At 42.7% G+C, this 288,358-nt stretch overlaps 1 protein-coding gene across 1 annotated transcript; it reads right to left on the bottom strand.

Annotated features, from left to right (window-relative positions):
* Positions 1 to 350: 350 nt before the first annotated feature.
* On the bottom strand, positions 351 to 226,791 carry nrg3b (neuregulin 3b). The gene is made up of 9 exons (XM_047608841.1): positions 224,267 to 226,791; positions 115,286 to 115,421; positions 38,457 to 38,530; positions 30,622 to 30,648; positions 24,447 to 24,549; positions 20,165 to 20,291; positions 13,247 to 13,356; positions 4,425 to 4,607; positions 351 to 1,298 (listed from the first exon to the last, which is right to left on the bottom strand). Exons 1-9 carry the CDS (start codon positions 225,084 to 225,086, stop codon positions 575 to 577), a joined length of 2,304 nt encoding a protein of 767 aa, XP_047464797.1. The 5' UTR covers positions 225,087 to 226,791; the 3' UTR covers positions 351 to 574.
* Positions 226,792 to 288,358: the final 61,567 nt, after the last annotated feature.

Genomic DNA, 288,358 nt, shown 5'->3' on the forward strand with positions numbered 1-288,358 from the left:
GGATTGAGGTGACCAAAGTGCGTAATTAACACTGTTATCTTAGTCTTTATTTTGTCACAATTGTATGTCAAATATATATACGTCTATATGACATATATTATATGACATATATAATTTCATTTCTTTACAATAGAGAAACAACATAGAGATGACACACTATTTTGGTTTCTAAGTAGAAGCTCATTTTAAATAGTGGCTTTTTTCTTTTTTTTTCTTCAATACACTGTTTAAGTCAAGCTCCCACTCAAGTCACGGTTTTTGTTTTTCCTTATTGAGTCACATTTATTCACAATGTGCGTTTGCTCGTCTCTTTTTCTCGGTAATTCGATGTCTTTTGTGTCAGTGTTTTCGTTTTGTTTTTTTTTCTTTTTGTTTAGTTTAGTTTTTGTTTTTCTTCAGCAGTTCAATCTGTTCCTTCGAAATCGACGGCCATCTGTCATTGGTCCATGTGGCCGCGCAGATGCTCCCACCTGCTAACCAGCCCGAGCCGCCCCACCCCCCCTCCAAACTCCCCCCAGCGAAGGTGTACAGTTACTGGAAACAGCGTCTTTGAAGCTTTACAGAGTTAATCCAATCAGCTGGCAGAGGGCTTGGCGTGCGCGGGACCGGCGCCTCTGCAGCTGGGTCCTTTGGAGGCCGGGAAGCAGTTTGCGGCGCCGTACACCAGAGGCGTCTGACCTTGGCACTGTCCCCAGGCTTCTCTTTGGCCCGCCGCCTTCCAACCTCTGGCCCCGGCGCCCGTGTGCACGACTCTGGCCGGATGCTGGACGCTTTCTCCCTCGGGCTCCCGCGCAGCCCCGGCTCCGAGGGCGTCTGTGCCACGGTGGTGGATCTCGGCGCGAGACCCAGGCATTTTCACGGGTCTGGGAAGGCTTTTCTGTTTTAATTCCTGTGCAAGTTCCACCGAAATTTCAACGGACGTTTGTGCAGTCGAGTCGAGGCCCTTCCCAGACCCCGGCGGATCGGCGGCGCTGGCAGGGGCGCCGCCGGGCACGGCACCGGACGCCAAGGCGGCGGCCTCCGAGGGAGAACCGCTAACGGGCGGCCCCGTCTTTCCGAGCGCCAGCGCCGGCTGCCACTTGAGGAGCCTCGCTTGGTTCCGGTCGCCCGCGTCCAGGTCGCACGCTTGGAGGGAGGGGATGATGGGCACGGAGCGCGTGCGCAGGGAAGCCGGGAAGAAGGTTCCTCCTTTATCCAGGCGGGTGCAGGGGACCTCCGTCCATCCTTTCCTGGCCGTGAAGTGAGACAGCGAGGTCTTGCTGAGGAAGGCGCCGACCCTTCCGCCGGCAGAATCGCACCTTTAGGAGAAAAAAAAAAAAGGAAAGAACAGAGACGGCGAGGTGAGAATGAAAAGTCATTTGCACTGTGACCTTCCCGTCCTCAGTTCCTAAGAGGAATAAGTCCGTGATGTAGAACACGGAGATAAAAGACGCCTTTCTCTCGCGCTTTCTTTTCAGTTAAACGGGAAGCACATCTTGCACCAACAAAATAATCATTATTTAGGTATTGTCCTTTCATAATCTCTATGTAATTATTCATAATCCTCGGCATGAGCGGCTTGTATTGTTGCCGCATGAATGTTTAACTGAGAAATCCCCTCTCTCAGGACTGCCTTATCAGAGATTTAAGGCTTTAGCAACACAGCAGCTGGATTCCTGACCCTGGCCTGTGTAGATGTACTGAAACATTGTATACTGCCTCTGTAGCCTGTGTCCTAATTTTAATCAGAGCGCACCTCGACCGCCAGGCCGAGGATGTCAGGTTTAGGATGTGCGTACAAGTGGGAAGCACAAGAGTCGTGCCAAGCGCATCTGCACGATGATGCGTCCTGCAACCGCATCCGCAAACCAGAGCACTTAGCGCGCTCAGAGTAAAGACAATCAAGGGCGTAAGAGTAGAAGAGCGCACAAGTGTTAGCGTTGTTCTTACTGAAGTCTCAGTTCACACCTGGAGTCACCCCGGCGCGGCCTTAGGAGACGGCGAGTGTTACTGTCAGCCTTCAGACACTGTTTGTAGCCTAACCAAGTTTAAATAATTGAATTACTTCTCCCACTCCCCGTCTTGGTATTAGAAGGGCAAACGCAAGCTGGAGGTAAACCCTGCGGATCAAAACACGTCTAAAAATAACGCCCGTTGCAAATTTGCCTTTTTACTTCCGCGGCCTGTCTTAGGAGGGTAAATGTATGTCTTGACACCGGATAACGAAGCTCACGACGCTCAAAAAATGGCAAAAGAGTGTCCCCGTATTTATTTATTTTTTTAAAAATACTTCCCACCACGCCTCCATGTTTACTGCCCCGCACTCTCATCATCATCATCATCATCATCATCATCGTCTCCGCACAGTTCTCCTTCTTGCCTCGCTTTCCCCTCTCTTGCTCTTCCACCTCCCATCTCTCATTTTAAGAGATGAGAGGGTGTATCCATGGCAACACGGAAGACTCGGGGGCTGGAGGAGGAGGAGGAGGAGGAGGGCGACGAGGGAGGGAGGGGTGGGTGGGGGGGGGTGGGGGGGCTGTAAGCTCGGTAGCTTGCTGTTGTATAGCTTGTATGCCGAGAAATAGGTCATTCCGTCGTCCTGAAGGCCAGAGAAAGCCACGGCTCAGAGACGGATCTGAAAGGGAATCGTCAATGGCTAATCACATCTAAATAGTTTAAGTGCACAAATGCAGACGAGAGGCCTCCTTCTTCTCGTTTCAGCCCTTCTGTTAAACACTCAAAGACTTAGATATAATTGCCAATAGCTTATAGAAGAGGATTCTCATTAGTTTCTTTTTCTTTATTAGTTTGTCACGTCTTTAAGAGCGTGAGTGTGCGTCTCTTGACTGACTCTGAGCGTTCGCGTTTAGGAGGGAAACCGCTCCTGGAGGATGTCGCCGTCGCCGTCGCCGTCGCCCGCGCGAAACCGCTGCGAAGAACCACCGAGCTCCACGGAGCTTTGTTTAAAAATGTAAATTATGGAAATAGGTCACATAAAGAGTTTGGCAGCCTGCAGTGTATCTCACAAGTCGCTGTAACGCTGGATCGGGGCTGGCGTGCTAACAGGGAAGCATCGCTACGCGAACCCTTAAGTGTGCGGGAAGGCGCCGGGGAGGCTGCGGCTTTCGGTGACAGACGTCCCCGTCAACGGCGCCATCGCGGCAAATCAGGCCGCTCCTGAGTCACCCGCCGAACAAGGGGAAGACGTCTTAGTCAGGTTTAAAGATGCCGTCGTCTGCGTCTGTAAATAAAAACCTAGAATAATCGAATGTTGTCAATGTATTACAGGGGAAATGCCTGTGGAGCCGCTTGACATTATGCACGAATCTACTTAGGAAAGCGAGCGCCTCAATGACCGGCATGAAATTCTTCCAGCTTTGGCAGCTGTTATGTAACGGTCGACCTGATTTTTTTTATTTATTTATTTTTTTTCCCCTCCTTTATAATCTGAAAGTGTTCAAGGCGAAAGAAAAGTTTGTGAAATAATGCGCAGCCTTGCCTCCGCGTGAATGATCCCTTCCCTCCTTGAAGACGCGGGACAAACGTTTCCTCTGTGATAGCAAATGTGTCAGAGAGGATTTCACTTTTTTTTTTTTTTTTTTTTTTTGAACGCACGCCAGTGGAGGGACTGTACTTCTAAAACGTGCTCTAAGCCCCGGGATAGACAACTAGCGCGAAGTGACTCTGCCAAAAGTCCTCCTTGCTTTTAATGCCCGTTGATGCGGCGCCAGTGGCTGCGCGTCCCTTACGACAGCAGTCAAAATAGGGCAACCGGCTGTCCTTACTCGACATCGGCCCGAGCACGGGGAGAATTCACCGACTGATATCCGTCCTCTGCGAAACGCAGCCTGGTTGTGGGGAGTTTGCCGCCGTCACGCCGCATGCCGCTGCATGCGCGGATCAACCATGTGGACCCGTTTGACGTGAACCTGTGCATCATTCGCTAATTAGCTTTGGCACAGTTGTTGTATTTTTAACCCATAAAACAAATTATCATTCGCGGCAACAGCCCAGTGGCAAGAGTAGGAAGGATTACACACACACACACACACACACACACACACACACACAAACACACACACACGAGACTCGTATCTTCCCCCAGCGCCGTGATACTGCCGAGCAGTTGGGATCAAGTGTGCTCTCCAAATTAATTGTGACAGTCCCAGCTGAAGGAGGGCACTGCAGATCTCATTTATTTCCCTGGATCAGATTTCATAGGCCAGTTCACGGATTTGAACTGAGAGTATTTCAGTCATAAACTCATTTCTCCCAAAATTATCCCTCTGCCACTCCAACTTAACCTCAGTTAGTGCGGAGGTCTGCATCGCTGAACCGGCTATTTGACCCCCAGCGCGGTGGGAGGCGGAGAGAATTTCCTCGCTTAGGACGAAAATCACTAAAACGAAAAAAATATAAATATAACAACACAGAACTGGCCTCACCTTCTCACGGACTCCACGTCGGCCGACTCGTCCTCCTGCAGGTGCTTGTAGACGTGGCCGGACGCTCGGGACCCGTCGATGAGGTTCGCCGTCATTTTGTGCTTCCCCCTGGAGACGGGCGGCGTCCTGAAGTCGTTAGCCTCCCTCCGGCGCTGGGCAGGACTGAGCGAGAGGGAGCTACTCCTGCAATCACAGAGCAGACAAATGAGGAGGGTGATAGCCACCGAGCGAACATATCGTTTCACAAAAGCCTTATCGGATCACACCACGCTCACTAATTCATTCATTGTAGCAGATTCATCTACATCTCCTGTGTTTATTGATGTAAAATGAATTGGAATGGATTGACCTTTCTGTTGGAAGCCGGAAAGAAAAAAAGACACATTCCGCATTCGCCGTGTGCATAAATTGCCTTGGCTCTAAGTGTGACCCTGGCATATCAGATACAAAAGAATAATTTAGTGAGCCATACAATTTACATAAGAATTAAATCGTTTCTCATGGCTAAATCAAATAGAAGAGTGAAGGAGTTGTGGTCGTACGTCGGATGCTTGTAGCCTCCTAAGACTCTCCGTCCTCACATGGGGACATTAGGTTTTACTGCAGCTTATTCTGCTTCACTTAGACCTGTTGTCCTCACAAGTGGACGCATTAGTCTGCCATCTAGTGGTAGCAAAGTGTCAAAGCGCAAGCCGGTGCAAGAGCAATTGTTTTTGTTATGATATGAATTTTGAATATACATATACATACCGGTGTATTTGTTTTATATTTTGTTACACATTGCTGACTTTATTGTAGTCAGTGAAATAATCCCTGTGTCCACATATGAGGACATTTTTTATTTTTTTATTTTTTCAAAAACTACTTCCTGTAGAAAGATGATGCTTGGTTTTTATACTCCAACTAATCCCAAATATCTTGGAGAATTAAAAATGCAAACAAAAGCTCGGGTTTCAAGAGGTTAAAGAAACTTAGAACAGAGCTGATAATTATTATTTTTTTAGTTTGACACAAATAGCTCAGTATATAAGACACATGCAAGATGCATAATGTGGCTTCAGGTGCATTTTTAATTATAATAGCTGAAAATAAAAAAGGAATATCCAGATCCTCAGATTGCAGCAGTGTCAATGTGATGAGTTTTGTTTTTTTTTTTTTTTGTTTAATGACTGTAGGGGACCACCTCCCTAAGGGGCCCCCACCTGCACTCAATCCCATTAATACTGTGTGCATGACTCATTAAAGTAGTCCCCAGTTCAAAATGAAAAGGAATGGTTCCTCTGGAAGTGAAAAAAGAAAGGACAACGTTCAGCGAGGCAGATAATAATAATAATTAATAATACTAAACGCTGCTAGGGAACTGTAGGGAACACACATTTGGATAAAATAAGTCACACTAACGTCACATTATTTAGTTTCTTCTTCATCTGATGTTCGGTAAACTCGGCTGGCGGAGCTCAGGACCCCGGTACGTTCAAGAACCGCATCTGGTTCTGTCAAGTGCTCAGCATCAATCTCTCTCCAGATGCCATGTCAGCGAGTCAGCGCTCACAATATTATGGAAATATCTCAACCAAAGTGCAGCGCAGTAGCTTTTCATGCTATAAACTGCACCCGTGCTTCCCCTGCAATTACAAGACACAGTATCCGCTGTGAAAAAAAGGGTCTATTCTTGGCAGAGGCTGTGCGGCTCTTGTTACGCTAAGGTTTATATCGACGCTCTGCATGTAAATGTAATGCTGTGAGATTATTGTGTTCATGTTTTGCCTTTTGTTCCTCTACGCCGATGCACTGTTGGGACTAAGAGAGAGTCTGCAGTTGTTTGGGTCGGTGACGGCGCCTCGTGCTGTGATATACTGTTTTCTTAGAGTAAATAAACCATGTGGGTTTATGTTAGGTGTTGGAGGAGGAGAGTCTATGGAAATGGGCACTTTTTCTTTTCGTGGGCACGCATATTATTCCAATAAAACCTGGAAACTGGAAAAATGGGACTCCTGGGGAAATCTCATTAAACTGGCTTTCAGTGAATATCAGTGATTGTTTTAACCACTCAAGCAGTGGTATAATGCTCGAAAAATGTGCAGATAATTGTTCATTTCGCCACCAAACTACACGCACAAAACCGGAAGACCAGAACAACAAGCCCCAGACGAGAGAACACGAGCTGCAAAAAGACGACATATGAGGGTAAGCTAAAGGCTGCTAACGCTAGCTTCTGTGTAGTCATGTTCGAAGCAGTGTCGTCGAAGAGCAGTCTTATGTTTATGTGTTTATTTACAGTCTGGTCGGTCGTCGCGCGCTTATGACTCTTCCAGTGACGACACTCGTCGGCCAATCAGTGGAAGGCCGTCGGCTGACGTCATGTTTCAGCAACGCTTTGGCTGAGGCAATACCAAAATAGTACCTGGTGCTACGTGCTAGTGGAAACACGTACCATGCTGGTGGAAACGCGCCATTAGATGTGTAGCACCCACCTAAACCAAACCAGACACCCCCTACCCAATAGCAATGACATTCAGTGGGATGCAGCCTGACACGGACACACAATAACACTCTAGGAACAACTAAAAAAAAAACATGAACAACAGCACAAGGTGTTGACCTGGCCTCTAAATTCACTAGATCAAGGATGATCCACAGAGGCCGCTCCCCTCAAAGACCCCCATTAATAACACTGTGTTTCCAGACACCACGGGACGCCCTCAGAAGGTCCATGTCCATTCTCTGATGAGTCACAGCTGTTTTGGAGGGATAAGGGAGACCTCTACACAACATCAGGAAGCTTGTGCCTTATTTGCTTGATATATAGGAAATTAAAAGGGTTTACAACAATGTGCTGGAGACCGGGCGAGAGACAGGCTCTGACAGTGAACCAGGTGGGTAGAAAATAAATGCAGAGATCCCGAATGCAGGTTCCTCGAACATGCCGACGCTCAGCCGGTTAAAAATATATTAAAAGCGGAGATCACCAGAGTCAGGACGGATCATCGTGCCTATAAATCTTGTGTAGTTTCCTGAGTGAGAAATCACACTAAGCTCAATTGTCAACCATTCAAATCAATCCTCGAGGGGCCGTGAATATCTGCGACGCACTTTGCCACAGGTGTCAGCTTCGCGGTGGCTCTAGCGAGACAGCCAGGAATACCAAATTCGGCGACGATACATCCCGGTGGGACCACCCAATGTCTTGGGATATTTCACTCTGACTCCCTCGCAGAGTTTGATTCCCAGCCGTCATGGCTAAAAATGTCAAAAAGAGGAGGAAGAATACAAGTAAAAAAGAGTGCAGGTTAAATAAACACATATCTCAAGTCTTTTTTCCGTGTCAACTTTAAGATGTATTAGCCGAGCTATATGCAGAGGCTTGAAGATGACTGGTGTATAGTGATATCCTGCTGCTGTTGTTGATAGATGCTGCAGCCTTTGGGAGCCCTGCGTATGCACACTGCTTTTAAATTGTTCTGCGGGCAGTAGGTGGTCCACTTCAAAGCAGATCCCTGCACGTCTGGGGCAATAAAGCAATGACATCAAATGTGAATCAAAGCTGCGCTCGTCGGCGCTTCCGAGAACAAAAAAAAAAAAAAAAACGCTCCACGTACGGAGGCACGGCACGAATCAGTTTGTGTTTGTTTGAATCTATTTTAATACCGAGGCCCCTCAGATTATCACCTGCTGCCGTTTCTTGATTGTGGTAGTTACACAAGGAAAAAGGGGAAAAATAAAGGCTTGAAGTGTGTTATTAGCGCTGGGTGAATGAACTTGTTTGCATTGAAGCACTGAACACAAATCAGCGGCTCTCACGGCCTGATTTTGGCTCTTGAATGATTTGGCATTGACAAAGCGGCACCAAAAATAAAAAAAAAATTGTTTGATTGTTTTTGGTGCATAATCAAAAGTAGCTCGTCTAAACCTGACCCCCCCCCCCTTTTCATAGTAAACTGAACAGATATCTGGTTATTGACTGATCGCTGAAGAGGAGGCTGTGCAGAGAAGCGTTTCCAGATGGCCGTGCCGTGGCAGTGGAACAATAAGCACGGCTAATATTGGCTCCTAATATTGGCTCCGGCCTTTCCCAGAATTAGCTTCTGTGTCGACTGATGCAAAAAAAAAAAAAAAAAAAAAAAATGATATGAATAAAACTGAATGTTAATTTTGTTGACTTTTACCGACTGAGGTATGGAGAAGTTTTGCACGGCCTCGCTCTGCCGGGCTGGGAAGTTGTTCCGGCACTTGCTTTAACCGGTTCCTGTCTCTCTGTTAACGCTTTTGCTTCGGCAAATTACAGAGAAAATGCCGGGAGACCGAGAGGAGATGGCATTTGACAAAGGACATGAGCCGAGTTAAAAACAGAACGCCACGTGTTCGGTACCCCTCTCCACGGAGCCAGCAGGGTGCACCCACATAGCACTCCCGATGTTCAATATTGACTCTGAGCTCGCTATCGATTTGGTTATTTACTGCAATTTTCCTCTTAATCCAGTGACGACAGAAGAGTCGCGGCGTTCGAACTCGGAATCGGCGACGGCTCAAATGAAAACAAAGATTGACTCGCGGGCCGTGCAACGCTGCTACTTCCATCGCGTTCTGCTGGCAAAGCAACTCCCGAAATATGCCCGGGAATAAGCAGAATATAGTGACCTGAAAATGATTGATGCGTTCCATTTCCCCCCGACACACACACACACACACACACAGGCACACACAACAATCCCACGCACAGAGGAATGTCATGTTTGGATTGCTGCACTGCTTTGGTTCAAGCTGAAATATGTCTGGGATGGACTGCCGTGACATTTAGTGGGGACACCTGTGGTCCCCAGAGGATGAGTCCTGCACATATTGAACCCCTTGACATTTCACATCACGCCCATCTCAGCCTGAACTATAACTTTAAACGCACTCCGTGAGGTAAAATATGTTGATTTTGATTTTTTTTTTGTTTAGATTTAAACATGTTCATGATGAAGAGGCCTTATTGTGCACGTGTAAATTCACTGACCGACTACACGAGAGCGTTAGTCCACTCCGTAAAGAGTTACTCTCTCCCAAAGAAAACAGTGCAGCTTAACTGCCTGAAACACCTTCTCTTGCAGTCCAGCGTTTTCTTCAATTACTTATCACCATGTAATATTTTTGCATAATGTCTGCCTCGCGGCTACTTTGGCACACTCCAAGTGATTGACTAAAAACACCAGAGTGGGCATTTTGGCCAATCACAGCACACTAAGTGATTTTGGAACAGGAGCCTTAAAGAGAGAGGAGCTAAAGCAGAAGGAAGCAGAAGGCTGCAGCATCGGCTGCTGCAGCATCGGCTGCTGCAACGTACCGTAGGAGCAAGGGCGACGTTCCACAGCGCCGCTCTTCACTAGGGATGGTTACTAAGTCTGTCTCCACCAGAGACACTTTAAAGATCGATGAAGACGGTGAAACTGCTCCTTTAAAGCGAAGCCAAAGCAAGTAGAGCTCCCCCTTGTGTCTGGCTGCAGTATAACGTCATAAGCTCCACCCCCTTCATTGTAAGTGGGCCAAACTAGAACACTAAAACACACTCAAATATATATATATTATATATAAATATGTTTTTTTTCAAGAATGTTTCTGTCATTTCAGGTAAATGATATAATGTGATGCATGTTTTTTGACATTTTAGTCAGTTTTTCGACTACAGAAACAGGATGACGACTGCCAGTTGCCGTGGCAACCGCTCCTCAAAGCAGTCCAGTGGGACTACGGCAGTTGTGAAAATAGATGAATTAATAAGCTCGGTCTATAATCCAACATTTCCTTGTAACTGGGTTATGTAGGTTATTAGTAAATTCCCATCACAGAGGCTGCAACCCTGAAAGCTGATGACTGTGGTGCATTTTAATTTTTAATTATTGCCCCCTTAATTTTGCTGATGCCACACGTGCGTGGACTCCACTGCTGCTGCAGACGCGCCGTCCGGTGCAAACCCATGGTAAGTTTAAGACTGTCAAAAGTTTGGCTGCGCTTCACCTCGAAAGATGCAAACTCTGCAACCTGCAACAAGTGCTTGAAGGAGACCTCGAATATGATTAAACATCTGACGACGCATTTAAAAAATGATGCAGTTGAATTTTTTTTCAGGAAACCCATTTTTCACAAAGTTACAAAATTGTCCACTCACATGATTAATTACAAAACTTCTCCCAGTAAAAAAAAAATATGCAGAAACTTTAACAGTTATATTAATACTTAGATGTAGAATATATATATATACATGTATATATATATATATATATATATATATTTTAACCTTCAGCGGTGCCCTGCTATGAAAGTATTTACACAAAATTCCAGAGGTGCTTGGCATTTCTGGCTCTCTGTCGGCCATCTTGATTTAGTTAAAAAAATAAAATAAAAAAATAAAAAATTGCATTCCCTCCAAGTGGCCAATTGGTGGAATTTATTTTATTTTATAAAATATAATTATTTTATTGTTATAGTATATATGATTTTATTTATATTTATTTTATATATATTATAAATAATTTTTATTTTATTTTATATTGGTTCATTTATGTTTTTGTACAAAGTTTGTATGATGAGTTCAGCAAAAATCTATTTTATCACTAAAATTGTTCAGAATTTTCAGAATTTTGTCTGAATTAATTAATAATGTACTGAATCAAATCCAAACGGTACCATGTATATTAAACATTTTTTTTTTTCACGGCCTCCTCTCGCAGATACAGGCCGCATTCAAACAGGTGAATCAATCAAAGCTCCAGGTAAGCGTTTACAGCGCTCCTGATGGGCCACACTGACAGCTTTTTATGGGGCATTTCTCCTGATAGCTCGCACCGTGGTCTGGCTTTCAGGTCAATAGCTGAAAGCATCTAAACACCATCCATCACCGTCTGGTTGTCCCCTGCCTCCTCCTGCTCTGAGAACAGATGATTGACTGTCAGCTGCCCTTCACCGGGCACCTCCACGACACCGCCGAGGATACAACAGATAAATAAATAAATGAATGAATGAAGGCCAGTATCTCCTCAGACACGTGTGACTAGTTTTTTGTTGGGGGGGGGGGGTCCTGTGTGACACGGCGTCGGTCCATTAAAGGAGACGAGAAGTGTTGCTGCTGTGGGGACTTCACTAAAGGTGTCATGGTCGAGTCCAGAAGACGTGTGACATCTGAAACATGGCTCCGGTTCTTATCTGAAACATCCTGCTCTGGTTTCACTTCCTACGAACTCATTCTGAGGCACACGAAGTAAAATAAAGACGTTATTCATTCACAAACTCTTCTGTCATTTCTTTTTCCTGTAACTGAACTAGTGACACAGTAACAACATAACGACCCACAACCTTAAACTCCTTCTTCTCTTTTTTCCTCCTCCTTTTTCTGCACTTCCTCACTTCTTCTCCTCCTCTCCCTCACTATCATCATCCTCCTACTCCTTTCTTTCTTCTTCCCGTCCTGCTCATCTTTTTCATTTCCTTTTCTCTCTCCTCCCACCTCCACTTTCTACTCTCCTCGCCTACTTTCCTTCTTCTCCTCTTCTTCCTGTTTCATTTTCTTATCCCCCTCTCCCTCATCCTCCTCCCTTTTCTCATTTCTGTCTTCCTCCACCTTTTCTCTCTCTCCTCCTCTTCCTCATTATCCTCCTTTGTCTCATCCCCCTTTTCTCCCCATCTACTCCTCTTCTCCTCCTCCTCCTCTTTAATCTCCTTCACACTTGTCTTCTCCTCTTCCTCTCTCTTTCTTCCTTCTTTCTCATTTCCATCTTCATCCTCCTGCTCTTCCTTCCTCCCCATCTACTCCCTTTCTTCTCCTCACCCCCTCATTCATCTCCTTATCCCCCTCCACCAATTTCTCCTCCTCGTAATCTTCTTCCTCCCCTTATTCTTTTTCTTTCTCTTCCTCATATTTCATCCTCTTCTCCCCTTCGCCGTTTTCTGTCTTCCTCCTTCTCTTCTCCTTCTGCTCCTCTTGACCCTCTTTCCTCTCTCTTCCTCCTCCTCCACTCAGCTCAGTCACATCAGATTAAACCAGTCAAACATATATTTATATATATGTTTTTATGTTTCTCTGAGTGTGATGGTTCCTCTGTGCTCTGGGTGCAGGAGTTTCCCGTGTGTTGTGTCGTCTCTTGTGTGAACGTCGCTCCCTGTCAGAAAAGCTCCTGCTCCCGTATCATCAAAGCTCGTCCATGAAGCGGACGGGGGGGGGCACAGGTTACCGTGCTCCACACCCTCACCCACCCCCCGTCTCCTCTCCTCTGAGGAGCGATTGATGCCGACGGCTGTGATCACAAAAGGCGTCTCCTGACGTCCCGTAGCAAAAAAATAAACTGTTAATTTCGTTGAATCTTCTGTCGTTGGAAAGTGGAGGCATGAAACAAAATTTGGCTGAGTCAGTGTTTAACTCCTGACGTCTGTTCTCGCTTATGTTCCGTCCCATCATTTCACAGCGCGCCTGAGAACTCAGTTCGTCGCTTTGCACAGTTTACTGTGATTAGATACCTACATCCCCATTCTGACAGCCTCAAATTTTTATTTTAAACAACGAGCCGCACCGTATAAAGTGTCGGGTCACAGCGGCGCGCGCTGGTAGAATGGGATGTATCCAATAATATATGTATAACACATAAAAATATATAGTCGCTCCTATACGTAATCATCATAAATCTTTCTAAAGTTTATTTACAAATGATCAGTTTATTATCCGGAGGCTTCTACATTCCGCCGCGCCACGGGATGATTACATTTCTCACTTGGCTGCCCCCTCTCAGTATCTCAATATAGGCTCAGAGATATGAAACAGGGCTGGAAATAAGAGTCTATCACATTCTCACCTGAAGCGTTTCCCTTTAGACAGCGCTTTGCAGAGGATGGGAGCGGCTACCGGTGAAGTGCCTGGTGCCACGACGACGCCCTTAACAGATGATCCGTGAGAACTGCAGCTCTGCAAAAAAAAAAAAAGCAATGCAAACGATGAGTGACACACACACAAAAAAAAGTCAAGAAACAGGAAGTTAAAGGGTATATGCTATGTAAATCAGCGCAGGAGATGATACAATTTATATTTTATGGTGAAGATTAAGAGGGGGGACACTTTGTGAATAAACTCCACGCCGGCCCTCACAGCGCTCGCGCTTCACTTAAGAATTAATCCCACACAAGATTACATTAATGGTTTCCTAAAGAACTTCCCCTCCTCCGCTCTTTCCGTTTATTCTTATCAAAATTAAACGTCTTTATCTTTTACAAGAGGGCCCCAGTCAAAGCTCTGCCACAGCGACCATGAACGCCCCAAGAGGGACCCCCCCCTCCACCCCCACCCCCCCTCACCCACCACCCTGTGCAACACTAAGCCAAGAGATAAGTCTGGTCCTCCAGTTGCGGCTCTGCCCTCCTCTCTGCCCGCTTGTACATCATTAATGCATTACTGCATGTGTGACTTAAAGCTGGTTCAGGGTCCTCATGCCTGATAAAGCCTCTTTTTCTCTGCTGTTACTGCTGCTCACCGGTTGCGCGGAGCAACGGGATCATTTTGGCCTCGTATAACCCCCGCGGGTGGAGAAAACACCTCACTTTTTTTTTGAGGCAATTGTCGTGGCAGGCAAACTTTCGTGGAGGATGATGATGATGATGGTGCCTGTGTCAGGGGATGAAATAAATAGCTTGTGGCAGACAATGGCAGACCTGCGTGGGGTAACGCGTTTTCGCTTGTTCCCTTGTTTTTGTGCCACTTGTGAAAGGCCTCGGATGAACACGACGCAATGCCGATTTATTTCAAGGGGAGACACAAAAAGAAAGAAATACGGGAGCCTGAGAGGCTGACAGAGAAACCCATCAGCGTGGCGACTGCCTCCTACGTAATGAGCAGAAAAGGCAAACCTATGCATTCAAAGCAGATGTAATCCTCCGCGGATTACTGACGAACTACGGATCACGAACTGTGCAGCGTCGAAGGACATTCGAACATTATTCAACAAGGACAGTCCTTGGACCAGAAGCAAAACAAACAAACAAACCAAAAAAAAAAAACAGGTCTGAGCGACGTAGAAGTGCAATAAACTGCAGTTCATCGAGTGGCCACTTGAGGCTCCATAACGGAGCAAATCCCCATAGACCGCCATGGTAAAAAGCCCAACTTTACAGCATTATTAAACATGTTTACAGCCTGGTTTTTGGTCTCAATCGTTTATTTCACTCTTCCTGACAACTGCATGGGGGTGATTTTCATTCGTTTATTTATTTATTTTTTTATATTCTGCATAAGGCTCCGCCCATTTCTGGCTTCATTTTTGAGGTTCAGAATCCAGAACCAAGATGGGTTTGTCCATAGTTTAAACAGTCAGTGGATGTAGTGCACAATTGTGGCTCTACCTGTTACTACAATCTGCTACTACATTCTTCTTCTTCATGTCCTTTAAATAAAGCCAAACAAGCCAGATCTCTTGAGTACTTTTGCGTGATACGTCTTCTCTTCTTTTGAAAAGTCTCAGAAACAAAGCAGGCTGCAAATTTGCTGCGCACCTGTTTATTTAAACTTGACAGTGAGGTGTCAAAGGTCTTAAAAGGTTAAAATGATCTTAAGAAAATGACCCATCCTCTGCTTATTCTTGAAATCATGAATGGCCGCCCTCTTGGAGCAAGGCCCGTCTAGTAAACAACAAGACACTGTGTCTCTGACAACGTGGGACTTCAGAGTATCGTAAAAATTGACTGGTGTGCAACAACACAGCCTTGCAGCACTAGTAAAATATTCCGAAGTTATATTTCTGCAACATCTCGTACACAAGGCTCTGCTCTGTGAGCCCTATCGCTCCCTCCCTCCATGAAGTATTCATTCAATCTGCTCCTGACTGCTGATGACTCAGTCTCTTCACGGAGGCTGGACTAGTTAGTTAGCACCACTCCAGCTTCCACCTAAGGGGAACAGAGATTTTGTGTCTTGTCTTCCCAGCCTGTGTGGCCCTATTCTTTCACATCGGTGCACGTCTGTCTGTTTCCGTGCAGAGCGACACATTGGGGGAAGGTGGGGGTGGGCAACTCTTTTTTTTTTGTTTGAGACTCAATTTTATTACCACAGAGGTGTTGATTCAGATCTTAGAGGAGAACAGATTTGTTTGACTGTGTAATTTCCATTTTATTTTATTTTTTTTTCCATGTGAAGTTTGCATGTTCTCCCTGTGTCTGCGGGGGTTTTTTCCAGGTACTTCAGGTTCCTCCCACATCCAAAGACATGCTCGTTAACTTTACTGGTGATTCTAAATTGGCCGTAGGTGTGAGTGTGAATGCTTGTCTGTCTCCCTGTGTTAGCCCTGAGATAGACTGGAGACCTGTCCAGGGTGGACCCCGTCTCTCGTTTGGTGACAGCCCCCCTCCCCATGACACTCCAGAGCCTGGCTGCCCAATTTGCTGCCCAATTATATTTGGCTCACGCCTTGACCACTGTGTAACTTTTCTATTTTTTTTTTCCCACCATCACCTCATTAAATGCTATTTATTGGTGCACTTCCACTCCCGACCAGAGGATTCCGTGGGGGCGCTGTTGAGCTTCTGCCAGCTCTAATCCTGTGAGGTGAAGAAGAGCAGCAGCGAGTGAGAGGATGCTGGGTGGTGGGGGGGCTATCTGTTCTGTGAACACACACCTACCTACACCCAGCATGCCAGAATAATAAAAACCAGGACTAGCGGGGTCTAATGTGGTGGCGTCTGTAGGATGGAGAGTGGAGCTAACCACGGGGCTAAGTTAGCATGCTGAGTCTAAGTTAGCATGCTGAGGCTGTGTTAAACATGCTGCTGTTTTCAGTGTGTCTGTATGTTAACAGACTAGTGTTGAGCTGTGGCGGTGCTGTCATTTATATTTTTGTTTAGTTTTCTTTCTGCCGTGGAACAGTAGGCCAACCAATTAGCCTGTTGTCTGCTAACAGGTCCAGCATTACTACATCTTTGTGTCAGAATCTCTGTTAACATATTGTAGTATTTATTTAGTATGTACTCTAATGCTACTGATGCAGCTTCAGACGCTGCTCTACTGCTCTTCCGATATGGTGAACGGTTGCCAGGGCAACCATGAGACTGAGGAGTTGATTGACGTACCTGCCTGATGCCAGTTCAGCTACCGCAATGCAGTCTGGGATTTCTGGTACCAATGGTGCACACGCAAAATACATTCCTCCTGGCTGTACAACACTGATATTGGTATGTACGTCCAAAATTAAATAAATAAGGAAGCAGATAAAACACTGCTGCCATATACAGTAATGACTGTTATTTGTAGAGGGTATGTACGTGACGTCACAGCAAGCGAAGTCTCTATAGTTACAGACACTGAGTGGTAAAAAGTGAGAGTTGAACATGAAGATTAGCCACAATAGTTTGACTCACAGACGGCTTTAATAGGATTTAAACTGTAAAATTCATTTAAAAAATGGTGAAGAGCTGTTGTGTGATTGACTGAACCAACAGATTTGAAAAGCAGTTGGAGATATATTTTAACAGATATCTGCCAAAGAAAAGAGAAGTAAATGTATCACTGCATTAGAAGAAACAACTGGAATCCAGGCACAGAAACCTGGTGTTGTGGTTCACATTTATCTCATCATCTTATCTTCTACTACCGCTAAATCCTCACTAAGTTACTTGTTAAGTTACATTCTGGAGGGCTGTCAGATTAGTTTATGGATGTTGTTGTTTTGGTGTGGTTACGGCCGACAGTAACTATTTCAGTTCCGACAATAAAACAATAAACAGAATATTTAACGCCACAGTATCATATGGCTAATGTTACTTCTCTTAGCGTTAGCATCTTTTATTTAGCTACATTTATCGTAACTGATGTGACCTAAAACTAACTTAAACTAACTGAAACTGAGGCTAATCCACTTTCCAAATCCATTCTAGTTCGTATGGAAATGTCCTTAATTTGATCTGATAATCCACATTTTTCCACATTTTGTTCCCCTTTTTTCTGTATTTACTGATACATTTCACCATGTTTTCGCGACTCAGGGGCAGTGACGTCAATGCGTACCCTCTATTGGTTTATTATTTTGCACATGCGCGCTATATATACCCATATTTAACTCAATGTGCTGCAAAGTTAACAGATTCAATCTTTTGTTCCACTGGGAACAATAATTTGGGCACCCCTGCTCTAGACGACGAGCAGTTATAGAAGATGAGAATGAGAATCTCCCGCCCCAATAACAGGATTTTTTGAGGCCATATTATCATATATGAATCTGGAGTTTCACGAGAGCACATTTGCAAATCACATGTCTGTTCGCGCTCGGAGCTGCAGATAAGGGGCAAACATACGCACACAAATGTTTCCAGATGTGGAAATATTTATAGAGATTTCCAGTCGCAGATGGAGTTGATAGAAATATCTAAACATGCTGCATGAGCAGGTGCACAGAGAAGTCAGATATCGTAGCTCCAGGCTCTAAAGTGCATGCGGTATAAAATCGGTGCAGGTGCTCAGGTGTCTATTTGATACAAAGCAACGAGCCGATAACTCTTAGCTGTCTCAGATTTGGAACGTCAGCATTTAAAGAGGCCGGCGTTTCAAGAGTTAATGTTTTTTTTCGGGAAGATTAAATATGGAGCTGTGTATGAGTTTATCACAGAGTTGGTAAGGAATGAATGAAAAAATATGGCCTTTGGTTTCATCTTCTCTCTTGCACCTGCCCCCACAGAGCCGGCGTTTTGTTTCTAGCTCACTGTGCTCATCCTCGACCCCCTCGAAAAGGACACACGCTCGCGCACAAAAGCACCACTGTGCTTCCGCTGCCGAGTTATGCGGCGAAACACCGCGGGTTTTATGCTCTCCTTCAAGAACGCCCTGTTCTTCCTCATTATGTTCAACTTCGGAGAGAGCCGAGAGAACTTGCAGGACTGCGCCACCCACGGCACATGTCCTCTCCCTAGACGGCTGCCAGCTGAGGGAGTGGGAGGAGGGAAGCGGTGGTCCGGGGGTCGCTGTGTCAAATCTGTGGAAAAATAGGTTTCACTCGGTAATCTATCCTGGGTCTGCTCAGCTCATGCTCCCTCCTGGGTGCTTACAGCCAGTGATCTTTCACATCCCACCTTAAGCTTCCCTCACACTGTTCTATTATAGCCTGTGTTTCTGTGTTTTTCTGTTATTACTGTCTTTTATTTTTGTCTTTCGCCTTCCTCCCGGCTTCCTTTCCTGTGTCCAGCACTGCGAGCACTTTGTGGCTGGATGCGGGACGTCACTGCACCGCTGAGCCCTCACACGTTCCCGTGCCACAATCTCACAGTCCTGGTGTTAATGTAACAGCCCACTCCTGCGCTGTGGATCTGCATCTGGCCCAGATGTGCTGAAGCTGCTTTGGCGTCGGAGGAACTTTAAGGATTCTTTACAATTGTGCATCCCCGGCTTATATGAAACATTCATATAAACACGGCTACTCAACAGCTTTTCTCGATGTTTACATCGAGCGTCGCGCCGCGTCGTAAGCCCTGAGCCGCTCAGAGCCAGAATTTTCCCAGCGACACGCTTTGCGAAAAAAAGCCTTCGCACCGAGCCAGCTGCAGTTCCATGGGTGGGGCTAGCTGGAGGGGTGCGTGTTTCAATAGACACCGTTGCATTATTAAAGAGCTTCAATTCAGGCTAAACACAGAAATGACAGAACAAGGCTGAGCATGAAAGAGGAAATTCAAACAAGAACAAATATATGTAGAAAAAAAAACAAACACGCGTTGATTATTAAACAGACAGACGTTGCTGGGAGACAATTCGCTATCGCTAACGTATGCTCGCAAACATTCAAATGAGAGTTGTGCGTATGGGAGAGGTCTTCGCAAGAGTGGGCGCACCGCAGCGCCGACACAAGGATATACGGCAGGACACGGATAGGTATAAATAGTGAAAGAAAAGCTTCAAAGCGAAGAAAGACAGCGTCCTATTAAAGGGGGGAAAAAAGCGAGAGACAATAATAAATGAACGAAAAATATGTGGCAAACAAAGAGGGCGCATTCAGGAAAGTGCTAATGCATTATGGTGAGTGACTGCACTCTTTTGATGAGACCTTTACAAGCCTGCATTAGGCCGCAATTACCTTTCTGCGGAGACATCAGCCTTATCAGGGCCATCTACATCCTGCACCTGCTTCGCTTTCAATGTCTGGGTCAGTTCCCGGTGCAGCAGTGGCTGCTCCTGACGACTGCAGCGGCTTGCAGTTCATTTCTAAGCCACCTTTTCTATATATATATGGACTGAGCTGTTCAAATTAGCTTATTTATCCTTGTTTGATTTGTGATTCTTTTTTAAGCCATTAATGACTGAATCTAAGGTGGCTATTTTGTGCAAACCTCTTGAACCAACACACATGACGACTCATAAAATCACAATTTCCAACAGAGCAGATCGCTGCCACTTGAAAAATAGCGTTTTTTTGTCATTCCCGTTGTTGTTCCAGCATTGCTGCTGCGCTTGCACGTCGGATTCCTTGACACGCCACAGATTATGAATTCCAATCTGCACTTTGTCACGGGAACCTGTCACCGCCAACATGACAAGCAGATTTGTCCTTCGTAGCGCATGATGCACTTATTTTAAGAAATAATTCCCCGCCGTCTCTCCGTCCGTGTCAGACACGTGTGAACAAAAGGCTCCGGCCAGTAGCGAGATTATAAAGCAATGCATCATACATCATCCTGTCAAACGCTCCAAATTCTGCACTGTCATATATTTATGTATATGGAAATAAATCAGTAGCAGGTAAAAGACCCACCTTTTGAAGCTGGAGGCTATACTGAAGCCTGGGAGTGGACTTGGACATGAGGCCGGAGGCGTTGACGCTGCAGTCTCTCAGGCTGCGACTGTCGGAGAAATGAGCCTGGAGTTTCTCCCTGTGTCTCCTGGACAAAAAAATAAAAAATAAAATAAGCACCAGAGGACTGAAACACAGAGATAATCCAGAATAATAAATGCTTTTTGGTGATAGTTTATCTCGGTTAGTTTGACTCTGTTCAGTGTGTAATTTCCACAAGCCACCTATATGCTTTCATGTTTGAAACGGAGGCAGGGAGTTAAAAAAAAAAAAAAAAAAAAACTTATATTACCTGCCCTTTTCCTAATACGTAAAATGAATACAGATGGCCATCCCCAACCTTATTTTATTATTTATTTTTTGTTCTCCTTATTACTTTCCACAGATCACATAAAAAGATCCAAACACATTTCAAACACAATCAATAACAAACATCTTGTAGGTTTGTGCCCTCCGGTTTTATCTCCTTCATAAATCGATGGGTGAAATAATATTCTCCATCGTTAATATGACATTATTAGGAGAATATTAGTTAATTACAACCTTCATCTTAAAATATGAACATCACGTCCTGTCAGAGGAGCATATCATCACGCTTCATATCGCTTTAGCAAATAATGGCGTGGGTTTTTTTTTCAAATGAGATGAGATAAGATGGAGCATCTCAAAAAACTGAGTCACCTGGAAGGCTTTTCAATTAACAGTTGAACCTTGTCGAGTGTGAATTAATGTATTTAACACCGTAACACCTTTGTTGTGCAGACGCAGCGTTAGTACACAAACTTTTGATATGCGTTATCAGCCCGAGAACCTGCAAATTAACAGCACCTCAGGTTAGAGTCCACACAAGGTGGCAGCTTGACACGTCTTAACATCAGCTGCCCTGCTGAGCGAAACAAAGTCAGACCAGAGGACATCTTTCGTCTGATGAGTCCAAATTTAGTTTCTGGTTTGTCAGGGACAGAAAGAGGAAGAAAAGCGGACAGATTCTACATGTGTCGATCCCACTATGAAACATGGAGGAGGAGGTGTGATGATGTGTGGATGCTTCGCTGGTGACACTGTTGGTTATTTATTCAAAATCCAAAGCAAACTGAACCAGCATCACGGGATTCTGCGTCGACATGCCCATCCCATCCGGTTTGTGCTTAAGTGTGGTTTATCCCTCTGTGGAAGTAGATGGTGTAATCTAGACCTAGCCTACGCTGGTGTGAGCCATTTATACTTCTTAATTCACTTCTGAACCTCTTCGATTCACCCTTTAAGATGTAAACGTTTGACCACATATGAACAAAAAAGGTGACTGTAACTCTGTAACAATGGACAAAATTCATAGTGTGGCTGAACACTGGGAAGATGCGCTTTCTGAACAAAAAAACAACCTGACATCACGGTAATTATGATGGGTTGAGGGGCAACACAAGACCAGGGAGAACCAGGAAGAGAGAGGAATTTGTTGGTTTAAAACGAAGTTAGTAAAGGTCACAAAGGAAGCATATAAAGATTAAAAAGTACTGGGCCTAAAATTGTACCTTGGGGAACCCCACATTTGATTTTATGGGTTCTTGAGGAACATATATCCAAAGTCCATTTAGCAAAATGTGGTGATATACTGTGTCAAAAGCACCGGTTGGATCCAGTAGCACCAGGACTGAAAGTTTCTGTGAGTCCATGTTACAACGCAAACCATTGTTAACCAATGCATTGCAAACCAATTCAAATACCGCAAGCTTTAAAGGATCGCCAGCAATCTGTTTGCTTCTGAAGGGTTAACTTTTCCTCTATGTGTTCCACCTTTGTCAATCCAGAACAAGTTTGAAATATACTTAAGAACAAATACGCTACTATCAAATGGACCAATCACAGCTCTTGGGGTCTGCATCGCCGTGACGCGTAGTCACACTTCTGGGGAGGTGCAAATGGATGCAGAAGCATAAACCACCCATTAGTAGGACCACCATCTGTCTTACACTGTTTTTTCTTTCTTTTTTTTTATAGGACATTGGCAGCAAACACAACTCCAGGCTATGTAAGGGCTATTTGACCAAGAACAGGGGCTGATTGAGTGCTGCGTCAGATGGCCTGGCCTCCATCACCCCGACCTGAACCCAGTTGACATGGCTTGAAATGAGTTGGACCGCAGAGTGAAGCCAAAAGTGCTCAACACCTCTGGGAACTTTGGGAGGTTTGACAGTTTTTTTTTGTTTGCGACATAATTCCATGCATGTTCCTTTATAAATTTGATGCCCTGAGTATTACAAAATTAAGAAAAACCACTGAATGAGGCATATTTTAGGCACATTTCTGGCTTTTACATCAACTAAACCTTGACAAATAGTCAACTGTAATATCTATAGTGCCTCTCTGACAAACATAAGGAGGCTTAGTATTAGGAAGGAGATTGGTACAGTTCGATAAATAAAAGCCTGGCTGGTTGTATTTGCCCTATTCAGGATTCCTCCCTTCTCTCTCTAACGACACCACATCGATTTCGACAACTCTTTTTGATCCGGGCTTCACAGGCACCAAACAGCAAGGTATTTACTCACCTGCAACCCTTTTATTTCTTTGTACACTGACACATACATCACACATAAGCCTTGAGATAAGCCCTGCCAATAAACTGTCACAGTTGCCTTTTCAGGGATGAATTTTGCACCACTATTCACTGTACACAGACCCCTGCATGGGCAAAATGTGATATACAGTTTTTCTTTCCCGGTGAACAAAGTAAAAAATTGTTTTGACAGTTAAAGACTCGACAGAAATTATGAGATGTGAGATGACTTGTCGAAGGCTGAAAGGTCAAAGCGACCAGTCAATGTGCAGTTCAGTGTAACTGAGGGTTTGATGGTTACATGGCTTTGTGATAACGTTCTAGGAAATTATACAAGGAGAAAGGTTCGTCTTTCTTCTTGCAACATCTTCTCACATATTCAAGCTTTTTTTTTTTCTTATTTGTGAAAACATATCCAAAAAAAAGAAAGAAAAGAAAAAGCAAAATGCTAAACTCTAGCTATGCCAAATAAAAAGATGATAGTGTTCTTTAACTTTGGATTAAACTTTGATCGGATTAAAAATTAACCGACGCTCAAGACAAGTTGAGTTCAAAATGAAATGTTAATTCCCCATTAAATGTTCATTTTTTAAAGCCTACGTTCCTAAACTAGGCCTCCGCAGTAAGGGGCCTAATAAATGTTTGCTGAGCGAAGGAGCAAGAGGGAAACAAATGACTGCACTGGTTGAGAAAGACAACACAATAATCTGGCTCATAATTAACCGAATTGCTAAATACTAAAAAAGATGATTATGTAAAAGGGAAAGCGGTATAATATATACATTCACTGCTGTATCTTCAGGCAAGCTCCATTATTAAATAGGCTAATACTTCATTCTGTGTAACATAACAGCATACTTATTGCATAATAAAGTTCATTTCATAATCGAATCCATGATAATCAGGAGCTGATTTTTGGTAAGCATTACCAGCACTATTATAATATGTAATCCTCCTATATTCCATAAGCACACGTAATTAACTAGGCTTTGATTTATGTTAACAATGCAGCGTTGAAGAGGCAGCTCTTTTCTCTCTGAAGTCTTCAAGAATGAAACTTTACTCGCGGTTAATCTTCTCTGAGACGCACTGATACAAACAGAATTTAACAGGAAAAAAAAAATCAGCGCGGTATTTATCCGAGCAACACCGTCCAACAACATCTGGGGAAAAGAGACTGAATTTAACAAGACTGAATCTTTTCCGGTGCATTAATTTTACTCTGAGAATAAAGAATAAAACCCACCTTTGTTTATCAAGACCATTCCAACAGACACAACTTTTACTTATTTATGTTTTTGGTCTACTTCCCTTTTCTTTCTTCTTCTCTGCAACGACTAATTGTGAATTTGTCCCAGGTCTTGCAACATGTTGTTTTGTGTGAAGCATTTTGTGACACACACACACACACACACACACACACACACACACACACACACACACACACACACACACACACCTGCTTGGTAAAACCACTTTAAGGAATAAATCTTACAGCAATATGCGTCCCAAATGCATCCTAAACAATTTAGCTTCCGTGCCCTGCTGAAACATCCTGTACCTGACTCACACGGAACATTTCATTCGGCTCCGTGCCATGATAGTAAAGTGCTCTTTTTGCACAGCCGTGGGGGTGGGGGGGGTTGGGAGTACAGTACTAATGCGGCCCTGGCTGGCATCACTCACTTGTTGCGTCGGTACAGCGCCATGCATGCCACTCCGAGAAGACAGATCCCCGAGGCGATGCTGAAGATGGACAGCACCTGCCTCTGGTAGGTATCCCCACTCTCTGAGGAGGAAAGAAAGGAAAGCACACGGTTCAGGCCAGTGAATTTCTCCACGGTGACACAGCAGATATGGGCTGTGATTGCATAACACATTAACATAACCAAACACACAAAAAAACGGACGTGCACGCGGAAGCACACAGGCATCCACCCGCGATCTGCATTAGCATAGCGCGACCGATGCCGCTGTCACTAAATGTCAGTGTTTGAGCGCGGGCATAGGGACATGGCAGACACAGGCAGGGCTCAGTGACATGTGCTAACTGAAGTGTGATAATCATTTCGTTCAGACGAACCCAGCAGGCAACGCCAGAGCACCCTCCGCACAGCAGGGCCCCGCAGTTCGCCGTGCGCGGGAGCTCGCTCGGACTGTATGTGTGTCAGTATCCGGAGACTGACGGCGACAGGGAATTAGAGGCAAATGAATGCCCCCGGAGATTCTTGTCAGAGCTCTGCACGTCAGCTGCAGAGGCTTAAGGTCACAAGCAGCTGGGACAAGGAGCAGTTGATCCCAGAAGATATGTGTCTGCCTAAGCATCTGGATTGTGGCATTGTACTACTTAGCATAGTGCGGGGTTAAAGGTGGTGCGCGGCGCTGGCTTATCGCCACAAGGCTGTCTTCTGATCAAAATGAGCACAATATCTACCGCCTTGTTGCCAAGAGTCGGAGAGATTTCATAACCCCTAGTGGTCCGTGGTGTAATTGCAATAAAATATTGTTGAAAAAAGATGATATGACATTTAAAGAAATAGGATTATTTTACTCAAATGAAACAGAGAACTTTATCTACCTAAACTACAGAGGGTAACAGGATATTTTTTCTCTCTAAGAGATGTCACTCCTGGTTGCATTATTCAAAGTTACTGCATGACGCTGTTCATACAAACTTAACAAATTATGAGGTTCCCTTTATGTTTGTGAAGGTCTTCAGTCATCCAGGTCATGGTTTGTCCAAAAGGCAACTGGACTTGTAGAGTTTCTTCAAGATATTTCTACGGTGGCCTGGAGGTGCAAACCGTCTTTTACAAAATGTGAAACACTTTTTTCAGACAAATTTGCATTTTGGTACATTCTCTTTCTGGTTGATGGTGGAGAATGTAAATTTGTTTCGGGACATTTAAAATTGTTTTGTCGTTTGTTTTCTAAAACGTGCATTTGTCTGAAGCTTTGCAAAAAAGTGTTTCACAGTTTGCAATGTTGGTTTGCACCTCCAGGCCACCGTACGTTTCGCTGCTCATCTGAGCAGCTTCTTCAGTTCTGGGAGACTGGTGGGAAGTTGGGGTTTAAATAGGAAACTCTATGAGCTCTAAGAGCATGCAGATGTCTTCCATCTGGCCATCTATGTGAACCTGGAGAAACCTTCTCTGAGCAGAGGAGGTGGACAGAGATTTAATCTGCCGCCAATTTACAAATCAGTCTTGACTTCTATCCCCAAGAAGTTTCAACACCATTCACGCCTTGAGGCTGGGAATTAGTGGCACCAGTTTCTGGTTGTTACAGAAACAAGTCAAGCCAGTTTCTGATGGGTTTTTACCCACACAGTTTTCCTGTTTAAATCTCAACTTCCCACCAGTCTCTCAGCACTGAAGAAGCTGCTCAGGTGAGCGGTGAAATGTCTTCAGGAAACTGTCCATTTTTTTTTTCTTTCTTCAAATGCCTTTTGGATTATGAGGCCCCTACTGTTACAGAGGGCGTAGACCATTCATATCTCAATAATGCTCTCATTGTGAAACAAGATGTCGTGTCGGATAGGGCATATACACTGACATCACTGCCACCTGGGGGAAACGCCCACTGAGTGGTAGAAACATAGCAGTAAATACAGAGAGACCAGGGAAAATGTGGATTATCAGGTCAAATTAAGGACAACTGGACTCGACAATGATCCATATGAACTACCAGCTAACAAATGCATCAGTCAATCAGTCAATCGCACAACAGCTCTTCACCTTTTCTAAATTAATTTTACAAATTAGACGCTATTAAAGCCTCTGATTCAAACTAACGGTGCTAATCTCCATGTTCAACTCTCACTTTTTGCAGCTCAGTGGCCGTAACCATGGAGACTTCAGTTTTCTGTGGTCCAGGACCCAAAAAAAGGTTGAGAATCACTGCCCTACTATAATTCATGATCTTAAAAACAACCTCCTGTGGTATCACTCAGAAACAATAAATCCCGTGTCTGCGCTCGGCACCTTGAAAACCACAGGGAAAAGTTCAGAAAACATAGCTGCAGCCTGTCCATGACCTTTGAGGGCTTGTCTGCGGCTTTTGAAGCTGTCAACAGAGACCTGTCCTGGGGGGTCCTCTTCATCTGCGCTTGTCTACACGGGTTTATCAGCTTCCTCAAAAACTCTTGTTTTTAAGGGCAGAGAGAGCTTCCCCAGTTCAAAGGGAACACTCATGCGCAACTTCTTCTTTTCTTTTTTTTTCTTTCTTCTCCACTCTCTTCCACTGCATTACATCAGTGCTGCATTTAAGGGGTAGTGCGGTGTAACCGAGTTCAGGCTGGAGGGGAACCTCTTCAATATTAAAACGCTCCTGGCAAAAGATAAAGATACCATCTGAAGACATCACGGAGGGGCAACATGTCGATATATATAGATCTATACGCTGCCCACTCAGCTCCAGAGAAAGGGAGGCAGGATGGATGTAAATTAAAATAGAACCGACCCAAAGAAATGCTGCAGGAGTGGGCCAGCTGTGACGCACTGTTGCTTATTTAATACTGTTAACCTAAAAAAAAAACTGCCACATGGACGATTCTGGCTGTGATGGAAAATGCCTGTGATCCTGTGAACACTTACTTAGTTGTTTTTGCTAGTACGTTCAGAGCATCACTACTACCACAGACCTGCTTTATACTTTATAATAACACATACTTTATAATACTTCTCTAATAACATTAGAGAATTATAATAACCCAGTAAAATCATGACATACTTGCGTTTTCTCATGCACAGTCAAAATATAACGTCCTATCTGCTCTATCCCGTATCAGGAAACACATTCAACTACAAAAAGCTAATACGTGCAGATAATATCGGGTCACATGTGCAGCGTTTACCAGGCCCACGGATAGAGAACACCAGATAGGATGAATTATGTTATCACATCTCTGTCATCTTACTCTGGTGGCTGAATTCACCGCATGCTGCTACATGGCAACGAAAAGATCCAGAGAATATAAATCATATAAAATACATAATTACATTATTATCCAGCGACTCCATTCTTGGTATTGTAATAACAGTTTGTGACATTAGTGAATATATTTTAAGCTGATCTGAAGTTCAAAGTTGACGCGTAGTCTCTGGATTGTTTAAAGATACTTCATTAGCATAGTGACCTTTTCTTTTGCAGGTATAAGATATTCTTCATACATGTTATATAGATATTTTCCTATAAAACAGTTGTGACTCATCAGAGAATAGAGAAACTACTGAGTTGTGGCAACACAACAAACCTTGTGAAACACCTCATGTTAAACCACAACACAGAATACGAGGCGTTTATGACGAGCAGGACAGAGTAGTTCTTAATAATTAAACAGTCATTTATATTAATGGTCTTACTATTGTGTTTGAAACAGCATATTTTGTAAGATTGTTTCGTTTTTCTGTTGTTGTATTAGCTCGGCTACATAGTGAATGAGGGCAACACCTCAATATACTTCAATATACCTCTGATGTCTTGTATTCTCTATGAAGCTATGATTTGAAATACACTTTTTTTTTTTTAGGTTTACCAGACGCATTAGGGCGTATCTACACAAATTATCGGATCGGTATCGCTGATATCAGCCTGGAGGAAAGGAAATTGGAGGTTTCAAACATGACTATTATAGATATAACAGGCCACAGCCTTTATATCCACAGGCTACGGTCAAGTACATTCTGAATATGACACAAACATAATGAAGTGTTTGTATCTCTACGTCAAAGCCGCTCACATTCATGTAAATCTGCGCGTCTTTAATGAAGCCGCTGTCCGACCTTGAGTGGAGAAGCCAGTGATTTTACAACATATGGCACAAAGGCTTCACATCACATCAGCACATCTCTCATTCCACATCTATGATCGGGGTCTAGAACACATCACACGCGTGTCACCAGTGTCGTGTCACGCTCTCGACGCGTCCTCCTCCATTCTTGACCCGCTCTTCAGGAGCGCGAGCCGCCCTTTGAAATGAGCATCGCCAGGTGCCCGCGGTGTTTTCTAAGTGACGGCACACTTGCATATGTGTGGCCCCGCGAACCCTCCGGCCTTTACCATCAGCGGCGTGACATCTCCACGGCTGCGTGTTTGAAAGATGTGAGAAATGACGGTCCCTGCTGCTGCTGCTGCTGCTGCTTCTGCATCGTAGGCGCTGGTGTGTGAGCACCACCTGAGACCTCTGCCTTTTATTTATTTTATTATTTTTTTGTTGGATGAAATAGGGTTTTCCGGAAATCTGAACGTGAAAACGTCTGTCTGCAAAGCTCTGCTGAACGGAGGAAGGGCTGAACACAAGGCGTTTTTAAAATTAGACGCGAGAGCATGTTAGGAAACAGAATACGTGCTCTTTGTTTGCTTTGCCGTTTGCCTCCAATCGCTATCTCCTGGATTTATGAAACCCTCTATAGTGTTAAGTAACTAAAATTTATCCAAAAAAATTCAACAACATTTTCTTATCTACCTAAAATGACAGAAGCCATCCTTGCAAATAAAAAAAAAAGATGTATTTTGGTGTTTTAGACCTATACCGCTGCCAGCCACCAAGGGGAGCTCTACTTGCTTTGGCTTCACTTTGTTAGGAAACAGAATAAAGTGTACTGCATTAGCTATACTGGCTAAGCTGTGTTGACACAAGGACAAGACAATCCCATATGGCCACCAATAACACCATAGCAACCGCTCTGCACTCGGCTAGAAAAACATGCTACAATGAAGACCGCGCTTAAGGATCCGCAGCAAAATGGGGCATTCAGCCTTAAACATATGAGAATAAACTTCAAGAAAATCAAAAGACAAGACCACACTCGGAGCCGAATCCCACTTCACACAGAGCTTATTCCGACCGACCGTGTGTCTGCCATATACTGGGGTTGTGTAAGAGCTATCACAGATAAAGCAGAAGAGGAACTCAATAAATCAGCTCATGAGCGCTCGCATCTGAGCCAAAAAAGAAGTAGGACCGCGCTTCCGCCCGTCATCCGTCCGGCTATCAATCGATCAATCCTGATCTCATTTTCTCTAATGCATCCGGCCACCTCTGGTAGCATTCTGAGCTAATTTAGTCCCCAGATTAAAACCACTGAACTGAGGAATGTTATGTGCAGGGCAGGCCTTCTCTTCCGAGGCGTCTTCCCCTGCCGTGCTTCCATTTCCTGGGGGCGAGAGTTGTGACGTGACGGCGGCATATGTGTGGTAATGGAAAACGTCCCAGCATGCAATGTTGATTTTTTTATTTTTATTTGCCGTGTGCACATAAGGGCGGCAGGGGCGAGGCGCAGAGAAAGGTGGCAAAAGAGACGAATGAAATAGAGAGTGTGTGGGGGGGATGAGGCCCTGTGGAGAAGAACAGTGTCATTATTAAAAAAAAAAAGAGGGCTGGATGATTTGACTTTCAAAGATCTGTTAGCCACCTGGAAGATGAAAAAGCACCATAAGTTATATCAATGGAAATCCACAGAGTCTTAAATATTCATTGGCCCTCGTTCCACTAGTTGGCTTTTTTGTGCGGTACGACATAAAACATTAAAAAAAAAAAAAAAAAAAAAAAAAAAAAAAACACAGACAGACAAAAAAAAAAAAAAAAACGGCGCTTCGTTCCCAGTCACACAGTTCGTCTCCGCTCCACACTCATTACATCACTCCTCCCCAACAGTGCTGTTCTTCATGCAGACAGAATACACCTAATTCAGCCGCCACGGTGTTTCCATGGCGACCGGCCCACATTAATTTTCCAAGGTGAGCCGGCCTTGTTGCGCTCGGTTGTGTGTGTGTGTGTGTTTTGTATGCGGCGTTTTTCGCAGGCGGAAGGCACATGAAAGATTGAGCGCGCGGCGCGGTCAATGAAAAGTTGTCTTACCCATGAACTCGATCCCAAGTTCGTCCGCTGTTCCATCCGAGGCCAGGTAGCACGAGGAAAGGGGGGGGGGTAAGCAGGGGGAGAAACACAGAGAACACAAAGCAGTTAGTCAGAATTCACCTTACATGGAGGGACACATGCTGCAACTAGGCTGTAACGCTGGTTTTTTGACGGGTTTTCTCGGGCGCCGCTCCCCTTCTCCCTCTCGCGCACGCAGGTAATGAACCAGCCGTACCCGAGGAGCTCGCTGTGCTTTACCCTCACGCCCCTGAACTCGCGCAGAGTGCAAGGGGCTTTGAACCGAGGAGGAAAACAACAAAGATACGGAGGCTGAGAGGATTAAAAGGGAGGCTTGTGACAATAAAAGCTGAAAATGACATATCATGTGGCTTTATGGGACAGACGTTGCCTTGCACGGGCCTTTATATTGATCTGAGCCGGAGGCATTGCAGTAATTGTTCTCCTCTGTCTCTCCGAGTGGAGCTTCTCAGTATTCACAATCTGGTCACTTTTTAAAAATGCACTCACATGCACGTGAACTCACACAGCGTGCTATACCATTATCAGTGTTTCATTGTCTTTTGCCCACACACACACACACACACTTTGATATTCACTCTCACACGCAGGCTTTCTTCATGCACTTCTGTCTTCTCCCACAATCCCTGTGCTGGGGAAACAGATAAAAAAAGGGAGCACTCGTATTCTTCCCATCCTGACAGTTGCCTCCTTTTTTTTTTATTCCCATGTCTCTGTTAATGTAATCTTATTTAAATTAAAATAAAACCCTTCCCTAGTAATTGCTTTTCTGACAGAGGTGGTCTGACTTTTAAATAGAATACATGCTTTCCTGGCTCTGACAGATTATGTTATGGACAATTAAAAAAAAAAAAAAAAAATGAAAGAGAGCAGCATTAAAGCAGAAACAAGGTGTTTCGCTTTGTGTTTGAGGAGAATTCAAGGGGACAAAAATAAAAATAGTAAAAGCAAAAATAAGAATTCAGATGAATGGATCCCAATAAACATGCAGAGTTATCTCACTGTATTAAGTGGTGCGATTTGAGGAAACGGGTATTTTAAGGTGACTGATTCATCTGGGAATACATTTCAAAAGCATCCTTTAATGACACATAAGGAATGTGTCAGAGAATTGCATGTGTTAGTATGAGTGTTAAAATGTAATTATTATTCACGACAAAATGTGATCACAGACATGATAAGAGGAGAAAATCTGCATTATAAACAGCAGGTCTGAACCATAGACTGTATATAAATATGGACAATGTGTCCCCACTTCCTTGCTTTGGCCAAACGGGCGCTATTTTCCCGGAGATACAGGCGGAACATCAAGCTACCACATGTGGCATTATTGGCATTTGATAGCCTGCTACAGGAGCAACACCGTCCTTAAAAAGTAGAGCTAAAATCTGCTGCATTTCTAAAGTCTGAAGTCTGACCTTTATTATAAGGATGACCCACATTGGGTGCCATGTGTTGGAATGTCAGGTCAGCAAAGATCACCTGAAGAAACAAGTAGCTTGATGAATTATGAATTATATTATTACACTAGATTTATTTAAGAGATGCTGGTATCAACATTTAAATTACCTGATAAGAAGTGGGCTGAACAAATTCACCATTCCCCGCGGTCTACTTCAGTCCGTGCTCTTTGTTTGCTTTGCCGTTTGCCTCCAATCGCTAACTCCTGGATTTATGAAACCCTCTATAGTGTTAAGTAACTAAAATTTATCCAAAAAAATTCAACAACATTTTCTTATCTACCTAAAATGACAGAAGCCATCCTTGCAAATAAAAAAAAAGATGTATTTTGGTGTTTTAGACCTATACCGCTGCCAGCCACCAAGGGGAGCTCTACTTGCTTTGGCTTCACTTTGTGGAGCTGTTCCACCACCGTCCATATTTATACAGTCTATGGTCTGAGTAAATTTATTCTGACATGAATCAGAAAAGATCATATTTAATTGAATGCAAAAAGGGATTCACACTTTCCGTGGATTTTTTAACACAATAGCCCACATTATACGCTCCTCCTGAGTCACAGTCTGTCTCATAGCAACACACAAACGAAACAATTAAAACACCGATGTATGACAGGCTGCTTTTTTTCCCCTTGAGGAGTTCTGAGATGTAACTGGTAGATGAAGATACGGCTGTGGCTTTTGTTACCGGGCTGTCATTGTAGTGGAAACACTTGGCAAGGCCGAGGAAAGCGAACGCAGCGTCTCAGCGACGTTGCCCGATCTGTATTATCCATTCAAGCCTTTCCCCTGTGATTGCCCACGGTAATACTTTTCCACTCTAAAGCCGCCTCGAGTGTCACAGCCTGTGCGGATGATGTCATTACAACACCGATGCACATCCCTTCCTGTCTGGTGTGTACAGGCGCCCAAATCCCTCGCACTGGCACCTCAAAGCCCTGCAGGGAATCGTTGTGGCGTCTTGTGGGAGCCTTGGGCAAGCTTGGAAAAATACCTGAGCATCATGTCAGAAGCTTTTGGCCTGATTAAGAGGCGAGAATCTGGCGGGTGGGAGAGACAATGGCAGGAGTGAATCAAATCCTTAATCCCCTCCTTCACTTGGGTGAGCAGGAAACCGAGGAGCCATTGTGTGTGTGAGTGTGTTATTGACCCATTATCCTATGTAGCTACTTACTCTGAGCCTAATATCTACAGGAGATAAATAGTTCCAATTAGGGAATTGCCTTCTTCCCTTTTTTTCTTTTTCTTTCTCCAATTAACCCAATATTTGGCTCGCTTCCACTTTCCATCTTCCACTAAACGTCGCCGCCATCTGAACGGAGCAGCCTCCTGAACTCTCTCAAGAAGAAAAACTCCTACCAGGTAAAAAGCAAACTGCAGTCGTGTTACACTGCCATGTCTCCAATTAAAGACCCCACCACTTCCCCCGCTGTGCACCAATGCACTGGAGCCCAGCACCTTCCCCTCACCTCATTTCTAAAGCTTAGTTCACAGCAGTGTAGCATGGAGGACATGGCGGGGAGTCCCCCCTTTTTATCCCCTTTCGTCCCCATGCCTCTGTGCGGAGGTTTGCAACCCCCTGTGCAGACTGCACTCTTTTTCTCCCCTATTAACAGTCATTCAGAAGATGAGACAATGAATGATTTGCCACTTAAAGGTGGGGATTGAGCGGATGAAACTTGTGTTGGGCGTTGCCGTGTGAATCACGGAAGAAAAACAAACAAAAAAACAACAACAACCTCGAACTTGCTCAAACATGCACACAATGAAGCGAATTTGTCTGGAGCGCGTCCTGCTTTTTAGTGTGTGCATGTATGTGTGTGTTATTACATGATTTATCTTTTGAAAGCAGGATAATCCTCCAAACCCTCCGTAATCTGGGTAAATTTTAGATTACTTGGTATCAACAGAGATCAAAATAGGCTTCATTCCCCGCTCAAATAACTCCAGTGGGTTTGGCGGCGCGGTGGCGTCCTGCAGCGAGGACGCGCTTGTTTTTGTGTCCGTGCCCCGACGTTACTTCAGGACACGGGGTTTTGCTAATAGATGCACATACTTCATTTTTTACTTAACTGTATTTAGAAAACAACTGAATTACCATTTTAACTGGTCAGGCATAACATTATGACCACTTTCCTAATATTTTTTAGGTCTAGATTGTGCTTCTAAAAGCAGCTGTGACTCAGCAGATGGTGCGTTCCATTTAAGTCTGAGCTGGGAATGACGTCACACCGGAGGTATCTGCGTTCCAGTTACAGAAGTCGGAAAACAAGATGGCCGTGTCCATGACAGCTCTTGCCTTGTCTGAATATAACTTGGTGGAAACTTAGTATGTTCAACATTTACATTATTTCAGTGATGAAATCTATAAGATCACACGAGGCAGAAATTTATAAAAATATTCAAAAGTTTTAATTGTTCAATTTAAATGTAGAAAAAAAACACTATTAATCACAGTTTGAATCGATGGTGTTCGGCTCTGTTTTGGTTTTACCAGGCTGTTGTTTTTAGCCGTTGTTAGTGCGACATGGGCTTGTAGTTCCCATATAATATACGACTTAAATTACATTGTAACAGCACTTCAACATATGTATGTGGAAAATACTGTCTGTACGACCGATTTAATGAAACAAAAAGTAATCAGAAGCTTCTAATACACGGGGCGGCCATCTTGGAAACTCAATTCAGGTAGTGGTGATTCTAGTAGAAAATCAGGCTCTTGGGGGGCGTTCAAGTTGAAATTCCCACTCAGAACTCGAAAATTCTGACTTTGAGTACAAATGGAACGCATCAAGAGCATGGACATGGGCCACAATGTTGTTAATGGGGGGGCATTTGGGTTGAGGGGAGGGGTCTTCGTAGATCAGTTTGGGATCTAGTGAATTTGGAGGCCAGGTCAACACCTTGTGCTGTTCTTCATGTTTTTTGTTTTTTTATAGTTGTTCCTAAACCGTTGTGTGTTTGTGTTGGGCTGCATCCTGCTGGGTGTCATTGCTATGGGGTGGGGGTGTGTGGTCTGGTCTAGGTGGGTGCTACATGTCTAAGTAACATCCACATGAATGAATACCAGGTCCAAAAGTTTCCAAACAGAACACTGAATTGTCACAAGATGATTGATGTTATTTACTTCTCCTGTCAGTGGTCATAATGTTGTGGCTGATATATATAGATATATAGGTAATATATCATTAGTCTGTATCTTATTTTACAATTATACATATTGTAGAAGCAGTTTATACTATAGAAATACAGTTTATAATAGAAATAATAGCAGAGAACAATGCAACAGAACAAAGTGAGTGCAGGTTTAGTTTGTGGCCTCAGGGCTTCGAAATGCTTCACTCAAGATGAAAGCAAAAATATTCTAACTGTGATAAAAGATCGGGGAGTCGTGGGATGATCCCGGGCCACACGACTTCACCGCGTAGTCTTCTGGAAATGTGTGGAGCCTAATTTGTGATGGGAGGCGTCTTGGATACAGAACATCTTCTTCTTCTTCTTTTGGTCTCTAAGCAAGTTTTCCACTAAGAGTCTGTTCCTTCTCTTTAAACATCATCACACGTGTGCACATTCCTTAACAAATGTACAAATGTTCATTCTGTGTGCGCTTCCAGTTTTGTTTTTCTAGCTAGAGACAAGCATCTGTAAAACATTGTTATTTTTTTTTTAATTTCCACACTTTTTTCTAATATGATAATAATTCTGCATCAAAGTGGTTTTAATTTATTTCTTCGTTTGTGCCTGCTACTAGATAATGGATCTCTTAGAAGCAAATTAAAGAATTTATTTCAAGAAAGAATAAAAAAAAAAACTGTAATTGTCCAGTCATCTCAAACGCGGACGGAAGCGTTCTAAGAGCGAATACCTTTATTTTACGGGGTCACAAGATGAAAGGGAAGGGAATCAGTCTAATTTGGTTGAAACACACCAGTGTTATTGCTGTAGGAGCAGCAGCTGTGCAAAAATAGCTTCGTAGCTGAGAGGTTCCTGCTGCTGGAACACAGACTCTGATTTATAGGTTAATCTATAGCTGCTGGAAACCAATGGTGAACTTCGTTTTGCCTTTTGTCTTAGAAATCACCATTTCCTATAAATATAAATGCATCATAATCAACTTGCGTCTTTGCCTTGGCGGCAAAACACAACAAAGCCTCGGCTCTTTTCTTTCTCGAGGAGACAACATAATCTCGGAGAACACCGAGTCTCCTGAGGTGGACACGCAGGAAAATTGATGTCTGCCTATAGAAGATAAAATAAATCCCTCTGTGAGATCGGTGTGACTCGAGAGAGCATGAAACATGCTTCGTGACTCTGCCTTGTGACCCTGTTAATGAACTCTCAGCGGGCCCGGCGCTATCAAACAGAAGGCAATGGGAGTTAAGATTTCGCTCTGACTCTCGGTGCAGAGGAGCCGAGTCACTTCACGAAGCAGCGTGAATTTGCGAAGCCGCGGTCTCGCGGGAAAGGCTCGGGGGGCCGCCGATTCCTCTTCCTCGTACCCCCCCGACTTGCTTTTTATTTTTTAACTACACCACCCGGCGGCCGCGGGGACTCAAAGACTCGGGCGTAATAGTTTGTCATGAACAATGGGAAGCTGAAGACATTTTCCTTCCCTTTTAGCTCGGCCGCTGCAAAGCAAGATTAAAAACCATCGTAAAAGATACGAGAGGTTTTATGCTTCGGGTTTAAGTCCAGTATGAGTATAGTGGCATCTATGTGGACCAATAAAGAAACCTAGTCTCATGATACACATTTCCCCATGGACGAAATATAAATATAATACGGGGGTGCAAAGCATCCAGTATTTGAATTTGTATGAATGAATTTTTGAGTTATTCTTCTAATTTAGTATATGTAAGTGTAAAAATAAGTATTCTTTAACGATCCATTATAATAATTATGGATGTATCTGCAGTACTGGTTGGTGTTTTGCAGTAAATGCAGCTAATAGAGGTGATGCAGGCTGACTTGAAGGGGCAGAACATGACTGTGATGATGATTGGTGCTTGATGGAGAGGTTAGCGGTTCAATCCCTGGTATGTGCCACATGCTCAATTGTCCTTGAGCAAGACACTGAACCTCTGTGAATGTAAAGAGCTTTGAGTACCAATGGGTAGAAAAGCACTATATGAAAGCAACACCTTTTCCCATTAACGAAGGCTAACGAAGGCTAATTAAGATGAATGCTGACATGCTAGAACAAGGCAGACGCACAGATATTCACTGTGGTCACATGAAGAAAAGCAGCTTTTTCATATGATGTTTTTCTTCTTCTCTAATACAAATAATTTGAAATTTTTTTGTGCAAAATAAGTATTTGTGCTTTTCCGAGTACCGTATTCATGTTCGGCTCCACCCCTACCACATGTATATATATTGTTTAATTGTTTTAATAATTGCTTGTATTAATACTGAAATTAAAACCTCTGCATCTGAACCATCAATTCATCTCTAATTAAGCAGAATTTGCTTGAAAGCATCTTATTAATTGTCTAATAAAACACAGATATTGTGACACAGCCTCTCAGGCCAGTGTCCCGTTTTTAACCGCACATGTTGGAGCTTTGTTTGTGCACATTTTTCCTTAGAAATGAACACAGACTGTGTGCAAAAATATAATATGTGCATTGCAGGGTCAGTCAGTGACGAAAAACAAACAAACACAAGCTTATGGTTCACAATTACCAGCATCTATACGGTGTGTGACCGGTGCTGCACAATGACAAATAAGCACCTGTTAATGGGGACGGCGGTTCGATACGATCCGCGGCGCATCCTCCTCCGGTAACATGTGAGCAATTACGCTGACGAAGCAGCCGGGCGCGCGGTTAAGAAGCGTGCATCTCTCTCGGCTCAGCTTTTGTACGATTTCAACAAATTACCGTTAAACACGAGCCAGTCTAAACTACCTGCCCGTCTAGATTTTTCTTTCTACAGGTTCTTGAGTGGCAGAAAAAACATTTAACTGGGTCCGAGGCTTTTATCTGTGTAACATTTGTGTGGCCAAAGTGTGTGCACTTAAAGACCCCGCAGAGGTTCCTCGCCACTGAAATATGTAAATCTTGGACTCTAAACTCTGCTTTAGATGGTGAAACTCTACAATATTATCTCTTTTGTGTTCATGTAAAAGGTCACTATCATATTAAATATTGCACAGTTATCTCAAGCCTCACTTTTCTATTTTTGTTGTTGACTAATAGACTGTATTAGTTTGGCCCAAAGGCACGTAGCATGATATGAGTTTGTTTTCATGTCGCAGATCAATACACCAGGGCTGTAGAATAAAATACATACACATATATTTATATATATATATATATATATCAGAGAGCATACTTGGGTCTGACAAGATAGCATCTGTCTTGGGTACAAACTGGTCACAGCGGAGTCCATGGTAGCCCTCCTTACACCTGTGAGACACAGAAAAAAAAAGAGACAAGAGAAGAAGATTTGAGATTAGAAGTAAGACAAACCAAGCAGCAAAAGTCCTGCACCAACTATCGGCTTAAGCGACTCCAGATAAGGAGAGTTTGAGAAGTGGAAAAAAAAAACCTAGACAGAGGAGTGGACGGATGGTCGGGGAAAGCGGGAGTGCTCACCGAGGACTGAGGTGGTGGACGGAGATACCCGGGAACTGTTCGGAGGGGTGGGTTGAGAAGAAAGAGGGGACGGAGGAGATAGTTGGGCCGGGCCAAGCGGCGCCTGCTGCCGCGCTGATAGCGCGTGATTGACGGGAATGCCGGGTCCCGGCGGGTGAAGCCGGGGGGGTGGGGGGGTGGGGGGTACTGGGACGGAGAGGAGTTGGCGTGGTGCGAGATCTACGGCGTCGGGGAGGAGGCTGCCATAGCCGGAGCGCTCGTATAAACAAAAGTCCTGGCGCGGCCCAAACATTTGCCTTCATCGTCAAATAAATATGTCCGCTCTGCTGATGCCTGCAGATCCCTCGGCAACTGTCATAGATACATCCACGGAAATTATGATGTTTTACGTCTGACTGTGCGTGATGCAATAGTTTAGCAACACTTTCACTTGCTTTCTGTGTGTCCATTATGCACTATAAGGCATGTATCAACCCAAGTAATAAATTAATGAAAGGAAAACGCTGAACTTTTAGATTAAAAAATTAAAAAAAAAAAGTGTTGAAAACCATGAAATTGAACGAACACAGTAACCGTTTGGAGCTACTTTCCTCTCAATGCTCCAGGAGGCATTTCGCTCCTATCTTCAACGTGAGCACATCCAGAGGGCGGATCCATCTCTTTGCTCTTTCAGAGCTTAGGCGCCACAATCGGAGGTTTACGTCCGATGTGTCTGTTTCAACGTGAACGTCTGCATCAAAAAGCGTCCGCGCTTTCTCTCCTCCTCTCCGTCAATCTGCGATGCATCGCCGGGAAACCTACGCGGGCTTAACTCCCTCGCATTATCCATCAATATCCGTCCACCGCGTTTCCAGCCCGTGTCACAGATACCAGCTTCAGTGTAATCTATTGGATGAGTGACAGGCTGAAGGAGGCCCATTCACTCTTACTTAGCTTGACCTGATGGCTTTGAAAGAAAAAAAAAAAAAACAACACATACAATTGAGTGGTGTAAAAGGAAGCGAGCAGCAGCGGGGGGATTGGGGGTTGTCAGCTGAAGCCGGGATCAGAGCGAAAACCGTGATGAGATTATCATAACTCTTTGTTTTTATATCTCAAGCTGCGGTTTGAGCTGTTTGTTCAGAGGGTCTGAGCTCAACGTGTGCCGTTTCCCATCCCGCTTGTTTCCTCCATGATGACGGCGACCTGCACAACTGTTCTAAGTATAAAAATAAAAAAAATAAAAAAATGGTTCTCTCATTTCACACTGGCTCAAGGCTGATGGCTGTCGTGATGCAGCCGCACGGCGATTTTCATGGGGTTTCCATTTTGATTTCACCTGTTTTGATTTTTTTCTGTCATGGTGCCTAGATGGGCAGTGGGTGACTTTGTAGAGATTAATCTAATATTCAGATATTCAGCATCTCTAGAGGAAGGTTTTTTACTTGTAAACTGTAAACGTAGTATCATATAATATGGCAAAGCAAAACATACTGGACAGGGCTGTACCTACAAAATAGTAGACTAACTAGACACTGTCACGTTGTACTGAGCAATAGTTCATTTTTCTTTTTAGCATTATCTTAGTATTAATGAGAAATAAACAGTTCCTCACAGTAGGGCTGCATGATTCTGGAAAAAATGCAAATCACAATTTATTTTTTTTGCCCTTGCTAATTAAATATATATATATATATATATATATATATATATATATATATATTTATATATATATATATATATAAAATGTCTAATCAACCAAAGAGTTTGCAACCCCCCCTGCAGTAGTCTACCTCCACTAGATCTCAAACTGATCAAGTATCTGTGGGATGATCCACAGAGGCCCCTCCCCCTCAAAGACCTACTACTTCCTGTTTCCAGACCCGATAGGACACCCTCAGAAGGCCCATGTCCATTCTCTGATGAATCCCGACTGTTTTGGAGGCAAAAGGGAGACCTGCACGACATCAGGAAGGTGGTCATAATGTTATGCCTGATCGGTGTGTGACACTTTTCCCACATATTTCATTATCCATATTCATTTTATTTCTTACGGTGGTGCATATGATGGGTGTATGTTAACTGTGCCTCATGACCAATTACCCTCTCAGTGAAATGTTCTGAGCGGTTCCTTCACCATGGAAACCGTCACCGGTGCCTTCAAATGTTCTGCCAAACAGAATCAAGTCGCCCAAAAACGAAAGAACACGGCTTCATTCTGGCTGGACTACGTTTAAAGTCACTGACAACGAGTGTAACACAGTGTCTGAACGCGGTATAAAGTATTGTTTCCCCTTTGGTGGCGCGTTGCCTGATTGGCTCCCACGGCGCCCTAAATAGCTTTAATTTGCTTGTTTCTTTTTCTCTCTTTTTTTTTTAAATTAAGTAAATTAAATTTGTGTTTTGTGTTCAACTCCCCCCACTGGGATAGACCCGTGGTGCCCGGTTGATATCTGTAAGGAATTCCACATGAATCTATTGATTAGGAATTTGCACAGACATTTCGGGGGCGTCTTGCTGTTTAGCAATTAAAAAGTCGACCCTGTTCTTGTCTTTCTTCTTCAAAGGGTTTAGCTACTGCCTGTTTCCACATTTGGCAAACAATTACTTAGAATCATGCTTCTGTTAATCTATGTTTGCTTCAATTTTTGAAAAGAGTTTCCTCTACAATAATACTAAGGACGAGTATCTAAGTGTTAAATGCTCCACCGTCTAGTTGCTAACTCTGTCTCTTTGTAGCAGAAACATAATTCTGGGTGTTCTGCACTTTGAAAACTGCATCGTTGAACTGCTAAAGGCTTCTCCACCATCATTTTTTCCCCCTTCTTGCCATTATTCAAAGTTACACTGACGCATATGAGGACATATTAAATCATACATGTGCTGAAAGGTAAGTTTGAAAAGCTTTTGAAACCTCCCTGCCCTTCATAGCGACTAACAGCACTCCTGTCAAGCCGCAGGGTGTGATCGCTGAAACAGCCATTTTGTGTTATGTCGCAGTAAAAAAAGAAAAAAAAAAAAAAGAAGAAGAAGAAGAAAAAATCCCTGTAACTGCACCTTGGAATAGCGGGACTCATTATTGTTGAAATGACGCGTGAAAAATACCCTTGAATTAAACCCTCTAAATCTTAAACCTCAAACTCTTTGTGTCGTTTCATTTCCGAAGTAACGAGCAAAGCACAACAAAACCTCTATAGTTCTCTGCTCAGGCAAACGAAGGCGGGGAGAAAGAGCCCAATTCTCTCCTGTCATTGTCTCTCTCACAGCCAGACTTCCACATCTTAATCAGCCTGAAAAATGACTAACGTGAACCCCGGTGTTCTCCAGACTGTTGCAGATCTTCCTTCTATGCACACACACACACACACATATATATATGTATAGATTTATACACTGGGGATGGAACAAATGGAAATCCGCTGCTTTATGCATCATGTTGACTAGTCACTGATCATGTGACAGCAACAATACGACCGCGACTTGGAGGAAGACAGGTGAGGAGTCCAGTATGTTGATGCAGAATATTTCACTAAAGATGAAGCCCATACTAACGTCTTCAGTCTTTAAATACAACCAAACTGCAACGCATCTGAAAACACATTTAACAGAGGAACAGTCCAAACCCTCTGGACATCAGTCAGTAACAGAGAGAAGGAGACTGCACATCAACTATTTTATAAAGTCATTAGACCTTTAGCTGTATTTTTTCAGACTGTGTGGAGTGTTATTAACCTCCGGAGACCGATCGAGTTACTTGCTAATTAGTGAAGTTACAGCTCGTTAGTATTGATAGAATTTGTGTCATATTCTATCAATCGTATATTTCCGATATGTGGAATAAATAAAAAAAAAAAGAATATGTCTTAAAAGGAATATGTAGAAGACCATGCTATATGAAGCGTGAAGCACCAGTCCAAATGACTAATGCAAAGGTATCAGATTAAATACTAGACTGGCTTTAGCTTAGCTAGCTAGCCTTTGAAACCTTACAAAACTAGCATCCTTAAGTTGGTCCCTAGCATCCCTATAAGAACTAGCATTCTAAGGGCTAGTCACTATCATCCCTATAACAACTTGCATCCTTATGCTGACCGCTAACATTGCTCCTAGCATTCTTACAACAACTAGCATTATTATGCTAACAACTAGCTTCCGTAGGTGAAATTGTAGCATTCTTACAACAACAACTAGCATTCTTAGGGCTAGTCCCTAGCCTCCCTATCACAGCTAGCATTCGTAGGCTAGTCGCTAGACTAAATTCTAGCATTCTTACAACAACTAGCATTGTAAGGGCTAGTCACTATCATCCCTATAACAACTTGCATCCTTATGCTAACTGCTAACATTTCTTCAAGCATTCTTACAACAACTAGCATTGTTATGCTGACAACTAGCTTCCGTAGGTGAAATTCTAGCATTCTTACAACAACTAGCATTCTTAGGGCTAGTCACTAGCATCCCTATAACAAATAGCAACCTTATGCTAACTGCTAACATTGCTTCGAGCATTCTTACAACAACTAGCATTATTATGCTAACAACTAGCGTTCGTAGACTCAATTCTAGTATTCTTATAACAACTAGTATTCTTAGAGCTAGACCCTAGCATCTCTATAACAGCTAGCATCCGTAGGCTAGTCGCTATACTAAATTCTAGCATTCTTAGGGCTACATGTATTCACATGTATGTCGGTGCAAAAGAGCTGAGTGGTGGTGGTTCCAAACTATGTACAGTTGACCGGACATATTTACAATTTTTACAAGGGAGCACTTAAGCATTTAAACAGTGGCGTTGTACAGTCTGATGGATGTGGACCTCCTGAACCTCTCAGTGCAAAGAGAGGGTACAGACTTAATTAAACCTTGCGTTCAATGTTAAAATTTTACATCTGCAATAAGAGGTCAGATGCACATGTTAAACTTCCCCAATACTCGGTCCAAAAGTGAACCCTTTGTTAGGTATGGAAATACATTGTCAAATACACTGTCCTTTTTTTAAAATAAATAAATAAAATCAGACTCAGCCAAAAAAGCCAATGAAGTGCCGCGAAATCCAGGGAGGCACCCAAGACGGCCAGTCAGATTTCAAGGGTAAGTCGTCCCTCCCCTCAGATCACTTGGCTTTGCCCTACATCACACCTTCCCTCCCTGGATGTGTGAGCCGAGGCGCCTTGTTAGTATTCTGCATCACAAACCCAACGGCAGAGTGCCTGTCTGGTCTATCTGTTTACGTCTGCTACTGCTCTCCCTTTTTTTTTTTTTTTTTTTTTTTTGTCTACGTCTCCATCGCACAACTCCCCTCCCCTCCGTCCTGACTGTGAAATAAGCTCAGCCGTCCCTCAATGAGATGCAAACAATGCTCTGCAAATGTGCGTGAACGTGGCGTCGGATGCCTGAATGGATGTAAACAATGTGAGATAATGACGTGCTTGGAGAATGTGTTTGGGTCTGTATCTCCGAAGGGGGAAATGGGAGAGCAAGAGATTGTATTTATGTACGTGCGTGTTGTTGTGTTTGAAGAATGGGAGGGGGGGTTAGTGGTGGACCCAGATGTGTGTGTGTGTGTGGATTGGGGCACATATGACAGCGTTCTCGAGTGTGTTCGTATCCCGCAGCCACCGTGTGCATGAACAGCAGCTATAGACTGCAGACGCATGTTTGCCCCACTGCTCCAGAGCTGTCTGCGACTACCCAGCTGCTTTTAACACATGTTCCAGTCACGGAGAAAACGCACCTCTGAGTCTGGAGGATGACGGAGGGGTGGGGGAGCTCTGCCTCATGACTAATCACCATGCCGCCTGCTAATTAGCGTGAAGTGGAAAAATGGAGGATCGCTTGAGTGCAAGGGGAGGTTCAAGGAGGAGATAAGGGAAAGGGAGCGCGGCCCCGTCACCCAAAACTTCTGTTCACCTCCCGGGACTCGTGCATGTTGTGGTGCGCTCTGTTTGTGCTCAGACGTCAGAATTTTAAACTGGAACGCACCCCGAAGTCTGATTTTCTACTCAGAAAGTCATAGAATCCTCACTACCCCTCCGAGTTAAGTAACCAAGATGGCCGCCCCGTGTGCAAACAGTATTTAGAAGCTCCTGTAATATATTAGTTTTTGTTGCATTAAATTGGTCGTACAGACAGAGTGTTTCCACATATATATGTTGAAATGCCGTTACAATGTAATTTAAGTTTTTCATGTGTTATATGGGAAGTCCATGTCGCGCTAATAGTGGCTAAAAAAAATAGCCTGGTAAAAACCAAAACAGCCAAACAACATTGAGGCAAACTGTGATGGAATAGTGTATTTTTTTTCTGCATTTAAATTAAACAATTACTAATTTTGTCAGTGTGTTTTTACTTTATTGGGTTCTGGTTAGTTACTAGCTGTTAGTCACATGGTGTGTGACATAATGGGAATGTCCTACTTCCTGTTGCTGTGCCCTGATGAAGGCAATATGGCCGAAATGCATAGGTCCATGTGCTTTTAACCTGTTTCGCCGTGCCTAAATAAAGGCTTTTTATACTTTTTCTACCACAGAGTGCTTTGATATCTCATTTACACTACTGAACAAGACCAGTTTAAGCTTTAGTTTGAGGTTCAGTCATAACGTTATTGGAAGGAGTCAATAAAAGGAACTATTTCCTTCTGTTTCTAGTTGCTAAGCTAAGCTAGACAGCTACTATTTCATATTTACAGTTGAGGTTGGTAGAAGATAGTTTCTCCTTTGAGGCCAGACACGCTCCAGCCCATTGTTTGCCCAAAAGTAAGATGCAAAAAAACAAAAAAACAAAAACAGCATTAAAAGGAGATGCATTTCTGTAAAAATGTGCAGCTACAAATGTGAATGATTTATTTTTTTTGAAAGGTAGCTTAAATTGTTTAGAGTGTGGGTAGTGGCATTTATAAGCGTTCTTTGCTTCTGCCTGAGTCTGTTCAGTCACTGTAATTTACATGTTTATACTGACTGTCTGTATTTATTGCTCTGTGGCTGAATAAAAGTACCATTACTACTACTATGACGCTGGACGCTCACAGTGCTCTGACATTTGTCACAAACCGTGCAGTTCGGCCTCATCACTGAGCTCTGTATTCCAGGACTGTCTGGAGCCTCGCTGACTGTGTGAAGGCTCTGTCACTGGTACCTGTTCATCTATAAAGCCATGCTCCCGCCTTATATCTGCTCCTTGATTGCTCAGAAACCCGGTGGTAGCTATAGCTTGAGATCGATGATGTCGGCCTATTGTCTGCACCAAGTATAAGGACTGAAATGGGTAAAAAGGCTCCTCTTACCTGGAGCAGCCTTCAAAAAGACCTGAATCCAGGGAGCTTCACTCCGCTGCCTGAATTTAAAGTTCCTATATGATAAATACATCGGTTGGTGCTTCTCGTTGTCTGTAGGTGTTTAATGTGTGTAACTTTTTATGCTGCTGCTGCTGTTTTGGCCAGGTCTCCCTTGAAAATTAGATCATTGATCTCAATGGGACTAACCTGGTAAAATAAAGGCAAAAATAATAAGACATCTACCTCTCTGCAACGAAAGCCCACAAGTAAAGTTCTATAAACTGATCGTTGACCATAGAAATTGACCATGGAAGAAGTAAATGCATGGTAATTAGAGCATAAAGAACCTGATATGCCTTATAACGATGATAAAGTTGCTTGTTAGGAATCCATTCAGAAACATACAATAAGGAACTAATGAGAGGTGATTCAAATAAAACTTATTTAGCTCTATACGTAAAGTGACCTTTTACGTTCTCCAGATGCATTTAACAAAAGAATAAACTTGACGATTATTGCTATTTAACCAAGACTCACACATACATACACTGCTTTGTGTGTATTCTTGTATTGACCATGCAACTTTTTTTCCACCTGGGTTGAAAAAAAATGTATTCATAAAGCCTGAAAAGCATCTGTGTCCTTTCAAGTTATTATTATATAGTTGACACTTATCTGCAGAACTCATGAGCAGCAGAGCACTTTTTTTTTATCAGATTATGTGATATAGAAACATCCAAGACGGATTAAGATGACAACAAGGAATTCAAGTATCTCTTAGTGTAATGTATACTACGTGTCTGCGTGTCTCTCCAGACAGAGTGGGTTTTCTGAGAGGCTGAAGCTTCCTTTACTGTATTTATACGTATAAAAATGCATGAATATGTTTGAAGCTACACTGATCCATGTTAGTATAGCTGATAACCTCACATGGAAGCAGAGCCATACGTTTCTAGCTTGCTACAAGATACAGTTTTATTCCTAACGCTGTTATCTAAGCAGTTTTTTTTTTATTTTTTTGCAAACAACGATCATTACAAAGTGAGTCGAGCTGTCGCGTTCGCATCAGGATGGATGGTTTAGTATTGTCGCACCTGATATGTCTGGCAGCGAGGAAGAGCTTGGAATATTTACAAATGCTGAATTTAGACCCATCAATCACTGACTGCCTCTGTATGTTTTTATCTCTTTTAACTGCACCATATCTCCCCCCGGGATGTGGTGCAGTGTGATAATAATACTTTGCTGGCTGTGTGTTTTTTTTTTTTATCCGATATTTGTTTACATTTTGACAGACTGGCACCATTAACAGCACGTCACATTAGTCATTTGGTGTTCGCACTGACAGAAGCACGGACTAAAAACATGTCAGAATTAACATCGCGGTGAGTTCACTGAACGCAACAGCTGTGATTAAAGCGACTTAAAGCGAATCCAAAATTCACTTTCATCATTCACTCATTCATTTTTAATGTGTGTTAAACTGGTCTGCATCAAAATGGAGAGGGAGGGACTGGCAGGTCACAGGTTCGCATCCCAATGCATCCATGACTCAGTACAGAACAAGGACCCAGAAACTAATGGAGAGATTAAGCAGGGACCCTATTAAACTTGGTTTAGTGCTGTTTATAAATATGCATTATTATTATTATCATTGTGCATTCAATACTAAGCTATGCAAATAATACAGGTTGTAATTTCAAACCTTTAAACATAGCTACATGTAGTAGGGACAGTGAATCACCAAAACATTTTGCAAGTTGCACTGTTAGCTTCTCTTCTGCTAACATTGCATCTGGATTTCACTTGGGGACTGAACAGACTCTCGTCCAATTGTGGGAAACCTGACAGAGTCAGTGTGTAATATGAAGCCTCGTGATTGGCTCAGCAGCAATAGGGGCGGGGCCTACTGTAAACAGGAGGAATGCCTCATAACCTGAGGTGTTTCGCAAGGTTTGTTGTGTTGCCACAACTCAATATTTTAGTCAATTCCACTGTGTTCTTATTAATGATATACATACCTCAAACGACTGACGATTTCAGAGCATAAAGATCTGGTATCGGAAGTATCGTATTTCAGTATCGATCCACACATCAGTGCTGTTGACGCAGCTTGTGCATCGTTGAATGAGTGAAGTGCCGACTGGAAGATAACCTTGATTTGCCCCTGCACTGTAACATGTCGGATTCATGTTAATATGCATTTAAATTAAAATTTTGGGTGGAAAGTTAAAAGAATAATGTTTAATCAACCAGAGATTTTGTGACCCCCTGTTGAAGACCACTGGCTTAGTAGTCAACGGGCCAATTTAGAATCACAAATAAACCCAAAGAGAGTGTCTTTGGATGGTAGGAGGAAGCTGACACACTTTTCGCAAACATGAAAACTCCACACAGAAAGGCCCCAGAACCTCGTCGCTTATCACAGTATAACAAGAAAAAAAATATGTGAAAAGTAGTTGGTAAGCGAAGCTCCCTGATGAAATCACTTAATGGAGAAACTTGTTCGGTCACGGCCTGTGTTCTTGTATGTTTAAAATCTCCACTGAGCCCGAAAACTTTATCTAAAATTTCCCTCCCCCCCCCTGTGCGCTGGAATCAATAACAAGTCTGGATAAGAAAATGCCGCCTCCTCTGTTTATTGCTTTAAAGTGATCTGAGCTGAGATTAGGGACACAAAAGACATTAGAAAATGTCTTCCGTTCCAAAAATAAACCCTCCCAAAAAAACAATTTATTTCCTTTGTTTACTGTCGTTCAGTCCAGTATGGAAAACATTTTCCCCGGCGAACGTCTAAATTATAAATCACTAGAAGCGAGAACAGCAAAAAAAAAAAACAAAAAAAACCCAAAATGCTCCTCTCGAGGTTTAGGGGTTAATAGTACATAATGCAAGATGTCTCATATCATACAGGTTTAGAAGTGCAAATCCCATGAATATTTAATGATGCAGACTACTGGTAAAATTCATCCTCATTCTTCAAGAGCGTAGCTTAAAGTATTATTCTCTTCAAAACAGAATTTCCCTGTCTGCCTGTATTTTTATTTATTTATTTTTAGCACACGCACACACACACACACACACACACACACACACACACACAGAAAGAGAAAGCAAAAAGAAAATCTCTGAAGATGAAGAGGAATACATCCCCTTCAGCAGTGGCGTCTCCCCCCCTCTCGCTGTGTCCGTCTCCCCTCGCCCTTCCCTCCTCCCTGTTATCTCTGGTCCTTTGAAACAACACCTGTTACAGGCTCGCAGCCCTGGGAGCTCCGGCGTGATGCGCCGTGCACTCCGGTGTGATACGCTGCCAGCTCCCCCGGTTTCAGCCTCCCCTCATGTGTGAGTAAAAAAAAAAGCGCGGGACGTCTTCATCCTCCCGGAGCTTAATGACTTCTTGGAGCATTGTGGATGGGTCACACCAGACCAGAACACTGTGTGCTGTGTTTGTCTTTGTGCCACGCGCCTACTTACATATTTTATCCGGCTGGTTAGCTCAGATGACATTTGATAGGGAGATTATGTGTGTGTGTGTGTGTGTGTTTATTCTCGATGAATGAGATGCTGCCTTGTTTACTGTCTTAGCTGATGAAAAGGCCTAAATGCAACAGAGATTACACCGGGGTACGGCTCAAGAAAATAAAACACACTGTAAACTCTATTTACCAGGTAGTCGAGATGCTTTCTGCAAAGGAGGAAAGGAAATGAGGACCCTGTAACCTTACTTCATGTGATTCCTCATGTATTTACTACAACAGTGGTCTTCAACGTTTTTTTCAGGCCAGAGATTAAGTTTAGACCCTCTACCTATTATATGTGTCTACCTATTATATACAATGAAATCCTGACGTCCTCAAACAAGTACTTGCTAATTAGCAACGTTATAGCTTTTTATTATTGATAGACTTTGGTAAACTTACACGTCATATCAAAGTAGAAAAAAAGTAGTGAAATATTATATTATAATATTATATTATTATTATCATTTTGTATTCAATATTAAGCTGTTCAAATAATATAGGTTCAAATTTCAAAGGTGCAACAGTAGGGTAGCTGTGCAACAGCCGTAAACATACATAACTTTAACTTTAAACATAGTTAAATGTAGTAGAGACAGAGAAGTTGACTGATTGGGAGTGAGCTACACTGTTAGCTTCTCCTCTGCAACTTGTGTCTGGATTCGACCAATTGCAGGGAACCAGACAGAGTCACCGTGTAATATGCGACCCCGTGATTGGATAATCAGCAATAGGGGCGGGGCCTAGGTCTAGTGTGAAACGGTGCACTGTTGAAGTGAAGTACTGACTGAAAGATAACCTTGATTTATCCCTTCACTTAAATATGCTGGAGACATGTTAATGTGTATTTAAACAAATTTAAAGTTTTGGGGAAAATTAAAAAAATATATGAAAAATGTCTAATCAATCAAATATTTTGTGACCCCCCCTGTAGTGCCCCCCGCAGACCCTCTAGGGGTCGCATGCCCCCTTGTTGAAGACCTATGGTCTAAATGAAGCAGAACAAGCTGACAGAAACCTAAAACTTAACGTCCCCATATGAGGACGCAGGGTCTCAGGAGGTTAAAGTGACTCATTAGTGTGAACCCTAATGAAGTCCTAATTGACTGTAACTGTGTTTGCATGAGCAATGTCTAACGCCAAGTTTTTTACTGACAGTCTACTGAAAGTTTCGAGGGGAGACACATCCTGACAGCTGCATATCACTCGCATATGCAAACAGCTCACAGGTAGTAAAAGACATTCATCAAATTCGCTCAAAGTATAAATCATGTCCACCCATCCTTCCCTGCTGCACTCCTGCAAAAGGCAGATAGGAATATGTACGGCCTACGCGATAAACGCAGACGGCGGTCTTTATTTGAGGCATTTTGGCCTTGTTTATTTATTTATTTTTTTTACCTATGAACAGTCTGCTGCCAACTCATACTTATTTTTTCCCCTCACAGCCCTTCAATAACAATGGGAGAAGTGTCAGTCGCTGATTAGGCTTTGATGTTGCGAGTGAGGCAGAGATGACTGGGTGCATGTGATACGTGTGTGAGAGCGTTTCTTATTGGATAAGATATTGGATCACCGGAGGTCTACTTGCTTTCTGCTCGTAAAGAAACGGATTTCAGGCAGCCGCCCTCACCTTTTCCCAGTGGTAGAAATAAGGCTGTTGTGAAAAAAAAAAAAAGCAAACACTGCTGAAATCGCCCTCCTCCTATGCTGTATTTATACAATAACAGGAACAGGAATGAACTGTGGGCTGCAGCAGGCGCTGTACTGCAGAAACGAAGAACTTAAATTACTACAGCCCCCACCGATGTCTCACACTGAACAGAATTCCAATGATGTATTTCAATACTTGGCAATTAACACAATGCCATATTGCATCTGTGCTTCAGTGCATATGCAAATCATTGTTTTAATATGCATGACTTGTAGGTCAAGTTATGGAAATTAGGGGTAACGCCCAGTTCAGTAATACTTAACAACATCAGCTGCACCAGTTGGTGCGCCATATTAAATGTGGCAGTGACTCAAAAGACTTGGTGCGGTGTGATAAATCTGTCTATTGAGTGTGCCGAGAACCCCTGCTGCCAAATAATGATTGCCTTTGATAGTGAGACTAAAGAAAGGCACTTCCAAGAAGTCAGGTAATTAAGGAAGAACTGGTTCAGTCAAACATTATCTGTGTTACAAATTATTTGCAGTTACTTTCAGTTAGCTTCCCAATCACTGCAAAGAAGATTGGACAGACTGGTGCCAAGTTTTAGTAGCGTGCAGTTGCAGTGTCTCTCCATTGTATTAGTATATCTAAGTCGAGCCAGCGTGCACCGATCAGGCGTAACATTATGACCACCTTCCTAATATTGTGCAGGTCTCACTTGTGCCTCCAAAACAGTCATCAGAGAACGGACATGGGCTCAGTGGGAGGGGTTTCTGTGGATCATATATAGCGCAAACCAGAAATACAATAATCAATACCCTCACAACAAAAACAGAGAAGCTGGAGTAAACACACACAACATGCAAATGCCACCAAGAAAGCCCACCATTGGACCTGAACCCAAACACTCTCGCTGAGAGGCAGCCGTGCTAACCACAGAGCTACTGTGCCCTATATGATGACATAGAGTTCTGATTTCATCAGCACCACCAAACAGTAGTGTTCAAGATCTCACTATATCAAATACTCAAAATCGAAACTGTAACGTGACAGCAATAAAAAAACACAATGTATGACCCAATACACAGCAATCAATATACAAAGTCACCACACACAATATACCACAGCTAAACAGCTATTTTAGCTCCACCGACAGGTAAACAGCTCCGTGAGGTTGTGTCCCCCACACACCCCCACAAATTCCATTATACTACATTATCAATTCCATTTAGATGAAAAATAAGTCAAACTCACCAAGCGCCTTTTTTTATGAACTCCCTGTTAACAAAGTTTTCTGCTTAAACAACTCCTGGTTGAATGACCTACTTTTGGCTTTTCCCTCTTGAGAAATGATTAAATTCTCAGTCAGTGTGGCCCCAAACCTTTTATCCCCAACCTCTGCTCAAAAGATAAAGTCCAAAATCTCACACTAGCCATGTAGCTAACTCGATTCATCATGCAATGAATGAATGGTGAATTAGCTACCAGTATGTTACATTACTACGTCTGAGCTAGTAAGACCTGTGCAGTCCCTGCCCCTTGCTTCAAATCAGCCAATGAGAGGCGCTCCACCAAGCAGAAACAGAGACGCAGCATCAAGCACAACAGACTATTCACACACAACTACACTACAAAAACGGTCTACCTTAAACCGGTACACTTGTAAAAGCATATAATCCTCCCCTGCACAGCAGCACCATCTGGGCCATGCAGTGTTATTCACTTCTCCTGTTAATGGTCATAATGTTGTGGTTAATTTGTGTATAAACATAATTTGTCATGGCAAACAGAACATTTAAAAGATATTGGTAAAATCCTGCAGTTTCAGGTTAGCCAGCTTTCGTCGCTAGGAAGAGCCTGTGAGAGCCGTCAAAACAAAACCTTCCTGAACCACCAGAGAAATTTCACTGACTTGTATTATTCATTCAACGCCTCCCTGCAAGCACCTGCCAATGCCAGGCAGCCACAACACATCCTGCTGGCTGCCTCCCCTGTGATGCAGAACATTACAAATTTAGCAGGGGTGGCTGAACTGTACCTTGAGAGGACATAATGTGGTTATTAAACTGTAATAAAGAAAGATGACGAGAGAGAGGGGTAAAAAAAAAAAAAAAAAAAAAACTCACCAGAGGCCCTGATTGTCAGTGAGGTGTGTAAAAGCGTGTCCCCTTTGATATCATTTACAAGCCCCTTTAGGACTGGTGCCAATAAGAAAGCAATCAACTTTAACTGTGTTGTTTAAAAGCAAGACAATTTGCAGAAAAAAAACGGTCTCTCACTATCAATAATTGAGTTTAATTTTTAGTTGTGAATGGTCTCAGCATCGCTAAAGGATTTTGCCACCGGAGCTGAGAGTGAACTGAATAATTTACCTCTTTGAACTTCTAATGGTTAGACAAAGACGTACGTAACATCACAGTCTGTTCTGGAAACATCGTTTAAAATTGGGGTTCTTTGTCCCAAGGCCTCGTGCAGTTTATACGAAGAGGTGCATTTAAATCTTGAATGTACCTAAAGCACGTGTAGACTTGCAGAGCTGAATGAGAACTCGTGAACAGGTATTTGCTTTTCCTGCTTTGAAATACAGAGGGTATGCATTGACATCACTGCCGCCTGCTGAGTAGCAAAAACATGGTGAAATGTATCAGTAAATACAGTGAGACCAGGAAAAATGTGGATCTAATAAAGATCTAATAAATGTAGCTAAATAAAAGATGCTAACGCTACGTAACGTTAGTCATGTAATACTGTAGCGTTAAAAGGATGACGAAGAGTGATCACAAATATTCGGTTTATTTTACTGCTATTTATTGTTGCAACTGAAATAGTTACTGTCGGCCGTAACTACGGCAAAACAACAACATCCACAAACTTATCTGACAGCTCTCCAGAACGTAACTGAAGAAGTAACTTAAGGTTTGACTTCATCAAAAAATACAGCATAAATTAATATTACCTGACACTAAATGTGAACCAGGTTTCTGTGCCTGGATTCCAGATGTTTCTTCTAATGCAGCGACCCATTTACTTATCTTTTCTTTGGCAGATATCTATAAAAATATATCTCTGACTGCTTTTTAAATCGGTTGGTTCAGTCAATCACACAACAGCTCTTCACCTTTTTTTTAAATTATTTTTTTTTAAATAATTTTACAATTTAGACGCTTTTAAAGCCTGTGATTCAAACTAATGCTGCTAATCTCCATATTCACCTGTCACTTTTCGCCACTCAGTGGCTGTAACCACGGAGACTTCATTTGCGGTGATGTCACGTTCATACCCTCTAATACATAAGGGATAACAATACCTAAAAAGTGTCCCCATGTGACAACTACTTGCAAACGTTTACATTTGTAATTTGCACAATGAAGAAAAGCTCATTTGGAAAACAATTCGATGATTACTCGCTTATGAATTCTCTGCCGTCGTATCAGTCTTTATTAATGCCGATTTCCCTGCGTTTCTCTTTAATAAGAACAGCAATGCCGGCACGGACGGGTAAGTGAGTGAAGATTACCTTTGTCTGCTTCAGTTTGGAAATAAGCAAGACATCAAATGTAGATGTTGCACACATTATCATAGGGTGAGGGTGATATTTCGCTCCAGACTAGCAATTTAATCTTAAAGTGGAAGGCGCTGCCATTAAAACGTGATTATACTCTGATTATAGGATGAGAAAGTGTGGCGAGGGGAACTGTGATCTCTTTTCCGGCACACTCGGCAAACACTTGACATAAACTATCTTCTCCATTTCTTGCAAAACAGTTATCATCTGTTTTACCGGGAGTTAGAACATTAACCTCCTGCACCGCGACTTATTTTTTCGGAGTTCACCTTTGCTTTCTGTGAGATTCATAGTAACCCCGGCTCATTCACCCGTTTCATCCTTCCTTCCTTCCAGAGATATAAAGATGGCTGGCAGCTTCACTTCTCTGGGCTTTTCCGCTATAGTTGAGATAAAATAACAAATAACACGACGCCATCTCTGCAGCAGGCAAAACAATCAAACAGTTAATCATGTAAGTAATCAGCAGACTGTTAGATAATTAAAATAATTAGTCCCAGCCCTGACGAGAATGTTGAAATGACAACGTGATAAATGTCAAATCTGTTACACTGTCCGCCGTCATTAAATCCATGGAAACACGCTTCGCCAACAAAAAGCATTCGTTCTGGACTCTGCATGAACCACGTACAGCGCGCAGGGGTTATTTTAAAAAAGCGACTTGACTGCAGAGCCGCAGGGATGCTCCGGAAATCCACAATTCAATGATCCTGACTTCTGTGTAATTAATATTACGCCGACGTTCTGCAGCATTAAGACCACCGCGAGGTGACGTGAGTGGGAATGCAGCGTCCTGCTGGGTAACCTTGGGTCCTGGCATGTTTTTTTTGGCGCGGACATTTGATCCTAATCGGACCACAGCAACAGCACCACCCCCCCAGTTCACAACAACGCCCCTGTCAGGCTGCGAGAGCTTCTCTGGACCAGCTTGAGGAACACTGGGAAGAGCCTGAGGTGTTGACCCCAGCTAAACTCCTCATGTCACAATCTGACTGAGCCCCAGCGGGACGCACCAGCAAGAGAACGAGGCTGGTGGAATGAATATGAATAAAGAAATATATGAAAAAGTGCAATGCACAGATCAGGCTTAACATTATGAACACGTTCCTAATATTTTGCATGTGCCTCCAAAACAGCTGCGATTCATCAGAAAATGGACACGGGTCTTTTGAGGGTGTCCTGTGGTGTCTGACTGCAGGATGTTGTTAGTGGAGGAGGGGGGGATTTGGGTCCTATTGGTGCGTTTCATTTACCTTTTTTTTGTTTATTTTTTCAGTTCAGAAGTTGGCACTGAGAAAACAAGATGGCCGCTTCTGCAGTTTGGGATCTAGTGACTCTGGAGGCCAGGTCAACACCATGTGGTGTTTTTTAATTTGTCCCTAAACTGTTTTTGTGTGTGGATCTCTCTGTATGGGGCTATGTCCTGCTGGGTTTTATTGGTATGGGGTGGGGGTGCCTGGTCTGGTCTGGTCTGGTCTGAGTTGGTGCTACATGTTTAAGTAACATCCACACAAATAAATGCCAGGTCCAAATTTTTCCCAGCAGAACCTGGAATTATTTTAGTCAATCTTACCTGTCAGATGTTTTAATGTTGTGGCTCATCAGTGTATACTATATATATATACTTACAACCAAACTTTAATCAGTAAGTCAGAGCAGAGTCTGCATCACTTGTCAAATTCAATGATCAATGCAACAGAAATGGGTGGAACACGCTCAAGAGCCGCAAGTAAATACTACTACCATGCGTGCAGGATTACGCCGTGGTTTGCTCCATAAACATCAATGAAATTAGTTCTTCCCATTTCCCCCTTTCCTCCCGCTTTGCCCTACATATTAAAAAATCTGGTTCTGGGTTTCATGCATCAGGGGGATCACTTCGCTCTGCTCCGCGATGCGTGGCAAGCGGAGTACAAAAAGCCACGACGCCACGTGGCTGCAGGTCTCAGCGCTGACGTGCGTTCGCACCAGGAGGTGATGAAAGAGGTCGGGATCGGTTAACTTTCCGTCTGCCAGTAGCTCCAGCTACTTCCTCAGTTTTTCGCTCAACCGTTTTGTTTTAGCTCACTGAAGATGATTTCCCCGTGAAGAAAGAGGGCGCTGCTGCCTTTTGTGCCCGACGTTTTGGATGCTGCCGACATCTGCCTCCGCAGCCTTAATCCTGTGTGCTACATCCAGTATGATTGAGCTCAAATCATTTCAAATGCTAATGGACTGTGCGCACTCAAACACGCAAGGGTATATACACACACACACACACACGGAGTCACGGATACGCAGCCACACACAACAAGAGTGCACTGCGCAGTCAAGACAGAGCTTTGTCTGTAGATGAACTGCCTTGATGCCAAACCCCTTTGGCTCAGCAACAGTATCAGCTGTAAAAGATGGATTAGGGTCCTCTATAACTACTCTCACACTGAGCCACAATGTAATAAGGTGTGTGTGTGTGTGCTGGAGAGTGGAGGGCACATCTTAAAGTGACTACACACACACACACACACAGCTGCTGTGCCTCCTGTGCGTCCAATGTGGTATGTTTACTTCTGCACGCTGCCTACGAGTGTGAGAGGTTTAGAGGAGTGTGCTCTGATAGAGACAACTGGAGCAGTGCTTCTAAAAGAACCCAAACAAGTGTCTGGGGGAAGAAGAGATTGCTCCCATTGTGATCAATCTGACTGCCTTAGCCAACCAGCCCCGAATAGATGGTCACATCTCTTCACCCCGCAGGCAGACGCCACCACGCGCCGTACGCTGTCATGCGCTGTCATACGCGATGGATCGCGTTTTAGCTTAGAATCTATCATTAACCTCTTCATTGTGGCTTCATAGTTACCGTCTGAATGCGGGCATCCTAACGCTTTCAGATCTTAAACAAACAACATTTACCACCTGGATTTCTCTTTTTAATCCGAAAAGCGTCCGTATCGATGGGTGCAAATGGGAAACACTGTGATTGATTGCGGCAATCATACCCTGAGACTTATGGTTATTGCAAACTGAGATGTTTTTTTTTTTATTTTTTTATTTTGGACGGCTGCACCTTAGCAAAGCAAAGCGTCGGGTGGGGAAGAAGGAGGTTTACACCAGATGCACTATAAAACAAATATAAAGCATGGCTTGGACATTATCCTGCTCTGATATGGGCTTCGACTCATTCGCGGCAGCAATTTACTTACAGATTTCAATCTCCACACGCCGATTAATGACTTTCCAAATCATATCAGTTCTATAGGCAAATTGATTGCTTTGAATTTGCAGTTTGCTTCATTTCATGCTGGGATGAACTTGCAATTATGTCAAGTCAATGTGTTTGTACTAGTATTACTATGCCCAAGGACTCGAAAAAATAAAAATGAAGAACACTGCATACTCCTTATGTTCCGTTTCACTAACCTGAATACGCTTCTGTGTCGCTGTCACAGTCCAGTCTGTCACCAGAGCCACATTAAAGAGAGACACTACAGGTGAATGGGGTGATATCACAGATGAAACATCTCCAGTTGACTACTTACATAAATACAATGATTCTTTGTAAGTTTTCTGTGAATTTATTTTTAAATATGCAAATGAGGAGTTATCTATTTAAATATGCAGAATTCTGAATAATTCTTGTTTCATTTTGTTAATATGTTAGATTTACGGGTATTTACGGGAGGGACACCAACCAATGAGAGTTTGAGTTTAGCTTCAGATTGTTCTTTCTGCTTTCACGATTGATTGCCACTAGAAAGGATATGACCATATTTGGACCTGACAGACTTCTGCAGGAGATAAAGAGCTTCACAACAGTAGCTCATATGCCGAGGTAGAGACGGGGCTCACAGTACAAAGATGACTTTTTGCCAATTTAGGAGTAAACTAGAGGTGCAACACAGACAAAGTGTAGTGAAATGAACACTTAAATGTGTGATTTGACCATTTTTTTTAAACTAGTTTGATAGAAGACATGTTAGTGAAGCAAAACAGCAAACAAATCACAAAATTGGTCAGTGGGTGAAAAAACTGTTTTTGCTGCCGTGTCTCGCCTTAAAGTCTTTAAAATGACAGGTGTGGCCGTTACCACTTTCACTTTTAAAACATTTTAACTTTATGCATTAAAATTTTCAATAGCTCCGACCACAATAAACCAGCGCAGCTAAAATTAACCACACTACCAGGAGTTCTTGGCGCAAATTGAAGCCCCGAGATCTGGCTGCAACACTAAACAAATACAGCCCCCCCCTCCCCTCGTACCACCACACACACAAACCTCTAAAAGAATTAAGAAATGGATTTCGTTCACATTGCAAAATGAAAAACGAGGCGGCAGCCCGAAGTTATAGCTTCGATGCTAATTGGAAGAGAATTGGGCCGGAGAAATAAGTCTGGAGAGTCCGGGCGCAGATGCCAACCGTATGGATTTTCTGTGTGGACAGTGATGTATATTTACTATACCCTCTAAATACACCAATATTTTATGATTTACCTATTGGTGAGCTTTTTGTGTGAGTAAATGCTATTTTTTAACGTGTGGACAGCCATGAATTGCTATCGACTAAATTCTAATTCAATTCCCCTCGTTCGGCAGAAGCCGAGGTGAAAAGCCCGTCTAGGCAAATGCAGCTCGTGCACAGAAATAGACGACCTCTGTTGCTTTAATTACCCTTGATCCCACGCTGCTCGGTCAGTGTGGTCTTTCTGACTCGCTGGCTGCATTATTTGCATCCGTGAGTGTTAAGTAAGGGCAGCTCTGTACATTGAACAGATAAAAAAAAGAGGAAATACTCGATGCTTCGCAGCTGGTTGGCTCAAATCTCAGCAAAAAATGATAATAATAATAAAAACAACACAGAGATCCAGATGACTCCCTCCACATTTGTGTCGCTGTCCAAAAGTGCATGCAAAACAAACCCAAATCTGAGGCAAAGCAGAGAGCTCCAACGGGGAGTTTGTCAGAGAGCGTTTTGGCTAAACGCAGTGCATCCATCTCTGCCGCAGTTTAGAATCGTGGCTAAAAGGATGAACGTGAACGTGATGGGCAAGAAAAATGGAAATGAAGGGTGGGCGACTCTGGGAATTATAAGAGGGAAGCCGTCAACGCGGAGTGCATCAGCGTCAGTCAAGCTCCAACCCCGGCGACGTTGGTGGCTGTGTATATTCCCCCGCGCTCAACAAATTACACTGATCAGGGGAAAAAATATAAATCATTTTGCTGACACGTACTGATCGGCGACGTCAACAGTCATCACAGCTGCGTGTGACCTGCTAATGTGGTTTAAGTGAAGGATCACGGTTCGTATCGCAGACGCACGTCGCGATCGGTGGCGGATTCTCTGGAAGGAAAAAAGATCTGTGACTAGAAATGAATGAATGAATGACCTGAGAATGAATAAAGCAAGAATCCAGCTGAAGTTCTTTACACGTGTGTCGGTACGATCTCCTACACGGCAGCTGTTGGTCCTTGATGTTGCAGACTACAACTTACATGTTCTAAAGGAATTAAAAAAAAAAAGAGAGCTCTGAAGAATAATCTGTCACGTCGGAAGCTGTTGCTTCACAGCCTCCGTTACACTCCTCCAACCAATCCCTCGCAGCGCATCGCTGAGCGGTAAAAATCTCCAGTTTGTCGTCCTTGTTGGCACAGACTAAATTCTCATCTGGATCCCAAGACGCGGCAATCACAGCTACTTGTCTCTCGCTCTTTGTGGGTTTACACATGGAAATATTCAAAAAAAAAAAATGGAGAACAAATTGCAGAAGAAGGACATTTTCTACAATATACATTCTCACCCGGATCTTCATTTCGCCGCTGACAGGATGTGGCATCAGCGATAACTCGCAGACAAGCGGGTTCACTTTAGATTTGTTTCACCTGCGACTGTCAATATTATGCACAGATTTCTTCCTCCAACTGGTTCATCTTGCTTGTGAGCCTCCGCTTTAGCTACTAATTACTTTCTTGCGCGCCGCTGATTAGCTTTGCCTGGAGCCCGGAGCTCCCAGTGTGCGTGTGGATTTGTCTGTGTGTACATATGCAAGGATCCTAATCACTTCTGTATCTAGCGAAATTACAGCGCGCCGGCGAAATCAATTTGATTGCAGCCGGTAAGTAGCCGTTTTTCGCGAAGATGGAAGAAAAAAACAAAAAAAAACAACAAAAAAAAATATCAAAGTTTGTTTTTTCCCGCAACGAAAAAAAAAAAAAAAGCATCGTGCGATAACTGATCACGTATCGGCTAAATGAGCTAAGAGGCGGCTGAAAATCCCTCGCTCCGTCCTTTCACTCTGAAGTGGCAAAGATGAGATTACGTCGTGGAGTGATCAAGGATAACCTTCAGCGTTTTATCTCCGCAGAAACACCTGTTTGTCCACATCTCATCTCGCCATTGACTCACCTGCAGAGCACTGACAGGCAGCCATTCTTCCTATTAGCAGCCTCCCCTCTCCAAGGCTTTTGTGTTGCTGCTGTTGGACGTACGCTTTTCTGACTTGTCCGCTTCGCGAGTACATTTCTGTGCTTTTTTTGCCAATAGTTCAGTTGAGCAGAATACACATTTTTAACCTAACTTTCTCGACTGCCAAATAATGACAGGCATTTGCTGTAAAAGCACAACCTCAGAAAAGTCCTTTCAGATCTCCGGTGCTTTGGATCTCAGCGGTCCTGCAGCAGATCTAGCGGCTAAATGGACGCAGCATGAAAGGAACCGGCGGGTTTTCTTTCTTCTTCTTTTTTTTTTTTTTTTGGCTCAGAGGTTCCATTTCATGTGTCATTTTTAGAGTAACACACTGTTTGTCATGCTTTCTTTCTTCTTTAAGTTCCACACAGAAAACAGAAAAGTAATGTCTAATACGTAATATCTTCCAGTTACAGGTCTGACTTTTCTGCTGACTGAGAATTGATCCATTTTTAATTTGTTTAGTCTTTAGAGAGACCGAAAGTTGCTAACAAACCACCTGCAAACGACTACACATGTTAAAAGTTTTTGTCGGGTATCCAGAAGAATTTAAAATTGCCCACCTACATACAAAAACCTTAAAGGCCTAGATCCATTGTGTCTTTAAGACTTCACAGTAGCATAACACCCCAACAGATCACTACTATCTCCAGGTGCCGGGCTTAGCTGCGGTTTAGGCTTCTGAGTCAGTCGGTTAACGGGGACACTACACAAGACTTGTGACTGGTCAGCTTGGTAGCAGCATGTTTCCTCTTTGGTTTGTCCAGCTGCTTCTCCATCTCAACAATTTTCGAATGAGTTGTTTTGGATCAATAAAGATGGAACACATAAACCGAGGAGGTTTGGAGACACAAACATTGTAAGTCTCGTCTATTTTCAGTTGCATTTCATTGCTGAAAGTCAAGTGGGAACAAAACATAACCCGACTGGCAAAAAAGACACAGGGCAGATTTCAGTGCAGTACCTTAAAAGAGCCTTTAGTGTGTCCTCCACGTATTTTAACAATCTATGAAGAAACTGATGGAGAGAAGTAGGAACCCTCTACCTATTATATGTGTTACTATATTAAATTGCTATCTGCTGTTTGCAAATATACATCATCATTTTGCATTAAACATTAAGATGTGGACTTTTTTGTTTTAGTGACAAAGCAATCCATTGGATTCATGTTAATGTGCATTTAAAGACATTTAAAATTGTTGGGGGAAAAATTTAAAAACTATATAAAAAATGTCTAATCAACCAAAGATTTTGCAACCCCCCGCCCCCCTGCAGTACCTCCGTGGACCTGCTAGGGGTCGCAGGATCCCCTGTTGAAGACCTATAATCCATTTGCACAGTGCTATGTACTATGTGTATATTGCACTAGTTTAGTAACATTAGGTAGTTCCTGCTTATTATTTAAACACTGTTTAATGTTCACTTTATCATTTGCCATTTCCTCAGGCATAAATAATTAAATTATTAAATAGTTCCTGTTTACAGTGTGCTTACTTTACCGCACAAATCCATCTGGATTTTATGTTCACAGTACAGTTATATATATATATATGGTCCATATGCCATAAAAACAACCTGTACCATACCTCTCATTAATGATGCTAGATGCACTTGATGCGCTGTACCTGTGCATGTGTAACGACAGCAAACTTGAATCTAATCTAATTCGCTACTACTGTAAAGCACGTTGACAGCCGTGTGCAGATGAGTCCTCCGATATGAGCTGGATTCTGCTCATGTTTTATTTAGTTTTGTTTTGTTTTGCCACCGTCACCTTATGGTTTGCTCTGGGGGTGTTGGGTTGGTTTTGTAATACGCTTTAAGATAAGATAAGATAATCCTTTATTCATCCCACAGTGTTTTTGACGCTATATAGATACAATTGAATTGAATTTAATTGAAAATGCAGTCGTGTTATTACGGCGCAGAAACATGAATATATTTATTTTGTTAGCTGCAGATATACAGCTTATGAACTATTTGCATTTACCAAGGATACAGCAGAGCTCTGTGGAAAAATAATGTGTTGTTTAACGCAGAAGACGCGTCATCCCTTCAAAAATGCTCTAATCTCCTAAATTTAGACGCAGTCCTGAAGAACCACAGAGACAGAAAGAAAAATGAAACAAAACAACAATGTGTTTTGGAGCTGTTAAAGAGGACCTGAGGAGTATTAGTTGGAAATGTACGCAAAACAAAACCACAATGGAAAATAAAGCAGCTCAATCACCGAAATTAGTGAGTGTATCCAACCACGTTATGGTGTCCGTTAAACAGGTAACCAAAAATAACAGAGGGACGAGTCTTATCGGGGCAATTATCTGAGCAGAACTGCTCCGGTGAATGTGAATCCACTCTTGACTTGTCTTTGATGAAAGCAGCAGGAGTCTTCTCACTCCCTCCTTCTTATCGCACTGTCAAGCCAGCTCGCCGGCTCCCACACTGAGCTCGCCGGCAGAAAGGGCAGCGCTCGTTAATGCCAGCGAGCTGGAAATGAGTCACATCACCTCCGTCACGTGGCCGAGCCGTAACCCTCTGCTCGGGAACTGAAGAACACAGTTTTCCCCTCTCGCTGACATTCAGCGGCGCCATCACGACTGCTGTTCTCATCAAATTGGGGGGAAAAGAGCAAACTCACACACTGACGAAGTGAAAGGCGAACAGAGCTGCTTAGTAACACGTTACTATTACCAAACCAGGTTAAAGTTACTCATCCAAGTTACTGTGTGTTACTATTTATCCCATTTTATATTCTTGCTTTCGTCTTACACCTTGGGGAGTGACGTCACATATGTCAGCATGAGGACAACTCAGGTGTAACACTCGAGCAGCAACCTCAATGAAGTCCATGGAAGTGCAACAAACTGCAGTTCATCCAGTGGCCACTTGAGGCACCCCATAGACCCCCATGTTAAAACATGTTCAAAGCCTGGTACAAAAAACGATTTTACTTTCAATGGTTTGTTTCACTATTCATGACAACTGTGATTTTTTTCTAACTCATTTGTTTATTTTTTATGAAGGTTTAAGATTCTGCATAATTAAGGGCGTTCCTACTTGGAGTGACCAGTGGTAGCCTGAGCTAACAGGTAGCGGAGAGTTGGGTGGGCAGATCTTAATGTCCAACACGACCCCCATGTCCATATTTGGAGTAAGCGAGCGTGGGCGCATTAAAGCTCAATCCAACATGGCGACGTCAGGCTCCGCCCACTTCTGGCTTCATTTTTGAGGTTCAGTGTGGTGACGTCATGATGGGTTGGTCCATTGTATAAACAGTCACTGGTAATATGTTGCAGGGGAAATTATGCATTTTTGATAAACATGTAACTAATAAATTAACTAATCTAATCTAATGTGTAATCTAACTTAGTTACTTTTAAAATCATTACTATCATTAATCAGTAACCACTAATCGGATCAACCATGGCAACACTGGTTCGCGGATGGTCGTTAAGTTTAATTTTCTACTTTCTAATCTGCAAAACACTGCAACATCAATTAGTTGGCTAATGGGTGCGAGTCAATAAAGGGCTTCCTGCGCAAACATGTGATGCGTTGCGATCTGTGCTTCTCCCGGGAGTTATTTTGTGGAGAATTGTAGAGACAATCTTGTAGTTTGTGTGCACCCCGCTCGCCAAAGTTGAACCGTTTTCTTTCTACTTCATTAACTTTATAGCGAGAATTGAGAAATTGAACGCTCGAGTCTGTAAACGCGCCCGGGCTGTTGTCAAGCACCACTCAGACAGATTGTGGAGATTACCAAACAGAGGCAGACATCCTTGAGGTTCAGACCTTTTCCATTTATACTGTGCTGCGTCTGGGGAACTGGTGGCCTAAATTTAAAGAGAAATGCATGCATCGTCATTTTGATTTGTCTGTTTAAAAGTATTGAACTGAATGTGGATATAATGACAGGATCATGGGACGTTTAAAAGGTATTAGCCTTTCTCTTGCTACAGATGCTCCCGGAAATAAAACACATCACAACATGTCAGACTGACGCTATCATCTCTGCAGACCCTAAATCTTTACAGCCGCGCCGCCGTAAAAATCGAAGCCGTCGTTTTCACAGCTCCTCGGCCCATCGCCGCCTCGGCCCCCAAGAAAAGTGTGAGCTCTGGCTGTGCTTTAACACCGCTTCCACTTTCCAAGGTTGACTTTGGCTGTGATCTTCCCCTCTTGTTTTTCTTTGAAATAACCTCAGTACATGCAGCAGATGAAAAACAGGAGCCGCAGTGGGCTTAGTGTAAGGGCACTGTTATGAGGAATACTACTATCCCCCACTCGAACCAGCTTATTCTTCCAGGCCAGGAAATATGATCCGGTAGATATAAGACGCGGGCAGAGAAAGGTTCAGTCAAAAAACACTTGGAGAAACTCATATAGGTGTACTTTTCATAAGTCGGAACAAAAACACCCACAAAAGAAATTTCTGGATGAAAATCAGCTCGGAGGCAGAGAAATTAATCTGTTTGATGTCTGGAGCCGGAGTCTTTCAGGCCAAGGACCTCGAACTGACGGAGAGATTACTTACCTAATGTATGTGTTCTATATTAAACTCAGCCTAGTGCTATTAGTTAATATACATTATCATCAGCATTTTGCATTCAATTTCAGGCTGTTCAAATAATATACAGGTTCAATTATTGCCATAAACACACCTAACCGGTGCATAATTTACATATAAAGAAAATCAAACAAAGCCTCATGGTGGCTAGCTGCACTGTTAGCTTCTCTTCTGCTAATATTGTAGCTTACATCTGGGATTTCAGGCTCTTGGTCAATTGCGGAGAACCCGACAGAGTCAGTGTGTAATATGCCGCCTTGTGATTGGCTCAGCAGCGATGGGGGTGGGGCCTACTGCGTACAGGAGGCTTAGATTGACAGGTCTCGGCTAGCGCTGTTGAGACAGCTCCTGTACCACTGAATGAGCGGAGTGCCTGCTGAAACATTAACATCTTATGTCTTATACCCAATATGTTGGGTTCAAGTTAACGCAGTGTACATTTAAAGACATTTAAATTTGTGGGAATAATTAAAAAAAAATATGGGAAAATGTCTGTGGCTTCCCTGCGAGTACTTCAGGACCTATGGTCTCGTTTAAAAATACAATAAATTGTTTAAAGATAAGCCCAAAGGTTGTTATTTGGCATGTCTTGTCTCCTGAATTGATTTTCCATCGTGACATTACTCAAAGCAGCAGCAGCAGCAGCGGCGGCAGCAGCGGCGGCAGCGGCAGCAGCAGCCGCCCTAATGAAGCTGCGAGTCCTCAGCCAGGTCTAATGGAATGATTGAAGGATGAAGACGACGTCTGAAAGGGACGTTCTGCAGCACTTGAGAATTCTATTGTCGGAAAACGAGCGCACGCTAACAACTAACATGTGATGTAACGATATAATTATATTCGCTAACTTTGAGTGCTGCTGTCAGGGAAATTTAAGCCGTTACGTGACATGAGGGGGTAGGACCTCAGCAGCGGTTCATTCATTTTACATCAGAGCGTCTAAATGAGTCAACCTTTTCCGAAATGAGCTTCATTCATAAAGAGTTCTTTATATATTCTTCCCTTAAAAGGGCTGTTGACCTTCGAGGTTGAATAAAAAGCGCAGGATATAAACAGGCGTGGCTCCATTTAATTGATGAGTATGTTTTTCCTTATATAAGCAAACACAGAATTCTTCTTTTAATCTGCACTCAACCAGCGAACAGTATAACCGCCGTCTCCCACTGATGCCCCTGAATAGCTTACAGTAAATGCAGCAGGCGGGGGATGAATGCTCGACTCACGGCGCACAAAAAAAGCACCCGTACGCGTTCACTTCTTCCACCTACAGCACATTTTACAACCTGCACAACCGGGGCCAGACATTTGGTAGCGTGAACGCGTGTCTCTAATCATTACGTTTCCAGCCAAGAGTTCGGGGGGGAGGGGGAGGAGGGAGAAATGGCACCGACTGAAATACGAGAGCGCGTAACGGCTGTGTTACTGCGAAACAAACACAGCCAGAACCCTCCATGTGCACATCATCGCCTACACAACAGGCAGCGGAGAGGTGGCTGTTAAATATATACAGGGAACATGCTGACCGGGGCCGGGATGATTTACTTCACGGACGTGTCATTAAGGCCGAGAAAGCTGGACCGGTCAGTGGACAAAAAGCAAGTTCTGTCCTTCTTTTCCTGTGCCGCCGTCATGTGCACCGATCAGTCATAACATTATGACCACTGACCGAAGAAGAAGCGAATAACACCGACCATCTTGTGACGACTCAGTGTTGCTGCTGGGAAACTTTTGCACCAGACATTCATTCGTGTGGATGTTCCTTAGACATGTAGCACCAGCCTAGACCAGACCAGACACCCCCCTCCCCATGGCGATGACACTCCTTGATGGCAACAGACATCCCCAGCAGGATGCACATGAATAAAACATTTAGGAACAACTCAAAAAAAACCAAAAAAAAGACGAAGACCAGCACAGGGTGTTGACCTGGCCTCCAAATTCACTAGATCCCAAACTGATGAAGGATCTGTGGGATGATGCACAGAGGCCCCTCCCCTCACTGACCTAATAGATAAATAGCCAGACACCTTCTCTTCTGCATGATCCATGATCTTTACGTCATAAAATATAAAAACCGTCACGCCGTCATTCAATAAGGAATGGTGATTTGGTCACATGGTAGAGATTACTGATGAAAATTAATCAGTGTTTCAATTTCACTCTAATTTCAATGACTTCAATGACCGACCGCTCTTTATGGAATTTAATCTCATGCCTTGTCAGTACACGCCATCATATTTCCAATTTACAAGCCTTCAAAGCCACAGTGGTCGCAAATAAAAAGGCCCTGCAAAGTCCACATGACCCAAAATGTTTATCATTGAGCGGGACTATTTGCTGGGGTTTATTGTGGACTTGTAACTCGTCTGCAGTGTATGTTTAAATTGAAGTGCTTGATCCACATTACATGTCAGTAAACGGAGAAGGGCTTTGTGCAAATTAGTTATGTTAAATTTTCTGAGCTGCTAATGATCAGATTAACAGATGCTAACTGGGGATCCCTATGGCGTGGTTTGAAACCTTGGGATTGGCGGCATGAAAGTAGATTAAAGCTCATTTAATCAGTGAGCTGATTATTTATGGGTTAACTTAGCTTAGTGTAATGCAAACAAATGATGCTAATACAGCTAATTCAGATAGTTCATCCAAGAAATATATATAATTATATATAAAAAATCTGTCCCTGATTAACACAAATCTGGAACAGCATCAGATTTGACACCAGCACATAAACATTACTGTGGTTAACTGGACAGGAGGCGGACTGACTGGTGGCAAGGTCAAAGCTCCACTGAACAGTGGCTGTAACTATTTTACCACATGAGCCATAACATTAAGACCACAGGATCTCTGGATCATCCCACAAATACTTGATCCGTTTGGGATCTAGTGAATTTACTCAACACCTCGTCCCCTCCTTATGTTTTTTTCAAGTTGTTCCTAGAGTGTTTTTTTATTTTATTTTTTTGGTTGCATCCAGCTGAGGATGGCTACAGCCATGACGGAGTGTCTGAATTAACAATAACTTACAGCTGGGACTGTCTTTGTGACCTGATTTGCGTTTTTTACCGACTATTTTGCACAATAATGAGCTTTTTTGCACTGCCTGTCTTGCACTAATTACCTCAATGCCCACATTTACTGATCCTGCCAATTTATATTATATTCCATTTTTACATTTTTTTGGATTTTTTGAATTCCCTGTCCACACTGTATATACTGACTGTCAGAGTGCCCTATATTCTTGTATATTCTGTACATTCTTTCAGATTTGATAGTGTATTTTATAGTTTTCTGTATATATTTTCGTACCTTATTCTGCGCTACTGTGACAAGGTGATTTCCCATACGTGGGATAAATAAATGTTATCTTATGTCTTATGTCTTATCGCTATGGAGTGGTGGTGGTGGGGGCTGGTCTGGTCTAGGTGGGTGCTACATGTCTAAGTAACATCCACACCAATAAATGCCAGGTCCAAAAGTTTCCCAGCAGAACAAGGAATTGTCACAAGATGGTTGATGTCATCAACTTCCTGTCAGTGGTCATAATGTTGTGGTTGATCAGCGCATGTGTACTAGGACTAGTACCTAGTAACCATGACAATCCCACATAGGATTTTGTCACCCTGCTCTGCAGTAACGGATAGCTGTAGCATCTTCCAGCTCTTATGAATTATTTGAATGTTTTATTTCCTCACGAGGCTTTTTGATACGGAACCAATTTTGTTCCATTTCTTAAACACAGAGAAGTGTTGCCCAAGGCTGAGTTTTAGTTAAAATTAAACCCCCTATCAGACCGAAGTGTGAAACCGTTTCTTCATTCGCTATAGGGCCATTGACTCGGTGCTTTACCAAACCTGTTCTCTGCTGCTCCTATCAGGGCTCAAAGCCAGTCCCAGCTACTGCTGACAACCAAGGTACACTATCTACCCAGGGGCGTGTGAATGGTGAAGCCTCTATCAAACCAAACATCTTCCTCTCGGTAATTGGAGAAGAAGGTGGAGACCGAAAGAGAGATAAAGGAAGGGGAGTGGATATTGAACTGACACCGATGACATTGAACATTTGTTAGGTCACGAGAAAGCTCTTAATGAATGTTCACGTTTAATGTTGGTCAGCAATATTTAGCTAAGGTCCCAGATAACCTTTATGGAGTCGTTGTATTCTAAATGAAACGACAAAAAAAAAAAAAAACATTAACACAGTTTCATAACTCATAAATAAGCTCTGCTTTTAATGCCTCCCCTCACGTTTGCCATGGCCTTTGAAAGCCAATATGTCTTCAAAAAGCTCTCTTCCCCGACTGAGTCACGAGTACAGTTTGAAATTCTTTTTGACTTTTAAAGTGGAAAATCACAAAGGAGATTTTATTGTGCGTGACACATACTCATTATGTTGATGGGACTGGAGAGATTGGTGAAACACGACTATAGTAGTATCCCATCTCGAAAAATCTGCGACCTGCTAATTGCAACTGATGCGCACGGAGGTTACCATGACAACTCTATGATCCACATCAGGTATCTCTATTCAGAGTCACAGCACAGGTGATAGCCGATGAAATAATTATGCAAATTTTGCCGCTGCATATTTTACACCCGGCAAACTGATTTCCTATGAATCTGACTAAGTCAAGGGGACTGCAGTCTGGCCTTGATAGACCAGAGAAGAAGAAGAAAAAAAAAAGTCGTGTGTGAGAGCAGGTGCTGGGGAAATTGTTTGAAAATGACAAGGGAATGGAAATTGAACAGAGCGGGCTGGATTAGTGGAATGGAAAAGATGTGAATCCACGTTGAAACACCAAAACAAATAGTTGAACAGGGTCCATTTTTACAGGGCAATGTGGAGAAAGCGGAGAACATGAAAGCTTCCAAATAAGGTTGGAGGATGTGAAGGGAAATTAATGTGATAAGAGGAAACCTTATTAAGTGCAACGGCGGTGGGGAGTGTCAGGGGATAGCCTGGTATCTCAGTAAAATATTTATCCCATGTCCTCAGGTCGAAGTAAATGTTTAGTTCTATCCCGACAGAGCTGATAGCGTTGATGTGATGTCCATATTTTGGGGGCACTGCCCCCCCCCCCCAACTTTGCCATTGCTGTGAGAACACAACCGAGTCCCGAGATAACTCCTCTTGTCCAGCAGGCGACACAAATAGCCCCTACATCAACTGAATGTGCGGAGGGTGTCCCGGCCCTGCTCTTATCAGCACCCTAACACATCCCCTTGCCAGCCTGCACTATGGATGCGAACCCTGCAGTCACATCAGCACGTGTGGCACGCTGCCCAAAGCGTCGGTGAACGACCTCGGGGGCATTCAACCCAGAGAATGAACCCACAAACCGAAGCCAACACACTTTAATTTATCCAGCCGGCTGATTAATGGACGGCAGGGAGCTGGACTGAGGATGTTTTAATAGTATAATGAGAACAAATCAATATAAACTTAAAGTTACATAAAATCAAACAATTAGCTGAACAGTATTGTGCTCCTCTGCACATGGACTATGGACTGTATATAAATATGGACAATGTGTCACCACTTCCTTGGAGCCATCTTGGACTTTGGGGGGTGGAGCTTATGACCTATTCTGCAGCCTCCAGCCACCAGGGGGAGCTCTACTTCACATTTGTGTAGAGGGATATATTAGAGAGAGTGTGACCAACTAGGGAATTGACCGTCTGATCTGTCCCTCTATGCTGATTGGTTCTGAGCTGGTCACATGTTTCATGGGCGCCATGTTTGCTACATCTAACCAATATTCACCCATAGAGAAGTGGCAATAACAGAGAATAAAGTTGGATTAAAAGTTAAAATATGCCACAGTGCTCAGCCTACGGCTCCAGCACAGGATCAGGAAAACATCAATATTGTGTACCATGATTTCATAAATGCCCAACACCGCTTTATAAATGAATGAAATTAGAAGTTAACCTAGCCTTATGCTAGCCTTTTGCTAGCTAGTTATCTAGACTAAAAGCTTAGAAAAATAGCAGTTCGCGTCTGTGAAACCCATGTGTGCATGTAATTTATGTCCATGTACATAGACATATTTAATTGACACATAGCTTTACCTCGGTTACTACTAAGTTATTATGGCTAGCGTGCTAATGTTACAATGATAATACTGAATAACAGTAAGACCAGTTTAATTATCACTATTTCTGAGTATTTATCATTTTTCAACCTTTTAACGGTGATGGATGAACACGGAGACTGAGGGGAAGGTAAACACAGCTCCATGACTGATGACCACTGACTATGATATGGACATCTCCCATATGTTTATATATATATGAATATTAATATATGTTTATATATATGAATATTAATAATCACTCAGTTCCCAGTTACTCTTCATCTATGGAAAACATTAAGGGCGCATTAAACCTAAAACATATGAGCATCAAAATGTCCAACTGGACTATTTCTGCATATATTGACTATAAAAAGGTCAGAAAATGCTTTAAATATCAGGCAGTTATTTACAATTCACTGCACATTATAAGAGTGTTACAACCTCCCGGGAGAAGCCAAGTGAAATTACCGTAATGACACCGTACTGGCAGTAAAGCTCAACGTCTCAGAAACTCTTGGACTACTTTCAAGAGTGCAATCCATGATGTAATTACGGTAATCCAGGGCACATTTTGACTAAATGTGTTGTTGTTTAGTAAAAAAAGTGTGCGAGACATTTTAGAAAATGATTCACCTTTCCCTGCGAAGACAAGGCAGGAAAATGAACTGACAGCGGACAGAGCCTTGACGGTTACGGTTTGATTTTCCGACAAAAGCAACCATTTAGAACAACAGCAGGCTCATCATTTAAGCCCTGATACATTATAAAATCAAAGTGAATCAACTCTATTGACATGGGAACGGCGCTTATGATAAACCGCATAAAGCTAATTGCTTATTAACAGCACGAGCGGCGAGAAGGAATAATTACACGTCTACGCATGACTACCTGATCAATGATATGTTTCATCTCCACATGTCAACCAAACGCACTGCACGCATCAGAAAATCAGAAACTATCCCAACATTTACTCAACATTTGAGCAGTGCGTGCTGCCGGCTGGACACGCCGTCAACTGTACGCATGCAAACGCATTGTTTATGACCGTCTGTGAGCTGACGCTCATTGCGACAGATCTCTTCCTTTTTCCCACAACCTCCCTTTCACCGGCAGACAACCTGCAAATGAATTATTTACGCCGCCGCTAACGTCCCCAGATTAGACGGAGAAAATTGTTTCGGGAACACATGAATGTTTAAAGACGAGTCACTGAACCTCTGTGGCGTCTGCAGGGGCCTCGCTGGTGTCATTAATTTGTGCCCAAACTGCTATGAGAAGGTTGGAGCGACAGCACGAGGCTCCATGCAAATTCGGCTGTAAGAAAAACGGGGGAAGGAAAAAAAAACTCCGGTGGGAATGAAATCGTTTGTTTCTGTGCTGATACCTTTCCCGACTGATTCGAATGAGCGAAGAGCTTTATGTTTCGGCGCAGGCTGCAGTCATCTTTGGTGGGGAAGGAGGGAGGGGCGGGTAGGCGGGTGAGTTTTAAGCCAGCTTTTGGCATGGTTGGCAGCGTGTCTGCATGTTTTGGCAACATTCCCGGTAAGCTCTGCATACAAGGATTCACCGTGCGTGTCCATACTCTGCATGTCCGTAAAAACACAAACTTTTTCCGTTTTTTTTTTCTTATCTTTATCTCAGTGCTGCGCAGCGTGTTTATGTCAACACGCAATGAGGAATGAAACGAGCGAATAAATGTTTTCATCCTCGGGCTCTTGACATAGGGCATGCGAAGACTCGACGATGAATCACAGTGTTTCTTCACGCCATACATTTGTTTGCTGAGGTGGGCTGCTCCGCTATGGCACTGATGCAGAATAATTTTTACGCTTGTGCGCAAATGTGCAATTTCTCTGCCACAACGTTTCCCAAACTACATCAGGGTCTTGTTTCTTGACTGGATCTTGAAGCTAACATGCATCTTCAGAAGCCTCTTTGGAAGCCAAAACTCATGCAGCAAGAAGTAGACACAGCATGTTTTACATGATATTTTATCATATTTTGTTTTTTAGACGGTTGCTAATGCCTTAGGGCAGGGGTCTTCCATGTTTTTCAGGCCAAGGACCCCCAAACTGATGGAGAGATGAAGTAGGGACCCCCTACCTACTATACGTGTAATATATAGAACACACATATAAATATAGGTGTTCTCTTCAAAAACACCGTAAAAATAGCATATGTTAATGTTTTTTTCTACTTTTTGTTTTACATAAATCTTTTAATCCACTTCCGTAATAATCACAGATCACAAAACTAATTTTTTTTTATATATATTTTTTACTTGATGGTGTCACAATTTTTTTTTTTTTTTTTTTGAAAAAACACAAAAAAATTAATATTTTCAATAATCTGAATGCAAAGTGGATTTTTAAGGGTGGAGGGGGGTATTAGAGCCTTGGACATGTCAATAATTAATAGTAGTGGTTTATTCAAAAAAATCACTCCCATTAAAACAGTTCAATTTATTGTTTTTTGTTTATTTATTTTTTTAAAAATTGTAGAAAATATATCACCATATGCTATTTTTAGGGTGTTTTTGAAGAGTACACTTTTGTCCCTTAATTGAAACAACGTAACAGTTTTAAAATCAGGTATGAGGGTTAATTATCTTATGTCACACAAAAGTAAATACCCCAGCAGAAGCCAACCTAAAAAAGGAGAAACCACATAAAAATACGTCTGTTCCCTCTTTGCTTCCTTCAGTCATGTGTTTCCTGATTTACATTCGTGTTGTTTGCCACAGCCCTCCTCCCTACTATGCAATGATTGCATAGCAATCATGTGCAGCAGAGCCATCTCAGTAATGACTGCACAACACTTTGATGGAAAGGGGAGTAGCACACTGGCTGCTGCAGAGCTGTTATATGTTTTATCTTCATTAGCGCAGCCTTTAATTAAAGGCGTTCTATCGCAACCTCAAATATTAATCCTCTTTCTCCTTAAATGCTGCTGCCGCTACAAATCTCTCCAACGCGATTCTTCTATCTTCTCCATCTTCTTCCACGCAGGAGTTGTTTTCCTCACTAGCTCTAAATCTAATGCAGCTTAGGAGCGTTCGTAGAAAAGCTCTTAGGGAACACTTGACATCGGGAACGCTCTTAACCCCACAGATGAGCTTTTATTGCTCTAATATAGAGGCCTACGGGGCCGACGTGTCAGGGTTCGTCTGTTTTCGTCGATGCCGCGAGTCAACACTCTTTGGAACAATTTGTTGTCCTTTACATTTCACACTGAAGAACCGCTGACGGAAATAACTCTAAGATTTCACAGGCGAGTGTTAGCTAGACACATAAGAGGTGAGATAAGAGACGAGCGGAGCTGAGTTTGTGTTGTGCAGTTTTCTCTTCTGGCAAATCTTCTTCATACTTGTAAAAGCACTAACACGTGTGTTTGGATTTAAAAAAAAAAGTTCACAATAAACAGTAATTTCTCATACAGTCTAATGTTAGCACCTCCTTTGTATTTATCGTTATATTTTCTAAGTGATAGTTTGTGCCGTATTTGTTAAGAAAGGAGGATTCTGATAAAACCGTTGGGTCTGTTTATGCGAAACATTATTAAATTCTCAGCTGAAACGTGATTGTGTTGTGTTGCTGTTGTTGTTGTTTAGTCCAGACAATAACGGAAAGTAATTTCATCTGACTGTGTCTGCCTTCAAAAAACTAATTTCTTCTCTCTGATCCATTTGATTTTAGTTAAAATATTCACCATGACTGAAAATCCCAACAATATTCTTCTGGCTTTGATTATGCAGCGGGAGCCATCTATAATGAATCAATGTAGTGCGCTGTAAACCACAACAGTTCAACTGACTTATATAGAATGATAACATTAAAATTAAAATCTGTTGTAAAGTTGAGCCAACTTAAAACTTTTAAATTAAAAAAAAAAAGAGTAAACTTTCGGGTGTAAATTGACTGTAGGTTTTATTTAGAGTCAACTAAGTTTATATAAAATCTAATTGTAAAGTACAGTGACTTAATTACAAAAACATCTAAGTGTTAATAAATTGTCTTCACAAGTAAGTATTTATTAGTATTTATAATTTTTCTGAGTAATTTCAAACTTCACGGAGACTGAGGAGAAGGTAAACACAGCTAAATGACTGATGAGGTGATTGGGCTACAAAGCTTTTTACAGGCTCATTTAAGATATTTAAAGTAAGTGAGAACTTTTTACATATTGACAGACGTTGGTAATAACATTTATAGGCCTCTTAATGGTGAAAATAAGAGATTTATTTCAACATAGAACATCCGCCCCATAGAGTTACACTGTAGAATCTAACCTCTGATGTAGCAAACATGGCGCCCGTGAGTTGAGTTGACCAGACTCTCTGTAATATACGGCTCTGGTCTTGAGTTGCTTCTGGAGCCTCCAGTGGAAACAAGTGAAAGTCTTCTTAAATTTCCTGTGTGATTGTGGCTTTTAGAGAAGGTTTCAGAACCTTTTCCAGCCTGATGAGCAACAACAACTCTCAGAAAGCTCCTTCGCCCACTTTTGGACACTTCCGCAAATAGCGTTGTGAAGATCAGGCTGAGACAAATCCCCAATTTTTAAAAACTAAACGAGGCACTGAACGACACCTGAGTCTCGGCAGCTTGATTAGAAACACTTGAGAACAGATGGACTCTAATTCGGCCTTGTAATTAACTTGTAATCCTAGAGGTGCACCTCGTAGATGTGTAAAACTGAGTAATTTTTCTGAATAAACAAACACCAAAACATAATATTTCTGTTTCTTCTTGTTCGACTGAGTTCTCTTTGTCTACTTCTTCCAGGACTCGTGTGAAAACAGGCTGATGTTTGCATGCAAGAATGTCAAATTCTGAGGGATGCAAATACAATTAAGGTTTGTTCGTTTAACTGTAAGACTGATTTCATATCAACAACAAACTAAAGTTATTTCCTATAAGCTTTTACTTCGTAGCTAGTTTAATAAACGTGGTTATACTAGGTTGTTTTTTATTTCAGGAAACAAACTTGTTTCTATTTTAATTTCATGAAACTAAAGATGAAGAAAAAGGCGTTTCGTTGGTGGTGAAGCTATGAAGTATTTGAATCATGCGTCACTTAGAACAACTAGAGCAGTCGAGTGGAAAGTCGAGTTAAAGCCTTTTGAGTAAACTGATGCATGATTACAGTAGGTGCTATTTTTAAAGGCAGCACAGAAAAACAACCCACCAATATTTGGTCTTAACGGAGCAAAAAAAAAAAAAAAAAAAAACACACAGGAAATGAAATGAAATCACGCAACTCATAAAAGCACAGAAGCAAACTGATTTGTCTGAGTGGGTCAAAACGCGGGCGCTCATTATTTAAAAAGGGACGGAATCTGTAAAAATTGAGCATTTGCTTTCAAGACAACAGTCAACTGATTACTACTGATGACTACTGTACACAAATCTGTTTTCCTTTCACTCTAACAAGCGGAAATGGGTTTTAAAGCAGAGCGGCCGTGGTGGCGTGAATGCAGGACCTTCTGTTGTCATCAATGCACCTTTTCAACAAACTCTTTTTTTTTTGTTGTTGTTGTTGCTGTTTTTTTAAATTTAAAAGCCATTCAGAGAATTACATTACAGGAGCCTGCAGCTTTAAGTAATGATTATCATGTCAGGGCAGTGCCTCCCTCTCACTGCAGTAATGGAATGGTCATGAGTTATTAAAGGTTTTTCTGCTCCTTATATTGAGTCCAGACTTTGAGTTGAGATTAAAAGATCTATCACAGAATAATCTGCATATTTTGCAAAACGTTGAAAGACCACTTCATTGGTGTGTTTTTTTATTCATCACACATAAACTGATTACATTTAAATGCAACCTGTTTCTACTTTAATATATTTATAATATTCCTGAGGTAGACGGCTATCAAATCTTCATGGATGCTTGTCTCATTTTCAACCGACACCACTGAACGAATTCATCCGGAGGAGAAACTCTGGAGGACGAAGAAGGAGAAGCTCTAACTAGAGGTGACTGTAATGTGCCGAGGTGTAGGAATAAGTTCTAATCTGGAAGAGGAACAAGTTACCACCACACATCAGAAACTGAGACAACTACTTACTTAAATAAATGAATAAATCTCAGAGACTGGTTAAAATTAAATCAGATGTGTAGCTACTCACATTTTCTGTCTGTGTCTGGTTCTGTAATTGTATTGTACTGTATGACTGTTGTGTTAAAGTCTTCTGTGTCTGTGTTGTGTACTTGGGAAAATTAGCATTCGTGCTAAGTTCAATGTTGATTAATGTGCATTGTCCCAATTCAATAAACTGATAATAATATTAATAATAATGGTTCAGACACACAGGAAAAGGACTGACTGGGGGGGAGTGTTAATGAGCGTGTCTCCATGTTTTTGTCTCAGCATGCAGCAGACACGGGGACATTGTCTCAGTGCGTTGGGAGTGAATTGCGGGACGATGCACATATATGACGGCGGAGTGAGCAGAGCAGGGACGACCATCTGCTTCCCACCACTCGACGGTCCAAGAACTTGTTTGGGTGGTCACCGTGAAGGGGCCTGCAAGCTGTCAACTGAAGGGGGTAAATATAATTAGACGCGCTATTTCTCCTCGTGTCATTTTGAAAATATAGCAACGCTAGTTAGTGCGGGAAAAGTGGGTCAGGGAAAAAGTCACGGGGGGGCGGGGCCGTGTGAAAGATGAGCTGTGCTGGTATAAAAACCAAACAGCTGACATGTGGCACGGCCAGTGGCTTCTAATTAGACAGCGAAAGGCAAATTATACAGTACTCCCCCTCATCTATCTATCTATCTATCTATCTATCTATCTATCTATCTATCTATCTATCTATCTATCTATCGATCAAGGCCAACTGTATCCGGCTGGTGCGTATGCACAAATGGAATAAATATATACATATGTACATTTTGTTTTATTTTATGTATTTATTAAATTTTTTTTTTTATCATACATCACCAAAGTCTTTAACTGAGCTTTTTCAATCAGTTTTGTGTCATTGTTGCCTGGTCTGTGGACCCTTAGGTGTAAAAATCCATTTGTTTTTGTAATATTCAAGTAATAAAAGTATTCTTTAATGATCCGTTATCATAATTTATATGTATATGTAATGTTGGTTGGTGTTTTGCATTAAATGCAGCTAATAGAGGTGATTTATTCTGACTTGAAGGGGCAGAACACGACTGTGATGATGATTTGGTGCAAGACATCAAACCTCCAGTTGCTCCCATTGCGTGACACTGGTGTGTGAATGTGTGTTTGCTTGTGTGAGCGAATGGATAGATTTATTATTAATAGTTTTACTATAATAATTTTTTTTTTTACAACTTATTCTATTTATTTTATTTTTTATTATTATTATTATTATTATTATTGTTATTATTATTATTATTATTATTATTATTATTATTATGTGTCTGTGACTGCTTTAACTACTAATTGGTAGGAAGATGCTATTATAAAATCAAGACCATTTACTAGTGGACAATAGTCTGAACTGCACCAAGCTAATGAATGCTAACAGACAAATGCTTGAGAACATGATAACCTGACTGCAGACGTCTCAATACGAATGTAACGTAATAATAATCTCCTGGTCAATTCCCAAAAGTTATATGCTGCCTCTGCAACCAGGTTAAGATAAAAAATATTCACAAATATCCACTGAGGTCACATGAGAAAAGGCATCTTTTTGTTCGGCTCCACCCCATCCATCCATCCATCCATCCATCCATCCATCTATAGCACACTGCATTATTGTGAATGAATCGACTCTAATGTGACAATGAGGCCGATCATGTGATAATATATCAGTCACACAGGGAAACAGAACAACAGGACGCCTCATATCTCTCAGGTGACAGGTACAGGGAGACTCCTCCTCCTCCTCCTCCTCCTGAACACAGCGCTTCCAGCCGCAGTCTCCACTCCGCGCTACATGAACAGCGGAGTGTGACGTCGGTCCCATTCCTGGGCCGAGGCAGAAAGAGTCAGACTACAGGAAGTGAGAGCGGCTTCCAGCAGATTACGTAACAACAGAGGGTGAACACCGGCAAGGGCATCGTGTGATGAGGCGTTCTCTCAACGCACACCTGCACACGGAGAAGAAGAGGAGAGTCTTCAGTCTTTAGGCTTCTTCTTTATCTCCTCTTTATTAAGTTAAGCGGCGCATTTGCAGCGAGAAGCGGAGGGATCCTGTCGCAAATGTGACTTTGGAGGTATGGATTTTTGGGTCAATTTTCAATGCAGTCGGAAACTCTGCTCCACTTTAATACTTCCTCGGAGCAGATTAAGATAAGCATCTTCCTTCGTGTCCTAAATTCAATGAAATGACAACCCCTGCTGCGCCCCCCATACCTCCCCTGCACCCCCCACACACACACACCCACCCACCCATTGTGACAACAGAGAAAGGCCGGACGTGATACGTCTCACTTAAAGCAAAGTGTCACCGACTCCTCCACCGGTTTGACCCGTGTCAGACCTTTCACTGAGGTTAAGACTCTAGAACACAAAGAAGAAAAGGCTTCTGAATGACATGAAAGGGGACGAGGATGATGTGGAAGTGCTCTCACAGCACAAGACGGAGACACTTTTCGGTGTGATTTCTCTCTCGCACACACACACACTCACACACACACACGGGTCAGGGTGCGTTCACCGACAAATCAAGATACATAAAAATTAGATTTCGCTCGAGGCCTCGCTGCTCCGTCAATATCAGAAATAAATAAGACCTGGGTGCCGTGGTGATTAGAATCCAGCGCTGTCTGAATCAATCCGGCCGCTGATGTGACAGCGGTGGATACACACCGATCAGCCACAACATTATGACCACCGACGGGAGAAGAGAATAACATTTAAATCATCTCGTGACAATTTAATGTTCTGCTGGGAAACCTTTGGACCTGGCATTCATTCATGTGGATTAGACACGTAGCACCCACCTAGACCAGACCAGACACCCCCACCCCGTAGAAATGACTCTCCTTGATGGCAGCATCCACCCCGATGATGCAGACACACACAAACTGTTAAGCAACTGACCTGGCCTCCAAATTCATTAGATCCCAAACTGATCAAGTATCTGTGGGATGATCCTTAGAGGACCCTCCCCTCTGTCACAGGACCCCCTCAGAAGGCACATGTCCATCTCTGATGAGACACAACTGTTTTATAGGCACGAGGGAGACCTACACATTGTAAGAAGGGTGGTCATAATGTTATGCTTGATCAGCCGATCTATTAAAATCTGTGTGGCGTATGCATGGAGCAATAAATTAATAAATATCGCATGAATAAGATCAATAAGAGCAGCTACTGTCTTATAGTTTCCCCCCCAGAAAAAAACAGAGACTCATGATGTTATGGCTGATCGGCGTAATATCAAACGGAAGAAAATATCTCCTCTCCAGAAACTTCTGAACCCAGACGCACGCAAAAAAAAAAACACACCAAACACCATCCACGTCCTCCACCGCGAGGGCCAGCGGCCGCTCCGGTTACAGCTCACTTTGTGGGTCCAAATATCATTCAGTGCTTTTAGCGGCCGCGGCAACAACAGCATCAACGTCACCCGGATTTTATGGCGAGAATCGAGGAGCTCTCCGCGGCCGGTTCAACCTCCCCCGCATCGTATTGATCTGTCGCTTTGCGTGGCTGTAACGCAAGATGCCGCCGCTAATGGAGGGTGATAAAGTAACTATAAACCAAAGCCAGCGCGTCGCTGCATAAACTGACAGCAGCAAACGGAGGCAAGAAGAAGACGAGTAAACAGGATTCCTGCTTTTTTTTTTTTTTTTTTAACATTATTATTATTTTTTTTACACTCCCTCGTCAAACACAAAGAGACCTTTTATGGATTCCTTGTGAGGATGACAATAAGAATGAATTTTGCCACAGAGAGCAATAAATGTAAAGTGTGCATTTCGGGGGGGTCTTTTACGACCTTCTGAGACCGTAAACTCAACGCAGTGGCTTCTCCACTTGAACCTTAAATATGCGTGCGCTGAAGGCTTGGTAGTGAGGGAGGGAGAAGTTGGCCTTTTTGTTTGTTTACCACGTCTCAGGGGGATTTTTGTAAAATGTCTGAAGAAAGCTAATTAGGTTTTTTGCTACTCCTAACCTTTCACATTTGAATCCGTGTTACTTCGCACAATTACAACGTGTGCCAAAGGATATGTGATTTTCCCATTAGGTTTTCCAGTAATCTGCTTCCCTTCGGAGGACGGACGCGTGCAGCCGTGCAGGTGCAGCGAGACGAGACTGAAATCTGTAAACCTTCCCCGTCTGCAAACAAACCGTACAGCTGTGAGGGCCGAGGCCCCGTCACCCATCAAACTTGTCACTTGCAAAATAGCGGCGTAATTATTATTGATCGCCGCAGAAGGCGTCACATTTCAGATTTATCCTCCCGCTGCAGGAACAGACTCTTGTTCAAGGATGCATTAGCTCTTGTTTGTCCAGTCGCGCGATCATCTCTCCGGCCCTCGAGCTACTCTACACGTACGCGCGGCCTCGTATTTACCGCCTATGCGAGAGCCGTGAGAGGAAACACTCCATAAAGCCGGGGAGCTGACAGGAAACAGATAAAAAGAAAAAGGGGTCGAAAACTGAGGCTGCGCAGTCGAATATATCTCGGATATTAGTCTTAAGTGGGGGCTAAGCTGGAAATATGATTAGATCCTGTATTTCCCATGATGCAGTATAGCAATAGCATTGCAATAGCATGCACCGTTTCCCAACACAACACACACCTGCAGTTTGTAATATGACCTGTTTGTTAAGAAAATCTCAAACCTGGGCTCAGATATCAAAAATCTTAAAGTGAAACCGCAGGAATTATTTATACAGACTGTGGAAACCTCTAGTCTTTAGGTGTAAATACAAAATGGGTGGAATGTATTGTTCAGTCCCACAGTATTTCATGAAACACTACTAGTAGTTATAGAGGGTATGTAAGTGATGTCACAGCCGCCAAAGTCTCCATGGTTACAGCTATTGAGTGGCAAAAAGTGCTCAGATAAATTTGTGGATGTTGTTTTGTTGTAGTTACAGCTACGACAGTAACTATTTCAGTTCCAACAATAAATAACAATAAAATAATAAACAGAATATTTGTGATCACTCCTCATCATCCTTTCAAAGCTACAGTATTATATGTGTAACTTTACTTCTCAGTAAAGCTCTTAGCGTTAGCATCTTTTATTTAGCTACATTTATCACAACTGAAATGACCTAAAACTAACTTTAACTAACTGAAACTGAGACTAGTCCACTTTTCCAAATCCATACTCGTTCGTATGGATCATTGTCGAGTCCAATTGTCCTTAATTTGATATGATAATCCATGTTTTTCCTGGTCTCTCTGTATTTCCTGATACGTTTCACCATGTTTTTGCCACTCAGGGGGCGTGGCCCCGAGCGGCAGTGACGTCAATGCATACTCTCTATTACTAAGAATAATTATAACACATCAACAGGGAAGCAAAAAAAAAAAAAAAAATTCAAAAAAATTCAGCTCTGAATACAGACGATATTTTTGTGAATAAAATATATTTTTTTTAAACCTGCAGAATTACTTCACAAGAGCTTTACTTTGTTGAAGGTTTATCCAATTAGTCAAAGGTTACAGCCATTCAAAGCGTATTTATGCAACAGCAATGAGCGGTTTCCTTGGCTTCTGAATGGTCCTGTGTAACGAGCATTTCATAATGCTGAGTGAAAGCGGAGCTGCAAGCCAGTGGAAATCATAACAGATGCTGAAGGATTCCGATACAGTTCTCCTGCATCTGACTGAGACATATGTTCAGTTTGCATGTGACAGATGGAACATGCAAAACAAAAAACGGGGTTAATCGTTGTGCATTGCATTAATCTGAGTTTTATTTAACCCCAAACTGATCAGCAACCATTGCATCTTTTAACAGGCAGTCGATTTTTCAAGAGAAAACTGTATTTTCACATATCCTGCTTTGGTTCACATATATCTCAGTTTTACTGCGCGGGGTAGCACTGCAGTTGGTTCTGGCTGAAAAAAGCTTTTGAAAGGCGAAACATTGACTGGGCTGCACTTGAGCATCAGAATAACATATGAATCCTTAAATTGACTGCTCTTCTGCCTTGCCTGCCATCGATGGGCCTCATTTTTTCCAGTCTTTCCGCAGTGTTAAATGGATGGCTGATATAGATTTCTATTAAGATGGTGTGGCAAATTTTATTTTTCCTCTAAAGTCTTCTGTCAGACTCTTTCACGGCATCGTAACATTCAATACCGTATCTATCTCTTGCTCCATTTAACTTCCGAGTTGCCTGGGTTCAATATACATCATGCTTCACACGCTATCAGCACCTGGCAAAATAGCCGGCGCTGTCTCTCCGTCCCTCTATCTGCCCTGTTGTCCGTCCTACTTTTGCTTCCTCCACTTGACAAGCTTTTTTTGTGAACAGGCTACACTAAATCCATATCTGCCTTACCACCTCCTTTGACCTTCTCTGTTCACTTTCTTCCAGACTTCCCTGTCAATCCAGTTGCCTCTTTGCCGTCTGAAGCCTCGCAAATTGAGTGAACACAAGTTCAGGCTGCCGGAAGAGAGTGGCCCAAATCTGGCTTGTCTGATGACCCGTCTCACTTTACGCCTGCTCCTCACCTCCTCGCCGACATTCATTTCAGCCGCTCCCTCAACCCCGTTCGTCTAATTCCAATCCTGAGCTTCGAACCTCGGCGCGTAATTCTCTGTCATGCCTTTCCACCTTTCTTAATCCCGAGGGTTTTGTCGTCCGCCTTCGCAAGAAGTTTGACGATATTCGCGACCGTTTCTTTTAACTACCCAACGGCCCTCGCTACTTCCTGCTGAACTCACTAGCTTTTGTAAATCATTTATCTCCTTTCTTCACAGATGAGGCCCTGAAACTGATCTACAGCCACGCCACTCGTCCCGATTGCCGTCATCGGCACCTCTCGGACTGCGGGCCGATTACAAGCCGCCCTCGCGTAAGTTGAAGTGCGTCTACAGCAACACTTCTCCATAATGGAACCTCACGAGCTTTAAGAAAAGGAATCAATATATCAATATCAATAATTTGACACATTGGATGTAACAGACGCGAGGGTACACACTGAAAACACATCATTTATACAACATGTCATGTTCCATCTATTCAATTTCAGGAACCTGATAATAATTCTCTAATCACCAATGCACACATATTGACATATACTGCGCCTACCTCAGTCTCTCGTCTTTAGTTTGCATTTAAGTTTTAATTAAAAGTAATAAAAGGAACATTATTTTGACAGTTTACTGACAGGTTTGCCTTTCTATTTACCTCTGTAAGCAAACTGTCTGTGCAATAAAATAAATATTGTATCTGCAGCAGTGTAGTCATATATATATATATATAGATATATACTGTATATTTATCTTGCAGCATAAATCAGAATGTGCTGTATTCACGATTGTAATAATTATTGGTTATTTTCCATATTTGCAGGTCTCGGCTTAGTTGTAGAGTCCCTGAAACCTGCACTGATTTGTATTAATCTCCAAAATCCTACGTTTAATAAAGGTGACATTTGTTGCACGTCGGTTGCATTCGATTGCGTTATACAGCACATTTTACACTGTATAATTCAGGTGTGCGTGTTCCTCTCTCCAGGTTATTCAGTGTTAATGACCTCCCTCTGCGAAAGGCTCATGAAAGAAATAATTCAGCCGTTTAAGTCAAGTACACCTGCAGGTATGGTGTTTGAAAGAGCCGTGAAACGTTAAAGGACCATTATGATAGGATCATATTAAAGGACCAATGTGGCGGCTTCAGTGACATCTAGTGGTGAGGTTACAAATTGCAACCAGAGAAGGGAGTACATTTTGTGTGTCATGTGATGCATTTTGAGTTTGGGTTAGGGCGCAGGGCGGGGAAGTATGTGCTCCTTTATTGACACCACAGGGCTTGAAATTACATGCAGAAACAACATCGGTTTGTGATCACATGCGACGTGACTTGGCAGCATGATTTTACTAGTTTGCCTCTCGACACCATAATGCTACACCATCACCACCTCTCCCTTTCCAAACATGCAAGAGAAGGCAACTGAATTTATTTTCTTGTAGATGTCTCATCACTCATTCATAAAGCTTCTTCAGTTCTAAATGACTGCTGGGTAGCTCGAAGAAAGACCCTCTGGTCACTTAACAGTTTGTGCAGATATCTATCTTCATATTCAATTTCCAAAAGGAGACACTACCTAATTTATTTAGGCAGCTTAAAAAAAATGCACCTACACATGCACCCAAGGTGGCTGAGGTGTATCGTCTCGACAGAGAAAGAAACATGGCTTATATAAGACGTGGTAAGCAAATCACACACCCTTCCAAGCAGAAGTCGATGGGGAATGTCAGCGGCCTGCAGTAATCCATGGGAAAAATCACAACCAACCAGCTTGGAAAATGATGGAGAATACCGGCAGAAAACCGGTGCCAGTTCCTTTTCTCCCACACTGATATTCAGTCCACGACCATCACGAGGAGACAACACAGCAGTCTAGATACGCTGCGTGTACCCTACACACATTGACGCACGCATACGAATTCAAGCTCATTACCGAACCTCGTGAAGCCGCAATGTTCGTGCAGCAGTCGCCATTTTGCCAGTCATTTCCATCACGTTTTGTTCATTTTAACCGAATCAAATAAACAATCACGACCTGTTATGTGATGCATTGTGGCGTGTTGTAAAGATGCTTTTTTCAAGGCGTGTGGGCTTTTTTTTTTTTCTTTTCTTACACATGAGTAATTCAATGTTCTCTCATTTGTCCTTTGTCTTCTCTTCTTGCTGTATTTTAAGGAGCTGACGTCTATCACATCCACGCTTGTTTGCGCATATACCGGATTCTGACTAGCATGTGACTGTCGTGACGTATGGAATCAGGCGGTACTGTGTCGACTTTGGGAGGGGAAAAAAATAGATAAATAACAGCCACATGTGCATAAAACAGAGATGTAGAAGCACCAGCCGCCCAGGCCAGAGCCAAGTGTCTGTGCATATATCCATGAGAACTGTGTGCACTTTAGTGTGCAACGCCGGGGCCGTCTGTAGAGGCAACTGAAAGATATACTGCATGGCAGCAGATAAAAAAGACTGCCTTACAAGGTGGGCGTGAAGTGGGTTGTATGCTGCACTGAATAAATGGTGTCTGGACTTAAAGAGCGAGACACTGTCTGGTTTCCTAATACTGGTGGGTAGTTTGTTCACAAACAGGGGTTGGTTCCTATTGTGGAAAGTTTTTGTCCCCAAGTTGTTTCGGCCCGTCCAAGGTCTGAGTAATACAGCAAAGCTATAATCGATACGAGCATTTGCAAAGTCAGTGAAGAGAGTAGAGTAGACTTGTATTTTCTGGCGTAGATATTTACGGCTGCATATTTCTGCAGGGCTTGTAAAGGGCTTGTACGTGGAGTGAAGGAGGCGGTTATTTCTCATGGATCCTGCTTTTAAGGAAAATGACAGAAAAATTAAGATGTAAATGTCACAGTCGGCAGCAGCAGTCAACTTTTGAGGTAACACCGTTAAGAGAAGCTGTTCCGCCCGACTTTAATGTGATGTTCTATATCTCCATCATACGGTATTAGTTGAGTGTAAGTCTGGTTTTGCACCTCCATATTCAGGTATTTAAATAAATTGTTTTATATTTTGTTACACGTTGGAGACTTTACTGCATTATGCAGTGAAATAATCCCATTGTCCACATATGAGGACATTTTTTTCAAGAACTACTTCCTGTTCAAAGTTCATGCATAGTATTTAAGTTTTTACGCTTCTGAGGTCCTACTGAGTCAGTATGTTTACATGCTCGTGAAAAAAAAAATATATTGCCTTAATACGACTTTAACTGGATGATTTAAGTGAACATAAATACGTTACTTGGACTAAAACACCAGATAACGCGATTAGGAATAGATTTTCTCTGACATGTATACGCCTTAATCTGACTTTAACTGGACAACGCGTCTGCGCATACTCCACAACCACTATGGTGACATGACCCCGGAACAAAAACATCCAAGAAAGATGGTCGCAGAAGAAGAAGGTAAACAGAGCCGGTAGAAGAAGCACCTGAGGGATAAGGACAAGGACCACATTCAAAAAGCCGAATTTCGAGCATAGCTCCATTAAACTGTGCATGTAAATTTGTGTGTGTGTGTGTGTGATCCTGTCCTCGCCTATGACACTGACTTTTTGGTTCATAGAACTGATTTAAAAGAGGTTTTAGCAAAATCAGCTGAGAGATACCAACACTCTGAAATCTTCAAAGGCTACATTTGAGTCTAAGAAAACAAGGACTAATGCAGAGCCCTGGTTAAAATAGCAGGTCATTTGTTACTTACATCACAGCTGTCTCAGTGCTACTGTAGCTTCACTGTGGTCTGAGGCAGAAGCGTGGAGGCGATAGACACTGAGAAAGTAAGTGGGCTCAAAACTAGAAACTGGTCTGTCATTTTTCAGACTTCAGCGACAAGCTTTTCTAAAAGTGTCCAAAAAAAAAAGAAGAAAAAAAAAAGAACAGGGAACAAAAACCACAAAGAAAGGAGAATCGTTCAGAACAGTAACTAAGAGGTGAGGAGCTGGTTCTTCTGCCAGAGTTCAAGGGACAGTGTCTAACTATTGAAGTATTTAACCAATGTGTTGCTATTAGAAAAGAAAAAGAGAAAGGATTTTCAGATGCTTCGTCCCAAAATGTTATTTTCAAGTATTTAAAATAGAGAGAAAATAGAGTGAGCCATGTACTTTTTGGTATTTCAAGTTTGGTTTTAGAATATAAAATAAAAAATTGTTGTTCTTTAATGAAATGAATGATGATGATTAATGAAGAAATAAAAAGAGGCACAACTAAATGAGAAAACATGTTATTTTACTTATATAAAGCTGTAAGTTTTTGTAGGTGAAGTTGTTTACTGCTTATTTTTCTCTTAGTCAAAATGGATCAGTGACATAACTTTGGGACAATGTTCAGATGTAATTTTAGACTTCATGACACAAAGTTTATCATCTGAATTTATCTCTGAGCGTTTGTCTTCCGAATGCGGAGTAGCAGCAGGTTTTATTTAGCGTTGAACATAACGATCCATGTCTGTGAGAGCGTTACTACTCCCAGATTCATCAGTTGGAAATATGGCTGATTTTTATTTGGACTGCAGTAGTTGCAAAGAAAATTAAGTCTAACACTAGCCTTCCCTTTTTTTCCCCATTTTGAAGTATGGAATAAAAGTCATACATTTAGTGTCATTTTTTTCTCTCTTTTTGCATTAAAAAAAGGAATCAAAAAAGTTATTTTTCAAGTTTCTGGTTTTAAAAGCGAACTTAAAATACTGAGAAATACACAAAGCGAGGCTGGAACACATGTCAGAACTCAGATTAGAACTGTAAAGACAATATAAACCTGATGAAGGTGACACAACTGATCTGAGCAGGTTGAACAGATTCAGTTGATGATGTAATAAGGTCCGTGTGTGTGTGTTGGTCAGTTATTTGATTTGCATTTTAAAATTCAAAAATCAAAATTGAAATTCAAGGCCTTTTTTTTATCAGGGTTGAGAATGTATAAACAAAACTTAAAATAATAAAAAAAATAAAAATAAAAGCGTACCTTTTTTTTCATATTTTGCAACCGAAAGTTGCCGTTTTCAAAGTAAGAGCACGTATGAGGACGGTGCTGTGTTTATGGCCAGAGCGACCAAATATATGACTTCTACCTGTGGTTTCGCTACCCCATGCTAAAATGTCATAAAAACCATCCTCTGGCGTGATTTTTGACATGGCACAACAAGGCCTGTCATCTGCAGAAACCTATAATGTTAGCTAGTAGCTAACAATTCCCTGATTATATGGAGTCATTTTTAGTTTTTACCTGAAATATGCGGCTTAGTTTTTTTGCAGTCATGTCCTCTTCACTGAGACTCTTCTATTGTGTCGAAAAACAACGTACTGATCCATGTCCACCAACTTCTGTCACACGGTGCCATCCTCATACGGGCTCTTACTTTGACAACGACAACTTCCGGTCGCACAATATGAAAAAAAAAAACGGGCGTTTATTTTCTGTCCTCTAACGATTTTATTTTTTATTTTTAGAAACGCAAAATGAAAAGTTTTTAAAGTTTTTATTTTCTGTTTTTAGATAAAGAAAAAATCCTTGAATTTCAATTTAGATTGTTGAATTATAAAATGAAAATCAAATAACTGCTTTTTTTTTTTTTCTATCCTTTTCAGGACGGAAAATATACACAGACCTAACAACAGCTTCTTTGCCTCATCAAAGGGAGTCATACACCAAGGCTTTCAATTGGTTTACCTCGATCTTAGGTTAGTGTTTTCTAGACAAACGTATCTATAGGCAGGGAGGACAGCCCTGAAAATCTACCTGTACTCTATTCAGCGCAAGCTGCCAAGTGCAGTCAAGTGTAGGCACTCAGTTCTTCTTAGTTCGTGCTTTTCCCTGACTGTCAAAGACTAAAACTGTTTGTGCAACTTGTTGCAAATAATCTCATCTCATTTGTCCTTGAGTTTTTTAAACAGCGGCTTGATGGTGTTTGTTTTTTGTTTTTTTCTGGGGACCATTTTTATGTCTCTGCGTCTGATGGACGGACAATCTGAAAACACTGATGGACAAAACCAGTCTGGGCGAGATGTTGGAAGCAATTTTCCAACCGGTGTGCGGTTACATACATATTTTTGTGTGTTTGTTTGTTTCCTACGGCAGAAAAAAAAAAAAAGATCAAAACCAAGCAAGCGAGACACGGGGAGCAGTCTGGACTGAATTAGCATGAACAGACATGTTTTCTGGAGACGATCCCGTGTGTTTGTAATATAAACCTTGAAACTGAAGACATTTGAATTCATTCCAGAGACAAGCAGGTTGGATCTTACAGCTTAGAGAACTCATGAATAGACCATGGGTTCCTCCTCCTCTCCTCTCCTCTGCTAATTGACACTCCACACTGAGGAAGGCTGCTTTTGTCTTCCCACTCTTTAAAGATGACATTTCTGCCATTTAATAGCGAACCACAGCTGGGTGCTAACTGCATCTTCACCGTGCCAACATCCACCAGATTTATCCATCCCAACATTCAAAAGTCCATTAGAGGCTCGGTCGGGGGGCGACCGTTCGGACGGATTATCTGGGAGAATGAAAGCTTTGCAGATTTATCCATCCATCTTAATCACTGTAATTGACCTGCAGACTGTTCCGGGGCCTCCCCGATAATATGAGAACTGGGGCGGGTATCAGCAACTGAAAGAAGTCCTTTAAAGAGGATCAATGTGTCCCACCTGCCTATTAACTAATCAATTAATTAATCGATTGGTCACAACATATAAAAATGCACATGTGGTCACACAACGGTGTGGGATTAGAGGCCTTGATATCACTGCGTCGGTTCACGCGTCAGGAGCGATGAGGATCTTCTCCAGCGGGTTTGTGTGATATTGCTTTTCCTAATCATCGAGACACGAGGCGAAGAAATCTGCGATTCTTTTTGAATGTGGATTTTAAAAATTGACTCAAGTGGCCCCAGCATTTGAAATAAAAACAACATGTTTTTCTCAATCTACCATGAAATTATGCAGTCTCTTTCTCTTTCTCTCTTTGTGTGTGTGTGTGTGTGTGTTTCTGCATGCTCCCTTTTTGTCTGGAGCCATTATTCATCTTATCACTCATTTTGCCACATAGTTGCTAATTGTTTTGTTTTACAAGCAAAGTTTTATTAAAGTTGTTAACTGCGGCAGAATGGATTAGTTTGCCATCTTTCTCCACACTGTCTATGGATCCGCGTGTCAGCCGAGGTAATTGGATCATTGATCTGTTCATTCATCCCTTTATTTGTCTTGTCACATGTAGTAAAACTGATGACGGCTCTGCTGTGTTGCACACTCTGTGTTTTGTGTAATTAAGTTCAGCCTTATCGAGCTCACACTTCCACCATTGCAAAAAAAAAAGAGAGTGTCAGGACAAGTTGGCATAATTTTATACCTCGTTGCCAGGGTATTGTGTGTTGCGGTTAATTAGTTTTACAGAAATAGGAATACATTTGATTGTCTGTGAAGGCTCTCAGTCAGTAAACCCCCAAAAAAACAGAAAAGGCAACTGGACTTGTAGAGTTTTCATTCGCTTCTTCATATTAATTGCTAAACTGAATCTGCTACTTTACATTTCTTATATTGATCATGTTTATTACTGTTCATCTTGACTCTCTCATGGATACTTCTGACTTATTACCTCCACATCACTCACACTGTTACTAGCAGCAGGCCCATCATTGCCCACCCACCTTTGTGTATTTCTTCCCCTGCCCTTGTAATGTGCCCCCCCTCTTAATAAAGTTTTATTTTTTCTGATCCTGACTCAGATCTGTGGGTGTAGCTCGTCAGAGACTTGCTCCACTAACGGCTGGATACTCACCTGTTGCTGACGTGGGGGCTCTAATGACCCATCATTGTACAGTCAGAGCCTCCGTCTCAGGGTGTGAATGGGGCTGAAACTTTCTCGGGGATAGAAATTACTACTGTATTGTAAATTGAAGGCAGATTAGATCTCACTCCACCTCCTCTGTGCAGAGCATCCAATCTAATATAGTTTTCTTCTGTGTACAATTCTGTGCAATATCCGACAATCATTATCTATTTGCAATTCAATACTTTTTGTACATGAGACAATACTTGTTTTATTCTATTCTATTTTTTATCTTATTGTTTTTATCTTATTATTGATCTTTTACATTCAGCTTTTTATTCTTGTTATTTTTCAGCCCCTGTGTATGTTGTTGCAAGCTGCAACTTCCCCACTGTGGGACATAACAAAGTTTTCTAAATCTAATTCCTTGATTCCTCATTCAAATCATCCGTCTTCTCTGGCTGATGTTTGGATGTTGTCGTCTTCATAAGAGTGTCCTCTGTCCTTCAGAGCCTGCAGAGACTTGTCTACAAGTCCAGTTGCTTTTTCTTAAACAACATATTGGATAATATATTTAATTGTCTTCACAGTTGTGTAGTGAATTCATACGAATTCATGGCGCCATCTTATCTGTACTGTAAGTAGCGCGCTCATTAAAAAACTGTACTATTATCCATCTGGTTGTTGATTGAAATGACTGTCTTCCACATGAACTTGTTTATTATATAACGTAATAATTCAACCAGAAAGGGAGTTGTATTAACTTGCTAAAAAGACACATATCGCCACCTAGTGTGGAGGAGGAGGACATGTTTAATTTTCTCTGTTGCATGTAAAATGGGACAAGGACCAGATTCAGAAAGTTGAATTTGGAGCAAAGCTCCTTTAAGATGTATGTGTGAACACGCTGAGTAATTGATGCAAAATTTGTAATTGGAGACGACACCTCAATTAATCGTGGCTTGTTGCTCTGTCACCTGCAGCATAAGGTTTTAATTTAGGTAACATGAGATCCGACTTTGCTAAGTGTAATATATGCATTGTTGGAAGTTCAGACTTATTTTTCATGTCAGCTTTGTTGCAGACATTCAACCCAAAGTATGAATGGGAGTACAACATGTCGCACAAAGATTTTACTAACGTAAGACTAAACTAGAAAATGAGACGCGTTTGTCGAGGACGGAAATAGAACCAAATAAGAGTGTGTGTTCTCACACACTCTTATTTGGTTTCCAGTGTTTTCAGCTGCTGCTGTGTTAAAAAAAAATACACTCGAAGTTGCCAAAACTTTTACTATTTATAGGCAAACAGCAGGCCAGAATTACACCCAGCTCCAAGTATTCAGCGATACTTTTAGAGGGTGGGTGCACACTCATTTGCACACATTTGCATGTCATTAGCACTTCAAACCTACAAACTTGAAAGGCTTTCCTTGTCAAGACACTCTAATCTTACTCCCTCTGCCTCTCTCTGTCATGCGCTTTCCCAGGTCTCTGCTCCCCTCACACACAAGTAGTGATTAAGACGCTTGGAACATCAATTATAAAGTTTAACCTTCTGTTTAGACTTGTGACACTTTCCCGGTATTGACATCTGTGACGCACTTGTGTTTTGTGTGAGCGTATGAGTTTAAAGCACTAAAATAAATAAATAAATAAAAAAATAAAGCCTCCCTGAACCACAAAATGACTCAATTTAAAGGCACGATAACTAAATCTAGTGATGTCAGGCTGAAGGTTACTTTCATATTACTGAATTACATTATAAAAGACTGTTACTTGGTGGTAATAATAGTTTTTGAATCGATCAATAAATCACAACACATAGAGGAAATTTCGACATAAGTTTCAGTCGCCATTGTTGAAAGAGAAGCAGGAACTGGCACAGATAGACACAGCGCCAACTAGTGTTTAATGTATTAATGGCTCTGCTACTTTCTCTGCTGCTTTTCATTATGATACGAATTTTTAAAATACCTCCACAACATGGTGCAACTGTGACACTGACTGTGAGGCGTGGTGAAGATGGAAAGGTCAAAAAAATGGGACCAGATGTCCCCGATTTCTGGGTACAGTCCCCATTCTGGACGACCTGTTCCCCAGCTAAAGATGTCCCTAAATTTACCTTTTTTATGAATGAGAAAGAAAACATGTTGTGCGCAGACTACAGGTATTACAGTAGCCGGTCATGCTGCTGTTGTCATTAGAGACATAGCAATTTAAATATGTTTAAATAAATTAAACCATAATTGATCTTGATAACATTTATTTATCTATTTTTATCTCTGAGCTGTAAATGTCCCCAGATTTCCACATCAGTGCTAACACGGGGCCATGCAAACCTGTTTTAATACTAGTGTGGGATTATTCTACTATATTTACTCATCATCACAGTAAAACAGTCCATCCTCTGTCAAACTGCTGCATTAATTCCTCTCTCAACCAGTAGAAAATGCAAACACGTGACTATGCATGAAAAAAAAGAAACAAAATACCGTGTCAGAATTTGGAAACACCCCCCCCCCTCCCCTATCACAGCGTCTAGTCATGCAGAGGCATAAACTCCCCTTTAATCCCAAACTCCCCAGCCCCTGCAGATGGATGCTGCAGCAGCAGTGTTTGCATGTGTGTTGTTTTAGTCCTGCTTTCAATAATGCACTTAACTAAGTACTTGAGATAATACACTGATATTTTACAGATGGCTTTTAGATACTCTATTTTTTTTTTTTTTTTCAGTTTGAATGCGAGCATGAAAGAGACAAAAAACAAAGGCTGAAGTATTACTTCACAATCAAGCATTCAAGGCGGCCTAATTATTACTAATTCATTGTACGCAGCTGGCAACTCTGATTAACTTCTTCAGCTCATACAATGTTACTGTAATGAAGCCACTCTTTATAACATATTCCATGGAAAAGTCCTATGCACAGAGAGAAACCCCATCAAACGTTTAATCAATTTTATGTTTTTGATTAATTGTACAACCATGAAAGCACTTCTGTTAAGTTTATTAAGTCTCATACGGTTATGAATACAAGAATGAATAATCTGCAACATGTGGAAGCCCCCCCACCCCCACCCCCCGCATCCCCCCACTCAAATATCACAATATTATACAAGCTTTGGTTTTCGACACAATGACAACACCTAATTAGAGATGGCAGAACCTTTATGAAGTGAGTAACACTGAGATTAATAGAAAAGAGAACTGGCAGGCTGCACACACACACACACACACACACACACACACAAATATATCAACAAAGCTTCGACTCCGTCAACATCAGGAAAATCCAAAAGCCTTTCAAAACATGTAATCACTGTCATGTTCTCCTGTAAAGCGTTGAGCTGTTTGAAAGACGCAGACTTTGACAACATTAGCCCGTCTCTTGTCACAAGTTTAGACAGCTTTCCAAACTAAAAATAACTTATGGATGCAGACGAATAAATAAATAAGTAAAAAAAATCAAGGATGTTCTGCGACATCACCTAAAAAAAAAAAAAAAATAGAGACTACTGATGCTTAATGCCACCGATTTTCCTTTCCGAAAGTAAAAATCCTATCCTGTGTTGTGGTTTAACCTGAGGTGTTTACTTTCCACGGTGTTCCTACGTTACCTCCAATGACTGAAGTATCGCACATCACTAACACGTGCATTACAATATTGGATTGATTTCTAATTATATCAGTTACCAATAAATAAATGTAGTAGTCAACTATGTAGGAAGCATGAAGGGATTAGTGCAACAGCAAATATAATCTCACATACGATGCATTTAGTTAAAAGTAGCAGGGATATCTTTATAGATTCATGCAAAGGCAACATTAGAGCCAGTTACATGTGTATCCTCAGTGAAATTTGGGACTAACTCTATGTGACAGATACCACAGTGTTTACAAAGCAACCAGCCTGCAACTCACCGCACAGACTAAATTATGCTGAAGTAACACAATCACCAATAAAACACCAAAAGCGCACTGACAGGTTAGCGAGTCCAGGCCGGTCCCAGAGACGTGGAGACGATCGTCGAGTTCGTTATTTACCAGAGATCAAGTGAAGCATGTACCAGTCGCTTCGAGGTCCATTCATTACACATCATTTTAAGACCTGCACCCGCGATCAACATGTACAAAGAAAACAAACAAAGAAAAAAAAAAAAAAAAAACACTTTAGGCCAAAAAGCCACAAGCCAGTTAATTATTTAATGTCAAACAACATGTCAGCCCTCAAAGTCAATGTGTCACAATTATGACTTTGAAACGCCTGCAGGTTTCCCGAAGCACACGTCAAAGTCATTTAGTTTCAGCTTTACAATTAAAAGTTTCTGATGCCTTTGAGCTGCAAATCATAGCAACGTTACCACAGATGGTCACTATAGCCCTGTTCACATAAACTCTTTTTAATTTGGTGTGAATTGGCCATGTCCGTAATTTGTAATGTAAAAATTACACAACAAATCACCCGAACACGTTTTCTAGTAAGAGAAACACGATGATACTAACGCAGTGTGAATCGGCATCTCTGTGATTTGGGACCTTTATTCAGGACTTTTGTACGAGTCACGTCATTTTTTTTCTGCTTCTTGTCACTTTTGAATTATGGAGGAACACAGAGTTTTTAATTTATCCCCGTGCGAATGCGCCACATGACGTGTCACCCCCAGGTAAAACTAATCCCGTGTGAATAATGCTTAAGCCTCGACTTTCTATTTGGAGAGTTTAAGTGGGATCACACTGTCACGTATGACAACATGCATGAGTCAAAAGAAAAGGTCAGGTGTGAAACAATGGACGCTTCTCACAATCTCTGGTTGCCATCACTGGCATTTTAGTCATATACAGTTTTCTTTTGTGATTTTATGAGAATATCTTCAGAAAACGTTGACATTCCCAACGACCTTATCCTTACATGTGACATGATATAACACACTGCTGTCTGCAAGGAGGCTAAGCAGAGAAGAAGCCAAGAAGAACCAATCAGGTGAGGCTGATGTCACGACACTGCTCACCTGTGATTAGCCAAGACTGTGTCAAGGGAAGCCATCTACTCTGTAGCATCATGTCAAGCAGCGACTTCCAGGTCTGAGCCATGAAGCCCATGTGGAAGTGCAAAAAACTGCAGTTCATCGAGTGGCCACTTGAGGCTCCAAAAGGGAGCAAATCCCCATAAACCCCCATGTTAAAAAGTCCAACTTTACAGCATCATTAAACATGTTTACAGCCTGGTAGAAAAAACGATTTCGGCCTCAATAGTTTATTTCACTATTCATGACGACTGTACGAGGGGTGATTTTTTTCTAACTCATTCAAGGTTTAAAATTCTGCATAATTAAGGGCATTCCCACTTTGAGTGACAGGAGTTAGCCTGAGCTAACAGGTGAGACTTGGGTGGGTGGGTCTCAACGTCTAACACGACAACCCATGTCCATATTTGGAATATCTGAGTGTGGGCGGAGTAAAGCTCATCCAACATGGCAACATCAGGCCCCGCCCACTTTGGGCTTCATTTTCAGGGTTCAGAATCCAATGGGTGACGTCATGATGGGTTTGTCCATAGTATGTACAGTCAATGCCTCATGCCAGTCAAAACATGGTATTGTCAGCATCAAGCCACTGACTGAAATTAGTCAAATTAGTGCGGTAACAGAGGAAGGAGATTTGGAGTATTTAGCAAAAACGATTTTACAAAACTACGTCTACAACAACGACTTAGGAGGAAGAAAGGTTTTCCAACTTTTAATGTGGAGAATTACATGTGCATGCTGGACTTAAGCGGTTATTTTGCTGGCTATGTCTTCTTTTTCCTCTAACCTGGCTAGTCGTTAACTTGCTAAGCTATCTTCTAAAAACCAATAGTTGCACAGCAGCAGCGTTCTCCCGTCTTATGACTGATGTGACCTTACAAACACTTTTTTGTTTACACGTCTTTCTGTGTCGTAACCACAAGCAGCACATGCAGTGGGAGAGAATTTTCAAGCACATGTAAACTACAGCAGAAGAAGCTGGATGCAGTCGCAGTGGAAAAGTGAACGCCACACTTTACAAATGCTAAGTGAAAGCTTCGTCACTAGGTAGTGCTGTAGCGCAGCTTGATTGAAACCATCTGCATGATTAACAAGAAAATGAATCAGTACACAATGACTCATTACAGCAAACTGCAGCAGTTAGCCTTAGCCTGATAGCGTTAGCTGCTCAAATGTTGGAGGGCACAACTTGTTAGGTTTGATATGGAGCTACACACAAGTATGTAGTGTACACAGTGTGTTACATGGAAATGTACAAACAAAAGTAAATAATTATAATATACACAGTCGGCGCTGGTGACAAAGCTAAATTTGTAATTGGGAGATATTTGTAATCTCTGTCTTTAGGCACCATGTCACGCGTGCAGTCACAACGTGCACACTTAGGACAGTCATTTCGGAATGAGTCAGCTTGCAAAGGCGTTGTTAGTTAATGCACAAAGCTAATGGAACCTTAATTGCCTTCACCTGACAGAAACCACTGGTGACAGCTGGTAAAAACATCCACTGCCGGCTGAAAAGAGAAGCCTGCTTTTGTCTTCCTCTGCGTGAAACCAAGGACGGGGTGTTTCAAATATAATTAGGAATTAACATGGAATGCTTGAAAACGGCGCGGAAATGGAAAGCTTAGAAAACATGTTTCATACTTGGGTCCAGTGTTATGAGGCGTAACATTATGAACACCTTCCTAATGTTGTCTAGGTCTCTGTTGTGCATCCAAAAAAGTTGTGACTCATTGGAGAATGGACATGGGCCTTCTGTGGAGTCCTGTGGTGCCTGGACTGGTCTAACTGGACGCTACATGTTTTAAGTAACATCCACACTAATGAACGCCAGGTCCAAAAGTTTACCAGCAGAACACTGAATTAACACAAGATGGTTTTAATGTTATTCACTTCTCCTGTCAGTGGTTTTAATGTTGTGACGGATCGGTGTATCATGCAGCATAATCACAAAGCACGAACACATATACTTGTTAGATGTTAAAATATGCGTATATAAATGGTAAACTGTCTGCATTTACATACCCAGCGCCTTATCTTCAAAGTTCTACGAAGCTAATGAGTCTTTCTTATTCGCACATTCACACACAAACTGGAAACATGAACAATCTGCTCTAGTGTCTGAGTAACATACCACACACATGCCAGGTCCTAAAGTTTCCTAACAGAAAACCGAATCGTCACAAGATGTTCGGTGTTATTCGCTTCTCCTGTCGGTGGTTTTAATGTTGTGGCTGATTGGCGTATCAAAGAGCAACTGAAAACATTTATACTTCATGCGACACATAAACTCCCCACACGCCGCCACTTCTGTGGAGCACTCTTTCATGACACATGCATGAAATACATACACTGTGCTGCTTTCTAAGAAGCCCCCCCCCCCCCCCCCCCGCCCCCCCAGCAACAGCTGAGATTTGCATATAGATATGAAGGCTTTGAAGTGGGCTCACACACAACGCACACACACACAAACACACACTGAATTCAAATACACTGCGGCTACGGCCGATGTGTCAGAATCAGCAGCCCGCGGTGCTGCTGGTTTTAAGGCCCGTGTGGGCACTTCCATGCAAGATTCATGAGAATAAAAAGGTGAAAACTTATTTTAATTTCGCCGGCGTTTAAAGATGGAGGTCCCCGTTTCTGTCTATGGCGCTGGTACGACTCCACGAAATCCAACGTAGGCTGCAAATGCTGTTACGCACAAGTTCGTGTAGTGTGTTAGTGATGTTCGATGCCACCGATTTCAAATCCGATACTGAGTAAAATTTAAGGCTGGTGTCGGCGATACCGATCCAATACTTTGTGTTAATACAGCCTAATGTGTCTGGTAAACCTACAAAAAGTAGCATATTTCAAAGCGTAGCTTCATAAATAATACAAGACATCAGAGTAAGTTATTTATTTATTTTTAACTCTGAAGTATATTGAGGTAGTGGCCTCATTTACTATATAGCCGAGCTAACAGAGGATCCAATCAGACAAAATATCTGTATCACTAAAAACAGGTTGAACCTGAGGTGTTTCACCAGGTTTGTTGTGTCGCCACAACTCAGCAGTTACGTTACTCTCCTACATCACCTCCAATGACTGAAGTATCGAAAGTATCGATATTTTGATTTGAGAATCGATTTTAGAGCATAAAGACCTGGTATCGTAAGTATCGATATTTCAGCAGCATCACTGTAGTAATGGAGTAAGTAGGTGATGTGTTTGCAGCTTGTGGTGCCACCGAAGCTGCTTTAATTAGGTTCAACTCCTGACAATGAGGTTTTTCCTTTAGTGTTTTTCTGGTAAAAACAAGAGAAGTCAAACGGAATCACCATCGTTTTCCTGTTCGGATTCAGACCAGTTTGAATGTTTTCAGCTGCTCTTTCTGCTGTAACAGAATCCCCGGCTCGTCTCTGCCAGTCACCGTCTATTTGTATTGACAGACGGATATTTATCCCCAGCCCGCTTGTTGTTTGCTGGAGTACATGGATTAAACGACTCTCTTGCTTGATAATTGATCTCGGCCCGAGACAGGTTGAGGTGGAACAATGGGATTTCTTTCTCTCTCCCCGTCTCCTTTCATTTGCGACTGCACTTAATTAAATTCAAATACAATTCAGAAGCGTTCCGTCAATAAACACGGGCGGTTCTCCCGGGTGAGCTACCTGAGCACGAGAACAAATATATAAAGGAAAAATAAACTCCTCGTAAAGATTATTGGATGACGAAACATCACCACTTTTTCTTTCTTTCGCTTTTTTCATTTGTTCACTTGCCGTCTTCGGTTGTTTTCTGTTTTTGTTCAATCCTCTGCCTCGTGTTTCCCAACAAGCTGATCTGTTTATCCTATCTGATATCCTTCCGGGGATAAAATGCACAAGCTGCAGCTCAGTGAAAAACCATGAAAATGCTACAGAGAGGGCTCTACTGGTGTTCTGACACAAAGCAGAAAAAAAAAGTAAATAAAAAAAACATAAAAAGGAGAGGGAGAATTTGGGGATATTTTTGGCAGGGGAACAGAAGCTCATTATGTCGAACATTATGTTTAATTTCTCCAGCTAAGGGTTATTTAATGACAAACAAATGTGCTTTTAACAATAAAACGCATGCAATATTTTTACTTATGAGTCTAAAAATTAAAATCTGCTTTCGGTTTCTACCTGTATTGATGAAACCGGTGGAGCTCCCTCTGCTGGAGAACAGGTGACAGTATATTCCTATTGTTTAATGATTTTAATGAGTTTTTGCTTATTTAATTATTTATTTATTTTAAGTCTATGTGCATTTTAACAGAATTACATTAAAATTTTCATCTTTAAATCTTAAATTTTTACATTTCCCTACTTCTTTTACATATTTTATCATTATTGCTTGTTTTTTTTCCTTTCTTACTGCCTTTTAATCTTTAGTTTTTAGCTCCAGGGTTTCCTCACGGGGGCCCTGGGGGGTTCCGCACCTTGTGTGGAGTCTCCCCTGGTCTATCCAGGTCTATATGTGGGGCTGGTATTTATTCTTTGTTGTAACATTTTATGTTTTTATTTTGTGTGCAAGCACTTTGCGCTGCATTTTGTATGAAAAGTGCTACATAAATAAAGTTTGATTTGGTTTATATCAAACGTCACCCTCCGCCTGAATCCTCATGCCGGAGATCCCATCATCTGATACCTCTGAGATGGGAGAAAACGACGCGCTTACTCCGCATTGTCCCCCTATTAATAAGAAAATGTTATCGCATGCAATTATCACACACCTGCCCCTCTCCACCGCCTCCTCTGATTGGTTATCTGCTCCTAATGACATCCAGTAGCTGGCAGCCCTTGAGAAAACCTCCGATCTGCACGTGGCTGCAGAGATATCAGAGTCTTTCCTGTGCTTAAACATGAGGACGTAGCTGTAAGGTCTCCAACGCCGCGTCCACTGCTGAAAGTAATTCAGTCTGAGCGTCAGTAATGAGCAGCAGCTGTTCATCCTTCACCAGCTGAGATCACAATGAAACAACAAGTAAATGCTGCAAGCGACTTCAAATCCAACGCAGCCACTCTGAGGCGGTCATAATCTAATGCTCCGTAAGTAATGGCTTTATCAAACGTCCTAGCAAGACATCTGATAGAGGGGGAAAGATGCTGTGTTGGTTGTCTGTCTCCTGCTTGTGATTTTTTAAAGCTGTATAAATTAGATTGTGCACAGAAATGTGTTCTTTTTAAGTCTTTAATGAAGCAATATTTTACACTCTGTGCCAGACGAGGACAGAAAATCACATGTTTTCCATTTCATAGCCGAATGTAAACTGAAAGAAATTGGATCCAGTGTTTTTTTTTTTTTTTTTCATTTCATAATGTGTGTGTCTGCATCCAAATATATGCTTGTCTCTGGATGAAGCTGAATTGAACTTCTGTTCCAGGAAAAGAAAAAAAAAAATCCTCTCATGATACCGCAGCTATGTGCTTGTTCCATTTTTCAAAACTGCTCAGATTATTAAGGGTGACATGATTTCAGAGCCAACTTAAATGGTTCCTTTAGGGCACCGTTATAAAAAGAGACGTTTTGCCAAATAAGGGTCCAGCCCACTTCATGTTACCAAACTAGCTGCTACATTCATATTCATATTCATTCGTGTGGATGTTACTTAGACATGTAGCACCCACACACACACACACACACACACACACACACACACACACACACACTATAGGAACAACTCAGAAAACATGGAGAAGACCAATGTCCATTCAGAATACTCTGTTGAACACACAAGGGAGACCTACACAATAAGAGGAAGGTGGTCATAGTTTTAAGCCGGATCGACGTAAACCCATTTACATGACTTCAGTTACATCATTATTATCATTTTGCATTCAGTATTAATTATGTGTATTTAAAGAAGTTTAAGCTTGTGGGGGTAAATTTAAAAAAATATATACAAAATGTCCAATCAACCAAAGATTTTGTGAGCCCCCCTGCAGTACCTCCAAGGACCCCTTGGGGGCCGTGGATCCCCTGTTGAAGACCTATGCTGTAACTGACCATTTTCAGGCTGAAGATATTACTTTTGTGGCATTTTACCGCCAGTTTGGACTCATTTTACATTTTGATTTGAATATTTCTTTTGCTGCCTGGTTATTTCCCCTAAATATATATATATATACACATATACATATACACACACATATGGTATGAAGTAATAAATTGCACAAATATTTCAGTCTTATTAAAATACTATCTAATCTCAGTTATAGAGGGATGTATTACTCATAAGCATATCACTACCTTCTAATACTGTAATCTGCTGCTTGCCAAGCTTCATTTTTTTTTTTTTTTTTTTTTTCAACTAAGCTGAATATGTAAAGCAGCCTATCACAGACTAACACCTAGCCTTAACGGTCTGCAGGCACGGGGAACATTCCTCACTTCCAACTCTCATTAAGTCTCGTGGCTTGAAAAACAAAGCCTTTGTTCGCCGAGCGCGGACGTGTGAGACTTTCATCTGCGTTGTTTCATCGAAGATGGATGAAAATTAATTACGCGTATGTGTTTCCTGTGCATGTATTAAAAAGTGGATCGGTGAGGCCTAATGACAGATGTACAGAAGTGCCTAGCGTGTTGTGTGAATAATTCATCTCCAGGAATACAGTGTCTGTCCTCCATTATCTCTCAACATATGATCAGAAAGAAACTGAGGAGGGAACATATGGGGCACTTCACTTTAAGTTTAATGAAGCGACGGCTCTCCCTGAATCGGGATGTACGAAGTCATCTCAGTCGATTTTGTTTATTTGTGTATCATTTCTGATTTGAGCAGATGCATCTAAGTGGCCGTCATTTGCATATTGTAGGTCAGCCTTTTTAAAAGGAATTAAACATGTAAAATATGTAATTCAGTTATCATTCTGACTGACGCTCTCTGCAGAGCTGCCTCCATCCTCGAGGACCCCACCCAGCCCCAGCACGAACTGTTTACACTTCTACCCTCTGGGCCGGGCGCACAGAAGTGTGAAATAGGGGACCGCTAGACTAAAGAAGTCTTTCTCTCCCACTGCCATCAGACTCCTAAACAGCTGACACCAGTCTATAATCATTGGCTACCTCATGTGACCGTTTCCATTTTAAGTTTGTAAGTGTAGAACTTCTCACTCTTGCATTTATTCTGGATTTATTCTTCTGTTTTATACTTCACATTTTTTGACATTCATTGTGGACAGCAAGGAAGAATTTCATTGGAGAGGGAAGCATGTCTCCTTGCAATAAACCAAAGAATTGCAAATGGGAAAAGCTTTAAAAACTGCAGTTCCGTGAGCGGCCACTAGAGGCTCCGTGTTTAAATAACCACCACAGCCGTATATTAGAGAGTCTTTCCAACTAGGGAATGGACGTCTCAGCTAATCCGGCAATGCTGATTGGTTCTGAGCTGGTCACGTGTTTAACGGGCGTCATGTTTGCTACATCTAACCAATATTCACCCATAGAGAAGTGGCAATAACAGAGAATAAAGTTGGATTAAAAGTTAAAATATGAACAAAAAAGGAGAAAGTTATGGAACAGAGGATTAAAAGGAAGAACTGGATGTCAACTGATTTCTCCCTATTATGTGAGGTAAATGTTAATGTCTCTCTTTGACGTTTGTTAAGATCTTATATAGCAAAAATAAAGTCATACCATCATTAATGTGAACCTTGATCTCAAAAACAACACCATTTTACAAATGAATGAAGTCTGAGGTTAACCTAGCCTTATGTTAGCCTTATGCTAGCTAGTTATCTGGACTAAAGGCTTAGAAAAATAGCAGCTAGCGTCATATATACTGTGTTCATGTAATTTATGTCCATGTAGATAGACACATTTAATTGACACTTAACTTTACCTCAGTTACTACGTAGTTATTATGGCTAGCATGCTAATGCTATAATGATTATACTAAGTAATAGTAAGACTAGTTTAATTTTCTCTATAATTCTAACAACGATGGATGAACACGGAGACTGAGTAGAAGGTAAACACAGCTCCATGACTGATGAGGTGATTGGGCTACAAAGCATTTTACAGGAACATTTAAGATATTTAAAGTAAGTAGATGCTGGTATATTAAAATGGGACGTTGATAATAACATTTATAGGCCCGTTAATGGTGAAAATAAGACGTTTATTTCAACATAGCACATCCACCCCATAGAGTTACACTGTAGAATCTAACCTCTGATGTAGCAAACATGGCGCCCATGAGTTGAGTTGACCAGACTCTCTCTAATATATATCAATGCCAGAGACCTCCTAGTATAATTACATTTACAGCACAACTAAACAGGTTTACAGTCCGGTTCAAAAACAGTTTTAGCGTCTATGGCTGATTTCCTCATTCACGAGACCTGCACAGGGGTTAATTCTTGTTCGGCTCAATCGTTTCACTGATATCAAGTTGTTCAGGCACAGCCAGGACGGTTTAGGGTTCGTCCATCTTTATATACCGTCTCTTATAGTTAATAGACCATTCACAGAGACATCTGAGGCCAGGTGACGTGTCCGTCAGAGAGCGGCGCCAGCAGGTCAGGCCTGTTCAAATGTTTACAATTGTGTCTCTTTCGTACAGCTGCTGGGCGGGGGAAGTGGGGGACATGGCCCATTGGCTTTAAGCCTGGAGAACGTCCTCCCCAGCAGGGATGGATCAGCAGAGGAGCGACAGCATCGTGGATTAGTGCAGGCTGTCAAGGTCTGACGGTGCAGTGACAATTTAATCGCTGAAACTGACTCCCCACAGGAAACGCGAGACGAGAGGAGGGGAAAACAGGAAGGGAAAGTTAAGAGGCTGTGGTCTTCATTTATATGATTCATTTTGTCATATCAGATTCTGCTAATGCTGCTGTCAACATCTCCTGAGTCCTGGGGGGAAAAAAACAAAAAAATAAAACAAACAGGCTCACAGAGGCAGACGAACAAAGTCTCAGCACTCTCGGCCTATCCTTAAGCCCTAACCCTACAGCAAACTACCAATAGAAATAGCTCTTTGCCCCACGGGGCACCTGAGAATTGCATTTTTCTTCTTCTTCTTCTTCTTTTTTTTTTATTATTATTCCTTTTGTGAGTTTTCTTCCTGCTCTTCCTCCTCTTGAGAAGTAAGCATGCCCCCTTATAGCAGGTGTCTTCAACGTTTCTCAGACCAACGACCCCCAAACTGATGGAGAGACCTACCTACGATATGTGTTCTATATTAAACTAGTGCTGTTTATGAATATACATTCTTCTTATCATTTTGCATTCAATATTCATCCATTTACATAATACATAGGTTCAAATTTCATACCTTTACCTTTAAACACCTTTAAATGTAGTGCAGCTACACTGTTAGCTTCTCTTCTGCTAATGCTAGGGACTAGGGACTGAACAGGCTCTCGGCCAATTGCGGGGAACCTGCGCATAATATGCAGCCTCGTGATTGGCTCAACCTTGATAGGGGCGGAGCCTGTGTACAGGAGGCTTTTAGACTGACTATTGTAGCACTGTGTTAAACGGTGGCTGTTGGGTTTGTGTTAATGTGCATTTAAACAAATTCATTTTTTGAGGGAAAATATATGAAAATTGTCCAATCAACCAAAGATTTTGCGACCCTCCCCCTCTGTTTAAGACCTGTGCCCTGCAGCATTTAGATGAAAACATACAGACACATAGTCAGCACCTATCTTATTAAATACTGGTTTAAACAGTTCAGCTCGTTTGCACAGAGGCTTTGAAGGAACCAACCTCAAACAAATCAATGTTCTTTTAAATATGATCTAACGGCTAATGTCAGCATAGTTCCAGATGAAGCAATCAAATGTGCAAATGTCTGTCATGAATTATTCACGAGGACAGTCATCCACACCAACAGGTGGCAATTATTTTAATGTCTGATCAATCAGAATCAATGCAGAAACTGTAACGCAGACAGCACATAATTCGAGTGGAACTGCGACGGCAGTCTCTCTATAAGTGAGTCAACAACTGTTTTTTTTTTATTTTTTTTGTTGTTGTTTTTTTTTCTCCCAGCTTCTGGCTTCACACTAATGAGGGAAGAAGTTACCATGGTAATAGCAGACACGAGCTACCTTTCTTTGCCAGGCTTTTAGCGCTAGACACACAAAGGCACGAGCAGAGGAGAGTGGCTTCATCTCCCGGGCTGAGCAGAATTAAAGCTTAACCATTAAATGTGTGCTAATATTCAAAGACGTGGGAGAGCATACGAGCCGCACGTTTTCCTGAGATCAGCATCGATGATTGAGGTGAATCTCCTTCGCTTGTCCAGTGTCCCGCAGCCTCATTTCATTTGACTTTAACTACACCTAGAATTAATAGCAAACTTGCAGTGGTATCAGTTTTTCCTGCAATCAGAAGCAAAAATAATAACCAGATCAATACATCTTTTTTTTTTTTAAATCTTTCCCTGAAGGTTCAATGTTTTCAGGAAAAAAAACACCAATTAAAGTGAAACAAATGCATCCTGTTATGAATCAGAGCCTTATATTAGAGAGAGTCTGGCCAACTCAAATCACGGGCGCCATGTTTGCTATGTCAGAGGTTAGATTCTACAGTGTAACGCTATGGGTGGATGTGATACGTTGAAATAAATGTCTTATTTTCACCATTAACAGGCCTATAAATGTTATTACCAACGTCTGTCAATATGTAAAAGACCTTCACTTAAATATCCCAGCGTCTACTTCCTTTAAATATCTTAAATAAGCTGTAAAATGCTTTGTAGCTCAATCACCTCATCAGTCATGGAGCTGTGTTTACCTTCTCCTCAGTCTCCGTGTTCATCCATCACCGTTAAAAGGTTGAAATTACTCAGAAAAACTGTAAATACTCAGAAATAGTGAAAATTAAACTAGTCTCACTGTTATTTAGTATTATCATTATAACATTAGCACGCTAGTCATAATAACTTAGTAGTAACTGAGGTAACGTTACGTGCCAATTAAATTTATCTACATGGACATAAATTACATGAACACATGGGTTTCACAGTATATATGACGCTAGCTGCTACTTTTCTAAACCTTTAGTCCAGATAACTAGCTAGCATAAGGCTAGCATAAGGCTATGTTAACGTCAAACTTCATTCATTTGTAAAGTGGTGTATTTGAGATCAAGGTTCACATTAATGATGGTATGACTTTATTTTTTCCTTTATAAAACCTTAACAAACATCAAAGAGACACATTGAGAGGTATAGAGGAATAGCTCAGACAATCTATTAGCTAGTTGGCTAGAGTCTCTCTTATATGTGACCCTGTTATGACCATTGGTCGCCAGTATGGATTTGTATATCAATCAGAATCACAAGCGTGAAAACCAAAACTGGTTTTGGTAATAATAATAATAATAATAATAATAATAATAATAATAATAATAATAATAATAATGGATTACCAGCAAAAATACACACAATGCAAAGTCCAATCCCTGTGTTCCTCTTGGGGTTTGGGAAGGTGGCGCCATCGAACTGTTTCGACTACAAACTTGGAACTTGCAGCAGCTTTGCATCATCTGTGCAACACCTGCCAGTTTATGTGCTGTTGATATGACGCCTGTACAACTTAGGAAACATTCTGCAGAAAGGAAGTATTCTCAGCAAGTGGCTGAGGAGACTATTTTTTCTTGCTGATTTTTTATTTTTGCAAGAGAAATGTTCCACTTAAGTCTATAAAAAGGATTTGGCTTCATGTGAGGAGGAGGAGGAAAAAAGGAGGAAGAGGAGGCAGAGAGAATACTGCTTTGATAAAGCACATGTAGGTAAGTGGGTATATTTATGTACGTGTAAAGCAGGAAAATGCGCACATCATGCAAGTCCACGTACGGCAAACGAGAACAAGAAATCATATCTACACTGTACTGCATGCTCCATTAGTAAAGCATGCACAGCTCCTCAATGCCTGAATAATATTCCCATTGCTGAGTGTCACCAAAACATGATACAGTGCTGCAGGTGGTGGCCAGAGAGCTGCAGTGCTGCAACTAATATATATCCCTTTCTCTCTCTCTCTGCCTCTCTCTGTTTCCTTCCGTCAAGACAGAGAAAAATAAACTATTTCCAACCATTTCAGTCAAAACTAAACACATGTGTGACTGTGTGTTGTAAGTGTTTTTTGACCCAGAACAGTCAGCATGCAGCATTATTCAGGGAGTGACGGCCATGGAGGTAACTATATCTGTCACGGCATTGTCAAGTAGCAGCAGGTCCACGCTGCACTGTCACAGCACAAGTGTCCAGTCGGCTGGAGGTTTTATTTAACTCTTCATGTGCAAACGCTGAATTTTTATACTGCAACGGTTCTAGCAAGTGCACGGAAAAGATATAGATACACGGTATATTACACCTTGTTGTTTACTACTTAAATGCAAAAATGTGAGAGTAAACATGCAGGTACTATATCTTTAGGAGATATGTGTCACATGAGACGTGCCGTATGTGGCCTGTGCAACCATCTGTAAAAACTACAATCTCAAGTATCACATAAAAAGCTGAAATGAAATCGAATCGTGCAGGGTAATGAGTTTCGCGTGACCTTTTATGACAGTCTTGCTACAGTTTTCTCAAAGCAAGTTATTTATATATATATCTATAATACTTCCTGAGCAGCTGTGGCTCAGGTAGTGGAGCAGGTTGTTCATGTTTCCAAGCCGGCTTCTTGCTCACATTAGTATGTGTGTGTGTGTGTGTGTGTGTGTGTGTGTGTGTGTGTGTGTGAATGTGTGAATAAGAAACACTAATTACCTCTGTAGAACTTTGAAGACAGTTAAAAGGTGCTATATATGTAAATGAAGGCATCTCACCATGTATATGAGTATATATTTACATCTAACGAACGTATGTCTTCATACTTCGGGATTATGCTGCATGAGACACCGATCAGCCACAACATTAAAACCACGAGAAGTAAATGACATTGACCATCTTCATCTCTGTTACTTAGAAATGCACCCCCCACCCCAAAGCAATGACACTCCTCGACGGCAGCAGTCATCTCCTGCAGGATGCACATGAAAAACGCTTTAAAACAACTCAAAACAAAAAACATGAAGACCAGCATGAGGTGTTGACCTGGCCTCCAAATTCACTAGATCCCAAACTGATCAAGTATCTGCAGGATGATCCACTATAGAGGCCCCTCCCCTCAAAGAACCCCCACTAACAGCATCCTCCCCTTTCTTTTCCATAAAGGTAGGATCCAGCGTTTGGAGTGTTTCAATTAGAGTGAAAGTATTTTCGCCCGTCGCAGCCCAGCTCAGGAGTGTTTGAGTGCTGCGCTGCTGCATGTGAGCGTAGGATAACAGGTGACATGATTAGGGATGACGACCAGCTCCACTACACCTCCCGATAATGTGCTCCTTCACTTGAGTTTTTTTTTTTTTTAGTATTTTCACAGAATATATGTTCTTTCTGCTCTTCGGGAGCTCAGTTAGCTTGACATCTCAGGGCCGAAGGAAACTGTGTCATCATCTCGGCATCAGAGGCGCAGATCAGAACCGCGTCTCTCCACCTCCTCGTCCCGAAGGCAGAATCGATGCGAACGCGCAAACACGATTCTTTGAGATCTAAATTTTGCTTAATATTTAAAATTGCACTGGTTCTTTATTTATCGCTGCCTTTGAGGCGAAGAGATGCAACGATTCGAGGGGATCTTGACCCAAACTGTAGCGATGATGGATGCTTTGCACCCGTGCAGCTTCTTTTTAAAGTTCAATGATTTAAATAACAGGATTTATAGCTGGTTTAATAAGCGTTTTACATCTTTAAAACAATCAGGTTTATTTGAATTTTGACCCTTTTTGAGGAAGAAATTGAGCTCCTCTGATCTAAATGCCAAATCTTGATGCGTAAGAAGTGATTTGTTATTAATCAGACAACATTTTTTTTCACTGAATTTGACACAACAGTAAAGTAAAGGCTTGGTTTAAAGTTAATGAACACACAATGTGAGATAAATGTCCTGATATTCACACTAAGGTAATCATGCCCCATCCTACAAGACCTTTGAATTCTGCATTTATCGTACAAATCCTCAGCACTGATGTGGAAGTAGGTCTTAAACTCACATTTGCATGTTTATTTCGGGAACCCTTATTAGCATTGGCAAACATGAGCATCCGGCAGAGGGTGGTGGGGATAGAGTGGATGGATGAGGGGAGGGGGAGCGGAGGGGGGCAAAATAAATTGATTTCCAAGTTCAAAACCATGTTCTCGTCCAACGACTCAAGCGGTTAAAGATCATCCTGACATCTTTACTTGTCTCTCGTTGGAAGATATCCAACCGTCTCCGCTCTCCTCCTGAGGAAAAGGAGATGATGTCAAACAAGCCGGCGAGCATTAAACCGTTCCCTTTTCTGTGCTTTAAAACAGGACTGTAGAGGTCAGCACTTCTCAGATCTGGACACTGATCCGTCCTTGACTGGAGGGATGATTGATCAACAGCAGTATCTCTGGGCCCCCTCAAACCCGAGATGAACCATCTGTCTTGTGTTTCATCTTTCTCCATTTCCCTGTTTTCAGAAACGTTGCGCGGACGATATCTGGATTTATCTCTATGCACAATATCCCTGACAGGAAGAGGAGCGGAGGATAACACCGCGTACGCCATCGCGGGAACATAATAACGGGCGCAGCAGCAACTCTGGAGCTATTTGTAGCTTTCAGCTCATTGTTTTGGTCAGTCCATATGGTCCAATCCCCCGAAAATAAAAAACCCGTGGGCAGCCGTTTCATCAAGCGCGCTCGCACAGGCTGACTATTCACCACCAACTCAGCTGGAAACGGCAAAGACAGGAGTAAACAAATGACTGGTTAAAAAGAAAAGAAAAAAAAATAGAAGAAGTCGAGCATTTGGTGAGCCAAACAAACGTTCAAGGTGAAAATGTGAATGCATTTGACATGTGGCGAAGACCGAACAATGACATGTTTCTGTGGTGACAAAAAAATAACATATTTCTTTACTAATTAGTTTTTGTTTTGGCCTCTCGCAGAAGTAATTAATTTCCTTTTACCAAAGCGCAGCACAAACCGCTGCAGAAAATGTTAATGTGACCCAAATATTCAAGAAATCATTTATTGTATGAATCTAATTCTCATCTGGTAAAAAAAAAAACATTTAGGGAGGAAATTTTTATTTGACGACTTATTTCATGCTTCCAACACTGATACATGGATGAACTCACCTCTTGGTGAAAAGTAGCTAAATTCGCTTAAGAATTATTCTTAAGATTAGTTGTTGTACTTGATTTAAGATTAATAGTGTTATTCCTAAATTCAGTACTTGCACTTTACTTCAGAACTATTCTTATATACATTAAGTGTACTTTATTTCCATATCGTTAGAATAATCTGCAAAGTCATTTTTGACTGAAAAATACCAATGAGCCTGATAAAAATAGTTTTTTCTTGTTTTCCAAAAAGGTTAAAAATTACTTGAGCAATTATGCTATTAAGCCAGCGATACTTGATACTTGTTCTTTACTTGAGAGACTTTATATTTTGACTCTCACCATATTTCAGAGACATATTATATTATGTTATTATTATAGAAGACTTTATGACCTTCAAAAATCATGCAATAACGAAGTTTGGGATCTAGTGAAATTGGAAGCCACGACAAGTTGTTGCAATCTGTTGAGTTGTTCCTAAAGTGTTTTTCCATGCATCCTGCTGGGGACGGCTGCTGCCATCAAGGAGTGTCATCGCTATGGTACCTGGGTGCCTGGTCTGGTCTAGGTGGATGCTACATGTCTAAGTAACATCCACATGAGTGAAATCCAGGTCCAAAACTTTCCCAGCTGAACGATAGTGGTCATTATGTTATGGCTGATCATATATATCAATTCTGACTGGAATACTTTTATGCTTCAAGTACAGTTAACTGATACTTTCAGGCCTCCTGCGGTAAGAAATGAAAGCTTAATGTGGATGGTAGAGTCAGAATCCCTTGTTGCATGTTTGATCTTTTAAAAAATAAAATAAATATGTTTATTCTGCTGCTCTCCCGGCCAGGTCTCTCTGGAAAAATAGATTTTTACATCCCAATGTGACAAACCTGTTTAAATAGGTTATTATTATTATTATATGAAAGAACATCCACATGGCAGTGGATTTCTGGCTTTAATGATCATACTTGTCTGCATGGGCTTCTTTCAGGCAAGAGAGGCAACCTTTCAATAAGAGAGCTCACAAACCTGCAATCATTGCTTCACACACCAGGCACTCAGCTCCGGAGAAATTGGTAGACGGCGTCTCTAGGTTAGGCCCTCCAGTCCTTCCCGAGTCCTAGCTTCAGTCATTCAAACTGTCGCTAATTATAGCCGGCGGCGTAGTTGCTGCAAGTCTTCAGGGTTTCTGGATGTCAAACGCGCAGGTGACGCGTTGAGATTCTCGAGCGCGCCACCAGAATGTGACACGAAACGCAGACTGCAGCTTCCTCCTATCACTGCGTCCTTCCCCCGTCTCTCTGTATTATTATGTCATCAAATGATCAAGTGGTGATAATATAAATACTGGAATCAGCTGCGGTTTATGTCGAGCAAAATGAAGAGCGACTGTACTTACTGAGCTGTGTCCGTGAACCTGAACCGAGACTGGTCCAAGGTTTTTATTTGTAAATTGCAACTTAAGTGCAATTTAATTTAATTTACCTGGTTAATTGTGTGTGATTTACAGTAAACTGTGTTGCTGTTTTGGTTTTATTTTATTACTACATAGTTTTGCTCAACAGTACGTTTGCTTAGAAGATTGATTCAGACATGCTTCACTTATAATGCATCGTTTTTTTTTTTTTTTTTTTTCCTGTTTGTCTTTTTGAATGAATTCCAGGTGGGTGTTTTAATGAGCTGTTTTTTATTATTATTATTATTTATTTAATTTTTTTTTATTTCGGTGCAGCCCTTCCCTCAGAGAAAATTTCTTTCTCATCATGTTTTTTTTTTTTTTTTTTGTGATTTAAATGGAGATTTGAAGTGGACATGCAGAGACATGTAACGAAGAGAGAGGGTGAAAGTCCGACTGCTACCATCTGATTACAAGTGCATGTGGCTGCATAAATATTCAATTCACATGCAATTGCTTTTGTTATCGGAGCGCTTTTTTCTGCGTGGTTCAGGCAGCCGCAGCAGTGCACTCCGCAAAACGTACTATTAGCGAATACAGCGTTCACACATGACTTTCTCTTCTGTTTACTGAATATACATAAACCCCTATGAAGCTGTAAAAACACTTTGCATCTTCCGCTCTGAGTGCTACGCAAACAAATGTTACCTACCATTTATCTCAAATGTGAAGAGGCATCACTGAACGCTACGACAAAAGTGACAAAACAGGCTCCTTAACGAAGGCAAACAAGCCGTCGAAAGGCACTAAAATAACCGGAGACTGCAGCGGTTTCCTTCAACCAATTTAATTTAGGTAATTGACAGTGTTTTAGTTATAACGACGTGTCCAAATGTAGCGATTTATGCATTTGCTGGAGCTAATTCCGCCGGGCAGTCACAGTGTGAGCGGCTGCCCGAGTAAATTAGGAAAGACAATGAAAGTTCCACCTTTACCCTAATAAGACCAAAGAACCCACTTGAAGGTTAATAATGTACATGAGGAGAAAGTCATCCTTCAAGACTTCTGTCATTGTTAAAACTTCAGAGTGAAGACAGAGGGTTGCGCTTCCGACAAAATGAGTTTGTGTGCGAAATATTTCTCTCCATTTCTCGGTTGCACGGATCAGAGAATCAGCCGCATCTAATGCCGCCGAAGCATCTCTGATCCTCCGCTTAGTAGTTCGGGTGATTTTTCCATCTTCAGTGCATTTTAGGCGCATTTGCACAACAATTTTCCAGTTTCATGTGTTTCATCTCTCTAAGAACACAGTCTGCCAGAGTGGAGATGGGGGAAGGGGGGGAGGAAAAGAAAAAGGAAAGCAGCACGAATGAAAGTGACCCAAGGTTGGAGATTTGAGGGGAAGGGCAAAGAGAGGAAACATCGGTGCCGGGAAGGAAACAAAATGCCTCGCTCAGTCACCCACACACAAACACACGAGCGCCGGGGAACTCACCTGCAGTGTCTGTGAACCCCAGCCACAGTTTCGATGATGGAACATTCTCCTTCGTTCAGACAAAAGGCCAAGTCCTTGTCTTCCACGCATGGCTTGAAGACCTCAGAGCGTAGACTAGGAAGTGTCGGGGCCATAGCTGGAGACAGAGACAAACAGAGACGTATTGGGTTAATATTTGGACGGGATCTTCTCTTTTGCATCTTAAGTCGCAGCTAATTGGAACAGGAAGCTTTCGGTTTCTTTGATATGGAAGTTCACATGGCCTCCTTTATATTCATATATATAAAAATAGATAAACAAAAACAGGAAAAAGAAAAAAAATCTAAATTAATACAAAAACATACTGCAAATATCTGCCCCCCTGCAGAGAATGGTGGTAAAAGTATGAGAAGTTTTTCCAAGTAATTTATAGACTCACACTGATGCACTGAAGGCAAAAGGAAGGTATAAGTGAAAAGGGGCACATTTCAAGCTTGTTACGCAAAGCAATTGGACGCAACGCCTGAACACTGTGGAATACGAGTCTTTGTTGTACTCAGTGGGAACAGTGGCGCTTTGGGCTGGAGGACGGCTGGCAGAGCAGGAGGACGTGTGGTGGTTGAGATGTGAAGAACATCACAGAAATAGCTGTTGGTCATTCTCAACTAAACGCAAAGTAACTTAACGTCAACTTCCCGATAAAAAGTGAGCGTGTATCTTTCGAGCTTGTTAAGGAAAGATGGACTTGGACTGGAGTGTGTTTGGTCCTGCAGTTTTTGGACAACTGTGGTAAAAGCCATCTTTGATTTATGTTGTTTTGTGGAGAAGCTGCAGCCCTAGCCCTAACCCTAACCCTAACCCCACCTACTGTGAGTAGGGTTAGTATATAGTACAATACAGTCAAGTCAGGTCAAGTGCAAGTTTCACATGTTTGCCATACTCCATTATACGTTCAGAATCAGCTGCAGGCCTGCAGACACCTTCTGTACACAGAGCAGGATCGACTGCTCGTGTTTGTAAGCAGTTAGCGGCTAGCTTGTTGCGTTTTGCATGTGCTGCAAACAGGACAGGGCTGCTGGGCTAAGACAAAAGAGCATTGCCTCCATATAGCATCTATAGTGAATTCCTCTTTGCCCTGAAATGACCACCCCACTCAAATTGAAGATTTCTGACCCTGCTGATTCCTGCATCTAAGTGGGCTTACAGACAGAGTAGCCCGGGGAACAACGTCCTTCATTAACGACTGATTAAAATTAGCATTTTTGGCTCGATGGTTTCTGACTTTGGCCCTGATGAACCAGAGAAAGCAAATTAACAGGGTGACTACATGGACATGCGCTACTGTCATTAGCGTTGTTGTGCATTATTTTGTTTATTCCATTAAGACTGCTCATTGCATTTCTGCGTTTGCTTTGTCTTTGCTGCTACTTTAGCGAACGAAAGTGCAGGAATCACTCTCGAGCTAAGCCAGTCAGACAATATGTTGGTCCAACAGAGCGACGGGCCTGGTGCTTTAATTCTCCTCGGCTAGTCTGACCCTGAGCTCCTCTCACATAAAGACCACGGCTGTCATGTACAGCCCCTGCAATGCAGGGTTCTCCACCCTGTGAGGCGTGCACAGCGGTCGGCCAACGCGTCACAGCAACATGTTAACAGCGTGTGCAGGTATTCCGCCGTCGACAAGTACACGCAAGTATGCGCACGGTCAATGAAGTGACGACTCAGCAGCTCTACTGCGCCATCATGAAGTCAAGCAGTTAAAATTGGATTGACTTGTATTATGCCCGATCCCTTGCAAACACAATTGGATTACACGTGTGATTCTGCTGTCATCCGTTTATTGTGTGCACACAGACACCTTTTAAATAACCAAATGCCCTCACGCACCATAGTCGTAGTCATTAGTGGGAATAATCGGATGCATCTTTTAGGCCCGATCTGCTTTGCGTGTCAGTTTTTCTTGGCCAGGGGCCGTCTTTTGGCAGACTTTGCGTTGAGCGATTGCACGCAGGGAAACAAAAACTCCGATAAGCCGCTTGTTGTGCCCCAATGTCCAGTTCAATCTATGTTTTGTTTATGGCTATTGATTGATAAATCTGGGGCTCTTGATGTAAGGCCCGAGACATGATGAGAGATCAGAGGGAACACAAGAAGAGATATGTGCTGCCCCGGGGACCCACCGGGAGGAGACTCCTCCTCTGGCAGAGCAAAAACTTTGGAAGATATCACGTATTTACTCGAGAGCCGGTTCTCCAGATGCACTGGTGGCGTCTCTTCTTTATGAGCTGTAATCTATGCGGAGATAATCTTTTTGATGGCTAACGAAAATCATGTTCGTATCAGTATTTTGCTTTTCAGACGCCAGCGTGTTCCAAAAGTAGCCCTCAAACCTGAGCTCAGTCTCTGTTGCTTCAAAGACACTGGATTGCATGTTGTATTATTAATTCCTCAAACTCCCTGAGTGGATTGTTTAAAAGGTTATCTATTCCAAGATGCAGCATTATTAATAGAAAATAGAACACACCGTCCCTCTCGGTACGAACTTCCCTTGCAGTAATTGTCAGCGCTTTTAAAGTCCCTCGTATCTTTTATTCAAAAAAAAACAGCGGAAACTAAATGAACAGAGCTGATATTAAAAGACGTCGCCCACTATGTCAGGTCACGGGTTCAGATTTTAAGCACACGAGGCGAAGCCGCACCGACAAAAGAGGAAATTGATTCGGCGCTGTGGGCGTGTGTTAACATGAAAAGCCAAGGTCACTCAGGTACCAAACAGATCTTTACTCTCTGCATAATCTGCGATAAGACACATGAAGAAGTTGCGAAGCCGCACGGATCCCGGAGCCAGAGCAGGAGCCTTTTTTCCTGATGTGTCACTGGAGTGTTATTTCCAGCATCACTTCATTTGTCACATGTTGTTGACAGAGCAGAGGAGAAGGATTTGAACAACACAAGGTCACAGTGGCACCGGTGACACATCGGTTTGGGAATCGATGATGATGATGTATGATGCCGCCACATCCACAGATGATCTGAAATAAAAATCTAAACCCTCCACCAGTCGCTGAGGAATGAAGGATCCGGCTCAACGAAAGGCTGAGACAACTTCACGTGTCCTGAAGTAAAGACAACTGCCTTTGTCTTAGGTTTAATAGTTGGTGTCAGGATATGCAGGGTGAATACCAAATTCTAGGCATTTGACTTGTATAGTTCACCAATCTGCCACAACATTATGACCACTGACAGGAGAAGTGAACCATTTAAGTACCATTTAAACCATCTTCAGACAATTCAGTGTTCGGCTGGGAAACTTTTGGACCTGGTATTCATTCATGGGGATGTGACTTAGACATATAGCACCCACCTAGACCAGACCAGGCACCCCCCACCCCACAGCAATGACACTCCTTGATGGCAGCAGGATGCAGCCTGAGACAGACACATGCAAAAACGCTTTAAAAGAAAACACGACCTGGCCTTCAAATTCACTAGATCCCAAACTGATCAACTATCTGTGGGATGGATCCACAGAGGCCCCTCCACTAAAAGGCCCCCACTATCAACATAATGTTCCCAGACATCAGGACACCCTCAGAAGGCCCACAAGGGAGACCTGCACAATATCAGGAAGGTGGTCGTAATGATACACCTTATCTGCGTACTTGACAGTAATTGCACAGTATAAAGTACACAATGTGTCTCAGCTGTTAATAAATGTTTTGCTATTCTTCACCAGGTGCGAGATCAACAAACAGATGGCGCTGATTGCCTCTAAGAAAGACCCCGGCTTAAGTTTTAAACGATCACCACGCAGGCCCCGTTGGCCACGTCAAGGAACGAGTCGCCTTCAGGTGTTTGTCCTTCAGCCCCTGCAGCCTGTCAATTTCTCATGGGTTTCCATTTCATCACTGTGACAGCCAAGTAACGGTAAAAAATCTGCAGCGTAAAAAAAAAAAAAAAAAAAAGCGCAGCTCTGGCACATTTGAATGAGTAGCTGTCAAACGGGAACCATTTTAAAAAGCTGCACTCCTCTAATTCTACCGGAATTAGAGCAAGTTAATAAAGCAATATTTTTTGATTGCCTTAGAACATGAAGGTGATAACACGGATTTCTGAAGTAATTTTTTGTGTTATTTTCTTAACTATCAAGGGACCAGCTCTGAATAAATCAGCGTTAGCCCTGCGACTGATCCCAGCAGTCAGCCAGTTAAAGCTACTGGTGAAATAATATCCCTTTATTCAAATTAATCTTAATCTTCATTACAGAGGTAACAGCTGATAAATTATGTGTCCCTTGCTTTTAGTTTTCGTGAAGATTTAGTGTCATGACTAATTATGACAAACATACGAGTATCGGTAAGGCTCATCTATCAGCACTTTAATCAAGCCTCTTACAAAATAAAACCCAGGCAGAGCAGGCCCGTAGCAAACCGGATCAAACCGAGTGCGTTAGGTAACTGCAAAAATCCATGGCGGAGAATGTGCTAATAAATGGCAGCAGAAGTGGGAGCGTGATTCATCCTGAACTCTTTGAAATCATTTTCACGTCTCTCACTCTCCCCGCTGCACAAAGGCAATCCAGACTGCTGATTCCCCTGGTAACTTTCAAGGAATCTACTGGCAGGGGGATCACAGATTGAGACGATGCTCGAGAGTTATCTGAATATGAGCCCAGCGCTTTATCTCAGCCACTGCTGCTGAGTCGCTTTCAATCAAGAAATCCAACAACCTCAAATAAGTATGAGTTCAGGCTCATACATATGAACATACACCGATCAGCCGTAACATTAAAAACCACTGACAGGAGAAGTGAATGACTGTGACGATCTGGTGACAATCATCGACCGTATCGTGACATCACCCACTGGACTGTGAACCAACATGGAGCCCACGGCCGCCATGTTGGATGAGCTTTACTCCGCCCAGATACACTAAATATGGACATGGGGGGTTGTGTCGGACGTTGAGACACGCCCACCCAGCGCCCTGCTACCTCTTAGCTTTTTGTACCAGGCTGTAAACATGTTTAATAATGCTGTAAAGTTGGGTTTTGTGCACTCGATGAACTTCAGTTCCACATGGGCTTCATTACTCAGACCTGGAGGCTGGTGACAACTCAATGATCTGCTGGGAAACATTTGGACCATTTTGTGTGGATGTTATAAACATGTATCTGATCAAATATCTGTGGGATGGTCCACAGATGCCCCTGTTCTGGAGGCACAAGAAAGACCTGCACAATTTTAGGAAGGTGGTCATAATTTTATGCATGATTGGTGTAAAGGGGAATGCTAACGATTAGCATTGACCCTTGGATGCAGACATATCCAGCTTTTATTTAGTAAAAAGGGAGGAAGTTACACTAGTAGGAGTTTTCAGTCCAGTATTGTAGTATTGGAGGTTGTTATGGTGGTGACTAAGATATTTTCTTTGTTTAAAGTATGTAACATTTTAAGAGGACATAGTTCCATAAAATAAGCGCAAATGTTTAAACAACACACACACACATGTGACTTGTCAGGGTCAGCCATGATGAATGCGCTGCAGCGCTGTTTTCCAGGTACAATTGTCATGCATGGCTTCCTCACGCCCCGTGATTATCTTAAATGGAATAAATGGCGAAGGCTCCACTCCTGGCGGTTTGATTCGGTTATTGTCGGTGACATTTGTCACCTCTGTTTCACAGTCCCACTCTCACATCATCGCTCCGACGCTCGACTGTTAATTACAGAGCGGCTTGAAAGGGGTGGTTACATTACAATTTTTACCGCCTCGATTCAAATCCAATTTCAACGTCCTCCGCGACGCTTTCATGAAGCCGGAGTAGGAATCGATACAAACATTCTTCGCAGGCTCTCGACACATTTGCACACAAACGCAACGTACAGTGCAGGATGCAGCTGAATGCTTAATCGCACTGTAGACAGAGCAGCCCTGCGATAGACAACACGACAGACAATTCCATTTACAACTGTAGCATTTTCCTTCTATGGCTTCCTTTCTAATGTGCTCATTAGTGTTCTTGTGCTGAGCCTCTTCCCCCAGGACACTGTGGTTCGGAGAGAACTGGCTGTGTTTACTGCAGCACACATCAAAGAGGGCCTTACTACGTATAGGGAAAGTCCTAAGAGGGCCTGCTGATTGCTTACCCATCATGCATCGCCGCCTTTTGGACAGAACCACATTCAGAGAAACATACAGCGCGGCGGAATGCGGACGGCGCGCTGGCCTCGACAATGCCACCCGTCACAGGGCTTTGCGAACGATTTGAACCTGGCAGCACTTCAGGAATCCAGGAACGTTTAATTACCGGACCGCTCACTTATCGAACAGAGGGATAACAACAGCTGTTGACGCATTTTTGAACGAATAAAGGGCAGAACATGGTGATTTTAAATGCTAATTCCCAAAAGGTCAAGACTAAAACTTCCTCATAAACAGCTGCTAATTAGAGTTCCACATAAAGTTAAGATAACCAGCTCAACTTCTCAAAAATACTGGAGGGAAGTAATGAGGTTGGTATAATCATTATTTTACTAAATGGTGGGTTTTGAGAGGACGTTTCACACATCTGAGCAGCTTCTCCAGTTCTGAGTTCTGTACCAGTATTACATGTGTCTCCCTACATGCACAATACACAGGGCTTGAAGTATTCTGCCATCGTGCAAAAAAAAAGGAGATTTAAGGTTGGAGCAGTCAACCTTAAAGTTCACCTACCAATGGAATGAGAGTAACGCAGCTTTCCCTCTACAAACTAACATCCAAGTAACATGCAAGTAGATGCAAGTAGGGAGGGCTCCAAGGGAACAAGGTTGGGAACCACTGAACTATGTGATCTCAAACAAGCAGACACTGTACTTTGCAAAAAACTAAAAAACGACGACTAATTAATACCACATTTCTTAAGCACATCTTGGTGACATGCTATTAATATCAAATTATGTTTCAAGCACCGTGAGACAGCGTCTATTGTTGGCTGAAAATCTCTCCAAGAAGCAACATATTCCTCCAACACGCCCGAAACATGCTACATGTTGAGCGTTACAAAGTCCAACAGTGGTGGGAGCATTAGACATGAATATTTAAAGTAAAAGAAAAAATAATAAAGGCCATTGAAAGCAGAAGCTGTGGGCGCAACAGAGGAGGGAAAAGTACAAACTGTTAACGCTTCTTTTAGCCTTGACTGCTGCTTTAAGACGGCGCCGCTCGATAAGTATAAACCGACACCTCTGCGTATTGAAGCATAACCTTGTGAGGTGTGTTTGTTGCACACACAGGAACACGAAGGTACGTACGGCGCCGCGTTGTGTGCCTCGCATGATCATCAGGACGACAAGCCTCCGGAGACCTTCTGTCCCTGACATGACACAAACAAATAGCCGCAGGACCAGGGGACACGTGGTTAAAGGTGGCAGCCGCTGCCTGTAAGCAGGGTTAAAGAGCACGCGGCCTTGGTCGCCGTGACAGCCCAGTGATGGGCACTTGGTTGGACATTTGTCACAGGTGCTGTAGTTGTCTTTCACTCCTGTCCAGCGTGGGGTGGCCTTCTAGCTCCGGTATGTGCGCGCACACCAACGGTTTGATCCTGTGGCTTGTTTCACAATTTAGAGATTTTTTATGAAGTCTAGCAAAAAATAAAATTCAAATTTTCATTGTAGCCACATTTTAGGATTTAACTCCCTGCTTTTTGATGAAAATTTTTGATATTTCAAACTCAAATCCCATAATGCTCCATTTTTACACCGTGTAACCTAAATTGTTACATTGCTGCTATTAAGGGACAAAAGCGTCCCCTTCAAAAACACCCTAAAAAAACAGCATATACTAATATTTTTTCTCCTTTTTTTTCTTTTTACATAAATCCACTTCAGAACTAATCACAATTACCAAAAGTTTGATTAATTTCTGATTTTTAACCATTCCGGTGCCATATAAAGTGTTAAAAGTCATAAAATAATCAAACTTATGGTCAATACTGACATGTGCTTCTTTATTTTTAGGGTGTTTTTGAACAGGACACTTTTGTCCCTTAATAGCAGCAATGTAACAATTTTTGTAAATTGTGCACTACAAAAAATAAATAAAAATCCATCAAAATCAATGTTGCTACAAATCATTGACATGTCCAAGACTCTAATAATCCCCCCAAGAAAAATCCACTTTGCATTTAGACTATTGAATATTTGATATTGGATGCCATATCAAACAGTGGCTTATAAATGGTTAAAATTGAGAGACTGTTATTTTATGATTAGTACTGAAGTGGATTAAAAGATTTATGTAAAAAAAAAATGCTATTTTTAGGGCCTTTTTAATGAAGACACTTTTGTCCCTTAATGGTAACAAGGTAACAATTTTAAAATCAGGTACGAGTGCTAAGTTTTTTTCTTGGTAACTGATACACTATTGAGTCTGGTCATTATCTAACGGCCTCATTATAAGATGAACTAATAAGGTTTTATTAAAGTGTTCACAGTGACAGGCCTAGAGTAGCGGTTAAACAAAGTGGACCCCAGAAGACATCACACGTGGGTTAAACCTTAAAGGAACAATTCTCCCCCTAATGAAACCTTTAATTATCAACTTTATCTTCTGACCCCGCGTTGGGTGAGTCTTGAATAAAGTTCAGTCTGTGCAAATGGAACGTCAGCCCCTGCAGTTCCAAACCTTCCTCCCTCTCCCGCTTCCAAACGGATCACCAAGTGACCGTGAAATTTCGCTCCACAACCCTTGGAAGTCAGTGCAAGCAGCAGCTGTTTTGCAGGCCAGAGAGATTGCACCGCAAGTCCACCATTCCTGTGCCGCAGAGGGATCAGCTCGCTCCTTGTCTGATGTGCCCTATAGCTCTGTTGGAGCTGCAATGTGTCAGACACTACCTGCATGTCCAAAAGAAGAGCATACATCAGGGGAGCTAAGACTGACAAGGAAGGAGGCTTTACTTTGAAAGAATTACATTCAGTCCAGAGGTTTTCTGCAGATGGAAGGAATCCTCCGGGAGCTTTCGTTTTCTCCCCGCAAGTGCTTTAGAACATTCAAATCTAAGTGAAATGGAAAATTTACTGTTGGTGATCTTATTGTGCAGATAAGGTACGTCAAATTCGTTTTAGTTGAGAGACCACATGCAGAACACTTTGAACTCAAACTTGTTTTAGTGCAAAGAAGAACGAGTACATTGTGAGAATTCTTACATATAATAACTAAGCTTTTGCAAAAGTTTTCATGAACAACCTGAAATTTCTTAAGAACATTAAGTCATTTTGCTGGGTCCCAGTATTGGGTTATGTCATAGATGGAAATGATCCTGAAAAGTGAAGCCAAAGTAAGTAGAGCTCCCCCTGGTGACTGGCTGCAGCATAGGTCATAAGCTCCGCCTCCTCTAAACTAAAGCACTAAAATACATCTCAAATATTTTTTTTTCTGTCATTTCAGGTAGTTGATATAAGGTGTGATGCATGTCCAAGTATCAATTCTTCAGCTAAGTTTCATTGTAGTTCATTATTTGAACCTATAGAAGCAGGATGTGACATAATAGCAACCAGCAGTTGCCATGCCCAACCCATGGGTTGTAAAAACGAAAACACAATATCACACACTGATTAGACTCAGTTCGGCCAATGCAAATTAGTAGTGGCACATTGTCCATATTTATATACAGTCTATGGGTCACACCCTTGTGCAAGTGAACAAATTAGCAACAGCAGTTAATTTAATTGAAAAATTGCAATTAATGTCCAATAATTGTGCCTTATGTTTGACAGCCCTGGTGTAGATGTCAATATCGCCATGTTGCTTTGACTTATAGCAGTGTGTGCAATAAAATGCATTATTACAAATGTACATGTTAAGTATATGATGATCACTGAAGGGGGCGTGAGGTTTCTCAGATATTAACTGAGGTTAGGTTAATATCGATACCATGAACTCTTAAGCACATAGCCCTAGGCCTCACTGTCTCTCAAAGGTAATATTTCACCACAGCTGCACGTTCCTCTGACTCGGCTGTGGGTTATGCAGCTACAGTGCGACTCAACGGAGGTGCACCACAACAGACAACAGCGAGGACGCCGCCTCCTCTGGCACCCAGATCCTCGAGTGGCAGTTAGTAAATGCAATTCCGCCGAATGTTACCGACTCCCCGTTTAAAGACAAGAATTAGTAATGATGTTTATAAGAACTCTCAAACACATAACAATATTATTAGATGCAATTTCTCCGCGCTAATTTGTCTTCACAACCCATAAGCAGTAATATGGAACCAGACAGACAATTTATCCTGATTCATTGATTGTAATTTGTGGCGTAATTAACATAATATACCACCAGGAGGGACAGAATCACGTTACTGCTTACGGTCTCGTGAAGTGAAACAAACACGCTATTTGCTGTAGTGTGTCTGGTGCTTACTGTTCCTATTGTTTATGTCACGGTTTCATGGCTCTTCCATATTTCTTTACTTTGAAACAGATGATTCTTGAGCAACTCCGGAGATAACTGGAGATGAATGATGTTAGAGCAACATGTCCTACACATCGCATTAGTTAAATTACCAAGATGGAGAAGCCAGTGGAGCCTTGAATGGACGTCTATTGACTCCAAGACTAATACATAAAAGCTGTTAAGAATGGGATGAGTGCCTCTACCTTTTATTTAATAATGGGTGATGTACCTAAATGCCATTATCTCCATTACTTACTGAGCAAATGACAGCGAATAAGCAGCAACTGGAGAAATAAATCTGGATCTATCAAATGTATATTTAATGAGTGTGGTCACTTTAGTGCTTTTGCCTCAGCAACGATATTAAATTTGAATTTGGATTCCGGGACGGGACATGCAGGAAATGAGACAGAAATTAAAGCCCGCTGAAGTTTTTGCTGAAATACACAAACCTGTGGTGCTGCTCGAGGAAGGACTATGCAATTAATAATTTATCGCTGTTTACAAATGGGATGTCGTGAATGAGGCTGTGAAAAACCCGATGCACTCAAGCTAATGCACGAAGAGCCACGAAGGCCGCGTGCGAGCTGTTTTCTGAGAAGCCTGATGGGATTCTGACGGAACGCTCTGTTCATTCATCCATTCATTCATTCACACCCGCGGATACGTTTGGATTTCTGCTTTAAAATGACCGGTTTCAGACGCTAAAAAAGTCTAGATTAGATGCAACTGATATTACCTCACAAACAATGCATCCATCATTTAATAAGACCAGCATACAGTAATTAGCTGTAAATGAGGGTGATTTATGGCTGGGGTTCATAAGCGTAGCTAGACGTCAATGCGGAGTGACAGATTAAGGAAATTAAAGCACTGCAGGGGCTGAGGCGCAGACGGGGGCTATATATAAAATATCGGTATCAACACACCACAGTACCCTGTTCCACAAACATTTGTTTGCCCGGTCTTTCCTGCAGAAGGGGCAACGCTCAAGGTCCAACCACACAACGCACAAACACGCACAGGAGTCGACTCCATTTCTGGCTGCTCCTCAGAATAATTGACAGCACCACTTAGCGGCAGCACGCGGCCGGAGCGATGAGACGCACATCTGCAAAGCTCTGCACGGCAACAGCACTGCAGCATGCTGCAGCCTCTATTTTCACCAATAACACAAAAGAACAGACATGATTATGATTATATAATAATATAATTAGTGCATGTGTGTGGTTTTGTGAATGTGCAGAACGTGTGTCCATAGAAATCTCATCCCGTCTTCCCCACTAGGGGGCGCGGGGGCAGCTGGAGGCGGGGTACACCCTGCACAGGACTCCAGTCTATCGCAGGGCTAACACACAGACAAACAAGCGTTCACACTCAGACCTAGGGCCAATTAAGAATCACCGATTAACGAGTGTGTCTATCGCAGCTAACGGCAGATCCACTGTGCCGCCCCTCGTCCGTAGAAATACTTGATTTATTTCAATGAAAAGTCTTTTACTTCTTATTACAGTTTGGTAGCAGCGCTAACGGAGCATTATCAAAGCACACTTGGCTCGCTTAACGTGCAGCTAACTGTTACCACACTGCTGATACCAGACTCGGTCGTGTCTTGGCAGCGCCCGTTTCCATCTGCCTTTTTCTGAAGACTATATTTATAAAGATAGCATAAAAATTTAATCCTGGGGGTTCGAGAGAATTACGCCTCGCCAGCAGAAACTGGCAGAGTGACTGAGAGGTGCAGCCGGACGAGCGGCTAATTGTGTCTTCGTTTGCTGAGCTGTAACATCTCGACCGCTGGAAACGCGGGTTCTCCTCCGCGCCCGTGAGTCGAGGCGCGTCGTTATCAGCGTCGTGATCGTCGCACGGTAGTTGTTTTAAAACGGCGCCTCTGTGAAATAAGGCCATTAATGTTCCTTCCGTGGACATTCACCGTGCTTCGCCGTGTTTCCTTTTTGTGCCCGGCAAATGTATTTGACTTGGAAATGAGCACTGTTTAATGCAGCGCTCACCTCTCGGTGTGGTTTTTCATATGCAAACATGTCAAATAGTAATGACAACGGGGGGGAAAGGAAGGCAGAAAAGAAGAAAACGAATCAGGTTTTCCTCCACCATCCTATGTAAACTCACGGAGTCATAGATCACAAGACACTGATGCTGCTTTTCTCTCTCTCTCTTTTTTTTTTTTTTTTTCCTGGGGAATCCAGCGAGATGCAAGCAATTATTCACAGCGGAGAGGGCAACAGGGATGGAAGGAGCTGTATGCAAAGCAGGGGCATTTGATAAGAAAAACAACACGGCTGGAAATCCTTGTGTTTTTAAAGGCGCGGCAATCTTTTTCCTCTCCTTGGCCCCGTCGCCATGCTGCACTGTTTCCCTGCCACTCAGCCACCTCGGGGGAACGCTGGGGCTGCTGGAGAAATGCAACATCAACATGCATCCTCATCTCAGCAGCAGCGATGGGAGCGAGGAGGGAGGGGGGGGAGAGACGGGGCTGAATGATTCACCTACCCGGACCAGAGAGTGGCTTCCTGTCAGTGCAGTTGATTAAAATTCCTGGGACCAAGAACGCGGGGTGTGATGTACGACGAGCAGGTGGTGTGGGTTTAATATGCATGAGCGGACAGCTCCTGCATCTGCAGATTGGCAGTCACTGAGCTCGCCTGTCCACTCCCCTGGCAGCTCTCTTGGCATATGGAGCTACTGAGGGCATACATGAGCATAGCGAGGGGGCTAGTCCTAGCACCCATCCACACAAGCGCCTCTTTTTCTTTTTTCTTTAGGACTCCTGAGATCAGCAGGATAGCTCCTCGTTCTTTTTTGGTGGCTTTGGTCTGTTGAAAGTGTCTGAGATGAAGGTAGAGGAGACCATTTTTCTCTTGTATATTTCATTGATTTTACACAGGAAACATCAAAAGGGAGAAGGATTAGAGGGGCCAGTGTAAAAATTGACTCGGATACGGTTTGGGACTTAAGCTCAGTCAAAGGAAGATGTGATTAGCCCCTGCACAATCTCAACCGGTGATTCTATTGATATGAAACGGCAAACACAGCCCCACTCCGCAGCCTCAAGAAGAGAAAAAATACGAGCTCAGCCACCAGCGCCTTTCGAACTGTATTTGACACATAAACTGTGACTCGGAAAGGTTTTCGCTGCGTAAGTATTTCAGGCAGCTGTATAAAATCTGTTTCACAGGACTCGGTGTTTGTGTAGGCACATTGCAAAGAGGTATTTCTCAGTGAGTTTTATTTTTTTTTCCCTTTCTCTCGGCCTGTTTGTTATCTGGTGATTTGATGCACACTCCAGCGGGAGGAGAGGTGCGGCGGGGTGCGTGTCACCGGCAATCCGGCGGCGCACTGTAATTTTGATGTCAAGTTCGCTCAAGTTTGTGCCATCTGCTGCCTGCGCGCGGGCCAACGGGGCCCCAGACATGTCGCACCTTCCTGTTACGTTTTCATTACATCAATTGGTGGAGAAGTGCTCTCACAGACTCCTCCTAAAAACACACAAACTCCTTTCGTTTCTCTTTGCACTTCAACAAGCAGACACGTGTGAGTGGTGCGAAGAGACACTATGTGATGTGGATGAATTCCAGCGAAACAGTTCTTTGTGTTTCCTGTTTTATTTTGACAAGTTCTTCTTTGGTTACTTCCTGTTTTCTGCCCACATGTATATACGCTCACTTGCCACTTTACTAGGTTCAATCGCTCGTTGACACAAATAGCTGATCGGCCAATCACATGGCTGCAATTCAGTTGCATTTAGTCATGCAGAGGTGATCAAGATGATTTGCTGAAGTTCGAACCGAACATCAGAATTTGGAAGAAATGGTTACAGTTTCTAAAATTCTTCAGTGTGGTTCCTCCTCATATCATAATGAGTGTCTGTAATGCACATTTTTTACCAAAAACTTAATCTTGCACACATAAGCGTCGGCGCGGTGCACGTATGAATCCAAAAATAAGAGGCTTGCACGAGGCTTAACGCTGCGACTCAAACCCTGCGCCACCCAATAGCAGCTATCAAGCAGCGCAAAAGTCTTCCCTTTGTGCTGATAAACTCTCTTTTTTTGTATTAATCTGCAGAGGGCAAGTGTGTTTCATCTGTACACACGCACAGTGAGCGATGTGCATTGTCAAAGCATGATTAATCCCCTCTAATCCATTGTGGTTTCTGCTGTAAGTAAGTTGCAAAATAGCCACACGGGCCATGTGTAAGGTCGTGCGTTTCTTAAAATGTTTCTCTGTAGGAAAAAAAAAATGACAGCTGCTGCAGCAAATCCCCCAAAACAGTATGAGTTCAACTTATGACACTGGCAGAGGGAGGAGGTCGGGGGGCGGGTGGATGGATGGGTCAGACAAACATCAGAATTTACAGTGACAGATTTGATCTTTCTTTACCGTGTTTCCTACACGGGCTCGATCGCAATCATGGAAAAACTCCAATGCGTTTAAGAGTTTATTTGAAAATTAAATTGTCTTTCTGTAAAAATTAATTAAAACACAAAACAAAACAAAAAAACAATTAGAAGAAATTTATTGCTTCAGTTGACTGCAATTAGCGTCAACGCGGCTCCGACGGCCTCGTAAAACGTGGAAAATCTTCCCTTTAATTTATCAACTCAGCTACAAATTGGCACGAGTGTTTGCTGAATTGTACGGTTGTCGTAGTGACATTTTTAAAAGACAGTAATACACGTAAAATAAAAGAAATATAAATAATATCACACTACTCTCAGTCTGGAATCAATTACATCGAGTAAATCTATTCAGGCTGATCGTTAACGACACCTGTAATGAGTCATTTAGACACAAATCTGCAAAAACACAATGAATAAACTGATTGGAATATGAGAAAAAAAAAAGTCCAAATCCCAACTATAAACCCCCAAGGTTTTCCCATACAATGTTAACACTACAGCGGCCTGCCAGGGACAAACTTATTTGTGGTTTCACAATAAATTGGAAATATTTTTGCACATTTAAAACTACGCTGTGCTGCCTTTCCTATTGCTCCTGAACGCATCTCCCCCACCCAACAGCATTACGTTTGGTATTCCTGCAGATCATTGGTCCCCTACAGGGGTTAGGCGACTCCTAGAGAGCCCGTGAGGTACAGCAGGGGGGGTCGCATAATCTTTGGTTGATTAGACATTTTTTATACTTTTTTTAATATTTAATTTCCCCCCCCAATTTCTTTAAATGCACATTAACATGAATCCAACATAGTCTGGTCTATGTAGGTATTTTAATGTCAGGTATGTTAATATTTCCCCTGTGCACTGAATAGTTTAATATTGAATGCAAAATGATAATAATGTATATTTTAAGCGTAGGCCAAGCGTTGGGGGTCCTTTGGCCTATAAAACGTTGACGCCCCCTGCTGTAGATGAACTGATAAACTGCACAAATTGCTGCTATTCGTCACTAAATGCAATATTTGTGTTATTACGGTGATTTAAAGAGAGAGTGATACAAAATGCAGGCTCGTAACTTTTAAATAGTTTGGGTGGCATCATAATTGGGGGCTTTTATTATGATATCAGGACAGTAGAGCCCTCACTGCCTTCCCCTGGAAAAAAGACAAAATAAATAAATAAAAAAAGGAGTCTCATGAAATCTTGTGCGACACACTGAATCCCTCTAACTTCGTGTTCCGCGGACAAAGCGGAGCCCTGGGGAGTTGTGCTTTCTCTTAAACGAGGCAGTTTTCTCCCGTCACCCCATTCTGCTCAATTCAATCCAGCGATCCATATTTTTCCACACACAGACACACATACGTGCCTCTTAAAATCGGTGTAAAGAAATAAACAGAGGCAGAAACACAGCGGCAGCAACCCTCGACCCGCAGACGCCCGCCGCTCTCGACGGGGACGTGGACGGGGACGGGGACGGGGGGGGGAACCGGATTACGTGCTTCTTTCGACCGCTCACTCACGGCAGAAAGACACTCAGCTCTGATCCAATCACGGTGACACATGCAGAAACAAGGGAAAGGTTGCGGCTCGGGTCTCCCTCGGGAACCGACTTGTCGTTGGTTTTACTTGACAAAAAGCAAAACACTGGGGCGACCATTTTAAACGGATTTAGCAGAAGAAGAAAAAAGAAGATGCCGCACGTGGGAAGGGACTGAGTGTGAGTATTAAAGTGTAAGTTTTATTTATTAGCACATATGCACCTAATGGCATTAGCCTGAAGCAAACTCACTGGGTGGTATGTCCAAGCAGAAACACCAGACTGGCACTGACAATGCACTGAGGACCAGCCCCATTGGTCCTGACAGTGGATCAGTGAAATCCTGTTTAGCCCCCCCCCCCACCACCACAGCCTTCAGGGAGTGTGTGCCATCTAATTCAAGCCAAATCATGGCCTGTTTAACACCTCGCCACCTGCTTCATTTATTTGCATGTGTCTGCGGGAGAGGAAGAATAAAACAATGTGAGCTGAAATGACAAGCACGAGGCTACTGTAGATATAGTTCAACCGCAGGAAACACACACACACACACAGTCGTAGCGATGATGAGGCTGTTAATTGGATGGCTTCAGAATGGCAACAGAGGGATTTATTCATTCGATTTTTAATGCAAGTCATCCAGCACGAGTGGATGAAGTGATTAATGGTGATGATTCCACCTGCCACATAGGAGCTGTTAAAACGCCTGTAAAACATATTGCTTCGCCCCCAAAAAATATTCTTCTCCATTCTCCTCCGCGGCCTCCATCAAAGGACGCGTGAAAACATTAAACCTGACGGACAAAAATGCTGCGCGTGAATAATGGTTGTGTTTTCAGAAAGTGCTTCTCTGCGGCGCGCAGCGTTCCCTAACAGACGTATTAATCAAACAAGGTTCGCTTAGAGCCATTTGGGGATAAATACAACAGTCCCCTCATTCCTCCACACAACGACGCTGCCTCCGCTTGATGTGTCGCACTCAATGAAACCCCCCCCCCCCACCACCCCCTCCCCAAGGCGAATACATTTTAACGACTGGATACACGTCTTCAAATTACAGCAAAAGTCTTTCTCTCAAGGGAAAAAAAAAAGAAAAGAAAAACAATAAAATTCGGGCTTTTGTGGACAACGTGTGAAATGCTGTTACTTTTTCGTCTTGGTGTCGCTGTTGAATTTGGCACGTCGGGTGCAGGATGTGGTGCAGGTTGCTCAAAGCCGAGCAGAACGGAAAACTCCCCCAGCTGAAGCGCCAGATAAAGTGCTTTGAATAGCAAACAAACAGAGCTTTGGTCGGGAGGCGGCCGGGGACGGATCAGAGCAGGAAGCGACAGCGACATTCGCCATCACCTTAAACCGCCACCAAGTAACACAGCGTCATATTAAAGAGAACAACATAGAACAGAATAGAATAGAATAGAATAGAATAGAATAGAATAGAATAGAATAGGAGTCAAATTTATTTCTAAAGCACATTTAAAAACAAGCTCGGTTGAACCAAAATGATGATAAATACACTAAATAAAACAGTAATGGAGCAAAATTTGCACAATTTTAAAAGCAAAAACAAAAAGAATAAAAGAATAAAAAAGAGATAGGCAATAAAAGATAAATAATAAAAAGGATAAATGGATAAAATAACAGACAATCAAACTGATAATAATTGTCGTGTAGAGAAATGGTGTGAGAGCTGAACATACGGACTCATTTAAATTCTCATACTGTGATTTATATTCACATGACTAACTAAATATTTACACAGCTATTGGAGTTAATTGCGCTGCCATTACATTTCTTATCGTAACCCTGCAGTGACAAACCACCCAACAAATACTAACAAAAGCGTTATTATTATTTTACCTGCTGCATGCGACCAACCAAAACTCTTATTGCCCACTAAAGTAGGTTACATCTGTGGACTGTACTACGCTGCTACGCGCATGGTCTACGGTGGAAGGAGATGAGTTAGCGCTAGTTGCGTGCATGTGCAGCAGCTCAGCTCTGAGGTATTTCTGTTACTCTTGGGCTCTTATGCATCCTAATTCACACTGTCTGCACAGTTTTTATTTTGTTGGGTGATAATTTGCTGCCTCACTTCTAAGGGCTCATCTCCCGAGGTGGTCCACAGAGACACGGTAGGGGTGTCCTCTCTGCCAGCATTAAGAAGAAGAATGCAAACAGACTGAGTCGCCATGACAGAATTCTACTTACGGTGCCGGTTTCATGTTCCCGGTGTCCTGCTGCTGCTCACACAGCATCAAAACTAGTTACAGGTCTTAACCTCAGATAAACTTAAGTCAATGTCAAGTCATCTAACCAGTCTGCGAGAAACTATGGATGAGATGCTGTCACAGAACAACTTCTTCAAACATACGTATCATGTATCCACCTCCACAGCTAAAAGCTGGCGATGCTGACAGCTCCTGAAACCAGAATAACCGGAATAACTTGAACACAGCGGCCATTTGGCCAGTGATGATGACGACATCGTGCCCAACCACCAGACCACACTGGAAGAATTTAAACTTTTTTTTTTTTTCATTATTCAATATCAGACTCTGCTGGGTCTTTTATTTTGAAAAATGGTCAGCTCGTCTCCCCGTCTCACTTCCGTCTCTGCCTGTATCGAAGCGAGCTGCAGCCAAAATGAGCTTCTTTGAACAGATGGAATGGACTGATCACGAGAGAGCGGAAAACTCCTAGTTGAACTACAGGTTTATCGCAGAGGGAGATTCACATGCTTCAAACCCTCTGTGTTTAGTATGTGGAGACTGGCTATCAAACGACACCATGACGCCTTCAAAGCTGCTTCGCCACGTGCAGACAAAGCACCATGAACTAAAAAACAGGCTTTTGGAGTAATTCAGTAGAGGAGTTGAGTCATTTTATTTGTTAATGATTAATAATTTAATATTTGTTAATGATTTGTTATATGCATGATGACCGATCCATGAAAAACTGTGTTGATTGAAACCAACCCATGGTGCTAAAGTTGGAGACCACTGGACTGACTGAAAATAAATGTGCTATGTTTTCTACAACTTTCAACCTGAGGCCACTAATTTAAAGCTCCAATAATATTAATACTAATGTTTTAACTAATAATTAAGCATGGAATTGGTGAGGTACTAAAAGCTGAGGCTGAACCTTTCACTGTCACTGAAACACTGGAAGGCACCAGAGATTAGATGAATGACACATATTACGACGGATCGTGCAGCGTCCCTCTATCCAGTCGCGCCACAACAGCAGCTGAGACTCGACGCGCTGCAGAAGCTCACTGATCTCTGCTTTGTGCCTCCGCAACCGCGGAGCGACCGCGACCGTTTTCATGCAGAAAGACTCGTTCAAAAAAATAAAGTTGCCGCAAACAAGCTGTCAGACGTGACGCTGATTTTACCTAATGGTTAACGTGGCCTTTCTGACTTGACAGGATGTCTGCTCTGCTGTGACACCCCGGCCTGCTTGCAGTCTTTATTCATGTCAGACGGGTGGGTATTTCAGCAGAAATTGGGGACTTCTGCCAGAACCCCCCGCTTGTCATGTTTACTATTTTCATTCCAGCACAAGAAAAGGTCAAGTACGAGTGTACCATGCACAGATAATGGGCATGGCACTGGCTGAGACCGGCAATCTGCAATCACCTTCAATTCTGCCGCTGATGTTTTATTTATTGGATCACGACTGGCGTTGGACGAATGGAATATGAAACAAACAAAACAGGAAAAACCTGCCCGTGGTCGACGCATCGCCTACAAAGCAGCACTGTGTGAGCAGAGGCAGGGGGTCGTGGATCTACTATTTTAAAGCCATTTCAACAAAAACGGATTAAGAAACACCAACACATTGCGGCACAATGTCTTTTTTTCTGAGATGAGACATTTGCTGCGTTTCCATTCCCCCTAGAATAGCGGAAAACCCCAAATATCACAATAAAAAAACTGGTAATGGAAACGCAGACATTTTCTACACTCTCATGAGGTGGTTTTTCAGACGTATCGATGTAAAAATGTGGCGCGAAAGTGCAGTGGAAACACTTCCTGTCTCCTGCTTCACTGGAGATGACGCCAAGTCCATTTTCCTCAAAGTGATTTTTCATGTGACGAGTGTTTAAGAGAATTATGGGATATCGCATAATAGTGCTTAACCAAAAAAATTCAGAAACAACGCTTTTATTTTGCTAAAAACTTGAAATGCAGCCACAAACAAATACTACCTCTCGCCCTGAAGAAGGCCGCGTTGCCTGAAACACGTTCGGCGTGACTTTAAGTTTAAATAAAGGCTTTTTAATTGCACAAGTCCTCTGCCTCCTGCTAACATGATGAAATGTTAATGAGAAAAAGGCCGCACTAGAATGCTAATGAGAATGTTGTTATTCAAAATACATGATCTCTCGGGCTTGCTGAGGGGGCGTTCGTCTGTCTGAGCTCATTTGACAGTAACCTACGTAAACTAGCAAGCTGCTACGGGCCCCGTGGCTACAGATTAGGTGGAAGAATCATCACTCTGATGTTCACGCACGTTTTGTTTTATGCCACTTTTCGTTGTATGAAGTCATAGCCCTCAGCTGACTTTTTACTAACAAATATTTAATAGTGCAGTATTGATACAACCTGATACGTGGGTTTAAATTTCTGCTACGTGTGTAAGCTTCATTAAATTGGTCTAAAGTGAGAAAAAATCCTGAAAAATCAGACATTAATATTGTTAGTTGTAGTTTCACTAAATGTTATAAATAAATAAAAGTTGCAAAATGCAGGGACTTTATGTCGTTTTCACGCCCGACCAAGAGGACTCGGTTCTATTGGGGAGCTTTGTTTCTTTTGTGTTTTTTTGGTTATTTCATTTATCATTTGGTTCGGTTCTACTTTCAAACTGCAATTTCTGAAGCGCATCAAACTTTCTGAGCAATGTCATGTGATTGAAAGGGACGCTTGCTGATTGGACGATGTAGGAGGGGAAATCCATAAACATGTTTTTTAAGTGTGAAAATAACAATAAAACAATAACAACAGAAGTAGAAAGGGTCCGAACAAGCGGCAAAAAACTGCAGTTCATCGAGTGGCCACTTGAGGCTCCAAAAGGGAGCAAATCCCCATAGATCCCCATGTTAAAAAGCACAACTTTACAGGATTATTAAACATGTTTACAGCCTGGTACAAAAAAAGATTTTGGTCTCAATAGTTTATTTCACTATTCATGACAACTGTACAGGAGATGATTTTTTTTCTAACTCATTCGTTTATTTTTTATTAAAGTTTTAAATTCTGCATAATTAAGGGAGTTCCCACTTTGAGTGACAGGTGGTAGCTTGAGCTAACAGGTAGCGGAGAGTTAGGTGGGCGGGTCCCAACGCCGACACGACCCCCCACGTCCATATTTGGAATATCTGCGTGTGGGTGGAGTAAAGCTCATCCAACATGGCGACTGCTAGCTCCGCCCACTACGGGCTTCAGTTTTGAGGTTCAGAATCCAATGGATCACGTCACAATGGGTTTGCCCATAGTAAATACAGTCAGTGGGTCCGACATGTGTGTCTGTTGCCTTTCAAACAAAAGTTAGCCATTAGCAAGCCGCGTTGTAGCTTCAGTAAGCATTACTAAGCATTATTTATTCCAGTAAGCATTCACGCTGGCTACGAACTGCACCAGAGTTCAGTTGATTTTTCAGATCGGAGGAAACTAACTCTGGTCCGTTTAAAGCGGACCAAACAGCGACCTGAAAATACGAAAGACAGAAGGTTGAAACAAAGAAACGAACACCGCACCGGTGGTAATGTATTCACATACTTTTGTGGACTGAATCTTGATTGGATTCTTCTCAGTTGTATCAGAGAGTTTGACATTTGCAGCATACCGAGAGCAGAGTGAATATATTTATAGGACACGGAGATGGATTTGTGTCTTCTTGACATTTGTCAGCAGATGGACATGTGGGCTGTTATGCAGCTTGAGATAGCTATCTTGTGGATTTCTGTAGACAGGTACTCCTCTGACCTCCAGCGAATAATCTGCTCCGTAGTCGCTTTTGCTTAAATCACACTATTCCGTTAAATAACACATGTATTATTATTACTGATATATATATATATGTAGCATAAACTCTTCTCTGTGTAATGTGCCCCGGTTTTATTCCAAGAACAGCATCTCAAACAAATATGTGCATCCCCTTGTCACTCCTAAAGACACGCTGCCAACCAAAGTTGCCCACTATGACAGCCATCCACAGCCGAGCATGAGTAAGACAGAGGAGCTAGGCAAAGATTTCTAACAAAGCCAGTGACACCTCACCGCAAACACCACAAAGCATAGGGAAGGGGTGGTGGTACGCGCAAATAACAAACTGCTCAGACTGACTGAACTGATAACATGGAAGTGTTGCAAGACAGAGGCCAGAGAAGGATGTTCTGCTTGGGAGGCCATTCAGTGTATACACAACGCTAAAGTCTGTCAATCATTGTCAGCCCGGGACCTGGAAGAGGTGTACTTGGGATGCAGCATGAAATTGCAGGCCACAGGAATGTTTGTCAAATAGCGGAGAAAAGTCCGAGTGCACATGCTGCAGGTGGGATTAGTGAACTGTAAAAACCACTGGGTTTTTTCTGAGAAGCTACAGTACGCCGGAACACTGCAGTGTTTTCCGCCGCAACGTTCAACATGCAACGCGGAACATTTTAGGTGCTCATTTGTGCTGACAGCAATCTGGCTGTGCAATTCCAACCCAAACTGCCTCAGACTCAGCCAATTATCGGGGTGTTAGAGCAGGAGGCTTTCACCGCCCTTGTTCGCTATTTTCAGTTCGTCTGCTTCCGATCTGCATTGGCATTTATTGACACAAACTTCCTGTTTCCTGCCTTTTGCAAAGCACATTTTGGCAAATTTTAAGTTAATAAAAATGGTACGAAGCACAGGTTTTTTGACAGTTTAGATATATCCATCCATCTTATCCGTCCTGAAAAACCATCAGGGAGGATTCTAGCCATTCACAGGCACTAAAAGTATTATTGCAAGGAAGTATCATTAATAGCTTTGGCTCCTACCAGTAAACCTACCATGTTTTTGGTAGTGAGCCTGGGGCACCAAGTCAACCCAGATCAGCAGTTTCGTGGTTCTGCTTGTTTAAAAGAGTGTTACCCGGGCAACCAGAGCCTGCTGGAACATCCATGATCCACCAACTCACAGTTACTAAGACATATGAGCAAACTTACATATGGATGAGAGGTTAAGAGGCTAGTAATGGATCAGATTTTGTTTTTATTCTCGGTTGATAGATACACCAATCAGCCATAACATTATGACCACTGACAGGAGTGAATAACGTTAACCATCTTGTAACAATTCAATGTTCTGCTGGGAATCTTCTGGATCTGGTATTCATTCATTCATGTGGATGTTACTCAGAGATGTAGCACCCACCTAGACCACTAGAGAGGCCCCTCCCCTCAACCCTTAGGACCCAAAGGATCCCCACTAACACCGGATGAGCCAGAATAGTTTTGGAGGCACAAGAGAGGCCTACACAATATTAGGAAGGTCATGATGTTATGCCTGGTTGGAGTATTTGAAAAGTTATGTGTCATGTGCCTAACACATGTACAATTTAAGCATTTTTATTGCAGTAAAGCTGTAATTTATGAATGAATTCAACTTAAATGTAAAATAAAATAAAAAACAAACATCTTGCCGTGAATATCAGCAATTAGTGCACTAATAACAGATATGTCCTATTAGATTTATAAACACTTGACTAAACCAAGCAATAAAAATGGCCACCGGGCACAAATATCCTTACATCCAACTTACAACACAGGTAAAGATGCTGCAGACGGACACGCTTTGCAATGAGAATACTTCGTATGTTGTGATAGAAACATCAATAGGACTGAAATCTAGCGTTAAAAACAACTTCCTGCAGTAATTGCCACCAATCAATTGTCCGCTGGCAGTACTGCATCGCCTGCAACCTAGCATCTCTCCTTGGTGCTAATGCAGATAAAACCATAACAAACGCACATGTTGCACTAATATAACCTGCACTTAGCGTTTCTACATTGTCACGTACATGCTAAGTATGTTATTTGCTGCCAACACAGTTTTTTTTTTTTTTTTTTTGTCTTTGTTGTCTTGTTGCTAGATGCCTCTGTGATTAACACCATTAGTTTAATGGTATCGAAATCCCACTTCTTTAAATTGCCCCCTACAGTATGCATCTAGTTAACTGCCACTGAAGCTAAATCCTACATTAACAAGGCAACAGCCTGCACTTCATGCCTCAAAGTGTCTCTCCGAGGCACCATTCGCAGTATGCTTTCAGACGATATGCATTACTCTGACCACCAGCTGTGTTTTTGAAATAAACAGGGCCGATGTATGTACACTGCTTCACTGGGGAAAAAAAAAAAAAAAAAAGAAATCACATGGGACACAAATACGCGGCAGTGAATCAACGGAATGTCATTTACATCTTGCTTATGGCTGTTGTTGTAATTCTCCACGTATCTGTCAGCGCGAGACATAGTTTCTAAATCACAAAGAATACACCCTACAGTAAAGCTGCGTGTATTAAGTGAACCAGAACCCAGAGCACACACACACACACACACACACACACACACACACACACACACACACACATAGCAGCCAAGCCCTCTGCAGCCATCAATTCACAGCGGTGAAGCAGACTGCAGCCTGCTCCTCTCTCTTCCCCTGTACCAGAATTAATTTCTCCCCAGAGCTGATAGGCTACGCTCTACTGCAGCCAATCCATATAATTAGGCCGTCAGCAATGTAAACCCCTGGCTCAGACTTCAAGTCCGTTTCAATATAAGGTGCAGACATGACAATGGCTTTATCAAATGTGAGTTTTTCCTGCGTTAATTTGATAAGTTGTTCTTTCTCATCTGTGTGTGTGTCTTATCGCTGCACACAACTGGCTAATGTCTTAGTTCAGTTGTACCAGTTTCTCCTTTCGGGGCTAAGGGGAATTATCCTCTTCTTCTACTGCACAGAGTGCTATATGCATCCTGTTGTCCTTTGGGTTTTATGATGCATTTAGTTCCTCATTACTAATGAATCACTTGCAAGTGTTTTTAATGGGTGTTTAATATTGGCAGGCACCAAAGTAACCGCCCTCCCCTTTTCTCAACACATTGATGTACGTTTTTTCTTTAATTAATTAATTATTATTTTTTTTTTTTGCTTCACTCGGCCAATTATGTGCGGTTTTGACGGCTGATCTCACTCCATATGGCGACGGCGCCGTTAATCGCCGCCCTCCCAGTCAAGCGCTGCATGACAGGTTGCGCGTCAAAACCGCCATCAAAACGTCGGGGCGTGGAGAGGAGGGGGTGGCGGGAGGATGAATGGAGCCGGTGTTTCGCGCGTGCGCAAAGCGCGTTTCCTGTGCAGACAGGAGGCGGGCAGCGTGGAGAAAGGAAAAAAATTAGCCAGAGAAAACAAAGTCAATGAGGCATGAAGGAGGCTTCCCTCTCCTGTGTTTTGTCGAGGTAGTCATGCCTCCTCATTTACTGTTACCGCCACTCCAGGGGGAAGGCAGGGTGGAAATAAAGCGAGGCTGTAACCGGTGGAAGGGGGCCTACTTGGTTTGGTTATGGTTGTTGGCTGGTGCAACACTTGACAGCACATACTTTGCATTTCCCCCAGTCATGCTGGATCTCCTTGGGCGGAAATAGACCTTTGGGATGAGGTGTCGGGAGGGCATGTTGTACACAACGCAGCAGTATCAAGGTTTGAAGCTATTACAATCACAATGAGTTGCTTTGTGCGCTGACTGATTACCACGGGGGAAGAGGGAAATAGGCTGCATCAGCCTGAATCCCCTCACACATATTTCCTTGCAGGGATGTATGATAATAGCTATGAGATGCATCCATTTGCAGTAAAAGAGATACAATACCTCCACAGTGAAAGCACAACAGTGCTTAATGAAAGATTAACAACATAATCTGCTCTCAGAAAAGGCAGCTAGACAGAAAACAACGCCTAGTCAACTGATTCTAAAGGGCATAAAATATATAAAAGGTTGCTGTTCTTATTTAATAATGGCCGATTTGTCAGCTTTTTCTTTTTTTTTTGTAAATATCTAATGCGGGCTGCATCTTAAAAGATTACAAAATCAATACTTCCCTGCATAAACGAGCTAAATCACCACATCATTACCCATGTCACAGAGGTATTGCCACCTTATTATCATTAAAGATGAATAGACAAACGCGTATAATTAGCTCAACGGGACGTTTGTCTGGCTGTTTCCTTTACAAACCACGTGTCGCTATGGCTGAGCCGCCGGGGCACATGTACACGAGCGTGATGCTAATTTACCCCCCTTCTAATTATCATTGCTGTTTTGATAAGTCTAACCTTTGGAGGCAGGTGGGAAAAGACAAGCTCAATTATTCCTACTGGCACAGCAGCATCTTCGCTATTACACTTTTGAGAAGTAATTTAAGGGAGGAATTATTTTAAAATGCGCCACCTTTTCACCCTTCTCCTGCCGTGTGTTAATATTAGTGCGCATTGATTAGTCCGTGGGACACTGAAGATACATAGAAATAATTAACGCTGTCTCAAGTGGAGAGTCATCAGCGTAGAGTCTGATACATTTGAGTTATATGTTTTCTGATGAGGCTCCAGCTGTGAAGACCACTCTCTGTGCTCTGTTGCTACTGCGGGCAGAAAAGAAACACGATCAGATGTTGCATTTAGAGTGTGTTTCAGCTTCTCACCACATGGTTTCTCCTAAAATTGGTTTAATGAAGGTGCAAGGTACGTCTTGCAGTTGGCTGACTGGGAACATACTCCGTGACATTCACACTAGGACCTACATCTCAATAAGCTTCATTGTTTAAGTGTGGGAATCACTGACTGTAGAAGATGGCTGTACACATCTGAAGCTCAACAGCACCAAAAGCAACACTAGCTACCTCAACCACTAGCTACAACAACTGTGGTACATAAATATGTGTATGGTTCAGGTATAAAGAATGGCGCAAAAATTTGTTCATTTCAGCATAGACCCGTGGACTGAAGAAAGATAACTGGACAGCTTTTCTTTAGGTTTAGTGGAAGTGAAGCCAAAGCAAGTAGAGCTCCCCCTGGTGGCTGGAGGCTGCAGTATAGATCATAAGCTCCACCCCCTCCATGTTAGTGGGTGAGACCTGGGACGACATACAACGCTAAAATATATGTCAAATCATTTATTTATATATTATTATCATTATTTGACGCTTTTGAAACATGTGACTTTATGGGGACTACCAGTTGCCATGCCAACCAATCTGTGAAATTAAGAAATAATAATAATACAGTATCGTGTATAGTCCAACATTTCCTTGTAAGTGGTGGAGGTAGACTAGAGTTAATTAAATAAATAAAACGCGCGTGAGGAAGTGTGGGCTGGTCATCGATATCGCGGCTCCTCATGGCTCCACTCTCCAACTATACTGATCAGACTCAAGATGGCGTCACGTTGTCGAGTCTACGAGCTACGCCCACAGATGTTCCCTTTTAAACCCTCAAACTTCCCACCAGTCCCGCAGAACTGAAGAACCTACTCGGATGAGTGGCGAGAAAACAAGTCCAGTTGTCCTTCTATGACATTTTTTTGACATGATATATGAACAGTAATTTATTTTCAGATGCATGGCTTGGAGGCTTGTAACCACATCATGTCTACAGCATTGCACAGTGGGATAATTATGTTGGCGTAATGTTCAGCGCCTGCATAAAATAGTGCTTTCATACTGAAACTGGCTATTCCTAAAAAAAGACCTTGTTAGGACGACAGTTCCTGGAAGTAGTCTGGCACTTCACCCCATGTTGTGATCTCCACTTTTACACATTAAACCAAAGAAAAGTTTTCTTGATGTTTTCCCCGACCAGTAGGAAAAGAGAGCAAGTGTATTTACTGCAAACGTTGCAACTGTTTATATATATATATTCATGCATTATGTACAATGTACGTAGTGGACGGTTCATTAGGTCCGCACAAATTCATTCGAATACAACAGTTCTGCACTAAACCTCCGCTTCACCGTGAAGGTTGCGGTATTCAGCATTTGTTTAAAATAACTGAGAGAGCTGCTGATTCAACTTTTCATTTCGGAGGCTGTGGCTTAAAGTGCTGTTAAATTGAATCGCGCGGTACCAAAATCGAGAGGTATCAAAATAAGAGAAACTATTATTCGGATAACCTCATTTCACTCAGTCGAGTAGACTAAATAACAGAAACAGTTCTGCGATTAATTCAATCCGGTTCAACAGCACGACAAACTACACCCAGCAACGTGGCCATACAGCGGAAATACTCTGTTTATGCATGAATATGAACATTATATCAGTCATGACGGGTGGTTTACTGCAGAACTTTAACATTGGAATGCATTTCTTTTCACTGGTGTAGCTCATGAATTAGAAGGTATGTACTTATGTAATATGTATGTAATATGTAATTTATTATTAGTGGGAAAAATGAAACTGTCCTATGCACAGTTTCCTTTTGCATGCACTCTGAGCACATCCTTTGCTTTGTGAACCGTGTCCAGCATAAGCTTTCTGATTCAATTTGTGAAGTTTACTGAAAAACAACAACAACAACCACCAAGAGCTGCTCAGTGATGTGAACATCGTGAATGCTAGGTAAGCTGTTTAGTCAGCGCGCACCGTGAGGCTCAAAGCCCGACTGAGTCACAGCGGCTCGTGTCGGAAGGCCTCAGACTTCGCCACCTCACACCACACAAAGGCGTAAGGTCAGTGCCACTGCCCTGCCAAGGGGTGACCTTTGATTAGCGAAGGCGGCGCTAAAAACGGCCCCAGGGTTTCCCCGGGTATGTCTCATCGCAAAGGGCGAAGGAAAAGGACGATGACAACAGCCTTTAACGATCCCAGCAAGACTTCCTGATTCCCTGCAAAAAAAAAAAAAACAGCAACGTGCTTTGTCAACATGCAGTTGTGCTCTGGAGCTACGCACAGCATGAGCCTAATGCCAAATCTTGGGCGGTAGTGCCGATATCCGATGGAGGAAACCCTGCACCAGCGAGCTAACAGCCTGAAAATACTCAATTTCAAAGACCTGTAATTCTTTTCTTTCTTTTTCCTCCTTTTTCTTATCATGCACTATACATATTGCAAAAACATCTTCTTTGATGCCTCTGAGCTGTTATGAATTTTACAGAGGATAAATGATGCACAGAGCCAAGATTATGGTGAGTATAGTGAAAAAAAAAATGATATATATATATTTTCTATTTCTGGAATTGGATTTCCTTTAAAAGAGGTATGTTTGAGTCCCTGGGCCCCGCCACAGTGCGCTTGAATCACTTTGTTAAAAAACACGGTCCTCCACAAAGAGAGTTCTGGCTGGAAACAGAGTCGTATCTATTTCACCTCAGATGCAGCTTGAATTCCCATTGCACGTAATCAGCCGATATCCCAGCTTCAGAAACAAGCAGAGAGGCACAATACTGCTCCCCGCCGCGCGGTTAAAAGGAATATCCGCACACATTTTCAAGAGTTTTCAGTTGTTTAAACAGATCCTTGACTTCTTAAACCTTGTATGCATCACGCCGTCTCCATCACGCGCATGCTCCTGAACGTGAGGACATCTGGCGCGGGGCTTTCACAGAGAACTATTCTCCGGAAGAAAGCGCCGACCAAATGATACCTGAAAGCGCTCGGCTTATATTAAGTGCTGCAGTTCGGCCAGCCAAGTAGTAAACGCAATAACCAGATCGCCTTCATCTCGCTGCTAATTATTGTTTGCAGCTTCAAAGCGTTCCGCGTTGCGCCTTCGCTGTTTACTGCTGCTGACTAGACACCAATCAAGCTCAACTCTCCCGTGCAGCCATCAGGGGCCTGCCTTGACCAATCAGAACGTCCCATTGTTTACACTAAAGCGGCGCGGGAAGCGAAAGTCAGCGTTTCCTGCTGCGAGAGTTATTTTTAGATTGCACTGGATGATGGGGCGGGGGGGAAGGAAAAGAGAGGAGCAGAAGAATGCATGTGATATTACATTTCCAACTCGCGGGGAGTATGAGGAGGAGGAGGAGGAGGAGGAGGAGGAGGAGGAGGAGGAGGAGGAGGAGGAAGATGAAAAAGGGGAGGGGAAGGGGAGACGGTGACGTGCAGGAGGGAGAGGTGCGGGGAACAAGGCAGAGAAAATGAAGAGGAAAAAAGATGAGATGAGAAAGAAAGACGGAAAGAAAGCGAGAGGGAGAGACAGTCACACTTGGTTTGCCTCATCTCTGGGCGTATCATCTGGCTTGCAGGGGGAAAATTACTGTACCAGTCCCCCAAGGGCCAGAGTGACTTCCTTAACCACTTTAATAAACTGGAAGAGTGTGATTGCCCAGACAGTGCTGCTGTCAGCGTGTTAATTAGACACAGTGCTTTATCAGAGCTGGCCACTCATGAACCGACCAGGCTTATTACCATAAATGGTTTACTATCAGCCCGTACGGGCGAAGCAACCTTAAAAGCATATAATCTAAATGCGTTGTCACTCGGCTAAATTATATGTTACTCGCCGCATTAAAAAAATAAATAAATAAATAAAAAATAACGCTAACCTCGCTCACTTATTAAACAATATATAAACATGCAAAATTAAAATGCATTTGTTTGAAAAAGTGCATTCCACATTTAATGCAGCCTCTGAAACATTTCCACATTTTGCAGCCCTCATTTTTAAGCCAGCCCTTCTACCTCATTATGCAGCGGATGCCAATTACACAAGCTCCTGTTTGCTGGCGCTTTTTCACCTACAGTTTTTTTTTTTTTGTTGTTGGTTTGTTTGTTTATTTGTTTGTCTGTTTTTTCCCACACAGCTGCTTATCAGCGCATTTTTAATCCTCAAATTATTTCACCTCTTATTTAGGTGTGTGCTTCATCATGTCGCCGCGTGTTTATTTGCTACCGATCAGCTGTTAATTATCAGCGTTATTTATGCGAGTAGCATGTAAGCATTGTGAGACATGGAAAACATCTGTCTTACACCTAATTACATGGAAAATGGCCAACGTGCCAGGCATGTATATGTTATGGGCTACAGTCTTATATAGACGCTGATGTGCGTCTTTTGCAAAATGAGATCCGAGGGCGGCTGTTTCCAGCCTTTGACGCTCGCGCTTCCGTTTGCCACTGGGAAGGAAAATGATAATGTGCAGGATAATATCAAATTAGTAAAGGTTAGACTTAATTAGCCAACCATACAGTCAACCAGCTCCATATGAACACGTGTGATAAACCAAACAGAGGAAGGAGAGGGCAGAAATAACCCAACGCCAATTAGAAAAACAACCAAACAAACAAACAAAAAAAAAGCTGCATGGTCATTTCTCCAGGTCTACACATTTGAATTTACAGTATGTAAACACAGCTCCAAGCCGCTTCATACTGTGGCTGGATACATTCATCCTCTTCAAGCCTGAGAATATACATTAGGTTGTGGGGCAACAGTTTTTTTTATTATTATTATTCACCCTGAAGACAGTAGATATAATAATCACCCTGAGCCCAAGTTTTTTGAAAAAAAAAAAGAAACTAGGCTACTGAATAATTCATGAGCTCTGAGTGTGTGTCACCGACTCAGCATTTAGCTTGAGGAAACCGTGGGCAATCTCCGCAAGGGATACTATTGTTCCCCTTTCATCTCTTATATGTAACTCTGGTCTATTTAATATTCACATCTTCATTATGAGAATGAAAAAAAAAAAAGAAAAAAGAAAAAAGCATCCGTCCCAAATGGATGTTTCACTTACAATTTGCATGTCACTGACGTAACAAACAATAACATGGAAACACTCCCAGATGATCAGTTTCCTTCAAGTACATCCAAAGTAAATGTTAAAAGAAAAAAAAAAAGACGTTTGACCCTGACAGTACCTTAGAAATCTGGGAAAACATGCTCAATTTAAAGGTATATTGGATATGTGTATTTTTCCTGCAGTAGCTGTACTTTGTGGTTCCCCATCTTTACCATAAACCCTGTGTCTTCAACAGGAGGGGTCGCAACATTTTTATGTATTTTTTTTTTAATTTTTACCCACACTTTAAATTTCTTTAAATACACATTAGTATGAAACCAAAATATTTTAGTAAAGATATAAATGGAGGCAGAAAAGCTCAACGGCGCACTGTTTTGCACAGAATGTGTACACAGTAGGCTCCGCCCCTATTGCTGCTGAGCCAATCACAAGGCTGCATGTTTCAGCGATTGGCCGAGAGGCTGTTAAGAACCCAGGTGAAATCCAGACGCGCGCTGCTGATGTTTATGTCAGGTATGTTTAGGTTTACAACAGTTGGCCACCTTACTGTTGCAATAAAAAATTAATATATGTTTGAACCCATAAATAGCTTACTATTGAACGCAAAGTAATATATATATATATATATCGGTTTGGGGGTCCTTCACCTGAAAATCATTGAATATGGACGACTGAAACGCTCCTCTAAAGTGAAGCCAAAGCAAGTAGAGCTCCCCCTGGTGTCTGGCTGGAGTATAGATCATAAGCTCCACACTAACACTAAAATACACGTCAAAATACTTATTTTCTTTCAAGGACGTTTTCTCTCATTTTAGGTAGTTATATATATGTGTATAATATTGATATAATATGGATGAAATTTCAGTTTGGGCGGTACATCAATGATGACTACCAGTTACCACGGCAACCGCTCCATAAAGCAGTCCCGTGGGAGCAAAAAGGCACATCACAGTGGGTTTTATGTTGTTGTTGTTGTTTTTTTTTTTTTTTCCTGCTGACGGAGGTTAATCTCTGTACAAGATTCTATAGACAAGATTTTGTTGTCGAACGCTTTATAGTTTCCTTTTGTAGTCTGAGAGTTATTGATTGATCCTGACGCATGTAAACAGGCAACCTTGGCCTGGGTGAATGGGGCGTGTCGCATTAGTCAAGAACATACCTTAAACAAAGCCCTTCCAGTGCCGTTCAATGTGTTCAGTGTCCGGTTGTAAATATAATCTCAGGCAGTCTTGGACTTTACGTTATCGGTGATCTGGATATCCACATATTTGATGGTTACGTAGGATAAAGGATAGTTTGCTGCCAACATAATTCGGAGGTGTGCAAGATTAAAACAGTACTTTGCCATGGTAACCGTAGGTGTCATCAAATCCACCCAAATGATTACAGATTTTAGACTAGACAGGGTAGTGCTATTTAGTTTCCTCAATTCAGTTCAGTTCAAGTCAGTTCAGTTCAAATCAGTTCAGTGCCAAGAGTTTCACAATGTTGTCATTGGTTTCACTTTTTATATTTTACCTCTCGTTGGGACATCTGGCTTTGCTTTTGTCCTGCTCTTTTCTGTCATACCTTTTAAATCCAATCAGCTTTCGGGTCCCACAATACTCTCAGAGTTGGAGCTTCCGTCATTTTTTTGGATCTCCCTCACACGTGGACTAATCTTGTTGCGCGGCCTCACGAGAGCAGTCATGCGAAACCAATCTCCCGAGAGCGCACGGCGAGTTTTTTAACGAGAGGATGCAGGAAGCAGCTTATATATATATATATATATATATTTTAAAAAACAAATCCCTCCAAGTATTGCATGAATTCATATGAGGTCTTTCAAATGAACCTCGATTTGAATCTAAAACACACAAATATGAGTAACAAGTGACACTTTTGTTGCTTTTTCGCCCATAAAAAACATAATATTAGCGCACACAAATAAATACTCTTTATACTTATTTGTAATTGCTTAGCCCACTTAGATCCAGCACCTGAAACAGTAAAGGAGTTACAGATTGGACTAGAAAAACACACAGAGACTTGAAGTGGTGAAGAAGTGGCCTGGGAAATGAAAGGAAAGATGAATCCCAGTGAAGTGGGGAGAGGAAGGAGCGGGGTTGGGTGTGCGGGGCATGTCTTAATCTATTTCCAGGAGCCCGACTGCTTGCCCTTGAGCCCATTATTTCCCATGCCGTGGGTGAAATGAAAGATAACAGGTCATAAGCAAGATACCCTGATTGTGCAGGAAGGCAAATGAGCCGCTGCCTCATCATCCTCCGGATAAACACGCTGCATGCAAAATAGGAATATCTTAAAGGATTAAAATTAATATACTGCAAATCTGTGTCGTGATCTGGAAATGGGTTTTCATTTCAAATGGGGGAAGAAAAATAATGTGGCTGTGACAGGCACAGCGATTCAAAGCCTCCTTTATACATCCCCTCATACTGTATTTTGAGTCGAGAGGTAACGTACGATTTATGAAGTGGAGTTCTTCGTTCATCCTTTTGTTGATCCGAGTGGAGGAGTATTTGCTGAAGATGTTTCTTAGACTAACGGCAAAATATCAAGAATGGAGAATGAAGTTTGAAGGAAATTCTGAACTGACTGAGGTTGTGGAGTTGCTTAAAACCCGCTGCACTTTATTTTTTTTTTCTTTCCAAACAGAACCAAAAAACCTAAGCAGGGTCTGAATATTATTCTCACAACCATGTGCCAAAGCTCCTTGGACAGCCGTCACAGTTTAGAGATCTTTATCTGTTTTTTTTTTTTTCTTGCTGCAAAAAATAAATGGTGTGTTTGCCCAGATGTTGCCTAAGAGGCTCCGCAAACAACAACACGGAACAAATGCCAAGCGTTGCATGTGGTCAAGAGGTGGAGAGTCGGGAGTGGACTCGCGGGTCGCGGAGGTAAACGCACTCAATTAACCCTTCTCCAGATCTGGCACCGTCCCTGTAGGTGCTGGCAAATGAGCAACGCAGATACAAAGTGATTTGATTAAGTGTGAGGCTGCGGGAAGGGAAAGTTGTTTTATAGCTACTGTGAGTGGCTTTTTTTTCCTTTTAGCTGTGTGTTTGATTTTATTGGGGCTGAATAAAAAAAGCAGACAAGAATAAGAAGCACATATCACAACCTCATAATGTAACGTAAAACTGCCCCTATACCTCCTAGACCCCCTACCTACTACATGTGTGTTTCATTAAACTCGGCCTTCTGCTATTTAAAAATATACATTATTACCAGCATTATGAATTCAGTATTATATATAGCACGGTGGCAGTGCAACTCCTGTCAACATAAACACACCTAACTGGTGTATAATCGACATACAAAGAAAATAAAACAAAGCAATCGAGTTTGGCCTCATGGGAGCGAGCTGCTCTGTTAGCTTCTCTTCTGCTAATATTGCAGCGTGCATCCCCTGGGGACTGAATAGGCTCTCGGCCAATTGTTGGGGAACCTGTCAGTGTGTAATATGGAGCCTTGTGATTGGCTCAGCAGCGATAGGGGCGGGGCCTACTGCGTACAGGAGGCTTAGATTGACAGGTCTAGTGTGGCGCTCTGTGAGCTTTTCTGCCTCCATTTATCCCTTTACTAAAATATGTTGCATTCATGTTAATGTGTATTTAAAGAAATTTTAAATATGTGGGGGGAAAATTTAAAAAAAATAAATACATAAAAATGTCTAATCAACCAAAGATTTTGCGACCTCCCCTGCAGTACCTCTGCAGACCCCCTAGGGGTCACGGACCCCCTGTTGAAGACCTATGACGTAGACATTCTTCACATTAAGCCATATTATGCTCAGTCTGGTGAAGCGTTTGGAGAAATGTGAAACATCATTTCAAGCAAAGAGGTGAAATCAAATGAAACCTTGAATCTGCACAGTGAAAGACGGCAGAGAAGTGAAATAATCTGCTGCGGCGCCGCTCACCTAAGGGTTAAACTCATTCTGGACGGACGCTCGGGACCCGTGCTAACGAACAACAACAATTTGTTTGCTAAAGAGAAGTATACATGATATAAATCTGTCTGAAAGATACTCATCCGAGCAGCGCGCTCATCCTCTCCGCTGCGACTTCTGAATATACAAAAGGCATTATCATCAGCGCGCGAGCACAAACGCACCGGCTCCCATGCTGTGATGGATTTCACTAATTAACGTAGTGCAGTGGCATCAATATTCATATTATCCGAGAGTGAGTGAGTGCGACTTTCTGCTTTCGTAGCTCGCTTTATGCGATTTCACGACACGACCGGGCCGCTTCGGGCAAACAGTCATATGGCAGCGCTTTTCCCCTAATCTATGCAAAAATGTCCTTCAGAACATAATCAGACATCAAGTAGTAATTAAAATGCCTGACAATGACAAGACAATGCTTTGTCTTCGCAGCCCTTAAACAAACATCACGCTCAATGCCCCATGAAACAATAACCCACACTTCAATACCTAATCAGTCATAAACATTAATTGTGGCATCTTCAGTTCGGCATAAACTGTAATTGAGCATAGAAATGAGTTTATGCTAAGGGGCCTCGGAGCGAAGGTTGTGAATCTCCTGTTTTTTTCCGACGGGCTGCTTCTCCGTTCGCCGCCCGCCGCCGCCATGAAGATGTTAGGGATGAAGAAAAAACGCAGGGGCCCCTTCTGGTGTCAAATCTGCATCGCTGTTCTCCTTTTGATTCGCCGACTGACACGAAATCTCCGGGCCAGTTGTCGCGCACGCACGCACGCAGGCACGCCAACGCCGCCGCCGCCGCCGCCTCTGCCCTTTCAGATCTCAAAGTGTCTCTTTCCCGGGCGCTCTCCAGACTCCTCTCAAGTGAGATTGCCACTCGCGGGGCGGGTGGATGAGACATGATCTCACTCTGGTAGGTGATGACACTGACGGGAGCGAGCCAGCCGCTCGGATTCGTTTAAACGCAGCTGAAGTGCGGCCCCGTCCCCCCGCTAGGGGTTGAGAAGGGGGGGCGGGAGGTCGATGATCCTCTGGACCCGTCAGAGCAAACATGTCCACTTACGGCCAGATGATGCGACGTGATGCTTCCCCCGGCCGTGTGGACGGAACATGCGGAGTCATGACCTGAATTCGTGTCCCCTGGCGACGGGAATAAATTCCCATTGTTTGCATTGTTGCATTCACTGAAACTGTACTTGCTTATGCGTTTAACGCGATTCATCTCGTATTTGAACGGATTTTAATTTCAGATTCGGCCTCGAGGGGCACACAAACGCAGGTACGTTTTGTTCATACAGTTCAATTATTTTTTTATTTTTTTTATTTTTTTCTCTACATGGGATTTCAAATTCAATCTAAACTAATGGGCCTTAGAGAGAACAAAGCCTGGGCTGGCCGCTGCTGCCGGCACACTTAAGATAAAACAAAAGTAAGCGTCGCTATTTGGGTTACGATATGTAAGAAAAGCTTCTTCAAATGATTAAGGACATTTTATTAGGCTTGAAATTGCCAATATGAATACTTTGTTAACCTTCCGCCCGGTGATATTCATTCAAAGCAGGGCTATGTAAACCGGCTGCAACGCTCAGTGAATCGTATTCCCCGGTGTGCTACAAATGATTGCCTCAGATTCTGCTGCAGGTAGGAAAAACTCACAGGGCCTCGCTCCTCTTCTTCTTCTTCTTCTTTTTTTTTTTTAGCAATGCATCACATTTGTTTTTTGTTTTTTTAACCATAGCTAAAACCGCACGATTAAAAGAGAACGTCGCTCATAGGAGAGTCTCACCGAGAGGACACGCAGACGTGATTCCTGTCACCGCAGAGACGCCTGTTTCTGCCTCGAGGATCAGATGGAAAATCGTCGGGGTTGGGCTGGTATGATTTTCGAAATTGGAGTGTAATCATAATCCTGTCGGCTAATAAAAGGAGGGGGGGGGCAAATTTGAGGCGAACAGACTGGAAATGAAATGCATTCGGACAGATGAGAGAGTGTTCTTTCACCGAGGGGCTATTTTTAAAGCGGTGACGTCTGACGGTGAGCGGGGGGTAGCTTTCTCTTCCAGCGCTGCTCCGATCCAGATATTTATTTCATTTTTTTTTTTTAACCCGAGTCAGCACCTCTGTTTCAGATCACATGGATTAGAGGCCAAGAATGAACAATGTGCGCAGAGCTCTGGCACAGGCGAGCGTCAGCGCTGCCAGCAGGCTTCATCCATCGGCGCTGGCAGCCCGTCTATCATTCCGCGCTCCGCAGCGGGGCCCGCACCCTCCCGACGTATCAGCAAAGCAGAGATTAGTTTTGGAAAACGCGATACAACAGCCGCCGCCACCGAAACACCTGACAACGCCGGGGAATGAACATCCACAAACATGGCGGCTTCTCATTTCAGGGCACCTTTTTCCCATCTAATCGGGATCTGCATCTCCGGACTGCACGCCAGCCGGCTAGCCGCCGCGCTCTCACCGGTAGCTGCTTCAGACCTTCCTGGTAACGGGTGAAGTGTCACTTGACTCGCTTTAAGCGTCTATTGTGCCTTTCTTTCCATCCTTCTCTCTCATTTGCTGCAATTTATTTATTTATTTTTTTAATGGAATCAGGACAAAAGGCTGGCACACATGCAAGTCAAATTAGAGCTGCTATATCCGCAAACTTATTTGACCATTACCATCTCCTTCACAGTTCACATCAGCACCACATAATTTGGCGCCTACATTTCCTGTGCGTTCCCCTGTGTTCTAATTATCTGCCTTTCATAGGAAACAACTCCGAGGCTCAGCAGCAAAGCAGCTCACTGAGTATGTAATAAATACGGGTGACTCTGGTTTTAGAATGAAAGGGGGACATGTCGCGCGGTCACACGGCGTGCAGAGGGGATTTCTAAAACTTCCTGATTTACTTTGCTCGCGTGCATTTACCAGTATTGGAAATGTCTTTAATATTAAATGCATCTGTGAGCTGTTGCCGGTGAGGATAAATAGGCACGTACTGCTCAGAAATTCTTTCCCATAATTTATCCCTCACACTAACGTCTGAGCACTCGAGTGCACAAGGTCAAAATATCTTTTTTTATTTATTTTTTTGTTACACATTATTATTGCACTTATAAAAGATTTATCTTCCACCGATACACAGATTTGTGTAGAGGAGGTTTACAAAGATGAAATGCTAATTTTTTACATTGAATGCGATCATCTAGTCAAGAGGACAGATTGTAAAAAATAGAAGAAAATGCAACAGCAAGAGCAGAAAATGCCCTCTGCTGGAGCCCCGCAGTAGCATCTTGTGGGAGCTAACAAATTTCATTAGCGTTCAACCCACAGTAACAATGAATTTGTTTTGTTGTACAGTTACACTGGGGAAACATTTAGGCTGAAGTGGCGAGCGCTACTGGCTCTACCACATGCTCGGAGAGGATGAGGGGGAGGGATGAGTGCGCGTTTTGTCACAGTCTGCAACCTTGCAGCCGCCGAGCGTCGGTGCTTTAATGACAGAGGATGTTGGAACATGCAAATGAACGGCGGCCGCCGGATTTAAAGTAGCAGTCTGAAGGATTTCCATTTAAAATGTGTGCGCCTGCTCGGCTCCTGACCGAGGTAGCAGAACTGAGCCTGCACCGACCGGCCACAACATTATGACCGCCGACGAGGAGAAGCGAAGAACATTTAAACCGTTTCGTGACAATTCGGTGAAACCTGTGGACCTGGGATTCACCCGTGTTCATTATCAGGAACTGAGCATCCGTTGTGACATTTCCTCCCCAAATCTCAAACAGGCCACGGTAAGTGAAGCATCCGCCCACCGGTTACCGTGGAGCACCCTTTAGGTCTCAGGTTTACACTTCTGGCTCAAAAACACACCTGCACTTACAGCTTTCTGTCACAGGTGTCTCCAAAAAGAACAGAACTGTGATGCTCAAGATTTTAACCGCCACATCACCCCCACCCCGCTGTACTTGACCCTCTGGCCCCCGCCCTGGAAAGTGCACTCAAGAAAACCCTCCATCCGCCTTCCCGCCGGCTCATCTGCCCTTTTAGGAGCACGGGCTCCTACATATCATATGAGGTGAAAAGCTCGCTGAAGCAGAAGTCGCTCAAAAAATTAACCAAAAATGAAAATGGCACCGACGTCCTCGCCAGCTGATTTGTTTTACAATGTTTCCACGTGTCTTTGAACGCTCAGGGACTAATCCTCCGTGATTGATGATTATTATTTGCGCTACGAAACCTGACATTTATGTTTTGTGGCTTCATAACACGAAACCACTCCCATTATGCACGTTCTAATACATTATGACAGTGTGAAATGAGTGTTTTCTTGTTGTAGGTAAGATGGATGAGGGTGACCATGTTTGACCGCTTCCAAACAGAAAGCGGGAAACTCTGAGATGTAACGAGAAATAAAATATACATCTCAAGCACCTGCTCTGTCCATAGGGGGACAGGCAGTATGTCAAACCGTGTGTCGTCCTGTTAACTGTGTTGTTGTGTTTCATTGTTAAATGCCGGGGGGGAAAAAAATAACATTTTCCCAGAAGGCTTTGATTTATTTTCGAACAAACACAATTAGAATAAAACCAATTTATGTGGACACTTTAGGAGCAAAAGTCTATTGATACTGACTCAGACCGAGGCTCCGCTGCTGCTGCATGATAAAAAGTTGTTTTTGAACATTCTGTAATGATTTTGTTCGGCCTTCCCTCTGTGAAAAGCCGCTGCGCTTCCGTCCACACTCGAGCGTTTCCTATCAAGGTTCGGTGAATAATGCCGAGCACAAATGGCTCTGTCAATACCGCGGACGCTTCTTTCATCTGCGAGTGCATGCGGGGATATGTCTGAGCGCTCTCTGAAGTCCTCGCTGACGGCCGTGATTAATTGACAAGTCGAGTGACAACTCGAATGCCAGAGACCGTCTTCTCGTTCGGCGTTCACCTACGAGCCGGGGGGACGTCTCTCCTCGTCTCTCCTCGCCTCGTCTCGCCTCGCCTTCCCGTCCCGCGGACGGAAATAACTTGACGGAGCGCTTTTGCTCGACCGTTTTTGACGTTGCATCATCACTCTTCCCTCTTCAAATTTAATCAGAGCCTCTGAAACAAATTAACACTTCTGTCAGAGACACATCAAGGTACCAAGCCTCCGAGGAGTTCAGTTTTCCTTTAAAGGAGTAAAACCACCATCAGACCCTTGGCTCCTAGTAATTAACGTAGAAATAACCACATCTGCCACCGAGAATCTGTAACGAGCATTTACACCGACCAGGCACAACATTATGACCACCTTCTTAACATTGTGAAGGTGTCAGACTCTGGTAACGCAAACGTAAGGGCTGGAAAACTTGACTAAAACGTGAAAAACTCAACATGTCTGCTTTGATTCAGCTTCATTCTGGGGGGGATTTGCTTCACCTTGTTTGCCAATTGCATGTATCGCCCACAAGTTTAGGAAACATCCACATGAATGAATGAATGACAGGCCCAAAAGGTTCCCAGCAGAACGCTGAACTGTCACATGATGGTCAGTGGTCATAATGTTGTGGCTGACTGGTTTGCGCCAGCTGCCTCCTCACCATATTGTCATATTTAGCAAACGGCAGAAGCGGCTTCAGGGATGAAATGGTAAGTGACAGGAACCTTTGCGAGTTGACTTAAAGGCTGAACCGAATCATCAGTTAATAAAATATAGTGAATATGAGTAATGGAGCAAAGGTTGCGCTGAGCTGTCTGATGCCGGGGCTTAATGTCCCGCTTTAACTGTGAGAGACAAAGGCGACACATCGAACATCAGCCACACAGTGGTTTCACGTCACGGTTTAGACCCTCGAGATGATGTGAGCGGCAAACCGACACTGACTGAATCATTATCATCGCACTGTCATTAATTAATGATTTAAGGAAGAGGGTTTTGTTTTTTTTACTTCCATCGTTTCCTTTTGTGTGTTTTACTTATGCAAAAATGCATGCTTGTATAATAGTCTTATTTCATTTTTTATATAATATTTCTTGATGAGTGTCTATTTTCCTTATTTACATCTTTGAAAAACTTCGTCATCATCCGTGCTGTGCAGTCTGACGTCCCAAAGCCAAAAAAAACAAAAAAAAAATGTCTGTCAGGGCTATCACGACAAACCACAGCTGGAGAGAGAAGGAGATACGCATCATTTTGGATTTCCTTGAAAACTTTCTGAAACACTACCTGCGCCGGAAAAAGCATCAGCGGGGGGGAGGCGGGGGACGGGGGGGGCGAAGCTCAGACAGCAGCACTTTTACCTCCGGGGGCCAAGCTTCACATGGCATTTTCAAAAAGCCGCAATTGTCCAATTGATGTTCATTTTCTACACCGACATGAACATAAAAAAAACACAGTCTAAATAAACACAGCGAGCATTATGTGTCATGAGGCTGCGCATCAAAGCAGACGCATGACTCAACGCTACGTTTCTGAATATCACTTCAAAGCCCCTGAAGATGATTTCTGACGCTGGGGTGCTGTCATAAACTATAAAAGGTTCGCTTCTCAGAGGCGGAGGAACGCGGGCGCTAGTGCTCCCCGGGACCCTGAGATGGTGACCGCAATCTAGAGCCCGAGTGCATCCAAGAAATAGCGGCTGATGTTTTTTTTCTTTTTTATTTGTTTATTTATTTATTCCTTTTTTTTTTTTTTTAAATATCCATTTTAACTCTGTGTGACCTCGTGTTCTACCAGAGTACAGAGCTGGCATGATTTTTAAGACTGCGCGAGGGTAATAGATGACGAGGACAGAAAGCAGACAGCAGAGAGGCAGATTAAAAAAAAAAAGGGGGGGGAAGGGGCTGTAATCTTTTCTAATATGAGGATTCAGGTTTCATTTTTTTAAGTTTCACAATGTGGTGGGGCTGGGTGGTATACAGGCATCCATTCTGATGTGAATCTTTAACATACCGGCGTATTTGATTACAAAAAATAAAATGTTGGATGTTTGAGGTTTTTTTTAGGGTGACCAGACGTCCCCCAATTTCTGGGGACAGTCCCCGTTTTGGGTAACCTGTCCCCCGGTTAAAGCTGTCCCCAAAAAATGGCCCCAATTTTAGCTTTTTATAAATGAGAAAAAATGTTGCGCGCAGACTACAGTTATTACGGTAACCGATCGTGCTGCTATTGACATTACAGACACAGACATAGCAGTTTAAATATGTTTAAATATGAATAAATTAAACTGATATTGTCCCTGTTTCTTCATTTCATCTTGATAAAATTTAATTCTTTTTCTTTTCTTTTTTTTTTTTTATCTCTGAGCTGGAACTGTCCCCAGATTTCGACATCAACAGTTGAGTGCTAACACGGGGCCATGCGAACCTGTTTTACTACTAGTGTGGGATTATTCTATGAAATTTACTCATCATCACAGTGAAATAGTTCATCCTCAGTCAATCTACTGCATTAATTCCTCTCTCAACTAGTAGAAAACATTATCAACGCGCGATTATGCATGAAAACAAAATACCGTAATACACATTTTCGGTCATACCGCCCAGCTCTACAACGCTGTACCTCATTCCCACTCCCCTGTATAATGTTGTGTTTTCTTTTTATTATCATCATTATTTGTGATTTGTCATGTTTGTGCAGGCACGGATCGCACCGGTGGAGCCGCACTGTGAAAAACTCCCCCCCTTCAAAGAGATAGTTGTGTCGCTTAAGAGCTTTAGGCTGGATATCAACTTGTGCTGCGACAGTCCACTCCTGTCCCATTAGTCGAGGGCGGGTTGGCACAACATCCAACTGCAGAGATGGCGTACAAATCCATCCGTGTTCTCCAGACAGTGATAATCCCCACTGATCTCCCCTTCGCCTCTCCCCCCCGTCCTCCCCACCCGTCAGACAATGGGGAGGGGAGGGGAGACTGACGGAGAGGGGAGGGGAGGGGAGGGAGAAGCGGAGTCGGAGACAATTTGACGTGTTCGAAAAGACAGCTTGAGAGAAACGCACAGAGGAAACACGGAGTGAGCTCGGGGCCTCGCGTCGGCACCGCCCTCCCCGGTGATGTCACAGAGGCTCGCTGTGCCGCCGTGATGCACATGATATGCTGGAGAGGATTAAGCAGTAATCACAGGGGCTTGGCTGTCCTCATAAGGGAGTATCTAAATCCACCCCCCCCCCCCTCTCCTCCCTCCCCTCTCCCACCAGTTGAGCCCTCTGCTGGCTCCACCGAGGGACGTACCTGGGTAAACAGTCAGCGGCGTTGGGAGGATTTAAAAAAGCACTTCCAGGGAGGAATTCGGAGGCGCCTTAATCGCGAACGCCGCGAGTGGTTTGTTCTCGAAAGCAGCGAAACACCTGCGCCTCGTATACAAAAAAAAAAAAACAAAGAGAACTTGAGTCAGCTGTTCTTCCTGTACAACCAGTCTCCTAAGGCTCAGTCAGGGCAGTTTTTAGACAAAGTCTGTAATATCTGCTCGTATTAGAAGAGCACAGCTGGAATTCATGTTAAAATTTCCACCGGAATAGTTTGTTCTCCGAGTTTAGTGGGGTGAATTTCACGACGCGTGTTTTTACCGTCGTATCTCGGCCACTTAAGAAGAAGAGGAGCACTTTTTATTGCCCTAATGGAAAATTTTCATCCGTTTTCATACAGTAAATACAAGGTAACGCGTGCAGTCCTTGCTCAAGGGCTGTTTGGCCACGAATGCCGAGAGGACGGCGCGACGCATTCCACATTTCTTCCCATCAGTCCCAGATCCGCTGTGTAAACCAACGAGGCCTCGGCCGAGGAATCGATCTCCCTCACAGTTAGAGATAAGGGCGTCACCCATCGCATGTAGAACACCGCGTATAACGCTGCAGTCATGTACAGTGCGGTTCAATCTGTAAAATTATTTCATTTTTGGAATGATGTCAGCGTTTTGAAAGTGCTGCCTGGCTGCCGTGGCCTATTTACTGACGGGTTCTATTTAAATATCATATCACATTAAACTCTGTGTGACCTCAGGTTTTTACCAGCGCACAGGAGCCGGCAGGATTTTTAAGACTGTCCCTGTTCTTATATATCTTTCTTTTTTGCGCTTGACTATGTGAGGATATTTGTAAAGGTTGTTACAAAGTTCAGGATTTATGCAAATGTTATAGATGTTAACCCTTTCATGCATGACTTATGAGAAGCTTAGCCAAAACATTTTTCTTGTGTATTTTTTTATTCCTCTTTAGGCATATAAAAAATAATGCAACTGATTAGGGTTAGGTTTTTTTTTTTCTATATCCAGAAGTATATATTTATGTATTTATTTATTTTTATATATATACCTTCAGTAGTGCCCTGTTATGGAAGTATTTACATAAAATTCCCGAGGTACTTGGCATTTCTGGCTCTCTGTCGGCCATCTTGATTTTGAGTAAAAAAAATATATATTTAAAAAAAATTGCCCTTTCCACTTCCAATTGGTGGAAGTGAATGGAGTGAAGCACGCCCCTCTACTGCTGCACATAAAATAAAAACATGTGGATCCTTAAAGTCTGTCCAAGTCTAAGGCTAATTTGAATACCTTAATAGTGAATGCAGAAATAATAATGTATATTTATACATAGCACTAGACAGAGTTTAATATAGAACACATATAGTAGGTAGGTCCCTACTTAATCTCTGATCAGTTTGGGGTCCTTGGTCTGACAAATGTTGATTGATATACAGTTTAAGACTGAATTTATGGGACGTATTCTAGTATTTTATTATTTAGAGTGAATGTTCTTGTTACTAGCCGGTTGGCGCTGCAGCCGTCCTCATCACATCTGTCTGTTCTGCAACTTCCAACCGCATTTCTGCCGTCGAGCAGCATGAAATATCCCAAACCAGGCTTGAAATTGTGAGCAAATTGACTGTTGAGACCACCTACTGTATGTGTGCGACCTGTTCACTCTCCCTCTTTGTTTGGTCTCTTTCTACAAACCAGCTGCACCTTCTGCTTGTTTTTATTTATTTATTTCTTTATTTATTTTTTAAATCACGATGTGAATTGTTAGTCTCCGTTCTCCTTCCCCAGTCGTGTCGTGTGATACAGTGAGAAGCAGACGGCCCAATCTGTTCAGTTTGCTGTGACATCCACGCGAAGCACAGCACAGCACAGTGCATCAGAGCAAACGCTGCGAAAGATTGAAAGATTTTTAGTGTAAATAGGTTCCCATAAAATATTATTTTTCATATTTCTCACTACACTGCGGTGAGCGTATCAGCCACGGGAACGCCCTGGAGAACAGAGCTACTGAACAAAACAAATATTGTGACATGAATAATAAAAAAAAGGCTGGACAGAAAGAACAGAAAACACACAGATGCGTATTTATTGGGTTTCTAAGGAGCTGCCAGACCTAATTCTTGCTTGATCTTCTTCCATTTCATCAAATTTGCTTGACATTTGGCTGCACCTCCACTGGGCTAAAAGGCTTCCCCCTCCACCGACTAAATTGTCCGGGGCGGAACAGCTGGCGGACCCCATCCCACCCGACACCGGCTTAATCTCTGATCCCCGCGCCCTCCTCCCCGTCACCTCCTATCTGTCAACCTCTTCGATTCTGTGCCGTCTCCCTTTTTTTCCTCTAAGCCTCCTCCTGTTGAGTTTCGCTTTGTTTACTGAGCCGCTGCCGTCTATTATCTTCTATTTAAGAGATTTATTTATGAGGTTTGTCGACTATCTCTTTCTCCTTGAACTCCAGGGAGCTGCTTTGTTTTGGCAAATCAACCCCTAACCTTTGAAGTAGAGATATCAAGCGTCCCTATTTAATTTCGAGCTGCTAAAGAATATGTCAGTGTGCTGCTGAAATGTATGGCACGATACATAAATACATAACACGTGAACCATAGTGTTTGTCAAAGAATCAGAACAGAAAAAGACAACGAGTTCTTCCCAGATGAGACTTAGTATGTAGGATGTTACATGTTTGGAATATCTTTGTTGCCAACTGCTCCTTTTAAAATTCATTGGAATAAGATGTTCACAGCGTCCCCCACTGACCAGCCACAGTTCTGCATAAAGTTCCTGGGGGTGCACATCTCTGCGGACCTCTCCTGGACCGACAACACCACATGTCTGGCCAAGAAGGCTCAAACAGGCCTCCATGAACTGAAGAGAGTCCCACCCCTCTAGCTTGTGCTCGACAGCGTCCTCCACCCCCTGCCTCAGGACTACCATTTAGCTGTTTTGGCATGTAAAATACTCATAATGCAATCTGCCCTGCAGGTTATATGTATCTTAGCTGTCCCTAGGACTGCACTCTTAGGACTGAGGCTTCAGGGTGTTGTTCCTCTACTCTCCCAATCTGGGGATCACTGCCACGAGTGCTGATACTAACACAGGGACCATGCTCGCCTTAACTTAACCTTCCTCATCCATTCCTGCTGCTCTTTCAACCCTTCGTACTTCTCAACCTCTCCATGTTCCTTCTTTCTGATGTTGTCTATCTGTCACCACCATCTTCTTCTGCTCCTTGTCCACCACCAACACTATGTCCGGTTGGTTCACCAGGTCCCACAGAACCTTGGACCTGATGTTCTCAACCACCTTCTGTGGTGAGGCCCTTTGGGACTCGGGTACGTCTATTTTGACACTTGGTTGTGCCTCTCCATGTACGCTGATTCGACTAACATCTTACACCCTACTACTATATGCTGGATTGTCTCAGGGGCATCTTTTTGCACCTTAGGTCTGATCTGCTCTGGTAGATCTCGGTCTCTATGGCTCTTGTACTTAGGGCCTGTTCTTGTGCGAGATTTGCAATTAAAACTCTTTGAATCTTCAAAAATAATTATGTTTAAACCAATTTCGTTCATAACTGTACAGTGATAGCAGCAGTTCAGAAACTAATACACAGCAGAGATTTGTCAGTATTGGCTTTCATAACCTAATATAAAATGACTGTTCGTCCATAGATGGTTGGATGCATATTTGTCATTTAAGCGTTCAAATATGTTCAGTTTCTAACTATAAAATAAATATATTGAACGAAAAGTGCCTCCAAACTTTAATTTGTGGGTGAAAGCGGAAGGAATTAGAACCCTATTTATGCACAATCTCTTATTTTCAGGGGCTCATATGTGACTGGATAAATGAACCCAATCTTTGCCAGAAGTCTGGAACCCACAGACATCCCGAAAGAATGGGCTCCATCCATTGTGAAGCTTGGCGGGGGTTTTAGTGGCCCTCACAGCTGCACCTTAGCTCCGATTTGGATGTGAAATTAAAGCCGAAACTCTGCGTTTTCAGCCCATATTCATCACACGAGTGTAACATCTGCGTGTTGGTTCACAGCTAAAAGACTTCCATAATAAATATAACTGTATAATCATCACCCAGAGAATCAGCGGCCGATAAAAGAAGACTCCTTTAAGCTGACTCTAGCCAACCCAAACCAGTGCTAGAAGATTCCTTATGCATCCCTGCTTTAATGATTCTAATTCAAGATGTATATTTAATACCTCCTACTCTTTCCACGTCGCTCCTGTAAGAACTCACATTTAAAATGGAAGCGAGCGAGAGCCAGTCACGCATAATGAAATCAGGGAGATGACTTTAGGTCCTTAGTTTATGCACCATCCCATCACACTCAGAGCTACAGATACCTGCAGATGGATTTCGACAGCTCGGGGGGAATTTGATGTTTTTTTACCAGCGTGCTGTGCAATTTTCAAGATTGCACTAGAATAAGAGGGGTAGAGAAAAAAAAAAAAAGGTCTGTGTGAGGTGACGGGTTTCTGCAGCCTTAGCAGAACAAATGTTTTACTGTCTCATTCTGTATTTGTCTCTTCCTCTTGACTGATGACATGGCTTTTGTAGGGAAGCGGGTTACATTACACAACGCTCAGAAGTGATGATAAGAGCTGCATTAAAGATCTGGCGTCGGCATCGGGGATCAAAACGTGCATCTTTTTTTTATTTTTGGGTGTATATTCTCTCTTTGCGTCTCTTTTCATCACACCAGGACAGTCAAGCGGCACAGGGGTTAAGGTGAGAGCTGGCAGACTCTCCACTTTTATCTTCTATCCTTCCAGGAGAAATAAGAGAAGCATTGGAATAGAAGGGTGGCCTCTCAGTCCGTTCAGTGAGGACTCGGAGGAAATAATGAGCCACGCTAGGGAAGAATAGCGAGGCTTAATGTGCCTCACTAATACATGGCTACGCAGAAATATATCAGACTCTGCCACAGCTCTGGAAGCCCTCCAGAGAGTGCAGGCTGACAGAAAGAATGAGACTGGCAAGGGAAAAGCAATGTGGTCTTGCCTTTTTTTTTTTTTTTTTTTTTGACAACAACAGATGTTGTAATCCCCGCTGTATAACAGTGAAGGCACATATCTGTAGTCAGCCTGTTGAACTGCTGGCCAGGGTTTTAAAGCAACACTACTTTCACAAGCCATTGATCTCATTGTTACCGTTCTGCAGTCAGCTCATACAGATGCTCCGTGCCATGTCGTGCACTCAGTAATCACAGGATTACAACTACTGTAACCATGGTTTCAATCATGCCTCCTTCGGTCCTTCTTTCTCACAACTTTCACAGGCATATTTCTAATTTTAACTCGAAAACTGTCATGTCTGCCACATGTACACTAGCAAATTTGATACGGTCTGTAACAGTAACCTCCTACCTACTATATGTGTTCTAGATTAAACTCAGCCTAGTGATATTGATAAATATACATTACTAACATTTTGCACTCAGTATTAAGCTGTTCAAATTAGACTTAGAGTCCTATTCGCACGGGATTAGTTTTACCTGGAGACTTCTGGTAATTTCTAATAATCACGGAAGTCGTCTGTGAACTTAATCCCATGCAAATCGTCCGTGTCCGTGATTTGTAAAGTAAAAATTGCACTGCAATTCTCTTAACACCGAGCTCCTCTGGTAAAACTAATCCAGTGCGAATCAACTTCTCTGTAATTTAGTGGTGAGTTTTTAGGTTTTTGGCAACTTTTGTTTGATTTGCGGATTTTTTCTGTCACTTAAGAATCAAGAAGGATGTGCTATAGTTCATAGTGTGGACAGACGTTGGAGCTCAAAGTCGAGATGTTGTTAAACTATTCGCCCGTTTAGAAGGATGAAATCATCCATCGAAATCCAGCGAAAATATATTTTTATCATCCATTATAATTTGCAAAGTAATTAAAACTGTCTCTAAAACACAGTGGATTGAGATGGAAAGTAGCAGAGCCATAACAACGGAACATGAATTTAAGTAATACAGAGTTTATGTTTGTTTGTTCGTTTGTGAATCTGCCACATGAAACACTATGTAGGGAGGTAACATTTGAATCACAGGACGTCCTGAGGTAAAACTAGTCCTGTGCGAAAAAGATTTTGGACAGAAAACATGTGCAACAGTAGGATGGCCATAAACATATTGGAGATAAACATGAATGCACTGTTAGCTTCTTTTCTGCTAACAGTGTAGCATGCGTCTGGGATTTCACTTGGGGACTGAATAGGCTCTCGGCCAATTGCACGGAACCTGACAGAGTTCATGGCCTCGTGATTGGCTCAGCAGCGATAGGGGCGGGGCCTACTGTGTACAGGCGGTTTGATTGGCAGGTTTTGGCTAGTGTGGTGCTCTGTGTGAAACAGTGGCTGTTGAGACAGCTCCTGTATCGCTGAATGAGTGAAGTACTGACTGAAAGATAACATCTTCTGCCTCCATTTATCCCTTTACTAAAATATGTTGGATTCATGTTAATGGATATTTAAAGAAATTTAAATTTGTGGGTGAGAAAAAAATATATAAAAATGTCTAATCAACCAAAGACTTTGCGGCTCCCCTAGGGATCATGGACCCCCTGTTGAAGACCTATGGTCTATAACAACAATAAATATAATGCTCTATATCTGCCCTCAGATTCCTATATATTATTACTCATTTTGTTTGTTTTATCCTATTGTTCTGCTGCAGTGACAAAAAGCTTTCTGCTTGAGTCATCATGACTCATCCTATTTTTTCATCGCGCTTATCTTTCCACATTCCACATGGGCTATGAAGTTAAATCAGAAGAAAAAGACACGGAGAAAGAAAGATAGGTACACCAAAAGACAGAATGACACAGAGGCAGAGAGAAGAAGAGAAACACAAAACATTATTTTTGGCAGCCTCTCCAAGCATCCCCGTCAGTCACTCTCATTACCATCCAATTGTGAGAGAAGGGCTACTCCACCCGGCACAGTGGAACACAACCTGGCAGCTGCAGCACTGCAGGACAAGCCAGGATTCCTCCACTGAGCCAGGTCTGCGCTTTTGGCCAGCGCTCTTCTTCTACCTATGCAACTGTGATGCCCAAAAATGTAATTTCACAGTCATCTGTACTCAAAATTTTCATTATCTGCAACTTAATTTGCACCAAGTGACGGCGGCGCTTTTTCAATTCCAGTTCGGCTCTATTATGTTATCAATGTCTGTGGATTAACGCTCATTTAAATGCATGGCAATTCAGTTTATTGTTGTTCAACTGGAAGAAAACACTTGCCTTGAGCCACGTCTGGTTTTTATCGCCATATCCACCTGTACTGAGCATGTGTGGCACAAGCTTATAAATAAAAGGCTGCTTTTCTCCAACGAGCAGGTACGATTAAAATTTCAATTATTTAATTTTGATGGCGTCCCGCTTTCCGAGGACTTTGGCGGACGAGGACGGTCGCAATCAAAAACGAATCGATAGAGTGGACGAAGCCATTTCTGGCTGATGTCAGTCAACCAACGAGTTGCCTGTCACACGTTGAGTAAAATCCACCTTCATTTATAGAATGAATCTAAAATGCATGAGGAATAATTAAAAGTAATTAATTAAAAATTAAGCAACGAATAAATAAAACTAACTATTAAATGAGGGGATGAATTAATAGAAATGCAAATACAATTTTGGAAGCAATTTAAAAATGAAATTTCTTAATAATATTCTTGGTCCCTTGATGTCGATTTAATCATTTTTTTTTGTATTTAATATTAGGAGGCTTAACAATCTTCCATACACCACTGATTAAATAACAAACTAAATAGTTGCTTCTATTCCAGTTTCCCCATCACATTACACACCAAGGGCACCAAGAGAGAGCAGATCCAACTCTGATAAACCTCCTCAAACCATCCAACTTCAAAAATGTCCTGTTCAGAGTTGCGCATTGCCAGGGAACGTAAATGAGTCGTACCCTTCCGTGTTTTGGCAACTTGTGGGCTATTTCAACTCCAGATGCTTCACCGCTCGTTGAATCCCATGTTTAACTAATGGGACTCGACTCGGAGGAGATTTATTATTGAATGAGGCGATTCACTTAATATTAGCCGGAGATAAAAAGTTTTCAGAGCACTTGAAAAAGGGGTTCCTGTGCTGTGTGCAGGGTCGGACATTTTCCATCCACGCACAAAAGAAATCAGGCTGATCACCGTGAAGACGATCGGGATCACTGGCGAGACTCTAGCCGGCTGTCAAGTAGGTAAAAAGATCGAGTCACAAAAGGTAATGTGACCGCGGCGCTGTGAGTCGAGGGCTTACTTTGCCTCTGTTATTTGGAGCATCATTACACATCGACTCTCATCCTTGTGTTCTGAGCCTAAGAGATACTGCTCCGCTTTGGCTTTTCATCGTCCTGGCATTACCGATACCCAACACGACATCAGCCTGTCTGCTCTCGTTACATCTTCCCCGGTAATAGCGGTGAGAGGCAGAGGCAAACATGAATAGCGGGCGATGACATGAGGAGAGAGCGACCCATGAAACGTGAATGCTTTGCATGGGAGTGTGAAGAGCTACAAATAACCAGAAACCACGCGGGCTCAATTGCCGATGATTACACCTCCTGTCAAGAGAATTGTTCGGGGGCATTACAAAGGCAATGGAAAAAATACAACCTCCAACATCCGCGCGCCGCTCCGTTCCGTTGACTTACACGCGCTGTAATACGCTCCGAAACTCACGCGCCGTCTGATCTGAGAGACGCGATAATACATTCATTGGCAGGCCTGTAGTCACCAGCATCAAAAGCAAAAGGGGGATATCGGCTTCACGATGCCCACGGATGTGAAATCTGAGCGCGGTTCGTGTGACTGGTGGAGCTGGAGGTCTTTATCCTGTGTCACACGGACATGAGAGGAGACTGTGTTGTGCTGTTGTGATGTTTTGCAAAGCCTGTTTTAATTTCCACTACACTTTGAAGTCCCGGCAATGAGAAAAAAAAATAAAAAATCACACAAACCGACTTTTTTTTTATGAAGGGTCTCCAAATTGCTGTTATAAAAAGGCACATTTCTATATGAAAGGCTCACGCTGAGGCGAGTGGCGCAAGAGCTAATTTGAGGATTAGTGAAATATTTATAGTTTTTAACTACATACATTTTCAGTGAAATTACATCTCTCTTCTGTGTACGGCTGATTCAGGGTAGAGCTTCAAAAAAAAAGAAAAAGAAAACCTTCACAACCCAAAGCAATCCCCATGTTTGAGCTGTTCATTTATTCCCAACACCAGCAGGATTAGCGCCCTGCGAGACAACTACAGAAAAATCAAGGAAACGGAATTGGTATCCAAGGATATCTGACGAGGTCCGGACTCATTAAAGGTGAAGAAGTAGCTTGTTAACGAAGCGGCGTTCTGCTCCGCTCTGATAAATAAAGAAACAGGAAGGTGCCAGTTTAATTTCAAAGGAAGGTCAATGTGTGGGTGCATGTTTTTTTTTTTTTATTTGCTTTGTGCAAATGTTCATTACCTGTTCTCTGAATTCCGTCTGGGCACAGGTTGCTCCTCTAAAGGGATTAACACAGTAAAGGAAATTGAATTATGTGCATTATGTATATCTATATACCGTATTCATCCTAAAACAAAGCTGAGACAAGGACAAAAAGACATTCTGACGCTTGTTCAAGTATCTTTTACAGGTCTAAAAGACTGGGAAGGACTTTTCATTAGGAACATATCAACATGAATTGTTATGTATAGTTATGTGTTTCTGGAATCAAATGCATGAAATCACACTTTGTTCATTAACCTACTTTTCTCATTCAAGTCAAAATGTGTGAGTTAAGTTTCTTTAGGTCTCGTTTTCGTGCGTCTGACGTCCTGAAACACATTTAGCCAAATGTCTTTTTTCTAGTTGTCTTTTTTGTCCTGAAAGTTCGAGGAGCATGTAAACTGAACTCGTTTTGGATGTTGGACCTCAGCACTGATGCCTCCCAGCGAGGAGGTTCAGTCCAGGAAACTTCCTGCTTCACTTTCAACAATGGCTGCCGAAACATTCACCAAAATTTCGCCCAAGACGAGTTTGTTTCTCCAAACACCCTCAGTTAATCTTTCCTCGATTGTGTTCCATCTTTATTGTTCTTAAACTGCGGAGATGGAGAAACAGCGGGAAATACTACAACTACTACCAAGCGGACCAATCACAGCTCTTGTGGTCTGTGACACCATGACGCATAGTTACACTTCAAGGGAGGCCCACGTCAAGCTAACGTCAGGCTATGGCATTAGCGTCCGCATGGACTGTCGCCATGGATACGGCAACTAATTGACGCTGTGGAGTAGTGGCCAGAGGTGCAGCTTGGGGTCCAAAGGGGTCACAGGTTCCCCTCCCGCCCTGTCCATGGCTGTACTGCCCTTAGCCAACACCCAGCCACCAGTTTGCTCCCCGGACACAGTCTATCTGAGGCTGCAGTCCACACATATTATTATTATTAAATTGATGCAGAAGCCTAAGTCGCCAATTAGAGTAGCATTCATTGGAGATGGAAAACAGGATCTGTTTGTTACAGACTCTAATCATGAGTTTCAGGAGGGCACCACCCACCGATGTTCCAATTTAAATACCAACCCTCCACCTCTCACCTAGAACTGGAGAAGCTATTTGGATGAGTGGCAACGTCTTCAACAAACCCAACATTTGTTTCAGCGTTATTATTTTGGACATAACACGACCTGGATGACTGAGAGTCTTCACAGACATATATATATCAAAGTGTTCATGATTGAAATTCTGATATTATAACAATAATAATAATAAAACGTTTCAAAACCACAATTTATGTCAATGTCAAGAGCAAAGCCGATGCTCAGAACACTAACACAGCATTCAAGTAGCTCTAATGACAAAAAAATAAATAAATAAATCAAAATACTGAGTGAAACTTGGTACCTGCACCTCACCACTTGGTACTTGCTGATTTCACAACACATTTTAGATTTAGGTCTGCACAACCCAGCAGCTATTTGCAATTCATGCAGACCACCTTCTCTAAAAATCAATCACTGAGATGTTTTCTTTTCCCAAGCTCAGTCTTGTTTCGCACAAACAAGGGAGATTATGCATAAGGCAAATTTACAATTGAATAAATCCGCCTCTCATCCCAGTTCTTCAAAATGGTTTTCTTTCAAATCCAAAAAGTGCTTTCGGGAGGTGGCGTGAGGACGCGCGGAGAGGTTTATTTGACAATTCAACAAGCTATAGGACAGGTCTCTAGGCTGGATGTATGAGGTGCCAAAATATCCCATCACTCATTCTGCAACTGAGGATGACCTTGGTTAGAAGAAAAATCAATTTGCACTTGCTACAGGGTAACGCTCCGAGCTTCAGATCTTCATTCTAAAATAAATAAATAAGTAATGGGAAACTGTCAGGCCAATCCTTCTGTGATCAGTGGAATATCATTTCTTGAATCCTCCTAAGCGTGCACTCTATCTGATCACCGATCCCTCTCCTGACATCTAAAGGATTGAGATTTCATCTCTGACGATCAAATTAGAAGAAAAAGCCAGCCATCGACATCCAGCGGCGCTGTGTGAAAGCGTCACCGTGATGTTTTTTTGTTTTGTTTTTTTTTTTTATGTCTGTGAATGCGGACGCTCCTCCTGTAGCAAAGCATGACTAATCCTATATTAGTTATGCCGGGTTACTGACCAGGTCACAGTGGATCCTGATGAATAAGGTAATAACCTCCTTTAAATCAATAAGCGCTGTAATTAAAGTGGACCGATTTAATCTGATGAAGGGGACGGCGCGCACGCAGCCAAGCGTGCACGCTCACCATTCAGGCTGTTAAACTGTGGCGCAAACATGCATCACACGCCAGCTCTCTGCATCTGAGACTGTGCTGCAAAACAAACAAAAAAAGACACACGCACACCTTCACACAATATCTACAGCTACTTTCAGCCAGATTTGCTTTTTTTCTGTTCTGCATGCCAAGTGTTCTACCAGTGTGGCAGAGGCTATGAGACAGGTAAAGAAATCTCGTAATGGTAAAACCGTGCGTGCTCTGGGTTTAAACGAGCTCCAGCGAAGCCCTCGCCGGTCCTATATTATCTTGTGCATAATAACGCCGCATTTACACGGAACCTTTTGACAACCTTGGTAATCACACGAAGGAACTAAAAACACGCGCCACCCTACACAAATGCAGTGGATAAGGTTGTTGTACAGTAGGTTACCACATGCTCCTCCACTTACGTGGATAATTAACGTGCAAATCCAGATTCATATTTTTTGTTTTTTCTGGAACAATTTTAATGTTCCTCATTTTTCCTTTTTAATCAGCATGATTACGGGATCTATAATTTTGATTTCTTGTATTTTTATTGTATTTCATTTCTCCGCGTGGCTAAAGGGAAGCTATTTGGGGCTGGAATGGTGACTCGGGGCTACACACCGGGAAAATAAACACTTTAAATGTGAATCTGGTAATAGGTAATAGATGCTGCTGCAGCAATTAAGGTTACTTAGTAGTAATATTTGTTATCTGGCAAGATAGATGGGGGAGTCTTGCTGTATCTCCCTGCTTAATTTCACCCATAATTAGTTAATTTTGTGTGTGCGCAAAACATAATTTGAGCGAATGTTGCACATTTGAGGAAATGGCTTTCCTCGCTGAGAATTAGATCTGGGATTGTTTGCCTGGTGAACGGGTAGTTTAGCTGAGCACCAGCATGGTGAAGCAGATGGTTACTCACTAAAGGCAGTTTATTGCCTCCACCAATCCACCGAGTCGCTGTTACTTGCGCTCGTTTGAGACAAGTTTGGTGCCACATGCGTGGAGGAGATAGAGGGAACTCAATCCTTCTTTTGATGTTCTGCTCACAAAATGTCAGCTCATTTTAACTTATTAGGTATTTTTTTTGGGGGGAGAGGCGGGGTCCAGCCCGGGCAGGCCTCCAGTCGACCTCAAGGCAGAGAGACAAATCACCGGTGAACCTAACGAGCGTGTCTCTGAACGGTGGGAGGAACAGAACCGATGCAGACACGGGGAGATGCACCATTCCTCCTGCAACATGTAAACTCTTCATAACCAAAATGGAGAAAATGCCTCTGTATGCAGTCTTCAACTTCAAGCCAAAAAAGCTCATTCAGGTAATGTGACTGACCTGGCAGATCTTTGCCTGGTCGTAATAATCGCCATCCAGCGGTAATGATTTGAAAACTTTTGCACGGAGGCTAACTTCACCCCATAAAGGTGTTGCGAGTGAGAATAGTTTTGGGCCGGCTCCAGGCTACGACTTTGTTGGTGGCAGATTTTGTTACCTTCGGATGAGCCAGACTTATCATTTTTCTCTGTCTCGTCTTTCCGGAGCGGAGCTAACCAGCCGCTGACTCCCCCCTCATATATTTACTGTAGCAGCGTGACAGCTGGATCAATCTCCTCATCTAACGCTGGAAAGAAATCAAACAAGAATGTTTTCCAGAATATACACTCATTCTTGCGATGGGGCTATTATTTTCCCCAAGACACTGACGTATGTGTTCATAAAGGACAGAAACAGAAACTTGTGCAGGAGAGAGTCGTGTCCTAGATAGATTTTATGAATGAGGGCGACTGGGGAGGGAAGACGACGGCGCAAAAGGCTCAGGAAAAGGAGCTGGAGCAGCGGTGCGGCGGCACACTGCAGTGCTGTGTCAATGGTGTGTTTGCGGCTCTGGCTCGGGGCGCTGTCAGGATACTCTGCAAAGCAGATAATGAGTCTAGTCCCTAATTGACTCACCTCAAGCCATCTTAACAATTTATAAGATAGCCTCTGTGTTTGCCCACAGAGCGCGGAGGAAGTTCACCTCGTATTTACAGGTGAGCCGGTGCTCCGTGGTTTGTTTTTCGCCGTCGCTGCTCAGGCGGGTTTGGATTATTATTGTTATTTATTTTAACTGTGAGTGCAGGTGTGCAGGTGTGCAGAGTGCGTGCACCTGAGAAAACATTGAGATGAGCGTGGGTTCGTTAAACCTCAAAAAGGCTCCTAGAAAAGCAAATTCGTGAAACAGAATTTGTGTTTTGGTCGTTGCATTTTCTGTTCAGAAAACAAAAGAAATGAGCGGTTGTTTATTTTCATTTTAAAATTCAAAAATTGAAATTGAAATTCAAGGCATTTGTCCTTATCAGCGTCGAGAATGGATAGACGAAACGATTTTAATTTTCTGCTTCTAAAAATTAAAAATAAAATCATCAGAAGACAGAAACAAAAAGGCGGCCATTTTTTAATATTTCAAAGTAAGAGCACGTATAAGGACGGTGCTGTGTTTCTGGTCAAAGCCTAAATATATGACTTCTATGTGGTTTCCCTCCCTTGTCATCTGCAGAAATCTCTGCACGCACATCAGTAATGTTGGCTAGTAGCTAACTATTCCCTGGTTATATGGAGTTATTTTTAGTTTCTACCTGATATACGCGGCTTAGTTTATCTGCAGTCACGTCTTCTTCACTGAGTCTCTTCTATTGTTTCAAAAAACAACGCACTGATCCATGTCCACCAACTTCTGTTACACGCACCGTCCTCATACGTGCTCTTATTTTGAAAATATCAACTTCCAGTCGCACAGTATGAACATGTTTTAATATCCTTTTCTGAACGGAAAGTTCCATGAACACAACATACACGGACCGATGACATCCTGGTTTCCAAACACAGCAAAGTGACTTCAAAAAAAACACACACTGCAACGATTCATGATTCATAGTAAATATGTGACAAGGTAAGTTAATTGTTGCCAACAGAAGCTGATCTCAGGGCTAAATTTGGTATTTTAGAAAAACTGCTCTGCGGATAGATTCATGTTTGGTGAACAGCTGTCCGTCTCCATTGTTAGCAGTGCGGTCAGAATTCCTCACGAGTTCAGCTATGCATGCAAAGCGCGAGCGAATGCACATCCTGATTGGTTTGGAGCCGCTCCCAAACGTTGACCGTTCCTCCTGCATTTTAATAGACACATTATAACGCTTTGTTCTTCCCCGCGAATCGTAAATTCCTCACTACGCGGCTCGTCCGCTCCTCCCTTCTCTGTTTGTGCAGTCTAGTCCGTGCGGCATTTCCATAACCAAAGTGAACACATGCGGGAGGCGCTTTCTGTAAACTGCTGTGGGACATCCTGATAATACGCTTTCGCTGTACGCCCAGAGGTGACGGGGCTCGCTTTCAGCTGCCGGGGAGGAGAGTGGCCAACAGATGTACGCGCAGGAGCCAGACTGTGGAGTGGCCAAAACAGGTTCTAGTAAACACTACAGCTCTCAGCACTCGAAACCATTCGAAACTATAAATAAATGAATCGAACTTCACAGTCTGATTTGTGTTCAGATTTGCAGAATATGAAATGAACCAAGGACGTGACTAAGAAAACAGCAGAGTACTATCAGGTCTCTATTTTCAGTTCATTTTAAGGTTTAAATTATTCAAAAATCAATGCATTCGGTTTGTATTTATGTTATGTACAGCATCACTACATTTCTTTCTGCAGCTGACGTATCATTTAGTTTACACAGAAGTAGTGTGTACGCTTGGAGCAGCGGGCGGCAAAGTGTGGGTTACGGGCTTTGCTCAAGGGTTCTCAGGTATAAGGACTTGGTTGTGTTGTAAAAAAAAGAATATAAAAAAGGAACAAGACAGTATAAAGTATATTGCAATGTCTCGACTGCAGTTAGATCATGTGACTGTTCTCAGAGCGGTTAACGATGCGAGCACAATGACATGCAGTGAATAAAACAACAACACATATATACCCTACATCTCTGTGCAAAACTGAAACAATGCGCCAGGGCAGAGCCGACTCTATTTGCTCCTAAAAAGAGCCACTGGATCTTAAAAATTTCAGGGAGCACACGCTCTCTCAAGCGAAATGGGCAACACGCCCCCAAATCCACGGCTCCGGCCGCATTTCCCTGCCAAACTGTACGCACGCAGTGGCCGCTACCTGCTAAGCCAGCAGTGTTCACCCGAGCGTGTCGGGACTGGCTGTGATGTAATTAAGACCTGCTGCACGGGCCTTTCACCTGCCTCCTCCTCCTAAACGATGCTGGTGTACGCGTTTATTATTATTATCGTTCACTGTGACATCACAGACCCGTGTGTATGTACAGTGGATACGCTGAGCGTGGAACGTATGCACGTGCACCACACTCAGAGCTGCACTGAAAAAATAATAATAATAATCATAATAATCATAATTCAGTGACACACCCAGACTAAACACAAATGTGCAAATACTAGCACAAAACCATCAGCCAGCTCACACACACAGCGCTGCAGCCGCAGGCCTCATACACCCAGGGACTCCAGCTGCGCTTAGAAGATTCCTCCCTCCCTCTCAATCACGCCACACTGATTTTAAGGACCTGCCGCTTGGCAGCTTTTCATTTCATGCAATTACGACTGAAAGCACTGCTTATTTCGGCTAAGCTCGAGTCACAACTGGGTAAACATTTTGTTCCCGCTGCATGATGATCATCATATGCCGCACGGAGCCATGTGACGGTACTGTACATAAATTATGCATGATGTATGGGAAAACAATCAACAGAGCGAGAAGTGAGATTTCTATAAAATTTCGCCAGCGTTAACGGGCCGCGTGAACTAACGAGCTCCCGCCCCCGAGTCGGGCCCGTTCCTCGTTCGTCATGAATGTACCGAAGAGCGTCGAGTGATACGAAAATTCGCTGGAACTGACCCACAGAGACCGAACTGTATCTCACAAACAGCGGCGGCGCAGCCCTTTTAAAGCCCCTCGTTACCAAAACATTGAAAGTTGGACGAAACGCGGCTCTCCACAGTTGAACGAGAACGCTGCTTCGCCCTGCAGCTTCTGTCAGAGCTGGGATCTGTTATCCGCTGATGTCGGGGCCACATGGCAAAAAAAAAAAAAAAAACCTCGGGGTGATATTTGCACTCTGAAATTTTGACAAACAGATCAGCTCAGTGAAAAATGTAATCAGAGCCCGGCTGTCTCCGCGCGTTCGCATCTTCCCAGCAGCTGCATTTCTCTTTATTTTTATGCGAGCGTGGTGCTGATTATCGTTTGATTGAAAATACAATGTAAAAAAAAAAAAAAACTATCACATTATACATAAATGCTTGTTCCGAACTCTAAAATTCCACTGTTTGTCTTCACACCTCTGCATGTTCTCTGAAAACATCCCCCACAACAAACCTCGATCCCCCGCAGCAGCGCGAGGCCCCTCAGATCCTCCCACTGTGGACGTGATGGGCCTTCCACCATGGCAACACACGGAGAAGGCAAGAGTCTCCCAGAATATATAAGGTTGGCTCCCTGGTGCATTTAAATAAGCATCCGTGTACATGTTTGTGATATTCGACCTGAGCGGCGCAGCCTTCACAGCGCACGGAGGAGGAAACAGCCTCTGCAGTAAATAGCTACAGCTCATACCTGCACTTCACAAAGCTCCGTCTGCTCGTCCCTAACCATTTCCTGCTCTTCTTCTTCTTCTTCTTCTTCTGTGTGCAGCTGGCAGAACACGCACACCAAAAAGGCCGGTCCTCTCGGAGAGCTCAGGGTTACGGTGGAAGTAAGCCGGTATCTGTGTCTTCTATTCAGGCTGGCTGAGGAAAACATAGAGCTTTTTTTTTTTTTTTTTTTTTTGTTAAAGCTGCAGAGGAGGACTGCAGTCCACCGGCTCAAAGTTACTTCGGCGGAACCTCATTTGACGTTCGAGTGACTTTTACTATTTCTGGACTTTGCTTGCAAACTTAACCTTGGGCGAGTCCGATTTCTCGCCTTAACTGGCGAAGCATAGCAGGGCTGTGGCGAGGAAGGACTGAAATCCACTGTTTCCTTTACATCCTCCACTACCGCCCCTTACATTCGCCTATCTACAAGTCAGAATGATTGCTTTTTTTTTCTTTCTTGCATCTGTGCCACATTTATCTTGGTTTAAATGGGTGCCTGGATGACTTCAGATAAAATATGACAAACACAGACGCCCTGAAAGAAAGGCTGCTACCCCTCATCAAAATCAGCTCCGTCTTATTTATGTGAGACACGTTGACTTTATAACAATAACCATATTCGTCTTAGACCAGATACTGCGAACTGAATAATAACCTAAACAATAAAACGTCCAGGGGCAAACCTCGGCGCATAATTACCTCCTGATAATTCACTGTAGCTCGGCTCATCTAAATCAGGGCAATAAGTCCAAAGACCACTGAATAATTTATGGTCCGATCGTATTATACTTGCAAAGTTGCATCACTTTGGTCTCTTTTATTTGCTGCTGGATAAAAACAAACATATTTATTTTATTTTTTTTCTCTCTCTCTCTTTGACCGTTTGAAAAAAGTGAAGTAAGAAGTAAAATCTAAACCCTCTCAATCCTCTTTTTGGCACAACGTCACTTCAAGCTAGAAAACACTTCACATTTCAATGTGAATGGAGATCGATAAAAGGTTATAAACTGATCAGGCGTAACATTATGACTGAAGGTAGATCATTACACAGATATTTGATCAAATCAAATCATTAAGTGCTTCACATTCAAGCTGGTTAAGTTCATACAGTCACATTCACTGGACGACGACCTGCGAAGCTAAACATTGGCCACGAGACAGAGGACGTTAGGACGGAGTTTCGTTTGGCGCCGTCAACGTATTTCTGCTGTAAACGTTGTATCGCACATTAGCTCCTGAATTGTTGGTTTCTGTCTCTCTCCGGGCCCAGAGAGAGGAGTCAATATAAAGTAATCAGAAAGTGCCATGTCCTCCATTTGCCTGCAGACAAGCCTGAATAAATGTGGAGCCGCGGCCGGCCTTGGAAGGCGGCGGCGTCGTTTGTCACCGAAGCACCGAGGGGGCAGCTTGTCCGAGGCTTTTCTCAAGGGTCATTGACTGGTTTGTAATCAAAGAGCTTATTTAGTTAATGCAGCGGTGTGACCGAGGACCATGTGAATCACCGCGGTGGCAACTAAACAAAAACTTTATTTAATTAAAGAGGTGTCTGGAGGTCCCGCACAAACACTCACTTTGAGGAGAATCTGCATCGAATCAGACGTCGGTTCTCTTCAGGTTATCTCACTATATCTGGGCGGGGGAAAAAAAAAAAAAAAAAAAAAAAAAAAAAGCAATTTCTGCGGTGTCGTTCTTGGAGCACAGGTTAATAGCGAGCTCAAGTGCATATATAGTGTTTAATAATTATACACGAGAGCCACAGCTCATGTGTGGTAATGAGTGTTGATCCACGGTAGCAAAGGTAACGCGGTTTAAGTGAAGCTTGAAATGAGTCTGTCTTGTTGATCAACATCGTAGCTCTTATAACCTACATGACGCATCTACACTTAACCCTTTGACTTCCACGCGCAGGAATACGATTAATCACGATTAAGTATCATTCAGCTTTAATCTATATCAGCAGCGTGCGCTGAAAAATGAGTATTTTGACATATTATTAAAACGTTCACACGATTATACAGATTGATACGATATAAATACTGAAGTTGGATGTTGTACATTTTCATTTTTATGTCTCATAAAGTATAAAACTTAGATATTTGTATATATAATGTGTTCACACACGGGAAAACTTGTGTTTCTTACAAATTGAATGACTAGATAATGGTTAGAAAATGGGCACAAAATGAGAAATTCATCATTTTACTGTCTACTACTACTACAAAAAAGATGAACTGTGTGGTTACAGTGCCAGTAAAAGGGTTAAAGTATAACTGTTCAATGGGGAAATTCACTACAAACTGATCCGGCACAACATTATGACCACTGACAGGAGAAGCGAATGACATTTAAACCGTCTTGTGACAGTTCAGGGTTTTGCCGGGAAACTTTTGGACCTGACGTTCATTCATGTGGATGTTACTTAGACATGTAGCACCCACAGCAGCCATCCCCAGCAGGATGCAGCCTGACACAGGAGCACACACAAAAACAGTTTAGGAACAACTCAAAAAAAATATGAAGAACAGCACAAGGTGTTGACCTGGCCTCCTAATCCATCAAGTATCTGGGGGATGCACTGGAACAAGCTTTAATCCCTCACATCAAATCTAGTAATGCTCTCCTACGCGACGTGATACGACACAAAACACATTTAAAAATCACAAAAATAACAGATGTTACAAATGCACGTCTAGTTCTGCCGAATCGCACACTCCAAGTGACAGAATTTTGGGGGGGGAAAAAATAAAAAATAATGAGCTGCAAACAAAACTAGTTTGGAGTCTTACATCAACGGCGCCTTGCATCATGTTTCTTTCTGCAAGGAGCTGCTGTCAAAATGACAGAACAAGTTTACTTCAGTTTGCAAACACTAATCCAGGATATGAGAACATTTCTGGGCTAAATTTATTTAGCACAGGGAGCGTCTACATACACTTGCAGAGCACATCACAGGTTCGCGGGTTTACACTCGCAGCTCGTCAGCTTTTTTACGGACGTGAACTATGAATTTATGGCTCTGGGAGGATAAAAAGACAGTCAAAGACAGTGAGTTACAGACAGTCGGTCGCGGTATATAGTGTGAAATATTTTAGTCTCAGGTTTCAGAGGGGGCAACCTCCCACGGAGCAGAAATATGAATAATAGAAGCATTAAAAATCCATATCCATTCAACCTAACGCACCGTAGGCATGAGGAGGTGTGAGGTAGTGAGTTCTGAATGCATGCTATGATATCACATCTTCTCCTCGCACCACCTTTGATTAGCACAGACCCAGCGTCAGGCTCTAACGTGCAGCATGCACACGGTCTCTGCTGCTGCCCACACCCATCCACTCCATCGCACTAAATTATAGATGATGTTGTGCGTGTGTGTGTGTGAGCATGTGCTGGTTGAACAAGGATTCTTTCAGTAGCGCTTAAAGCTGTGAAGAGGACATGCTTAAAGTTTTATTTTTTTTTTTTTTCTCCTCGGCATAGTAACTACCTTACCACCACAGAGCCCTCTGGAGTACGGAGGACACATTCTGCCATAATTATAAATAATTAAATGAATGAATGGATAAAAGCAAATACCTACAGATGTATGGCGAAATTAAATAAACAAATCACTTAATAACTAAATGTACATATATACCATAAATAATCAAATAAATGCCATAAATGCTATTCATCTATTCATTTATTCTTAAGGAGGACCAACTCTGCCATAATAATAAATAATAAATAAATAAATAAATACCTACAGATGTATGCCATAAATTAATAAATTAATAAATAAACCACTTAATAACTAAATATATATGCCATAAATAAATGCCTTAAATGCTATTTAATTAATTAATAAAATAATGCATTTTTTTGTATGGAACACCAACTCTGCCATAATTAAAAAATAAATAAATAAATACCTACAGATGTATGCCATAAATAAAGAAATTAATAAATAAATACATAAAATAAAAAATAAATATATATATATATGTCATGAATAAATAAATAAATGCCTTAAATGCTATTTAATTAATTAATAAAATAATGTATTTATTTTGTATGGAGCACCAACTTGGTGGACATAATTAAAAATAAATGAAGAAATAAAACAATAAAATACCTACAGATATATGTCATAAATAATAAATAAATGCTGTTTATTTACGTATTTATTGATACAAACATGTATGTAACAATGTAAAGCAGATGAGGGGCTGTTCACACTGGCTGAACTTTATTTATGGCATATATCTATATTTTCTTCTTTTTTATTATTTATTTATTTATTTTTAATTATTGCACAGTTGGTCCTCCGTACAGGAGTTCACGCTGACTGAAGTTTTCTATTAAATGTGACCATGATGCCGTGTGTCGATCTTACACAGTCTACTGAAAGCAGCGGCGCTATTTTGTTTATCCCTGCATACATTTCACTGCAGCCGAGGCCATAAACCGTGAAGGACACGTTACAGAGCGGCATGACGCGGCTCTCATGAGCTCTGCAGAAACCCTGCAGCCGCACTGGAGATTTCAAATACTTCAACTGAGATTTTCGCTGCTGCATGGTTAAATAAACACAGATGAATAATCAAGAGGCCATGAAAAATACATCTATGAGCTAAACGCTCTGTATCCACAGATGGATATGGAAATAAATAAATATAAACCCTTGGCAAAAACACGGCCGTGCACGCAAACGTACACGTAACACGCACTCGTCGCAGTCTGTCGGTTGATTTATCGTCTTTAAAAATAAGAAGGAGACAAAGAGAATCCGAAAATGCAACAAGCTTGTTAAGATATTCCAGAGCAGTTAACAAAAAAAGGGACAACACGGAGAACATCTTCTAACATCTGGATTACATAACGGTGCAAGTTAATCTTACCTCAGGCAGCCTTTTGCCATACGCTGTACAAATGGAAGCAGTAATCCTTGAGTGACTGCGGCACTGCTACATTAAAAACTTCACTTATACGCCCGCTATTCTTTTTTGCTTCGTGTTAAAACCACTTCTGTGAGGCTTTTATCGCGACACTGTTACAATCTGATAGCGGGAATCAGAGATGATGAGAAGAATTTGTTTTGGAAATCAGCTCCACTGTCTGAAGTCTGTGGCGTTACGTAAGGAAATGGGATATGAACCAGTTAAATGTTTGCAAATACATGCTGCAGGCAACTGTTCTGCGTCGACACAGATTAGACTGCAGTACACGGACCTTTGGGCCTCGAAAAAAAGGATCCAGACGATACGTCTATTGTAGGAAACCTCCACTGTTCCGCTGTTTGAGAGATTCATTATCATTATCTGATGCATATATTATGTCACAGTGGATTTCTGAGTCATGAAGCCAGTGTGTGGGCAATTACACTGAAAAATAAAGACATAACTCTGCTGCTTCTACGCGAGGCAGCAGATCTGAGCTCGGTTTAACTCTTATTACAGCAACAGAACAAAAAAAATAATGTGCATTTACGCTATTATTTGTTCTGGAGTCACATTTATTTTACTTTTTCAAGACTTTTGTTTGATTCGAGTGATTTTCCTGCCTCTGAAACATTCACCTGTTTAGAGGGATGATAGTAAATCAAGCATTCATGTGCTCACCTGTAAAGGTGAGGTTAAAAAATATATTTGTTATTATCGATGACAATTTGCAAAGCAGCTAAAGCTGTCAAAATAAGTTGTTCTCTGACATGTAGAGAAGCGAAGCAGAAAGAAGGAGATAAAACTATGGATAGTAGATTTGAGTAAAACACAGACGTACCTGAATCACAGGTAAAACTAAATAGTTGTGCGGATAATTGAAGACTTGTCGATTGAACGTGATGAGATGTTTTCAGGAATTTGACAATGACTTACTTTGTGTTACAGGGAATCAGATCCAGAATGACCAGCGTTTATCTCTGTGATGTCACATACACACACATCTGAACCACTGACCTCACTTCCTGCTCTGCATCACTCTCAACCAATACCTACCTGCATTCATTGACAGATGTACTTCACCTGAGGGGCTCGGCCCTACGCATATCTCACCCTACGTGACCCTCAGTGACACACAGGGTCTAAAGCATCAATATTCACCTCAGCGTTACGTTACCCGAGGCAACAGGCTTAGAGACAACAGTGTCAGAAAGTGCTGATACTTGTTCTGCTCATATGTTTTGCTGGTTATGCACTTTCCTAAACCGGTTCCTAGAATAGGATGAATAAAGTAGCTGTGAAATGAGTAGACAGTTTGTCAGTCGTCAATCACCGTGATAACTGACAAACTGTTGGAAGTGGAAGCAGAAATCCTCTCTCTAAAAATAATATTTTTGTGACGACAGAGACTCTGTTCTATGCAGCTCGGCATTGACTGTATATAGAGATGGATGAATCCTTCACGATGTCGACTACCAGACTTCTGAAGCTCAGCGTCGTGACTCTGGATGTTTCCATCTTGCAAATGCCTGAGTCCACATGATACTATTCGATACCACTGATTTACTTTCCGATCCAACAGTTTAGTTACTTTCCTACATTACCTTGAATCACTGAAGGACAGAAAGTGTCGATATTTTGATTTGGGAATTGATTTTGGAGCATAAAGACCTGGTATCGATATTTCAGCATCGAGGCAAGTGCACAACACCAGCTAGTCACACGTAGCGTACAGATGCTCAAATGTGCTCAAATGTGCCAGTTTGGAGAACTTAGCTAAACAGACATTTTCTCTGCTTCAGTCTTGGTGCAGCTAATGTCGCTACGTTCTGTTCGAACTGACTCTGACCTAATAACGTATAATCCATTTCTTACACATAAGCAGTATGTAGTGTTGGAAGTGTTACCTTTACTATGAGACGTGATTTATTCTAATAATGTTTGTCTCTCTGTGTTTTAGCTCTGGGATAAACTGGAGACCTGTCCAGTCTGTACCCCACACCCCCACCCCCACCCCCCAGCTCCACCACGACCCTCCAGAGGACAAGTGGTTACAGAAGATGTATTAATAATTTTCAAGCAGGAGTTTGATAAGAGGCGTCTGGTTTAATTGATTAATGGAGGAAATAATCAATCAACAAAATAAGTGGCAGCCCTTAAATTCATCACTTTATTATTTAAAAAAAAAAACTTTCTGCTCTAAAAAGTCATGCTACAATAAGGTTTTCTAACAGATGTTATTGCACATATTGATATATATTTTTTCTTTCTTTCTTTCTTTCTTTTTGCATACAAACCTGACCTCAGAGGTAAGGTCACCGTTGCATGTCGCCATACGTAGCTTTAGAATTTCATTGACTTTGTCTTTTATAAGCTCGAATGCATTATGCAACAACCGTGTCTGGTAATTCTACCAGCTCACAGCATAGTTCCAATATTGCTCTGCATGCGGTTCCATTACAGTACATTCATATCATGGCATAATGTGGCTGTTTCTCAGTACGACAACTCCACTGCTACTCTCCCAACAAATGCACACTTTATTAAATTTTATAATATGAAACAGTAAAGTTCCGAGTAACCCAGACAAATAAAATGAAAGTACAAACGGGATTTATTATAAAGGGAGTCGCCATAAGAGGGTCTTTATGCTGTTAGTCAGCGTAAGCTTTATTCCGTAAGTCATTGGCGTTTTGTTATTTGGAGCAGTAAATAAGGACACAGATCTACAGGCAGCGTGGGAGAGACTGTGCACTTCGCAAACACACATCCAGTTACGTTCCCATTACTCGAGAGGACATAACAGTTACTTATGCGGAGGTTCCGGCGGTGGGTAGCGGTTATCACGTTGGCTTAACATGCAGAAGGTCCAGAGACCAAACCCCTGGCGGAACCGGGGGTTTGTCACATTCAACGAATACACTCCGACAAAGGGGTTTATTGCTTTTGACAGATGCAGATGTAGGCCGCTCGCAGGGAAGGAGGGGAGGAGTTTGCGGCTGGAGGAGCAGCTTTGGGGAGGAAGGGTCACAAGTTCACATGCCCTCGTGGCTGAGATGCTTTGAGCAACCTCCAAACTGCTTCCTGAGCTACACAGAGTGGCAGCCCACAGCGCCGAGTGCAAACGCTACTGTTTGAATGAACGGCAGGGTCAAAAGCAGAGAAAGCATTTCAGTGAGGGATCAATATGGAAATAATTATTGCTTACGCTTGCCCTAACCTTGGCCAGGTCTCCTACTAACCAGTGGGGTTGACCTGGCCTCCAAATTCACAATTCCATGATGATATAGAGGCCCCCAAAAAAACATCCTACACGACATTAGGAAGGTGGTCATAATCTTATGCCTGATTTCTTCTCTTCTGTTTTTTTTCCCCTACAAGCACAGTAAAGACTCATCCGAGCTTCTTCCTCATCTCGTAAACAAACCACTAGTATAATTACTGCGCCGCAGTGAGCGTAAGGAGGACGGAAAGCACGCGCCTCTCGCCTTCATCGTTGATTTTAACTGTGTCAAAAGTGCTTGAGAGAGACCTCATGAATAATTAATTCTGGATCATGCGGATGAGGGGGCGACTGCTCGACGACTGCCAGCAAAGTGAAGAGATTATTCTCTCAGTCACCTACGGTGGATTCAACAGCCTCAGCTCCTCTCTGTCTCTCTTTCAAGGTCACCGGGAGCCCAGCGCAGCCGACATCTAAAATTCCTCAGATGTCTTTCAAAGCGCTGACCCCGGCCCCGGCATCTGCATCCACAACACGTCCCTAAACAGGTTCAGTGGGGGAACTTTGGTATAATGTTTGATGAAGAAGCATAAACAGAGCCCATAAAAGAACTGCCCCCCCCCTCCTCTGCCCCTCCATCACCTTGCAAATTTTATGAAAACGAGAACGATCAGTGACAGAAAACGGGGGAACGTTCGCAAACTCTCAAAGCGGAGGTTTTGACATGTCACAGTATGGAAAGCCCAGTAAAGCAGCATGTAAGCAATCCAAAAACTCCCCTAAGAGAAGCAGCCATCATTAATATATGTGCTTTCTACTACAAAAACAGTCTATTAAGGGAAAGTTGCAGTATGTAAAACCTCCTGATATGTTTCATGTTCCACGAAGAACAAAGGAAATGGATCAGACGAGCAGTGGCATATGATAAACCTCAAACATGTGCATATTTATCCTAAAAACGTCCTGTTTGCTCAAAATGTTCCCGCGCATATGATGTCAACAACACACGCAGCCTTTCCAAGAAACACGCGGGTCCAAGCTGTCCCCGTGATATCAGCATTAATTTCCCCAGTCGAGAAGTAATACGTTGCAGTTATTCCTTCATCGCACGGAACGCACGGCGTCTCTAAATGCACGTATTATTCCGCCATTAAGGAACAAAAGGTGTTTTTTTCGCAAAGCGAGGTCCGAGTTAATCGCACTCTGAGTGCTTGTTTGTCGAAATCTGTTTTGCCGCGGCAGAGATTTGATAGTGGGAGGCTGCGTTCTGTTCTCCGCGAGGCGCTCGGCTACAGGGCAGCAGCAGATATTTCAGAGTTGTCATCAAGAGATCACGTCAACATAACGTCTCCAGGTGGAAAACGTTTGGCACGCTCATGGGAAAAGTCTGTATATATATATATATTTTCATTTTTTATGAGCCACCAAAAAAGAAAAGAAGAAGAAGGAAATGTTGTGATTATACATGAAAAAAAACAGAACAACCCTACTGCCTCAAGATGCAAAAATAATGGTACTCTTAGGGAGGAAAAAATCTCATCTAAATTAACCATGTTTGACAAATCTGGGATAAGCGTTTGAAGAAACGTGAACATGTTAAACATTCAGCCGGTACCTAGAATTGGTTAATGCTTATTTCACTAGTGCTGGTACTTTTACGCTGTTCAAGTTACATAAGAGCGGCACAATTCACGCACGTAATTTCTTCTTTACTCAGCTGCCTCATCACGTAATCAAGCATAATTGTCTGTTTTTTGCCGTTGCGGCGGCGTGGGTGCGGGGCAGCCATCCCGAGCGAAGGTCAGGCATCTGTTGCATAGAGATTAGGGAAGATCAAAAGATCACGAATGCTTTCAATCTGGGCTTCACGAGGGAACGAAATGACCTCCCTCCACGGAACTTTTAGCTCAATCACACATGAAGTCTTTATATTAGCGGCGCCATACTGTACGTCCCCTTCCATCCGGCCTCCTCTCATCCCTCTCGCCTCCCTGGAGCTCATTTGTTTTAGGGGCAGAGTGCTCAACAGCCTCTCCAAAAAAAGCCTCTCCAAAATGGGAAATGTGACTGAGGCAGGTTTAAGCTACAAAGGTTTTGGTCCATGAGTGCGGACCCATTTTTCGCTTTGCGGTATTTTTCCCCCCCAGTTGTCTGTTTCTGGTGAGTTTCATCCTGGAACAAAGGAAATACTGGTAATTTCACCCAAAAACCCGAAATCTACGAATAGAACAGGCTGCACCCCGCAGTGCTGGGCATTTGTTCTACACAGCCTCCATGCGATGTGGGAATAAAAATTTATCTGGCTTCCTCTAAAAAAGACAACAGCGCAGCGGTGGAGGCCAACGCTTGGCACGGATTCAGTCATTACTGTTAATCAAGCATTTTGGCTGCTGTTTTTTTCAACATCAATGCGGAAAGTTTATCAGTCTGATGAGTACAAAAGATTTTATTCCAGTTAAAAATAACCAATTTTTTAAAATGGAAATTATGCAAAGTGTTTTTTTTTTTTTTTTTTCCTATTGTTTTGCTTTCTATTCTCCAAAAATAAGGTCACCTAAAGAGCTGCTGGTGTAAAGCTGGCACAGATCAGCGTCTTGCTCAAAGATGCTTAAGCAGGGCGAATGCTTACCAACACGGAAGCTTAAACCCAGATCCTCCGGTTGAGGGATGGTGTCCTTTTTCGCCGTGGCATCCTGCCACCTCTAAACGCCGGGCGTCGGCATCGGGGCCGCCTGCAGCGGCTGTAAATAATTCTGTATTTGAATGAGGGAGTCTAGCTATTTACGGTGAGGTGATTGCATTGTGCAAAAACGTGTAGGCCTTCAACTTCAGCTCTCGCACAAAAAGAAAGACGTGCAGCCCGCTAAGCTTTTGTGTTTGATGTATGTCCATGTGAAGGAAGGTTGTTTTATTAGAACTGCACAAACCAATATTTGATTCTCTTTAATCCGTCCACAATCTCCCACTCTTTTAAAACTCCTATAGCGCAGCTGCACATACAGTAGTGAGGTAGTGTAAGGTGAGCTGCGTAGTAAGATGAACTACCTGCACTCTCACTGAAATCAAACCCACAAATACAACACCTCAAATTGATTTTATCAATCAAATGACCTTAGTGGAGGACATCCACGTCGGTATAAAGCGTGTCCATGATATTTTCTCGTCAATAGAGACCTGCAGTGGCTCTAAAACATGATGTCATCTGCGAATTGATAAGTTCATTCCGCATGTTGTACGTATGCAGCCGTGTCTAATGCGTCGCACGTCCTTTGGCTCATTAGTTCCTGTGGTGCTGAACGGACAGCTCCTTTAAAGCTCTCTTTACATCCGTCTTCAGCGAGCTGCCGCGTTCTTTGTCAAGTGGTTTTTATTACCATATTATTACAGCTATTACTTAAATGTTGATTGTGAGAAGGGCCGCGGCTGTCCCATCTAATCTGTCTTTTGACTATTACTCATTACCTGCTCATTCTTTACTGTGGCTCGGTGGCGTAAACGATCATATTGCTGCATCTGAATGCGACGCCGGCGCGTGGCGTCGGAGGGGAGGGGAGGGGAGGGGGCAGCCGGGACGCTCTCCGCTTGTTTTTCAAAGTGACAGGATGGTATGGATGGAGGAGTGATAGCTACCTGTATCCCTTTGTGCCTCAGCCGTGTGTGCGAAACGCAACGCGAGCCTAAATGCTCCGCGCTTCATTTCTGACAGTGTTACACAGCGTTTCATTTTGTTTGACATTTTCTTTGACTTTCTCTGTCACCTCCCATGTCCCGCTAAAAGCAGAAGAAGTGAACTGAACTGTAAACAAGACACTGTTACTTTTGCTTCAGGTGTTTTTTTTTTTATTTTTTTTTTTTTTTTGCGGTTGTTTATTCGGAGGAGGTTCCACTTGACATATTTGTCGAAAGCTCTGATGCGTTCACGCAAGTTGCTTTCCTGTGGCTCCGTTGTTTAGTATTTTCATATTCGCACTGAGTTTTCGTTGTTTGAGACTATTTGACGAGTGAACAATTGCTCATTATTTTCAAGATGAACTCTGAAGTGAAATGAATTTGAATACAAATGTGCTTTAATTTTTTTTATACTACCTTTAATAAATCATTCCATTCTGATGATGTGGATTGGCTTCCGCCGTGCATAAAAAATTGACTTGAGGTTAGTGAAGTCATCACCCTACAGGAGTTTAGTGCAGAGAAAGTGATTTTAAACCAAAAAGGCCACACGCCGGGTTGGTTCTAATTAGCGAGTTCAGACATCCTCATCATCCTGTAGTTAATATTGTGTCAAACGAATGGGCGGAACAGCTCTATTTAAAGTAATGTTCCTGCTCAGTCAGAAAGTCAGTTCAGTGAGAACGGTGTGACCTAGACCTCGACTGGAAACAGAGGAGCGCCGTTATGTGTGCACAAATGCTGACATACAGCACGAGACATTTACAGAGAAGTTTTAAATTTACCATCATGCCATGACCTGGCTTTGGAGTTTAGGATGGCGCAGTGCGCCGCAGCAGCGGAAGCTAGCACGAGCAATATCAGCAAGCAACAGCTGCACTGCTGTAAGCAGCAGCAGAGGTGCTATCAGGTGTTATCAGTTATTCCCGCCTATTAGACCTCTGCTAAGCCTGAGGTTGAGATAATCTTTGTTGGGAACAGACCACTTCACAGCAGACATTTTGTATCAGCAGAAGAAACGCAAAAACTAATAGCATTAATAATGGGTCACTATGATTTGAGTGCCCCCGGAGGCCATGCTAATGAGTCAGCTAGCACGATGCCAGGGCGCTGGTATAAGTGAAACTAAACAGGGCAGGTCCATCGTCCACCAACACAATAATCCTCCATTTTTTTTTTTTTTTTACTTTTTTTTTTTGCTTATTTCTACTATAAAATAGTCAGAAAATGCCTTGTGAGTAAATGCTTTTGCCAATTTTTGCAGAATTACTGCAGCAATTTGCGAAAATATAATAATGTTATTTACAATCCACTGCATATTATAAGAGTAATAACTTTTCGAGAGAGATGCAAGTGCAATTACCGTAATGCACAGGTCTTCAACAGGGGGTCCGCGACCCCTAGGGGGCCCGTGAAAGTACTGCAAAATCTTTGGTTGATTAGGCATTTTTGATGTATTTTTATTTTTTTATTTACCCCAACAAATTTAAATATCTTTAATACACATTAACATGAATCTAACATGTTTTAGTGAAGAGACAAATCGAGGTTATCTTTCAGTCAGCCCTTCACTCATTCAGAGTTACACACTAGACCTGTCAATCTAAGCCTCCTGTGCACAGCAGGCCCCGCCCCTATCGCTGCTGAGCCAATCAGGAGGCTGCATATTGCATGCCAACTCTGTCAGGTTCCTGCATTATGTATATACATATATATATATATGGTAGGTAGGGGGTTCCTACTTAATCTCTCCACCAGTTCCAGGGTCCTTGGCCTGAAAAACATTGCAGACTCCTGCCGTAATGACCCCATAGTGGCTGTAAAGCTCTATTTGGAGTAGGAGTATTTTCACATTCACACTGTAAAGTGTCTGTAAAGCTCAATGTCTCAGCTTTCAGAAACAGTTGGGATCTTTCTGACGGCGCAAACCGTGACGTAATTATCCAAAACTGTTAGAAACGTGCTGCCAGCAACACGTTCGGTTTAAAATGGCGAGGAACTACATTGACTTTGCAGGCAAAGAACAAAAAAGCACGGGACAGAATTAGCGTCATTTACTGTGATCCAAAAGCCACCGTGTGACAGTGAAAGAGAAAACAAAAGCAGACACTGGGGGAGATTTTCAGTCTAACACAGTCTGCTCACACATGTTCCCATTAAGAGGTCTAATGAGCCAAAATAAGTGAAAACACCTGTGTGGGTGAAACGCAGGAGTGTTATGCCTTTAAGTAAATTACACAGGTAAATGTGAGCGTAGGTGTAAAAAACATAGCATTCAGGGAGATCAGTCAGCACTCGGCTGATGCGGGTGGCGTCGATGACTGTGTTCCCGTATGAACCTACGCTATGAGCTCCATTTGCACCTTCCTCATCTTCACTCCGCTCCTCTGTTCTCCACTCCGTGACCTACGAATTGATCAAAGGCCACCATTACCGAGGAAGCTCCAATCAGCGAGTGTGGCAAAGAGGAGGCGAGCGGGAACGAAGGGGAAGGCTTCCAGGAGATCTTAGAGGCAAGACGCACCACCGTTTTTTTTTTTTTTTAGTCATAGCACCTCACGTGAAATCTGCCTATTCATCGGCCACCACCTGATTTTTTTTTTGATCTGATTGGACTTTAAAGCAAGTGTGAAAGCCTGATGAAAGACTGTCACTTTACAAAGCTAGCTGCACTATTCTCCATTATGAACTAAAACGTATCAGATGTTTGTTAGTCACAGATGAATCATAAAAACTATTTTGCACCTGCTCTACCTTTTCTTAATTAACCCGCCGTCATTAGCCAGATAATAGCAAAGCTTTAAAACACTGCACTTGAATCCATTTGCAAATCAAACAAGCAGGAGACGCCATTAAGAGCTCGCGCAGCGTCTATGCAGCCTCATATTTCTTCTTTTCTTTCAGCAATGACAACATTTTTATTTTCCATTTGTGTTATTCCCATTCAGTCTCAGTCCGCGACGCCTGCAATCGACCTGCCGTCAGAATCGGAGCAGAAGGCACAATCAATCACTGTCAGGGAGAAGCGCTTTGACTTCTGATATCATTTCCCTGTAATTTGTTTCCCTGTAAATCAGTCATTTCTGGAACATCCTCCGAATAATCATGAACGAACAAAACTTTTCGAAAAATTCAAACGGCATCAAATCCTCACATGAGTTTCAAGCTTTAAATACGAGAAGTAAATTACTTTCTGCTTTCATAATCTAACCTGGACCATTACGAGGAACTCAAGGCCCCGAGTTCTGCGCAGGAGATTGAAAATCGACAACCCCGACCTTTTTTTTTTAATGTGCTTAAAGTTTAATCACACAGCATGCCTGTTTGAAAAAGTATTGATGGATAGCCAGAAGACGTAATGTAAATCCCTTAATACACACGGCTGAATACACTAGCATGGCATGACTTATTCCTTTCACTTGCTCTCGTGGCAGTTTATTGTGCATGCATGGATCTATGGCACAATTCTGATGTGAAATAGGATTAATATTTCACACCCCTTGTTTCATATCTGCCACGTTCGCGTGAGAAAACGACTAAGACAATAAGAGCGCAGCAATAATGCGACGGAGAGAGACATCAGTCAATGCAACAGCCGCCCGGTGTCACATTAGTTTTGCAAAAACAAGCTTTGAGATACAGTAACCAAACAAATGACAGGTGAGATGTATGTGCACCGCAAGGAACGTAATACGATGCAGGAGAATTTGAAGCTCGTGTAATTACGCTACAGAGGGCGAGGGCGTCCCCATTGATCTTTAAAACTAATTTCAAAACGGATGGGAGGAGGTGTGCTACATTCATTCTAATACGCACGTAACTATGTAAGATAAAACAAGAGGAGATAAACTTATCAGGTGGGGAAATTAAGGTGTTGCAGCAGCAGTCAACAATAGTGCAAAATAAAAAAATAGAATAACGCAAGAGAAACTATAATATAACAGTAAATATGTTCAACTGGGGGTCTTTGACCCCTAGGGGATTCGTGGAGGTACTGCAGGGGGGTGGGTCACCAAATCTTTGGTTGATAAGACTTTTTTTTTTTCAATTTTCCCGCACATATTTAAATTTCGCTGACCCTGCAACTGACCGGGAGTCTATTCCATCCCCATGTGGAATCCCAGTCGCACGCTGCAATATTAGCAGAAGAGAAGCTAACAGCTAACTAACTGCCCACTTCCATTGGCCAACTACTGAGGCCACAATGCATCGGTGATTCAGTGTCCCTACTACACTCAACTATGTTTAAAGTTTTGTTTAAACTTGAATCTGTCAACATATATAGCATTGAAGGTATGTTTATGTCAGGTATGTTTATGACAGTTGTATGGCCATCTTACTGTCATACATGCTTGAAATAAAAAGAAATATATATATATCTTAGTACTGAATGCAACATGATAATAATAATGTATATGTATAAATAGCACTAGTTTAATATAGAAGACATATAGTAGGTCAGGGGTCCCTATTTAATCTCTCCATCAGTCTGAGGGTCCTTGGCCTGAAAAAATGTTGAAGGCCCCTGTGTCAAGGTACAAATACTTGTATCAGGTTTAAGTAGCTAACCAAAAAGTTGAAAAGCGTTAATGGAAAGCTGAAGTGGTGAGGAGGCTGAATATACATAATGACATTCATGAATATCATGAATAAAGAAACTCGAATTGGAGTTGAACCAATTACTTCAACAAACCTTATAGTTTAATCGAAGGAAAAAAAAAAACATGAAAAGTAATGATGTGAATTAATACAGAGATGAATTGGTAGACAGATGTATTATTGCCTTTGTATGTCTAACAAAGCGGCTCAGCAGCAGCGCTGTGGTAAAGATATTATTAGGAGTTTGTTTCAGTCAACTTATCCAACATGGTCATTACTCAAAGTTACCTTTGAACCGTTTGGCGCCGTTTTAGAGACGAGCGTGACTTATTCGATGCAAGAAAACACAAAAGGAAAAATATAATAATGTCAAGCAGAAAAACACAAGATGCTGACAGCCTCTCAGGAGTAAAGGCCACAGGCGATTAAGACCTCGCCCGATTCTGATCACTTTCAGTTTCCGCCTAAGCGGCCCATTATGGATCGCCTCTTAAATGTCAAGTCATTACTGTATAAGGAAAAACATTCAGCACCGAATGATTTAGCGTGTTCCCGTGCTCTCACATCCTCTCCCCTCTGATACAAACCTGATGCACTAATTGTTTAGTTATTTCCCAGTTGCAGAGGACAGAAAACACGGGTGTGTTGCTCAGTGGAATGAGCATGGGTGTTGCTAATGTGGCTAATTAATGAAGGTGATATGAGACTTCTATGGCTTCGAGCGACGTTGTGGCTGAAGTGACGGGGGCAGAGGGAGAGCTGCCCACCACTTTACCGCCACATTAGTCAAGACTGTGACAACAACAATACATCTGCAGACCCTGCAGCTGCCCTTCCGCACATGTGTTTAAAGCAGTTCTTTATCTTGGTCCCACAGGGTCCAGCTGCTTTTGATTGCAACCTTCAAGGGATGAGATTGTACCTGGGATGGTATAATGCAGGTGAAGGCAGAGAACCAGCCATTAGAAGAGAAAACCCGAGTTTTAACAATTTCTGCGATACTCGCGGAAATCTCTTCTCGTTGTACCATGATTCTGTGCGGTCGTATTACTCTCTAGTGTCGTGTGTCAGTCTGATGCATGTGTTTGTAAGACAGCTCAGATACGACCGCAAATACGTAACAGTAAATGGATGCACCACCCCCACGTGAAATTTAGTCAGTCATTGTATTCCCCAGAGGTGGATACGTTTTTTTAAATCGGTCCAGGTATTATCCCAATCCGGCAGTGCAGCTGTTAGCTTTAGCTTAGCATAGGCGTTGTAATGTGTCTAGCAGCGATGCTTTGCCCTGGGCTATCCCTTTGTGTTAACTGCATTGACATTTGTATTAGATGTAAGCGTAACCAATTAGGCTAATTCTTGAGGTTATGTATCACTTTTGCGAATGACTGGCTAGTTGGCTACTCCACATTACAACGCCTAAGCTAAGCTAAAGTTAACAGCTGCTCTGCCAGATTAGGACAATGTTTGGACCAATTTAAAAACACTTTTTAACTGGGGAATTCGATGACTGACTAAATTTCACACGGGGGTGGCCTTTAACGTGTCATTAGCTGTGTAGGTTTTCTGTCTTAGGCACAGGTTAGCTCACTATTAGCAAGGGGGTAGGGAGGGGGTCCTTTGTCTCTGGAATACATCCAAACGCAGGTCAGCTAGTATGACGTGTCTACGCTTGGCATAAATGTGATTCCTGCTGCAACCACACTTTAGAGAGTTTAGAGCACAAACAGCGTCAACTAATCCATCAGAACAATGACAGAAACCTTTGTCGCTCTGTTCACAGTCTGATGTGGCTCACAGAATGATGGAAAATGGAAAATTATAGCCTGATGCTTTTCATTGAAACCAAAAGTTCGTGTTGCTGCCTTCAGAATTCGGTGACGTATACGTGCCAATAAGCATGGCAAACCATCAGAGATGTCAACGTTAAAATGTCACGATGGCCACACGATGTCTAAAACTGCCTTTCAGGAGACCTGTGTGTGTCATCACAGAGGAACATTTCTATATAAAGTCCTGGGTTACTAACAGTAACCAACCACAACTAATATGTTTGCCTCTTTAATGTTAAAAAACAACAAAATCATGTAGTTATGCATGTTATTTGCTACGGACATTAGCATTTAGCTAAAAGCAAATGGCAGCCATAGGTCATAGGTCATAGGCCCCGCCCCCTCCATGTTAGTAGAGTGGAATTTGGGTCAAACTAAAACAACAAACCAAGGTTTCTGTCATTTTCAGTAGTTAATATAATGATGAAGCATGTTTCAGTGTCAGTATATAGAAACAGGATGTGACATCATGATGACTAACAGTTGCTATGACAACAGCTCCACGAGTCAGTCCCATAGGACCGTGGGAGTAGAAAAGAGAATATATATATATATATATATATATATATAAAAGTACAGCGTATAATCCAACATTTCTGTGTAACTGGGGGAGGTAGAGCAGAGCCGAGTATTAATTAAAAGAAAACACGAGTGAGTCTGGAGGAAGTGTGGACAGGACATCGATAACGCGGCTCCACTCTTAGACAGCGCTGCTCAGACTCCGGCTCCAAACTTGTAAGATGGCGCCGCCCGCGTCCCCGGCATTCAAGCATCACTGTGACCGGCGGAAGGAAGCGGGGACACGTCGTCCGTCTATATTTTCTACAGTCTGCGGTCTTTAAGCCATGATGGACAGCATGAAAAAAAAAGTCCAGATAAGAACGAAGAATTTAGTCTCTCTCTATCAGATCTGTCGAAAAAGCAAATCCTCTTCAGGACACAAACACCACAACGACAAAATGATTAACAACCAACAACAGCCACGGTGAACGATGTGCAGCATTTGAATCGTTACGGTAAAACCAGTCGGCCGAAACACAATTTCAATCAGACACGTTGCAGTCACAGTGTCTTTCTAGCAGACTGTAGAGAACAGCTCCCTTACGGTGAGTCTTCTCCAGCTGCAGGTGGAAAATAAAGCCGCGTGTGGAGCGTTTCCATCAGCAACCAAGCATCGTCCCAGACGGTCGTGCATCAAAACAAAAAAAACTCTCTCAAAGACGCGATCGAATAAACCTTTACGCTTCAAAGCCAATAAGACCGTAGAGATCCTTAAGTCAACAAATGTTATCCATATCCATAAAATAAAGCAAGCACACACAGGGGCATCTTTCAATTCTTTTAAAGGATCTTCCCGTTCATAGATTATGATTATGTTTTTGACAAATGTCTTGCAGGATAACTGCATTATTCTCTGTCAGTACGTTGTCCCAGTTTCCTGACAGTAACATGCTGCACCGTATCGTACTATACGGTCTGGGACTGTAATATATATGATTTAATGCTCATTACACTTGACTTGTAGTTTCCCTCTTGTTTTCATTAAGGAAAATTGATACAAAAGCGCTCTGGAGTATGTCATTTAAAACATGGTTTTCATTTAGCGCCCTAATACAGAGAAATGGAGACAAATGAACAGTGACAGAAGGACAATTACAATTTCTATGCCAAATGGCCACATTAAAATGATAACTACTTATAATCAAGATACCAGGACAACTGTGACTGCGAGACAGAGATGCATTGATCACTTCCCACGTCTCCGTGTTAATAAGATCAAAGATATTGACGCCGCACTCGAGGGCCTCGGAGATCGTCGCCATCCAGAGTCTGTCCGCGACGACAGCAGCGATTTGTCTTCGGATTCCACAACAATAAGCGCGAGAGGAATCCGGAGTGGCAATGCTCAGAGATAAGGTGCACTTTTCCCCGGAGGTGTCGGATGATAAACGGTGGCGAGTGTTCTCGAATTAAGACGCGCGGGGGGGGGGGGGGGGGGGACTGCTCCAGGGGGGGGGCGGAAATGAGGCGTAATTGATATGATTTGTTGGGCCACTCCCCATCCGCAAGCCGAGCAAAGAGCGTATCATACATGGACGCAGCAATCGCAGAGGAGCAGGGGGGGAAAAAATAATGATAATTTAAAAGAAAAATGTCCATCATGGCCTTCCGTCCAGCTCATAAACCTCATGAGGATGTTGTTAAGGCGTTTGCTGCGGAGGTGAGAGCAAATCTAATCGGACGTGCACCTTATTTCTGGCCGTGGCAGATGAAAATTAACGCTGTTAGACGAGGCTGTGACTGATGTAAGATGGCAGGAAAGAGAGGCTTCACCTTATAGAAAACGTCGGCTGAGCTCCGCAGCCCGAACATTTCATTTATACTTCATGTAATCTGAAAAAACGCGCTGGCGCCCTGAAAAAAACTCCTTCACTCTGAACACACGCAAGTAATTTGGCCCAGTGTGACAAATTATTTATTCATCAGAGGCAAATATTCACGTCGTGCAATTTTGATTTTGAAAAACGATGCATATTTCATAACTGATTTACGGTAGAGTATGTTAATGAAGGATTCGCTGGTGTTTCTGATTTGCAGAAAAGTCGGATAAACACAAACGGCTGCGACGCACATTTGTGACACTTTGAAAGTCACCTAAGGGCTGCAACTTCTTAGCAAAGAAAACCACACAGACTGGGTAATGATGTAAGAACTTTTTTGGGGTATACACAACCTCCACATTCAAATATTCAAACGTCTGTAACACACACACACCGATCAGGCATAACATTATGACCACCTTCCCTATATTGTGTAGATCCATCCCACAGATACTTGATCCGTTTGGGATATAGTGAATTTGGAGGCCATGTTCTTCATGTTTTGTTTTGTTTTTTATTTTTGAGTTGTTTCCATCAAGGAGTGTCACTGGTATGGGTTGGGGGGTTCCTGGTCTAGTCTAGGTGGGTAGTGCATGTCTAAGTAACATCCACACGAATTAATCCAAAAGTTTCCCAGCAGAACACTGAATTGTCACAAGATGTTATTAACTTCTACTGTTGGGGGTTCTAATGTTGTGGCTGATTGGTGTATATCAAGTAATCTTTGTTACATATTAGTATAGGGACTAATGAAATATCATAGTATCGCGCTGAGTCATCGACGTAAGGGGATATCAAAAAGAAAAATGGACTTGTTGGGTTTCTTGACGACATTTCACCACCGATCCTAGTAGCTCATTCAGTTCTACATGACTGGTCATTATAGACTCTAGTAATTAAGTATCAAGGCTGCAAACCTCAGCTCCCTACCAGTTATTTAAAACTTGAAAAGCTACTATTAGATGAGTGAAATGAAAGTCTCCAAGAAACCCAATAAGACTACTTTGATTCAGCTTTATTTCTTTATTTTTTTCTCTCTCTCTCTATATATATATATATATATATATGTATATATTCAATTCCATGTTCTGTCTACAAGTTTAATATTTATAACACATGGACATCAGGCCTGCTTCACCCAGCGCAACATTACTGTCAGTCACGTGTAGGAGCTTTTCTCAGCAGCAGAGAAAACTTGATCCTGGTGGTTAACAGCCTAGTGAACCTACACTAAGGACCCTTGTGTTTTGCAGAATATCCCTGAGTGCTTTTCATGCATGAAGAGCTTTGTTTTCTGTTCATCAGCTGCTCTCCGTTTGAGTTTAAAGGGGTGTAACGGGGGGTAATTTGAAAGGGTTTTGGCTAACCTGATAGATACAAACACATTTACGCCGATGTGCAGTGCTTCCTTTAAAACCCAATCAGCTGGGGGAAAGGAAGGGAGCCATTACCAGACTCCACCAGCTCTTCAAATGGGCTGATATAATGTCCATAGGGTGCGGCGCGGCTAATGTTATGTGTTATCGCTTCGGCTCCGTGTTGCGTTTCTCGTATTGTCTGTTTCAGAACCGTCTTCACTAAGACGTCACCGGCAGACAGCGTGGAGAATGATGAGTCTGGTTGCCAAGGAGCACGGCTAATATTTCACTCACATCCCTGTAGAATATTAATCCCAGCGGAATGGAGCGGCTCATAGTTTGAATACAATGGGATCCCGGTGATATAAGACCTTCTGGAATGAAAAGGCACAAGTGTTCAAAAAGACCGAAAGAGACTATAATAATAATAATAATGATAATAAAAAATAAAATAAAAAGGAAGCAGCTTCTAAAGATTTTCGTCCCATTGGCCGCTCGTTGTCGCCAAAAAAAAAGCAGATCAACAGTGGACGTGGAATTAGTAGAAGCAACACATGAAGCATGCATGTGTTAAACTGCCTCACGTACAGATTTAAGCCAATCCTATTTCAATTCTTAACTGCTCTGCAATGATGAGGCCTGAATGGGCTCATAACCCATGTAAGCACCTACGGCAATAGCCGGACTATTACCATTACCACACCACAACCCTAATGGTTGCCACTCTGCATCATTATGAAATTGCTCCCAAATGCACCGATGAATGGCGCTAATGCCGTCGCAACTTGCTCTCACAAAGTCTGCAGTCCGCTGTCTTTGTGGCGAGCCAATGAGGGGTCTAGTGGACAGAGATAATTGTGGCCCTGATCATCATGCACACTGCAGTGCTGCATAAGTTGCCTGCAGGAGCTGTGAAAGCCTTTTTGTTTCTCTTGCCGTCGCTCTTTGTCTCGCCGCCTTTTTCGGAGGCTCATCCCTCGGCTCCCCAGACGTTTGGCCCAGGCGCGCCGGGTGGCATCCCCTCACTGAAGAGCAATTTAACAGTTAACTCACTCCACACAGACCCAATTACAGGTGAATCTAATCCTGTATTAGACAATATGCAACTCGTCTTTGTTTACACAGCCCAGGCAAAAAAAAAAAAAAAAAAGTGATGCCTGATGGGGAAAGATTCAATTTAAAAAGCCCCAGACAGGGTCGGCCTGACTCACCGCTCGGATCGACATCATTCCTTTTGCATTCACTTTGAGAAATTGGAATATTATTGACTTGCAGGAAGGTGGCAGAAATAGATAAAATAGCCGCGGCGTGTTTTTTTCTACTTCATTGCCACCGGGCTTGGCAATAAGGACATGTGAGCGATGCGTTAAAGCAGCTTGATTCGAGTTGTGAAATCTAGCCGGTCTACTGCCCTGATCTGTTTTAGCAATTTTTTGCATTTGCTGCACCAAATGTCAGATGCTTATAGGCGTTAAATGGTTTTCCTCACATCTGGACACATTAACTCCGAGGGCCGCTCGTCTGCTACGCGCATCCGTTTTACTCCGTGTAACACAAAGCGCTGCCAAATAATAGCAGGTGTCCCGATAACACACTGTACCGTGCAAATGAGGAACTGGAGGTAAAGTGAGGTTGCTTTAAAAATCAATTCGCCAAATTGCTTTGCTTTATAAATTAAATGCAGTAAACCGAAAAAAAAAAAAGAAAAAAGAACACACTTGTTACCTTTAAAGCAGCACAGATTCTCTTGAGGTGCACTTAAACGCAAGTTTTTGAGCCACTTTTCCTGGAAAAGCATCTTAGCAGAGCTTGCCACAATCTTCCGCGGCTTTAAGCTGTTGCAGCATCATCTGTAACCTCCCATAACCCCAGATGATTCTTTATGAGCGCGGCCGTAAGCTCGGAGCCGTTTGTTTGTGACGAAGAATTCATTTGGAACAAATCCGATGTCTTCATGACGGATACAAATATAAATAAGTGCTTTAAAGCGCGGCATTTCAACGAGCACCGCTAGACAATCAATAATCGGGAGCTTCAAAGCTTGATTTTTTAGTCATGTTCTGCAGCGCACCTCCGTAGCGCCGTCTCCGTTTGAATTGCGTTCTTTCCCTGACTTCTTTCCTGTCACGCCTGTGCCGGCGGGATGTCAAAAAGTCAAGAGAAGGTCAGGTGGAAACATCAATATGTTGCAAACCAGTCCAGCACACTTTAATCTGGTTCGCATAAACAAACATCTTTTTTTCCCACATGTGTTCACGGAGCATACAAGGTCAGACACGCGGCGGCGGGAATGTTGAGCGTGTGATTGGAGAGCCAGGTGAATTAGCGCACGCTCAGAAAAGGTGAGGTTTTAATAGAAAATCACAAACACGTGAGCAGGACAGTGCACGGCACGAAACAGAAAACCGTACGGAGTGAGCAGCGAGCTGAAGGCATGTATGCACACTTCATACAGAGCGCCGGCTCCTTTCTAATATTTGCAGAAGCCTGTATGTTTTGGGAGGAGTCCATTTTGGCAGCCACAGCCACCATCACTCTCAGACCAGGAGCCAGCCCATCACATCTTCCCGCAAGCTTTGCTTTTGTATCACTTTAAAACACAATCTTGGCAGGTTGCTGGGCCTAAGAAAAAACAAAAAACAAAAAAAAAAACACTGCACCGTGATCATACCTCTCTCTAAACTCTCCTTGTGGGTAAAAGCACAAACACACACACACACACACACACACACAGATGCAAGGCTAGTTGTGTCATCTGGTCCTTTCACCATCATTTCACTCAAGGATCTTTAGTCGAGGCCAGCAAAGGCCACGAGGGATGGAATGTGTGCTGCCACGCACGTCTAAAAATCTTTGATCCCATCCATATGCGTTTAAAATTTCATACGCAGCCATTAGCTTGTGGTAAGTTGGCTTTTAAAAGGGAACCGCAGAGGAGAAACCATTAAAGCCAGTCTGGGGGGTCAGGGAATTGTCTGTCGTGTGCTTTGAGCATGCCCTACTTAATCTTCCAGCAACAATCAGACTCGATTAGATCCTGACAGTTGTGATGTTTGAAAAGCTCGCCTGTCAAAGAACTCCGAAAGAAAGAAGAACACATTTATTTATGCATGCGGCACCATTTCCCCTTCACAAAGTAAGATGATGGTCTGTTGTGGTAAACATCACCGACAGAGAGGTGACCAGCGGCTCAATGTTTGTACAACAGAATATTTCAGGTTTAACTTTGTCGTGTTTCCACTGACTCGTGCATTAAACTACTAATCTGAATACTAGGTCAGTTACAATAATAATGCCTCATCTAAGCACTTTGATAGGAACAGACTGGCCTGGTGAGACAGATTTATTGTTTTTTATCAGACTGAGAAAATGTTAGACCGCCCAACAACCGTGTATACACCTGAGATGAGTTCATGGATTTATTCTGGGTGGAATAAAGACATTCTAGAAGATTCTAGAGGGACAGAAACTTAGACGTAGCAAAGAAAATGATCTTGCTCAGTTCAGTTTTGTCTATAAATTTGGGGAGATTCAATGCTCCACAGTAGAGGTCAACTTCACTCCTGTACTATGACACTGACTAGTCACTGATCACATGACAGTTAAAACATGGCCGCCTCCTAGAAGACAGCTGAGGAGTCCGGTGGGTTGTTGCTTCATCAAGTGTGTGGAAAAACTTCACCAAAGATGAAGCATGTGCTGCAATGAAAGTCCTGAAATGAAACTTAAGTACCACTGCAATGCATCTGAAAAGACATCTGCTAATGCTAACACAGGAAGAGGGAAGAGACACATCAGCTATTTGATACTACTTCACTATCCCATCTAATAACACACTGTTAAGTACTGGCAGCCTATTTTTATACATGTTGTACATATCTGCAGTGCTAATGTTCAGATCTGTTGTGTTGTATTAGTTGACGTTGTTGCTGTGGTTGTAGAGAGCGTTTTTTTGTACTTAATATAAGTTAATGCAGCAGAGACGGAAGTTATGTTAGAGCTGAGGGTTTGCCGATGGTATGAGAAGTGTCTGGTGGTGTTTATAGTGTTAAAGTGGGCTACAGTCGACATGTTCAAGCGTCAGTTATTGTGCATAAAAGCCACGGCTTCCTTTGTGTGCAACGCTACAATACAGCACACAGGTTAAAAATAAAGATTTCCTTGTTGCAAAGCATCGCATTCTACTGCGTTATTGTTATTGACGTCATCCACCTGTCGACGACGACTTGACTTTCACCACTGAAAACTGGAAGTCATTCAGCCCCTACTCCACAGACCACATAACACTTAGCACGTGTCATGAAAGCGGTTTTAATTGATGTTCGACATCAAAGCCATGTGGTCGTGCTTGTCGTTGTATCTTTCTGAAACATGTTTCTGGGTTTTTGTTTTTTTCTTGGTGATGCCTCTCAAGATGCCGCCCTTCCCAGATTAGCTATTTTTGATCATTTGCGATTGTAAGCTGATATGTGTGACAGCTAATTAAATCTGAGTGCGCTTTCAAGTCGGAATGAAAATCCATAGTGTAGCCAGTGGACACAATTTAAGCTTCTGTGACTGTAATCTTTCCAAAGTGAGGATGGGTTGCTGCTGTGCTGCATATCATCTAAAATCCTCTTGGCCTCGTCCATTCATACTCTAAGCGTACCTGATGTTTTTATCCAAAGTGACACAAGTTCAATGCTGAAACAGGCTTAAATCCTTATATTACCAAAATTACAAGCAGCTAATTAGTGTAAAACACTGTCTGTGTTAAGCTCACGGTGCCACGGTGTCAGGTACAAATGACGGTGAAGAGAAAAGGAGCTAAAAATTTAATAAATAAGGGGAACAGAGAGAAATAAAGGGGATTTTTTTTGTGTGGGCAGAGGCAAGCGTGATTCAGTGGGGAGAAGGTGACAGCGAACCAACATTTATCATGGTTGTCAATTAAAGGTTGCTAAGCTTTTTTAAATTGAATTCACTTTCAGTAAAATGAAATTTATAAAATAACCAAAAACTTACAAAGGGTTTCTTGCATTGGGAGGTACATGTCCTTTGCGGCTGGTGAGGGTTATTTCAGAAATGCGAGCGTACGTAGCATTTTTGGTTCTGTTGAGGGATGCTTGAAGGTCACTCTCAATAATGAACACAGTGAACAGTGACAAATGTACACACAATGTGTCCACGCAGACACACACACACACACGCGCAGACACACATGCGTGTCCCTTGACTCCCTTCACTCCAGTGCAATGATGATTGGGTCTCTCCACTGGACTGACTCCACTCCTGCTCTGCCATTCCACTCAGCACAGTGAGAAATCACCTAGTCAGTCTAGGACTATTACAGAGTAATTGGCCTCTTAAAGAGGGGCTCCACCATGTGAAACAGTGTAACTGAGAATGATACTCTTTGTTGCTCCATTCCCCATTTTGTCCTCTATTCCTTTACCCTTGCATTTCTCTCCCATTTTTGGCCTCACCTCTTGCTCCCCCCCCCCAGACTCTCCTGGCCAGCTGCTCTCGGTGTGTCTGCGCCTCTCAACATCATGTTCCTGTTGCACTCTGTCTTCTGCCGACTCGGGCTGACCTCTAAGAGCTCCGTGTTGTAACCGCCCGTGTTACCACTTTCAGCACTGGACAGCTCCTAGACGGGTACGGGCCAACTTTATTCTGAAGATAATCAATAAGGCTGCAGAGCGCTGACTCTTGCAGAAAGTCCATGTGACTGATGCCGTCAAGAGAAAAAAAGACTAAACAGACCAAAACAACAGTAAAAAAAACTACAAGTAATTAACAGTGGGCTGCGAAGTCAACAGTAGTTTGTGAGCCTAGTTTCTTTGAACTGGTGGCGTTGGTAAGATTGAAAGTTCAGCTTCAGCAACAAAATGCACAAGAAGAAGAAATGTATTCAACAAAAGTGAACACACAACAAAGTCAAGGAGGTACACACACTGCAGCTCATGCCATCTGAACTTCATCGACTAGTCAACGTCGACTCGACTTCCACCACTTATTAATTGACTTTAAAAAGTTGGAAGTCATTCGGCCGCTACTTCACAGAACACTTTGCACGTCATAAAAGCAATTTAATTTAATTTGAGTCTTTGTTTTTTTTTCTTGGTGATGCCTCTCATGATGCCGCCCTTTCACCACTTTCAGCACTGGACAGCTCCTAGACGGGTAAGGGCCAACTTTATTCTGAAGGAGATAATCAATAAGGCTGCAGAGCGCTGACTCCTGCAGAAAGTCCATGTGACTGACGGCGTCAAGAGAAAAAAAGACTAAACAAACCAAAACAACAGTAGAAATAACTACAAGTAATTGATATTATAAGGGCTGGGACGTCAACAGTACTTTGTGAGCCTAGTTTCTCTGAATTGGTGGCTTTGGTAAGACTGAAAGTTCAGCTTCAGCAACAAAATGCACAAGAAGAAAAAATGTATGCAAGGGGGGTACATACACTGCAGCTCATGCCATCTGAGCTTCATGGACTAGTCAGCGTCGACTTGACTTCCACTACATATTAATTGACTTTAAAAAATTCGAAGCCATTTTGCCCCTAATCCACAGATCCACATGTCATAAAAGCAATTTAATTGATGTTTCTGAGTTTCTGTTATTTTCTCGGTGATGCCTCTCATGATGCCGCCCTTTCACCACTTTCAGCACTGGACAGCTCCTAGACGGGTACAGGCCAACTTTATTCTCAAGAAGATAATCAATAAGAAACTTTTTTGACCTTTGACCAGAGTCTCTCAAACTTCATTTTCCATCATCTGTGCTACAAATAATAATGTTCTCACAGAAAATATAAGCTGTATACAACATAAGCTTAAGATTCATTTAACGTGATAGATTAGTGTGCGTTGTGCGTGCGTGGCTCTTCAGGCTCCGGGCTACGAGAGAGGTGAGAGGGTTCAGGGGGAAAGAGCTGTGGGGGAAGAAAATCTGTGGAAGGGGAGGGAAGTAATAGAGAAATTTAAGGGGGAAGGGGGCGTGTGTCAAACACATCAGCACGTTAGCGCACTGCCTGGCTTTGGGAAAGGCACGGGGCCTCTCGGGAGATGGATTGCCGAGGTGTGCATGTGTGTCACGGAGGCACGGAGAAATGGAGAGATTGAGAAAGAGCAGAAAGAGGGAGAGAGATGAAACCTGTGTTTTTTTTTTCATGCCTGCGTGAGGGTGTGTGTGTATAATGAGTGTGAGCATGTGTCTTCCCGTGAGCCGAGGTGTTCCTTTGTGCATGTGACACGTGAACGTCTGAAAGCGAGGAAGGAAGAGGACTTTCGCCAATGAGCGGCTCTGAGAGCGGAGGTAGATGAGGAATGACATCTTAAATAGCATGCACCGAATGAGTAGTGCGAGGACGGGGAGAAAAAAAAAATACGAGCACAGAATGAACTCAGCGGCAGAAATTCTTCATTATAAAAACGCAGCAGTGGTAAAGGTTGGCTCCGGGAATCTGTAAGATCTCCCTTTGGATTTTTCCCTGGGTTAGGGTCTGACCTAAGGATACAGAGCAGGGAGAACATTTCCCAGCAGTAGCACAGGCTACACAAAACCCCACAGGTGCCCACTGGAGAATATGGAGTCTGGGCTGCTCTCCTTTCACAGTGACCCTGCCTTGGACGTGCAGTCAGGTTGTTAAATGGGTTCCAGTGGAGTGACGTGATTACAGTGGTCGTAAATGAAATTGCCTGACCTGGGAAATCTGTTAATATGTACATGCACTTCATGTGCAGGGATGAGGAGCATTTTTTTTTTTTGCAAATCTGGAAGCGAGGAGGAGGAAGAGGATTATTCAAAGAAATTATTCTCAGTTGCAGCTTTAATAATCACAATGCGTCCACAACGGCACATTCTTTCCGACGTCTCTTTGATCAAAACTTTATGTCTGCTATTAACTGAGGCGATGTGATGCTCTAGATTTCCATCATTAATAAAGGCTGGGTTACATGGAACACGAATGCCTCAGGAGCTGCCTTAGGACTTACCCTGAAAACCCAGGTTCCAGAAGCCCCGCCGACATGTGGAAGAGGGGCTTTAATCTTCTTAGGCTGGATTTACTTGCTAGCCGACCTATTACAAACCTATGTGCGCTGTAATATATGATACGTCCAATCTTTACCCAGGACAGAGACCAGGGGGATCAGAAAAAAAGAAAATAAAAATGTGATCAGAATGGATTTTTCTGGTGCGCGGACACAGTGGTCGTCTGGCCCTTGAAGCACAGCTGGGTGCGGAGTCTCCGCAGAAAAGGTTTTCATGGGCACAACCTCGCCCAAGGTGAGTCTCAAGGATATAAAATGCTGTCAAAGACGGATAGCGAGGGGCTGCCTGCGAGGTCGGGAGCTTTCGATGCACGGGGCGGCACACGGATGAGCCCAAATTCCACACAGAAAACACACAATTCCAGCATTCATTCAGATTGTCTCGTGCTGATCAACCACTTCCCGTCACAATGAGTAGACAGGGAGGCTTTCGACAAGAGAATCCACCCATCAGCAAAACACATTCATGCTGCAAGCCAGCCCGGCAAGACATAAGAAGGGAGCAGGAGAAAGCTAGCAGAGTTCACCGCCTCCCCCCCCCCACAACTCCCCACACCCCTCCTTCTCTCAGCCAGAGAGAGGGGGAGAGAAGAAAGAGCAAGAGAGCAGTAATACGTTTTCATCTGAAATATTAAAGCCCCTGCATTAATCTGTCTTCCCTCTCCCTGGGGTGCTGGTGAAGGCTCTCTCTGTCCTAGAGTTCCCCAGAAAAAAGGACAGAGGCCGACCACGGCACCTCCCGCTTCTCTCCAGGCCAGACCCGCCCCTCCGCCTTTTCCACCTCTCTCTTTCATAATGGCCATTTAAGTGTTTGTGTGGGAGCGGGCTGTGTGCTGAGGTGTTCTGAAATGGCTGCTCCGGGCTGCAACCTGCAAGAGCGGTCAGGCCAAATTTGAAAAGGAGTAAATTGCTCAAGGCTTTTTTTATATATATATATATATATTTATATATTTCTTTCCTAGAGATTTGAAAACAAAGCATTAATAAATCATCCGTTTATGAACTGATCACAAAAATAGTAACTTATCAAGGATCTAAAAGATAGTGATTTACCCATTTGATTTGCTGTACAGTGTTTCTATCAACTTCTACTTTGACAAACATTTAACGATTTACGTTCGCAACCGAACAATGAACACAAACTCTTTGAAAAGCTCACCTTTGTGAAGCCATGATGTGCCTCTGCTAGCGATGTTCGATACCACAGATTTTCTTTCCGATCCGACGCCGAGTAAAATTCAGGCTGGTGTCGGCTTATTTTAAACTCTGAAGTATATTGAGGTTAGTGGCCTCATTTACTATGTACCCGAGCTAATACAACAACAGAAGAACCAAACAGAGACACAATCACACAGAATATGTGAAAACGCTGTCAAATAAGTAAAGTAATGAGACCATTAATATAAATTATTGTTTAACTATTAGGAACTGCTATAAAATGAAACCTTGCATCTTAATTGTGACCCTGTTCCCTCCTCGTCTGTCCTCATCATAAATGCCTCATATTCTGTGTTGTGGTTTAACTTGAGGTGTTTCACAAGGTTTGTTGTTGCCACAACTCAATAGTTTAGTTACTTTCCACTATGTTTACTGAATCTAAAGAAGGATTTCAGAGCATAAAGACCTGGTATCAATATGCACATCACTAGTTTCTGCAAATAAAGTCAATTTCACAACTTCTGAATCCTACGAAACAGTTCATTGAAAGCATTAAGTAAGTAATTGCTTTCTGTTTCAGTTTAGTGATTGTTAAGCTGTGAATTACTTTTCCCGGCTGATATTTCTGCGGCGTAATGGTTGTTTTAACCTTAAACCGTCGGCCCCGGTCGCTCCTTGATGGCCTTCCTCGCAGACTTCATTAAAGAGGAGGCTCCAAATGAGCAGGATGTTCGCCTGCGTCGAGCTTTTAACACCTACTCTAAATGTTCTGCTGGCACCTCATGAAGGCGGCGGCACCCATCTAGCCTCTATCTAGGCCACCGCGATCCACAGCTGCACCCATCTGGCCCCACCAATCCCCCCCCTCCCCTCGCCCCCGCGTACGCACATGCGGGCAGACGCATCGCGAAATCCATCATGTACACAACCACGCCAGCTGTTGCGGATTACCAAAGAACAAGTGCGGTATTCTCTGACTTACATCCAGTGTTTGATGGCCCTGCCCTTTATCTGACCCGGCACAAAAGCACAGGCTTGAAAGTCATTACGCGCAATAATGCCGCGTGCTTTAGATGTTTCACTGTGGCAGCTAATGGAGGGAAAATGCTCTTAGAGTTGTGAAAGATGACAGGTAAAGGTTTAGACACAAGGAGCAGACGATGTCCTAGATGCCTAAAGCAATAAACGCAATAAGCTGCAAGTTAACTATAGAAAGCGGGAGTCTGTGGTGAAACTTAAAACTGCTCCAATCACTCTCCCCGGGGGCGAAGCCGTGAATTACGTCCTGTGCTTCATTCTCCTTTCTGATCAAGCGTTGATGTGGCCACTCAGAGAAATGTGGGTTCTTTTAATCAAGACGGTTTCCACTTCTGAGAAACAGGAAATCTGTCTGCCCTCACCTTAATCTATCTCAACTTCCCTCCATACATTGATCTCGCACGCTGCCCCTCCAATCTTCGCCAGCGCCCCGATCTCAGCTTAATCTTCATTATTCTCTCTAATGCCACCGACTCAGAGTTGTCTGCCTCATCCTCGCTTGCTCACACTCCCGGCCTCCTCCTCCTCCTCCTCCTCCTCCTCCCCCTCGGTCCCATACGAAACCCGTCTTTGACACGCGCGCAGATTCAAAGGGAACGCGGGCCCTTTTTTGTAAAAACTGACGATTTAAGAGTAGCGACATGCAAAACAGTCACCAGGGTACCCGGCTGGGGCTTTAGAGCTTAAGTTATTATGAAGAGGGTGAAGCCCTTGTGCCGAAGTAACCCCACCAACTGCTTTCCCACAACTGCAATAAAATATTCCATCACATCCCCGAAGCATCCCTGACTCCAGCTGGGATCAAAGAGGATGCTTGATGACTGAGAGAGGAGCGCACATTAGTACCTACAACGGCAGCGTCTCAGATGCTTCATTCCGTTTCCATTTATAGCTGTTGTGGGAAGAATACAAGACTGGAGTTGGCGTTTAAATTTCCTCGATAGTTACTCGCAAGGGGACACATTTTCTTTTCTTTTTTTTTTTTTTTTTTTTCTCTCCACCTACCCACCCACTAGCCGGCCACGTTGAAAGCCTCGCCTTTAATATGTAGCGCGGTCAACGCCATAGCCTTCACACGCACCGTTTTTTTGCCGCGCGCTCGCTAGTCAAAAGATCAAAACCGATTCCCCGCTCCGGCTGTATTCCTTTCAGGCTGCCTGTGACAGGTGTTTTATAGGGAGAAGCACTGTTGTTGTGGATGTCCTATCAATGATTCAATGCGGCACATCAGATGGAAGGGGGGTAGAGACAGAGAGAAAGATGTCTCTGCCTGGATGTTCGGAAGGGGGAACTTTCAATATATAATTCACCGAGTTGTCTGACGGGCCGGGTGTGAATGTGATGGATGTTCTCTCAGTCTGGTGAAGATTCAGTGTTCTCCGAGCTTGGATCTCTTAGGCCACTTTGAGTACGAGCTACACAGCCAAATGTCCTTTTATGATCTTTTGATCCTTACACTGTACTGCCCACCTAGAGCTGAGATCCTCCTCACACACACACACACACACACACACACACACACACACACACACACAGAGAGAGACATCAAAAGGTCTCGCACACTTTTTACACAGAGATAACTGACAGCCAGCTCCTCCAATTAACCTATCAGCACAGCGGGTTATGTGCACCGCGCTCTCCGTTTGCACCTGCAATGAGTAATCAAACATCCACGAGTGCAGTGATTAATAAAAACACTTGGATCAAGACTAAAATATTTAACACTGGTAAGTATGAAAACCGACTTTGTGCTTCAATCACATATTTAAATTCTTATTTATCCTACTTTTATTCTACTTTATCACATTTGATCTTTATTTAAATCATGTTTTACGTGGTTTATTTTAATACTTTTATTTTAAAGTGGTTATTTATTTACTTTTATAACCTATTTTTACTGGATAAAAGTTGTTTTAACTTATTTATTTCACTTTTTTTTAATGATTTCTCATTTTTTTTACCAAGCAGAAGCGCATGCTTGACGCAATAAGATAAATGTCACGTTTGTCCACCATATATTTTTTTTATTTATAAGCTCCCAAAGTGTGTGCATGTTTGCGTTAATCGGCGAGCTCCAGCAGCAAATCCACAGAACACAGGCATGTAAGATGGCAGATTAGCGGAATATGAAACGCACTCCGGAGTGATCGCTATACGACGGCTTTTGTCTTGTTATCTTTGCGAGTGAGTTGACATTATCCCCATGGATAAGGTTTTACCATGCATGGATTACGGCATGAGACAAGCTGCGTGCTCCCCCAGGAAAATAACATGAGAGGGACCTCCGCTGATCCCTGTCTCCCGTCTCCCGCTCCGCCCAGAGAGGCTCCTTCTCTCGCCATTCATCAGCGCCGTGATCAACACACCTGGGGCTTCTGACACCATTTCGAAAATAATGGCATCGGGCTGGAGCTCCGTGAGGGCCATTAGGGCGTCTCTCTGTGTATGCTGTACGTTCAGGTTCACAAAGAGCCATAGAAAGCTATATTTCTAAATAAAAGTGTTATTAATGAGAACAGTACTATCTATTTACACAAAGAATCCTTCATTAAAACAGACTGACAGGTAGCACTGGGCAGTATGACCCAAAATTTTTGACGGTATCACGGTATTTATTTATTTTTTTCATGTATAATCACGTGTTCACAACATTTTCTAACAGTTGAGAGAGGAATTAATGCAGTAGATTGACTAAAGATGGACTATTTCACTAATGTAATGTCAGAAGCGCAACCTGCTACCGTAATAACTGTAGTCTGTGTGCAACATTTTTTTTTCCCATTCACAAAAAGCTAAAATTGGGGACACTTTCAGGGACAGCTTTAGCCGGGGGATAGGTCATCCAGAACAGGGGCTGTCCCCAGAAATCGGGGACGTCTGGTCACCCTAAAATAACCAAACTACCGACACGGCACCTTTTATTTGGCACAAGACATTCGGTGTGAACCGCTTTACCGCCCAGCCCTACTGACAAGGCTTCGTAGACTAATACAGAAATAAAAAAGAAAGGCACAATCTAAAAACACTTAGTGTAACATAACGCTAAAAAATAAGCTAAAATACTATATGAAAGCTAATTGGAACAGACGTCTTTTCAGTGAAGTTGCCTACCTTGCATCTGTGGGAATGATGTTTTACAGTTTCGGAGCAGAAGAAAAAGCTGCGGCTCCAGTTTTTAAAGATCTAACGCGGCCGAGGATCAAACCGATCATGGACGAACCTAAAACAACAACAACAGTTCTGCCACATCTGCAGCCTAAAAAGCCTCATGTACAATCAAAAGTAGCTAAAAGACGGGCCCACGTGGAGATCCACTGCGTTACCGTAACCTGTCACTCCACTTCAATTTGTGCCATGTGAAACCTCAGTTTAGTTTTGATCAGAAGCAGCAGAACGTCGGATATTCTGCAGTGTCTTAAAAGGAGACGACGACTTCCTCTTTATAAAAATCTTCTCCATTAGATGCATGCACAAGAAACGGCTTGTAACAAATAATTCAGAAGGGGACTTCTAACAGAGCCACAGAGGAGGCATACAAGAAAGAAGTATCAAGAAGGTTTTAAAGTGATCATTTGTCTTGGTTTTGCTTTTTCCGTCGCGGAGACTTAACAACCGCGGTTCTCTGTCTGGAAAAAATTCCAATCTCAAGAGATGTTTCTTTAATTCTAAGGACATTATCTGAGACCCTGTTACAGTCACGCTTAAAAAAAAAAAAAAAAAAAAAAAATCAAGTGACAAGACACTGAGAGGATTTACTTCCAGTTTAAACTTTAAAGAGTTCTCAGACAGAAAAATCAATTCATGATTTCCTGCTTTTAGAGGCCTGGAGAGTATTGTTGCTTCACGGTGGAAGGAATTAGCTCGCTCATGTTTGAGGCATAGCACATTTCCACCGCGTCATTCTTCAGCTGGTAACGGAGCAGACGAATTGCGTAATCTATTCGTAATCTAGTTTGATATTAACGGTAAGGTGCGAACATATGTGAATGGAAGGCATTACGTAAAGGCGCAGGGCTGTCACGAAAGGCAGCCGCTGAGCACGTTGACACCTGCGCAGCCTGTGGTTCAGCACCACGGACAGCGCCGGAGAAACTCCGACGCCTATATGCACGTGGAAAAAGAAATCGATTCATCGTCATAATTTCCTCGGGCCTTCCCTGTGCGAAGTGGCGACAATGGCTAATATGGAATGATGAATGACGCCCTTATCTCGTCCGGTACCCTCCGAAGATAAGCCCTCTCACTCGTCGGTGTGCATATTCTAAGAGATACGCGGTGAATGAAAGAACCCCACAAAGACGGAGGAGAGAGGCAAGAAGAAGCCCGGATATATACACATATATATATATATATATATAAAAGGAGAAACTAAGTATAGAGGCATGAATGAGAGAACAGAGAGAAGTGACCTCTATCTCCACCTCCACCTCCGCATGCCACAACAACCCTCTCCATCTCAAACCAGGGCACCATGGCACATTTCCCGTCACCGGGGGTGGCAGCAGGCCACATATTGCAGTGAATCAATCCGACTGCTGCAGCCTCCGCAATCCACACTCTCCTGCAGGCTCGTCATGTACCCAGATGCTACGTGCGAAGCCGGGTAGTGAGAAATCATGTTCTACATGCTGCGCGTACCTCCGTTTAAAGTCGTGACTTAAATATGTCTCCGGGCCGAAATAACTGAGGGAAGTTAGGAGGGAATCAGTTCGACACTCTCTGAATTATACAGCACTTCGCGGCTGGAGGTTTATTTTCACACTGACGAGATAAGTTTGAAATGAAGATGAAATGCGGCAGACAGTGAGCGCAATTTTTTTTTTATATGTTAAGTGGGTATTTAAAAAAAAAAAAAAAAGAAGAAATCAGAAACTAATCAGAGTCACTATTGTATATGTCTTAAAATCTTTCACACCACGCTCTCCTTTATAACAGCTTTACGGGATTTGCGGGACATAAAAAAGTGTTTTTCATTATGCTTAATGAAGGCTTTTTGCAACCGCTACAGCTGTAATCCATCCAGAATGGAACCCATTTATTACACTAAATACAGGGAGGAACCACCGAGCTAAGCTAAATCACAAATGGCACTGAGGTTGTTGCTACTTGCAGTCCCCTGGATGACAAAAATTGGCTGTTATTAGAGGCATCGCATCCCACCCGAACCTGCCTCCAAGCTGCCGCCGCCGCCGCCGCCGCCGCTGCCCGACCCCCATTCCCTCCTTTTCCGCCTTATTCGTTTGCAAATTGATAACGGAACCAGAGACCCCACAGGGTCCGTAATTCAATATTGGGATCTAACAGTCTCTGATCAGATATGATGGACTGTAATCCGCTCTGCACTGCCACAGTCACATGCACCACTGTGTCTCAGAGAACCTCAGAGCCAGCAGCAGGTGACTGCCTTCTCTGCACGCAAATGAATGAATGAACGAATGAATGAACTAGTGGCTGAGTGATTGAATCCAGTGTGATGGAGCACTGCCCTTTAAACAGACCTTTAAACTGTTCGCTCCTCCCATTTCTTCAAATGCGAGAAGATACGCTGTGTGTGGGTCATGTTCATGATCTCACTGTTTATTTTCAATTAGGATTATCTGTATCCTTTAGGCCAAGAACACCTTGATTTCTCTGTGGAAACGTTAGTGACAATTAACTCTGCAGGGGGGTGGAGATTACCGCTTCTGTGACAAAAAAAAAAAAAAAGAAAGGAAGAGCAGAAACAAGCTGAATGTGAATCTAGAAGTTTCACTGAGTTATAATAAAACGAAAGGGTCACCTTTATGTGCTGGTGTCGGTGGAGGCCGAGTAACATCACCTCAACTCCAAGACAATGTCTCTGCCATTAGCCCACAGAGGATAGCAGATCTCAAGCACTTTATAAAAGGGAGGCCTCATCAATTATTTACACTTCCGGCAACACACATTCCACATGTTTCTCTTCCCATACATTAATATTTCAGCCCTCCCCCCTCCCACACACACACACACCCACCCACCCGCCCACCTCTTCTTCTCTCTGCCACCTCCCGGTGGACATTTTGTCTCCATAAATGACACAGTGACATTAAGAAGAAGTCCTAAGATGGCCTCAGTCAGTACTTACAGTATGCGCGCCTCTCCTCCGCCAATCTATGAGTCACCTAGCATCTTCTTCCCGAGAGTCGAATGTCGTCTGAAAGCATCAGATAAACTACCAGCAGATATCCACGGCGAGCGGCGCCACGCTGTCATATGGAATGTAATGGACACCGCATTTGTAATTATGGACAGAATGTTTCGGGTAATGAATTATATCCCACACTGGGCGCCCGAGGGCTTCAGCTGAATTTACAGCAGAGTCTGCCTGAGTTATCTATGATTTGAGTTTTTTCTTTATGTCTTTAAGGTCTCCCCTGGACTGCAAAACAAAAAAAAACAAAAAAAAAAACTAGGAGATAGAATCTTTCGAGGTTTGTTTCTCAAGCCCAAATCCCCCAGGAAGAGTTTGGCCCCGGGCCTATTACCAACCTCAACAACTTCTGTATGCTTTGCGTTGCAGGACGCTGAGGTCAGGGCCACAGTCGCAGTCGGGGTCCGAGCGAATCAATGGAGAGAGAAGAGATATGTACACAGTGTGAGAGGAAACGCTGCCTAAAAGGCTCAATCACGGGTCAGATGTGTGGGGGAGGAGTCTGTGCTGCCACACAGCAGGATCTGCACTGGACCGCTACACGAATGAGAAACGTGTTATTATCAGTTCCACCTCTCAGCATCTAAACCGTGAGCACATACCCTGTATTTACCCATCAGCGCTAGCTTGTTTGTGGCTGCCCGCGCTCTCCGCAGCGCGCTGCGCGGCGTCGTACACGTCCGACGTTAAAGTGTTAGACAACGAGACGCCCTGTTACACGTTCGCCGTCTTCATTGTTTCCTCCTGAATTTTCCTCAATTACTTAATCACTTAAAAAAAAAAAGGAACTTCGCATCCTCGCATCTGAAAGATGATTTTTACGTGTAGTTTTACAATCAAAACCTAAATTCTAAACAAAAAAAAAATGTTCTTTCTTCCCCCAAATATATTAATTAATTTATTTTTTAATTAAATTAAAAAAAAACTAATTAAATTTAAAAAATTTGAAAAATACAACAAGGAAAAAAATACAAAATAGACTAAATAATAACAATAAATAAATATTAAATAAATGAGAAAGAGAGAAATCCACAGTATATATATATATTTAAAAAAAAAAAAAAAAAAGGGGGGCCTCTAATTGACTGGGGAGTTTCTAGTTGAGGAGAATCAGCCAACAGGGTGGTAAATGCTAAAGGCCTAAAAAAATATGTTCTTTCTTGAAATGTGATTAAAACTAATTAAAAAAAAAGAGAGAGAGAGAGAGATTAATTTCCTGTTGAGCTACTGACTGATCCAGCTACTTGTATCAGAGTAGCCTGAGTGGGTGCGGTCCACGCTGCATTATCGAGGTCAAAACATATTCCACATAAACTCTCCGTCTCTCTCTCTCTCTCTCTCCCTCACACACACACTCAGAGATCTATGGCACCATAAAACGAATGTATAATGTGTAATATAATATAATACGCAGATAACTTCCTCTGATTTACATCGCCTGCTGATTCAGTTCAGTATAGGATCCATCACGCAGAGTCTGTGGTGACAAGGCTGGAGTGAAGTACTTGTAAAATTCGAATATGGATAATACCTGGAGGGCAATCTGCATAAAAATGAGAGGGAGATAATAATAGAACAGGTAGAATGGTGGTCTGCGATATGTAAAGTGTCTGGCTAAGGCTCATTCACTCAACTGTGATGTCTATATGCCTTTCGCTTGCAGCTGGGTCCTTTCTTCTGGAGCATGCTCCTCTGGTTTTTGACAGTTAGCCCCTATAAATTCTTTTTTCTCTCTCTCTCTCCCCTCTTTTGTACCCAGCACACTCTGTTTCTGTCCTCTCTCCCTCTCAGCTGTCCTTACTCGAGGCTCTCCCCCCCCTCCCCCCTCTTTCCTTATCGATTCTTTGAGGTTCAGCGGGTGGAGCGCGGCACCGGCGATGGAAAAGGGCACGGGATCAATTCCCACAAAATTTCAAACATTCACTGGGCTGTCACTCCGGGATAATTTGTCTGCAGGCTTAGCCCGCCGAACGCGCTGATGTATTCTGCTTTGTAATTGGTGCCCGTCAGTGTCAAGTGTCTCTGCTAGCTAGATGTTCGGGGCCAGCGCCGCAGAATGTGGCTCGTTCATTTGCATGTGCAAATTAAACACACGCACATTTTTTTTTTACCGTCGGTTGAATCTCAACTACGCCGGTGTCATACGGAAAGTCCATGTTTTAAACAGTTTTGCTCAGTTAATTCGGGGGAAAACTAACCGAGCCTTTTGTTATGATGCTGATAGGATTTCAGGCATCTTAACAGTCATGCATCTTACTTTTTACTTATAGTTAAGCCTCTTTAAGAACAGTTAAGATAGAAACTGATGCACAATGGACGATGGACTTACTGCGCTGAAGTCTGTAACTACGTAAGTGCAGTACATTCACTAATCATCTTACTAATGGGGCAGGATATCGGGCCGCACACAAACTCATTATTTTTATAGTCAAGACTCATGAAATTCAAAGATATTGTGGAATCTCAGACTGCACAAATCATATTCAAAGCAAAAAAAAATAAATATCTCTCACCACAAAACATTCAAAAATCATCTACTGGAAGGGAAAGGCTTCATAATTTAAGGGGAAAATTAAACTACAGAAACAAGATTATAGTTAACAGGACATCAGGAAATGAAACTAAATTAAAACAGTTAAAAAAATATTAAAAGTTTTACAAGGTACAAAATTAAGAAGTTATTATTAGGATTTGAATAGTGTATATTATATGTTAGCATACATAAATATAAAGGTACATAATTATAAAAATATATATATAAAGAGAGGATTTTTACAAGGTACAGAAATTAAGAGGGTGTTAGGTTTTGTTATCTTTGTATTTTTGTGATGTCTTTGGTAATATGTGTATATATATATGTCTATGTCATACATATAATATAAAGGTCATAATTATTATTTTTATTGCACTGACAGGAAGTGATCTATTAAGAAAGGATGGAATAAAATAAAATAAGTCTATACTTCCATTTCAGACATTCACTTTGTTTCAGTTCAGTTATTTTTGTTCATTCCTGCATTACATATTCAACATAAACTAACCAGCTAACCCAAGTGCTAAGGAGCATCCACGGTGCATAACTTTCCATGTTAACATGGAGTTGATAATTGATGAGACGTGTCCTCTGGAGCTCACTACTTAATGTCACATATTGAGATCAAGAAGAACAGCTTGGACCGAAACGTCCCCTAATAACTCGGAGCCCGGAGTGTCAGACGAGGAGGATGTTTGTAACTCGGTGCAGCTGCACACACACGGAGCGGGAGCGGGAGCAGGAGCGGGAGCGGGAGCGGGAGCAGGAGCAGGAGCGGGAGCGGGAGCAGGAGCAGCGCTGCCTGCGCCGGCTTCAACGAACAAGCGGAGCACGTCTCGGGAGAGACAGAGGGGCCTCAGAGGCAGCCTGGCAAATCTGAGCCTGACCTCCCCGGAGATAGAGAGGGAGACGGAGACGGAGACTGGATTTATATCTTTGTTTTTAATCCCCCTAACACGCTCCGCTGGACCTGCAGTGGTATTTTGTGCAGTCGGGGGAAAAAAAAATAAAAAAAATTATAGAGCTATAATGAAAAGTTTGGAAAAAAACTTGTGACACCAGAACGTGTTTTACTACCTTTCTCTCTGCTTTTTAACTTCACAACTGTTACTCAGGCTGAAATGCCATATTGAGACCAGCTTCTTGTTAGGCTTTCGTACGCGGGAGGGAAGTAATTTGGCCGCTTGCCAGAACTTAAGTGTCCGACCCGTTTAATGTCATTCCAAGGTGATGAGAAAAGTCTGCCCGCAATTCGTCATGATCGCAGTTGTTTATGCTAAATTATTTTTTATGCGGGGCAGGGAAGTGGAAACGAACCCAGGAAGTGTTTATCGTAAACCACAAAGAAAACCCACTCAATAAGCAGATCCTAGATGTAGGACTAACTAATTCCTAACAGTTCATTTCCTCCGGCGCCAAGGGACCCGACTGATAAATCAAATTCACAGGAAATAGCAGCTACACTTTTTCATCTTTTACTTTATGGCTTCAGTGCACAGCTGTTTTGATTAAATGGCTGTTGTTTCAGTCGGCTGATTTACAGCAGCCTTGATAGCTGTGTCAGTTTCCTTGCATCCCTGCTCCCGCACAGTTAGATAACACTCCCAAAGGTGCACGACGTGGCGCTTCCCACATACAAAAGGAGCCGGCAGCCGCTGATGGCGCTGGACGGCCAAACCAGAACTGAATCGCTTAACGGCGATTTAAATGTGGCTGACGAACGAGTCTGGAAGTCTGGGATGGGGCTAGTTGGATGTGCGCGGAATCACAACCACACTTCACTAAGGAAGATTTCTTACAACCGAGGGGAGAGTGGAACGGGGGCCTCGAGCCAACACAGCGTCCCGTGGTTTCCCAACAGGCATCCATTGTGCGCCGCTCCATTCGTCTGTTGTGTTCTTCCGTGCAAATGGGGGGCGGAATCAGATACGTAGCAGCTTCAAGTGGAGAAAACCAGATGATGGATTCATGAGAGCGAGCGCGCACATGCTACATGCTTGTCTTTGTGTTTACCAGTTTTTTTTTTCATCCCTGCAACTGCCCCAAACGCTGGTGAATGTGAGCCGAGCGGCGAAACCAAAGCGGCGACAGGAAGCACAAAAGCAAAGCAAAAAATAGATGGTGGAACACAATGAGAGCGGGAACAATAAGCACAGGGATACGGGGAGATAGGGCGAGAGACAGGAGAGGGGAAGACAAAAGAAGTAGGTAAAGTGTGGCATTATGCTCGACAGACAAAGCTCGTCTGTCTTCATTTAGAATTTTTTTAAAAACCGGGAGCATTAACACACACATGTATTATCTAAAAACCCAAGCGTGTACCACGTAACACCTGCATTAGCACACAACTAAACATAAAATATGATTTCACTTGGCAAAACGCATCTGAAGCCAAGTTTTGCAGCGGGTTTCATCATCGGGCCGAGATATTTTGTGTGTATCGCTGCTGCACTTTAAGCGCCGCGCAACTCAACGTACTTTAGAAGAAGAGGCTGCATCCCCGGAACGCCGCCTGAAACGTTTTGTTCTTAAGAGTTCAGTGTGAGAGTCTAGAAGACGACGGCGTACAAAATAAAAATGCTCCAGCTAGAGCGGCAGCGCAGCGACAGGGACCACGTCCTCCGAAGTTTGCTGTTCCTTCAGTCGGCATTTGATGCAGTTTTACATAGTTGTGTGGTATCGGCTTCACACCGATCAGCCACAACGTTACACTGCAAACGCAACGAGACACGAAACAAAGCTGGGAAGCCACTTAGACGAACAGTGAAATATCTTGAACTGCTCACCATGACCTCAAAGACTTCTACATATACACGGATCAGCCACAACATTATGACCACTGTCAGGAGAAGTGAATAACATTTAAACCATCTTGTGACAATTTAATGTTCTGGACCTGGCATGCATTCATGTGGATGTTACTTAGACATGTAGCTCCCACCCAAACCAGACCAGACCAGACCAGACAAGACCAGACACCCCATAGCACTCCAGCAGGATGCAGCCTGACACAGACACACACACAAAAACACTTCAGGAACAACTCAAACACGGTGTTGACCTGGCCTCCAAATTCACTAGATCAAGGCTGATCCACAGAGGCCCCTCCCCTCAAAGACCCCCACTAACAACATTGAGTTGCCCCCACCTCCCAGAAGGCCCATGTCCATTCTCTGATGAGTCACAGCTGTTTTGGAGGCACGAGGGAGACCTACACAACGTTAGGAAAGCGGTCATAATGTTATGCCAGTGATCGGTGTCTATGTGGCAAATGTTCTGTGGTAGCTGATGAATATTTCTTCAGTTTGTACAAGTTAAAGCTTTTATGAAATGACCTCCTATTGACAGACTACAGGCGAAGTATTAAAAGTGATTTATACGTCTAACAATTAGCTCGCAGACATCAGCGAAAGACAATAATTCATGTGCAGCCTCCCTCCGAGGCGCTATGCAAAATGATTTTACTACGGGGAGGGATCCCATTAATGTCAACAGATATAGGCGCATCCTGTCAGGCCACTGTATCATTACACCTTGGATGGGAAAATAATAACGATAAAATGTCATGATGTACTGTATGTGAGGTACGCTGTGTAATTACGGGAAGTAGTGAATGTCAGTGCTGACATTCCCGCAAATGGATTTTCTTGCTTTTGTCTTCCAACAAAATCCTTGAATTTGCACATGCCATGACACTGATCAACAGCTTTTATACTCCGATAACAACTGTTAGAAGACTCGGGTAACTCTCTGCCTAGATATCTGGCTGACATTGTTATTTGACGCTTTGAAGATATTAATTATGATTTTCAAGAGCTAGCAGACAGGTGCAGAACTGCGTGATCTAGTTCTTCAAATATCACCATTTTTGCAAGTTTCTTTTTTTTTTTCCCTATTCCTCCAACAGATGTTGTCAACTACTCGCTGCGCTTACCAAAGAGCTCCCTCGCTGCTATGGCTGATGACATTGCAAACACAAAAGGGGCAGAGATTTTAGAACTTTGATTAGTTTTGTTCTGTGTTCTGGGTACAAAGGGTTGGGGAAGAAAGGTGTGCGTTTTCATTCAAATTCGCTTATGTGGAGATTAAAATAAAGTCCCGGCTGATTTCAAACTTTGTGCACGTTGGGAGTAACAACTCACTGACTGGGGGCCTTTCTTTATGAAGTTTGCATGTTCTCCCTGCGTCTGTATGGGTTCCATGGGTTCCAGCTCCCTCCCACTGTAAAAAATCATCCTCGTTGGGTTCATTGGTGATTGTAAATTGGCCGTAGGTGTGAGTATGAATGGTTGTCTGTCTCTTTGTGTTAGCCTTGAGATAGACTGGAGACCTGTCCAGGCTGGAGCCCACCTCCCGCCCAATGACAGCTGAGATAGCCCCCCCTCCCCTCCCCTCCCTATGACCAACCAGAGGACAAACTGTTACAAAAAAATAAAAAAATGAATGTATGAACGTTGTTTTCTCTCGGTGACTGTAAAGTGCCACCTGTTGCCTGACAGATATTTACTAAAGGCGCAGATAACGATTCAACAAGTGAGTAAAAATGTCAGCCCACTCCACATGATGTCAACCTGTAGGCTGAGGCCTTATCAAAAGCATCAGCCTCCAGCAAAAATGACTTCGCAACGTCTGAAAGCTTTTATTAACAGAGGGCAGCTTTACGAAGTGCGCTTTAGCCTTTGAAGGCTGTGCCCTTTTGTGGTACAAAGTCACTTCATGAGCGTCGCGCGAGGGGGGTTGCCCCGCTTTGGCAACTCTTTGTTGAGTGATGTAACCGAGTCTGGATTCTGAAAGAGTTGTGTGAGGACTTGTATGCTTCGGCCACCGCTGGGGTCTGTTATTTTCAGACATATAAGCTGTGAAAACGATGCAATGTGGTTCGACAGCAAGTAAAACACATACAGTTGAACATCCAACAACCAATATAGATATGCTGAGAACGTTGTAGTAAATGTCACTTGACCGCTGGTTTGTTGGTGCAATCGATGCCATTGACGGGTCAAACGAGATGATGCTGTAACATATGATCCGCACCAGAAAGTAACGCGGCGGCATGAAGGTTTCAGCTCTCACATTAAGGAGAACGTGAAGCTGTGTCATAATCCAAAGGTTACTCCACTTCCTGCTGCTGAGTACATTCACCGCTCAACCAAAGGCGGCAATTAAATCCCCCAAACAGTCAACATAGCTGGAGGGACGTCTTCATTCACACATAGTTCTCATGATTACATTCACATCCTGCCCCACCCACATCTGGGAAAAAAATAAATAAATAAAAATATCAGTGATGTTGAAAACATGTCCCTTGTGGAATTAATAATCATGAAGCTCTCCTCCTTTACACAATGCAAAATATGCAAAATTCAAAGCTCCTCTGCTTTATACCCTCTATCTCCCTCAAGCCTTTCTCTCACTTAGCCTTCTCCATCTGTCATCTCTCTCTCTTCTCACTGCTCCCACTCTTCATTTTCCTGCTTTGCTATGCTTACCGCGTTTGCCTCCCTCCTCCTTCCTTCGCCTTCCTCTTCAACTTCGTATTATTTTTCAAAGTTCCCCCCCTTTTTTTCATTTTCTTTTTTTTTTTTAACCCGCCTCCTTCCGTTTCAACTCGTCCTCTCAAACCTCGCTCTCATCCCCGCGTTCGTCCATTTTCTCCTCCGAGCCTCTCCTTTGTATCTCCCTGCAGTGTGAAAGCGGTACCTGCGACACCGCGCTCCCAGTATCCTCTCATCTAAATGGGATGTGTGGCCTTGCTATATCTGATTCCTCTAGACGGGAGGTGAGAGCTAACCTCTCTCCCGTTTCGACACCCCGCCTGCCCCCTGTTATTTGTTTTCATAACATAAACATGTCGTCTTTGGTCACGGCACACGTCACAAAGCTTTAACGGCCCAACTGTAGCATATAGGGCTGAATAATTTCTACCAGAGGGAGCTCTGCCTTTAATGGTACTGGAAGCGCAGCGTGAGGAAGAAAAACTCCTCCGGAGGTAAGATTCATATCGGATTAACGCACAAGTGAAAGATAAAGACGAGAGGGGTGAAAATACTGAGAATATCCCCTGATATCTGCCTGTGCTAATGAATACGATTAATGTTAAGCTGCTGGAGTATCCACTTTCCATGTAGATATAAAAAGAAAAAAAAATAATAATATTCTTAGACCGTGAGACAAAAGATGACTTCTTTACTCAGGTATATGCATCTGTGGTGACTGGTTACTATAGTGACACATCATTTTTAACGGCACGAAGCCCCGGAGAAGAGCTGCTCTCGCCGCCGATACCCTCGCACGCTCACTCACACGTCTCCACAAACCCCAAAATGTGAACTCACGTGTTCTGAAGCGGTGGTGTGGGCGGGTGGCCGGGCCCTTGCCCGGGCGCCCGTGATTCCAGCGCGACGTGGGCTTGACCGGGGCGGCCGGCTGGGAGGTGGTCGGCCTGGCGGTGGTCTTCGCCGTGGCCGTGCTCGTGCCGGGCGCCGCGGTGGTGACGGCGGCCGGCTTGGAGTTGGCGGCTCCGTTGCGTCCGTTGCCGCCTCCTTTCCTGACGGTGCTGCGAGGGGTGACCTCCTTACCGCTAGGTGGCGGAGTGAGCCGGGTGGCGCGGGTGGCGGACGTGGTGACCACGGTCCCGCTGACGCGGGTGCCGACGCGGTTATGAAGGTGCGGGGCGCGGTTACCATCTCCGTTGGCAGTGCTGCCGTTGGCCGAGTGGTTCGCTGGTGGACCTGATCTAGTTCTTGGCGCTGGGGCGGTGCCATCTGCGGCTAGCGGCGTGGTGGTCGACACTATTTCCGTCGTGGAGGCAGCTAAAGTAGTGGTGACGGTTGAAATGTCAGGCCCCTTGGGCATGGCACTGGGTTTGGAGAGAAATATGGGGTCCTGTCCAATGCTACCTTTAGGATCCACCAGGTCAGTCGGGACGTAGTCTTGGACCGAGCCCACGACAATCCATTTCAGCAGCATGAGACTGAGTCCCAGTCCCACGAAGCCCATGACCAGGGGCACGGCGCACAGCCAGGTCTGCTGCCGAGGCCAAACGGCACAGGGGCCGCAGCGGAGAGGCCCCGGGGCTCGGGGAGACGCCTGTTCCGCCCCCGGCTCCTCCAGCGTCATGGCTGCTAGGGTGCTTGCACCAGAGCGCTCGCTCATCCTGCAGGAGGTTTTGGTCTCTTAAGGTGTGCGGGAGGAGGTCAAACAGGTGGCCAAATGATACAAGGGCATGTACGACGAAGGAGATGTGGTGCAGGAGAAATGCTGCGCATCTTAAGTATATACCCACACAATGCTTAGCCTATGGACTGACATGCACAGACACAAAAACACGAACTAATGCACAAGCACCCACGAGCAGAGAACACACAATTTACTTGCAGTCACGTACTACTAATTAAAAGCTGGCACAGCACTCAAATGCACACACAAGCAATATAACCTACACTCCCTCTGGCGGAGATCAAACCAAACACACACACACACACACACACACACACACACTCACACTCACACACTCACACGAACCCCAACACACACGCGCGCGCGCGCATACACACGCTCGCACAGGCACAGAAAACGCACAAAGATATACACACTTCCACACGGGTTATGGACAGGTGAGAGAGCGAGGCGAGGGGGCGCTTCGCTGTAGTTCGGCGCTAACGAAGCGATGATAAATCCCAGGATGCTTCACTTCCTTGTTAAAAAGCCGTCGCAAAAAGAACGGAGAATGATATCGATCCGGTGCGTGTTGGGCTTCAGACTGGAGCTGTAAATCCATGCGCGTGTGTGCGTGCGTAGACCATCAACCCAGGCTACGGCAGCACCCTTCTCCACTCTCAGCTGGTTGATTACCGGCCACATAAGGTCCTCAGAATACAAACCACGGATTGTTCCTCTCCTCTCTCTGACTTAATTTCACCTTAAACAGCCCACGTTTGCCGATGAGCCTCCTCGTTTCCACTTGCAGCGTCTTCGCACGCAGCTTCAACTTTGCCTCTTTACAGCCCCCGGGAACGGCCACCCATTTGGTGGCTCCAGCTGTCGGTAATCCAAACCGGTGAAAGCCGCCGGGGATCTGATGGGATCTGGCAAAGAGATTGGGGTGGTGGTGCCCTGAGTAGCGGGCTAAATCCAACTGATCCAGGTCCAATCCCCGCGCTGACCGACAACACTCTTGATTTCCCGGAACGACAGCCGCGCGTCTCCAAAGCTGCCCGTCTACAGTCCGCCAGTGCGCCGATAGATCCGGTACAGGTAGAGGGGCGAGAGGAAAGAAGCCTCTGCGATTCGTTTACCTCCGCTGCATTCCCACAGTGGTGCAAGCAGCAGAAAGGGAGACCGAGAGAAGCGAGGACGGGTGAGAGAGAGAGAGAGAGAGGGAGAGAGAGAGAGAGGGAGGGGGCTCTGAAAAAAATGATGCGGCGGCTGTTCTTGGAGGCTGCAGACTAGGGAGAGACAGAGAGTGAGAGGGAGAGCAGGGAGGGAGGGGAGGCTCGCTCAATCCGCGGTGAGTGATGTGGGTTTCACGGCTCCTATCCCATCCGGCGCTCTCCTCCGGTTCACCGCCGTCCTCAATACTCCAAAGTGAGGAATAGTGACTGCCCCGTCTCTCCCCCCCCCCTCCCGCCCCGGACTCCAGGGCTGTAGGTGTGCGCCAGCTCCCCCGTCAGCAGTAAAGAGAAAGGAAAGAGGAGAGATTCTGGTGGGCTCAAGTAGGAAGGTGGTGGGAAAACAAGAGAGAAAGAGAGGGCATTGATGCGTGTTGGCTAAGCTCTGCAGCAGATGCAGATAGGAGGCAGAGGGAGGAGGCGGCGGCGGCGGCGGCAGCGGTAGCGCACGGCGCGCACACACACCAGGCGCGGCGGGGAGAGGCGCTACCATAGACACACCCCAGGGAGCGGTGAGATCGAGGGAGGGAGGGAGGCAGGGAAATGATGAGAGGAGAAGAAGAAGAAGGAGGAGGAGGGATGGAGGCGCCACCCCGATGTCTTCCACCGGCGGCACACAAGAGCAAACAAACCAAACACCAGGCTCATAATTTATGAGCGAGTTAGAGCACTACTTCAACTTGATACTTCCGTGGGCAGTAGATGAATCCCTTATTTTACAGTTCACAGGGGACAGTGGTGCTTTAGGCACACAGCCAGCCAAGGTTTTATGGGCAGTGGGACTTCAAAATATGAGTGAAAAACACGTTTGGCATTTGGTTTGTACATAGAAAACGCTGCGATGTGTCAGGCGAGATGAGGGCCTTTTAGAGGAGAGTTCAAAATGACACAGTCCAGTTTAATTTTAATCCCAAAATAGTCTATTTATGCCCGTTTTGCAAAGATGGAATGGGATAACATAACCTGTGGAATCAGCCTCCCGCTTGTTGTCACATTTTGCACACTCTGTCATCGTTACAGTGCGTCTGTCTCATTGGTTTTCCTCGATTAATTTCTGGTCAAGTTAATTTATCAGAAAAGCGGCTACATTAAAATAAACCGGAGGCGATGGAGGGTTGATCAGATCTGTCTCAAACGCCCCTAAAGTGGTTCTGTGTTCAGTTATGTGCAGTAGAAGAAGAAAGAGACGTTGGTAAGTACATGAAGCCGCTCCATCTGATGCATCGTCGATTCCAGATAAGCAACGCTGAGGCAACATCTCCATCTTCAGAACAGAACGGATTCCTTTCAAACAATGAAACCGTAGTCGACAAGTTCAAGCGAAATCATTTCTTTTTTTCTTTTTTTTATTTCACAGACACGTGGGCGGTTATATATGGTAAAAAAACCCTCCTTGAAAACTGGCGTGTGCATTATGTGCAGTGAGGATGGAAGAAAGCGGCGGAGAGTGTGAAAGAAGGAGGGACGTGTGATGAAGGAGTAAAATAAAAACAGGTGGGAGACAGTATGAGGAAAATGTCTGCTGCTCTTTTCTCCTTGTTTTTTCCAGTCCACTTACATAAGCATCTGCAGCGCACGGTTCAAGATCCAAAACCCCGCAATCACTCCTACAAAATCCCGAACAACATCATTCATTACCGACTAAACTGCTTATCGCTCGTGGCAAAAAAAAAAAAAAAAAGAAAGAAAGAAAGAAAATAGAGACACACTTCAAACTCCTCACATTTAGGAGAAATTATGCCATTCTCAATGCTCTGTTTTCACAATAATAATTTGCATTACCCCTCGGTTGACTCCTCAATTGATGCTTATAAATGACTGAAAGACTCGTGGCTCGTCCATGTTTCCGCGCGGATCACATTTTTCATTAGCGGCTCCGCTAATGTGAGGATGAATCCGAACGCATTGTTTACCGCTTTAGCAGCAGAGGTGATGTCCCGCTCTGAAGACGCCTTTGAGCTTGACAGGCCGTTGACAGTCATTCCCTCCCAGGAATCTTCTGTGCTCCTTTGAAACCTCTCAAGCATTTGAAGAGACTCATAAGAAGAAAAAGAATCAGAATTTCCCAGCAAAGGAATTTATTCAAAGCCTTGAAAATTTTCAATTGCGCAACACTTTTGTTTCCGGAATAAAGAGTTGGTGGAAGGATCTCGACGACATTTGCTCTTGAGTATAAATGCTTCACAAACAAGGAGCTAAAAGGGAACGGAAACTTTTGGAAATGCTTTGGTTAACTTTTCGCAATTTTCGTCTTGTTTAATTTCAGAAAATGAACACACGTAGAAGAGCGTTAGCGACCTACAATGTATGGAGCAATTATGTTCATCGGGCGGTGCAGTACCAAGCTACGGAGCACACTCTATGATGTCTTATTCATGCTACGGCCTATGACCTGGTCAGGTGCCCATAAAAGCCCCGTGTTCCTGAGTGAGGAGCCGGGAATTCACTTCCCCTGTCTGGAGGGAGCCATTAAGGTCACTGCTCCTGATGAATGTCCTCTGACGTCAGTTAAAGTTCATCTTGTTGTTATTCCTGGAGGGTCATCAGGAGATATTGTTTCATCTAGTCCTTTCCCCCTCGGTCGCTCGTGGACTCGGAATATTTATGGCTTTATTTTGAACTGCTGGTCAGATGCATTGTGTCATGGACCGGAGTGATTTCAGAGCATGAAGATGTTTGGGAGTTCTTCAGTAAATAGTTAATGATCGCTGCCCCTGAAACACCGATACCATCCTGCCGCTACAAAAGGATATGGTACAGCGTATTGTTGCTTCTTTTTTTGCTCTTTTGCTAATCTTCCTCACTTTCATACATGGTGGCAACACCTGTCTTCTATTGATTATCACACTCTGTAAAATTTCAAAAATCAATGTCTCGCTCAGCTGGTGGGCGGCTGTGGCCACTAACGCAGAAAAGTGCTATGTAAGTGCACACCATTTACTCTCCTCTGCTGCTGTCTCCGGGGAGGCACTATTTAACCAGACTGATGAGCACAGCTCCCCTGGATGCATGTCGCTCCTGTTGTCGCTGTGGATATCTGGTGTTTTTCTCCAGCGTGGCAAATGCCAAGGTTGGTGTTTGTGTTCTTGGAAACCGCCCGGGCACTTTCCCAGAACAAGCACAAGCATGCTCAGCGTTTCTCAAATACTCGAAAGGACAGTTGGACAACAATTATCCCTTAAACCAAAACAGGGGGGAGTCATTTTACGACGCTGTGTCTTCTTCCTGCGATGCCTCCCGACTGTGTGTGTGCAGCCAGGAAAGGTGAACGCCGTCTTCGAGTGTCCTCAATCCAGCTCTGTAAAATACGATTAGCGCTTAATGGGGTTCATCAGTTCCTACCAGTGGTTCAGTGGGAAGCTTCCACATGGTAAAATCCCAACCTGCCACTGCTTAACTCTGGAAGCAGGTCTTCGCAGAGTACAAAAGGCCATGAGAAAAAATGACTGGAATTGAATTTCTGGTTTCCTTGTGTCAGGGCAGAAAAGCCGTGGTGGTCACTGCCTTTTGAAAGCATGAATATTCTGTTTGTGCTCCCCAGCACGCCGAGTGTTGGTGCCTCTTTCTTTCATTTTGTAAATGCTGTGGCCGTTTTTATTCCCCCCTTGGCCTTCAACACTCAGTTAAATGAGCATATGAGAGGGTTAATCAGGAGAAACCACGCTGCACCGCCTGGCTGCGTCCAATTCGTCCGCTCGGAAATCCCGACTCTTGCGGGATCAATGCACTTGCAAATACACCGCAGGTCTCGTTCGCAGGGGAAGCCTCAATTTGAATGTCAGACGGTTACCTGTCGGAGCAGAACTTAGAGGTAGGGACTACTTGCTGCAGCGCAGAGCAAAGAACCTTGTTAGGCAGTATGTCCACTTCTGAGGAAGATCAGAGTTTTCCTGCTGAATGCCAAATACAGGAATGCTTGACAGAAAACGCAGACCAATTTACTAAGTACAGTGCACTTCTATGACATTCTAGCAACAGTCAGTAAAATCCAGACTTTATTCTCTTTTGGTTTTTCTGTCAGGTAGTTTGGTAATCTTAAAATAAGGTAAAAGCAGTTTATCCTTAAATAAACGTTTAACCCGCCCGATCCGATACCGATCTTTTAATATTTAGCATCGACCGATACGAGTCCCGATTCAATCTTAAATTAACATAGCGTCCTTCCCTGCAGATTCATAAAGGTTTTTCTTATCTTACTTATTCTCCTAGATCACGTGTGCACCGTGCAACCGGATCATGTACAATTAATGGGGCTGTCAATGCTAATGAGGAGAGCGTAACTCTTCCCTTCTTATGCGGTAGCATAGAAATGGACCGGTCCAACTCCCTAACCCCCTCTGCAATATTTTTCGCTTGACACCATCGCTTGACACCATCTCCATGAAACTATTCTCTTCTTTTAAAGACAGCATTCATGGTTTGTTGTTGTTTTTGCTGCAGACTTTGCCTCAGTGGACTCGACATATTCCCATCTGTGTTGTTTTTTTGTTTGTTTTTTTTTGGGTAGTATTGAATGACAATCTCCTACAACCACCTCACCAAACATCAACATCGCATTAGTCAAAAACTGCTGCCTGACTGACTTCATTTTCCAGAGTAAAGTGCATGTTCAGTCACGTGATTGTGGTTCCTCTTGTTCTACTTCGATTTCTGGCAGCGGAAATGTACCTTTAACTGGATTTTTTTTTTTTTTTTTCCTTTCAAATCTGCACTTGCTCAAACTGAGAGGTCGGCCAAACCAACCACTGTCTCTGGGGTTCCACTTCATAAGTTGTGCAGTGTGTAGTCACAGGTCAAACTCGCAGTGTGTATTGAGCTTTTTTTTTATTTGTTTGTTTGTTTGTTTGTAGTGTAAAAAGCAGAACTTGCCAACATTTCTGTCATGCTCTCCGTTGCAGTTTATCAGAGGTGACAGTAAATATCTCTTAAGCAGTGCTCATTGCTAAATATAGACGGTGCCTCTGAAAGCTTCCCGTCTCCTCATTTCACCGAGAGCTGAGGTCCTGTAGGGTGCTGTCCGTGGTGCTGAATCTGAGAAAACTATACCATTACAGAATCTGCACTGGCGAATCCTAAACAACTCAACTTGCTCATGAATACATCCATGAGGTAACGCGCAGCCTCAAGGGCCATTTTTCTTAATTAGCCTGCTTATATTACGTTTTAATGGCGTATGCATGCTTTTTGTTGAGTGATTAAAAACAGCGTCAACATCATCATTCCTCAATAATAACAATTGAATAGCTCAAGGCGTCGTAGTTGTTTACAGATCCATCTGGGAAAGTTAGTCTGGGCGCATGTTACCATTAGGGGGCAGGAGGCGGACAGTATTATGCAAACAGCTGTAATTAAACCAAAAGATCCCAACGAGGAACGTCACAGAAATTAGCCACGTCCATCCTATGTTGGTGAGGCGGCCAAGTCATAAGATTACAAATGGGATCAGCTGCTGTTGCCAAAAGCGGCGGACCTCCATCATGGCCGCCGGTGGGAACGTCGCATCACTTGGTTACGAGGCTTCTTCTTCCATCCTTAATGGGGACAGCGTTCTTTCTTTGTTGTTGTTGTCCAAAATGAAATCCGTCTGTGAGGACATAGTAGCGATTTGGCTTTTGCCAGAGTGAGTGTTTTTCTTCATTCAAGCCGGGCATGTTTGAATTTCATTACAGCATCAAGAAAGGGACGGAACAGCGGTTCTATTTTGTGACCATGTAAGGAGACGGGCTATAACAGATGAATGTAGCCACAGTTATGTTAACCACTGGTTTGTACACAGCCTTTTAAGCCATGATTTTTCTTTCTTTTCGAATCAGTAGTGACCTGTTCAGACCATAGACTGTATATAAATACAGTAAGGGTGACATTTTGCCCTTTCCTGATGCTATTTTCATTGTGTTTTCACTTAATTAAAACTACACTCTGCTCTACCTCCACCAGTTACACCAGTAAGGAAATGTTGGATTATATACTGTATTTATTTTAATTTTTTTATAGTCACTGTTGGGTCACATCCCGTTCATATTGCGACAAATAACTAACTTGAGCATGCACCAACATTATATTAACTACCTAAAATGGCAAAAACCATCCTTGAAAAAAATAAACATTTGAGCGTATACTGAGTGTTTTAGTTTGGCCCAAGTCCCATCCACTAACATGGAGGGGGCGGAGCTTATTACCTATACTGCAGCCAGTCACCAGGGGGAGCTCTACTTGCTTTAGCTTCAATTTAGAGGAGCTGTTCTACCGTGCATATTTATACGCTCTATCCTGTAGACAATAGAGAGGAGATGGGGGTTGAGTTTGTTAATGACTCCAGATGGATGAAGACCAATCGCTAATATCTACTTAATTATGGAATACTTTACAATCAGAGCACTGGCACACTGTCCTGAAGATGTATATTTGTGTATTTCATGAGAGAATTTTATGATTTTCTTTTGGAGCCAAAAAATAATGACCATTATTGCTCTTAAAATGACTCCTGCATCGGCTTTAACTTGGTGATGTTCATCTTTTATACACACTCTAAACACAAAAAGGAACACACACTGCTAAAAAGTCATTAGAAAGTGTAAGTTCAAAGAAACTACTTAGTAAGCCGTACTTTTAAGCAAAATTTCTTTTAAAAATCCTCCACATGCAGTTGCCACAATCTATGATTTGTTTTGCCTGAACTCATAAATCAGAAATGTCAAGAAAATGAGAATTCAATTACACTGGGGTGAACCAGCTCCCTTGATTTTTTTTTTTTTTTCCAAAGCCAGTTTAAGCACAAATCCATGTGTTTCTTTTCACTGACACCTGGGATGATCATCACAGTGTCCTTCACACATCATTTGTTTGCCTTAACACCTTAAACAGCCAATACTCGGACTCTGTTTACTTGATTAGCTACCAGCTTCTCACCCACAAACACTAAGCTGACCTCTGATGACTTATTGATGAGAGCTCTATCTACAACCATTTCGTGCTTTACTCAGAGGGTGGCATAGTCTCCAGGGAGCATAATCACTGGATAGTAAATCTCTGCTAAATCGTGAAACAACCGCATTTCCTAGAGGTAGTATTAGCCTCTGTCCTCCGCTGTTTGTTTCTGCAGACTTTATCTTGCCGCATGGTTAATGGAAAGAACAATTTCCAGCGCAATATTTCATTCTGATACCAAGGGGCTTCAAATTGAATGTTTCCAAATCCCCAGTGCCCCTGTTACAGAGAAATATCAATGGTAAAGTGATTTTTCCAGCAGTGTTGTTTGTAATGTTTCTTCTTTTGAGAATAGGAACCAAAAATTAAACCTTTTTTTTGTGGTATGTAGATGTTGACTGTGAAAAAATTAATAAATAAAATAAAAAAGAGAAAGCTACACTTGAAGCCGCAGCATTAAACCCTAAGCACCATTAATTCAAGCAGCGGGACAGCACCACACAAATATGTTCACATTTCTTTCCTTTTCCTGTGAGAATAATTTGGGAAATACTAACCTTTATGTTTTATTCAAAGCCCTGCTTAATAATACATGATACGTTGTGTGATTGGTGTGTCTGTGTGTGTGTGGATTTTTTTTTTTTTTAATTGGCTTCAGAAAGTAGCCCCATGACCAGAGTCTCATACTGGGGACATAATGAGAAAAACACATGGTAACACAGAAAGGTTCTGCATGTAGCTTGTCAAATGCAGTGTTTATAGTGTGAGGTTTGATCCAGTCTGGTCTAACTGTGGTAAATTGGACTTCAAGCCACCGGAGACTCCACCAGAGACGTGAGTATGAAGAATCCAGTACTGCTTCCTCTGAAGGTTCTGGACAAAATCACTCACCAACTCTGACAAAACATACTCAGCTTCAACGTATTTCAGGCCACACTTCAGCTTAGAAGTTGGATACATGAGCACTGTTGGGGTTATTAGATCAGTATCTTACAACTCTGATGTTTTTTTTTGACTTGTTTCAGACTTATCGGTTTGGAAATATCCTAAAGAAAGAAAGACTAGTAGAGTTTCTTGAAGACGTCGCTTGCCTCCCACGGGAGAAAAAATAAACCTGAAAATAGTGTAAACATCGGGTTAGCTAACCACAGTGCGTGCGAGTGGAAAAAATGATTGATTTTTAGTAGGCTACCTGAAGTGAAAGTGAGAGAGGACACAGATTCTGGGGCGAGTACAAAACAGAGTAAATCCTGACGGTGAATGCACAGTTTTATTGAGCTATGCTCAAAATTCCTCTTTCTGAATGTGGTTCTGCAACACAAAAAAAATTAATAACTGTTGGAAAAATGTCCTCCTCCGTTACACTAGGTGGCGATATGTGTCTTTTCCGGTTGACAAATAATATACAACAGGAGTCGTTCATGTGGCAGAGCGGCATTTCAAACAACCACCAGGTGGATACACTTCAGCTTTTTAAATCTCGTAAATAATGTGCGCTACTTTTGGTGCAGATTAGATGGCGCTATCCCTCAGGTGGTTCTTCTACCGGCTCTGTTTAACTTCTTGTTCTGCGACCAGCTTTTTTGTTTTTGTCCCGGGGTCATACGCCAGTGTAGCGGTTGCGGAGCACATGCATGCGTCCAGTTGTCCAGTTAAAGTCTGATTAAGGCATATCCATGCCAGGGAAAGTCAATTTCCAGTCTCATTATCTGTCTTAGTCTGATAAGAAAAACTCTGATATTAGTCGGAGTAACGTGTGCGCTTAAGTTGTCCAGTTAGAGTCAGATTAAGGCAATAATTACTTTTTTTACGCGCGTGTAAACATACTGTTATTATTTGTAAAGAGGTGCCAGTTGACAGTATGTGACCATGTAAATTCCACCCTCATACTGAAACTAAGCACCATAGTTTAAACTTTACTAGATGACTTAATATCATCAGACAATGGACATGGACTTTCTGAGGGCGCCCTCAGCAGTGTCTGACAACAGAATATTGTTAGTGGGCAGGCTTTTGGGGTCTTATAGAAGGAGGGGAAGGGTCTCTGTGGATTATCACACATCACACAGACACTTGATCAGTTTGCGTCCTGTCCAGGGTGTACAGGCTGGGATGGGCTCCAGTAACCCCAGCGACCCAAGGGAGGATTAAGAGGTAGTAGAAGATGAGATGGGATGAATCTGGAGGCCAGGTCAACACCTTGTGCTGTTCTTTCATGTTTTTCTTTTTAGTCGTTCTCAAAGCATTTTTGTGTGTATGTGTGTGTGTCAGACTGCATCCTGCTGGGGATGACTGCTACCATCAAGGAGTGGGGGTGTCTGGTCTGGTCTAGGTGGGTACTACATGTCTAAGTAACATCCACATGAATAAATACCAGGTCCAAACTTGCAAAAACACTGAATTGTCACAAGACGGTCACTGTTATTTACGTCTCCTGTCAGTGGTCATTATATTGTGGCTGATTGACATGCACACCTGCACACACAGATTCTACAGACATCAATGTTTCTATGTATTTGTACCTTCCAGGTTTACTACTGATGATACGGTCTGATAAACCCTTTGCTAGTGTTCTGCTCATCTGGTTTTGAATTGAAACAACACGCGTGGCGTCTACCTCTCGGACGTTTTCCACCTTTATCAGCCGGATGCATCGCTTCAGCCAAGTCCGCTCTGCCCGGTGCAGGCATCGGCCCCCGACTCGTCCGTGGAAATGGAGAAGAAAATGATTCCCAGCGCGAGAAGTTTCCCTGAGGACACTCACTCTAGCAGCTGCTGCAGCACTAGAATCAGACACAGACAAGAGTTCATAAAAGAAGACGTTAAAGTTACACCGGAGCCAGCAGATTCAACACAGGATGTAGCCTCTCCTCTCCTGATTTCACAGCTTCATGTGAAACCTATTTTTTCACTTAGTCAAATGTGCTCACCGAGCGCCGAGGAGTCACGTCACAAACCCCCCGAAATATCACTTTATTTAACTCGCCTTTGAGGACGAAGACCAAGACATGTGAAGGCAAAGTGGAAAGACGGTTTACTCCGGATATTCCTTCCGCGTGGTAAACCCATCTAAGGCTTTGTTAAGCCCGGCTAAATAGGCCAAAACCATTAGTCACACCATGTAAGTCATTCTTCTGAGCAGACTTAAAAGTATTGAGCCTTTTTCAATGTATATTTTCCGGTGTTAAGTAACACAACGATCAGGCATAACATTATGTTCCTTCCTAACATTGTGTAGGCCTCCAAAGCAAATGTGACTCATCAGAGAATGGACATGTAAAGGAGGTCATGTGGTGTCTGGAAACAGGATGTTGTTAGTGGAGGCCTTTGGGTTGAAGGGAGATAGAAATTACTTTGTCATAGTAGCTTTGTTGCAGAATTGTCACAAGATGATCAACGTTATTCACTTGTCAATGGTCATAATGTTGTGGCTGATCGGTATACAGGCCACAGATTCACGGTCGGTGAGCTCGCTGGTCATGATGCTGGCGCACACGCTGTTTTACCGAGAGGGAAACAGGTGACATATTTGTGCATTTGAAAGCTCGGATCGGCTAAGGACTCAACACGAATCTGGCCTTTGAGCCTCCCCCGTTTTGTTTACTTTCATCACATCAGATTTTCATCTTGCGCTCTCGTTCTCCAAGATGAGTGATGATCCCTGTCACCAACTCTTTCCGCTGCCAACCCAACAAGCTAAATCGGATTGCAACCTGCAGATGTTCACTAACAGCCCGGCGCAGGGTAACAGAGGACTCTGCTAGGAGGCCTGGTTTATCACAGCTCTAAGGTTCAACACTGGGACTTTTTCATCGTTGTAAATGACGAGATGTGCAGTAAGTTTGATCTGAAAATCAAAGGCGTTTTCTCTGGCAGTTTCTAGATTTACGCTGTATTCTTGTCTCATGCCATCACTAAGCTGAAGTAAGATTTATCATTTCAAATAAGCAAATAAGCATTGGGATATTTAGCAGCTGTAATGGTTAGTGTGTCCCCGATCATTCAAATCATTTCCAAATTAGAACAAAATAAGAACAGATGAGAACGTAATTAAGATATTTAGTTATTATTAACAGCATCAACAGGGACTGTGGAGACGTGGTTCAGACCAGTAGAAGTACCCGGGTCTGCATCTGGATCACAAACTGGTCTGGTAACATAGACTCTGTATACAAAAAAAAAAGGTCAGAGACGTCTCTATTTCCTCAGAAGACAAGCGTCGCTTTGTGTCTGCCTGAAGCTGCTGGACATGTTCTCTCCTACGTTGTGGTGAGCTGGGGAGGCAGCACTAAGAAGAAGAAGAAGTGAACCTCACGGCTGGACAGGCAGATACAGAAGCCGAGCTCCGTGGAAGTCTCCAGAGCTGGAGTCCCTGACATCAGCGGACCTCGAGCAAAATCCACCACCTTCTACAGGATACCATATACTGTGTATATATTATTGTAAGCTGCTGGACATTGAAATTCCCTCTGGATAAATAAATAAATAAAATCCAGACCCGGACTCATCAGAACCTGTTCTGTTATAACCAGTGTTGCCCTGAAAACAAAAATATATCAATATATAAGGCAATATAAGTAAAACTAGAATATTTTTACTCATGAAAATGGGGATATAGAGCATGTTCTCCCTGTGTCTGTGTGGGTTTTCTCCAGATACTCCGGTTTCCTCCCACCGCCCACCACACATGCTCGTTAGGTTAACGGGTGACCCCTAATTGCTGCAGCTGGGATGGGCTCCAGAAACCCCCGCGACCCTAGTGAGGATGTGAGGATGTTAAAAATATATATTTTTGATAATATTCATCCCGGGGGGAAAAAAATTACCGACGACCTGGTGGTATTTAAATGAGCTCCACCTTTGCAGATGAACACATTAATGATTGATTTAATGGTTCCATCCGTCTAAACGGGTGAATAGCTCAGCGACATCTCAACCAACATCTGTCCAAACTTTGAATTAAAGCACATCCTTCATAATTCTTATGTGACGAGAGGCAGAAAAAAAATCAAACAGAAGTCGAGAAAAAGTAAAAGGTCACCTCTAAATCACGGAGATGTCGATTCACACTGGATTAGTTTTATCAGAGGACCTCGGTGTTACCAGAATTATAGCAGGTAATTTGCGGTTTCATTTTTTACTTCACAAATCACAGACATGGATGATTCGCGTGGGATTGAGATCACAGACGAATTCGGTGATTGTTAGAAATTACCGGAGGTCTGTTTTGGCCAGACGGGTTCATTTTTGTTTGTACTTACAGTGGTGACTCGGGATATTTTTGCCAAAATTTCATCAAGCAAATGTCTCCAAAACCTCCTCAGTTAACCTTTCCTTCCCTCAGTGTGTTCCTTCCTATTAGGAGCTGACATTAATATTCATAACTGTTCACTGTTGAACCTTTTTCAATAATTGCAATTCAGTAACCCAACAGGAAGCGCTAAATAATACATCAGCAACTTTTAAACGCTTCCAGCTGTCAAAAGACAACTCCTCCAGCGATACAGACAACGGCCGTGTCCTTGTAATTCTTCTGAGTGTATATCTCCACAACAGGGAGAGCTACGTAGCGCTGCTGCTGACAGCCTATTGGTGTGTTGATTCAAAGTGACATTTCACACATACAATCTCCAACCTGGTTCCCAGTGTGTCTCAAGAGATGCCTCCCCCCGCTGCGCGTCACCTGTCCTCCTACATTAGAGGCTGTCACGTCACTCGCGCTGCCGCAGCGTCGCACACTGCGCCGATAACCAGGACAGATATGAACCTCAGCTCACATGTTGCTATGTGGGAGAGGAGCCTTATTGAAGCGGAACTACTTAAGTATTTAAAGACACTATTTCATTTCATTTCAATTTAACAGATTTGTTTCTACCTATATGTCGCTAAACACCAATCGTGACATTGTAAGAAAGAAAGAATTTTTTCTTTTATCATCTAATGGATATGAAATTGATATCATTACTGAACTTGTATGAGATCTCTGTCTTCTTGTTTCCCTCGATTGATGTCCAGCTGAGAATGTTGACTACATGAAGAGGAGCAGTAACAGAAAGAAGCAGCAATCCCGACGCTACGGCTGCAGGAAAGTGTGACTGTCAAAGTCAAAGCGTTTTACCCAGAAAATACGCTCAAATGCTGCAAATCACTGCATCTATGAACATATGTTTCATTCTTTCAGAGAAACATTATATTTAAGTAACTTATTTTTTATTATTGCTATGCAGCATATTGTGATAAAGTTTAAATTACAGGTCAGAAAACCAGAATTAACTTCTGAGTCTGATTCCTCTCTATTACACCGTAATAGAACTATTACCTGCACATGCACAGCATACAATAATGAAAAACTGCACCACTATCATTCCACAGCATGAATTATTAGACGCCTTTAATCTGTTTTATTTATATATGTCAAATACACACATATATATATATATATCTTTTATTTTCTTCCATAAATCTGCTAATTATTTCTTCAATGTCTCATCAGTTCAAATTTATCAATAGATTATTATTATTATAAGAACAGGACACTGTACTTTTACGTGTGGTTTTATATGTGGAGTTAATTCCACATTCAGCTGATTACGTTCGGCTGAATGTGGAATCAGTTATACGCTCTTGGTGCAGGCGTAGCCGCATGTGAGTATCATTTGTTCTATTCATGCTGTGAATCTCGACAGACGTCAGACTGAGGTAACGCCACTCACCGAGACGAGTAAAACTTTAGCTGTTACGCTACGTTTGAAACTGTACCCAACAACTGTTCTTATTGCTAGAATTATGAAAAATTACAATCACTGTTGTTTTGCAGTTTGTTGAATTTAGATAACACCCAACCTTCATTTTACACTGCAGACAATCAAGATGACAAAACTGTAGATTGTAATACATGAAGAATATAATGAAGGTGATACACATAAACATAAACATCTGTTATTAGCTAACGTTTCCTTTATTATATGCATTTTTTCATCAGATTATAAATTTTATTGTACTACAACAATAAGAGGTTATGATCAGGCTTTTGCTGGGACGTGTCAACATAAACGTTAAATTATGCTGATTTGCGTAAAACGCGTCCAGGTATTGCAGCGTTTAAGTTCATCCTGAGTTACGGAGGCTGAGGCAAGTCCAAAAGTCCAAAGTGTGGAAATTCTTTGAAACCAAATGCACGCTTGGCAAAAATGAAGCGACCTACCACAGCAGCACAACCACTGTACACCAGAATATCAACAAAGAAGGTCCCTGTGCCTTTTCAGTCACAAAATGAGTCCGACTGTTACACTATTTTGTTCTGCATTTTGTTGTTGTTGCTTCAGACAAGAACTCGGTGACTGGAGACTCTTTAAATCAGATGCTAATGTCGTGCGTTAATGCTTGTGTAAAATAATAAAATTAAATAACACAGTTTTCCATTCATGTTTCACTCTATGTAGGTGTAAGCAGCTTTTAGCAAATAAATGATACAGGTGCATTAACAACTTCAATCAGTTAAGTTAAGTCGCACTCTGAGCATGTGTGCTAATTAATGACAGCACACATGACCTGCATGAACATTAACTTTAGTTATTAGGTAAAAGTTTGAATAAAAGTTTATAGTTTAATGGTAAAAAGTCTGTTTATTACCTAGTGACAAGTCAACCAAACGATTAATAGATTAATTGACTGTTTGCAGCAGCTGTATATTCATCATTAATGCTGAAACATCCTTATTAAACACCACAGAGACGCAGAAGTCTCATTTTATCTTGTGGCACTAACTGAATTAATAAGGGCCAGGGGCCAGAACCAGACCGCCAGAGGGTCCAGTGTGGCATAGATGTGCACTGAAGAGATCAACCGCTAATCTGCCCAACAGGGCTCACACTGTTTTAGTCACAGTTTCGCCCATAACACAGCACTAATCCAAAATTGCACTCATAAAATTGTGTCTTGTAATGCTATAGTTCATTATATGTAAACATTTTTATAATTCTTTCCTTTAAAACAAAGGAGAAGAGTACGAATAGAGGGTAAACATTGACGCTACGCCCGACTGAGCGGCAAAAACATGGTGAAATGTAGCAGTAAACACAGCAAGATCAAATCAAATTAAAGGAAAATGGACTCGACAATGATCCAAACGAACTAATACGGATTTGGAAAAGTGGATTAGCCTCAGTTCCAGTTAGTTTAAGTCAGTTTTAGGTCATTTCAGTTATGATAAATGTAGCTAAATAAAAGATGCTAACGCTAAGAGGTTTACTGAGAAGTAACGTTGCACAACAGCTCTGCCCCATTTTTTAAATTAACTTTACAGTTTAGATGCTATTAAAGCCTATGATCCAAACTAATGCTGCTAATCTCCATGTTCAACTGTCACTTTTTACCACTCAGTGGCCGTAACCATGGAGACTTCAGTAGCTGTGACGTCACGTCCGTACCCTGTGTAAGTTATTGTGCCGTCGTGTTAAATGCAAATTGGGTTGCGCGTGGCCCCCTGAGCTAAATTGAGTTTGACACCTTTGAGTTACATTATCATCTTCTGGATTAGAAAAGGAAATTATACAAAGAAACCCGGTAATAACAGAAAAAGATGGGGAGAAAAAAACTCCCACCCTGACAATAACATTTTCAGACGTCAAACTGTCACAAACAGCGTGACGGACGCGGAGCCCGGCTCCCTCCCGTGTTTGTCTGATCGGCGCGAGCGACAGGCAGCGAGCTAATTTCCTCAACGCTCCGCATCTGAAAAGTCTGGAAATGCTGGGAATTGGAGAAAAAATTTTCAATAAAACACTTGTCACAAGGAGGACGAGAACAACACCTCTGTTCAAAGACTAGAAACCCCTCAGATCAGCCAGCCGATGTGTGCGAGGAAACGAGATAAATAAAGACGCATTCCTCGTCTGTATAATGCTAGATAGCATCAAGGTAAATCCCACGGCCCGCGACTTTTTTATTTTATTATTATTTTTTTTTCCCGCCTCCACATATTTTCAATGAGCTTTTTTGTCTCTCGGCTGCGATCAAACAACATCCAGCGACTTCTCACGCGGATAGGAATCCGGCGTTGTCACGTCGCGCAGACCCGCGATCGGTGAGGTGTGACAACGCTTCCATACTCCTCAGACCGGCCTTGCTGTTTACCGCCAGCCCCGCGACAGACGCCGTTCTTTCCCCCCACCCCCTAATCTCGTCAGCGTCACCTCGGGCGGTAACGACATGCAGAAAAAGCCGGTGGACGGGGGGGGGTGATCTACGGCGTGAGAAAATGTTCAGTCATTTCATCTGAAGCCGCCTTGACGTACTGCAGATCATCGCGTTCGCCGTCGCGAGGAGTCCGGGGTTATCAATCAATCTCGCGAGGAGGCGCGCGTCGCTGTACACGGGCTCCTCAAGGTAACAGCCCACGGAGATAACACGACCGAGACGTAGCTGAGCCAAATGCTCGGGCTAAACAGAGACAGCCTGGGTTTGTATTCCAACAGTTTGCGGAGGGAAAAACATTCCCTTTTTTTTCTAATTTGGGGAACAGAGGGCCCTTTTGATAGATGGCGCATGTGTGGCGGCGGAAAAGAAAAAAGACGTGCAAGCGCGAGCGCACACGCTGGTTTCGCATGCACGGTGCAGGCGGGAGCTTTTAGTGACTGGGACTCGCTGCTTTTTCCTGGGAACGTGCGGATGAAAACAGCACTTCAGTGTTAACCTTGAAGCATTGAGCGCCGCCGCCTTCAGTGTACGTGAGAACCCAGAAGGACTGCAAAACAAATTATTGGACCTGTAGGCCGCGAGTAAAATTACCTCCCTTCCTGCCTCTCTATTTCCGTGAGTAACCCTTCGTGGTTTATGTTGAAAGAATATTAAAGAGGCAGGTGAGTGAGGACAGAAGAAGGGTACATTCATCACTCCAATTCACAGTCGGGATTTATTTATTTTATTTTATTCTCTGCAGGCCGCTGCGTTTATGAACGATATCCAAGTGAACGAACGCACACCTATGTTTGTGTTGGTGATTTCATCTCACACACAGGAAGAGGTTTCTCGTCGGCTAAATGATCTTTTTTTATCCCAGAATATGTTTCCACTAACAAGTTTATCTGGATAAAAGCACAGTGATGTTTTCTATTAACGTTGCCGCTCGTCCCTTTAGTTTAATTTCATTTTCCGGATTATGACGAATACAAAGCTACTCGCAGTATTCTGATCAGCCACAGCATTATGACCACTGGCAGGAGAAGTAAATAACGCTCTGCTGAGACATGTATCTGTGTTAAATTAGAAGCTTTTGAGGCAGCATTTTCATCAGCTATGTCCAGTGTTGGGCAAGTTACTTCAAAAACGTAATGCATTACTCATTACTTGTTACTTTTCCCCCACAAATTTCCTTAAATACACATTAACATGAATCCAACATAGAACACCATACCAGCCGAGACCTGTCAATCAAAGCCTCCTGTACACAGTAGGCCCCGCCCCCATCGCTGCTGATCCAATCACAAAGTCGTATATTACACGCTTACTTTGTCAGCAACTGGACGAGAGCCTATTCAGTCCCCAGGTTAAATGACAGATGTTGCAAAATTAGCGGAAGAGAAGCTAACAGTGCAGCTAGCTCCCATCAACATCCATGTTTCCTTAAATTACTTGTGCTATTTCGCGAGGTGCAGAGATCTTTTGGTTTTGCACACAAGCTGAACTTAACTATAACGCTCTTTGTACGGTTTTCTATGACGAATTGAAAATAAATGAGCATATGTCCATCTGGTGAATGTCCGACTAATCAGCTGTTCTCTAGCACCAACAGAAACATTTTCTTCTCTGCTAACCTCAAATTTGCATAAAAACACACAAGTTAATTAATTTAATTAATTTCAGGTTTAAAAACCATTGTAACGTGCGTTACTGACATTTGTACAGAGTATAATATTACAATCATTTTTTTGTAGTGCCTTACATTACCACGGTACAGCAAAAAGTAATGCATCACAGTAACTGAATTGCTTTTCTAATGCATTACAGTAATATATAACACTGGCTATTTTGTATGGATGTGAGGCCTGGATTAAAGCCTCTGTGCAAGATATGGGTGTGATTCATCTGAACTAAACTCTATCTTTGTTAACAGCAAAAAAAGAACTGCAGGGTCTGTAAAAATGACCTCTGGGAGTTTTTTATCTCAGATTTTTGTTTTTGTTTGAAGTTTTTGTGATTATTAGTCTTTTGAATAATTTTAAAATTGTGTCACCGGATTTACTGTGTATAACATTTATTGTTCGGACCCAAATATTTAATCAATTTGTGTCACTAATAACAACTTACTAACTAACTACCACCCGCCTACACCAGACCAGGAACCCCCGACCCAGCAGGACGCAGCCTGACACAGACACACACACAAAAATCACTTTAGTAACAACTCAAAATAACATGTTGACCTGATCCCAAACTGATCAAGTATCTGTGGGATGATCCACAGATTAACAACATCACACTAACAACATCACACCCTCAGAAGACTCGTGTCCATTCTCTGATGAGTCACGACTGTTATGAAGACACAAGGGTTGAATTTCCTCTTGTTGACTTTTTACATTGCATACAAAAACACACAAATAGCCTCCATCCCATTTTCACTGAGTAATGTCTGTCTCGCCCTCCACAGGTGCCCTAGTATCAATTATGATCGTCCAGCAAGAAATCTTCAGCAATTATGCCTCCTTGTTACCAGAGTAAGATCACCTGCAACTCACAGTAGCAGCAGTGACATCGAGTGTAATTGTTGTGGCTGGGTTGTCAAAGAATAATAAAATTTATTTTCAGGTCGAGCCTTAGGTTCATCAGCACATCTCTTATCCTTTTTTTGGACATAACCAAAACATGTGGATCATCGTTGCATCCGTCAGAAAGATTTTAAAGATTTTAGTTCATTTATCTTTAGAATAATTCACTCCATGTTCCACTTTAAATTGAACTGATGATGAGTGCGCCCCGTCTAAAGCCTTGGTCCACGTTTTGAATGTTGCTTGGAGATCTTGTTCCCACAGGTTTTTGATTCCATGTTGGAAATCAAACAAAGTAATGCGTGTAATTCTTCCTGTTGCCGTTGGGTCAAGAGACGTACTATGAACAAGTCTTGAGCTAAAGCATTACTCGCAAGAGTCGTGAAGACAGCAGCTGGTGCGGAAGACAGAGACGAGAAATGAGATATTCGGTTAATTCCAACATAACATGATCCACATTAAGAAACTGCTGATATTTATGTGAGAGACGTAGCCCTGGATCTACGAGGCCGAATTTAATTTAAATACCTGAAATTAAACCACCCCGCCCCGCTCCGCGCGCCGAGCGAGGAAGAGAGCGAAGGTAATCACGGCTCTGAAAACGTTCTCTGTGCATTTTCTTCTTCTAAGCCATTCTCTGATATTCCTCTGTTTTGCTTGCCCTTCGTTCTCAGATTTATTACGACGCAGTTCAGAATTGGTTTCATTTCTTTTCAACCTGTAGAGTCAGATAGGGGCAAGGATGCTCAAATCTGGGCTTATCATATTCTCTCAAAACTCAGTCCATCAAAAAGCCCCGGACTTATCTTGTAAGTCTCCCACATCTCCTCGGCATGAGTTGTCATTCTTGGGCGAGCAGTTGACCCCGCGCTGCTCCCTCCTGCTCCACTCCTGAAGCCTCCCCGAGGTATCTCTTGTCTGCGATTCACGTTCTTATCTCCCCGGCGCATACAGTGAGGCGGTCGGCACAGACACAGGTCGCGGGCCCAATCGCATCCACACATCTGAGTGAATTATTCAAATTGCCGAGAGCAAGAGGAGCATACAACCTTTCCCCCGTTACGTGACGGGAATGTCTGCCCGGGCGGCAGTCGCCGCGGATCAGACAGTCATTTAGCTCGGACAAGAATGTAATTTGCTCTCATGTATCTGATTTTATTGTAATGGCCGTAATAGCGACTTGGTAATGACCCCGCGCCCATCTCCCGTCGTCGCGCGGCTTAAGTTAATGAAACCGCTGTGAGCGGCGGCTCACGTATCCTAAATGAATTACCTGGATCGTATTTATCCGCGTTGTTGTAATAAAGCACATGTATGTGCGGAGGTGTTGACACAAGGCGGCGGGAAGACGGGCAACAGCGGCGTCGTCTGAACATCACAAGCGCCGGAGCCGAAGGTAACAGGGCGGAAATCAATTACATGGTTGGCTCACCTAATTGATATCCACCTTAGCATGAACGTGACAGCACCCTGAGCAATATCAAAGCTTTCCCATGAGAAAAGATATTTATTTTTTTCCCCCCGTGGCAGCCAAACAATTTTTTTGCCGAACACAGAAAGTGCCTTTTAAGCACATCTCAGTTTGAATATAAGCATATGTTCTGGTTTGGTTTCAGCCTGTGAGTCTGTGTCAACAGCCAAAAATGTTCACAACCTATACTCCAAAATACTCTCATTCTGGGGGAGTTATTTTTCAGACTAGTAAATAGCTCCTGCTGGATCATTCATCCTCGGCTGATGAACTGTGATTTTCCACCAACACTAAATCGCTGTCACTCTGCCAAGTCTCGCTGAGAACAATGCAAACGCCGCACGGAGTCGAAGCCATAAATTTAGCCCGAAATGAGGTAGATGTTTCCTCAGATTGGACAAGAAATCCTTTAACGCCAGCAGCAATTGTTTTTTTTTGTTTGCTTTCTTCTGATGGTGACGGACTAGTCTCGGCCCAGGAAACATCCTTTTCCAGGAGATAATTATCAGAGTTATCACTAGTTGGACTGAAGCCACACGCCGGATATTTCTCTGTCTTGCTTGTCTGTTTCGCTGAACAGTTTGACCATTACTGGGCTGTAAGTGTGGAGGTGGAGTGGAGGTCTGGGTTTCAGTCCATGGGCTTGAGGTATTTAATAATGGGATGCCAGATACACTTGTCTGATGTTATATTTGGGTTGTTGCAAAGTCTCTCAAGATGTCTTCCTGAAACCATTTCCCTCCATCTAGAGCAGCCGTTCCCAACCTGGGGTCTGGAGATCACAGGGGGGATACGCCAAAACCTGTCTGATCCGATGTTTCACCTGAGTTTTCACCTGTTTCACCAGTTTTTAACGTGCATGTGTCTGCCTACATGTACAGCATGCAGGTCTTAAAGTATATTATAGTGGTTTACGTTTGACCACGATTAAAAAAAAAAAGATCAACATTTAGAAAAACAAAAAATGTTGGAGTGGGATATTGTCAGGTTCAAGCAGTCGATTGAGTTCGTCTGCAGATGGAATATGAGTGACGCAGGTTTCCCTCTCTAAGCTAACATCATTAGCCAATCAGAAGTAGGGTGGGGTGGGTCTTGGAAAGTTTGGTTGAGATCCAGCTGCATTCAAGACAACTTGGGAAAAAATGAGCTCTGAGTTTCAAATTCAGAAATTACTGCTTCCAAAATAATAATAATAAAAAAAATAGCTGCTGCACATGTTTTAACATTCAAGAAATGTTGATGACAATATACCAAACTTATTTATTCTCCTCCGAGATATTGTCTGAAATTTCAGAGTTTTCATCTAAGCCGGTGTTTTTTTTAATCAAAGTCACTGTTGTCGGAAAGACCGAAAGTAAATATGCGACTACAAACAAGGACTTAAAAATAGTTCAGAAATAATTCAGTTTGTATTGCATTTTTCTTAGATACAAGTGTGAAGGGGTCCAAGGAAAATAGGTCGGGATCCACTGATCTAGATAAGTTGGGAGGGTCATAAGACTTACAATTGTTAAGTATTAGACTTTTTACCACCAAAGTCTGATAGTTACCTGGAAGTGAGAAAAAGCTTCGAAGCAACCAAGACAGGAAAACTACACCTGGTTCCAGTCGTACGTCATAAACTTTGTTATACCATGAGAAAATCTGTTGCCACTTGGGATGTCATGATTACTCGATTTCACAATTAATCACGGTAATCAAGCGCTACAATTAATTGATCCTAATGTTTCCTGAATACCGTCAGAAAATATTATGCCGGCACCACAGTTAAGGACAACTCTAACGAAACGAAAACAATTTCACACAACACCCACCCAGGGTTTCCTCTACATTCATTTAGGAGCGGTGGGTCGCCATTCCTAAATCCTAGCCACCGCTCCTTCAAACTTTTTTATTCATGCAAATACACCACTGCTGCATGTCTCTCGGGTACTGAGGTACACAACAGATAATTATCTTGCTCAGTATCTACTCTTTGGGGTTCTTAATCTACCGGTCACTTTGTAAACTTCCTGAAGTGTCTCGATCCGCTGCACGGCGCTGGGTTTATCAATAAAGAACGAGGTTATTGTGGCCCAGAAGTTTAACACCACGTGTCCGTTTCTGTTTATCATCTCCTCTTTTGAGCGCAGACGTTCTCGCTACACGTTGGTCTGTTGATAGTATCACATGATCGTGGTGACCGACTGCAGGTTAAATTATCCGACATTTCATCAAAACATAGCATTAAAGGAAACTTTAAGACCTTTAAGGAGTGTTCATGTGATTTTACATATGAATAGATCTGTGAAATCAATCAACACATAATAATCGTAATATCGGGATAAATTCTCTGACAATAATCGTACTAAGGAAAACTGTAATCATCTTTAGTTGCCACACAGGAACAATATTAGAGCAGAACCAAAACACTGGTCCAAGCGTCCAACTCTCTTATTTGCACCTCAACCTTTCTTTGGAAAATAGAATCTATGCACAGTTTTATACTGAATCATCTGTTACATGCCTCGACCACGCAATTACCTACACCTGCATAACGACCAGCCCGACCCTCTCTGTTCTCTCCTATCATTTACATTCTCTTTACAGGAACCGTGGGGGGCACAAGGAGCCGACGCCTCCAGAGATGAGCCCCCACCCTGAATCTTACTCCCGGGTTTCTGTATCCACATTTAGGTGGACTGCACACAATCGTCTCCACGCCACTCATCAGGTCATCTCCTCGACCCCTTTCATCCCTTCCCCTCGAACCATTCATTCGTTCCTACTTTCCCTCCCCTTTTAACCCTGTTAAATAAAACTCTTTACACAATCGAGGGTGCTCTTGTTAGTGAAGTAGCATTAATTCCAAGTCTCCTCCCTCCACACTTCATCAGACAGCTCCAAACCAAGATCTGCCTCCCGTGTGGATTTGATGTGGCTAGTTGAGACTTCTGAGAATTTGGAAAAGAAAGTTCATTGGTATTTCTAAATTGGCTGTAGGTGTGAGTGTTCCTGAGACAGACTGGAGACCTGTCCGGGGTTCGCCCCACATCTCAGCTGGGACAGGCTCCAGAAAATGAAGGAAATGTTCAAGTGTTATCAAGTTCACAGCGTGATCCTCTCGTAACCTCCAACATTTCGATCGCTTCATTTCTACTTCCTGTTTGAGGTTAATAACGGCCACGGGAGAGTTCTTTTTAAAGATAATAACGTCTCCACTCAGAAGAAAAATAATTGCTGAACTTCTGCAGTCTTGAACGCGAGCTTGATCATTTGATAATGAATCAAAGACTCAACCTTCAAAGGATTTCTGAGCTCATGCATTACAGATACACCTTACCTTATGTATTTACACCGTGCCCCCTATTACTGTACCTGCAGGCAGCATAACGCAGAGAAAAAAAAACACTTTCTACATGCAGATGATGCTGAGAAACATAAGGAGAAAAACTTCTTTCGCCCTCAAACTATGTAAGTGCTCAAACAGCTTAACTCTATATATTTTCAGCCTATATACTTTCTCCCAGATAAGCGCTTTTCTTCCCTGCTGTAGAGCTAAAAGTTGTTTTAAGCCTCTGCTTACTGCAGGTAATACAGCCTCGTCGCCTTTAAGAAGCACTTCACAACCAACGACAGCAAGACATTAAAGAGGACATATGTGTATTTGCAGGTAAAGAGTGTGAGAAGTTTGATTAACGGATTCTTCTGACTAATGTAAGCTCAAGCCTTAAGTACATTCTCAGCCCGACAGCTTGAATTTGAAATGAGGATCGGGAAAAGTGTGTAAAGTATTTGACGGGTGACTACATATGTGATGTCTCAGTCAAAAGCAAGTAAGACACAGCCTTATGGTACTTTATTAATAATAAAGTTATCGTTGAGCGCAGAGGAATTCCACTTTGAATTTGAAGGTGTCTGTTCATCTCTGCAAATATACATTATTCTGTGAAGCTCAAACATCCAGAGCCCTGATATTAACATGCATCTGGTGTGATCCGGTTGAAGCACAAGGACACGTTTGACATATGTCCTCTTGCACAAATAGAGTTGTGCCTCATTCATTCAAGTTAAAAAAAAAATAATAATACATTAGCCAACTAAAAACTAAATAATAAAATGGAAAAAAATAAAATAGCAAATGGCATTATTGGATATGATTAGACTATGTGTAATTTTGTCATAAAAACTAAATGCACTGGCGCGTGCTTGATTAGCAGTGTGCTCATGCTGATGCATGCAAAGTGGTCATGTGGAATCTTTCTTCAGAAATTACAGCTATTTACATTTATTACTGGAGATTATTTCTTTCTCTGCTGCACATGGATAAATAATAAATAAACAGATAAAAATATAATAACTGAATACATGGGCTTTCAGTGAGTGAGAGACACTTTTTCCAAAATTTGTATCATATCATCGCGTCCAGACATATATATACTATAAACTGTTGCTGTTTGTGGTGATTCATCACAGGCAGAAGCTGCTACAATATTCTACTGTGGCTCTAATGGCGTTTTTGGTTTTATTTTAAACACACAGCGCAAAACCTGTGATTGATCTTAAGTGCTGGCTCGGAGACACATTTTAGTGGCAGGTGTGAACACAAGTGCTCGCTGGATGCTCGTGATCAGAACACTCTGGACACTTGTTTATACCAGGTCTGAACAGGGCCCGGCGTGTAACACGTTTCTGAGTGCATCTTTATGTCCAGGTTTAGATCCTTCCTTTACAGCCAGGCTGTCGGGTCAGGGCGCTGAGCTCTGAATCCTGAGCCTCGATAATGTGGTTACTGTGGATGTATGAGCCGTGCTAACGTTGCACTCTGGAGCAGCCGGGGAGCCGGCAATTAGACTTCGCTCCTGCGCCAGTTAAAGGCTGGTTTCGCTGGACTCACACTGAGCCAGAACGCTGACTCGAACGCAGGTTCGTTTACAGAGCAGTGCCACAGCATTTGAAATTAGCGATGTTCGATACCAGCGATCACCGAGTTAAACTGAGGCTGGTATCAGCGATACCGATCCGATAAAAAAAAAAAAAGTAGTGTATTTCAAATCGTAGCTTCATAAAGAATATAAGACATTAGAGTTAGTTATTTATTTTAAACTCTGAGGTATAATGAGGTAGTGGCCTCAGTTACTATATAGCTGAGCTAAGAAAAACCAAACAGAGACATAATCACACAAAATATGTGAAAATGCTGTTTCACTGTTTTCCCTTTGATAAGTGTTACACCTCAGTCTTATGAACTCTTCTAAGGTGAACCTTTTCAGCAAACAGAGAAATAACATTAAACAACATGCACACTGCTTTTTTCCAGCTTGTCATTTTTATGAGACAGCCCTTCAACGAAATAATTACTTTTATTCAAACTCACTAACAACTAAACTTAGCCGTAGTAATTTGGAATAAATGTTCGACACAGTCCACTCTTTCCGGCGAACATTTTTCTCCCGAACCTCATTGTGGTTCTCAAACTGCCTCCGTCCTCCATGTCAACCGTTTGACCTTGCTCCGTGCCCGTGGACTGTGGTTCCATTAAATGTGACCGACCATCAGACAGAAGTGACTTGCGACCGCCCTCAACGGTTCAGAAAGTAATTTGCCGTCGCGTTTAACTGGTGCGAGTTTGTATGTGCGCCTCACACATGCATACAGACTCGTGTGCAGGGGTGAGCGTGCGAGGTGATTTTAGTCCGCCACATGCTGATCCCTAATGCAGTTAAGAAAATGGTTTTTCCAGGTCGGCTAATGTACGTGTTTACTTTCCGTCAGACTTGATTCTTGTAACTATTCAGTTTTTGCATGGTGCTTAGAGCAGTGGTTGGCTCGATATGCAATACGCCGTTTGACATTTTTTTAACTTCTCAATTTCCTGTGGGACATAGACACCTTAACCTGTGCATGTAGCCCCTGTGCACTAAAAATGCCAAATGCAAATACTAGGTGGCGCAGTGTGTCTTTTCTGCCGAGGAATGAGGAACGTCCTCAGCTAATCTTTCCTCAATGTGTTCCATCTTTATTGATCCAAAACATCATTCTGAAACTTGCAGAGATGGAGAAGCAGCCAGAAATACTAAAGCGGAAACACACTACAACCAAGTGGACCAATCACTGGGAGGTGCACATCAGCTACGGTGCAAGCGTCAGCGTATGTTCTGAGAGTAAACGCCTATTAGTGTCAAGGATAGAGAGGTTTTTTTTCCCATGCATAGTCACGTGGTCACAACATTTACTACTGGTTAACAGAGGAATTAATGCAGTAGGTTGACCCGTGTTAACACTGCCTGCTGATGTGGAAATCCAGGGATATTTACAGCTCAGAGATATAAAAAAAAAGAGGAAGAAAAGAGTTAAACGTTATCAAGATGAGGTGAAATGTCTGTAATGTCAATAGCAGCATGACCGGTTACCGTAATAATTGTAGTCTGTGCGCAACATATTTTTCCATCGCCATCCAAAATGGGGATGTCCTTTCCATCTTCACCACACCTCACAGTGACACAGTCGCACCATGTGCAGAAGCGCTACATTAAAAATAGTCCGGTCTGAAACAGTGTCTCACGGTGCAACGTTACTAACGCTGTGTAATCAACTACACCGGTGTTGGTATGTTAAAAACTCATATCATAACAGAAAAAAATACCTGTATTCAATATGAGCCGGTGTACCACTCAGCTCTAGTTCAATGTTAACGTGACTCACAGCACCACTAAAACCACATTAATGGGAAATACACTAATTTGAAATAAAGCCCAATTATCCTGTGAAGTTAAAATGGCAGAATTTTAAATACGTGCAGAAAGGGTTGACTGTGAAGTGACCTGCGACCGTGATGTAAGAAAATCCAATTAACCCACAAACTCAAGGTCTCAAAATACATTCTAAACACCCACCATGAATTTGTTTTTCTTTCAGATCACCTTCTGAAAATGAGCGCTGAACACCCACCCCCCCCCGAAAAGGATCAGAAGGACGATGGTGCTTGAAAAGGTCCCATTAAAGCTTTCAAATGTTGTGGCAACGCTCTCAAAAATACACCCATGATTGAGCCAATGTCCTCACGCAGTTTGAGTCCGACAAAACAAGCTTTTAATTTGCGGAGACATTCTGCAGGAGCAAAGTCTAATTACCTGCTTTCTGGCACTGATGTGGGGATGTCCTACGATGCTTCACAGTGATGGTATTACAGAGTAAAACCAGATGGGTGTTCGTCATGCTTTTTAAACAGTTATTCTTTAAAGGGAACTTGGGTATGTCAGAATGACCCTCGCGGTGGCCTCCAACGCGTCTGCAAATGTACCAAATACAGAAATATGCCTTTTTCACTTTAATTGGGAAAATCTAAGAACCATCTCTATAAAAAGTTACCAAAAACTTACACTATATGGCTATTTTTTTGATTTCCTCATCTTTGGATCAGGGTCAGCTCAGATTCAAATACTATATATCTTACATGTTATTATTATATTTTTTTAAACATATTCTTTTAATTATAGAAGGAAGTAACAAGGTGAATTCTGGATCTTTAAGGCAGAAGATGACGGGGTATTCTTAACCAAGGGACACCCACACACAAAGCACAGCGCCTTTAAAACATGCCTCACGCGCACCATTGTGATTGCACTTGCTCTACAGGAACCACACTTTAAGACATAATTGAAAGCCCTGGATTCCCTGGGAAATCTTGGACCTTGTGGACTGAAGGCTCATCTCGGTGGCCTAGCAGCAGCAGCAGCAGCAGCAGCAAGCGTCTACGGGGATTTGTGGTTTGGGATTACAGCGGAACACAGACGTTCTTCTGAAGCAGCCAAATGATTGAAAAAAGAAGAAGAAGAAGAATAAAAAAAAACACCAGCTGGAGCGTAAAATATGTAAATCTATCTCTTGACTATTCCAGGAACCATATGATGCTGCAGTCGTCTTATATGACTTATTTACTGATGTGTCGTCTTTTCTTTACAGTCATTTTTTTTTTTTTTTGCATTTCTGACCTTGACTTTAGCTTCTTGTGTAACTTCCGACAGCAAAGGAATGGAAGTTTGAAAGAGAGCAGGGTAAACAAGTTATGAAATCGTGGTTACATAATTACACGTGTTGTGCCACTGTGAATGCTGTTGTGTCCAGTGGACACGCTGGAATTGTAATCTTTTCCCTCGGCCAGTGGCACATTTTTGTAAAAAACTATTATAATAAATAATACAAAATTGGCACCAACAGTCTTTACGCTTTACTATGGGGAAATTAGGTAAATGCAAGTGGCAGAATGCTAACCTGCGATCAACCTAGATGACTGACGAGGCTGCCGTTAGTCTTTGATGCAGATATTTGGTTATATTATATTATATCATGATGCTAACTGGAGGCAAAACAGAGGGAAGCCTGAGGCGAACACTGTCACTGTCAAACATGAAAATGTCACCTTGCTGTAATTTTTTTGGTGCCAAAACCGAAAAAATTAAAAACACTAACTTGAAGTTTTATCACATACCAGCCACTGCAAGTTGTTGACAGCTTTGGTTTGGCTTTAAAAGAAAGGACCGGAGTGAGACAATCAACGTGCACACATAAGATAAGATAAGATTAGATAGGATAAGACTTTGTATATGTATTGATCCCCATTGGGGTTCAATACATATCAGATAATATTAATATGTAATGCATCATCAGTTTCAACCTGGATAGCGTTATGGGTTAGACTGAAATTACGTTAAGTTAATCATTATTTAAGGGGATTCTTGTTAAACGTTAATGCTAATGCTAACCGCTAGCTAGCGCAACGTTAGTCTTATGTTTCAGGGGCGACCAAGCTGAAGTTGCATTTACTACGTTACCCTCCACAGTGTCTCCACTTACCTCTTGTAATATCTTTGTTGGTGAGGCTTCACTTGATAAAGACAGACCCTCTCTGTTCGGTCGGCAACCTTCAACACTCAAAGAGCCATTTGGACCCGTTTCCCACAGAAAAGAAAACACTGGGAGCCACAAAACCCCTTTGACATCTAAAATGGAGATAACACTGCATATATCGTTTTCACCTCTATGCTAGGCCTATAGTGTGTTGCATTTATGAAATGAAAGAACTGCTACAGAGAAAACGAAATTGCATTTATGCATACATAACAGGGATTTATCCGTGGTTGTCTTACCTGCGGTCGAAAAGTTTGGGGGCTGGACCTGTCGGCAGGTGTCGCACGTCGGCAGTTGTGACGTATATTTTGAGCGACAAAAAAATTAAATACATTTTATTTTCATGTTACAAGATCATCATCAATTCAAATTTAGAATTATATTTAAAAAAAAAAAAAAACAACTAACGCACTAGAATAAAAATACATTTGAATTAAATACTCGACAGCAACTAGTAAATGTGCTGCAATGCACTGTGGGAGTTCAGTGTTTTTTCGTTGATGTTACAACCATGAGTGTGGTGTGGCGTTCAGTGTCATTCAGTTGTTGTGTAACTCTCGCTCGTTCACCGATGAGTGACTAGTTAGCGTATAAAAGTGAACGGCTTTGATCAGCGTCCTTGCTCCGCACCGCTCGCCACAGAGAGCCGCAGCAGTGGAACGGAAGAGCCGCAGCAGAGGAACGAAAGAGCCGCAACAGAGGAACGAAAGAGCCGCATGCGGGTTGCCGACCCCTGGTATGGACAAAAGTCATCGTTCAAATTCTTTTATTTGCAAATCTTGCACATGTCTACTCAAGACATTGTTATATGCAGCTAATGATTTGCATGCCTTCAACTTTTCCACGCCAGGTTTCTCAATTAGGTACGTGCTAAGTTTGACAAATTGTGCTAAGTTAATCATTATTTAGAGGAATATTGTTGCATGTTAATGCTAATGCTAACAGCGAGCTATCGCAATGTTAGTTGCATGTTTCAAGGGTGTCCAAGCAGAAGTTAACCCTCCACAGTGGTTCCACTTACGTCTTGTAATATCTTTGTTTTAGAGGCTTCACTTGATAAAGACAGACCAGACTTCATCCCCTCTGTGTCCTCCTTTGGTCAAATCGTCCATCCAGTGAGTGAGAGTGTAGGGGTCGATGAATATTGTCCCATCAGTGTAAAAATAACACTCACGAACTCGGAGAGTGAGGGTTTTAGTATATTCTCTAAAATATACATTTTCCTCCTCGTCCATTCTTGCCAAAACAATCCGTTGATATATGCTAACCACCGTTTACAGGCTACACCGTTTGAGATGTTTGGCATCCAGTTAAGCCCCGCCCCTCAAAAAACGTCACATTGTTTACAAACCGTGAAGGGGTCCATATACAACCAAATGCATATACCATACATTAAAAGTTGGAAAGTGATGCTGGTTTATCCACGAGCTGTTTTCACGAACACAGAAAAACAGCACACTATGCATCATCTGGTAACCATGGATACGTATGCACTGATTTTATTATCATATCTTTTGTCAGATCAGATTATTATCAACACTGCAAGCGAGGGTGTAGTTATCAACCTAACGACATGTTGTTGGGAGGTAGGTGGGTGGAACTTCATGGCATGCCTCGAGGCGATGGACTCTTCTTTAGCCCGAAACTCACTGTGGTTCAATTTATGAGATGTAATGCGTGTTTGTGCATCAGTTAATGTCTTTGTTGTGTTGCTTATTCCGGTAATAATGTGCGTGTTATGCGAGTGCAAATGGCGTATTCGCTTTCAAATTGGTGATTACTTCCTGGTTTGCTGTGTTCCAAAAAATGATTGGGTGATGGGACTAAATTGGACACAGTGGGTCTAGTCATGTTTGAATATTTAGCACCATTAGTGTTAAAAACAAAAGAATGAGGGGATTTAAATCTAAAAATCAAAGATACAACCAAGATACAGGACTTATGCAGCTGCAGAGGAGCCAGGCAGAGCCTCTGCCTAGCAGTGCCTGTGTGTGCCCACACACACAACAGCATATCCACTAATCACATCCAGTCAGCCGACAATACCAGCACTGTCTGCAGGAGAGGAAAGTGAAGCACAAGCTGCAGGTTGCAAGCTGTGCTGAATTTCAGGTTTGGAGTGTGGATTTGAAAACTGTCGAGTCTGACTCCCTGACAAGGACAAGAGCTTGTTTCTGAGCAAGGAGGCCCTACAGGAAAAGGCTCTGCCCCCACCTGTTTTCCTTCTGATATATAGATTTCCTTGCAGTCCTGCAACCTGAGAGTGAACAGTGCAGTTGGGCGTACAGGGCGAGCGAGTCAATAAGTCATACAGAACATTGAGGAGCAGGGGACGGGTAATATCTTGTTGGATAGGAGAAGGAATTTACAGGTAGGCAGCCGTGCTGCTAACACGCAGGAAGAGCGGGGAGAATTCGTTTGCATACATCCAGTACACGGCAAAATTTGATTATGCTGGAGGAGCTGTGTGTGCGGAGCCGGGGTCGGTATATGCATAACAAGAGCCAGCTCTGAGGCAGGCAGATCAATTGTTGTAGATTGATAAATTACATGTCATACAGTGCCTTCTGTCTTCATCATTGCTTATTTTACCAATCCGGACCACATCCATGCAATTACTGTGTCTTTTCTACCTGTTTTTCTTCTTTTTTTTTGTAATTATTATTATTCACTGTCAGTATATTATAGATATACTGGATGTTATTAACTATACAGTAGCAAAGCAATTTTCCACAGTCTGAAAATGTACTGAGGGGTAACAGGAATGTTTATGTTGCCCACAGCCACGAGGCATCCTCTAGAGAAAGAGCTAAAAGTACATATACCATTTACTGCAATACTGAACGTAAAGGCGGAAATAATTCCAACAACATGTTCCTCTACACTTGGTTCAATACTCAAAGGTACTTTCCAGACTGTTAACCTATGCTGTGCTATCCTGGAGAGCAGCATATTGTAATGTACTAGAGTCTGATGAATTTCATTGTCGGTGAGCGCCACTACCAAGGCAATGATCTGATTCCTAGAGTGTCCTGGTTTTTGCACATCTGAGACGCAAGCTTTTGTTTGGTATGCAGTTTTAATTTCTCCAAGATATTTGGGAATAGTCGGACCTAAGAAGTATAAAAACTAACAGGGGAACAGACATGCAGATTTCTGGTGTTCTGTCCAAACGCTACATTCAGGATGATCAAAACCGTGATAAGACACAAAACAGGGAAACACAAAAATACACTGAAGGGGTTCCAGTTGAAATGATACCCTATGGTTCTGCCTTGTAATAAACTCCCTCATAGGCTACAGTTAAATTGACCAGCACAGGAATCTGCGCTCAATTGAAAAATTAATTCCTGGCCCGTCGATAGTATTTCAGGGGGCTGCTCCCGGGCAAGATTTCCGCTCATGTTTTTTCCCTGCACCATCCTTCAACACGAGCTGATGGATGATGCTTTTTTACAGTGATAACTTAAACGCCCATTTGACTCCGTGTAACAACGCCACCATTTTTCTCATGTTTCACGAAGGAAAACAACATTGACGGCAGTGTTAAAGTGGCGCTCTCCTTTAAACAGTTTCCTCTATCAGAATATCAGACAGTTATGCAGCAAACTAGGAGAATCAGAATAAAAGAGCAGTGACAGGGGGTGTCACACCGAGATATAAACGCTGGGAGAAAGTCACAGAGATGTGACTACTGCTACTTCTTCTTCTTCTTCTTCTTCTTCTTCTTCAGTCTGCTTGTGGCATAAATGCCTCTTGCAGCAGGCTGACGTATAATGACTCCCAAAGCAGCCGTTTGCTATCAAAACTGGTCACCAGATCCGCCAGAAAGTAGCACATTCATGATAAAAATAGATGTATGGGAACAGTTAATAATTAATGAATGTAAGCAACCTTCTCTTTTATCAGACTTTGGTACTATATTTATGTCACAGGCCAAACTATTCATCTTGTTCTTGATTCAAATGCTTTTTATCTTTTTGTTTTGTTTTTTTTGTTTTTTTTGCGTGGCGTTCGAGCGGCAGCAGCCATCATATCGCTGCGCACGTTCGGCTCAGCTGAGTCATGGACTGTGATCCTACTCTCACTGTTCGGGATGGAAAACAGTAATTACTGTGAGAATAAATATGAATGTACTCCGTGCGGATCAGGCAAGAGGGGCGCTCACATGAAGAGGTAAACAGAGTGTTTTTTTTCCTTAGGCGGTTCCATATGGCCGTGAAGACTGCCTGTAACCATAGCAATGTTCAAGTGCAGAGAGAAGACTTGAGAAGCTTCAGAAGGTATTTAAAGAAGGACGAATTTATCCATCAGAGTGTGATAAACTGACAGAGACAGCAACTTGAAATGCCTGCATACGTACACGTGTATGACTTTTAAAAATAGCACTTAATGAGGAGCTCAGCGGTTGCCTTTCAATCCAGCCGCTAAATCTTGACAACCAACAGAATAGGCACAAACAGGTTTAAAATTTGTGCTAAATTTGTTAATACGCTAAACATTCGCTGGTTCCTGTCGTATCAGTGAGGAGATGTGTGAGGACGTTTTTCCCCATTAAGTGAATATCTTATGTTGAGATATCTATAGGTTCTTGAGTCAGTTCTGACAAGAAACTGCAAGACGTCGCCTTGAACCGTGGGACATCAGCATAATAAGGAAAGGAAAATGTCCCTTTAAGTGTCCTCAAAGGAGCTGTGCAAGATAGAAAAAAAAAAACATACAGGAGCTGCAGATATTCAACAGAACTCCCAGTTCCAAACATCAACAATTTTATGGCTTTTTATTGACTTCATAGATAAATTACATTAATTATACATAATCTGCAAAATACTCAAAGATAAAATAATCATTACTAGAAGATGTTCATTAAAAGGTGTAGAACAAGTCAGTGTCTGTGAGACTGTCATCTATGGTGAATTTAGTAGAGGTGGGCGATACTGGGAATCGATCTGATACCAAGTAAATACAGGGCTACTATCGCCGATACCGGTCCATTTTACTTGAAACATCATGATCATTGAATAAATTTGTAACTTTGCCTGTAATTAGTTGATTATCATTATGATAAAACACAGGACAAGTATTTTAGTCTAACTCATTACAATATAAAACAATATAAGACTGTAGTCTACTCTTGCTACACAAAACAATGTAATGATAAATATAAAAACACAGAGAACAATGTTGTCTCATTCATTTTCCACCAAAGAAGTGGGTCTGCATCCTATGTAATTGTCGTCTCTTCTGAATACCCACACATTTCAATAATGGCATCAGTTCCAGTTGTGTGATGCTGTAGTGATTCTAGAATCTGAGGGTAGTTCCTGCAGACTTGGAGAGAAGCTGCATGAACTCTGTGAGGAGTAATTTACAGGACGTACAGAAGAGAAACTGGAACAAAAGTACCGATTTCATCAAGCTAGTATCGATCCGATACAGATACTATCAATATTTGAATCGGTACTCCCAGCCCTACAATTTATAATTACCAATTATCCTAACGAGCATGCCTTTGTAAAGTGGGAGGAAACCCATGCGCAGAGAGCTAACAGGGAGAACATGCAAAAACACAGAATTCGCAGAATTGCAACCGAGATTTATGGAATGTAATCAATGCGTCTTGTACATGGACACGCAGGACTATCGCCCAAGACACCAGGATTAGCCACGTCAGAAAAGATCACGGCTGGGGTTAAAGAACCCTCCCTTACAGACACAACAGACACTGCCACTGGAAACGCTTTAATTTTTCATTGCGCTCTGTGACAAAAGACACAAACGAATCAAATAAATTCCATTAGTATTTTACAAAATGCCATTTAACTCTCTCAGAGGTCCTCGTTCAAAGAGTCAAGCAGCAACATCTCTTCTCGACGCTCGTCGTGTTTTTAATTAATAACATTCCACCGTGGAAAGTGCAAAGAGCCTTCAGCTTGTGTGACATAAATCACCACAACATCCGACTGAAAAACACTTCCTTGGTACGCATAAGGTGAAAAAGAAGTGATTTCACCGTGTGATTGAGTCGTGAATGCTATTTACTGCAGCATGAATTATATATCATATTCCAAAATTATTCCACTTGCTTTCCCTAAAATATCACATGAGCAGTCACAGTTTATAATCTTGTTCATGTGCACTTACTTTGCGATTCATTTTAAGGCTCTTTTGTGCCATGTTTAAAAGACTTCACAATGGGATTTGGTAATATGAGGTGAAGAATACCACTGTGTAAACACAGCAACACATCCATCCGTATCCATTATTTGTTTTGCAGACAAAACCAAATAATCTTTTGTAAAGCAAGTGGAAGGCCTTTATGATGATTACATGCTTTTTTTCTTTTTCCTCCTTGCGGCAACAAATTGGGATGGAAATGATCTCTCGCGGTGATAGATGAGAAAGTCATTGCTCAAAGCCTGCTGGGTGATTTCCTTGTTTTATCTCTCATTTCAAACACCGCACCGCGAAACCGAGCCGAGTGCAAAAGAAAACATTCAATTTCACTTCAAATCCCACAATAGTCCACTGTTTTCACACGGGAGGGAACTCTGGGGCGATGTCTAGTGGCGGCTGGAGATGAAGGCTTAGCGGGGCTCGGCTGTAATGTTCATACCTTAATGGAAGTTTGGCCACCGTTAAGACTTAGAGGGACTTTCTCTCATCTTTGTTACTTTAAGGGGTGAGTTGTTGAGTTTTGTGCGACCTGACTCCTGTTTCCGTCCATCAGATCCACCAGAGTTCATTGGGATTTAATGTTTTCTAAATATCTTGTACCTGCTGTCCTCTGTTTCTCTATGGTGTAATACCTATATAGCTTATTATTACACAGGATGAGATGTTACAATCCCTTGTGCCGAGGTCAGAGGCAAAACACATTTGGAAGCCCAGTCCAATTGGAAAAAAAAACGACCAGCAGGCTAGCAGTTAGCTAGCAGCTAGCAACAAACAAGAAGACACCAGCTAACTAGCCTAGCCAACAGCAGCAGGTATGAAGTGATGCGATATGCGACTATATATCAACCAAAACTTCTCCTTTGTGCCAACATTCAGGGCAAGACACATTTGGAAGCTAAGTCCAAGCTAAGCTACCAACTAGCACAACTAGCAAACAACAAGAAGACTCCAGCTAACTAGCCTAGCCAACAGCAGCAGACGGAATGCGGACCTAAATTGGGATTTTCAAGTGTTTACCTCCTCTCACTAATGTTTCGTTAAGTTAGGCCCATGACACCTCAAGAAGGCTGAACGGCCTTGAAGTCATCCCCCTCCATGCTGCCACCACGCAACTGTGTGACTTTCAACCAAGAGATTACCTTAGCTCTACTACTAACTACTAAAACTACTCAGTTAGCCTTACCTTTAGCATGCTCCCCAGCTAGGATGTTTCCTCCTCAGCCACAGCCACTCACTTAAACGCTCTCCTGCCAGGGACATGTTGTTTACTGCAACCCTAATACCTAGCCCTAGTTACACCTCTCCTCATTCATTATGTTTTTGTAAAAAGGCCTCACTAATTTGGTTATTGCTTTTCTACTGCTTATATTTCTGCCATTCACAAGCTTTTACGCCAGAAGCAAAGTTCACATTCTCCGTTTTTTTTTTCTTTTGTTTGTCTACTTATCTACTTCATCTGTGTATATTTCTGCTGCAATGCATTTCTCTTCATTAAGTCTGACTTTAAAAAAAGAGGGGGAAAACAAGTGCCTGAAATGGATGTGAGGCGTTCAAGACACCCTGCTAAAGAATTATAATGTGATGCAATGTTTATTTCATTAGAAGAAGACAAGACATTGCCTTATGCTGTTTTTTCTTTCTTTTTTTTTTTTTTAGATTGAAGAAAATCATTCAGAATGAAATTGCTCTTGTCCTTAATTAGAAATGAAGATCATCTCGTGTGTACTTCCAGATGCACAAAGCTTCTAATCAATAGAAGTGAGTTGGTCAACTGTAGCTGCGCTGGAAAAGAATTAAAGATCACCATCATAAATAAAATACATAGATGCATGTAATGAGGTATACACAGAAATTACAAGTATCCTAATAATCGGTCCTAAATTAACCAAAGCGAAGATGAGTTACTTGAGCACTGGCTGTGAGATCATTTGTTAATGAATAACTCCACCTGTGGGGCCTCCACAAACAATAATTTAAAATAATAACGCAACATTTGTTATGTTGATAAGTCTCATAACTATTTTCTGAGTAGTTGATTAATCCCCAACAGAACATCTACCATTAAACATTCAACCCTTTATTGAAAGTTTTCCCTCATAACTTACTTATTTTAACCTAAAATGTATAAATGAAGAAAACATCTAAAACTTTAATTTGTTATATGTGCATAAATAAACCGCTTAAAACTTGCAAGTGCACTTGAAAGCAGCATTGCAACACTTGCCATTAGCATGATCTCTCTGGAGTCTGTGCTGAGTTTTTGAAACATGCAGATGTAGTATGTATGTCATGGGGTTGGTGTTCAGGCACTGAACCAACTAAGAATCTGACCAAACTCACTGTAATAATCCAAATACTGGCAGATACTGCTGCCTCGTTGTTTGAAGTCAGAAAAGCCCTCAAGAGGTGCTGCTGTTGTCGGCCCATGGGCTCCAGCGCCTATTTTATTATTAGGTCTCTTTTTGTTTTCTTCTAAATAATCTGCACTCTTTTGACGATTCAGTTCGCAATTTTTCAAGTATAGTCTTATTTTCAGCAGTGGGAGCCAGCACAATTGAAGTTGGCCCCATGAACAATTCAACACGCTCACTAAAGCTGGGTGGTATGAGCAAAAACTCTGACAGTATCACGGTATTATTTTTTTCATGCATGATCACGTGTTCACAACATTTTCTACTGGTTGAGAGAGGAATTAATGCAGTAGATTGACTAAGGATGGACTATTTTACTGTGATGCTGAGTAAACATTGTAGAATAATCCTACTCTAGTAGTAAAACAGTAAAATGATGAAATGAATAAACAGGGAAAATTACAGTTTAATTTATTTTGACATATTTATTCAGATTTAAACATATTTAAACTGCTATGTCTGTGATGTCAACAGAAACGGACATCTGGTTCACATAAAAAAAAAAAAAAAACTGACAGTGCGCCTTTTTGAATATTTTTTTTTCGTTCTGCTGCTTCATTTTTTGGACTTTTCCATCTTCACCACTCTTCAAAGCGACACAGCTGCACCATCCAAGTTTAGAAGTGCTACACTGAAAATGGTCCCGACTGAAACAGTATCTCACAGCGCAGCATTCAGAACGCTGTGTAATCAAATACACCGGTATCCCGGTATATACCATATATACCCAGTATATATCACATCATAACGAAAAAAATACCGTTATTTGGTATGAACAGGTATACCACCCAGCCCTAACATCGACATATTCCATGGAAACAAGTTATTTATGTGATCAATTACTTTTATGCATCATTAATCTTTTATCTGTAATTTCATCTTTCATATACTTTCATTCAATACATATAAATGATACAAATGTTCATCTCACATACCCATGAGACTACATACATAACATAAAAATCTACATGCTTCAGATCAAAAATCAAATCAGAATATGCCAGGAGAGTTGTTTAAAAGTGGAGTACCTCAACCATTATCGTTTCAACCGCGCTAAGTGTTTTAAACATTAAAACACTTAAACCAAGGCATTACTTGTAGAGTGACGTTACTTAATGATTTACAACTACTTTATTTATATTTTGTCTTCTCCAGTGGAGAGTCATCCACCAGTCACACAGACAGTGTAGACCAACAAATAATATTTAAACTGCACTGTACAACACGTTCAACTCAAGTGGGACTAAACATATATTTCACAGAAAAACCACGAAACGTTTGGGCTAATTTTAACATGGAAATGATCTCAGCAGGCAGCGTGAGTGGGAAATCAACAGAGCAGAGAAACCATGTCCACATTTGCTATGTGAGCACGTGCGCAGGCATCCATGCGAGCAGACACACACAAGCCTGCGTCGTACAATTTAGGTTTTAGGAATAGTGTATTAATGATGATGATGACGATGAAAGGGCTCGATCTATCATGCATCTAACTCGCTGCATAACTGTTTGACTATTCATCCTTCTGTTTTCACACCACGAGTGTATTGACTAATGACTATTCTGCGGAAAAGGGAGCAGAAATAGCTCACTCTGACTCAGAGCTTCTTAATTGCTCATGGCAATTCTCTCTAGATTTCTGGGCCCCTAACAAGCCAACCATACTTTTAACTCAGCCTTTCACACACAGTAAAGTGTGACGTGTCCACGTGCCAGAATGAAGACTCTTGCCAAATTTTGTTTTCCGAGGCCCCTTGGGGAACCCGTTGGGCTCCAGTGGAGCTGGAACAGTGAGTGCTTCTCACAAGCATCTAATCCCAGTTTTTTTTATAATATGCATTGCTTCACACGAATAAGAACGCTGCACTGCGGGTGAACAGGGTTTACAGCACAGTGAGCTGGTCATTCCTGAGCATGCTCGGGCATAATAAAACATACTCAGAGATAGAGCTGGACTTTTACATACCAATGTATGGATGTGTAACAATTCCACGCTTGTAGCGACAAGCTTAACGCCGACCAGCAGAGATTGGCTTTCCAGAGCAGCCATAGCAACAGAGTCAGCAGCAAGGAGCACAATGGAAAAGAAGCTAGGAAGCATCCAAGGAAATTTGCTGATGCTCCAGATAAAAATAAATAAGTTTGGCAATTAAATGAAGGATAACAATCTAAGAAAGAAATCAATCAACAGCGAGGACAAACACATATTAGCGCAGGTAGAATGGACTCAGGGTAGACGTGGAAGTTACCTTGGATAGGTTGGCATTTGTGAAATATTTATCGTAGTTATAACATTTATTCAGTTTAAATAATGGATTATTTTCTCGGAAACGTGGAATGTATTCTCATAACTGTTTCTCAAGAGCTAATCGTATGCACACTGCCAGAAAAAGGAGACAGAACTTCTGCATTGTAGCTTCAAATGAGACAGGTGTCTGGAATATACAATGTGAACTATGTAATTTATGCAGAAACGTTAATTATGCAACGCTGCAGACGTTGGCCAATGTAGAACAGATAATTTGTTTTGTAGTCAAGGTTTATTGGCAAAAATTACAAACTCAAGAAAGTGTGCAGCGTGCGCCGAGCAGATATGGTGGGCTTTCAACTCGCAAATAAAAACCGAATTTCATCTCAGTGCAAAGACAGAGACTGTCTCTTCCAGAGTTCCTTGACCTTAGACTTGTCCTCAGGCTTTGTGCTACAAGTGTTTTAGTGAAGGTGGTCCGGAGGGGACCTGAGCAACGCTTCAAACGGCGAGGCATGAAAAGAGGCCAGGCTGGAGAAGGCTACAGGTGAGGTGGGCAGCTGCAGGGAACATCAAAAGCTCCTGGGAGAGGAACACTAGCTAGAAATGTGGCAAAGCTGATAGCATCAGGCCCAAGGCAGCATGAAAATGTAATGTTTTAACAATACGTAGGAGAATGCTGATATGATGCACAGTTAAAACAAATAAAATCAACGGAACTAAATCAACAAAGTGTCTATGTAGCCTGTTCCTCTATAGAAAAATATCTTTATTTATAGGTTTTCAGTGGTTGTGTGCTAGGAGTATTGTGAGGTCTTTATTTCTAGAGGTTTTCCTGACTCTGGTGATGACCATGAAATGGTAAAGGTTTGGATCTCGGTCTTAGTCTGTGGTAACTCTGTGCTGTTCTCCAGTGGGACCTGGGAAACATGAGCAGTTGAAGACAGACGAGGTTATTTGTGGACTTTTCAAGGATCTTCCCTCAAGTATGACACAAAAAAAAATAATAATAATAATGCCACTAAATACCTAGTTACACCGATCAGACATAACATTATGACCACACAAAACCAAACTAAAAGTGCTGCAGAGACGGCAGGATAATGAAAACATGGCAAGGAGGCAAAAACAAACCAAAAAAATGGGGACAAAAACGACACGAGAGGGAACAAAGGGAAAGGCAGGGCTATATATACACACAGGGGCACAGGGATGGCGAGACACAGGTGAAACTAATGAGGTGTTTCACAAGGAGAAACCAATAGGCAATCAAAGGAAAACGCAAAACCAGAAACCAAGGAACTTAACAAAATAAAACAGGAAACTCAAACATAATGGAACATGACACAGAACCTTGATGGACATGGGCTTTTTGAGGGCGTCCTGTGGTTTCTGGCAGCAGCATGTTGTTAGTGGTGGGGAGGGGGCGTCCACACAAATGCCAGGTCCTAAAGTTTCGCAGCAGAACACTGAATTGTCGCAAGATGATTAATGTTATTTATATATATATATATATATATATATATATATATATTCAAGTCGACAGCGATCCCAAACAATCAGTGTCCCACATTCGGTCTTTGGGGGTTGAGCATTCTGACAGCTTTTTAAGTGGTTTTGAGATAAACGGTTTTTAATTACAAGTTGGAGCGCTCTTGGGTTTAGGTAAAAATTAAAAGTCAACGACGTGACTCTTTGCCCCAACCTGACAAGTTTGACATGACAACAAACTCGGCCGAAAACCTAACGCTGCCACATACGAACATCCATAAACCCATGTCTAAGCCAGAAACCTAAACTCTAACACCTACTTTTTTATTTTTTTATTTTTATCTGTCTGCTGATGACACTAGGTAGCAGATTTTAATGAAATTTAGTTGGGAACAGCTTCACTCAAAGAAGCAGTTTTGAACATTTTCCTCTACAGAGGGTATGAACGTGACGTCACAGCTAGCGGAAGTCTCCATGGTTACGGCCACTGGGTGCCAAGGAGTGACAGTTGAACATGGAGATTAGCAGCATTAATTTGAATCACAGGCTTTAATAGCGTCTAAACTGTTAAATTAATTAAAAAATGGGGAGCAGTTGTTGTGCGATTGACTGAACCAACAGATTTGAAAAGCAGTCAGAGATATATTTTTGAAGATATCTGCCAAAGAAAGGAGAAGGAAATGGATCGCTGCATTAGAAGAAACGACTGGAATCCAGACACAATGTTATAATAATAATGTTCTAATATTAATTTATACTGTATTTATTTGATGAAGTCATAGCTTATTCTGGAGGGCTGTCAGATAAGTTTGTGGATGTTGTTGTTCTGGTGTAGTTACGACTGACAGTAACTATTTCAGTTCCAACAACAAATAACAACAAAACAATAAATGGAATATTTGTGGTCAGACGCTACAGTATTGTACATCTAACGTTACTTCTCAGTAAAGCTCTTAGCATTAGCATCTTTTATTTATCATAACTGAAATGACCTAAAACTAACTGAAACTGAGGCTAATCCACTTTTCCAAATCCATACTAGTTCATATGGATCATTGTTGAGTCCAGTTGTCTGATAATCCACATTTTTCCTGGTCTCTCTGTATTTCCTGATACGTTTCACCATATTTTTGCCACTCAGGAATGGCAGTGACGTCAGTGCATACCCTCTACAACTTTAACAGTGATACATTTGAAAGATTTCCTGTCCCCACATCTAACAGGTGGGTGCTTTAAATACTGACAGGTGGGTGTAAATAAGACCAGTTGTGTTTCACTATCTTTTTTTTTTTATCCACGACCAGTCTTCCTAAATTGCACATAAATATGTACCACATAATCCCCATACAACACATACCAAATACTTGACAAGGTCAGGCAGCTCAACAACAGCAACTTTACAGAAAATGACAAATAACAGCCACAACATGTAAATCCATTAGACCTCAGAGTCTCCCTACGGTGACTCGACACAAATCCTGAGCAACTGTATCTCACAAACAGTGCTCTGACCCGTGGTGTATTTTTGGCTGCGAGTTACAACCTTCCTGTCCTAAGGGTCAATGTTGCACTTGGCAGTAAGTCAAACTAACCACGTACCGTTGGCTATGGATTAGCATTGTCAGCTGCCGTTTGCTTATTCATCTTTTTCCCACAGTAAAATCTCCCTTTTTCTATTGAGTTTTCATCACAGTTTCCTCATCCTCTGCCTAATAAAAACTTCTTGGTGGACTTTTGCACTCTGTCACTTTTCTTTTATTTCAAAGTCTTTTTTTCTGTCATGCATCTTTTTTTCCCCCTTCCTGGTATCCCTTTCTTGTCGTATGATTTTTACGAGTTCATTCAACTGTATATTTTTGCTCCGTAGCTGAAGCCCTGGCCGAGTATCTTCTTCAAGAAACTTTAAATTTTTAATCTTAATTGGTTTAACCCGGCTACAACTAGGCGACCTAAAAACAACGCGGCAAATACTTTCGGCTACCTGTACTAGTCAGTGATGAAGTCTTACTTAAGGGAAAAGGTTCATCTCAGGTCTACAAGTGGAAGTTACACTCCCAGTAGAAAAAGGGACTTTAATATAAAGCATGTAATTTCTAAGCCTTTCTACTCCTCTTATCAGCAGCCTCCACCTTTCCTTGCTCTAGAAGGGAACGGAAAGATTTGCTGGGTGACCAGTGCGCAGTTAACTTTCTTACACTTACTTTTATAGAAATTAAAAGGCGCTGTGATGTAACAGAGCTTCATTTTGTTCATCGTTTAATCCAAGGTTAGGGCGTCCATGTTCAGCATTTGACACTTTTAATACTGAAGTGCATGGCTTTTAGATTTCCCATGACCAGCATTTATCTTGCGGAACGTGGTTACATCACAGAAATAAAATAGTGGTTAGTATGAAACGCTGAGGATTTCGGTATCGATCCGATACCAAGTAAATACAGGGTTAGTATTGCACAGGACACATATTTGAGTCAAATTAACCTGTTTCCAGGTGGTTTGTCATGTGATAGGGTGGACCCCGCCTCTCGCCCGATGACAGCTGAGACAGACTCAAATTTAACAGTATAAAAATTAAATAATTCCCCTTTTACTACACACAATTGTTTTAGCAAAAAAGGTCATTAGTGCAAAATGTTAACAATGCAACAGCGGAATATAACGTCACTAACAAAGTCAACAGAGCAAATAACTAAACAAAAGCAACAAGGTAATAATAAATATAAAAAATTCTGGTTTTAGGGGGAGATGTTGGCTCATTCATTTTCCACCAAAGAAGTGGGTCTGCATCCCGTGTAAGTGTCTTCTCTTCCGAGTACCGGCGCATTTCAATAAAGGCTTCAGTTCCAGCTGTGCGATGCCACTGTGATGCTAGGATTCAATTGTGAAACTCTGTCCATATCCATCGTTTGCTACAGGTGGGGATGGAGAAGCTCCTGCAGACTTTGAGAGAAGATGCATGAACTCTGTGAGGAGTAGTTTACTGGACTTATAGAAGAGAAACTGGAACAAAAGTATGGATGCTATTGACATCTATATTGATACGCCCAGCCCTAGGTCAGACCTCTATGTACCTGGGTCTACAGCTGGATCATAAACTGGACTGGTCTAACATAAACTGGGTTTACAAAAAAGTTAAACATCCCGATTATACTTGGTTTAGAAGTTCAAATCGAATGACAATGCTCCATATAATTTGGAATAATTGGGCCCAAATTGAATTAAATTTAATTCTGTTTCATGGGGTAGAATTTTCCTTTTCCCAAACCGATCTAAAGTCATGTACACGATGAACCAGAACCAAGTCAGACTCCATTCTGTCTGAGCGTCCTCTGTCTTCACGTAAATGTGCAGTGACGTTCGAGTGGAGTTTTCTCAGCTGTAGAGAGCATGTTTTTAATAACAACTCTGAACGAACTAGACCTCATCTCACACTTGGGTGGCAGAAAAAGTAGAAATATTGAACTTTTTAAAAAGACCCATCAAAAATTAATTTAAGCCAGAATAGAATGAAGAGTGGTACATATTCAGAACAGCTTGAAGACTGGCTATTAAGGCTGTAATAATATAACACAGCAAAAGTGGATATGAGCCCACAAACTTTCCGAATCAAGCTGTTGCTTTAATAATGAAATTGTAAAAACAATAGAAGTTACTGCTGATTAGTCAGTAGCCTGGTGAAAATGTGATGTTTTCATTAATCTGCGCAGGTCACACGTCTGTAAAATGGACGTTCCGATTAAAAGCAGAGGTTCATGTAAACATCAGATCAGAAGAGGTCACCTCACAGGTAAACAGCTGACCTGAAACCCTATAGCCTCCGTATACAAAAAAAGGTCAGAGACTTGTCTATTTCCTCAGGTTGTTTAATATCCGCCTGAAGCTGCTGGACATGTTCTACCAGACTTTGGTTGCCAGCGTCCTCTCCTACGTTGTGGTGAGCTGGGGAGGCAGCACAGAGAAGAAGAAGGAGAAGGAACCTCCCAGCTGGACAAACTGATACAGGAGCCGAGCTCTGTGGTGGGGGACGGAGCTGGAGTTTCTGACGTCTGTGGCAGATGGAAGGACCTTGAACAAAATCCGATCCATCATAAACAACGCCCACCACCCTCTACACGACACCACAGTCAGACAGAGGAGCTCGTTCGGTGACAGGCTGCTGTCAGGTCGCAGACAAGCTGTAACACTATACAACGCCTCCCTGTGAGGAACCGACTGGACTGTGGTCACTGCTGCCTCGGGCTGAGTCTGGAAGCAGGAAAGGTAATCTGAGGGAACTTGAGAAATTTAGATATCCTTTGTGGTGTTCCCACTACACAGTGAAACAGCAACTGGCTGCAAGTCATTCAAATCAGACGGTGTGACGGTGTGGAATCGACGGTGACCAATTAAAGACGACGTAGCAGCAAAATGCGTGGCGTCACTGAATCTTTCTTTCAAGATTTGTAGAAAGTGCCAACTTTAACCGTTTTTAAATTGTGTTGATAGCCCACAATTTTTCCTGAATGTTTCTGTCATGTTGGAGAAACGGTAACTAAGTAAAATGCTAGAAGTGGAGATCACTAATTAGCTTCAAATACTCAAAAGACAAAAAAAAGACAACATCAACAAAAAAAAAACATGGCACTCCCTTTCCTATTGGTTAAAAAAATGCATCCTATCAACCAATCAGGAAGTGATGTGTCAATGGTTGCTAAGTAAGAAGGAAAAGTTGTGGGAGTGAGGCTTTATTCAATCATTTTCTGAATTTTAATAGAAATAATAAATAGGTTTGTTGCTTTCACAGTGAAAAATCTATTTCCTACTTGGATTTGGTGATTTTAGTGTGGTTTTAGGTCCAATGTATTAATGCAGTTTGTCAAAATGAAAAACTAATTGTAAAATGACACATGTGAGACTGTGCTGAAAAGAATGACGCCAAACAAGGCAACGTAAACCATTTTTAAGATATAAATATAAAGGTAAAACCAAAAGTAGTCACAAACGGCCAATTAGACTCTGGACTCTGGAGGGTTAATCACTCCAGTGAATGTCATGTTTGCGGAAGCAGTTCACTTTTAAATTGATGAAGACATAACAATAATAAGGAGCACATTAGACACACTAAAAACCCATGATGTGAACGTTGCATTTGGATCTCATTCACGAGGGAGACCTAAAATAATAGTTTTTTTGTCCTATACGGATGAAAAGCTCCAGCTGTTCAGCACTTACCCTACATGGACCTGTACACAGGGAGCTCAGCATGCAGGATCGTAATCCCAGACCTTACAGCGACACCATGGCCGTTAAAACTGTCCGTCTTTTATTGCACATTTTACTATTGCAGGCCCGTAACCCAGCACATTAAATCTAATATAACGCAGTTATCATGAAAGCCAAGTGTTCTGCATGTCTACATCCACATCAATGAAACATTTAGTGACGATACACGGCCCCAGATTTTTAAGAGGCAGGGGATAATTGCAGAAGTAAACAAATCCTTTAGGAGCTATGAGCTTCAGACGACACACGCTTTTGTTCCTCTGCACAACAGACGCAGTCACTTGGGCCGAGGTCAGACGACTGATCTGGCACTGAAGCGTTTGGCTGCTAAAACTCTTTGAATGTTTCGTCTTTATGTTTGGGACCTCTGCTCTGTCAAACACTGACCGTTTGAGCACTTAGACCTCAAACTGTGTAATCAATCGCTTATGTATAACCATGTGATGCATGCAGATTCCCTGGCATTAACATGAATGTGTCGCCTTAGCCGTCAACCACACAGGTAATGATTAAAAAGGGTGAACTCCAGTCTGTGACATTTTTAAAAGGCCGGTCTTCCAGTTCCACGAATAAATTGCCACATCACATGCTAAACGCTGATCAAAGGCGTTGGAATTTTGCATGTCACTTTCAGCACTGTTTACGATTTTAAAAGCTAGCTTCGGGCTATCCTGTTTTGCATTTGCCACTCTGGGAAAAAAAAAAAAAAAGTTTTTAAAATAAATGTTTCACTGCATGCACAGGCAGACCGGTGCACAACAAAAACAGATTCGTATAAATCGGCATATACAAAGTGCTCCTTAATGGATAAGCAGCATTAACAGGGGCGACTCGGTAAAATCAGCAGGTGTAAAGATGTGTAGGAGTAGAGTGGGAAGAAAGCCGGCAGCTTTGAGGCCACGACACCACGAGGTTGAGAATTACTGATGAGGACTCGATCTCACCCACTGAGACGATTCAATTTTTTTTCACATTTCAGACGCCAACAGCAACGTGATGCACCTAGACTGTTTATAAATAGGCAACAGCTCAGTATGGCTTGATCCAGCCGTGACTCAGTGATGCAGTGACATGGAACGTGATTCAGGATGACACGCGCTTTTACACTGTACATCTGCTAAAATGTTAGTTTTGCAACAAGGAAATTATATGCATTCCAGCTCTCTGCGACTCGCGCATCAAAAGAGGCTGAACGTTCACCACGTTTAGACTTGCAACCGGGTGGAATTCAGTTAAAATTGTATAACAGACGCTGGTGCATTAACTCCCCTTCGCCTCTTTTAGGGGCCTGGCGGCAATTATGTCTCAGGGGCAAAAGGACAGATTGATAGCCAAAGGTTCTCTTGTTAAACTGTTATCAACTGGCTTAATAAGCTAAGCCTGTGGGCATGAGAGATTAGCTAAAGAATAGAGGGAGTAATCACAGATATGATACCATCAGGACAGAACCTGACTATAAGCAGAAGCAGCAGGTCATCTGCGGTGCTCAGAGACGCTAAATGAAAACTTATAGTGCATATTTCTGCTGTATAAGTCTGGTATACGCCTCTAAGCCTTGCACACTGTTCATAGTCTGGACCGTCACAGTACGGACTCTCTTATAGCAAGTATTTCCACTCATTTCTTTTAACTAGAAACCTATTCAGAATGTTTAAATAGCCCACGCCACTTACAAAAAATTATTAATCCTTCATAAAAGTTTCACAGAGCAGGGAAAGTGTATTTTTTTAAGTTTTACACCACTCGCCTTTGGTGAAAAATACCTATTACACAGAATAATGTCATGTAATATATGTAAGACTTAATATATAAAATATAAAAGTTATAATGACTTGACTATATTGGAGTGAACTTGAAAATTACACAAACACTCTGGAATGTTTGGACTTCATAATAAAACCACTGAACACTGTCCTCACTGCTGTATCATAAGATGTTGCCACAGTTATGTTTAATCTGATTACGGGTTACTGACTTGTACTTATTAGCTACTCCATTGGAAGTGCATTTTTAAATTTTGTTTGTTTTTCTACATGTTTTACTTAAAGAGGAAGCATTTCCTCTACAACATAGGACCGGCTAACTTCTTCAACTCTCTGGGGACGTGTTTCTTTAAATTCTATATTTTGTAGAGTGAGAGTGTATGGCGAACCTTAATACGTGTGTGTCGCTGCATGGTGTGACACGTGAGTTGTCCTCATGCTGAAAATGTGACTCGGTGCATACGCGACGTCACTCCCACGAGAAGAAAGCAAAAATATACTGACTGGAGAGCATCACTGGATATGAAGTGCTGGTGGTGGACTAGTCTCTGCATTCAAAGCAGAACTGGGACATTTCCAGGGACATGGTTGCTCGAAAAGTCTTCCCATCTCAGCATTCCAGGGACCGGAAGCAACCTCACCAGCCAGTGTTAGAAGCCCCATGTAGGTCAGTCACATCCATGGTTTTCCATTCTGGTCATAACGACTAAAGGGATTCTTAGCTCTGGATTTGTTTGTGAAGTGTTTGCAATGGAAAACAGTACTCCAACCATCGAGTCCAGACAGTTTTAAACACCTATTACATCGCTGAGATGTCCTCGTCTCTTCTGATCAGAGTTTTTGGGATGAGAGTGTTATTATTTGTTGAAGCGAGTGGCATTTTATCGTTAAGCTCCAGTCCATGATCGGTATACAATGTCCCATTAGCCACCTGTCACACCATGGCTCCACGCAGCTCTCATTAAACTGTGGCCAACAGTGTTCAGTCTACATGGGGGTTCACTTTTGAGTTTACAAATGATTGAGCTAAACTGCCAACATTAATATTAATGTAAAGATGGTTTTAAGAGCATTTTTCATTAGGTTGCTGCAGGTGCTGAGGGCCGGGACAGATTGAGGATCATTTAGCTACCATCTAGCTTGGTTTTGGGGCCACCTGTGAGCCCCTTTGATAGTAATAAAAGCTGCTTTATGAATACAAGGCAGCTGGAAAAAGACACCATTACAGACACAAGGAAACACAAAGAGCAGAAAAACAGAGCAGCCATGCAAACAAACATAGCAGATGTGGGTCCTTGGAGGCTGATCAATGGCTGTGGCTGTTTGCTCTGCCCACCAGCCAATAATACCGCTGTGATAGGCCATTTATTACTCCCTGCAAAGTGCGATTAATGAAGTCTGAAAAATGGCTACCACTCATTAGCCTCCACTGACCCCTGCAGATTGCAATGATTGGTCATGCTTCTTATTTGTCACCCTTGATCAAAATGAGCTTCCCAACAAATCGAGTGACATGATCTGCGAATCTGCTGTTCACTCCCGGTAAAGCGGACGTGTGGCTGTTTCTGTGTGGGCGTGAAGTAAAGTACATGTGAGGATGGTATTGATGTACTTTCACATGGCAACTGCATTAGCTCCTATCTCATCTTCTGTTTATTCCATATGTTTAGTATTTAGACATAAATTGCGTACACTAAATCATTCCCGTGGATTAATTTGCCATTTATGCCCTTTTGAAGCTGTTCTATTTATTCAAGTCTTAAACTGGTATATGTAAAGGGGTAGTTTGGTTCCTTTGAAGTGGGATTGTATGAGGTACTCATCCTTAGTGCATTACCTGTGGTGTCAAAACACCCCCAGTGTTTGGAGAGGCAGACAGAAGTGCCATCATGGAAGCCAAGCAATGGAACCACTGTGGACGGGGGACAGCAGCAAAAAATGTATTTTAACCAAACGATGACAGCCACCTAAAAAATGACTCCCACCAGACTCCATTAATAAAAACAGTTCTTTTACCTCACAGAACACGGCTGAGTTGCTGCTCTACCGCTGTCTCACAGCACAAGATGACAGTTTTAACACATTCATTCGAATCTTAATGCACTGTTACCACACAAAAACAGATTAAGGCAGAAATACAGGCAAGTTCAGTCACTTGTTAACACAAATAGCTAATTAGCCAATCACATGGCTGCAATTCAATGCATTTATTCATGTAGAGGGGAACAAGACGACTTGCTGAAGTTCAAACCGGGCATCAGAATGAGGAAGAAAGGGGATTTAAGTGACTTTGAATGTGGTAACTGCTGATCTACTGGGATTTTCACACACAACCATCTCTAGGGTTTAACAGAGAATGGTCTAAAAACGAGAAAATATCCAGTGAGCAGCAGTTGTTGATGTGAGAGGTCAGAGGAGAATGGGCAGACTGGTTGGAGATGATAGAAAGGCAACAGTAACTCAAATAACCACTGGTTCCAACCAAGGAATGTAGAATAACATTAACTCTGAACGCACAACACGTTCAACCTTGAAGAAGATGAGTTACAGCAGCAGAAGACCACACCGGGGGCCACTCCTGTCAGCTAAGAACAGGAAACTGAGACTACAGTTCACACAGACTCACCAACACTGGACAATAGAAGACTGGAAAAACATTGCCTGGTCTGATGAGTCTCGATTTCAGCTGTGACATTCAGATGTCAGGGTCAGAATTTAAACAAAATGAAAGTATGGATCCATCCTGCCTTGTATCAACGGTCCAGGCTGGTGGTGGTGGTGTAATGATGGGGGGGTCATGGTTTAAATGCCACAGTCTACCTGAGTATTGTTGCTGACCATGTTCATCCCTTTATGACCACAGTGGACCATCTTCTGACGGCTACTTCCAGCAGGATAATGCACCATGTCACAAAGCTCATATCATCTCAAACTGGTTTCTGGAACATGACGATGAGTTCACTGTTCTCCAATGGCCTCCACAGTCACCACATCTCAAGCCAACAGAGGAACCTTTGGGATGTGGTGGAACGGGAGATTCTCATCATAGATGTGCAGCTGACAAATCTGCAGCAACTGTGTGATGCCATCATGTCAATATGGACAAAAACCTCTGAGGAATGTTTCCAAAACTTTGTTGAAAGTATGACAGGAAGAATTGAGGCAAGCTAACTTTGTTTTAACAGGAAAATCACGGAACAATTATCTTTTTGCATCACACAACAAGCAGCTGTGCGCTGGTGCAGGTGCTTAGCAGGTACTTCACCAAGAACTCAAAGTCTGCAGCTCTTCCAGTAAGAGCTCGCCGTGTGGAATACAGATGTGAGACAATGTGTCGGTAAACACTTGCTGAGAATGACCACATCTTATAATACGCTGTTCATTTTGTCAGTTTTTTTTTTTCAATTAATCATCACGCTCTCACTTGTACATGGATAGATGCACCAGGTTTTTTTTATATATAGATTTTGGATCACAAAAACCTTTTTCAGTCCTTTCTTTCTTTGCGGTGTTTGCATGTTCTCCCTGTGCCTGAGTGAGTTCTCTCCGGGTGCTCCAGCTTCCTCCCACCGAGCAGCATGTCTTGGTGGGAGACATGCTTGTTAGGTTCACTGGTGATTGTAAATTGGCCGTGGGTGTGTGTGAATGGTTGTCTGTCTCTGTGCGTTAGCCCTGAGATAGACTGGAGACCTGTCTGGAGTGGACAGGTCTCCTCTCGTCTCGACCCCTCCTCTCGTCCAGCGATAGCTTGGATAGGCTCCAGCACCACCTTCAAGCTTCCAGAGGAAAACTGGTTACAGAAAATTAATATAATACTTCTAAGATTTTCATTGTACAGGAAAACGTGTGTCTATACTGTGCATGTGACGTATAATAAACTCTTGAATCTTAAATGCTGGACACTCTAAATGTGTGACAGATAGCTAGATCGGTTATTGGAAGAACACAAAGGACTTTAAGCCCGGTCTCATATGACTGTGTCCAGACATTTAGCTTTGTAATTGCTCTGTGTGGCCCTCCTGGAGATAGACTTTGACAACCATGACCTACAGTGTTTGACTGACAAGGTGGTAAAACACACTTTCAAATTACTTTGAGCCAGTTCAAACATGCAAGTTCCCCTTCAAATGTCACCCAACTTTTCTGTTCAACGTTTTTTATTTTTTTTTGTTGTTGTTTTTTTTATTTTCAGCACGCCAACGTCTCCGGTGATAACTCCCTATCGATTTAGACCAGAATAAAAGGCAAAACATCGCCGGATCAGGCATGCTCGCTACTTAAACGCTCGACCTGTTCTATTAATAGGTAATTCTTCCAGTTGGACTGCTGCCAAATTGAGAGGACTTCTCTGTAATCAGGCATGAGCAGTTAAATTGTCAGAGACTGAATTGAGCAGTTGCGAGGAAAAAAAACAAACAAAAAAACATAATTCAGTACAGTTCCAAGAAATGATGGAAAAACTTACAGTTGACCAAACCTTTCCCACCTAATCACAAACTGTTCTTGCATAATTTTATTTATTTCTATCACGCCACAATATCTTGTCCTTCTATTTTCTAAATAGAATAATTTTATCATTTATTTTTCATACCATCTGTTTACACAGACTTCACAGTTTAACCTGTCTGCACGTCCCTCCTCTTAAACATGCAGCGAGAGGTGCAGCTGATGGACAGACTTAAACCTACGACTCTAAGACGAACCTATATATCGCCTCTAATATCATCTAAATCCAAGTGAAACGTGGTGTGAAATGAGCTTGGTATTCATTAGCGCCACTGTGGATGACATGATTGCACCCTGGAGACTCAGCGAGATGAGGGACTAATCCACAAATTTGCATCCCAGTGTAGATGATTCAAGCCTATTTTGAGCATCCGCGCATGAACATTTGGTGAAGCGATACATGCGAAGGTTGTGTAGGTGAGTGCATGGACGGCTGCGACAGAGCACAGGCTGCCACGCAGATTGGAGCGAGGGGAGCGTTGCAGAGAAAAGACGAGTCGGGTGAACTTTCACCTGACGGTTCCATCTAGTCCACGGGTCTTCAATGTTTTTCAGACCAAAAACCCCCAGACTAATGAGAGATTAAGTAGGAACCCCCTACCTACTATATGTGTTCTATATTACACTAGTGCTATTTATAAATATACATTATTATTGTCATTTTGCATTCAATATTAAGCTATTCAAATAATACACATGTTCATTTTTTTATTTTAAATGTGCAACAGTAAAGTGGCCGCGTAACTGTCGTAAACATAAACCACCTATATATACCATGCAATGTTAGCGCCTCCTCTGCTAACATTGCAGAGTGCTTCTGGATTTCACCTGGGGATTGAATAGGCTCTCAGCCAATTGCAGGGAACCTGACGGAGTCAGTGCAATGTGCAGCCTTGTGATTGGCTCAGCAGCCATAGGGGCGGGGCCTACTGTGTACAGGAGGCTTAGATTGACAGGTCTAGTGTAGCGCTCTGACTGCTTCTGGTTATCCCTTTACTAAAATACGTTATCCCTTTACTCAAATATATTGGATCATTATTATTATTAATGGGTATTTCAAAGAAATTTAAATTTGTGGGGGAAAGTTAAAAACTATATATAAAAAATCAAATCAAACCAAGGATTTTGCGACCCCCCCCAGGCAGACCTCCCTTTTGAAGACCTATGATTTAGTCCTTCCACACCCATCTGTGTTGTAAAAGCCTTGATCCAGAGATCCCAGTTGGTTTCGCCGTTAAATTATGCACGATCCCAACTTTAGCACATTTCTGAAGACGAGAAAATTGCATCCATACACCGCTAATGCGACGCGTTCATAATTCACACGGCGAGAGCATTCGTCTTTTTGTTGACGTTCAGTGGCATTTGAAGCTGATAAGTGAATATATCACATGCGGAATGGAAGGATCCCAGTGAGTAAGGCCTCAATATTTCACTCTGAATGTGTCAAACAGTGATATGATTTTCATACACTTTTTTTTTCCCTTTCATATACATATATGAGGTTATTCCGTATGCAGTAGAAGGGGCACAGCATATTAAATTCAACCTGAGAGCATATAGAAGGCAAAGCTAACTGTAGTGGATTATTACATCTGCGTAATGTCCTTTGATAAAAGGGAAAATCATATACGAATAGGATAATTTTAATAGATAATGGAAATGTCATCGATTTCTTTTATTAATATTTCAAACGCTGCTGTGAGATCAGTTAAATTACTAATACAAGTGCATAAATATAACATGGCAAACACTACTTTAACTTTAAATTAAAATGTCAACGGCCACTGCAAGAAAAACGTCTTTTTGTACCATGAACAGAACAATATCTGAGTTGGATGTCTTTCAGAATATTACTATATCCTTCAGCATTTTCAATGAATTCCTGCTCTTGTTTTACATCCTGCAGCTCAGTAAGACCCATATACACCCAGCGAACAGCAGGCGAAATTACTCCTACACTTACAGGCAGTTTAGCCATTCATGTCGACCGGAGCCGCATGAGTTTGGGTCGTGTCAAGAAATCACAGTCGGGAGGAGGAATCCCACACAAACACGGTGGAGCCACAATTCAAACCCAAAAACATCCAGCTGCGAAGCTACAGGGCTTACTGCTGGGACGGCGTACCATCTGCAACAGACCACTTATAGCCTAAAGTGTGTTTGCAGTGTGTGTACCGATAGGTTGAGGGGCCTCTGCTCAATGCAGGACAAACACGCCACTTTATTTATATATGAATTGTAAATTACCATAAACTGTAAGTCTCTGATCAACATTAGAATGAATAAATAAAAGTTTCTGATTAGCAGTGCTGCTGCAGCCAAAAACTAAATAAATAAATAAAAATTTCGGTTAGCTGTAATTGTAGCAGCTCTTCAACTAATGGAAGAGAAGTGCGCGCAGTGCATCGACTAAGTGGAAGAATTATTTGCCTCAATGACAAATACGATATCAGGATGTTCCCAAAACATCCTAACGCAGATAAGGTGCTTTTTAGAATACGCTGTGTGCCATCTCAGTTGTTGAGCTGTGAGGTTAAACTCAACACTTCAGATATTTAAACAACTTCTTTGACTAAGTGTCAAGTAGTTTTGTCGCTAATTCATTAAACTGACAAGTTTGACCGATAGACTTTGTAAAGACAGTTCCTCAAAAGTGAAGCCAAGGCAAGTAGAGCTCCCCCTGGTGTCTGGCTGCTGTAATAGGCCTTAAGCTCCGCCCCCTCCTCATCTTAGTAGATCGGACTTGAGTCAAGCTAAAACCTGAAAATACCAAGCGTCAACCTCCAGGTTTCTGTCATTTTATGTAGTTAATATAAACTACAATATAAACTAATATAAAATCTTTAGGCTGAGCTTGGCTAATCAGGTCTATGCACAGGCAGAAAAGGGCTATCATTCCAAATCTTTGAATATATATATAGGGTATATATTGCCTCTAATATCATAGCAATGAACCCTTTGCAGAAGTGCAAAAAACTGCAGTTCATTTTGTGGCCACTTGAGGCTCCAAAAGGGAGCAAATCCCCATAGATTCCCATGTTAAAAAGCCCAACATTACAGCATTATTAAACATGTTTACAGCCTATAGTATATACTGAACAGTCAATGAAAAATATACATCAAATAATTTTGGATTCTGTCATTTTATGTATTTAATATAATGTCGATGGTTGTTAACTGAGTTTTAATATGTCCACTTTGGTTGTAGCTATTTGATGGCATACAAACAGGATGGGGAATAAGAGCGACCACCACTCTGTTTACCAAACTGTATAAACTAATAAAGTGTATAATCCAACATTTCCTGGTGGAGGTAGAGCAGAGTGCAGTATTAATTAAATGCGGGAGGAAGTGTGGTCGGGTCGTCAATATTGTGGCTCCACTCTTGGACTGTACTGACCAGACTCTGGCTCCAAACTCACAAAGTGCTGGGGCCCATATCCCTGCAAATATACAGTCAGTTTAGCTAATGCAAGGAAGTGGTGAGAGTTTGTCCATGTTTATATACAGTCTGTGCTTAGATCCCACTGTCTCCCTTGGGTAAATTAACCTGGTGGCTGTAGTGGAAATGTACTAATGTTTATATAATCTCATATATCAGGGTATTCCTGGAACTGTGTGATGGTTTCCATGCACATGTCATAACTGTTTATAGTAGACTAGATGAAAGGACTTCATTGAGCGCTATCACTAGAGAAAAAACTCCTTATACATTGAACCTTGGCTCTCTTGATGTCTATATGAACCTATAAGTACGGCAGAGATACAGCAGCCTCCGAGTTTCCGTCCAACTCATGCAATAAAACCGTAAACGATACTGAATGAATCCAGTCTCATTGTTTCTCATCTATTTCTGCACTGAAGGAAGCCGAAAAGTCTCCACAACAGTGGCAAATTCAACATTTCCCAGGTAGTCTGTCCTCCGGGCTGCTAACAGCCGGGGATCAATCCTGGAAGGCTGTTGATGTAGCACTTTCCTCCTAATTAAATTGACACCAATTTCCTGACCAATGAAAAAAAAATTATCAGTCAATTGGGAGACTACAGCCCTTTATCAAATGTCTTGTTCACCGCCATGAGCCACCCAGTTCTTAATACAGCAGCAAATTGTTGCCATCGGGTCTGTGGCGTCTCCACCCGCTGCCCGGGCGCTCGCTCAGCCGGCTGCAGGGCTCTGATCGGTTTGCATTATCTGAGCGGCCATGGCGATCGCTTCTACTTCCTAAATAACAAACTCCATCGGTGGCGTCGGAAACACACGTGGGAGAACGTAAGCACTTCAAGTCCAAATGCAGAATCATGAGAGGCCTCTGAAAAAAAAAAGTTAAATGCTTGCTTCAGTTCAGTTTCAGTGCATTTTTATTAATTCCAGTCATCTCTCTGTATCTAAATGCTAAACACAAGACCATGCACTATTATTAAAAGACAAACCCTTGGGTAATTAACTTGGTGATAGTAGTAAGAAAAACAAAGAAACAAGGACAAATAGTGCGTTGGTATACTGGCCTTTTCTTTCATTTCAGAGCCAGTCGTCGCCCCCCTCCTCCCCAGGCCCTCACCCCCCTCCCTCCCTCCCTCCCTCCCTCTCAGTCTTTAGGCTGAGCTTGGCTAATCAGGTGCCGGCTCCAGGTCTATGCACAGGCAGAAAAGTGCTATCAGTCCAAATCTCTGAAAGGAAGTTAACAGGATTTAGAGCAGAGCGTAAAATACTACTTAACCAATATATAAGACAGTAAAAACAGGTAGCAGTTGCTATGGCAGCGGCTTTGCCTCAAAGCGCTATTAGGCTTTGACTTCTTCTTTTTTTTCTTTTTTCCTCTCAGTAGATCTATGCTACACTACAAAGTGAAGTTTAGCACTGCCACCTATTAGAAGACCAGTTCTAGGCATTTTACCAATTTAGGCCGAAGAAAAAGTAACTCCTCCCGACTCACTGAGCTGTTTTCTCACCGCTCGTCTCTCTTTAATGTGGTTTCTCACAGGTGAAGTCGCAGAGGACGCCGATGGTTTTCAGCGAGAACAACAAGGTGAATGCATCAGCTGCGGGCGGTGGTCAAACAGGAGGTCAGACGACATCTGAAGCTCTAAATGAAAGGCTGCTTGCGTTTGCTCTCCGGTCCGGCCAAACCCTGCAATGATACAGAAAAACACTGAGCGCTTCAAACAAGCGCCCGTTATTATGGGATGTACAGAATGCATAAATCCCCAGGTGCAGATGCGGACACATCTGTGTTCACGCTGCGCGCACGTATGGAGGCATTAGTGTCGCCTCAGAGAAGCAAACCTGTACCCAGGCATCCGTTTTTTGATGATTTTTAATTTCAGACGGACCCAGCTGCTTCTCCCCAGTGTCCTTCCATCTGTCCTTCCATCATCTGTCCCCCCTTTGTGTCTCAGGAACTCGATGTTTGCCAACCGTCGAGCGGCGCGTCCCAATATTTTGACATCTGTCACGGCCGTTTTGTCACGGGGAAACGTGGAAGTAACTTTTCGGCGAGTATCTTCACGTGCCTCTCGCCACATATAGTACAAGCTGCCTGACCTAAATACAGGATCCAGTGTTTTAAAGGAACACGGTCCATCAGCGAGACGCTCGGTATATGCTTCACACCACACTTTAAAAGACGCATCTGTCCTGGAAGAAACACATGTAGCCGAGTGTACGGGCCTTTTGAAATATATGATACATGTTTTTTTTTTTTTTTAGTTTTTTTTTTGCTGCAGCAGTAACTCACACAAAATACCGGTTCAGGCTAGATTTAATGACACACTGCATAAAAATCTGTTGCGGTTCTGCAGCGTAAATCAGCTGGGCATGATTAAACATGATTAAACCTCGACTGGCTTTGGCACAGGCGTCACTTCATACGTAATCGACACCGATATTCATGATGATACAATCTTCTCCCCCCCCCACCCCCTTTTTTTTTTAAGTCTCATCCCAGCACTGCACAAATCTCCTCCTTCTGTAATATATTTGCTACCCCTCATTAGAGCTATAGTTCTTGGGAGGATATGAGCGCTTGTGTGGGAGGCGGGAAACAAAGCTGCAGGAAAGACAAACACAATGCATGTAAGCTCTGCTGTGGTTGACAGCCCAGACAAGCCCCCCACCCCCCACCTCCATCCCCCCCTCCCAACTCCAAGACCAACCTTGCACTTCAGGTATAATGAAGCCATCTCAAATATGTTTCCATGACCTGTTCTCTGGGTTTTTGCAAACCTCTGCAGTGAATAACCGGCTCCAGAACCCCTACGGCTACAGTCTTCAGTCACATTAGGCCGCTCAGAAATCGCCTCCCTTCTTCTCCTGTCCCATAAACGTGGGTGTTTCTTTGAATCAAAAATGCTCCGGAGACAGAAAGAGAAGAAAGAAAGAAAAAAAAAAAAATCTCATTTGTTAAGTTAAATCAAAAAATGGATAGAGAAGCATTGTGGCGCCCCAGTCCTTCTGGGTGCATAGCAGCATGGGGAGAGCGCCATAAGGCTTTAATGCTACTATTACCCTGCAAGAAGGTAAACCCAAATGATTATTTTGCCGCTACACTGCACACACACACACACACACAGGATGCGATTGTTGGAGGGAACCTCATAAAATCATTCAAATTGTATTACGACAATATCACAGACAACTGCGTGGCGACGGATTCTGCAGGAAAATGACTCTATACGTCAAGGCGAAGGCCCTCGCTGAAGTATATTCTGCCTCAGCAACCGCGAGCGGGATTAAATTTGCTAGTCAAGTCGTCATACCTGCTTAGGTAACAGATGGGCTTATTTTTGCCAATGACAAATAGCTCTGAGGTCACTCATTGGTATTCAACGTATTGCTCTGAGCCATGTTACCCAGCTTTATTATCCCCACCTTCCAACACCCTGTTTTGTCTTATTCACCTTTTAGTAGGCCCCTGCAGCAGTGTCTGCTCTTTCATTTAAAGTGCTCATTTTTGCTGTGGGGCTGAGGCCTACGTGAAGTTTGTCCAACACAAAAAACACTTCTGCAGACCACGGCCCTTTAATGGTGTCGTGTTCCCCCGTAGATATGTTATATATATATATATATATGCCTGTATCCTCACCTGCACTGTGAAGGAGCAAATGAATTAGACAGAATTGCAGTCATTTGCCATGTGGTGAAGTATACGGCCACAGTAAATTGGGTGTCAGTGGACCCCTTTACACATTTTTTTGATGTTTCCAAATAAAATTTCGACTTTGCTAAATTCGCCAGGTTCAGAGAGGAGGCGGAAGCAACGTGATATTTCAATCCTGGCACCGGCGGTAGCCTGGCTGTTCACACTAGACGCGGGCATGTTTCTCCGCGCCGCTAACAAGCGATTCTGCTCCTCCGCTCTACATAGATAACAGCCTCATGAATTTGTAACGTAAAGCTGTTGATATGTGTCTGGATAATAATGGTACAACTGGAGTGCTTATAGTAATTGTGTGGGAGTAAGGGTGGGGGGTGGGATCAGGGGTATCCAAACCGCCTGCATGTCATAATTTATCACAATTAGATAATTCATGGCGTATGTATGTATGTATATATAATTGATATCGGTGATAATGGATTTTTGAGGCATTTTTCTTGCGGCTCGTGGAGAAATTAGACCAGACGCTGAGTGCGGATCATGAGACGTTTGCTTACCGCATCAAAATGGAACATAAGCAACAGTTTGGCTTTAGTCTGACTGTGAAGCAGTTTGAAAATACTGTACTTAAAATGTACAACGATCAGGCATAACATTATGACCACCTTCCTAATAGTGTAGGTCTCCCTTCTGTTCTGTTTTGAATCTTGTTGCTCTTTAACAGGAAGCAGGGCAACTATGCATCTGTGTCCCAGTGAAGAACTGTTTTGTGGATATTTAGTTTCAGGACTTTTCCTTTTTTTCAGTGGGCTTCACTGTCCAGAGTATAATTGGCCATTTTTTGACTGCTTTTGGTTTTACCTTTATATTTCATCTTGAAGCTGGTTCACCTTGTTGCCTTGTTTGGTTTCATTCTTTTCAGCACAACCTCAGCCTGGGGGTTATTTTGTTTTTTTGTTTTTGCTTCTGAGCATTTGAAGCTAGTTAGCGACCTCCGCTAGCGTTTTGCTTTTCACCGTTTCTCCCGTGCGCCAGACAACATGACGGCAATATTAAGAAAAAGTGTGGGGTAAATTCATTTATAATAAGTCTAGTTTTACTCAGCCTATCAACACAATTTAAAAACTGATCTATAGTTTGAAGTTAGCACTTTCTACAAAAGTTGAAACCAAGGTTCAGTGACGCTGCGTCTTGCTGCTAGATCGTCTTAAATAGGTCATGTGATTTGGACGCTCCAACGCTTTCCAACAACTCCAGACATCCCTTAAAATTCCTTTCCCATCAGTGCTGACACTGATAACTACGACCTCAGTCAGCCAGACGGCATCTCCAATAGCGTCTATGGGTTGTTCATTGGCGGTGGTGGTGGTGATTAGCACTTATGTCTCCCAGCGAGTCCAGCGCAGGAGTTTGCATGTTCTCCCTGTGTCTGTGAAGGTTTTCTCCCACCTCAAAAGACATGCTTCTTATGCTAATTGATGACTCTAATTGGCCCTAGGTGTGACTGTGAGTGTGAATGGTTGTTTGTCTCTGTGGTTGTTTGTCTGGCTGGTGACCTGTCCAGGTTGAACCCTTCTTCTCGTCCGATGACAGAACGCGACCCGAGCGAGGATAAGCGGTAGTAGGAGATGAGATGAGATGAAACTCACTCGCCTGCCAGATTGTGCAAAGCCCACCTTCACAGTTACAAACAGCAGCTTCAGCAGCTCCTTTCCTGTGAGGTGAGTCTGCTGGATGAATCTTCCAACTCCAGGCTTCATCTTCAAGCATTGATCTTTCCAGTTGAAATATCAAAGAGTAGCATAGCTATGGGGTGGGGCGTCCTGGTCCGGTCTGGTCTGGTCTAAATCTTACCTAGTTTCCTCAGCCGAGCATTGTATTATCACATGTTATATACTTTCCTGTCAGTGGTTTTAATGTTATAGCTGATCCGTGTACAACTTGTGCAATTTAGCAATTGATACAAACACGAGTCTATAAGTGAACATTAGGCCAAATCTCACAAAGGACGATCCGTCTTTTCTCCTTGT

The sequence above is a fragment of the Mugil cephalus genome, chromosome 16, assembly GCF_022458985.1.
Source record: "Mugil cephalus isolate CIBA_MC_2020 chromosome 16, CIBA_Mcephalus_1.1, whole genome shotgun sequence".
NCBI lineage: Eukaryota > Metazoa > Chordata > Actinopteri > Mugiliformes > Mugilidae > Mugil > Mugil cephalus.

Excerpts from the sequence above, each read along its gene's own strand:
- nrg3b (XM_047608841.1), bottom strand. The coding sequence starts at position 225,086 with ATGAGCGAGCGCTCTGGTGCAAGCACCCTAGCAGCCATGACGCTGGAG. Across the intron at positions 115,422-224,266 it reads ACACCACCGCTTCAGAACAC|CTATGGCCCCGACACTTCCT; the intron begins GTGAGTTCACAT and ends CTCTGTCTCCAG. Across the intron at positions 38,531-115,285 it reads GGGGTTCACAGACACTGCAG|GTGTAAGGAGGGCTACCATG; the intron begins GTGAGTTCCCCG and ends TGTGTCTCACAG.